The 224,847-nt window shown below is 41.3% G+C and overlaps 5 protein-coding genes and 1 long non-coding RNA gene across 8 annotated transcripts; 4 read left to right on the top strand and 2 right to left on the bottom strand.

Annotated features, from left to right (window-relative positions):
• Positions 1 to 13,994: 13,994 nt before the first annotated feature.
• On the top strand, positions 13,995 to 18,215 carry LOC139999184 (uncharacterized). Its single transcript, XR_011804342.1, has 4 exons — positions 13,995 to 14,264; positions 15,825 to 15,927; positions 17,160 to 17,257; positions 17,816 to 18,215. It is a non-coding gene; the product is annotated as an uncharacterized lncRNA (long non-coding RNA).
• A 14,279-nt stretch (positions 18,216 to 32,494) lies between these two features.
• SPNS3 (SPNS lysolipid transporter 3, sphingosine-1-phosphate (putative)) lies at positions 32,495 to 96,545 on the bottom strand. Of its 2 annotated transcripts, XM_027445987.3 has the most exons (22): positions 95,981 to 96,544; positions 94,202 to 94,324; positions 92,568 to 92,640; positions 87,199 to 87,338; positions 85,417 to 85,658; positions 80,159 to 80,536; positions 76,595 to 76,660; positions 76,031 to 76,167; positions 75,378 to 75,529; positions 74,433 to 74,499; positions 72,955 to 73,145; positions 70,879 to 71,031; positions 66,146 to 66,335; positions 60,840 to 60,905; positions 54,715 to 54,813; positions 45,815 to 52,907; positions 45,354 to 45,540; positions 44,070 to 44,923; positions 42,050 to 43,989; positions 37,287 to 37,346; positions 37,103 to 37,199; positions 32,495 to 36,319 (listed from the first exon to the last, which is right to left on the bottom strand). In XM_027445987.3, the coding sequence occupies exons 6-16, from the start codon at positions 80,364 to 80,366 to the stop codon at positions 52,740 to 52,742; spliced, it is 1,497 nt and encodes a 498-aa protein (XP_027301788.2). In that variant the 5' UTR covers positions 80,367 to 80,536; positions 85,417 to 85,658; positions 87,199 to 87,338; positions 92,568 to 92,640; positions 94,202 to 94,324; positions 95,981 to 96,544; the 3' UTR covers positions 32,495 to 36,319; positions 37,103 to 37,199; positions 37,287 to 37,346; positions 42,050 to 43,989; positions 44,070 to 44,923; positions 45,354 to 45,540; positions 45,815 to 52,739. The 2 variants fall into 2 exon arrangements, with proteins under 2 accessions (XP_027301788.2, XP_071882351.1); XM_072026250.1 differs by lacking the exons at positions 32,495 to 36,319; positions 37,103 to 37,199; positions 37,287 to 37,346; ... (2 more) ...; positions 45,354 to 45,540; positions 45,815 to 52,907 and adding an exon at positions 59,362 to 59,529 and having other exon boundaries at positions 95,981 to 96,545.
• A 94-nt stretch (positions 96,546 to 96,639) lies between these two features.
• On the top strand, positions 96,640 to 121,375 carry UBE2G1 (ubiquitin conjugating enzyme E2 G1). Its single transcript, XM_027445994.3, has 6 exons — positions 96,640 to 96,988; positions 110,478 to 110,580; positions 113,417 to 113,514; positions 114,600 to 114,778; positions 118,469 to 118,592; positions 120,681 to 121,375. Exons 1-5 carry the CDS (start codon positions 96,655 to 96,657, stop codon positions 118,553 to 118,555), a joined length of 801 nt encoding a protein of 266 aa, XP_027301795.1. The 5' UTR covers positions 96,640 to 96,654; the 3' UTR covers positions 118,556 to 118,592; positions 120,681 to 121,375.
• A 3,592-nt stretch (positions 121,376 to 124,967) lies between these two features.
• ANKFY1 (ankyrin repeat and FYVE domain containing 1) lies at positions 124,968 to 158,348 on the top strand. The gene is made up of 25 exons (XM_027445986.3): positions 124,968 to 125,125; positions 130,170 to 130,362; positions 131,932 to 132,050; positions 134,409 to 134,544; positions 135,935 to 136,058; positions 137,400 to 137,549; positions 138,302 to 138,467; positions 140,207 to 140,411; positions 141,163 to 141,231; positions 141,936 to 142,135; positions 142,623 to 142,720; positions 143,103 to 143,325; positions 144,404 to 144,502; positions 145,759 to 145,912; positions 147,157 to 147,325; positions 147,878 to 147,996; positions 148,361 to 148,517; positions 149,766 to 149,966; positions 151,030 to 151,206; positions 151,632 to 151,779; positions 152,038 to 152,128; positions 153,000 to 153,124; positions 153,331 to 153,477; positions 153,957 to 154,047; positions 154,502 to 158,348. Exons 1-25 carry the CDS (start codon positions 125,116 to 125,118, stop codon positions 154,632 to 154,634), a joined length of 3,504 nt encoding a protein of 1,167 aa, XP_027301787.1. The 5' UTR covers positions 124,968 to 125,115; the 3' UTR covers positions 154,635 to 158,348.
• A 1,553-nt stretch (positions 158,349 to 159,901) lies between these two features.
• Positions 159,902 to 164,101, bottom strand: CYB5D2 (cytochrome b5 domain containing 2). The gene is made up of 4 exons (XM_072026251.1): positions 163,847 to 164,101; positions 163,627 to 163,767; positions 163,130 to 163,316; positions 159,902 to 161,569 (listed from the first exon to the last, which is right to left on the bottom strand). The coding sequence occupies exons 1-4, from the start codon at positions 164,070 to 164,072 to the stop codon at positions 161,356 to 161,358; spliced, it is 768 nt and encodes a 255-aa protein (XP_071882352.1). The 5' UTR covers positions 164,073 to 164,101; the 3' UTR covers positions 159,902 to 161,355.
• A 123-nt stretch (positions 164,102 to 164,224) lies between these two features.
• ZZEF1 (zinc finger ZZ-type and EF-hand domain containing 1) lies at positions 164,225 to 224,221 on the top strand. Of its 2 annotated transcripts, none has more exons than XM_027445920.3 (55): positions 164,225 to 164,753; positions 169,088 to 169,232; positions 170,344 to 170,538; positions 171,440 to 171,611; positions 172,248 to 172,447; positions 173,536 to 173,746; positions 175,142 to 175,258; positions 176,261 to 176,439; positions 177,477 to 177,575; positions 178,611 to 178,702; positions 179,729 to 179,877; positions 180,409 to 180,520; positions 181,788 to 182,003; positions 182,934 to 183,034; positions 183,373 to 183,542; positions 184,331 to 184,464; positions 184,751 to 184,821; positions 185,281 to 185,395; positions 186,063 to 186,222; positions 187,141 to 187,262; positions 187,346 to 187,456; positions 188,339 to 188,505; positions 189,160 to 189,241; positions 189,860 to 190,061; positions 191,238 to 191,386; positions 191,675 to 191,915; positions 193,473 to 193,552; positions 194,834 to 194,927; positions 195,493 to 195,988; positions 196,659 to 196,823; positions 197,414 to 197,533; positions 198,355 to 198,516; positions 199,173 to 199,302; positions 199,557 to 199,695; positions 199,902 to 200,067; positions 200,663 to 200,925; positions 201,935 to 202,107; positions 202,680 to 202,833; positions 203,424 to 203,560; positions 204,115 to 204,392; positions 205,487 to 205,661; positions 206,208 to 206,340; positions 208,025 to 208,221; positions 208,757 to 208,876; positions 209,728 to 209,916; positions 210,277 to 210,377; positions 210,912 to 211,047; positions 212,152 to 212,511; positions 214,329 to 214,472; positions 215,348 to 215,516; positions 217,423 to 217,521; positions 218,340 to 218,505; positions 219,849 to 219,999; positions 220,529 to 220,600; positions 221,105 to 224,221. In XM_027445920.3, exons 1-55 carry the CDS (start codon positions 164,370 to 164,372, stop codon positions 221,177 to 221,179), a joined length of 8,940 nt encoding a protein of 2,979 aa, XP_027301721.3. In that variant the 5' UTR covers positions 164,225 to 164,369; the 3' UTR covers positions 221,180 to 224,221. The 2 variants fall into 2 exon arrangements, with proteins under 2 accessions (XP_027301721.3, XP_027301720.3); XM_027445919.3 differs by having other exon boundaries at positions 203,421 to 203,560.
• Positions 224,222 to 224,847: the final 626 nt, after the last annotated feature.

Genomic DNA, 224,847 nt, shown 5'->3' with positions numbered 1-224,847 from the left:
GGAAAATGCAGAAGCCCCACCTCAGCCCACCTTTGGATTAGGTTTTAAGCCCAAACCCACCTCTACCTCAAGTTTTAACCCCACCTTCACCTCAGGTTTTAACCCCAAGCCCACCTCCGCCTCAGTTTTTTTTCCCACCTCCACCTCAGGTTTTAACCACCAGCCCACACAAAAAGCTCCTCGCGTAGTTTCAGCTCCCGGGGCCGTCTACACAAGGGAGCGCTGCCAGGGAAGGGACGACATGAGGCGAGGTGAGGGCGAGCGGCGATGTTCTGCAGCATGCTGCCAACCTCGCCGCTTCCTGCCTGCCCCCCCCGGGATTTTCCTACTGCACAGCAGTGACTTCGGGAACAACTCACGGCTTCAAAGGAAGTAAAATGGCTCCAAATTCCCTGTGCTGAGAGCAGTTTTGCCCCGCTCCCTACAAAGTTCCACCTCGGAGCTAAGGGCCAAGAGACATTTCATTTCAAAAGGAGAATCCTTCAAAGAGATAAAAGCCTTCATAACCTGAGTGGCTCCAGCCTGTCGTACCTGTAGTAAAACTACAAAAGCTAGCTCCAAAGCGAGGAATAAAATGACACCTAGGAGCTCACGTGTGCCTGCCCAGGAGCAGTAGGTTACAATTTCAGGTTTCTTACCTCCAGAACTGTACCATGAGCGAGGCCTTCGCCTCTGGGACACGTACCTAAAACCTGTCACCCACCTCTGAACAAACCAGCGTTACTCAGAGGAGCAGCACGGTGTGGTGTGTGTGCTCAGCACGGCTTTGTCACACCCTCCTCAGCACTGGAACCAGTCTCGGCTGTGACCAGGCACCGATGACAGCAGGACCAGACCGTGTCCTAATCTGGGGAGAAACTGCAGCAGGAAACCTGGCGGTGCTGCAGGTGAGAAGGGCACTTTCTGGGGAGGCAGCATGCCATTCGGTTCTGTTTGGGCAATGTGCCATGAAGGAAAAGAGTGAGCACTGTTTCTGATGACACTCGATACTCCCAGTAACGGTAAGTGACGTTTTTACCTTGAGAATAGGTCTGCATAGATGTTACAGAGCTGGTTTCGGTAACAGAAACAGAGTAGCTTGTGGTAATAGAGATGATAGATATAGTTAGCTTGTCTGAATCTAGGGAAATTTATGTACCCCATAACAGCATTTGCAGTTCAGATTTGACTGACTGCATGGTAAAGTTTATACTGACAAGACTGCTTCTTTACATTCCCACTAATTTCATTATTCAAGTGGCATATAAAGTATATGTGCTTCTGAGGTTCCAGAAGTTCCACAGAGGCCAGCCAAAGCATCCAGGATCCCTCACAGGTCTGCTCAGCACGGTCTGCTCCAAAGTCTGTTCCACACCGCTTGTGCTCCCCGTGGGCATTGCACACAGACCCCAAAGACTAGTCCTGTTTTGCAAACAGGACACTGTGTAGAAGATGTTAGCAAGATTAACAGGTAAGGCAAAATTAAAGAGGTTAGTTTTATGCATGGAAATGCTTCCTCTGAAAGCAATTAGGAAAGGACAGTGTTCTTGATAAGCAGAAGTTTTTTGTTTTGTTTTTCAATTTCTAACCAATATCAAGTACACAAACACAGCTGATAATGAAGTTAAGGTGGCTTGCTGCACATTGAAATAGCTGCCTAAAAAGACTGTGGAGTGGCTTCTCCAAATCTCCCGGATCCAGCAAATCCCCAAGAGGAGAGTGATCAGCCCAAATGCCAACTTGCTGTAGAAGGCTAACATACATTCAAAAGTCCAGGCAGGCTTCTGACGACTGTCGAACATGGAGCAATGCAGAACTGAGCTGAAGGCGCTTCACGTAAGAGCATCCTTTTATTTCTGACGCAGAGAGGAGCTTCAGCTCAGAAACCTCTACAGATACAGCACAAAGAAGGAGGCCTTGATCAGGTAGTTACTTCCACAGCCATGCAAGGCCCTACAGCCAACCATAACACCTTCAACTCCACATGACAATTCACAAACAGAGAAGATGCCAATACATAAATCGTGTGACATGGATGCAAAGGAAAAACAGAGGGAACTGGAAAAAATGTAATGTAATTGGCATTACTGGCATGATGATTCATATGACTGAACTGCTAAAATCACTGGTTACTACCTCTTCAGAGGGGCAGAGTAGATTCCAGCTTAAATACACTGCTGTTTTGTTTTTTTTTTTTGCTGTTACAGGTAGTTGAGAGGGGATTTGATTACAGAGTGCAAGCTCTATCATGGGGAGAAAAATGCCAGTACTAAGAGCTCTAATCAAGTGGAGAAAGGCATAGCAAGAACCAGAACAATGGCTCAGAGCTGGAGTTAGAAAAATCCTAATGAATCATCTGTTTCACATTTGTTAGACTGATTATCCCCTGGAACAAAATGCTAAAGAAGGGGTGTATTCTCCATCCCTTTGTGTTCTTGGATCCAGGTTGATTGCCTTTCTAGAAGGTGCATTATTGAGCTCAAACATGAGCTATTGCACACCACACAGACAACTGGCTGTAATTTAATGGTAGGAGGTCAAGTTAGATGGGTTAAAGTCCCAACTCTGAAGACAGAAATTCTTACACTGCCTACCAAGTACACGTTTTCTACACCCACTTCAGTCTCTAGAGTGATCTGAGTGTAGCCCCAAGGAAAACACGTTACAACAACCTGATCTTCAAATGGTGTTTGCTAAACAGTAGTGTTCTCCTAGCCATGGTCATAGAGATGGATAGCACCTTACCAGAAACTGTGATACTATGTTCTCTAGAAACTGGGAAGCTCCCTCACACTGGAAACGCTACCAGGAAGTGAACAGATAGAAGACAATGACAGAACTCTCTTCAGTCCTACCCATTGTGGGGCTTTGAACAGATTGCAACCCTGCAAGAACAAGAATAACCTGCAATTGCCCACCTACATTCCCATTATGCCCACTGTCTCCTAGCTTCTTTTTTCTTCAGTAATTTCTTAGCTGAATTAACCTGTTGCTAGGAATTGATCTTACACAGCAGCATTTATAAGCCCACCCACCTCAGAAGTGTCTTGTACCATATGTTGTAATGGGTAGAACTGCTGAGAATCAAGCAGGTCTTCCAAATCAGCCAAGGGGGCTACACATTAGCATATAGCTCCACATTTTCCAACAGTCATTCTTTCAAACAGACTCTCTCCATAAGATATCTGAGGAGACCAGACTCCCAATTTGTGTGTTCAGTGCTCAGTGATGTGAGAAACCTGGTCAACATCCTTCTTGCTCTACTCTCTTATATGACATGTCTCACTGAGGAGAGCTTTGGGCACCAGTGCACTGAAACCTGTTTGCACAGGGTGCCACATGCACAGAGCAGCACAGACAGACCACATCCCCGTCAGAAGCATTTCATTATGCAGAGAAGATATGAAAAATGCTCCATGATAAGCAGAAGTTTTACAGAGTTCTCAGAAGGCAAATCAGGCTTCATCTCAATGCCAAAATGTATTGGTCTTTTAATCGGTTCCCTTGATCCAACAGATATGTGATGGAGGCAGAGATAGTGAATCAAAGGAAAAATCATGAACGGGAGCTGCCATCCCAAGGCTCAGTTGCTTTCTAACCCTCTGTAGTGCTTGAAACGATAAATTGGATGCAGAAGCAGCTGTATTGCCATGAAAACATTTAGCTTTTGCAGAATACTAGCAGCCACTCTCTTCCTCTACTGAAATCCTACATAAGTGCCTGAATATTTGTTTGGGAATTTTTTTGGTTACAATATTTTTTAGCGTTCTAGTCTGTCTAGCATAGTATATCTCATGCCAACCACAATGGAAAAAAAATAATAACTCCTTCCCACACCCAACAAGAAAAAACACAACATACAAACACCATACCAAAAATCTCCAGGCCTAGCAGACTGTTCAGAATCACAGCATCCAGAGGAGTTGCAGCAGGCAAACGCACCGTTACCCTTTGCAATTTCGAGTGAATGGCCTTTGATGTTCAGGACTGTTGAGTGTAGTAATCCATCTCCAAAAATACTGACCTTCATTATACTCAGAGGAGGCTCAGTGCTCCAAATAAACAGAGCTTGTGGTCTCACCTCAGGTCCCAGCGGGACTACAATTACTAGCACACCACATTTTTGGCAAGTTTTGTCCCATGTTTGAATGGAAGATGTTGAGCCTGAACTACTGCCTCCCCCCACCAGAGGAGTCAGATTCTGCAGATGATAACATGCGTATTTGCTGTTAGTGTCCCACTTCTCAGAACAGCTAAATACTTGAGGTCTGATTAACTAGCATTTAAGAATCCAGAGTGGAATGGAGAGTTACAGAAATAGCATTCTTGCACCACCCCAGCATTTTAGGAAGGCACTGCCAGGTCCATGTGGGAGCAGAGGAATCCCAAAACAATAGGGACAGACCCAGCAGTTACCAGTTTATAAACAGCTTCCTGGCATCTTACAAAAGAGCTTAAGCCACGAGAAGGGGATCCTTACAAAAACAACATCAACAGAAATGGTTGCACCGTTTGCCTTTGCCCACATAAGGACAGATAAGAAATGAGGTCACACAAAGTGGAGCAGGCTGAAACTCTACAGCTCTAACTGCATGGTTTTCACAGTCAACTTAACTCGTTTCAAGACCAAATTTCCTCGAGGAACTTGGAAAATTCCAGCTCATTGCTAGCAGCTGTAATTAGGGCCAAGCATCCATTGTCCCAAACATTGTCCCCAAAATCACAATTCCAGTCCCATAACCTCATCTGCTTTATGTTAATACTTCATCAGGGTCACTTGAATTTATAGTACTCCATGTGGGCTCAAGCTATTTGCATTTAAAAGCAGCTATAGCCTCAGCACCTGTAGGGTCAATCTGTATATTCAGAAGAGGGATTTATTTTATTTCACATTTAGTAATTTTCATGCCTTTTCAGCATTCACAGTGAAGCCATGTGGTTTATAATGTGATACTGGGGACAGACTCTCTAGGACTGAACAGCAGTTACATCCTTGGACTGAATGATTGCTTACAAGTGTAGCGGACAGGATTTGACAACTCAATCTATAGGATGGAGGGCACCAGCTTTTATTCTTCAGCAGTTCAAGTCTCCAGAGTCCATAGTGGTGATTGGCCTACTTGATCAAAGAAAACTGAACACACATGGGTTGCTTCCCTAGTGAATTGCTCTGCCCAACTTGTTAGAAGATCAAGAACATGCAGAGAGCTCTTTGACCAGTTACAGCAAATTCTGTACCACAAGCATGATAAAAGTCATTCAAAGCTAAACCACTACTCCAAAATTAGAAAGTTTCTACTCAAGGTAATGGTGGCTACGTGTACTAGCAAGATTGTTTGAAGGGGTCACAGTTTGAAGCAAGATCAGGGAATGTAAAAATATTCTAAAGAAGAATGTCCAAATTATTCTGGGATCATCTGGGTCTTGAAAGAGAAAAAAGGAGGTTCTCAATCCACTGTCCAGGTAAAGTAGCATGGAGTAGGGGGGTGGGCAGATTTGAATTTAAGTTTGTTTTTTATTGCACAGAAAGCAAAGGAGAGAACACTTAAGTGAGATAGATGCAGAGTAAAGGGACACATGTTGTGGGTTACAAAACTAACTGCAGCTCTATAAATTATTATCAGCTACTATTTCTTCGTTCAAGCAATCTTGTTTCCTAATCAGAGAAATTTTAAATTAAGCATCATCTTCAACAAGAAAGAGAGCTGATCACGTAATTGTTTGTTATGATTTGTGTGGGAGTGCTCCTACCTGGATTGTCTTTCTTGTATGCAAACAGAATATAGTTCATGAGTAATTTCCACTTCTGTGTATAGTGTCTGGTGTTTTAACAGGGCCTGTTTCACAAAGCTGAAACAATCATGAGTCCAATTAGGAGAGAAATAATAACAATCAAGGAAGCCACTCATTGAGAAAGAGGTTACAAAATGCATACTATAACCACCAAAAAAAAAAAAAAAGACATTTTTTGATAAATTCAAAAGTGTAGATAAAACAAATTGATAACAAAGCAAAAGGACAAAATATTCTGTAAACAATATTTTCATTTTCAAGTCTATTTTAACATAAGAGTAGTGTCGACAGTGTACTACCTCCATCATTAGATAAAGGAGTAGAGCTGTCAACAACAGACTGTGCTGCAGTCTGAAGGTACTAAGGCTTAAGATGCTTTTAAGTCAGAACTTCAGAGATTGTTAAAAGAGCTGGATGAGGGCTCTCTGCTCTGCTGACACATGACATGCTGATAACTGTTAACATGGAGAGCTTCCAGAAGCCTGGAAGTGAGTTCATGTTGTGCTGATATTTTATAAGTATAAATACAGGTCTGCCAACCTGGCAGTAGTTGTGCGTAAAATAACATAAAGACTGGCACGGGACTCGATTAATCGAGAAATATGGGGATCATGTAATTAGTACCAATGCACAAACATTTATTAAAAAGTAAAAAGGTAATAATTACCAAATGAAATTAATTTTTATTCTAATGGGATCAAAATTTTGCTTGCCTGCTGAAAGGTAACAACATCACTATAATGGATTTTGCACAACACTTAATTTGGTATTATATAACATGCTGATTAGGGATCCACAACAATTCAGACTTAACACGAGATGTTAAATGAATTAGACTTGGCTATATAACAAGTCACAAGATATAATTGTAAGGGGAGATATATTACTAAGCGTATTTCTGAAGGAGTCCCTCAGGAAGTTTAGCTCTGTTTGTTTTAATATATTGTTAGTGACAAGAAGAAAAGCAATCAACAACCAGGGCTACAGTCTCTAGTAAAATAAGAGTGGCAGAGCTTACTGCTGGAAAGATCTGGATTGGTTGGTAAACTGGAATAATATATTTTAACAGCTAGGAACACAGAACATAGGTCTTACAGGACAAAATTCTTCAGTCTGGAAATGTGACTGGGCTGACAGCAAAAGCTCAATTGAATGTGAGCTCCCAGTTGAGTGCTGCGGAAAAAAAGGGCTATGAACATCACAGAAACCTGGAGTAGGAAGCGAGTGACATCACCTTTTAATTGTGGTGCCACATCCACTGCTGACACAACAAGTACAGTTTCGTTGACTACCACTCCAGAATGCTGTTGATAAATAGAAGAGTGAGTACTCAGGAAACAGCTGCAAGAAAGATGAAGGGGCTGGGAACGACATTTTAAAATGAAAAATTCAAGAAGCTCAATGGGTTTGGATTTTTAGGCCAAGGGCTTACTTGCACAGATTTTTGAGCACATATACGGGAAAATGAATTCTGTTGCTACAGACTCTATCTGTGTAACAAAACTGTAATAAAAATAAAAATAAATCCTTTCCAGCTAGGATATGAAGCTACAAAGATTTAAAGTACAAACAAAATTTGTGTTTATCGATAATTAGCTGAACCAAATCACCAGCAATTGTTGCAGTTCTACTTTACAAATTTTTTTTTCAGTCAAAATCAGATACTTTTCTAAAACCTGTATAGTTCAAACAGGAAACTGTTGCCAGCTAGCTCTTTTTAGCAGGTAATTCTTCCCAGACAGGTACATCGCATACCTGGTGCTCGGAGATGCCAAAGCTGATCTTCTCCAACTTCATTCTGAAATGTAATCTACAGCCAGACCAACGTGCAATCACATAACCATGCAAGCCAAGACAAAAGAACAAGGCAATCTTATGCCTAGAGGTGAGAGAAGACTGAGCATCATTGGCAAACTTCTTCACTGTAAAGAAGGCTGGGCTGCATACTGGAAAAACTCACCGCAGCAGGAAGAATATCACAAGCTCTTCAACCTGCATCATTTCCTAAAGCGACTCAATCAGCAATATTCACACGGCTGTATCCTATGCCTTATTCTGTGAATTACAGTGATACTGGTGAACGTGTGGAAAGAACATTAAAAATAAAACCTTTGCAAGTGAGGACCACGTCTTGCAGTAGAGGATCTGGTTGAATACTACTGTAACTCACTTTTTCCTGCCATTCATAAGCTGCACAAATTGCCATCAGCAGTTCCTTTAATTGAATTACAGCGTGGCTGTGGAATCAGGAAATGTGCTTTCTACTCAGGGGAAGAGAATGTAGAGGTAGAGATTGGCACATCCTTTCAGGATACATATATTCAATGTTGATTCATGGGCAGGTCTGAAATTCTTTTAGCAAAATGTGTATTGGCCTGGAAAGCTCTCAGGAACAGTTATCCCAAAAAACAGAGGTGAGGGGTATTTAGTAACCACTGATGGAAATAACCAGACTCCACCTTAATACTGCTCCTAAAAATAGTTCAGTTTCCAGCCCATTAGAAAAAAAAATAGAATTATCTGTGATGGCACCTGGTGCTTATGATGGTAGCTAGTTCAGCTGCATCTCTTTTATCCTTTCCATAAAACGTGGGACTGGAAAAGCCTTCCAGACCTTCGTATTCTAAAAACTTTCCCACAGCTCCCATACCCTTTTGCTCTTTGACTCATGCTATCTTTTGGGTTAAATATATTTAGTTTCCTGTTGTTCATTCCTATGATATATTTATAGACAGAATCTTGCCCCTCACAGGGTAGGCTCTTACCTTCACTCATAAAACTGGTTCTTAGGATGACTGGGAAATGGATAACCTTTTTCTGCGCTTGTTTCCGCGCTAAGAGCCCCATGAAGAACTCTAGAGATTTCATTCCTACTTTTTGCCATATATTAATAAACCTTTATCTTTTCCTGATTACTACATCTACAATTACATGCTTCCTGCCTGACAGGCTGGATCCACCCTTTGACTGGCCTTATATCTAGTCTTCTTCCTCATCTGATTTCACCTAAGTGTTCTGTATAGCAGAAATCCTTGCTGACTTACAGGCTCATAATCCCGCACCTTGTATTGCTGAATTGTATCCATTTCAGTTGCATTAGATTTAAAAATTCTCCATAAACGTAAACCAATACAAAATATTGAATAAGATCACATGGATTATTAGAAATTTCATTTCTCAATACTCTCATCTCATTTCAATGCTGCTTGTCTCATCTTTTAAAGATTCAGCCTAAAACGCGCTTATTCTCACATCCTCACTTGCAAATTATTCCCTTGGTAATCCGATATGAATTGTTTTACTGGGATTCATATCTCTTGTTATCTTCCCTATCTTATGAAAGGAATTGCACAGCTAAACTGAGCATTATTCCTGTTTCATAAAACCAAATGGGACTTTGTCCCTTTGCCCCCTTCCCTTCCAATTACTCTTTCAATATTCCCAATTTATGATGATCAAAGACCTGTTAGCCAGATCACTTTTTCCTAACTCTTAAATATAGTTCTCTTCTCTGCTTGTAGGATCCTATTCTCAAAAGGCAGATTTGTTCAAACACTCTGCTGCTATATTGTAGTTCTTTCAGTATGCTGGAGTGAAGAGCCCTGCATTCAGGAGGAATTCCAGTAATATTTGTAAAATAGCTGACAAAAATTCCAGGCCTTCTCCGTATTTAACTAAGTTGGGCTCCCTAATCAGTTTTTCTCCTGAAACAGAAAATCTGATTCACAAACCTACTTTTGTTTATCCTTTCATTTAATTTAAATAGAACCAGCTTATGATCACCCAAGGTAGGATAATGTTTTTCAGCAGCTTTTTTATAATATCCTTACCACTTGCAGAAATCATATTTGAAATTATATCATCTCTTGTTGATTCAGGCACATTTTGATGAGAAAGATCTGTCAGATATAATATCCAGGACAATCTGACCTTACATTTAATAGCATCTTCTCTCTGGTCTATTATCTGGGAGGTGTGTCTTCATATGATAGTCACCAGTAATAGGTCTCTTTTTAATAATCTTGCAAAGATTTTATGCAGATATGACTCTAATGAAAGAGAGAAGCCTTCTAGCACCAACCTGGCAGAGCTTTTTATCTATGCAGTCCCTTTCCAGTTCCTTACAGCCTGTCTTGTCTTTAGCACAGGAGAAAGGGGAGCAGTTGTCCTGCATGGATTTTTCCGGACAATGCAAATGGATTTTGGAGCTGTAGTTTACACACAAATTCCATGTTGCAAGGAAGACTGAGAAAGTTAAAAGCTCATCACAACGTCAACACTTTATGTTAGAAACATTAATAAGTCAGGGCCTGCCATTAGCTCTGTCTGCAGCTTTAGACTATGCCACAGCCAAACAGTAGCTAGAGGATGATGAGAGAGCAGTGAAAGTTTCTCATCACCGTTGATTCTATCTGAAAAACATTTTTCACCGCTACAAAAAAACATGTTCAGTGATGCCCCTGACTCCTTGGCTTTTGCTTATTGAAAAATAACCAAGGCCTTAGAAATACTGGTGTTGAAAAAAAAAAAACAAAAAAAAACAAACAAAAAAAAAAACAGAGAGAGCTTTCTTTGTGACGAAACCACAGCTTGTGAAGGACTTCACAATCCAACAATACCCAAGCCACAGCGCTTTTATCACCACAAAGTAGCTGGCCCTTAATACCACATGAATGTTTTGTGAGCTCTTTTCCAGAGAAACATTTTTAGCATTTGGGTTTTCCTTCATTTTTGTGGACTGAACTCCCTGTGGAATAGGCGATGAAACACAATGCTGTTTTTCACATCTGAGCACCATAGGACTAGCACTGCCCTTCCCCACCTCCAGCCCACGGAGAAGTGTGCCCTAAAAGCAACATAATTATGTAACTGACCTCTTAACAGTAACTTTCCCTCTTAGCACTTGGAAACATCCTCCTCCCACACAAACATGGCAGGGTTAACCAGCAGCGTGTTTGGATCGCGCAGGTAGGAGTCGATTTGCCCTTGTCGCAGTTATCACTGAGAGGGTGAGAAAAACTAGTTCAACAAGATGCAAAACCTGAGCTGACTTCAGGCCGTAAGAATGCCCCGCTCCATCTAAGCAGCTCCCTGGAGAGGTGTGGTTTTGGCACAGCATCAGGCAGAATTATACCCGATAACTAAATGCAGTTCTGACAGCCCCCGTTGCTGGCCCTGAACAAGCCACTTCATTTCCTTTCTTCCTCCATTCAATGGTCACCAAGTAAAACAAAGGTCTCTGACGAGATGAAAAAGTGTTACCACTTCAGAGGAAACCTCCAAAAGTTGGGCGAGCCAAACGGTGCAAGCCTTTGCACAGACAAACCTACAGAAGGCTGTGCGTACAGGTGATATCTGCACAGCTTTCTGATGCTGGCGCTCTCCAGCTCATCCACTAGCATTTCCAAGAAAAACACAATCTCTGTAATGTTCTTTGAAGCGAAGCACAAATACTAAAACATCGTGACAGTCCAAACCGTATTTCAGGTGAGCAGCAAGTTACTGTCTCTGCTGAGCTTTGATTAGCCTGAACAGCCAGAGAGCAAGCCACTAGGAAAGCTGTCGCTGCCACCCAGCATAGCAGGCGTTCCCCAGATGGGTGATAACGGCTGTGCAGCCTTCCCAGTGGTGTTTTACTTCCTTACGCACGAAATCCAAAGCTTCTTTCAGAATCATCACCTAGGTTTGCAGACATGAAAAGAAGCGCCTTTAGAAAGAGCCCATGAGCAACCTGGCTTGTCCTTCTGACCTTCAGTGGTCAGAGACCTCCAGGCAGGTGTTCTGTGGTGATGATGCAGGGATGGGTTTACCAAAATGCTTAAAGGTGGCTGTAGTTCTTTGCTGCTGGCATTTCCTCCTAAGTCATACAGCTGCCTGTGCCACAAGTCAGGCCCCTCTTCCCTACCACAGCTTCCTCCAGCCCAGAAAACACAGGAACAGTGAAGACTGTGCAGAAGAACAGCCCTTTCGGTGCTTGCTGCATCCTCCTTGGCCCTGCACTGCACTCCATCCCCACAACTGGCTGCATGTTGGTGCTGTGAGCAGTAACATCAAGGATCCCAGTGAGCACATTTGCACTGCAAACTCCAGTGCCAAGGAATCCAGCTGAACAGCCAGGTGCAACATGCTTCTGCTGACTGGCTGGAGATTTCAAACTAGCCCCCAGATACATTAGCCTCCAGATAAGCTACCCACAGCTTGCCCCTGCTCATATCCAGAGGCAGAGAGAATTCCCTCTGAAGCAGCCATCCTGCTGCGCTGTGAGCTTTTATAACACACAAAACCTAAGGGGCTTCCAACAGGGAGCATCAGCCCACACTCCTAACATACCCTTGGGCTGCAACACCTTTAGTCAAGGCCTTCACACCAATATCTTTACCTTTTTTTCTTCCCATTTCTTTAGAAAAGAAGTACCTCTGTGAGGGACAGGGGCTGCATCCTTTACCTTTAGCACAGCGCGCTTCTCGAGGCACTACGCTGACACAGCCTACTCCGCAGGATGCTCTTTTTAGTTAAGGTGTTTGAGTACAAGGTGTAATATGCAGGAAACCGCAGAAATCTCTTGCTAAGTTGTGGGTGAAGCAGTAACCTCTCGGGAGGTTCGCGGTACCAGCTGCTGCGAGGTCGCAGGGAAGGATTGCTGTCAGCGTGCGGTGCGAAGCGAGGTGCAACATCCCGCCCAGTGGGTGCTTGTGGTACAGCAAGCCCACGAACACCGATATTTACACGCCTAAAAACTCACTGAGCAATCTGGTAGCACTTCCAGTTTCCTGAAATCGCCGTGTCGAGGCGTCTAACTTGCTGTGCTCCATCCTCAACTGGGAGTTCTTATTGCAAGCCTGAAAATGGAAATAGGGACATCGACCCCACCAGTTCCCTGTTGCCCTGGGATGCCAGCTCTCCGCATCTCCCAGTTTGCACACTACCAGACCACACCAGAACGTGTTCCCATTTCCCAGGGGCAGCAGGACTCCAGCATAACTCACGGAACACTTTGCCACTCTCTGATGGCAGGTGCAATAGAAACGTTATTTACTACTGCATTTTCCTGGCGGCTTTCCTCGATCTTCCTCGGAGCAGATGGAGAATGAGCAGCACTAACCGAGAAGCTGTGGGTGTAATCATTCACACATGCCTAATACTCCTTGAGCAGCAATCACTTCACTCAGCATGGAGAAGCGTGCCTGCCACGGGCAGCCAGAGCCCTTCCCTTACGCAGCAGCCCAGGAGACCCTAATCACCAAGGCTCCCCCAGGCATTTAGGAAGGGGCCTCCTGATGCCACCAGCTGTGAGAGACCAGGGCTGAGAGTCACAGCAAAGGAGCAATGAGGAGGAAAAATGTGAACTATTTTTCTCCACCCCCAGGGGACAGGTGGCAATCCTATTACCGTAGCGGGGTGGGGCAGGGTGGGGGGCAGACGGCTGTGAGTACAGTAATCAAACAACATTGCCAGGACAAGGAAATACTCTGTTTCTTGCAACAACACTGCGAGCAACCAGATGCATTACAAATCCCAAGCCCTTGGTATGTGACTCACCCTCAAATTCCTTCTGATACTTCCTCACCCCTCATTTCACAGCCCCTAGCCAGCAGCACGTGCCCCGTGCATGAGCCAGACACCAGCTTGCTCAGCCTGGGAGGTCAGCAGCAGGCACAGGGCAAACCTTCGTGGGGAATGCTTCCCTAGGTGTAACCCCACTGTGTGCTGCATCGTACCTGGAACGCAGGACGTGTTTCCTGGGCTAGTTCAGATTTCTGACAGAAAGTGACAGAACAAATAGTGGAGAAATACTCAAAAGAACTTAAAAATATTCATAGGCTGAAGCCTGCTGTTTCACCTCAGCCACAGGGATTTCAGCACATTCCCTGGTGTGTGCTGGCATCCCCTGCACACATGCACAGGGCTCCCAGAGCTACCACCCTGCAGTACCCTGCACCCCCTGATTCTGCTGTGGCCATCCCAAGCAGGCAAGCAGATTCCCAACCATCTGCATCGCAGCCTCCTTCTGTGCTCTGAGGACAGCGGTGAGACTCCTATACAAGGATTAACACATCTCAGCCCTGAAAAAGGCCAAGGCAAGAACTGTCCTTACTCTGCTTCCCTCCAGCTTTGCAAGAAGCAGGCACAGGTGAGGAACTGCCCTTTCCCCCACACCCACACCGCCCTGTGTGCTCCATCAGAGGGCAGGCAGCTCCCTCTCCTGGCAGACGGCCACTTGCCACCCTGGGCTCAGCCACAGCTGTGGTGCTGAGGGTCACATCCCCAGCCCCTTAGCTTCTGCTGATGGGAGCTAATATGGCAAGCACAGCCTGACTTCTCTGCCTATAACCCACACGCTGCAGATGAAAAGCAAAAACACATCGAAGAGGGCACCTGGCGAATACCTGTCATCTGTCAGAGAGCCTCCATCCTGTAGCTGGACCTCCTTTGCTAAGCCAGGTTAACCAAGTTTTTCTTGGTGAAGAAAATGCTCGGAGATAAGAGAAGAGGTGAGTGTCCTGCACTTCAGTCAGCCCCAGGGGCTGGTGGGGCCCTGTTCTTCTTCCCCCTCTGGGAGAAGACAATCACTGCCCTACAGTGCTTGATGTGAATGAAGAAAACACAACGTGCAGCAGAAGTCTGGGGGACAGATGGGGGGTCTGTGGCACAGAGCAATCAGGTGTCTTGTAAAGGTCTTGTTGGAAGTCTGCAGCAAAACCAGGGACCAAAGAAAGATGTCAGATACCAGTAACACTCCTGTGTTTTCATTACAAGGTTGTCTAGAAAAATCAATGCTCTCTAAATCAGCCTAAATCATACAGCCACGGAGAAATGCCTCCCTTGCCGAATTTTATCCTCACCTCCATTTTTCAGGGGGTCTCCCTGCCTGTTCCTCCCCTGACCTCTAGTGGTTTAGGCTTTGTCCGAAGCAGAGGAGTGACGAAGCTGAAGCGAAAAGTTACGGTGCTGGTTCTGACCCAGTTTCCCTGTAGTAAAAAGCTCCCTGTAGTAGAAAGAAATGTTTAAATTGAAAGTGAATCCTAACAGCCTCTAAATGACATTCTGAACTTGTACAGTTTGAACTAGACAATCCTGGTTCATTTTTACAAATTTGTAGCCTGCTCCTGCAGAAAGAGAATGTTTTTCAGAGGAAATATTAACCTTGGTTTAGTCCTTCCTAAGCTCAAGTGTGTAGGTTTCTATGGAATCTGCCTGCTCTGCTCTTCTTGCAGACTAAACACGGGAGAGGGGGAGACTCTGGGAGGTGCTTCAATTCTCCAAACCTGGATAACGCAGGGACATCAGGACTTGGGAGAGCGCTCAAGATCTCAGTCTCCTCAGATACATGCACTACATAATAGTAGCCAATCAGAATAATCATGTTTCTGTAATCCAGATGCAGTTGCCTATAAAATATTATTGCATGGGTAATTGGGTAAAGGAATGGCATGCTTTGATTTTGACCTTCCTGGGTAGCAGGTGCCACTGTTTGCTGCTATAGTAAGTGCATAGGATTTGTCTGGATGCTTCAAGAAGAAGTAAGACTAAGGCAGAACATGTCTGATATCCAGCTTCTTCAGTGAATTAATGCACTGCTTGTCAAGATCACTATAAGGTCATTATGCCTCAGCTCTAATTGCTATATGACACAAATGTAGCTATGCCAGCAGAAAGCCCGGAGCTATTAAAGGAACATATGCACCCTTCCCAAAGGAGCATTTGCTCTCATCTAATTGACTTATCGAGGACCAAGCCCTCCTCTTCCACTTCATCTCTCTAGATCTCAAACAGAGCACCCCTCCATTCCACCCTATATATTTGCCACTGCAACCAGAGCCCAGGCAAAGGAATACATGTAAGTCTGGCTCACCCATCCAAATCATCTGGAAATGGTCAAAACACACTTTTAGCTGCATCATGCTCTAACAATGCCTTGGTCTTCAGGCCCTTCAGGGAAGAACTGTCATTACTCGGTAAGGGATCCAACGCACACCTATCCCTATACACTAAATAATTAATACTGAACATGTTTACAAACTGAATCTTTTTCCTGTCTCCATGCATTTCAGTCAGTGCAGATGAGATCTCAGCGGGCTGTGGAGTTCCGAAGCCTCACCCCAGCAGCTGACCTTGACGGTACATGCTGTGAGGAGCAGGGGAAGACCTCGCCCGGTAAGCCTTGGAAGAACACTGGTGATGCTGCCTCCAAAGCTGTGCTATAAGGTCCTTGCCAGCTTTGGCAGCCTCATTTCAGGGTAAAGAACAAAGAGGATACTTATACTCTGCTAATTGGAACATGGCAAGCACTTTATAGATGCTGCTGTAGGCACTGTTAAGTGCTATTTCTCTCCTGGGAATGCTTCCCATATGCCTCCTGTGGTCATTTAGATGGATGAATGTAGACTTTCTATTATTATTTTTGGAGCTACCTCGTATATGCAAGTTTCCATTCACCTGCATACAGCCTCTGAGCTCCATTTTCTCTTCAGGCTAGTCCCAGGATGAGAACTGTTACGCTACTGATAGCTGGCTTTGTTTTGTTAACAGAACTTAAAAACAAAAACAAACACATTTAGACATAATCCAGATTTTTTTGTTTTGTTTTGTTTTCCAAGAAACTAAACTAGAACAAAATTTGAGTGGAACACATTTAAAAACTTACTAAATCTGAGTAAATATCTACATTATGTGATTCTGTGATTATGTATTGTTTTCAAGTGAAAAGTTTTCCTGCCAAAAGAACAAGTTCAGCATTTTCAGGAAAAAAGATATTTTTTGAGTAAGCAACAGAAGCATGGTACTCCTTGAGAATTATGTCAAGACACAGCATACTGCATCATCATCGATTAATCCCAACATGTCACACTAACATGTAAGGGTAGAGCATTTACTGTAGAATCTCCAAGTTATCTCTGAACGTAAGGTCCCATTCTGCTGAGAACAGTTACACTTCATATATTTTATATCAGTGTGTAGCTGGTCATATCAACAGATCAGGCAGAGCAATCAAAAGCATCTAGAATAAGCAGTTTGAGCAGATTTGGGATTTAAACTTGGTCATTATGTAGTCCAGTGCTATATGAAACTAAATTCATGCTTTTGTAGCTTATGAGACCTGTTCATGCAGAAGGTGGTACTGCAGGTATCTCCCCTCTAGCTTAGCAGAGGTGTAAAGCAGTCTTTGGACCTAAGGCAATAAAATGTTAAAATAAGAGATGTAGCATGCTATGTTTGGAGCATCAGAGGGTGCCTTACTGGGCTAGGGAAAGTAACCGGCCTTGTGAGAGTAACTTTTGTTTCCGATGGAAACCTTTGCACAACCAACCCTGCATGCTAAATAATTAACACCGAACACATTTACAAATTGAATTTTTCTGCTGTCTCCATGCATTTCACTGATCCAGGCTGAGGAGCCTCACTGAGCTGTTAAACACTGTAGCCTCCCTCTGCAGCTGACCTGACAGATTGCTCCGTGACAAGCAGAGAATCATCCTGCACCCAAGTAATTACTTCTATTAATTTCCAAAGACTTGTTCCCCCTTTTAGTGACAATTCTTCAAAAGGGACTTTCATTATTAGTTCAAGAATTCAATTAATATATAAACAAAATTAAAACAGCTGGATACCAGTGTGTATCAGGGCTGTGAGCTTTGCTACCAGTGTTTGGGGATAAAACCACAACCAATGCTCTTAACCAAGCTGTCCAGTTTTCTTCCACCAACACAAGTGGAGACTGCTCACTGCTGGCTCTGCTCCCTTAGCTAAAGCAGTCCTTGGAAGAGGCACAGGGACATGGGAAAGATAGCAGCAGAAATTGTCTCTGCATCTTCTAACCAGGAATAGTTCCAGGTGGTCAAAGGCTTATAATATGCTATTGATTTAGGAATGGATTCCTAATAATCTCCTTCTGGGGAAGATGCAAGAAAAAAAAAAAAAAAAAAAAGAGAGAGAGAGAGAATGATGTGCAGAGGAGCCTGGGAAAGATGTTTTATTGCTCAGAAAGAGGCAAAGCAGGTCTTCACCGCTATTTTTAACTCCAAGGACCTGCTCTCCTTCCCAGATACAGGTTTGGAAGTTTCAGCCAAGAAATGGATCCCAGACCACCTTCAGAGCCCTTACACTGGATGTCCAAAACATTAGGGCAACAGCTGGAGACTTTACGTGTACTTGTCTGTAATGCTGAGAATAAAACCATCACAGGAACAATAATTTGTTTGTGAACGGAAGGAGGGTAACAATTTTCCTGTATCTTTCTTTGCAGCCAGTTCTAAGTTCTCTCTATACCAATGTTCCTTAAAGCAAAGTGAAATTGTCTTCCACTATAAAATACATTTTCTGATATCAGAATAAAAGCAGCACAAGTAGAAGCTGATGCCGTTCACTTTGCTTTGAAGTATACTTTAGCTGCATACCTGCAGAACATGCAAGTGTCACACAGGATGTGGTGGGTGAAGAAAACAATCCAAACTGCAGGCCGAGAGGTTGAGTGCATGGACAAATACAAAGCATTCCAGCTCATCTACGTAAATTCTCCTACTACCTTTTAGAAATTGAAAAATCACTTTAAAACTATTAGCTATATAGCAGACTTTTAAAAATTATTAGTTTGCCTTCATCCGTTCCCAGAAGAGACTGCTATTTCAGCCTTTCTTCTGCCTAACCCGTACAGATGTCCGACAGCAACCCCATTCTGCTAAAAGCTCGCAGTGAGCTGGCGTTGCTTCCACACAACCTGGCACAGCCCAGGTTTATGTGAGTGGAAACACAGCCAGATCCTGCTGGGCATTTCCAGCTGATGATCCACCACACACACTTCATGCACCCTTCCTCAAGCCAGGCCCAAAATTTGGCAAATCCACAGCTGTCGGGTATCAAAGACCACAGAAAAGGTCAAGTCACTGCAAGTGTCTCTGGTTCCTAGAGAGCACTGCTGAATGGGAAATGCTCAAGTGGTCCTGGGAAGTTACCAAGGTACAGGGGAGACCTAACGAGCCCCAACAGCACCACGTAATTGGAACGTGAAAATCTGTTCCTAACCTGAAATTTGATAATCAGTTTAACCTTGAGTACAAGATATACAGCACTTGAAAGATTTCAACATCGCTCACAGCAGGTGCCTTTGCGAGGCATTTAGGGTGGATCTCTAGGCACTTACCCAGCCAGCAGACACCCAGCACACACAATTCGACCCGTGAAGGCTGCCCATAAGGTTTCGCTGCAGCAGACTACCAGAGGCACAGGCTGAGCCAGCTTTCAGGTCTCTGCAAAGCCTCCCACTGGCCTCGTTCTTTCAAGAGGTCAGATGGGTTCCTTGAGACTTCAGCGTGGGATTTTTCCAAATGCACCTAATGGGAACACACATTTCATAGAAGAATTCACTCGACTCTATAGAAAATACCGCTTCCCACAGGCCATTGTGTTTTGTTACCACACCTCTTGCTTCTGGCTGTTATTTAACACAGGCTCCATTACCTTAGCTGCTGTCCAGCTCATGTTCTTCAACGCACTTAGCTTCACAAACACCCAGTGCCACAGGGCCCAAGGCAGAACTGCAGCTCCACCGGGTTGCAGAGGGAGTAAGGCACCTCAGGAAATCAGGCTAACTGGGTTTTAGAGACTGGGTACTGCCACACAGCAAGGTTGTGGCAGAGTAGGACTTCTCAGAGGCCTCGGTGAATGACTACCTTTGGAAACCTTCTTCCATAAATCCTCCAAAAATATCTCTGAAGAGCCTATATTGAGGAGTTTTCCAGGAGGAGAGTACTGTCAGCTGGGGTATCATTGTGGGAGTACTGCTGCCTCTCTAGCATGTGCACGTAGTCAGCAAAGACACATAGGAGGAGGCTGAAACCAACAGCGAGAAATAAGGACGTGGAAACAATTTCCTCCTCTGTTCACTCTTGGGGGTTCTCGTTCAGATCTATTTTGACATGATTGCTTTGGGGTTTAATGCTAATAAGGTTGAATTTAATTGCAGTCTTGCTATTCCCTCTGAAATCATAAGGTTTACATGTAAATAATTTGAAGGGAATCATTTTTTTCACTGCACTTTCCCATAAAGGAAACCAACGAGGGAAGAAACAGCCATATATTGGTGTTGATAATATGTCCCTCCAGAGAGGTATTCACTGCATACCAGACGGCACCAGGCCAGATTGCATCCTCGGTAGCATTAATTTACGTGCTGGGTTGCCAAAGACTGGATTGGGAAGCCCTCCAGCTAATGAAGAGATTCCCTGTGGTCACTTCTAAGTGGTACACTGCGATTTTTTTTTTCCGTTCTCTTTCCCTGTTTTGAGGAGGTTGGGGTTATGCTATGCATGCTGCCAATTCCCGTTCATTTATCTTTTTACCATCTGCTTCTGGTAACTTCTGTGGGCCTGACACTAAGGATTTTTATTATCCATATTTAATGTGACTATCTGGGAGGCTCTTCCTCTATTTTCTCCCCTCTTTTTTTTTTTTATTTTTATTTTTTTTTCATAACAGTCCTCAGCAAGCAATACTGGAAAAAAGAGATGAGAAACGATCCTGTTATTCACGAGCTTGAACTTGGACTTAACATCTTTTACTTAATAGAATCTTCATCAACATATCCTGATACACTAGCAAAAAGTTATGAACGCTTTACATAGTCTGTGGAACTGTTCGTATCTTTGTACCAGCTGGAAAAAGAGCTCCCAGTAAGGCAGCAGGCCAGGGCCAGGAAGAGGTGCCCAGGGTGACCCCTTTGGGGAAAGAAAAAAAAAAAAAAAAAGTAAAATATAAGAAAAGCTTCCTCCTATATGTAATATTACTGCCAGGGAGTTAACAGAGCAGAGAGAGCCATCTGAGTGCCTGGTCTTCAGCTGGCAGACCTTGCACCAGGCTGCTCCCAGCTGCTCAGAGTGCAGGAGTGCCCCAAGAGGTGCCTCTTGGGTTCAGAGCTCGTGGGACTGAGAGACCCAAGGATCGCTGCAGAGTTACAGCTTCTGGAGAGGCTGCTAGTCCTGCCACAACTTCATCCTTCAACAAAAAATGTGCAGATAGCTAGTGGAGCTGTTACATTAATAATAAATAAAGGGAAAAAGGCTTGAAAACAGCCTACAGAGCAATTCAACCTGGGCTTTCCTTAACTTCGAATCTACAGGCGTGCTCTCACCCCACTAAAGATAAATGGAAACCATGCCATCACAAAGCCTTGCTCTGAAAACTAAATCTATAAAATGATGCTGGTAGAACAGTAGATTTCTCAAGATATTTTGTTTTAATAAGCTTTGTATATTTAATGACATGGCATAATAAAAGGACTGCTTCCACCTGTTCCTCAGACTAGGTGAAGATCTCTCATAATGCAGAAAAGTTAAAGTTTACTCCCCATTATGGATGTTTTTTAAAATGAATTCTGCTTTCAATGAAAAGCTACTTATCAAACCCAATTGCAAGCTGTCAAGTGGTGTGCATTTAGGTCCAAAAAGCACAGCTAGTATTGCTGGGGCTCATCCATTTGTGGGAAGTCACAGGGAGGGTGTAACTAGCCTTCAGAGTGACGATGATACCTTGTCCTCAGTAGCTACAAGTGCTCCAGACTCCCAAATTCCTCATCTCTGCCCAGCAGTGCGTTTCTCTTCACCTTAAGTACAGACACTGATGCAGTTTTGGTATAAAGAGAATAGCACAACTCTCACAGCAAGCACATTCATCATCTTCCTTAGGAGACTCTAAGCGTGATAAATGGCATTCAGTTAGGTGGGTAGAGAAAGGGCAGGAGTCTGTACTGGGAGCAAGAGAAAGAGATAATTCCTACCTGGGACAGGGAATAAGAGAATGGTACAAGGAGACACATTGAATTTCCATTCTAAAGGCAAAAGGAGTGGGCAGCTGCCTTGCCTTGTGCTGAGGCGCAGGGGCAGTGAGTCAAGGCCAGTGAGAGAAGTTGTCTGGCAGACAGCAGGTCCAGACCCTGCACTGAATTTTGTGTCACCAACAGTTAGGAGCAGATCACTTAATCATAACAGAAGTGAATTAGCAGTGAAATAAAAAGGGAAGATGATTTGCCCTGTCCTCTTTTGCTGTACAAGAAAACACTGGGGCTAGCAAGTGTGATGCTCAAAGGCATAACACAAAGATTTAGAGAATACGGGCTGTGGGAGCTAATTGGGTTTTTGCTAAAATATGAATGCACACTAAATAACATTCCAGGTGAAATAAATAGATGTCTTAATTCATTCCACTCTCAGGAAAGCTCAGCAGCACTTACAGCATCACGAGGGCTTTCTTCTGCACACCACTGGACTTCAATCCTCGGCTGTTTTATGCCTGGCAGCGTTGTGAGAAGGACATTCTGCTGACAGATATCGATCGTGTTAGGGGCTTCCCCAGCGCAGCTGTCCACACTGGTAAGCTCCTGGGATTGCTTCTGAGCTGACTGCAGGGCTTTGGTTTTAAGCAGACCATTACGAGCTGACTGTGTGGGTCTCTAACTTCTAAAATCCCTTGAATTCTCTGGTCTGTGTGATGAGACAAAAAACCTGCATCATAATGGGCTTGGATGAGTCCCGGTTAGGGCTCTTGCCAGGTGAAGGTCAATGCACGTTAAGTAACACCAGGTGCAAATGTCAAAGTGCTGCAACAGCCTTTGCACAAAGCCCTGTTCCACCTCTGTCCCCACACAGGTGGGATTCACCACTCCAAAGTGCTTTGTAAATCAGGTCTGACAAACAGCTGCTGAGAGGCACAAGCTACGGGATTTCACATCAGCCCCCTTTTAAGTCCCTGCTTGCAAGGGGGGCAAAGCAAGGTTAAAGCTCCTCACAGGTCCCTCCCAGGCACAGCTGCCATGTGCCTGACCTTTCAGTAACTTGCCCAACAGAGCTGTCTCCTGCTTTGGCCTCCACAGGGCACATGCTGGGGCTGTCCGGGATTTGGGACCCTTCACAGCAGCAGGGAAGCAGGGTGCTTCAGTCAGACAACACACAAGCACAAATCCATTCTCCCTTGCAGAAAACTTTGCCATTTCCTCAAGGCTGAAGGCATTTTAGGTAAACAGTTAACTTCTTTGGGTTCCTTTAGGATTTTTTTTTTCCAAGGGATGGTTGTTTCAGGGTTCTAGAACACCAATTACTGATTTATTTCTTTTATGATGACTCTGAGAGGATGTAGACAGAGCTGCACCCCAACAGCCCCCTCTCCATCACACTTGTGCATCCTCGGCTCAACTCAGTTTACAGCAAAGTACAAACCATCTCTGACACAGAGCTCTAGTACTACATGCCACACATCATTCAGGGCCAACAGGCTTCTAGGCACAAAGAGTGAAGTTCAAACATCCAAGCACCACCAGCAGCTTTAGCCCTCTGTATTTGGTAGCAGACTGTTCTGCCCCTCAAGCTCTGCCCCAAGAACAATAAATGGCATTTTAGTTAAGCATCTTTTATGACTTCACTCTTACTGCTACAGCCTTATGAAACTGCATCTTGTCTGTTTGTCCAACCTTTCCAACAGAGGAGAAACATTACAGAGTTTCACCCAATGCTTTCTGCCATTCTTCTTAACCACTGTTTTTGAGGGTCTGGTGAAGCCAGGTTATTTGGTGTTGACAGACATGAAAGAGAGCTTCCAGTCATAATCAGAGGAGTTCCCATCTATACCGTGAGATTCAGATACAGCTTTGCTAACTCAGAGCTAGGATTTGGAGATTTCTCTACATTTCTGGAGTTCAAATTCAGTTTGTGAAATCCCCCGAGTATGACAGAAGAACAAAGTTCATTATATTCCTTTCTGTATTAGTGCTTACGATAAGGAAATGCAGCAGGACTTGGTCATTCTGCTTTTCAGTGCTCAAAGGGAATCAATTTGCTGAGTGAGAATAGGAAAGCTTTTTATAGCCTGTTTTCAGGGAAGAACAAAAATGCAAGGAAAAAAAATCAAGTGAGTTAGAGGGATGAATACTTTTACTTTCCTTTTTTTTTTTTTTTTTTAATAAAAAGCTGTAGAAAGACAAAAGCCTAAAAAATATCTGTCCTCCCATCAGTGAAGCATGGGGAAGTGACTTAATGCTTGTGGTCCACACATCCAATCCCTTTGGCTAGGCACCACGTTGCACTCGTGCATCCCACACATTTCCATCCCTATTCAGGCCAAGGGCAGTGTTAGACCTGCACCAGGATGCGATCGACACCCCGCAGGAACAAAACCTTCCCCCAAATCTCCACGTGAGCAGGTACACAGCAGTGCAGGTTGCCCAGCTCCAGAAGACATGAAAAACAAAGCACATTTTGAAGATGCCATACACACAGCTGGCCTGAAAGGGTGAAAGGGTGATTTATTTCTTTGCACTATTGCCCCTAAACATCTGAACTGAGAGCCACAGCCTGTGTTAGATAAACAAAGTGCCTAGCGCTCATCAGTACTGACTCGAGGTGGCTTTTAGTAGAGATTGAGATGAAAGCTCCCAATCAGCTAGAATTTCTGTTGCCCAGTTGAGTCCTTTTCTGAGCACAAGTCTGAGCTATGAGGCTAATTTCTGAAACCACAGAGAGGATTTTATCCAGGGTCTGTTAGCCATCGTAGCAGCAGGAAATACATTACCATGGAATGGCTCAGAGAAAATAGCCTGGATTTACGACACAACTGAACAAATTGGAAAATTAAGTAGCCTCAGGTGTTGCCTGCATAAGCTCCTTAAAGCAGAAAGCAAGATCAAGTAAAAACCAAACAGGAATGTCTCCAGGAAGGTTTCTCATTTTCCTAGAGATTTAATATTTAATATTGTAGATCCTATGCAAGTCTACTGTAATCTTGTGTATATAACTTCTCTTCCAAATACGTATTGACCCACTGCACATGGATAGCAATAAATGCATTTATGCCAATAATATTGCACAAAGGAGAGCAAGCTGCGTTCCTGTATGTGAGCAATTCCTTACCAAAATGTGTCCTGTTGTTTGTGACTTCATGAAATACTACCAACTAAATCTAGAACAGAGAAACACGTGCATGCGAGTGGATCGCAGTCCTGCACTGTCACGATAACACGATGCTCAAAGCTCATAGAGGGCTGAAAACTCAGTGAAGTGAGAGGGATGTGGGGAGAATACTTCCACAAGCTTTACAGTGGTAGTCAAAACTAAAAAACAGCAAGGGAAGGATATCAAATGCAGTTTTCAGTACACAATGCTGTACACATTACATAGTTGAACAAATAGCAAAATACTCTCAAGAGCTTTTTACCCTTCCTGTAGTGCAATCTGCATCCTTGAACAAAGTTCAGATATAACCCCCCTGCATATGTCTGCAGGGGAGAGAGCAGCTGGGAGGCAAACCCTGCATCCTGCACAGGATACCTCTGCTGTAACACCTTTTGCAAGGCAGCACGACAGGGAGCCACTGCTGGTCAGGGAGTCCGTACAGGTAGGGGACGTCTGCACACATTGAGCTTTTTGCACCACACAGAACTCACTTGTAACTCCTAAAGTAGCACAGGCTGTATCCAAATCTGCACTAGCAGAAGAGCTGGCATTGCTTACCTCCAGCTGCAGCACAGGACAGGATAATCCAACCACAGCACCATCCCTGCTCCACCTTGGGGGCAGAGAAACGGGTGCCTATTCTCTCAGGCTGGTCATGCTGACACAAATCTGCAAGTCCCTGCATGTAACATCCCCAATGGCATCTTTAACAATTATTTACAGGGCAAAGGAGGAAAAGGATTCCACATGTTTATCTTTTGTGAAGTGTAATTGTTTTGTCCATTTGGGGGAAAAGTGAAACAACACAGCCACACTTACTCTTCTCACCTTTCACAGACCTCAGTCACAGAACTGCACTACACCAAAGCTCGAAGGATTTTAGAACTAGTCCTAAGGTGTTAGTGCTGCTTACATCTAAACTGCAAGGGGAAAACAAAACAAAACAAAAACACCACACACACACAGAACTCCAAGACAACAGCAAAAATCTCCACAAAAATTGAAGATGACAGCACCAGGACAGGGCTTGATAGCTTCTCCCCCCCCAGTCTCTCAGTTTCCACAGGGAAATTCTATAAATGGGCAAGTTTTCACTGTTCCTATTCCATTTTGATTTGCATACAAACCATTACAAACAAAAACAAGCTATTTACATACATAATCTATGAAATTCCTCCACTGCATCTTCATGACCTTGACTGCTACCTGCCCTGCTTCTTGTAGATGATTTGAATTTTGTTAGCCATGTTTTTCATGCTCCAACTACTTTGCCTTGCCTAATCCTAAAGTATCTTATTTTCATTAAAGCATTTGGAGTCCCTACATGTAATTGACATATGCTTTTGAGACGGATTTACCCAAGGCAAAACTGAAATTTCTGATTTGCACATCAAGTAGCAGCTCATCTGCAGCACCAGGTACAGAAAATTAAATACAGAAGTTTTCTTTTCCAAGGCTCTGTTCCAAAACTTACTGCACTCACTGCTCCATTGGAGTTGTGTGCAAGGGGGCAAGCAAAGCCTGGACAGTTACAGTCTTGAAATAGGATCACTTCTATTAAGAATAAATGAAAGTACATCTGAGATGAGCATCTTTAGCTTGACAGAGAAGCACTGCCTCTGCATATTACTAATAAAACGAGTCATTGAAAGAACATTGTTTTGTAATCTGGGTGTATTTATAAAAAGTACTTACTGCAAATACTGCTAAAATGTGTTGATCCCTTAAAGACAATTACTGACTTTATAATTACAGTTCAGATTGGCAATGTGTTTAGCTTTCTGAGAAACACTCAAGAACAGAAATCAAATGGAAGATTTTAGTTTTACTGTACATCCTTTCTGCTTTGAATTTGAAGAATTTCAGTTCAAAAAAAAAAATGGGGTGCTTCAGCACGAAATCCTGTTATGCCTCTGACATTACAGCCCAGTAGAGAAGTGTCTCCCGATGGGCAGTACAGCTAGAGCGACCACCTCAAAGCTGAATCGCAGCCTGCTTTGGCATGAAATAAATGCTTCTCTACATCATCTAACTCACCTAGTGAAGTCAACATGAAAAAAAAAAAAAGGCACTAAGGAAAAACAGATCTCTACAGGCAAAAATAAATTCCCCATGAGACCACCAGAGCAGTGTCAAGCTAAACCCACCAGCGTTAGCTTGTACATTGGAACAAAATTCATCTGTTTGGCAGGATTGCTGAGCAAGGGCTGCCTCTGCTTCTGAAACGGAAATATTTTGGTGCAAATCCTGGCCTTTCATTTAAATCCTGTCCCTTGCACCTGTTCTTACCCTTCATAAGCTGCTGTACTGAGTGTGCAGGAAGCCTGCCCACGTCTGTCCCTAAGGTGTAACAGTCTCTTGGAAAAATCAGCTTGGGAGGGGTTATGGGATAGACTATTCCCATGCCATCCTGCATGGATCCGTACTGATGTAAATGCCTGGTATACTCGTGTGGCCATGTTCATTTAAAATGAGATAAAATTCTAATGCTTTGCTGGAAATCACAAATTCCTTGTCACAAGGAAAAGAGGCCTCGGTCAGGACTCAGCTGATTGCTTCTTAGGCATGGCTGGCTGTACAGTAATGCTCAGTTAATACCAGTCTGAAACGCTTCTGACGTGTCATTAGATGTAAAGGTGATCTTATTAGGAGGTCTGAAGGATAAAGCTGCAAATAAATACAACAGGAGGGAGTCACCTTCTGCAGTAAAAATAAAAAATCAAATGCCAGTTCTAGACATAACATCAATATCTCACTTTCTCAGTACTGCTCATGATGGCAAAGTGTTCACACCCAACAGAAGAGAAGCAGCTGGAAGGGAATGAGTTGGCTGCTCACAGACTTTATAGGTTAGGCCAGTGGTACAAAAGGAGGTGACTTCGCTGTCTTACCGAAAGCTGGCTGCAGTCAGGCTTCCTGAGCAAGGAATTACCAGTGAGAGTCCTTGCTGGAGTCAGTGGGATGCCTTTGATAACCACGCAGTGAAGGCACATCTGCTGCTACTGCCCTGCAGGCTGCTGCCCACTGCAGTGTCCTCGGTCTTGTAACCTCTGGGGGGTTACAGCAGTAGGAAACGCAGCAGCAGCTCGGCTTGCTTCTGATAACACTTACTGCTTGTGTTCTTTCATCCTTTGGATCCTGAAGTGCTTTGGCACATAAGCATTGCAACTCATCTTACACACAGCCAAGCCACAGATCTTTGTTTTCTGGCCAAAGTCACACACAAGCTGGAGACTTTGTGTCTGGCTTTGTCCCTCAGTTCCCTGTCACACCTCAGATATCCTCCTCTTGCTCAAATGCTAGATACACATGACAAGGAAAGAAAACTACTGAAACGTTTCACCTGGAAGCATGGAGGATACCTGGATGTTAAACATCCTTTTCACAGTATGGAGCAGCACAACACCAAAGAGGGCACCTCCCACAGGAGTGCTGGTAAGCAAATTTGGGTAAATCAGTCCCAAATGTATCCCATCAGGGGGAACAAGGCACCTTTCTGACAGAAGCTCTCAAAAATGTGAGAGCTTTTTCAAATGGTTTGTTCCCATGAGACTTTACCCTGGATATCCCAGGGCAATTCCTGTTAAGAGAGCATTAAAACCTTACAAAAATCACTGAGAAAGCATACCAGGAACTCCTTGGGCCACAGCTTTCAGATGTTTGAAACAACCTAGGACAGAATGAAATCAAACATTTACTATGCCTTGGAAGAACCCACAGAGTCACCTCAAGACACTAACAGCAGTCTGTCATTAAAGCGATTACTTAATTCTTCTACTACCGTCTGGAAAGCAAATCCTTCAGCAATGACAGACCTAAGCTTTGGGGGTTAGCAGTCAAGACTTTAATTCTGCTGTTTCCTCACCCAGACTTTACCTTGTTGCTCCACATATCACACCAAGGTTCATCCCAGATTAAATGTCTGCACTGGAAAAAGCTGCACGAAGTGTCAGGGCTTTTTTCCCCCCCCCTCTCCTTGTCTAAATGAGCTGCTCTTCTGTTTCTTTAAGAGGTTTAGTTTTCACCAATGCTCAGTTCTTACTGATTTGTTAAGTCTAATTAGTCAGTATTCCAATGTGCCATGCATTAATTTGGACACTTTTCAAATCCCACACAGATTTCATATGAAAACGGACTGTTTGAATTTTAAACACAGTCTGTTCCGCCAATTTTGACATATTAAGCAAGCTCGCAAGCCATTAAAGCCGTAAAATGCCCGTTGACCTAACAACCTGTGATGGTAGGGAATGAACAAAGCTATTTATTAACCGATGCTCAGGAGCAGAAGCTACATGCACGGTCTGGTTTTGAATGCTTTGATTTTCTCCAGGATGTGTGAGCTTCAGATGCTGGTCTGTGCACACAACCATTGGCCATCCCAGCAGGGAAGCAGAGCACTAACAACCAGCTGCCCACGGGTCCCCAGCACCAGAAAGCTCTCCAGCCTCCCCAGGCTGCAGCCACAGAATGCAAATCACCCTGCCTGCTTTGCCTTTAAGTGGTAATTAATACATTTTAGCTAATAGGCTTTAAATACATATTTTAGTGTCTGGATAGCTCCTGGAGATTACTCCTTAGCGTTGTTTTCAGAGCAAGAACGTAACTTTTATATTTCTGTGCCAACTTGTGCTGGAGAAAATCCACAGGCTGATCGGAGCTCAGAGTAAGCAGCAAAAGCCCAAGCAATGCCATCCTCTCCCTGCCCACTGCTTCTCTCTCTGATGCCAACTGCAGCGAAGCTGGCCAAGGTTTTGCCTCCCCCAACATCTCTACACAGAGTTCTCGGCTACAATTCTCCTTTTTGAGGTGAAGGGACAGTGACAAACAGCAGCCCTTCAAGGTTCGCCCACTGTCCCTGGCACATCAAACTGTGGACAAATAACCTTGTCTAGACCAGGAACCCACACGGTGGCAGCCAGGCTGCTGTGCTGAGCACAGGCAGAGACGAGTGCATCTCAACACCCGCATTAAAGCCTGCTGTACCTCTGCTGGTGCATTTTTAGCAACTCAGCACAGACACCACCTCTAGACCCAGTCTAGACAAGGCCACCGAGACTCTTTGGAATCTGCTCAGAGTACTCAGCATCCATTTCCCAGAATTGCAAGAGCTTTATTGTAATTCAGCATGCTAACGCCTCCCAAACACAGCAGCCTGTGCAATAAGTCTCAGGGTTCATAAGAGGGTTCGCCCAGCTCCCCTGGTAATACTTCCTCCACTAAACAAGTGCAGAAATTACAGGAGAAAAGCAAATCCAAGCTGATGGCAACAAGCCAGGGGAAGAATGGTTAGAAAATTTATTTGAGGTGTAAAAACGGAAGGCTACCAGGGTGTTGGTAAATAGCAAGCCCTGGATTTCCACCACTGAAGCTTCCATAAGGCAGCAATATTCATAAAGGTGATGGGATCCACAAATTATGCAATAGTAAATGAAAGGGAAACCGTCTCAGCTCTGCTCGTCTCCCCCAAAAAATATCAGAATAAAGCTAAGGGAAACCTCAGAGAAGTAGAATTGTTGTGGATGCCACATTCTTTAGGCCTCACTTGCTTGTTTTCAGAATTGAACATGGGACCAAATAGAGAAGGGGGCTTGACATCTGCAAAGTGTTTCACAACACTGCCCTGCCAAAAAGATCAGTTCCATGACAGTGTGACAACAACCTGTTAACTTCTTTAGGTCCAGTGGACCCAGAGATGAGCAAGAGATTTAATTACTTCAGTGGCACTGCACGTGCACGTGGGTTTGGGAGAGGGTAGAAAGAGTTTTCAGGGTGGGGATGTGCAGAAGTGGATTTGCTTTGTAGTAGACAAGCAAACAAGTTTTTCCAAATGCACAAGAAAAAAAGGTCAGCTTTTGACCATAGAACATATCTCTAACCTAAAATGAAATATTTTACTTTGCCTTTTTTATATATAACACAAAAAGTTAAAATTAAATATTTTTTCCATTTCCAATCTTCCACCTCTGGAGTAGAAAAACTTTGACTTGCACTTATTAGAGCAAAATGCTTTGGCATTTTAAAAATGTGATCCCTTTTCCTTTTATCATTTTTAGCTGAAATCATTTGCAAACTGCTTCACTCTTCCTTCAGTAGATCTAAAAGACAGCGCTGCTGTCAGACATTTAATGCTGAGCACAATGATGCCGTTTCTTTTTGGAACTGTCCCCAGGGATTAAGGCACGTCGTGGTATGGACACACCATTGATAAACGTCTGATAATTTTTAAGCTACCAAGGACCTCTGCATGCAAAAGAGAGTTCAGACTGAAGTCCCCTCTTAGCTCCCAGGATGAGTGAACGGGAACAGGACCAACTCTCAGCAGGGCACCCCTGTGCACTGGGGACAGCAGCTGTAAGAAGCTGCTTCAGCACTTGCTGTGCCAGCCAACACCTCGTTAGTGAGGGTCCAATTTACACCTGCTCTGCTGCTTCTCCTCGTCAGCTCCTGGTCACTGCTGTGCCAAATTACCTGTGGCCAAGGGGCAGCTCATCAGGATAATAATCTCACGGCAGATCTTCAAAAATGCATTTTTTTTTCCCCTCCTTCACTCTCTGCATATTAATTATACATTTAGAAATGCTGATGTTATAAGAAGAAAAACCCTTTCCCTTCAGAGCAGTCACAGCAGAAGCCTTCCTTGGCCCCCCTATGAGGAGAATTGGCTTTGTGTTTTGCTAAATGACTGAGTAACCACACAAAGCAATGCACCAGGCAAGCGATCTGTTGACATAAGCACCACGGTCCACAGGTTTAGGCCCTCCACATCTCAGACACTTGCAGGCTCTCATTCTGCTCTCAGTGCTGCAGAGCATCCACCTCTCCGTGCTTTCCCCATCCCATAGGCAGCTGCTGGGACCTACCAGGTGTTCATGGACAGGTGAATTTGGCAGTCACCCACTGGGATTAATCAGTGCCAAGATAAGGCTAGAGTTTAGATATCTAAGCGCCTTTCTCAGTGTTCACCAAAACCTACTCGGCAAGCAAGAATTGCCAGAGCTTCAGTTCTTAACCAAAAAAAGGTGAAGCCAGAGAAAATCAAAACCAAAGAAATTAAAGGAGCACAAAAGCTGTTCTGCCTCACTGTCAGGTGAGGCCAGATGTGTAAGAAAGGATGCTTCGCTGTATGAATGGAAAACAGGAAGTAATGGGTAGAGCTTTGAAATGAAAGATCAAACTTTTATTGCCCTTGCCATTTATAGGTCAAAACCGTCAAAACTCCCTAAAGCAAAAAGAAAAGAAAGATGCATCCATATTCCTCGAGAATGAAAAACAAGGTTAAAGTAAAAATAGAGATGGTCAGGCCTTTGATACTGAGGAGAGAAAGGCTTTTTTCAGGGATTTAATTTAAAACTGTGCAAGGAGGGCACTTGGAGAGAAGACGGATGGCTGTCGTTAGCATGAATAAGCTCGTCTGACACATTTCAGCTGCAACAGGAAAGGCAGAACCTTGCCAGACTGTTGTGGCTAAAATACTCGCCAGAATAATGGTGAAATTAAGTCACTGAAAAAATGCTCAGTTTTAAAAGTCTACTCACCACACTGCTACTAATGATGTGACTCCAACACCTTTTTTTTTTTTTAAACTGTTTCTAAGGAGGAATTCTTTTTGCCTGATTTACAGAGGAAATAAGGTGCATGCAGTTGCAATCCATGCACCTGTAAGGGTCTGTGCCCGCTGCTGCCAGTGATTACTCAGATCCCTGCCAAAAGGTTAGCAATGTCACCCCAGTGAAGCAGAAGTCTGACGTGGGATAATGAAAGTAGGAACAGTAACTCAAATGTAGAATGCCTTAAGGAATGCAACTCCAAATTGTATTTACCAGCACTGAAATACACATTCCTTCCTCTGCTTTGGGAGACATCTTAATTAGGTCTGAGGCACGCGTGGGTCTGCCAGTTTGGAACATGCAAGTACCTACAGAGCAGCAGCGGGCAATTTGTGGGATGGTTTTCTCTGTGGGGCAGAAAGCGGAATAGAGACAGTAAAGGAACAGGTTCTTTGTTTTCTCCACACGTTTCAATAGCAGCTAAACGCTATAAGCTTGCTCAGTCAGCATTTGGTACCAGTTAGAGGAAGGTTTTCTCTCTGTTGGTGCAGCATCATCTGCACTGCTGCAGAACTGCTTGCTGACATGCCTGAGTTTGCAGAGAGAGAACAGACACCGGTGCTGGCAGCAGGACTGTTTCATCACTAGAATTAAGGCTCGAGGAAGGCAAAAACCCTACTCCATCAACAATAGAAAACAGTTTAAAAGTAGGCACTTCTATTTCTACTGCAATTGGAGTGACAAAAAAACAGCACACATGCGAAGCAGCTTTCCGCTCACCGTATTCTTTTATCCGGTAAATTCGATGAAGGGCATCTGATGTCTCTGATGCATTTTGCTCCTAGATTTGTACTGCTGAGCAGGCAAAAGCATGACGAGTTTTGGGCGCATGCCTGACCAGATAAATAAGACTTCCCCGCACTTTCCCTGACCTCTTCAATTTGGTTCTGCTGACTGCGTGTGCCAGCGCGCTGCCAGGTACTCGAAGGACTTTTCTCTCTCTCAGGGCGGTCGCTCCCATCTCCCAGGCTGAAAGGAGCTTTATTTCACAATCTTAGCACAGGCACCTGTTTGTCTAGCAATCCAGACTGATCTAGCACCGTATCCGTCCATGACAATACCTCAGCCCACGGCCAGCACACACCCCTAAGCCCCTCAGGTGTTGTAGTGATGAAACACCAACCTTCACGTTCTTGGCTATTGAACACTTGCAGCAGATACCATATCACACCCAAATGATGTATTTAACTTGTACCACACCACATCTTTCCCGTGTTAGCAAGGCCAGACGTATGACAGGGGCATAGAGCAGAGGTTTGTTTGCTGGCTGGCAGTGAGATACCAAGAGAGCTGACATCAGTGCCGTGCAGTCCTGGCAGCACAGCTTCTGCTGCAGAGGAGAGGGCAGAGGCAGGCTCTGATAAGCACGTCAGGAGGAACAGGAGGTATTTCTGTTTTTGTTCTTTAAATATCCTTGAAGATTTAAACACTCAGTGCTCTGGAGAAGCAGCGAGCAGGCCTGACTGTGTTTGTTAGTCAGCAGGCAGCCCTCCAAAGCACATTGGTACATCCCGAGCTTTCAGCCTTCTTCCTGCTGGGCTCTCTGCTTCATTTATATTTTATTCTGTTCCCATCAGGAGAGGGGTCTGTCTGACGCCCTCTGAAAACAACCTGCACATGATGAGCACAGGACCTTGGTACGTGCCTCAGGCCAACAGCATGGAACATGAAGTACCAGCTGCTGGTGAGCAAGAAGCATCCAAAGAGAGGAGCTCGGCTAGAGAAGTGTCCTGACGTTCAATATCTCAATCTCATACATCACACACCCCCACGTTCACAAGCACAGACTCACAGGAAGGCAGTTCAGGAGTTTCAGGCTGTTCCAGCACATTGCAAGTCAGAGATCCAGGACACTTGACCCAATACTCAATGATCCTTGCAGATCCCTTCCAGCTCAGGATGTGCTACGAGTCCAGGTTCAGCAAGAGGCTGTATCTCTTAGCCCAGTTCTTCCATGAAACTGAAGCCAATCATCACTGCTAGCAAGAGAAATCAACAGCAACCCTAGATTGATAAAACTTCTCCAGTTTTCCAGAGGTGACAGGGAAAAATAGGTTATTCCCAAAATCCAGAGGGATTACAATTAGACATCCTTTAAAGGTCATTTTCCAGAGAGCTCAATGTTGCATATGCCACACTATTGAGCACACCTGGCACATACTTGGGGTAATGGAGAAGACGTCATAACACTGAGGCCAAATTTTTTTATTTTTAGCTTTTTTTTTAAAAAAAAAAAAGAGTGACTGAGATGTTTGCCAGAAAACAACATTTAAAGCTGATGTCAACCAATGGAATTGCCTGGACATGTCAGTAGGCAGTAACAGGTATTACACACGAGTGCTCTAGATATTACTCAGTTCTCTTTCATTCTTTCATGTGATCTCATTCCCTGGTGAGCAAAATCCTTTAAATAAAGGAGCACTGCAATTAGTCCAATCCTGCAGCAGCACGACTGACTTAGTGTGTAAAGAAGTTGCTGCAGAGCAAACAAGTCAAAGAAAAGGAAGCTCTACCACAATCTTTCAGAGAGATTTTATGATTACAAAGTTAAATCAAGGGTTAATCTAATTCTCATTTGATCTTTTTATCAGTAAAAGCTTATGTATGACATGGAACAGCTTCTCCTTTCAACCAAAATCTGGGACATTTTATTTGTGCTCTTTTAAAAAGGAAAAAAAAAAAAAAATCAATCTAACATTAAAGGAAGACTGCAAAAGTAACTTAATTCACTGCTCTTACCCTTTTACTGGTGGTGTCCCAAGGCATCACCCTGCATTAGGTATCTTTCAGTGCCAGGTACACTTCTGTAAATAAGACTTCACCCTGCTGGGGCTCACTGCAGGGATTATTGCTACAAACACAAAGGGGATGAGCAGCAGCGTGGTGACAGTTTGGAACAGAGTCTAATGGCTTTACATGCCCTACCTGCCAGCAAAAACTCTACTACCCATATTGACTGCCTGGTAGTGGCAAAGATTTTTAGTCCTTTTATTTAAACCCACACAATTGACAAAAAAAAAAAAGTCACTTTTCAACATTTACCTGGAATAAATTTTAGGGGAACTCTGGGTTTACTGCAACTAGCACTAAGTAAAGATTAAAGACAGTAAGGGAGAGATAAATAGGAAAGGAGAGGCCTAGCAAATAGTATAGTGACCTCCTCACTGGCCTGAAATGATTTTTCCATCCAGTAGACTGAGCAATGTGTAGAATATTCACGTAGTGTGTTTGTAAAAGAAACAGAAGTGGATTCCATTTCTGGTTATTTTATCTGGAGAGGACAATACATAAACCAAAAGACTTTATAACCAAAGTCTTTCCTACTAAAGCAGCGTATGAGACCTCTTTGCAAACTCCAGGCAGGTGCAATACCTCTGAATGGGAAGCGTTACCTTTTCTCCAACAGGTGAGAAACCAAGACAAACTCACTAGCTTGTCTTAAAAATCCATCAATCCTGCATTCTAGTACAATTGCCCAGCCAGCAGCACCTCCTTCCCTCCTGTTGTTAAATGATAGCACATACAGAGCAGCCTGGACCAGCTGGGACATGGGGCAGTTGTGGAAAATCTGACTTCAGGTCTTCTTTCAATATGAAGCAGAAAATAGAGCGGTCTCCAGTTACCCATTGTTCATTATTGGAGAAAGAAGAGTCTCACTGTGTAAGCTATCATGTTAAGACATACAGAACTAGATCAGCTGTCATACCTCAGCCTTTTTGTCTTACTTTCTTCAGCCTGTTCTGCCACTTCATCTCAATCTAGGCAGCAGAAAGCAGTACGTATGCTACCCACTTTATTATGCTCCAGGAAGGAAAAGTACATCCAAAGAGCTTGCACAGCTTCTCCACCCTCCTCCTGCAGCTGCACAGCCGACCCAGAGCTTGGTGGAGCTGGGCAGCATCCTGGTGTCACTCTGTTCATTACCTGGCCTTCAGGACCCTGCTGCCACTGATAGGCAAAACTGAACGGGCACACTTCATAGCAGAATAATAGGCTCAGAACAATTCCCTGGTAAATCACACGAACATAAACATCACATGAGAAGAGACCTCACAAACACCACAACCAGCCCTTAATTTAATGTACCAAGGGGTGGAAGCAGAGTGAAAGGGTGGCTATATTGTCTGTAGCAGGCTCTGCCTTCAGTTGTGTCGTCTCATTTAGACGGTGTCACTTACAGCACAAGCTAAACAAGCCGTTACAGAAGGCAGGGCTGTCAGACAAACGAGGATTCCAGGCGATATCCTAATTCTTGAACACAACCTATTGACAATGAGCTACATATGACATGAAAGCTCCCTGGCAGATGGGAAACTGGCAGGCTGTTTTGATAGCTGTAGTCAAAGGAAGATTTCCACGGAAAATTATGACAGCTCTATAACAGCATTGACAAACTAAATACGCAACCTGTAAATATAATTAAAGGGACTAGAAGGATTGGTTATCAAGGGAAAAATAAAAGGATTTGAAAGGTATATGGGGAAAATATTTAGGCTAACACACAGGAGTTGTATGACAACATTAAAATATGAGAATGATGAATATCAGGAAAAAAATACATTTATGGGGAAATCCACAAGGCTGTTTAATGAAACTGCAGATACGCTTAACTAGGGTAATTAAAGCTATAAGCAGACATGGCATTTAAGAAAAAAAGTATAGGAAGCAATCTGGCATTAGCAAAGATTAAGTGCTCCAAGATAATGCTCACACCCAAGTCTTACAAAGGACACGCAGCAGACCAGAGACCCGATATGCACACACACACAGCTGCTCTCTCTTCACACTTACTTGGAGTTCACATTTGTAGGCCTCTTCGTTCAGCACTGAGAGCAGCTCTTCTCATGATATTAGGGCTTGGGTACCCAGAGCCAACATTTAGCTTTGTCTGCAAGGAATACACACCCAACTCTCAGCACGTGCCACCAGGATAAAGAAGCAGGGAGCAGCCTTCCCTTTGGATCAGATAACCTACAGCTCAGGTTTCTTTGGGGCAGAACGAGCAGATCAGCACAGCAGGCACTCGCACAGGGCTCTGCAAAGACAAAGGTGGTGAGAAGGTGGATTTGGATAGCCTGTCTACTTGGAAGGCAGACAAAACACACAAGACTTCACATTTTATCTTCAGAATTTGTCTTCAAGATTATATAGTCACAGGTCAACTCACTCAAAACAGAGTTCACAAAAAAAAAAAAATGAAAACCCTTACCATCATTCTTAAGGTTCCCTTCTATTGTCAGCAGCCTAGCTGTAGCTGAACAGACACATTTCCTGAAGGATGCTTTCTTTTAGTTCCCTCACAGGACTAGTCCTTATTCCATAACTTCTTGTACTTCCTCTCTCTCATACAGGTAGCTACAGACTTGAAGCTATATGACTTTTCATTTCTCTATACATACACAAGTTTCTCTTAATACTTCGGTTTTATCGGCATGTATAAAACCAGTCTTGAGCATCCCAATACATACCCATTGCTGGATACTCTGGTTAGCAATATCCTGAGCAAGATAAAAACCAGAATTACTTCTCAGAACTAACAGCAGTTGCTACATTAAAGCATTTATCATTTCCTCCCACCTACTTTTTTTTTTTTTTTTTAAACATTACTGGAAATGTACAAAGAAAAAAGAGGTAAGATGGCTTGTAGGAGCTCTTATAAGATTTCAAGGACTACCTGTACTTAGGACAAGACTGAAGTAAGCTGGTAGCGGTCTAGTTTAAAATGAGTGAGAACATATGGTTGCTATTAAAGGTGTAGTCAGCATAATTGAAGTCACAGTGTTTTCACCTGTAACATATTGAGGACTTCTAAACTAGGGGAAAAAAAAAAAAAAAGAAAAAAAGATAAAAGATGTCTGGGCACCTGTACCTTTATAAAACATTAGCAAATCAGTATTTGACAAGATTGTTTGTTTTATAGTATTTTAATATAGGAGTGATGCAAGTGCAACAGAAACTGATCAACAAAGGTATACTAAATATAGGCAAAGTACATAGCCCAAGATGTAGTTTATAAGTATGTAAAATACGTAGCTTATTTAAAACACAGTTCTGGTTTCAGCAGATTTCCTGCAAAGAGATTGATGCTGGATACTCATTCCTGCTACTCTTTTATTAAGTCAAAGAGACTGTGATTCTGATATTGTTAGGGTGTGAATGTTAGAAGTTTAACATCCCTCTTCTGGTTTCTACTGTACCTACACAACGTAGCATTATTAATTTTCATGAAAACTTTTGGAGGTGAAATGTAATTAAATGACATATTTAACAACGATCTCTACCAGCATTTCAAAACACTGCTCTAAGGAGTAGCATTGTCATAAATGAACCACTGCCCCGAGCGTGTCTCCTGTAGGAGCTGCCGGGAGACCACAAAATTTGGAGTTCCCACTCCAGCGGTGCTGGGCCAGCAGCTCCCCCAGGACTGTGTCACACAGGTGAGTGGTTCCTGCCCTGGAGAAAGAGAGAGATGGACAGGCAGACAGGCAGGAGCTCACACACTCATCTTAAAATAATGCCATCCTTAGCCTTAAGGGAGCGTGTAGCTGTTTCACCCCCTTACAGGCAGCATTCTGTCTTTTCTTTAAAAGCAGGTGGATATATTTTTCCTTTGCCTCTTATCAGTGCAAGTCCTTTCACCACAGACCAGACCAAGGGTGTTACTTTTTAAACCGGTGTGTTCAGTGAATGCCCTCTGCCGGGGCTGGCACATCTCCCTGGCTGCATGACTGTTTGCTCTTGACAGGCTGGGTCATACTCCATGAAAATCTTCATTCATATTTCATCTTTCTACTTAACTAATTCCCTTTCTACTCCAAGTCACTATACATATATATTTAAAGAAATCAAACACATATATATTCTCCTTTTATCCTTTAATTTGTTTTATCTCACAATACAGAAATGGGCTTGTTGCCACTGAAGCTTTACAAAAACACTTCTAAAGCTGATTTTGACTAGGTTAGGTTTTCTAAAAGCAGGAGCTGTGTCTGGCCACAGACACTTTTCTGTGTTCCCTATGCCCCTCTTGCTGTTACAAGACAGATGGCCCTTCTGAGCACCATATCAGACTCAAGTAAGAGCTTCTCTCAAGCTCCAACAGTTTGGAAGCCACACTCAAGACTCAGTTCTTGCCCCTGCCCCAAATGAATATGAGAGTGACCAGAGTTTCCAAGCTACTCTGCACAGTGTGTCCATCCTGTAGGACTGCAGGCCAAAAGTGTAAGAGTCTCAGCTGAAGATAAAAAGGTTTTTGGAAAACTTAACATTTAAGTAGAACACGTGAAAAATCTACTCCTGCTTGTGGACCACAGGCTTTACAATCTGTACTGCAACTCAGTCCTTCTGAAAGCAAGAAGAGACTTAAGGGAAAAGGTAAATCTGATTTTAGAATGGGAAACGGACCTTTGGAGCCATCTAAAAGGTCACTTAGTGCTGATGAAAGGGCCTCAGCAATTTACAGGAACCTCAAATTGTTTTTCTCAGGTCCAACCACCAGCTTCACCTTTCGTCCTTTTTTCTCTAGTCACTCCCTGTGTATTTACATAGAGTCCCCTAGGGATTGTGCAGCGCTTTCCAGAGGTTAAATCTATATACTTCTGATGCGTCAGATTCATTGATTCATTTAAGGTGGGATCTTGCACCTTGTCCAACCAGACCATGACAATATAACGCAATTCTATGTTAGTCTCAAACTACATCATTGCTGTGCATCAGCATTTCTTGCAGATATTAACAAAAAATCTTGCTTCCACCGACATTTTGACAGCATCTTCAATTGCCAGGGAGACACAGGAGTAATTTTATCAGATCAGACCAGTGAAAAACTAATATTTTGCCTCCATCTGGGACCAGCTTGACTTACTTTAGGAAAAAAAAATAATGCAAGAAACATTGTATAGGGATAAAACTACTCTTAATGTTGTAATAAGACAGTTCCCTAAGAAAGTTCAAAGTAACAGTCATTCTTTTCATGGATCATTTTCTTGTAGCCCACCAAAAAGCTTTGGAAATGATTCTTTCAGCCTGGTTTAAGGGGGACCTTATCAATGCTTGTAAACACCTGAAGGCAGGGTGCAAGGACGCTGGTGCCAGGCACTTTTCAGTGATGCCCTGTGCCAGGACAAGAGGCAAAGGGCACAAAGTGGAGCACAGGAGGTTCCATCTGCACACCAGGAAGCACTCATGTGCTGTGCAGGTGACAGACCACTGGAACAGGCTGCCCAGAGAGGTGGTGGAAGTTCCCTTCTTTGAGATCTGCAAAAGCCACCTGGACAAGAAACAAGTATTTCACAAGCCAGTTGTGCAAGGACAAATATTTTAAACAGCTTTGATTCGTGATCATAATCTTCCTGGGATTTCATGCTCCTGTCATGATTCTTTGTTCTTCTACTATGGCTGAAGTCTGTAAATCACATCAGCTTTGTTGTGATTGAGCAGCAAAGTTTTAAAGAACCCTTTTGTACCAGGCAGCACACAAGTGCAGCCCTTTCACTCTCTTTTGTCTCCTTTTCAGAGCAAGTGGCCACAAACATGCAGGAACCACCTCTCTGGGTAATATTGGCATTTGTATGATACACACAGATTTGACACTTGCTATGTCTTGAGTGAAGGCATTCAAATTTATCGTACTGCTCCAGCTATTCCACTGGCTCGAGTCTAACTATGCTGTTATAACTGTATTTTGTGTACTTAAGTGCCAAGCACCGGATTGCAATGTTTTATGTAGACATAAGATTACAATGCCACCAGTAACAGATACACATTGAACACCCCAATTTTATAAACAGACCTAAACTGTATGCAAACCGGCTGCTGATTCACTTGCCACTAATAACAAAACCAACATTTTATAAAAAAGGAGCATCACTGACATCATACTTCCTAAAAGACAAACACAGCCCAGGGTTACTGCAAGGTGTGAAGTAAAACAACGTTGGGATAGCAATTACAACCCTTTTCACTGTTACATATAAATATCAGGAATGCAAATTACTTTGATCTAAGGAAGACTCAATGCAATATTCCAGGTGCAATTTAACGGAAATTTATTTCTTGAAAAGCTTCATTAGCCTGAGTCGTTTCACATCAAAGTAGCTTCAGGCACTTGGGTTTAGCATATGTTCACTTTATTCCACTCTTACATTTCTTCCTTATCTGTCAGAACCTTCCTGAATGCTTTTTCTACACATCATCATTAGCTTCCATCACCACCTGCTGCATGCTACACCATTAAGAGATGCTGACTCAGAAGGCATTTCATCTGGCACTAGAGATGCCCTCTCACAGGAAGGATGAAAGCAGGATTCTTTTTCTCTACAGAAAATTCATTTTTTCTAAAATTTAACTTTGCATACCGATTTCCCTCTCACACCCTTCACAACATAAGATCAAGTTAACTACAAATGGTAAAACTTCCCCATCCCCTAGTTACGAAGATCACTATGCTCCAGAGACAGAGACCATCAAGTCTTTGTCCTGGAATTCCTGCGTGGAAGCCAGTAACTTTCTACTTACCTAGAGTACATCTTTTAATCAGACATTTGGCAGCCTCTTTGCTCCTTTCTGTGGATCCCTGCTTTCTGCCTCTAATCTTATCATCTCTCCTCCATCTTCAGCTTTCTTTTTGTTACAGTCTTGCCTTTGTGTTGTTTCCTACCTTTAAGTTATGGAACTGAGCATGTTTAAATTCCTGCCAATTAAAACTGCAGAGCATTGAGCCCTTCTAAGAAAACTCACCTGTTTCCTGCTCTTTTAGGCTCCAAGAGCTGAGCATTTCAAAGCTTTACTTCAGTCTCTGTGAAGATCTGATCCTGAAGAAGGCGCCCTGTTGGCCCTTTGCTGACCCGCATCCCCTGCCGTGGTGGCTGACATTTCAAAGCCCTGAAGCCCAGTCTTGTCACCAGTTCTGTTTGGAGCAAAGACAGCAAGTGAAAATTGTGACAGGGTCTCATGAGGTTCTCTGGGCAGGAGACCCATGTGGTGTCGTTCACTCTCCTGTGACACTGAGGTTCTCAAAGTGGCCATTTTGCACATTCAGAATCATAGGAAGAAACTTGTGGATTTTTTTAATGTGAAAAAGAGAAACTGAAGAAGTCCAGAGGAAAGCCAACACTTCAGCACTGTGAAGCAGCCATGGCTGAGGTACTCCACCTTTACTCACTGCAGGGCACTTTTCTAGTTCAAAGAGCAATAGCAAGATAATTGAAATCTCACCTGCCCTGACAACACTACTATTGAATACCATTGGGAACATTTTTAATTAGCATTTTAATTATTAGCATCTACTCTGGAGCTCTCTTAAAATCTTTCTAAACAGATCTGTATACAGAGTACCTTTCTACTACAAGAAAAGGTAAGGCTGGATCATGGCTTCTTTGGGTTTCCATCTCTACCAGTGCATCAGTCAATTTGCTGCAGAGGACGTTCAGGGATGCTCAGTTACTCCGCTGATCTACATTAGGAAGTGTTCTGAATGCAAGGGTAAGACTGCAAGGGATAAACGCAAAGGATGCTGTAAACCCCTCTGTGGTCACTGCAACTATCTGAGCTCTGGACACTCATCAGAGGGAAGCATTAAGCACTGGAAGGGAAAATACTAGCCTGAGAATTAACACAGTCAGGTTCAAACCCCAGCTGTACCATGACTCTTACACTTCTCTCACCTTTGGGATTCTGTTGCTGTTAAACAAAACAGAGATGACATTAATCATTTTAGTGAAGTAACACTGTTTTGATAGATACACACTGAGCGTTAAATTCTTTCCTCCTTCCCATTTCATTTTTTTAACAGACGTGACCTCATAAAGTGGGAGAAAACTGCAGCACTGGTGCCAGAGTCCTTCTGTTAGTCCCTTCAGAAGCCACAAGAACTACTGCCTGAGGGAATGCAACAAAGAAGAGAACAAGTCTGGATAGTCACTAGACTTGCAAACCTAAGAGCAACGCAAAGTAAATCAAGCACAACATAGTTAGAATGATGATTGACAGAAATATGATGATTCTACTGCTGGAAATGAAAGTACTGTGAATAATTAGCCACCTCTGACCCAGGAAAACATTGACTTCATTTGCAGCACAAAACTGATTGCAAATGGTATTGGGGAGGAGAATCAAGCTATTCACTGTGCTTTGCCCTCATCAGAAAAATTCATTTCCTCTCTACCATTGAGCAATGAAATATACCTGATTGGATCTGCTGAGACTTCACGTGGAAGATTTAGAATGGGGTGAAGCTAAAAGTAATGCTATTAAACAGGCTGGGGCTGGAGGGAGAAATGCACATATGTCTCCTTTTATTAAAGAATTAAAATAAATACCTCAAAGGATCAAAATTTATTTGAATATTTCTTTGAAATCCTAATGTTATTTTTGCTGAATAGGATGCTGAATATCTGTGCAAGAATGAGGACTTTTTGTATTCCCTCCTCCTCCTCCTCCTGTTCGTTCCCATTACTACTCCCTCCTGCACTGCCAGCTGCTTTCTGCCTCCTACTGCACCGCTCTCTCTGCACGCCTGCCAGCCCTCTCTCCATCTGACTCATGTCCTTGCTGAGTGCCGGTGCCTGGCCAGCCTTGTCTGCTGATGAGTCTCACCTCCACGTGGATGACAGCTTCATTTGGGGCTCTCAGCACTCCGTGGAAAGTGTAATGTGTTTCTTATAGCCATGGCTCCAAGGCTGAAGAGAGAAAAATCAGATATGTTCTTACAGTAGGGTGAGAGACTCATCTCCTCTTTGCTCTTGTCAAACACCTTTACCTTGTCATCAGAAATCTGAGGCATCTCAGGACAGAGACCTGAAGACTCCACACTAATGTTATCCCCTGCTACAGCCTTTGGCTAGTGGAGGATAGGGCAGAGCAAATCCTGGAAGAAAATACAAAGAAAATACAAATAGCTCAAACGTACTGCTATCTGCCAGTCTCCTCTGCCTTTAGCACATACAACACATCTGACATATATAGGTAGGCACTGGAAATCAGGTTATCACAGCCCCTCTCCTAAATGCTGCCTCAAGACAAATAAGCTTTGATGCTGGTTTTCCAGGGCCATTAGAAATACAGACTAAGGGCAGTGACAAGGAGGAATTTGGTTCCTTTTCTCACACCCCTGCAGCATCATTAGAAGGCAGAATTTTCCCGCATCAGGAATTAAAATCGGCATTTTATAAAAGGCAGCTCAGCTTGGTTTTAAGGTGTTTTTGCAGTGCTCAAGAAGCTAAATGCACTTGTAGTTAAAGAAGTCTGTTCTGGAACTGCTGGGATCCCAAACAGGACAACCAGTTCTCTAGGCAGACCCATGCCGTGGCACCACATCTTCTCTAGGGAGCATCAAGCTCCCTACGAGATCTCTCTCTTATACAAGCTGTTCTTTTCTGGTCAAACATTTACTTCTTATAAAACATCAGCAAGTGCAAATCTTTCCCCTTTCCTCACATACATTCCCCTTTTAAAAATTATGTAAATTCCTTAATGAAGATGGCAAGTCTCCACAGCCCCAGTAAGCATGAGGGTTTTCTTCTCCCCCAGACGCAGGAACTGCCTTCCTTCAAAGTCACTGATGTCCGTGCTGGCCTGTTGCTTCTGTCAGACTCACCCTTTCCAGGAGTGCTGCTGGTAGAGTACAGCAAAGAACATTACTCATCACACTAAATTAGGAGACACAGACCTCCTAAGACAACATGACAGTGTTTAACAATCTAAACTAAATTTACAGGAGAAAGCAGCTGGTACGAAAATAACTGCATCTGCTGCGCTCCCAACGTTCTCCCACTTGCACACGCTTAGCAGAGACGACGATGAATCACATTTAATCACACGCTATTAGAGGAGGATCAGACTGTACAGTGAGACCAGGTTAATAGGTTGGAGATGCACATATCTGATGCCCAATTAAAATAATTCCAAAGATAAAACTCAAACTGAATTTTGCTTTAGGATCCGTGCCTCCCAACTTAACAGATGAGGCAAGCAGTCCTGTCTTCCATGACTTGGATGCAAACAGAAGGCCAAAGGAAAACAGTTCTCTTACTTGAGAGCTTACCAGGCAGATCCCATGGAATTATCCTGGGTTTTCCAGATTAATTGGAGCGAGGACTACAGAGACTCCTGTCTTGCGCCAGCTTTTGTGGAAAAGTCGGATCATGAACATCATTTTCTAGGATACGGTATTGCTTAAACACTATCTGGCTGCCATTAACTAGCCTCTAGGTGAACCACCTCTAGTCATTCTGGTTAAAAAACAAGCAAACAACAACAACAAAATAAACAGATTAATAAGTTTCCTATAAAAAGAACTAGATTGCTTAACCAGTATTTATCATTTATCACCCCTCCTCTTCACCTCCTTGCTCATACCCACACACCCCTCTTACAAGGGTGTCTTGCAACGCCCCTAAAAAGGCAGAGATGGGCAGGCTGCTCCTTTATGCTGTAATCTGCATTTTATTCTAATAGCAGGTGAATCCAGAGTTATCCAAATGGGTTGCAGAAACATCTTCTCACCTGGTTCACATGAGGAAATGTTCCCAGCTGGAAATCAGGTGTCTTTTTTCAGCCGATGCTCTCTTTTACCCGGGAGTTCTGTGTGCTCCCCACTCTGACATGCCAGCTCCAGTGACATCTCCTCTGCAGTGGGTTGTTGATACACACAGGGAACAAGTTCTTTCACTGAAAATACAAACTCTCAGAACAAAAAGCTGTGAAGAACAATTGCAACATCTACCAGATTGAAGATCAAGAAGTACTCTCTGATCTGCATTTAAGTTCTGTTGTCTTTCAGCCAGAGATATCCCCGAAAAGAATGCCTACAACCAAGATTTCAAAAATTAGGAGTCCAATATTAGGCACCTAATCACATAATTAAGTCTTTAAGCAAATGGGCCTGATTTTCTTGGCTTTCAGACTGCCTTCATTAGGAACAGAGGGATGCATGGCTCTTTGAAAAAGAGAGGAATGAAGGAAGAAAAGAATCAGGCCCCTCACTGGGGTACATTATGGTGGGAATTAATAGCTGGCTTGAAGTCAGCACTTTCCAAAATGGTTACCTTCATCCTTTTTACATTAATTTCAAACCTACGGCCCAACATATTAAGTACTGAAAAGAAAATTATACTTGCATACATGAATGCATGAATTTATCTTTCAACTCCACTTAAAAGCATTTTTCGTAACAATACAGAAAATATTAACTGTAGGGAAAAAAAGCAGCACAATATATAAGGAGATAAAGTGAGACCTTAGTACCACAATACGAGTAGAGTCCTGTGCAGCACAGATTTATTCATTGGATAGGATCCTGATTTTGGAGGCACTGTACATTTCTTGAGCCTTGCCCTAGCTCCATTGGCAAGGTTGAGCCCCCTGGGATTCAATCACATTCCAAATCCGTACACATTTACAAAGGACCATCCTGCAGTGTGGTCTGACAGCACTCACATTAATCTCTCAAAATTACAGACATTTCATTACTGCAGAATACGTGGACAATTTACATGCTAATAACAACACTGTTATGCAAACACGAAATTACACAAAGTGAGAGCAATACAATTATGGTCAGCTATACAGCATTAGAATCAGACTCTTTTCATTGTGACCTTTGCGTCCCCCATAAACAAAAGCTTTCTAAGAACCTTTCCAAGGCCTTATTGGATTACAATGAAGATAATTATAGAACCGAGATGAACCCTGTGGCTGCCTTGTAATGGAATAAAGCCAGTTCCAGCTGCTTGAATGCCAGCACAGATTGGCAAGGACCCAAAGATACTGGTCTTTCATTGTGTCTTTTTTTTGCCAGCTGAAGGGAGCAGGTGACTTGCCTCCATCTCCTAGGGGAAGGCATGACCAAGTTGGCCACCCTCACCGACAGCAGTAACTTACGGCATTGCAGGCATGGTAGGAGCACCCAGTACTTGAAGGAGACTGGAAGAATGAATAATGTTTGCAAAACAGCAGAAAGATCTCTGAAGAAAAAAAAATTGCCATAAAGGTTTTAGGGTAACGGATGATTTCTGGGTTTCTTAGTTACTTCAGAACCTATTTCAACAGACATCACATCTGCATTTTAACATGAGGGGAAAGTGCTGTACCTACAGCTAAGAAAAAAAATATCTTTATTCACTAAAGAACACAGGGAGCAGAAGGGAAGGCAAGTGCAGGGGAGAAGAGCAAGACAGAATTCAGCCAGTTTTTCTGCAACAGAACAGTAAGGGGGAAAAGCCGGTTCTTCAGTGATGGAGTACAGGCACACGTCACCTGTGAAGGTGATGAAGCCTTGTTCAGTGCAACGAGTTAGTAAAACAGCCATCAGGGTTGGCACAGTCCTAACAGACCCTATCTAGGCACGGGTAGCTCAGAGTGACAGCAGCAACTCCGAGCTTTTTCTTCAAAGCTGAAAGATGCTTTTGACATCTATGGCTACATCAGTAGCATTATAAAGAATCACAGCTATTCTGCAAAATATTTTGCAAAGGACAATTCCGCTGCATAAGTTATTAGGGCAAAGAGGAATAAAGCACAAGATATTCTCAGAAGTGAGCAGCTCAGACAGTATATATAAATCTGTAGCCTGGAAAGCCATGGTCTGCCATCTGCACACCTTCATCCACAGCACAGAAAAAAATTCTTAGGTGCTGTGAAACCCCTTTAGCACTTGGCTACTTATTTGGGAAGGAAACGGGGAGGAAAAGTTAGATGAAAGGCCTTTGAAAATCAAAACTCTGCTGATAGAAATCTCACACAGTATCACCGGTGGAACGAGCCTGTGGAGCAGCAGTTGCACACCACGGTACTGTTGTATCTTAGACATGCCCTGCCCACTTGATGGCTTAACAGGCATTTCGCAGAAGCTAGAAATAATCACAACTTTGAAGGCGTTTTTTATGCCAAGCAGAATTCTAAAGCTTCTTTAAAAAATATCCACATAAAGAGCGCTAAAGGTGAAGACCAATCACCCGCCCCTTCTTTGGGGAATGGAGGCAGGGCAGGAAGACGAAAAGATCAAAATCATTACCTGAATGTGCTTATAAAATCACACCTTTTGGCGCTGCTCCAAAGTGCCTCTTACCCACTATTTTGATTGGAAAGAAAAAAGATGAAATGTTAGAAGTAGGATGAGAATACAGAAACAGTTACGGAAAATACTCGCTCAGTTCAGAAATTGCCAACCTGTTCACTTGCCGTTTGTTTGCTGCAGGAGCCACAGGTTCCAAGCAGCTTGGACACTGCAGAACGAGCTATCCCAATAACCAGAAGCTTCCAGCAGCAGCTCTTCCCCATCAAGTCAGAGCAGTAAATTAAATACCTTCTTTAAGCCGCTCGTTTTTGCTTACTTCTGCTCACTTGGAACCATAGGAAACGACTGGCATTTCAATTGACACCGAAAGAGAAATTTTGTTCCTCAGCTGGCAGCGTGAAAGGACTCAGTGACTTTCTCTACTACAGGATTTTGATGGCATACAAAAATTTAACGTTTTAAATAGCTACTTTGCACAACAGCCCCCTCCAGCACTAAGAAACTGTTGCCTTAACCCCTTAGAGCAGAATTTGGTGCCACCTGCTAAGAAGCAAATTCAAGGCATGCAGAAACTAAGAAATTCTACTACTTTTAGATATCCTAGCATAGAGATTACATAATTTTTTAAGACACAGGATCAAGCAGAGCCTGCTAGGGCTGTTTCACAGTATCACTGCATCCTTGCAGTGGCGCTGAGTCAGCAGTTCTCAGCAAGGCAGAGAACAGTGCAGTGCCAGGGAGAGGCAGGCTTGGCTCAGAGCATCCAGCCTCTTGGCTTGGATGTTAGGCTTGCTCAAATGCAGAAAAAAAGCCCTAACAAAATTAAAAGTCCTCTCCCTTTCCATTACAGAGAAAAGCGAGAAGCATTTGGAAAGATGGAACTGAACTAGTCAGTGCGATCCTGCTCATTTCTAGGTGCTTTCACAAGGGAGCTGAGAGTAGGAGTTGGAATGAGTTTGTCAAGGACTTCACGTACCATCACGGAACAGCATGTGGCGTCTCTTGCTCATATGTCAACTGTGTGCCTCCGCAGTGTTCCAGCTACATTTTATGAATATATTTTCTAAAGAATTTAATAAATAATAAAATTAATAATCTAATTTAATAAATCATCTGTTTACAGGGCAAATCATGAAGATGCCAATAAAGAAGTACTATCAAGCTGCTTAAACCCTACCATAGCTGAGTAAAAGGAAAAACTATTCTCAAGATCTTGGCCTGTCTGCCTGAATTTCAAGGCATCAGCTGTGGTGTTGGGGACATCTGGTTTGCAGTTGTCAATGATTTTAGCAATTGCAAACTTTAGTTCTAGAGTATGGCAACACAGAGGTAGAATATCATGGTTCCGTGACTGATGTGAGCTCTGTAAATGCAAGTTCAACATCTTTCACAGGATCAGGTTACCTTGAGTTCTTTACCAAAACCAAATTATGAACTAATACCAACATCCCCAAGCAATTTCATAATTAGGCTGTACAGAATATAAATATCTACCTATTGTGTACAAGAGACTTGAAGCACAATTCAAATCTTTATGGCAGTAAGCTTATACGCAGCTTCTGAGAAATTTTAATAAAATACTAAGGAAGGATCTGGCACTAAGTTGTTACTAGCAAATTTCATAGAATTAAACAAAATCAAAATAATTTTATAGCCTCAAATACTGACATGCACTTGTCACTGAACTCTTCCATCACTTTCTGGGCATGAAGTGATGTGACAGTAAATGGTATCTACTGAAGATACCACTCACTGTACAATATATTGCATTTCCACCTCATCTCAGAATTCAACTTTTCCAATTAGCATTTCGCTAGAGCCAAGTGGATATCTTCAAACACCACACGTGGTACAGTAACAGCATACCAGATGAATCTCAGGCTCTTGCAAGTCCAATCTCAAGTGTGCAGTGAGTTGAGAAGGCCTTAGAGAATGTTTGTAGACCTCCTAAATTCATCCTACAATGAGGAATTCTCTTAAGAACAACGGGATTTGTGCCAAGAGAATTCTTCTCCCTCTACCTGGAAGACAACTACTGCAAACTTCACCAGGTTTGCCAAAAATAAGCAAGAAATTTCAATCTAAACACTGCCCCCAGGTAGCTTAAAAATAGACAGAAAATGTTAAGACAAACACTTACGACCTTTGCAAGTTGTGTCCACATCCAATATTAAGAATCCTCTGCTGGACATGGGTTCTCTGGCACCACATAAACTTCCAAAAAGGCAGTGCTATAATGGCTTTGGTAGCCTTTTGCAACCAGAAAGATCTTTAAGTCTTCAAGAACACCAACTTTTATTTTAAAGACAATTACTACAATCTAACTGAGTATCACAGAAAACTTAATTGTTTCTCATAATGGAATAAGCTCTGGCCAATTTTGACTATATGGGTTTAAGTCTGGTTTCAGAACAGACTTCAGAAAAAGAGAGGGGGGAAAGGAAGGAGAGGGAGAAACTCACAGTTGTTGAATTATGCTATTGATAATGGCAGTCAATATTCACTGTCATTACAAGAATTTTGTGTTTTATGATTCTAATTATTTAGGATCATTCATGATCCTTATGATACTGGGAGAATCAGGTAAGATTCACAATACTTCACTTACTGAGGGTTTGACTTTAAGGTGTTGCCAGGAACTACACCACCACAAACAATGCAAGTTGGCCACACTAATTATGTCATATTGGGTGCTTGGAATAATATTATGACAATAGTTACCACATCCAATGTCCTATGCACTTTCAGACCTCAAATGGGTAATTATATTTAAGTGTTTTTATAACCGCCACTGTTCACTCATGAGAGGAGATGCTTACCCATAGCTTGAGGATGCACTGGAGAGCCTCAAAGGATTATAAAGAGACCATTAACATCTTATATTGTGGTTTAACCTGGCAGGCAGATAAGCACCACGCAGCTGTTCACTCAGGCCCTCACAGTGGGATCAGGGAGATAATCAAAAAAAGTAAAAGTATGAGAACTCATGGGCTGAGATAAGGACAGTTGATAAGAGGGACAAACAAACAAACAAAACAATTAGAAAAGAATAAAAACAAAAACAAGTGATACACAACACAATGCTCACGACCAGCTGACTGATGCACCAGCAGTGCCCTTGACTACCTCCCCCAGTTTTATTGTTCAGCATGATGCCATGTGGTATGGAATATTTCTTTGGTCAGCTGGGGCCAGCTGTCCTGGCTCTGTCCCCTCCCAGTTTCTTGTACAACCCCAGACTCCTTGCTGGGCACAATGAGAAGCCGAAAAGTTCTTGAGCAGTTACTCTGCACTGCTCAGTAACAACTAAAACATCAGTGTTATCAACACCATTTTGATCATCCTAAATCCAAACCACAGCACCGTATCAGCTACTGTGAAGAAAATTAACTCTATCCCTGCCAAAAGCATGACATGCATATAGATTGACCACAACCCTCCACTCTTGGACCTGGCATTGACTTTGGTAGTCTCCTTCCCTTGGTCATTTCCGACAAATGAAAACATTGTTTGAACTATCTAGATTTTCCAGATTCTATAGACAAATCTTATCCTGCTGAGAATTCATAGGCCTTCCCTCCTAATCTCCACAAGACATTCTGCCTTAAATGCTAGTCTTGTTTAGGTTGACAGTCATGCTTGTGACAGCTCTATACTCTACCTTCTGGAGCTCCCCAGCTCCACAGAATACTCATGCCCGTTTTGCAGATTGAGGGAGGGCTGCCATATGCCAATTCAGCAGCAATTTTTGACTCACAGTCAAAAGCATCCAAAAAAGTCAGTACGCAGGATTTTCTGCCATATGGAGGAATTGTTATTTGGCCTTTTCTGTAGCTGTATCTCATTAAGCAAAAAGGAAAGGAAAGAAAAAGAGAAGGACATTATTTTATTCTTTTTTGCAAATCTTGCCCTGGAGTTCATCTTCCCTTGAAAGACAGCATTCATTTCTGGTACCTAGGAAACCAAGTCAAAGCAGAAGGAAGCTGTAAGAATCTAGGTGATTGAGGACAGTGTTCCATCCAATTCAACAGAATTTCTGTAAGTCATACACTTTGTATATGACTTCTTTCAGGGGAGAGGGGAGTGGGCTCCAAAGACCAGAGGAGAGAAGGAAACACCTTTCATGAAGATGCATTATCTGCAGTAAAGCTATTTTATTACCTTCATATTTTGAAGGGGTCAGTAACTGCACTTCTGTGACCATTGTGTGTTCTGCAAAGTCTATTTTTTTCAATAAGGAAGATCTGTTTAATCTGAGGCCTTGCTGGGATTTTACATTTCTTTTATTTATAGAAACTATTGTATTATTACCACAACATGTACATTTGTGTTTTAACTTTACAGAGTCAATATCATGGCTGGCATAAAAACAGGAAAGTTATAAGATAAAGGTTTAAAAGATACGTAGAAACCTTAATGCTTCTCTGCTTCCTTACGATCATCTTCAACGTAGAAAGATGTCAGCAGGAAAAAACCTCCTCCAATGACACCAACAAAAACACAGATGATGAAGCTGTACTGCAGGCTCCTGAAACTCCACTGGACTGAGTGATTGTTGTTGGCCTGAATAACACTGGAGATCTAGGGAATGAACAATGCTGTCATTAATGTGGGATAACACCATGCTTCTCTCTTGATTTAAGCAGGCTTTTTACACTGTGGCCCTTGAATAGAATGAAACTGAGCAGGTAGGGATGAAAAGCTTGCTACCTTGGTTTGTTAACCCCAATACACCTATTGCACTGCTGTTCCATTTCCATTTGGTTGGGGAATATTGTTCTTCTATATTATTACTGCCTCCAGTCACAAGAACACAAAATACTGCAACCTGTGTTTATCATGACTGGTAAACATTAACTCATTTTACCATTTTCTAGCCCATCTCCAGAAAGCCAGCACAGGACAAACCTTTGGCAATGACCTTTATCATTTCTTGGTGCTGTTTGATTACTTTATCCATCCTTAATCAGAATCAAACAAATAGAAACTGGCAAAAAAAATTTGGCAAAAATGCTGCCACGAGCAGCAACACACATTAAAAAGGGAAGAGCTGGAAATTGATTTCAGAGACAAGAGTGGAGTCTGGTTTTGAGCCAAAAGGCATTTGAGGAGTCATGGAATGACAATCTGAGGAACTGGGAAGAAGATACCAGACAGCTGCTTTTTGCACTGGCTAGACGATGAGGTTGTTAAAGCTATATGTGACATACCGGAATTTTAGTTTTGCAGACAGAAAGAAAAGCTGATTTCAAGAAACCCATAAGGTTCAATACTTAACCTACGAACTTAAAAACTCTTCTTAGTACAAACAAAAAGATGAATGCTGAATGCAGTCATTGCTATTCTCACATATGTCCTTGATTACAATATGCTTCGTGTTTTAAAATACACAAATATGAGACTCTTCAACCTTTCTGGGTTGAATATGATTATTTATGACAGTTTAAGGAGATAAGAGCAAGATCAACTCTAAATGGGCACCTAGGGACTACAGTAAACATAACAGCCAAAATACAAACCTAACGCATTTAATTTAAAAACATTCAGAAAATAAATCTCTAGAGTGCAAAGGGAAGAAACACAGACCCTGAAAAAGACTATTCAAAGATTCTCCAGACAGTTTATAAGCTAAAGGGTTAGTTGAAATAGGTCAGCAAACAATAGCCAGACCTGAATACAGAAGATACGGTGTTTAATCAACAGCAGATATGGGCAGTGTTGGTATACTGGTTCACAGAAGCCTTCCAGAACACAATGTAGTGCTCATTGCACCCCACGTGGATATACAACAGTTCTATTCCTGGATTCATCATCTCTGTTCTTTGTAAAGGTGCAAGGTTACTTGAGGATAATCTCACCTGGATATACCATGACAAACTTTTTTTGTCTTACGCTTTTCAATTAGCTGCTATTTTAGGCAACTGCATGCAAGGTATTGCAAAAGAAGTATTCTGTGCATAGTTACTAGCAGGATGCAGCAGAACATTCAGCAGGAAGCCTCAGTTCCGCCTGTACCTCAAAGATGGCAAAGAACAGTGGGTAAAAGAGATGACACTGTCTTTGCAAAAATGTATGCCTTCAAAATTTATTAATTTTCAAATTTTAAATCAAAATTAATTTCTACACACTGCAGGAAACGACTCATATCTATATAGAGATAGGAGTATATTCTACATACCTGCAGTGTCACAGGAACAGAAGTTGCATGCAAGTAAAAACGTTTACAAAAATGTCCCCCTGGATTCCAGAATCAAGGTTATTCAAGGCTACCAACTTCAGTAATTTCTAAGCTTTGGACCAGGAAGTGCCTAGATTTCTGTGTGTCTGTCTTTCAGTTTCTAAAGGTTTTACCCTAAAGAAAACTCAGATAAGCAGAGAATTCACTTACAGCCCCAACAAGATATGGGCTGCCTGCATCTCCCAGCAAATGGCTCACCAAAATCTGCAGGGCAATAGCTGTAGACTGCCGCCTCGGTGTCACGACATACTGAAATAAAACACAACCCACAAGAGAATGAGTATTAACAGAACAAATCTCAAAAATGGGCAGCTACCTAGAGAGATGGGTATATTCATTTATTTATATTTCATATTCAAACACTGTTTGGAGACAGAGAGGTTTTTCTGAGCAATACAGTACACTGGATGTTTTATTTAGGAAGAAGATGGTCAAGAAAGCAACGCAAAAGAGGGAATGACAATAAAGCATGAAAAATATTACTCCCCTGCCTCTATTCACAGACTCACAGCACCTTGTACAGACTCACTTGGCCATGCCACTAACAGAAAACTCCAGCCAGTAACCCCTGCAGTCGTACCAATTTACTAGTACCAATTTACTTGTAAGGAGGTTCAGCAGTGACAGCCTCTGAGAAAATCTCTCGTAATACTGTGTCAGCAGGTCTGCTCTAGACTGCTGGGAAACTGGGGTACCAGAACGAGCTGCCAGGGCTATAGAGATGTCAGCTGAGACCTTGCAGAGTGTGTGGAGACTCAGGGAGGGACCAGAAGGTGGCTGATGGTGGTTTGATGACAGATTTGATAGCAGAAGTTTGCTGCTTGTAACTGGCCAGCACCTGAGATATAGCTACTCTAATAACCATACCTCAAAATGATTGTGCTTTCGAGTGCACGCAGTTTAAATAACAAGTGGAAGAAGATGGTACGGGTACAGAACACAGCAAAGCATCACATAGATTATAACCAATTTTAAGATGAAATATAGTAATTTTGGGGTAATTGGAGCTTTATGTCTGCACTACTGAAGAAGATCAACAATGCCTGAAGTACAGCATGATTCTATATAATTTGTTTGTGTCTCTCTCAGTAATGCATTTACATTATTACACACTTAAAGGAGAAGCATTCACAGTCAGAATGAGGCAGAGGCAATTTTAAACCTTGATACATTTGTTTTCCAACCAATTGCTCATATCAGAGACAGAACACTTAATATTCCCCCACTCCTCCACTCCCCTGGTTTGTTTTTTGTTTTGTTTGCGTGTTTGTTTGTGGGAAATTGATTGGAGCATCACTTAGACATCTCAAACACTAATTAATAAGGCGATGTGTTTGGCCAAGAGGCAAACACAAGGTATATAAGTTATTGTGGCTTTATAGCTGCCTTCAAAGAAACACTAACATGCATGACAACAGGTTGGGCACAGAAGAAAAAGATCCTGCTCCCACATTTAACTTGGAGTTATATTATCACTCTTCATGTACAAGGTGATCTCACAATATTAGATAAGGAAATATCAATACCAATAGCAATATCAATGCCACATCTTTAGGGTGAGTACAAGGAACTGCATTAATGGAAATTAAAACTGGAAGGTAAGGAAGGAACATTGTCCAAGAAACCAAGGTTAATTACACTTGTGAGAATAAGAGTATCAAATATATAAGTCTCACTCTCCGAGTGAGAGAGAGAAACAAATTCCAGTAGAAAACTCTAGGTTGGGAAATAGAACTTGCTATGACAGAGCTAGACAGGAGTTTGACTGTTCTTGGTTATCCTGCCAACTGCCCTAGACTCAGTTTTCTTTTCTTTTATTGATAATGATAGGTTGTGTTTAAGCAATGCAAATCAAATATTGTTATGTACTTAACATATTGTGGGCATTGCAGGCACCAGAGAATATAAATGCACTTTCACACTCTCAGTGCCCTGCACCACTTTCTTGCAGCATGCATTAAATCTCTCATTCCTGTACCTATGGAACAAATCCATAACAAGAAAAATGGGCAAGAAGGACAGAAGCTTCCTATAGTTACTGGGCTCCCACAGACTCTGACTGCTATTATTGAGGTTCTTCTGCTCAATGGAAACAGCATGCAAAAGCTCAACGCACTGTAGGCTTCTCTAGGAAAATAAACTGAACACTCCCACAAACCTGGGCTTTGAAGCAGCCTGTCCACAGTAACTGCCCAGCTGCTCACACCACATCAACAATGCAGATGACATCCTCTGCACTGTCATCTCCTAGGACATGCCAGTCCAGATGCCTTGATAGATAAGCAGGGTGCCCCCACAAATATGATTTGCAAGCCCTGTCATGCTGTCTCTGGAGGTTTTAGAGATCCTCCTGCAGACTATGTGACAGAGCTGTCAGCTAAAAAAGCAGATGGAAGAGACAAGCTGGTAAACACTTCTGTACCTCCCAGGGCACTTCCAAACAAAGACAGGGACATGTTGGTAGCCTTCCCAAGCCCAATATTAGCTTCCAGTTCCAGCAGCTTTTATGCTTTTAGCTGCCAAAAGCCTAAAATATAGAGTACCAGTACCTCACAGATGGTAAACAGCTATTTCATTAGGGACACTCCATTACAGCCTCCTACTTAGCCAGAGAACTGTAAGCAAGGCAGCTACAGCACTTCCCTACGTGCACGTTCTGATTGCAGTCAGCCGGTATATACCTTATGTTTACAGCTGAATAAGGGGCACAAAGCTTGCTACATGCAATGCATCTTGATGTATGATCCACAAAGGAAGAAAGTCCTTATCATTCAGTCGGCATCTTCCTTTGTCTTTGTCTCCACAGGCTGCAGGATAAATAAATTCCTAGCTCTGCTCTGCCTAGCGGTGCCATATAGGGAGAACGAAAAGTCATTTTCACGGCAGAATAAGAACATGCATTAGCAAATGCAGCCACAGTATCAGAAAGTCTATCAGCTCACACAGGAAACAATACAAAAAGAGAAATTTCTGTTGTTATCTATGGCATCCTTAAGTCAATGTAGTATCAGTGATACACTGAACCCACGGATTTTCAGCAGAACGGAACAAAACTCAGATAAGATTGCCACTGAATGAGCAGACGTCCACAAATTCATCTAAATTCCATCGTTTTTCTAACAAAACAATTAGTAACATTTAGAATTCAACAGATCTAACCCAAAGCACATTCATAGTAGTACACTGTATGTCTGCTCTCAGGGGAGCACACCACTACAGAGCTCTGCTCTGCCAAACTTTTCACCTTCCTGCTTGTTGCTGGTTGATGCAGTATTGCTTCCACCTAAAACCAAAGCTTTCTAAAATAAATAAAAAAGAAGTGTGTCAGTCACATGGGAGACAAGAACTTCTTCTCAGAACCTCTTCTCAGTTTACATGGATCAAGGATGTGGCAATGACACTCCAAATAGATTTTGTGCAGGCTGGAATATGATGCAGCATTCCCTAAGCAAGCTGAGACCTCAGTGACTGAACTGAATGCAAACACAGCTCCTTGCAGATGTTGCAGGTTGGGTTCAGAAAGGACTCTAAAGAAGGAGCTGACAGTACTGACTTTTTACTTTACTTGTACATTACTGTATCAACTGTATCTAACTGAGCAATGTCATCTTCCTCTTTAGCAGTGACAGAGGAGAGAATAAAAACACAAATGCAGGAGTTCAAATAAAAGTAAATTGAGAGACTTTAAGAAAATCTTTCAATGGAGGCTCAAGTGATGTAAGAAGAATACTAATTGTAATAGTACTTTGATCTCTTGAAAAAAAAATCAGTGATTTAAAAATAATCTGAAATAGAAACTAATAAAAAATCATTTTGAAGCAGTGATAGTTTTGTTGTACCTGTTCACTGCTTCAAGGCTATACCTCTTGTCTCAAAGGATAATTGTTTCTGACCATTCTTTGAGAGTCAAAGAAGAAACAAAACCCTCTTGCAGCAGGCTGAGCTTTTCAGTGGGCAACCAATTCACTAATGCTGACTGCAATTTTTATTTTTTCTTACAATTCCAGACTGCAGAAAACTGGCATGTAGAGAGCAGTACCATGAAAGAGTAACTTAAGACCATAACACAATAGTCAACAACAGTGTTTTGTTGAAGAACCATGAAATATGAGTTGGTTTATTCCTTTATCTCAATCAAAATGTGAAGAAAGATTCTTCAAGCTATGAAGTTTGAAGATAAACAGGCTCGAGGCAAGGTCAAGTCAGCTGAAGCAGAGTTCTGTAGTGCTTCACAGCTTGTCCCTTTTGCCATTAGCAGGCACTCAGTGTTTGGCTATATACTTTAACATCCTTCTTTTACACCAAAGACTGTAATAGAGATACTTTTATCTCTGCGCAGTTTTTTACCACTCATGTTTAGGTAGCTGTTAGGAATATCAAGCAAGTTGTATATTCTGAGTAACTAAGACTATAGTGACAGTAACCTCAGGAGTACATTTTCAATTCCTGTGGCAGCAAGAAACGATGGCAGCCTTGTGGACAACCATTTTCATCATGAGCCATGGGCTGCAAGTTTTCTTTACTGTCATAAATTCTTGTGACATGTTATTGGGCAGCACTATGTGTTGTGCTACACGTTAATGTATTCACTGTGGTTCTTATATGAAAGATTTCTTATGACAGTGGAGTTTGCTTTAGCCATCTGCACGTAGATTTGAACTCCCTTGAAATGAGAAACTATTAAATAAAACAGGAGATGTTCATGTGAATCTTGCTAAGGATCTCTTCAGCTACCGGTTTTCCATGATTAGCCTGAAGGTGGGAAACTCAGAGAGTTCTTTTCTGCTTTGTCTTTACCTTTGTGCCTTCTCTCATCTGTCCTGAGGGCTTTAAACAATTTCTCTACTTTGTCTTCTATTAGTACCAACTGCATCAGCATTTTGCCAGTACCACACCTCTCTCAGCTCTCTCTCTTTCAGGTAGCATCCTGCTTTCAGTGTTGAGGTTCAGGTCATGCTCACTGTTCTGCAACAAAGTCACCCCACAGAAGATGATTCCAAAAATTAGGAAGTCTGTGTTTCATTGCGATACAGTGCTTTATTCTTTGTAGAAGAGGACAGTGCCAATTTAAATATCCTGTCTTATGCCCATGGGAAGCCATGAAAGGATTTTCAGTCATTCCAATAGCTCTGTCTGTGGTACTTAAACCAGCTTTCTGCAGTCAGATTACTAGATACAAACAAGGTAGACTATTTCCTTGCTTGTTTGACTGGTAAACTATATTCAGCTTGTTTGTACTATGACTTTCCCCAAAAAGTCACATAAACTACTTTGTTAGACAGTGATAATCTGTGTAGTTCAGTGATGGTAAAAAATCTTTCTAGCATAATATCTGTCCCATATTTTACACAGACATTGATTAGTGACTGTGGAGTTACAGCATAAAACAATGGTTGACAAATTCTTCCTTTGAATAAAACCTCAAGGATATTAAAAAAGTGTTAATCCTTAAAGCCTTTGCAATAACTAATAGAAAAGGTAGCTGTTTGTTAATACCTGAACTAATTGTGCCACAAGGTGTGTGCTTTTCACATCACTCCTATCTAAAAAAAAGTTGCTGATGACATAATTGAAATGAAATAGGCACTGTTATTCTTTGGGCTTGTGGTGGCATTCCTGGAACCCCCAAGAGCATCATAAGCGTCACTGTTTTGCCAATGCTTTGGCAGTGTAGCATCATTTATTAATTTGACTTGTAAGTGCTGGAGTTCACCTGCACTGAGGGAACTGCAGTGTGGGAACTTGCAAATAGCTCTCAGAATAAAGAATTCTAACAGATTCACTAACTTTAGTTTATAAAATATTGGCTTTCCCTCATTTGGCTCATCTTTACAAAGCTTGGAGCATAAATACAAAATCCCTGAATACAGACAGAAAGTGATTCCTTTTTTGGTGTAGACCACTTTCTGGCAGACATCCAACAACACAGAGCTGTACAAAAAATCCAGGCTCGTGTGGGTACCACAAGCACTAGATAGTTACACAGGCATGAATTACATCCAGAACATCTCCTTTCTGGGCCTACAATGAGCTTGGACTACTGCACTACTACACCCATATTGTTAGAGGTATTTGCACAGCACTACACTACAGCACTAGGTTACAGCCCTAATATTAGCAGGGTATCAATACAGGTATTCTTAGTTAGGTTTCATTCATCTCTTCCTGGAAGGAGAAATTTGGTCCTCCTGGCCACCAGGTTGCACACTTCAGAACAATATTGTTGTGAAAAGCTGAAAACCTGGAAATCAGCAAATAGTTTCACAAGCACTTACCAGCAGTATGTCTGTCACAACAGCCCAGTTTGCAGATAAAAATAGCTCTCCTAATGCAATAAAAATCTGCAAAAAAAGAAGAAAGCAGTGACTATCCACATGACAATGCTACTCTTTAGTGTGAAGATGAAGGCAGGCTTATCAACTATGCTTATCTCTGTGAGTTGTTATACATACCCATCTCTTTATAAATTAAACATCTGCTCTGCCTATAGTCACAAACACTATCATCCTCTTAAATAAGAGGAAAGGAACTAGGGAAGGTATGTGAGTTGCTTTGGTTCATGTATCCTCAGCAGAAGAGCCAAAAGAGGAAACATAATCACCCTCACAAATAAATCGGAATGAACTGCTGAACCCAAGAAGAGGGAGACAAAAGCCTGTGAAGGGAAACCTCCAACACAGGTTTAAAATTTTCTCAAAGATTTCCCTTTCTACAGTTTTCCAAATGAAACCAAGAGAAATCTCTGTGCCACGACAAGTTCTGTTAAAGGCTCCTTCAGAGAGGTCAGTTACAAAATGAAATGGACTCCTAGAGTCAGACAGCCTCAAAGTCTTGGTGTCCTGTGGGAATTCCATAATTCACTACAGATGGAGATGCAGCCATCAGGAAAAAAGGGTAGGGCCCCCATCAGTTCTTACACCTGTGGTCATATAGGAGATTAACCCTTTCAGCCAGCCCTGGACATGGATTTCAGCAGGCTGTACAGACTAATCAATACTTGAAGAAAACATTAAAGCTACACTGTAAAGCTGGAGTAGTTCTATAAGTCAGAATCTGCTTAGTGACACAGGCCACCAAGTCAGATAGCACCTACAAAATAAATTCCATTACAATAACATGTGCTAGCATCTTGACTGGGTGGGCCTTGATCAAGATGCTCTATCTGTCTGATGAAAGAAAGGCACAGTGCAAGCTATCGGATGTTTTCAGAGGGGTAGCTTTCATGCTCCCAAGAGGAATCAGACGTACATCTGAATCACTGCATCTTCCTGTTATACACCTACTTCCTCTGCATTTCTTGCCTGTGCTATTCATGTGTTTTCTCCTCCAAACCAGTCTGGGGAAAAAGTGCTTTGAAGACCAGAGGTACCGAGCACAGACCTTTATCCAGACATCTTTTCCTGCCAAATGCTTTATACAGTTTTTCTAATTTGCAGCTGAATCTATTCCTCCATATATAATTACTTTTCATTAATTTTTTTAACAGGTATCACCAGTTTCACATACTCCTAGACTATGCCTTAGTTCTTGGATTTGTGCATCCAACTATCAAAGTCTTTCCACTGATTTGACTTTGGTGGACCTTGCCCTTGCAAAAGGCAGAATGCAGTCGGTCTCCACTTCCATGAGTGTAGCAATAACAGCCTATTGACTACAGGAATGATTCTACATGCCAGTCTTGGCTGCAGAGCAAGAGACACAGCTTTTTATTAGAGAACTTTGGGACAAACACAAAGTGAAATGTGTTGGTAACACAGTTAGCAATATCACATTGTTCAGCTTATTGCCAAGCTGCCTGGCAATAAGGACCAAAAAGGTCAAACCTTGCAAATCACCACAAAGTACTAGCCAGTGCTAACTTAGAATCACAACCTACAAAGTGGTCAAAGCAGAACTCGTAGGGAAATTAGAGGCAAATCCAGAAGTGCAGTAGTACCCTGCTATACAGTGATAACAGCATGAACTTAGTAAATTCTGTTGGTCGTGCCATAGCTAACAGGAGATAGGGCAGGTTAAAGTGAAACAGCAAGGAAACAAAGAACAAAGATCTATTTAAATCCTGGCTGGCACTTTAGATATAACTAGATGCAAATACAATGGTTAGAGCAGAAGGTTCTGAAGTCTCCCAAATTGTTCCTAGATACCATCAGTGACTAAATACCATATATGACTACCTGCCTTCACACACCATACGAGCGATTGATCTATCTAAAGTTTTGTTTCAGGTTTTCCTGTTTCTTCAAGATTTTTCAAGTTATTTCATCTCTTCAGGTGCCTAAGAACAAGAGCCTAGTATGAGAAACATGCCTAATGTGAGAAAATAATGTAAAATTCATCTTTAGGAAACAAATTATGGTCTCAACCCAGAGTTCAAATGAATGGCAATTAATGAAAAGTTATCCATGATAAGAAAATGTGATACTCCAGAGAGGAATTTTATATAGAGTTTTGTTAATATTTGGGACACAGCTTTGTCAGCTTTTCTTTTCTTTCCTAATGTCTTGTGTGGATTACAGTTGTAGGGCACCAGAAAAAAATTAAGCCAGACAGTCTTGGAAAACAATAAATCATTCTGCAAACTATATTAAAGTATTCTTTCTACAACCAATATCAAATTTGTACTTTCTCATGCAGAATAAATTCAATATGGTTGAATAGCTTGTGTACTCACCCAGCCAACTGCAAAACAACTTCAATCTGTAAATATGAGACAGCTATATGTACTTTTCTCTAAAACAAGAAAAGATGTCCTGGAAGTACAGTACTTGGCAAGGTAGAAGGGCTGATGATGGCAGGAAAGCAATAGTAATGCTCTATTTAAAGTGTATCCTTCAATTCCTACAATGTCTCAATATTCCTTCCACTGTCTCAAGTTCTTATTTGAAACTAATATAGAAAATGTTTCCATTGAATTTGTGCAATTGTGTTTGTGACATGCCCTTTCTAATCTGCTGAGTGTATCCAGAAACACTGCATTTTATTGCTGTCACCTTCTCCAGGATCCCCAACTTTTTAGCAGACTGAATACTTGAAGTTGGTCTTCAAAGGATGCAACCAGAATAATGGCCCAAATTTTAAGGAGATTTTGCTTTGTAGATGACTGTTTACATTCATACCTAAAGCTAAAAGAGAATTAGATTGTAATCAATGTCAAATACACTATTTGCTTTTAAAAAGTTGCACGTCTAGACAGAAAAGAAGGGAGTCAGCATGGCTGGACCATATGTGATCAACCATTTCTGCCATTTCTGTTTTTTTGTGTTTTTGTTTTTGTTTTTTTTTTTTAAAAAAAAAAAAAAAAAAAAAACAGCTTGCAGGTGTATTAGAGCTACAGAATGCCTTCTTCAAAGGCAATTTGCAGGGCAAGACTGCATCCTGAGACAGCATTACCATTAAAGGTAAGTCCATTTAAATCAAAGTTCCCCCAGCACTAAATACAATCCAACTTTCCCAGCTGCAGGGTTCAGTCATGACTTTCCAAAGCACCTGCTGCACTGCAGAGAGCATGTCTTTTGTTTTCTTTTGGAGAGGGGAACAGATTTAGACAGACTCCTCTGACATAACAAAGTCAGATCATTTTTCTGTCTTTTCAAAGATAGCTTTTGAAATCAAGAACTGTGTGTCCAAAAAGAACAGAGAAATCTCATGACATTTCAGTTTATCTACCCCAACAGAGACCCTGGAAATCCTGCCATGTTTACATGCTAACTTGAGAATTCTTGTGCTTTGAAACATTTCTTCCAGCTTTGTCCATGGCTGATGAAACCCACTCATTCCTTTTCATTATCCACTCAAGACAGCGGCAAGCATTATATGAAACCTACTACAATTGCAAGCCAATGCATGGATGTTTTTTGCTTCAGTAGCTTCCATACAGAAGTGAAGTGATGGAGACAGGTCTGCTGACATCAGTGTGCCTGAGTAGACAGTGACTGGAAAGCCAGTTTCCTGCTAGTGTCCTACACAAATGGAAGATTTGTTTCAGTGGGACCTTCAAATTAGATGCACCAGCTGGCACGCCACTCCAATTCTCACACCAGTATGACTAGTGTCAGATCTTGTTTAGAAAGCAAGGAGAGGCACGGCTGCTGCCAGAGAAGGCAACAGTTAAACAGTCACGGTGGTAAAAATATTAGAAAAAACAGGTGCTTAGATTATGTACAATTTATTACCCCTGCGCATTGCTGACATTACATGTGGGAACACCTGAATCAAGCACATCAAACAGAAGATAAAGTGGTAAAGTCTTTGTAAGACCAACTGCTCTGCCCATGGAAAGAAACTTAAAGAATACAGTTGTCCGCATCCCAGTTCAGAACTTCCTCCCAGATAATGGCATGAAAACAGAATGCTGTTTGTGAGGACAGAAGTATTTTAAACAAATTTTATCAGTGCTAATAAAAGGTTTATTTTGGAAAAGGGTAATTTAAAACTGATACATTGATTCACTCATCTAGCATAGACTGGCGAATCAAACACAGTTGTGGTTGTGTGCTGCACTTTTAATGACAAAAGAGAACTGAAGAACACAGTCAGAGCAGGACTATGTGGGAGCCTGAGATGCAGAAAAAGAAAATGACTAATTCTGTTGGCACTGAGATATCTGCTCTTGAACCCAAAAATAATCTTTAACTTCACATTTTGCTTTGTATGCATACACACAGACATGCAAATCCATTTGTTTTTAGCTTTGGTTTAAAGGTGTTTTTCCACAGGAATTCCTGAGGAGTGTCAAAAGGAAAACCTCTTTGAACAAGTGTTATTCTTAGAAGCAAAAAAAGCTGCAAAAATACCCTTTTGCACAGAACTGTTGATTACTGTAATTAACTTTACTTGGATCCTCTTATTTATGTTAATCATGGTAATGGTGGCTATGGATTCACAGAAAAAAAAGCTTGGAGTCTTTCCCTAGCTGTTACCAGATTATAGTTAAAATAAGGTTTACATTCAGTTCTCTCTCACAGGGAGTTTTTGGAACTATTCTTCATTCCTAAGTTTCTGTTTTTCCCTTTACTGAAACCTTACATTATTTATACTTCAGGTTGCATTGCCAAAAGTTTGACATTGAAGATTAGCTGGTGACTTGGGGCACTGCAGGTGATGGCTAAGTTATTGTTAGCAAGAACTGTGTGTATTGCACAGTCCCAAGTACACCAATCCTTAAGTATTCAGGGAGCAAAAAGAAACAAGAATACTAAATTAGTCACATAGCATTAAAAATTAACATAAGATCAAGACTTCCTTTAACTACATAGGCTTACTCCTCTCCTCTTCTCTAGTCCGGGCAGATTGCATAGATCCTGAGTTCCAATTTATAATGTTCTGACTGACTGCTCTCCTTACTAGGACAAGTAACGCACACTGGGGCCCTCCCAAGACAGACTGACACTGCAGGTAATACTAGGGCAACATGCACGTTGCCTAGCTAGTGGGCCACTTTGTCTCATTTGCTGAACCTTTGTAATGGTCTAGATGACTGCAGGAATCCAGCAATAACAATCCTTCTCCTCCTTTCCCCCCTTCCCTGTCTCCCCAGGATCGCAGAAGACGTTTTGCTAGTGATAGACAGATTGGCACTTACAAAAGTGGAAGTGATGCTCCTTTGGGCCATCATCAGTGCTATGAACAAGCACAGAGCAGAAACAAACATGCTTGTGGCACAGATCAGAGGATCACCTCTGTTGTTTATCTTCCTTAATCTTCTTGCAGCTTCTGCCCCAGCAACAACACCCAAGATTCCTGTCCCAATGGTGATGCCTCCAAATATAAGGCTGTTGACAAAGTACAGGAGACAGTTGAGCACAGTAAAATCATAGTCTGCAAAAAGGCTGGTGTTGGGTGTCCCATTGTTAGCCCATTGTTAGCCTTTAGTTATACCTTCAGTTTCAGAGAAATCTTTAGTGGCCAACTTGGATTTTACTTTACTTGACCTAACCTTCCCACTCCTTCCAAATGGATTTAGTCCCAATGCCTCAATTGCAGCTATGCCCCCTGCAACTGAGGCTTGATCTTGCGGAACAGATATTCTCCCATTTACAGAGCAGGTGTTACACAACCAGCCTCAAGGAGGACTCTTCTGAGTACAATCTGCTTTGGACATCCAGTGATTCAGAGGAGACATAGGTCGGTTAGCCTAGGAACAAATTTACTCAGTCATCCCTAAAACACAGATGGAATAACTCTGTATCACAATCTGCTGTCCTGGAAGAGATCCTATCACATGGAATTATATACATCTAAAATACAGCCCGCCGGTTAGCACGGCTGAGGTAACTCACTTCTCTGATTATGGGAAACAGCTACCACTACCCAAAACTGTTCAAAGAATAGTTAACCAATAGGAGGTCCACGTCATATTTTCTGAATAGAAAATTTCAAGTGCCACCCAGCTTTGTGCGTCTGCAAATGCAAACATGTTCTGCAGGAACAGCAAGTTATTAAAAGTATGTGTTCAAATAGCATAGAAGATTCAGATTCCAGAGGGACTTCCATATATGCTCTTCTTTCTGTCCCAAATGAGATCCTAATGACAAAGCAAGTCTCTTGAAACAAGACTAGTGGTGCCACTGATTGTTTAATGCATCATAACTCCCCTGAGGCAAATGGTGACCGAAGCATAGTGTTCTGAGCACAAGTGCTTCTAAATTTTTCAGAACACTATGTGGAAAGTTTTTGTACACTGCCCTAAGCTTTTTCCAAATGCAAAGCAAAGTAACCAGTTAGGATATGATCTGTTCCTTTAATTTACAGTGCATCTGCTTCAATGCCTAGTAAAATTATTATTCTGGAAGTTATTGAAAAACACTTGAAAGACAATGCAGTTATTGGTCATAACCAACACAGGTTCACACGGGGAAAGTCCTGTTTAATTATCTAAATTTTCTTTTAGGGCAATGTTACCCATCTAGTTGACCAAGGGAAGCCAGCAGATGTGATCTTTTTGGATTTTAGCAAGGCTTTTGATACTGTCCCTGATGCTATCTTTCTAGATAAAATGTCCAGCATATACCTTGATGAGTACATGATATGATGGGTGAACAACTGGCTGAATGCTCAGGTTCAAAAGGTTATAGTAAATGGGGTTACATCAGGCTGGCTGCCAGTCACCAGTGGGGTTCCCCAGGGCTCCATTTTAGGGCCAGTTCTCTTCAATGTTTTTATAAATGATCTGGAAGCCAGACTTGACTGAATACTAGGTTTGCAGACGATAATAAATTAGGAGGAGCTGTTGACTTCTTGAGAGTAGAGAAGCCTTGCAGAAAGATCTTGGTAAACTAGAGGGCTGGGCAATCACCAGCCATACGAAATTTAACAGGAGAAAAAGCCACAACCTGTGCCTGGAACAGGGTAATCCTGGAGATGACATAGATACAGACGGGGGGATGAGAGGCTGGAGAACAGCCCCCCTGTGAAGGGATCTGGGGTTTTGGTCGAAGGCAAGTTGAATATGAGTGAGAAAGAGCCAACCATATCCTGGTGTGCAGCAAACACAGCATTGCTAGCCAGCTGAGGAAAGTGATTGTCTCTGCCCTGCACTGGTGGAGCCTCAGCTCGAGTACTGTGTGCAGTTTGGGGCACCACAATAGGAGACAGACATAAAACTATTAAACAGTGTCCAAAGGAGGGCAGCAAAGATGGTGAAGGGTCTAGAGGGCAGCAGAGGTCCCTGGGTTTGTTGAGCACAGCAGGCCCAGGGGAGGCCTCATGGCGTCCTGCAGCTCCCTCACGAGGGGAACGGAGGGGCAAGCGCTGAGCTCTGCTCTCTGGGGACAGCAACAGGACCCGAGGGGATGGCATGGAGCTGGGACAGGGGAGGTCAGGTTGGATATTAGAAAAAGGTTCCTCACTGAGAATACAGTTGGGCACTGGAGCAGGCTCCCCAGGGAAATGGTCAAGGAACTGAGCCTGCCGGAGTTCAAGAAGCATTTGGACAGTGCTCTCAGACATATGGTTTAAATTTTAGGTAGTCCTGTGTGGAGCCAGGAGTTGGATTCAATGATCCTTGTGGATTCCTTCCAACCTGAGATACTCAGGTTGCTGTGATTCTGTGATTCCTCTTTTTCATCTCCTTCTGGCTGATTAGGAAGAATTCAGTAATTCTACAAGAAAAAACAATACTGCTATACTAAGTAACAAATCTTAAGCACAGCTGTACTCTGTAAGTTTTTCATGATTCTGATCCGTCACTCACTATAGCTTATTAGTGACAATGTAGACTGAACAGACAGAATAAGTAATGTACAGATTTGTCCAGGAGAGGCAAGTTCCAAGGTGGCATTACTTTATCTAAGCATTAGTGGAATTGTGTTTAGAAAACTTGTGTGTTATATGCTTCAGTTGAAATAAACCTACACCTGGAAGAAAAAGGAACAGCCAAAACTAAACCAGAGCACAGCTCAATTGACAGGGAAAAGGGAAGCAGCAGAGCCTAATCCCAGGGTAAGGACTCTATGGGATCTTTTAGGGTTTGAGAATGCTCAAACACCTCTCTGATCTGTTTGAAGGTGTCTGCACAAAGACCAGAATAAAAATTTCATAGTGCCTATTTATCTACCCTGAAAGGATTGAGACCTGAGTCAGCTGTGGTGCTATTTGAATTTGTGTTTCCAGGGAGTCCAAGTGACATGGCCTTATCCTTAATAAAAGCCTGCAATTGCTGAGTGGCCAGAGGGGACAGCGTCCTTAAAGTATCCCCGGGCAGGTCTGGGAATGTGCATCTCAGTTCTCCCAGCATTGTCAGCTACAGGGCTGACATAACTGTTTATATTATTTTTCTTTCTATCCCCCTGGAATAACGGTCTAAAATCAGCCTTATGCTGCCTCTGGCACTAGCTTATGCCAAGGTTATTTTTAAAGCATCCTGTAAGATGCAGTACATGAGGTTAAACTATCAGGTGCTCCCTTTTGCTTCCCTGGGGACTATGTCTGCTCTAACAACACTACTGTGGAATAATAATTGAGAAGGAGGATTAGAAAACATAAGATTAACATCATCAGCTTAAAAAATGAAGTATTTAAACGGTATCTGAAGGTTCAGCTTCCCCTCTCTGCCTACCCTGAGCCAAACTCCTAATTCACTCATTTCCTCAGCATTATTCACTATTAAATAATGTGCCAGTGGTGGTATCCATGGAAGCACAACTGCATTTCCCATTGAGGTACCTGTGGATGACTGGACAGCTCCCTTCAGACTGAGCTCAAGTCTGTATTGAAAATGAAGCAGGAAGGGGAAAATGTGTACATTTAAGGCCTTGCTGCAGTGGTTGTCTCCTATCAGGCTAGCCATCTTGTTATGCTACAACTCAGAAACAACTTTTGAGTTGACTTGGTTATTCCCTTGGGAAAAAAAATAAATAAATAACAGTTTTTGGTTACTGTTTTTGCCTTTACTTGTCTATGTGGAAAGAGAAGATTGTAAGCAGGCAGTTCTTGGAAATCCATCATGAAGATAGGGACTGAAACCAGATCTGGATACTTCCAGAAGAAATGTAGGGACACTTGCATGGAGGCCACTGGTAGGGAGTCAGTACATAGGTGAAAAGTACAACAGTGCTCAGTGTTGTTAAGGTCAGCTATGAAGACTCAAGGGCAACACTGAATATCTTTTTCTGTTCTGGACAACACACTGTAAAGAAAAGAATTCTCTTCCAAGCTGGGCAAAAGAGACCTCCACCAAGTTGTACATGTATTATGATTACTTCAGATTCCTCTCCTGTTGCAAATTCACCTTGCCAGCTCAAATTTGACACTTTTTCATGCATCTCTATTGGTCTGGACTGTCTCTGTAAGTTGAGCTCTGCTGGCAGTTCCTCACAAATTATCCTGTTTTGATGCAATACAATACTAGATCAAATTCATCAAGCTTGCTTCATGCTGGGACTCACAATCATCTAGCCAACATGAGAGTAGTTTTAAAAACAGACTATCAGGAAAGTAATAGCAAAGTTACAAAAATATAAAGCTTAAACATGCTTAAATGTGTATTTAAGTTACTTGGGGTACAGAGTCAATTGTCAACTGAAATCTCCTTTCTACAGCTGAGTTTTCTTCCTTGTAAATGTTGCTGTTACTGCTTATTTCCCCTTTACTTAAATAGGTTTGGCAGCATCTTTCCAGTTAACTGCATGATTATAGACAAATAAATAAATAGGAGTGTCTCAGCATACCTGGAAGCAATTTAGTCTAACATTCACACCCATTTGCCTTCACAAAAAGTATTCACAGTCACATCCTACCTTCTGTCTTTGGAAACAAACTGTGATTTAGCACTGTACAGTGTTTCCATGTGTATTTCCACAGTTGCGCACACCTCACCTGTTAGATGAATTGCATGATTTTTCGGCGCATGGTGATACAGTGCCCTGGACAACCTGAGCCCTGTAAAGAAACATCGGTACCCACATTCCCAGCGCTCCAGTAACAAAGGCCATGGCAGTCAAACCCAGCGTGGACCAGACAAAACTGCAACTGAAAGTCAAAAGAAAGAAATGAGAGAATTTGAAAGAATGGGATGTGAGGATGTGCCTATGTGCACTATCCAGGATTTCAAGTGATAACAAAACACTCTACTTAGATATCTTATAATCAAAATGCACTCACTTGAAGATAGGCATTTTGATGACACTTTATCTATGAACTTTGACAGCAAAATACTAGTTAGAGTGAAGAGTATGACCATTGATTTCATGTTAAATCCCAGTCATGGTCTCTTGCAGATTTTATTGTCAACTTCTGCTAAAACAATTGTGACCTTTTGTTAGTAGAACTGCAACAACAGAGAGCGGGCAACAATTTAGTGGCTTAGTAGCTAAATGAAAGGGTTCTATGTGCAAGCCTAAATGCCTTAGGATGGTTTTCAGGTGCTTGTGTAACCAATATAAATGAGAGTAACTTCTGGGTCTTTCAAACTGTTAAGATGCAGTGGTTCAAGCACTGCTTAACTCTACTTGAGTAAATTGACTTTCAGTCTGCACAGAGAACTAGCAGATAAAAGAAGAAACATTTTTAAATTGTCCAAACCATGTCACCTTACTGCCCCATTGTAGTAGAAAATCAACTTTTTACTGGTCCTTTTCTAGCTAATAGTTTATAGAAAGTCTCCTTTGAGGTTAATGAGGAGTCTTGAAGTCTTAAGGCTTCACAGTGCTGCAAATGACCAGCTGACCACTGGACAAGAAGATTTGTTAGGATATGAATCTAATTCTTCATCTTTTAAAGATAAATGGCTCTTGCACTTAATTAAGTGTGGAACCACCTGGCTTTAAAGAGTATGTCCTTATGCTTTGGGAATCAGTACCAAAAGGAAAAGAAAATGAGAATCTATTTTTACAACATTGCTGGAGGTTATAAGGAACATTGTCACAGGAAAAACAACTTTGACATTAGTCTGGCTGCTGAAATGTCAGGAAGGTTCCTCTTTGATTCACCTCAGACTTCTACTGCCTTCAAATTGTGATCCAACAAACAGGATTTCTAATGTACTTGCTGTTCCAGATGCAAATTGGATGCAAATCTAATCACCAATTAGAAAATGCTGGCTCCTCCAGAAGAGGAACACTCCAAAAAAATCTCACAGGGAGGCGAGAGGTGCATGTCTTTAACTAAAAGCATTTAATCGGGACTCCTGGGAAAGCAGCCTGCAGGCACAGGCAGTGTCGAGCAGGTCTGGCGCAGGTGCACAGCGGCACCTGCTGTTCTCAAACCAGATCCATCTTTTACTCCCTGACCCTGGGAGGGTTTTCACTAACTACAGGGTAACCTGGCTGCAATCAGTGTTTTACTTCATCCTGCAGGTCAGATGGTGTTGATTTTAAGTTTTGTGCGGTTTCAAGCAAGAGGTCATCTGCCTGACCCAGGTTAGCTGGTTGAAACACACATACAATTACTTTTTAAACCATATTGGGGTCTTGCAGAATCTGACCTCTTTTATCAGAGGCACAGCAGGCTCTCCAATACCATATAAAGATTGCCTGAGACATGCTGATAACCTTCTTTGGGCATGAAGAATTACAGATAAAGTTACACCTGCAAAACGTGCACTTTTACCTATCTAGCCTACCCTACAAGTTAAAGCAAGAGGGAAGGGGAAACTTAGTAGAAAAGTAGAATTGGATTTAAACAGGAGCACACTGCCATCATAACTTTTCCTTCCTCCCCCTCCTCAAAATGGCAGGACAGTAGAAAAAAAAAAAAAAAGCAAAAAAAAAAGCAAATTTGAATCTCTTACATACTACTTCTGTAAATGAGTGAAAGAAAGCTTTCATTAATGGTGTCAATTATCTTGCATACGGCATGTAGTACAGAGGAGCTGAGCAGAATTCAAAGGCCATATTTCTAATAGTGGAATGGTCATTTTTCAGTGGAAGAAACCTTTGTTGTTAAATCACTTACTTCTTGCCAAGTGATATGACATCTTGCCACCAAGTAGTCTTGGCAGATCTCTGTACACCAGGTTTTTCAGCTGCTACTCGTATTGTGCCTGAGATGCTCAATGCTCTGTGTGCTTCTGTCCTTCTCTGGATCTTGTGAGGGACCAGTTTAATCAGAAGAACCAGTGCTATACCTCCCAGGCAAGGAGTTACCTGTAGACACAAAGGTGGTTAGGTCCAGGATACCTTTTTTCTTACAGAAAAAACTCCACAGCAATTTAGATTCAATGCTAGAATTACATATTGGAGAATTACAGATTGCTCAGAAATTAATGTGACTTTCTGTCTACAAGTCATATGTGTAAAGAAGAAGAGTGGATTTTGGTAGTTTATGGTGACTATGGAGGAAGGACAATAGATTCCCTCTCCCCATCATACAGATACATGATTGCTTGGGATTGTTTAGTCTAGAGAAGGGGAAGCTCAGGACTTTATGCTCTCTACAACTACCTGAAAGGAAGTTGTGGGGAGCTGAGGATCAGCCTTTTCTCACAGACAACTAGTGATAGGACAAGAAGGAATGGCTCTCAAGTTGTGCTAGGGGAGTTTCAGGTTGGAAATTAGGAGAAATTTCTTCTGAGAAGGAGTTGTTAGGCATTGGGATGGGTTGCCCAGGGAGGTGGTGGAGTCACCGTCCCTGGGGGTGTTTAAAGGAAGGTTGGATGTGGTGCTTAGGGACATGATTTAGTGAGTGATGGTGGTAGAAGGGGTGGTTGGACCAGAGGATCCTGGAGGGCTTTTCCAACCTTAATGATTCTGTGATTCTGTGATTTTGGAGGAAAACATAAAGAAAACTATATTGGAGTACTCTGATCACAAAGGATGCAGCCATAAAAGACTGTCATACCGCTAAACATTCTTCCTCACATATCCTGTAACTTTATAGATAAGTTAGGAGGATCTGGAAAAAGTATTTCCAAAGCACTAGGTGCTCAATATGTGGTGACATTGTGACGACATGACCAAAACAGAAGTGTTTGGTTTTTTTTTTCTTGAAACCCTCATACTAGAAGTTATTCCTAACAGCATCTCAGAAAAGAAGTAAAAAAATAACCTGGCTACCTTCCCTTTATTTTCCTGAAGAATTATACTGGTGCTACCAGTACAAAGATCATTTTACCTTCAGTTTCCTCTGTTTGAGGATATCTTGGTGCACTGACAACCATTCCAAGCGTGTACTCAGGTATGAGGAACAACACCTGCCCTGGCTAATGTACAATTTTCCCTATGCCTGGTTTCATTCTGAAGGAGCTAGGCATAAGTATTCCATTTGTCTTGCAGGAAGAGTTCTCTTAAACACCAAGTTCATGACCAGTCAGAGAACAGAAAGCTCCTCCACCACTCAACTCTATGCAACGAACACAAGTAATCCAAACCCCAGCCAAAATTATGATTTTACAATGAACAGCTCAGCCCCATGAGTGAAAGTGAATAACTCACCCGGAATGCCCAGTGCCAGTCACCTGTGACATTTGCCATGCTGGATGCTAGGACATAACCAAGACCACTGTAAGTGACAGAAAGGGATTATCAGTAGGCACTAATGAACTCTTCTGGCTGAAATGACATGTCTCACTGGCTAAGGAGAGCACTGGGGAGTGTTCTGTCATAGTTTTCAAAATAGGTAAGCAGAAGCAACCCACATGGTCTATGCTAGTGTGCTTGCAAGTGGGTATTAAAAAGAGAGTCTAAAGTCAGAGCAGCCTTTAGACAGTGGTAATAATGTCCCAGATTTCACTTGGAATATATGTTCTGTAGGATGACACTGCAAACCTAGATTAGGCAGCCTACAAAGTGCTTTATTATTTGTTCCTTTCTGTGCTAGCCATGTGAAATACACCCTGCAGGAATTTCTTTAGTTTTAATCTGGTTTCAGGCCTCAACCTTGACTGCCTGCTCTAATAAAGAATATGAACCATTTACAAAGCCCTTTTCTGCCTCTCTTTAACACACGCCACTTTAACTAAAAGAGGAGAGGAAAGTGCCAGTTCTTCCTTGGAAGATGTTTAATGAAGGGATCTCAAAAATTTGTCAAGTAAACAAATATCTGAAAGCTTGTTCTCAAATAAACAATCAAATAAATAAAAAACTACTCTCACACACACATTTCTTTCAGAATTGATTTAATGTTTTATACAAAGCTTATCTGTCTTCAGAGTTTAGATTCTCCCTTAAATTTGAGGGAAAAAAAGCATTTTTTCCTTCAATGTAAATACAGAAAAAGACCTAATCAGTGTTATTTAAAGATGCTATTAAGTGACAAGTCCTTTTGCCAATGCAGATATATGTAAAAATCTGTTTAATCAAGGTTGAGGGTATATTGAATTACAGGCCTGGTCACACAGAATTTCAAAAGGCAAGTCAATTACCATCGAGAAAACCAACCTTCCCACTGGAATGCAGATATAGAAGACAGATAACATTGTGGTCCTTTTTCCCTCATCAAATTGGTCTGCAATGATGGTAGGTGCTACTGTGGAATAACTGGCCGTGCCAATCCCAACTAGTCCCCGTGAAAGAAAGAACATCCAGTGATACTGCAGACAAAAGATATATTATAGTCCAAAAAAGTCCAAGAAAGAAATTTTACTGCTAAAGAGGTGTATTTTAGTGGGTCAAATATAGCAGAGCAGATAAGAATTCAGCTGCCTTTTGTCTATAGCCCATCTGTTCACACCTACTTCCCTTAACATCCTACTGCTGTTTCCTTCTTACAGTGACACACCAACAGAATTTGAGGATATGGTCAATAAATTATCCAGGCTTGCTGGAAAATGCATTACACCCTAATGTCATAATCAATAGAATGCGGGAGAGAAATAAGATCCCAGCAATTGCAACAGTAATGTGTAGGTGCTCCATTGCCTCGTCTGGACTTTACCATCCTATAAAGCATTCCAGCACGAAGTCCATATAGTCCAGGCTTGGGGAGCGAGTGCTCTCCGACAGCTTTTCCAAATGTGATCAGAGGAGGACTCTATCAAGTCCTGCAGATATATGCAGATGATTTATTAGTATCCTCTAAAACAGCAACATACCGATTCACTGATGAATGAGGTTCCTAATGTTACAGCAGACCAGAAGAAAATACCAGCTCCAAGGATGATTTTCCTGTTGTACCGGTCACCAAGGTATCCAAAGAAGGGGGCAGCCACCATGTAACACAAGATGAAGGCTAGAAATCCAAGAGGCACAAGTACAATATTGGTCAAATTACTCTTATGGTTCTTCTCAGCCCTCAGACAAACTCAATTTATTTTTTAGTGTAAAGACTGAAGGCGGGCTGACTTTGAAGAAATAGTAGGCAATTAGAAAAGAACATAGATGTATATATATATAAAATAAAACAGGCATGAATTGCTCAAGTTCTGTATTTCTTAACTGAGAAATTCTTTAATACATGCTGTGGGATTCTTGAAGAACTTAAGCCTAGTCTTTCTTGAACCAAAGACTTTCAGTTTCACATTTTAGTCTGCCTGCCCACAAGAGTAATACCATACACAAGTAGGAACTAGAAATGATAAGTTACAGACTGTATTTTAGGAACAGACCATATAGACACTAGGCAAAGCAAGCTATCTGAATTCAAAAGATTTTATTACCTGTTTGCAGTAGACCTGCCTCCTCATCTCTGAGATTAAAGTATTGCTGTATATCCAACAGGATCCCTGCAATAGAGTCAAACACTGATTGACAACAAAGTACACTATTTATTCTTTGTGATTCTACTCATTTGCCAACTCAAAGATTCATTTCAAGAAGAGGGCTTGCAAGAACGGCAGCACATTTAGCTTCCCAGTTTACACGTAAACCATTACCACAAACTTAGATACACAGAGAATTAAAATTTCTTATCACTGTAGATAAAATTCATGATCTTCCACTATCTGTATAGTCTTACAAAAGTCAGTTTACTGACTATTGCAATCACAACCGTTGTATTTCTTGTTGAAACTGCTAACAGTTTCAGAATATACAACATTCAAATTAATGAGTATTGGATTTTTCAGAATGCAGATGGCTACAGTCCTCATTAGCCAATGGTGGCAAAATCAGCCAGGGAAATACTACTGTAATTCAGAGAGAAGTTATTTTGATTGGACTATGGTTCCATGACAGTTTTGCAGAGATCAGCTGAGATGTAAATAACTGTGGATTTACAAATTAACATTTTTTTAGCGGTGATGGTGACAGACAAACTTCACCAAAAGTGATCGTTTCTATTTGTGATAAATAGCAGACAGAAATTCTATCTCAATTTCTAACTATTCAATAGCTGATGAAAAGGCTAGAAGAATTGTAAAAAAGTGTGGAAGCAAGCTACAAAAGTAATAATCGGAGGGAAGATCCATGGATCAGGCACTTCATGGATGCATGAATGCTTCTGAGACAAAAAGCTCATTTTCATCTCTCTGTCATTCCAAGGCTGCAGATCTACCATCACACCCAGCCTGCATTTTTGCATTGTATTTCTGAAACAGAAAGTAAAAACAGTCAAAGATATTATTTTGAATAACCATACTTTGATGACATTGAAAGATCTCAACACAGAAGTGTGTTCTGTTGCAGCTTTACTTTTGCCAATGTTATAGTCTAAATCAAAATGTTATTCAGGGACGGAGCCACCACTTAAAACAACGCATTCTGTGAAATTGTCGGCCCTGCCTCTAGAAGCTGATCTGCAGCAGAATGGAGCTCAGGGTGAGGTTAGCAAGAGGTATCTCCTCTGCTCCTACAGCGGATTTTAAATGTAATGCCATGTCCTGTACTGCTGCAGCCAACTGAAAAGCACTCTTGAGACAGCTAGTGTAAAGCTAAATGCATGCTCTCCCACAGCCCTCGTGGCTGCAGTGTAATCAGTCTCCTCACTATTTACTGATGGGACTTCAAGTCAGTACAGACCAAGGTCCAGCCTAACAGCAGCACCGGGGGGTTTATAGCTGTTTCTCAATGACTATTGAACATATTTAGAGTTTCCTGAGTGGTCTCAGAAGTTAAAGTCTGTGACCTCATTCAGAACAACAAATATCTGCTGAAGGTCTGCCTTAGGCAAGGGAAATTGGCAGAATTAAAACACAGCAATGGACAGTATCTACTCTCCTGGTAGGTGATTATCAACACACAGAAATACTGCATTACAGGAACTTCAGTTGTTAACTACTGGATTACTTGTTACAAACCACAGCTATTAAAAGACCTGGTCTGAACCACAATTTCAGCTCAAACCGATGTTCAAACTGAGCACCATTAAAACATTATCCCCTCCAGACAACTGAACGACTGGCCTGACCAGATACTGGCAAATGCCAAGGCATTGATGTGAGCAGCTTGGAACAGAGCAACAGATTAGAGGGGCAAAACTCTGCGCGATCACTATTTTTAATGACTTGAAGTCTCAGTTCTAGCAGACAACTAAATGGAAGAGCTTATTTACCATGTGAAGATCAATGAAAACTCTGTCAAATCTTGTGAGCAAAACTGCCTGGAAACCACAACCTCTTAACTGCCACCAGATTACTTTTAAACAAGTACTCAAGCCTCTGCTTTTTTACCTTCCTGTTAACTTACATTTAACAAGATATCTTATCTATGGGAGCCAAACTCAAAAGTACTGATGCAAGAATTCGGCACTGCAGCTAAATTCTGGCAGATAAGAGTAGATTGCTCTGATACGGACTGCGATTTGTAAACAGAATTCCCTCATGGACTAGGAGGTCACAGAGTTGATGAAAAAGTGCTTTAGTCATGTATTGTAATTAAAGTAGATGTCTGTTATTTCAAGGGCCTGGATATAACCCCCACCTCTGCTCTTGGATTGTACAAGTCCCCAAAGGGAACTGAGCGTGTCAGCTGGTTGGCCACCTTTACTTCGCAGGCCTTCTTGAAAATTTTAAACTCTGAATGTATGGGAGTCAAAGAATAGTTCAAAGCCAGGAATGAGCCAAATGACTGTTGACACTTCATACTTCCAAGTGCATACTCTCCTTGCATTCCAGTTCTTGCTCAAAGGTATTTTTGTCCTCTCCTGTCCCCAACCCTTCTCCAGGGAAAGTTATTCGACAACAGCATTCATACACAGGATTTTTTTCACTAGCAGTCTTGCAATATCATTCAGCGTGCACCCCTACTTGTTTCCTTCCCTCTTACATGTGCGGTTAATAAATGTTCAGTAGAAAAAAAGTTTTAACTCCTAAACCCACTAGCCTCTCAATTTTTAAAGATACTGACTGAATGTCTTAAATTTCTTAATGGTCTAAATAGTAAAAATAACTAGCTTGTGTACTAACACTAGATATTAATTCCAGATTTAGTAATCCATTCTTGAGGTTTTCACGAGGTTCTAAAACATTTATGATTTCCAGGACACTCAGAAGTAAAATGCAGCAAGCTCGCAAGTGTTTCCTGTACATTTCTGAATAAGATCCCTGGAAGCCTGATAGATGCTTAGAGGTGATTCTAAGCAGAAGAATTCATACAGGCCACAGTTTACAGTTGTTCATGGTTAGATCAAAAACAAATGTTTTGGAAGAAGGATATTATTTATTAGAAAACATCTTCTAAATTTGGTAGGTGATACTTAGAGAAATGGGTTTCCATTCTTTGTACACTGTCACGTTACACTCTTCATTGCAGAAATCACATACATTCCACAAGCTCATAAGGAAGCTAAATCTTCCTTAGACAAACTTGTACAATGATAACATAATTTTTGTACTTTCAATGGAGGGAATGTCATCACTTCAGATACAGGAATACCACATCTAATGTACTTAAGCCAAGGAAGGCTTCGTAAGCTGCTGTACACAATAAAGAGAAGTTTCTTAGTCATAGCTCTGGAATCCAGACACGAAAATAGATTATTTGCTCTGTATACCAAAGTCTGTTTGTAACATAGCTTTAAAACTACGACTCTTAAGCATTTAACAAACATGATTTGTATAAGAGTTCTATTAACAACTAATAACTAATAGATCATTTATTCATCTTTCAAATGTATAGTTGCAAGTTTCATAGAGAGCATGAGCAACAGGCTAAAGCAGTTAAGCAAGAAAGATTAAACTGACATTTAGAAGTATACCATTGCATTACGAAACATTTGTAGCTAAGGAATAAGTAGAATTGTCGAGAATTTTCTTTTTCCTTAGAAAGAGGAAATAGACTCTCACCTGGTACAATAAACCAGTCCATGAAATTTATTAAATTCGCATAGCATAGCACACCAACTGTCAGGTAACCTCTCTTTGCTGGTCTGTTCCTTGACACTGACACAAATGGACCTTGTCTCTCATGTGCTTCAGTAGCTCCATAATTCTGCTCCTCGGGAGGTGGCTGGGACTGCAAGCCTGTGCTTTCATGTGCGCTCGGGTTCTGCATATTTCCCGGTGCAGAAAGGCACCATATATTATAAAGTGCTTCCTTAGTGCAACAAGCTACAAGTCAATTTTGCGTTCAAGCTATGAGGAACTTCAATCACTATAGTCATTTCCGGTGATGAAGCCCAGCCACTAAAAACTGAAATTAAATGTTCCTCTCTGTAGGAAGAACTTAAAAAAAAAAAAAAAGAAAAAAAAAAAAAAAAAAAAAAGAAAGCTTTAGTCCTGTGTTTTTGCTAATCAAAAGTGCTATAGAAGAAGACAACTTAAACAGAAGCAAAATAATCCATTGTGCATCCAAGAAATAAAAGTCTACAATGATCTCAGAGACATTATGTATGAAAAAAATTATTAACAATCTTTGCCAAGGTCTCAGTGAGTTGTTAGAGCTAAAAGCAGCCTTTCTACAGAAGAGAGGGAAAGAATAAAAGGAAGCTAGAGAAGCTGGTTCAGTAGACCAGTTACCTATTGTGGACTTGAGCCCTGTTTTACCACAGACTTCTTGTGCTGCTCTGGACAAATCATTTGCTTTCTCTGCAACTCAGATCTTTACCACCACATCACACACTCACACACATATCTATCTCCATTAAAATAGAAAACAAACAAACAAAAAAATTTGTCCTTGCCACCTAAACAGTTATTTCTCCCTGTTAGCTCCCATCTGCTTTGCAGTGGCCAGATCTGCCCCCAGAACAGAATCCTTTCCATGAAGATCCTGAACTTTTAGGTTAAATCAGCAATTTAAGCAAACAACTCACATTGCAGACTACTTTCTGGTTTTGGGGTAGGGGTGTGGGAATGACACTAAATAACAAAGCAACCTGCACTCCTCTGCTCCCTTGCTGGAACCGTGCATGTTCCACAGTTCTGAACTGAGCAACAGGATTTCTTCCCCTTTCTCCCCAAAAAAGAGGACTGAAAGGGGAAGAAAGGGCACAGGAAGGCATTCTGGTTTCTCTATTCTGCATAGATGCCTTTCTTTCCTGCCTTTCTTCTGTCCACTCAGATTTGAAAAATATTTTTGTTTAACGATGCCAGCATGATTTGTCCTATTATATCAATTTTTTAGAAAAATAGTCACGTGTCTTTTGAGCCATTTTGTGGATTACCAGCTTCAGAGGGTAATTTATTTTTGCATCCTGTTAAGAAAGTTTAAAGTGAAAATCAACAGCAAACTGTAAGAGTTTAAGAGTGAGGCAGCTAATTGGAACAATTACAGATTGGTTTGTGACTCATGGATTAAGACAAGTCTATGTTGCGGTGTTTTGGTTTTTTTTTTTGAAGACCATGTGTTTCACACTTCAGACTAAACTGAAAATGAAATGGCATCTAGCATTCTTGGCCATTTTGTGAAATCTGGACTCCTCTACTTTTGCGTGCTTAACAGTGCAGTATTGCATCCTATCCTCATTTCACGAACCAGAAGGCACGGTCCTGCTCAGTGAAACTTAATTGCAAATAAATCTACATTAATTTTATTTCAAGAGAGGACTTTTTTTTGTTTTGTTTTGTTTTTGGTAACATCTTAACTCTCAACTTTCTAAGGGAGGATTTAGATATAAATTACGGGTATCTCCCCCAGTCCAACAAGGCAACTTGCTGTTCCACTGAAGTCAGCTTGCCTCTGAAAACAATTCCATGTGCCATTTTACCACACCAGTAAGCAGTTGTTGCTGTCTAGTCAGTATTTCCCTGCTACTTTTTCTCTACTACAGACCAGAGAACCTCCAGCAAGTAGATGTTAGTGCTATTACCCACGCATCCCACTGCTTGATGAACGCAGCGAAGTCAAGAACTGACCACGCTTGGAAGCGACAAGGAACCAGCGCCGCTCTGTAGAAATTAAAAACTTTATCTGCAGCCACAACCGCGGGTAAAAAAAAAATAATAAAAAATGAAGAAATGTTCAAATCAGCCCGAAGACCAGCTGGCTTTAAAGGCAGGGCAGGCAAACACCAGATCTGCTTTATCTGAGCCGGGGCTGCTCCGGGCAGTGCCGCGGGGAGGCGCCCGAGGAGCGGCGGCCGCACAGAGCCCAGCGCGCACACGGGCACGGGCACAGAGAGACAGACACACGGACAGACACACGGACACATACAGACACACAGACACACGCACACACACTGCCACACCAGGCCAAATAATTCCGCGGAGCTTTGTGACAATGGGCTTCTGCTGAGCGGGCTGCAGAGCGCTGCTCGCTGTCATTTTGCTTTTTTGTTTTGTTTTTTCTTTTTAGGCACGCTTACAGCTCGTTTCTTCACAGCCAGATATTGTTCTGGCTGACCTGTTGCTTTCTGTAGGTCAGGATATGCCATGTCCTGGCAGTGTTTGCCTGTGGCACTTGCAGGAGTGCCGAGCAGTGCAGGCACAGCTCCTGGCCCCAGCAGACTGCCTCCAGCAGCGCCTCTCCTCTCAGTGCCTTTAGGCACGAGGTCTCGTGGCCGTGTCACCCAAGAGGCCACCAGCAGCCAAATCCTTCTATGGCAGCAGTAAGTCAGCCCCTGTTTATGTGAGGCATTTGGCACTAGCCACGCGCACAGCAGATTTTCTTACCCCGTTCCCGACCTGCCTGTGGTAGCAGATGTGGTGAGGGCTGAACCTGAGAAGCGCGACTGGAACCAGCTGGGGGAAGCAGCAGTGTTGGTGGTGAACTGGTCGGCGGACACTCAGCAGGCCAAGCCCTGGCAGTTTTATGCACTTATGAAGCTGGCTTATTCCAAACTGAGTGTGCAACTGAGTTCTTGTCTATTACTCACCCAAAGAGCCCTCAGCTGTGACTCGCCCCGCGTGTCCTGGCTGTCCAGGCATCCGCTCAGCGCCTGGGCTGCGGTCCTGGTGGGACTCCACTTGGTGCTGCATGCTCCATGTGGAACTGAGGCACCCACCCTGACGTGGCCACAACCCAACCTGTGCTGCCATGCTCATTAGGAAGCAGCAAGGCCGTGGTGTGAGCAGGAGGCAGCTCACGACGAGGTGCCTTGCAGGCTCACAGGCAGTGCTACGTTACCAGCAAGGCTCACGGGAGCAGCCTGCACAGCAGCCGCTGGTGTGCTCCTGTCAGTTTAATTAAATCCAGGTGAGACGCTGCCAACAAACGTGCTGTGCCTGCAATCTAGACAGGGCTGTTCACAGACAACTGGTGCAAGAGCTCCCAGTTTCCCCTGAAAGGATTCTTAAGTATCTACTGCAAAAAGCCTTCAAATGTATTTATTCATCCAAATACCCCTTCAAAATCAAACGTTCTGCATACTGAGGCTGTCACAGCCACGAACAGCTTTGAAGGCTTTGCCAGAGCTTTCTCAGAGAGCTAGGTCAGAAGGGCCATTATTAGTGAAACTAGTTGTCCATAAGATACAAATCCAGGAATATTTCATTATCCTGATTAACTCCAAAGCATTTCTATACATAAAACAAAAGGAAGCTTACTAAACCCCTGACCAGTAAACAGCAACAAATTGTATGAAAGAACTGAATATGGAAATAACATTCATCGTTGACCAGGTCTACCAATACTGATTTTAAGAGGAATGAATCAAGCTGCATGTGCTATGTTCCTTCTCACATGCATCATGCAGACAAAGAACATAAAGAAGCCAAAAGAGAATATATGTTTGTGTGTGTGTGTGTTTATACACATTTGTGGAAATGGTCAGCATTTTGAGGCATAGCCATTATGTATTTTAAACCTATGTGATGGAAACAAATCCAAAAATGTTAAGATTCTACAAATAACTGCAATATGGATTGCCACAAGACTTAGTAAATGTAGTGTCTGACAAGTTCAGAAAATAAAACAATGCAATTCAGCAAGGCAGTGAGCCTAACAAATAGCTGCTTGGACCTGCCTGAAATGTTCCACTCCAAGGAGACATAAAGACAATGATGATAACTATGAAGGAGCTGCAGAAGGAAATAAACTTAGGTAAGAGGCTGTCTTCTTTTTAAGGTTTGTCACTGTGGTTTCCGAACCACAACTGCACAATAAATCACTTCTGGTTTTGAACCCACTCTGCATTGATAATATGTAAAGGCAGACTTGGACTTCACACATTGCTATCTGGGTTGCGTGTCTGTAGGGATGGCAGTTTGATTTACAGTTTTAACCAAAGAGTGACAGATCTGTCATGAGAGCAAGCTACTCAAGTAATGTAATCATGCGCAAAATTCAGCATGATTTTCAGTTTCAGATGTATTGTAGAATCAGTAGTCTACCCTGTTCTCGTAAAAGACCATAGAGCAAATCTCCAGAGATTACTCATCTACTAACGTGTATATTTTGCATTATGGTCCTCCTGACTGATGAATTTACCAAATTGTTATTCCCTTCAGCTATACATCCTGTCCTGACCAGAAAGAAGGAAACCTCAGTGCTCTACTTCTCACTGAAGTTTGAGAAAGTCTGCACCTGCAGTCTATTGAATCTACTCTATCTCAGTGTGTTGTTTGTGGCCACAATTAGATGTGATTAACATTAGGACAGCAACAGGTAATAGGTTAAAATAGTGTTATGAAATACTTAGTATTTTAGAATAAAATTTAGTAGCTGAATAATCAGGGATTAACGATATATGACTGGCCTGCCAACTTTTTTCCAAACCTTTGCAGGCAAAACAAACAATATGAGCCGTTACTTAATTTGTCTGTCTCTCCCTTTTTTATGGAACGAATATGTAACCAGAGACTGAACCATTCAGACTAACAATAATTATGAGTCCAGTATGCTTCACAAGCAGTCCTCTGTTACTAGAAAACTCCAACAAAACCGATTGGACCACCTGCTTCACTATAGACTTAATTGGAAAACATCTGCTTGGAAGATTCTCATTCTGTGAGTTTTAATAAATACCATGTTTTTTTTTAGTAACCTCATCTTTTTACCACCTCAGCCAGCATTTTTGCTTTGAAATACTTTCTCTCATGTTGATTGGGTAATAAGCATAAAACCCAGTGTGGATTCAGTGTAAGCATACTTTAGCCTTGTGATAGGAGCAAATAAAATTTACACATTCTATGCTATAAATTCCACCTTTTTCATTATTACTTACATTTAATCCATATATCCAAACTTCTAGGCATGTAGATCATGCTTTTGTCTGGGGAAGGACACTAGTTCAGAGTCTTCTTCTACACTTTTAAATCAAGAAACAAAATGCAACTTTATGAAAACTTCTTGAGGGATTTATCCAAATAACTCATTTCATAGGGAAGTCTCCTCATTTGTATCCACATAATTCTGCCTCAAAAGGTATAGCAGGAGAGATTACTGTTCCAGCACATGCTCACAGAGCTGTAAAAGAGAAAGACACTCTAATTATTCCCTCCTTCTCAAAATAAAAAATAACATAAAGATAAATTTTTAAAAAATAAATGAAAGGAAAAGGAAAAGGGAAATGGAAAGGGAAAAGGGAAAAGGGAAAAGGGAGAAGGGAAGGGAAAGGGAAAAACCTTTGTGAGTTAGCACATTTTGCATTAACATCAGACAAAGAAGGAAGCTGCACATCACTGGAACAGAGCTTCCTCTTGTAGCTGAGATTTATTCAAACACAGAACAGCTTGTGGAGGTCAAGGGAAGTGAGGCACTATAGTTAACATGCATCAAAGACACTGTCTTGCTAACCAACTTAACTGGTTTTGCCTGTAGTTTTTTTTTTTTTTTTTTTTTTGGCTGAAATTGCTTTTACTGGTATACCTGATAACTGGATTTATTGCATTTGAGGGTTGCAGATGCAATTTTTCTGTCACAATTATAGCAGAAAATGGCTGTGAAATCTGTATGGATTTGGGAAAGAAAAAACAAACAAACAAACAAACAACTATGGGACTAAATGTCTATTTAACCTATGTTTTGACCTTTCTACCATGTGGTGGTTTTACTTGGGTGGGCAGCCGAGCTCCACCACAACTGCCCTCTCACTCCCCCTCTCCTTGAAGAGGAAGGGGGAGAAAATGCAACACAGAGAGCTCGAGGTTTGAGATGAGAATGGTTTAATTAAAGGGAAGGGGAATGGGGAGAAAAAGAAACAAAAGAAACAGTAAGTCCTACAATAAGCACTATGCAGCAATAGACACAACACAGGAGTGATACCAGTGCTGCTCCAGCTACGAGTGCAGAGCACAGCACTGTGTGGGCTGCTGCAGGGAAAGGTGACTCCGTCCCAGACAGACCCAACACATACCACAGTGAAACATTAATCCCCAGAAGAACCATGGGTGATCATTGCAGTCTTCACTTTTATACACCAGAGCCCTCTTAATTAAGAAGACAGCATAACAGATAAGGAGCCATTTATTGTGAGTAATGACACACAGACAAGCATTGACAGAACAAAAAATAGAGGCCTTTCCTCGTGAGGTCTCTCTCTTCCTAGGCTTGCTAGCTTCAGACCAAAATAGAGACCATTCTGCAAGTGAACACAGTATTTTAATCACTGCAGAGAATGTTAAACCTAAGGTTAACTGAAAACTTGCATAAACATAGATTTAAATTAAGAATAATCTAATTTAGTGTTGAGAATGCCTTTATTTCCCAGAAGAGTGTCCTGCACAAAGCAAATTTACTGTCACTTAATGCTTCCAGTAAGGCCAAAGGCAACCTCTATTCACCATTTTGGTAAGGGTAAGTACATGAACTCTATTGCCATGCATTGCCCATCTGCACTGGGAAATTCTGACAAGAGCTGAGAAAACTTCTGTCATTTCCAGGCTCTTACTTACCCCAGGATGCTGTTGCTTATCACAGCTATTGCGCAAATATTTTGAAGGACTTATAAAATGATCTAGAGAGAAAATAGGGATTAAAACGTATTTATAGTATCCCTGATAGTTACCCTCCTTAGGCAGTGCGCAGCTTCCATTCCAACATGAGAGCAGATGCAGAAAGTGGCCAGACTCACTTATTTCCTGTGCATCTTTTGATTTTAATCAGCTACTGGTAATGAAGTCTGTAAAACCTTGGCTGGTCAAACATCTGCTTTTAATGAAACAAAGAAAAAACAAAACCATAAAAATGGGGCAAAATAGCATTACGTGCGGGCAGAAGTCTATGAGTTATATTTGTAACCTGGCAGCGGAGTAGTTGGGAAGAATTCCTTGCTCTGGTCCATACCTCTAAAGCAAATGGTACCACCAATAGTTAACAGGGAGAAAGAAAACAATAAATACTAAAGCTTTGAAACACTTACACAGCCCTACTTAGCTTCTGATTTTTGTTAATAAATGCACAAGACATTTTCAGACTTCAGTACTTGGATCTTCAGGCTGTTTTGCATATACTATTCTTTACAAAATTTGCAAGCACACTAGTAAAACCACAATATGAATCATTGTTATTTATTAAATACTCAGCAATGGTAAACATTTGCAAGCAATCACTAACACAAATCTGTTCCTTGGTATCATTTCCAATAAAAAACATGCATTATTGCTTACATACTCTTGGCAGTATTTAGGGATGGCCATCTTCTCAGTGTTATGAGAAAAAGAATTGTAGCCCAGAGGACCCTTTATTCTTATTTAGAATTTATTTATTCTTATTGTGTCTTTCATTCTTCTGTTTCTCACATACTTAGTGTTTCACTTCGCATGCCTCACTTTTCTTATGTCTACATAAGATTTCATTGTCATTTACTCCATTTTCCCTATGATAAAAGGTCTCTTTTTATTTCTACAGTAAGATGTGACTCTTCTCTGGCATCTTTTGCTATTATAATGCTTTTCTTTATTAATTCATCTCATACAATTGCACTATTCCCAAGCCCATAAAATTCTGAACACCAACATACACTGCAAGATGCTCAGTAATGTATTCAGCCGATACACTGCCTACAGATTGTTGTGATCTTCAGTGGTAAAGGAGCTGTGGAAATAAGTCTAATGTAGAACACAGATAATAGAAAGCCAGGGATGCTTCATAACGAGACATCAGACTAGATCTGAGTTTTATTTAAAATAAGAATTAGAACTTAGTCTTGATTGGAGAAGACTCAGGCCAGGGTTTCTGATTATAATCAGAATATATAATATAATGTGGGAGCTACAAAATATTTGGGGGCAAATAAGGGAAGGACAACCAAAGCTAGGGTGCTAGCCTTGGATTTGAATCACTGCTCTGCCATCTAGTTTCTGATTGTAGACAAGGCATTCAGTATCTGTAGATCTTCCCTCAGTAAGACAATTGCATATTTCTGTTAAAAAAGGATTGGTGAACATTGCCAGGGATTCTCACTTCATGAGAGGGCCTATGTGTATCTAACACAGACCAATCACAAAGGTCTTTCCAGGTACCCATCCTGAGAGAACTCTTACTTCTGTCACTGCATGAAGGTATTTCATCTTCGTGAAATACAGAATGATGTTCAGGTGGTATCAAGTATAAAAGGCACGTAAGTATCCAACAACCTTCCTTCACACCATTTGACCAGTATTTGTAGCACTGTATTCCACTAGAAGTGTAGACAAATTCGTATCTTACACCTTTCAGTCAAATCATTCAATTCATCACCTCCATCCATCTACCCTCTATACTACAAGTAGTTTTACCTGGTCTGAAGATGGTCTCAAAAGGTCTTCCATATAAAATTCAAAGGTGTGGGAACAAAATGGGGGCATTCTTTCTTTTTTGCCTGGAATCATGGTGATATTTGCACACTTTGTGCACTTTCAGTCCAACATTGTAATACAGACTATCAGGCTACTTGTAACAGGATTTTATTTTCGTGGCTCGAGTAGCATCTTCTGTTTCAAACAAGTTCAGGACCAGTGAAGGAACTACCATCTCTTTGTTCTTATGAGTCAGAAGCTTGGCAAACTCCCTGCTCTGTACTCAAAGTAGCACTTCAGACACTTTTCACTAATAGCCAATATTTAGTCTTCAGTTATGTTCCCTTGTTATGTAACACTGTTGTCTTAAGCTAAAAATAATGCATAGCAGAAAGTAATGCTCACATTAGGTTACAACTCTTATCAATAAAAGCACTGATATCAACTTCATCTGGCATATCCGCTTGAAAAAATACTATGAAAATTTATTATAGTAAATCAGCAAGTTAAATAAAGGTAGGAAGAACCTTTGTTTTGAAGTTTAGAACAATTGCGGGAGTGTAACTAACTATCAAAGCTGTGGAAGAACTGCAGTCACTCAATTTTCCAATCAGTAAAAAAAAAATATTTTCAGTACCTCACAATAAAGCTTGTGTTGGTGGACAGTATAAATCAACAGAGTGATTAATCTGTTCAAAAAAGACAAATATAACTCAAGCCACCTGTGTTTTCACTGCCTCCATTACTCCCTCCCCCTTTTTCTCCTCCTCTGAGAAGTTCACAGCCTAGTACTTACGCAAGAACAAACCAGTCATACACAGCAAGAAATTAAGATCAGAAAAATCCAGTGCTGAAGCAAGATTGCAGCAAGAAGTGACCAGAAATCCCTAGGCTGGAGGTACTCCTCCCTTTTGTCCATTCACCTGCTTTCAGCAACAGGCCTAGCTGGTATTTCCTTCCCTGCTTCAAAGCCCAGTTTTACCTGGGCTCCTGTAGAAATTAAATTCGTTGCCAGAGTACCTGTGTACATTATAATTACAGCAGTATAATTTTCCAGTAGACACAAATGTTGTATATGACAATACTACAGCCCATAGATGTCTGTAGTTACACTATCTTAACCCATTTGGCTTCCCATGTGGGACTAATCTTCATGTGTTGTGTAACTGCATTCGCATTAAGGGATTTGCCCCTTGAACTACAGCAGCATAGGCCGTGCTGCTTGTTTCCATGTCCTACCCCTGTGCAGGTTACAATTATATCCATTGCTCAATCAGTCTCTATAGCAATTTGCTATGAAATGCATACCCATCATGCATATGTGCTTTCTTCCCTTTTGTGCACTGTACTATTTTTGTACTAGCAAAGGCACTAGAACACGTCACACGTACAAATATGAGCATATCTCAAAGAACTGCAAGTTGCCGTTCTAGACTATTCCAGGAAAAAAAAAGAACCTTGCCAAGTACTTTATATACCTCCTAAACAACAGCTGTCAGCCACAGTTTGAAGTAAGTGATGAGCACTTTGCAAAATGTGAGCAAAAATAAATAAATAAATAAATAAAAATTTACCAGTTTAAAGGGCAAAACAAATTTTAAAGTGTCGTGCTTTGATTTAAACCAAATATGTCTGTCCTTTATATATATATATATATATATATATATATTTAAAATAAAATGTGAAATCAGGACAGCCAACACTAAAGTGAAATCTAGAATCATTAAGTACAAAATATACATGCAGTCCAGGCTTGCTGCAGAAATTTCAGAGAAAGTCAGAACACCAAACGGGTGGGTGTTGCTAAGTAAATGACTAGAAATAGCTTGTTGAGCGCTGAACCAGCTTTTTATAACAGTGGCTTCATCTGCAGGTGCAGAAAGAAAGTGAATTCTTCACTTCAGTTTATTCAACAAGTTAATTTTGGTGACTAGTTCATTCAGAGTTGAGAACTCGAGAGGGATTTGAAAAAGGAAGACAGCTTGCCATTCCCTTTTCCAAACTATGGGTAGGGTAGAATCAAGCAGTAGGATGATTAGCTCAAACATGCGGAAGGACAAGATCTGCTGGTATTAATATTTTGGAAGTTGGGGGAGCTAAAGACAAATTTTCATCTCTCATTAATTCCTTTGCACATTTTAATTGAATCTTATATCCCATCTAAATGTAACTTAACAGAAATAATCTGTTAAAAAATCGCAGTAACTAATAAATAAAGGATACCAAACAGTACTTAATGACTAAAAGACATAAACAGAAGTGTGAATAGATACACATTGACATAGCTTAAATTAAAGACTACTCCTGTCCTTCCGACTAAAAGTAACATGCTGCAAAGCACAAGGAATCTGCTTTTGTTCCAGTAAAGAGTTAAGAATTATAAATGTAAAATATGATTAAAATAAATTATGTAAATTAAGATTTCCTACTTGCCATTTTAAATCATTAATCAATTATTTAAATATCTAGTTTCAGACTACAGTAGAAAAAAGGAAGCATGAAAACTGTATTTTAACCTCTGGCTCCAAATTTATATACAAATAACCACTCGCAAATACATGCCATTGTTTTTTTCAAGTAAGAATACTGATGTTTATTTCCTTCCAGTAACATCCCAGCATTTCAGGAAAGGCAAATCAATTACTATCTGCCTCATATTTCACATCCTTGTGTTTGTTCCAAGGATTGAAAACTGACACAGCAGTGGATCTCATGACTGCTTTCCATCAGGCATATTAAACTGATTGTCAATTAGGTCAGGCTTTGCAGGTGGCAAAGCAAAAATTTCTCAGACTCAGTTCTGTAGAAATATGAGTTAGAAAACTGCATTTTCCACTTGAGCTTAACACTTCCCATAACTATTTTGGCACTCAAGGCAGTCATTTCATCATTAATTGCTGCTGCTTTCATCTTCTGTTTGACTCTGAAGTTAACTGTTTCTCGCTAATAGTGGAGGAAATGCAGTGTGCTGCCCAAAAAGCATGTCCATGTTATCTAAAATGACCACCTCTCAAGTGGGCATTTTGCCCTAGTTCTAACATTAATGACCAAGGAAATCCTCGATTTCCCAGCTGAGAGGGCTATCTCTTTAAGTAATAATATAAGCCTATACAAATAAAGTTTAGAACAAGGTCATTCTGGTTTACGCAGGTATTAAACAGAGCCACCCTGCCAAGAGTCTGAGTCAACACCACCATAAGGCTCCGTAAGGATTTCCTGCAGTTCCAGAGACGCTTTTACCACGACCATTCCCCTAAAAGTTGATCCAAACCAGGAATCTTATCCAAAAGCCATGTCAAAACGCTTTGTTTAGGTGTCACCCTTCAGTGAACAACTTAGTTTACATCCACAACTTTTCTCCCTGGCTCAAGCAATCATTTTCCACTCTTCATGCCCCTACCAAAACCCTTATCTGTGGTCAGTGACCTAGGTGGAATACTGCTGGGTTTAGGGAATGACAGACAGACACACGGTGAGGTTTGAACATCAAAGCCATTGTGGTTTCATGTATCAGGGAATGGAAGACAGAACTAGCTCCTATTTCTGGCTCCAGTGCAGGCTTGCTCTGGCATCTTGGGCAAGTCATTTTAGCACCACAGACTGCCACCCATGTCCAGTCTAACTACTGGGACAGTTATGGAAGAACGGAGATTCTTACCTCTATAGGAGATCATCGAGGATTAGGGTAAACCCAGCTGGACTCTGATCTCAGTTGGAGAATCTGAACATTGCTATAATACAAGTAAATATAAACATTTTCATCATGCTGTGCACTGAGGTATGTTCTGAAGAGATGCGCTGTAGCAGCTGCAGTGATTCCTACACCAGGTTTCTCTCTGTTTGCCATGCTACTGGTTCACTGGTCCATTTTTTCCAGGAAACCCCCCTTCCTCACATGCACACACACTTCCCACTGAAACATGAGCCCAACAACATTTGAGTAACAGTTAAACTTTTGAACCTGCTCTGTAGGAGTAGCCTTGAACTTACACAAAATACTTCTGGCCAGACTAGAGTGTTCAGCCCCAGGTTTAGTCTCCTACTTTATTTATAGTTCGTACCTAATTGGAAACAAAACGGCTTTTAGTTTTTTGTTACGCTCTTATTCAAGACGGCAGGGAGCTATGAATCAAAGACAAAATAACTGAGTTGCTGTCTCCTTTTCCTCAAATTCTCTCTGATAAGCAATTTCTAGAGAATTTAAATTTATGATACACATCCATGGTAGTGGTGGAATGTTACCTTGGCGTATGAAGAACTAATATGGATTTTACTATTCACATGCAAACTCAGTCGAGGATTGGTCAAAAACAATCTCCTTGTATATCAAGGAGTGCACAGACAAAACAGTTGTAAAGGGGCGGAATGGTACACCACAGCTCAGCAAACGCATACTTTTTCCTGGTAACAATTTGGATCCAGAATATAAACCCTGAAAAATATATAACCTTTACTGTTAAGAAAACAACTTGTTTGCTAGATATCGACAGCATGAAACTCAAACTTACAAACGTTCTAATGGGCACAATATGGTCCCCATTTGCCTAAGAGTATCCTTTTTAAAGCCTAAAACTGATACCTCATGTTGTTACCATTTAAAATGTCTTCTTGCTGATTCCAGCATGTAAAATCCGATGAACATTGCTGAACATGTTACAGGGAGCTATGTCTATCTTACCGTCAGCTTATTGTTTTTGCCAAGAAGCTGAAGTAGAGGAGCAGATGTTGCTAACAGTGTGAATCCAGCCGGAAGACTCTTTACTGAACAGGAACTATCTACTAGTGTAATCTGTGATTTGTGTTGTGTCTGAGGAACTGGGGGAGAAAGTCAAACAAAAGACATTCAAACAAAGTAAGATGCTGAAGGTGAAACCCTGATCCCTTTTAAGGTGACAAAAAACTCCTAGAATTTCCTATTCTAACTACAAAATGAATGATTATGAATATGCCCTTGCCATGGGAAAAGATTGATGCAGAAAAGACCGCAGTGAATGGCTGTAAGATCAGAATAGTCATCATACAAGGAATGGTCACAGGAAAGAGAAATTAATCTAAATTCTTGTTGTCCTTCCATTTAATGCAGAGATGAGAGAGACTGCTGCAGAGAAGCAGCATGTCAGAGATGGGAAAACAAATTTAAGAAAACAATCTCTCCTATCTTGAGACCTTTTTCTAAAATGTACTGCATGTTTCCTCAGCAAACAATAGGGAGAAGGAGTTTGTGCATAAGGAGTACAGAAGTAGGATATGAACAGAAGAGATCACTTCATCTAGCCACTGAATGGCTCTTACCTCTTTACAGATAGCCAGTTGTGATCAAGGACAGGCAACACGAACTGCAAGCCAACAGAGTGCCCATTCTGCCGTGGCATGACAGCTTCATTTTCACGATGGGATTCCATGGAGTCTTTATTGCTGTAAGGAAACACTAAACTAGTTTATGTCATAGGCACACACCTGCCCTGACCAGCAATTGACATGTTCTACATTTTGGAGTTGTGAGGTGATTTGACAGAGCAAGGTTAGGGTACTTTAAGTTGCCAGAGCTTCCTATAAAGAAACACACATTACTTTTATATTCCAAGGTTGAATCTGCTACCAGAATAAAGGAATCCAGGTCATCCATGCCAGCTTAAACCATATCTTTTCTCTCCCAGCCCACAATCTTCTATGTTCCTCACGAGGAATTCATACATAAGCCATAGGTATCTTCCCTTTTTAAGTAAGATGACTTCCAGTGAGTGACCTAACGGTGAAATTCAGGATACTTTTCATTATGATATAATAGAAATAGAGTTGTTTTATATAACCTTTCAGTCTGCAATGCTGTAGTTAGGCCCTCTATTAATAGAACTGTCAGAAATGTGTGCTCATGCCTGAATTGATATCAGGTACAGAAAGTTGACTGAATTTAGTGCTGGCTTAACTGACATTGTGAACAAAGCCTACCTTTTATTCCTGAAAGAGGAATACATCCACAGTCATGTCACTTCCCATCAACATGCCTGGATTCCAATCTGGGTGACTGTCTCTTAGTGTATTAAGTTTATAAAATGAACTTGCACATCATAGCCTTCTATGTTTAAATAGGTAGATTGCTTTGTTTTAAGATTGAATAAGTGTGCCTGACTCAAGCAATACAAAATACAAACACAAAATACATTTGGGAATTAGGGTTAACCGACAAAGCAGAAAGACCTTCACAAAGACTTTCTTTGGCTATGAATACCATTTCTGAGATGAATTTCAGTGACAGTAGCATATGCTGTGGGATGTCTTATTTCATCCTAGTTTAATCATTGAAGAGGACACAGATTTAATCAGAGTTGCCAGAATATCTGGGAATAGTATGCTGATTAATTGTACTAGTACAGTAATGAAACTTGCAGACTATACTAGGACTTCCAAATTGCAGCAGGGAAAATGACTTTAGCATTGCCAACTAAAACCGTCTTTTATAGGCTAGCTATCTGCTTTCATTGCAAAGTCAAGTTTGATGTTCACCAACAAACTAAAGTCCTTGTAGCAGAAAAAAAATAAAGAGGTCTGTTTTTGTAATGGATTTGGGCATTTTGATGAACTGCTAGAGGATAAATTCTTTTAGTAAATCCTTGCAATATAGCAAGGAGTTTCCTAATTTCTATCACTGATAATAATTATTCACACAATTAGCCAGCAACTGCATTTCTTTGACAATTAAAATGCAAAATCAGAGAATCCAACAGGATGCTCACAGCCTATGCAGAGGAGCAGCAAAGCCCAAACTTTTTATTTCAATCTCATGCACCAATTTATCGCAGTGCATTTGTTACAGACAACACATGAATATCGAGACAATTTTTTATTTCTGTCAGCCCTCCTTTGGTCATTTACTTCATTCTTTGGCATAAACTACCCCAGATTTTAGCTTTTCCCCTCAGCAGTTCCTTTCCTCAGACTTGCAGTCACCTCCTGAAGGCTTTTGGTGGAGATCCAAACTCAAGACTACGTTCCCCGAGGAGAAACCAATTCAGGAGACCCCCTTTACCTCACAAGTGCAACAAGGGGTTTTTTTACTTCAGCATTTTATACCTTTTTTTTCCTTCCCGGGCGCACCTCCAGCGCTGGCAGCCTGCCGGGCGCCGCCGTTCTCCTCAGCGCGCTCCCCCTCACACGAGCGTCCCCATCACACCCACAGCCAAATCCTCCTACATTTTGCAGCAATCCTGCACAGACTGCATTGAGCAACTTTTCCAGCAGCAGCCTCCTCATTACAAAGCCGTTCTTTTTAGCCCCCTGCGAAAAAAACCGTGTGTTTCACTGGATCTGGGAAACGGCAGCAGTGTGAGAAGGAAGCAGGGCTTTGGGCAGAGGCAGAATGCTCCGATAGTTTTTATTACACACAGCCCCGAACCTGAGAATAGTCTCGTGCAGTGCGTTAACTGAGGAAAGCGCTGAGGAAACTGAGGAAAGCTCTCGGGGAGCTGCCGCTGCCCTCAGGAGAAGCCCCCTTGCCCTGAGCGAGGCAGCCAAGAAAGCGGCCGGAGAACAGCTCTCAAAGCCCCGCCAGACGCAAGTCCTCCTCAGCAGGCTCCCTTGTTACCTGCAGGCTAGGGCTTTACAGAAGGGGAAGAAAAAAAGAAGGAAAAAAAAAAAAAAAAAAAAAAGAAAAAAGAAAGAGAGTGAGATAGAGAAAAGTGACCTTCTCAAGATGGCGGCCGAAGCCAGGCTCGCCCCGCCTCCCCGCCCGCTTGTCCCTTCTCAAGATGGCGGCGCGGAAGGGCCGGCGGCGGCGCGCAGTGCGCCTGCGCAACGCGGCCCGGAGTGCAGCGAAATTCCTGGCGGGCGGGGGGAGGAGGAGGAGGGCGGCTGGGAGCCACGGCCGCTCGCCCCTGGCAGGGACCCTGCGTGCTGTGGCGGCGGCCGGCGCCGAGCCAGACCCCCGGGGGGCGCCGTGCGGGCGGGCTGAGGGCCACTCGCCGCCTCCTCGGGCGCTCGCAGCACCGGGAGCCGCGCCGTCCCCGGGACTCCCTCCCCGGGCGGAGAGGGGGAGAATGACGGAGCTCCAGTCCGCCCTGTTACTGCGGAGGCAACTGGCAGGTACCGGCCCGGGGGGGGAGACCGGCGGCGGAGGGGGGGAAAAGGGGGGAGGCGAGAGGCGATCGGCCCCGGGAGGTGGAGGGGGGGTGGGGGGGTGAGGAGGAGAGCGGCCGCTGAGGGAAGGGGCCTGTGCTTGGGGGGCGGGAGGGGGCGGGAGGCGGGTGTGAGGGGGGAGAGCCCCCCTGAGCCCCCCTCAAATCCCCCTCCCGCCGCCCCCCTGCCCAGCCGGGAGCTGAGGGAACTAGGCCGAGGGGGGGAGGGGGAGCTGCCTGGCCGGGGGGAGGGGTGCGGAGGGGCCGGCAGGGCGGGGGGTGAGGGGGGTGTGAGGGGGTGTGGGGGGGTGTGAGCCTCCTCCGCTGCCCCCAGCCCCTGGGGGGGGCTGAGGAGGGCGCACACAACGGCCCCGCTCGGCCCCCGGCCCCCCTTTACCCCCCTCAGCCTGGCGGAGGAAGGGGACAAGGGGTGGGGGGGGTGGGGGGGGGGGGAGTGCGGGGGGGTCTCGGTGGGGTTTGCCAGCTGCCGGAGCGCAGCGGGGAGGGGAGGGCTGGTGGTTGTGCTTGATCTATTTATTTATCTTCTTGCACCCCCCTCAGAAACACTACTTGGGGCCTTCGCACCTTCCGCGGGGACCTGAGGTGCCCCCGTCCTCCCTCACCCCCCGTGCCCTGCCGCCCGGGGAGGCGGGACGGGGGCTGGGGGGGGGCACACGGCGCTTCCCCCTTTGTTGGAGGCCCGGGGGGGGCCGCAGCGGGGCTGCCCCCGCTGTGCGTGTGGGGTTGGAGGCGCCGGCGGGGGGAGGAGCCGGCGGCCGGGAAGGGCCGGGAGCGGCCCCAGCCCCCTCCCTTTGTGGCCGGGCCGCGCCGCCGCCGAGGGGGTTCGGCTGGGTTCGGGTGGACTCGGCCGGGTTCGGCTGGGCTCGGCCCGGCTCGGTTGGCCTCGGCCCGGCTCGGCTCGGCCCCGCTGCGCATGCGCGGCACGCACAATGCGGCTCCATGTGCCGCCCGCTGCCAGATTTAAAGAGAAACGCGGCCGGGAGCCCCCCCTCCCCCCCCCCTCCTTCACCTCAGCTCCTGAGGCGCCTCCGGGCGCCCCCTTCACAGCTCCGCCGTGCCCACGCTGCTGGGTGCACCCAAACACGGCTTAAATATGCCCAGAGAGAGGGTTTGGGGGGACACGGGGGGTCAGGGGAGGTTTGGGTGGGCATTTAGGGCAGTGGGGGACCACAGGGTCCTGTCAGCGGGAGGGAGGGGAGGGTTGTGTAAGCGGCTCCCTTCGGTGGTGCTCGGTGCTAATAAGGGTGAGAAAAAACTGAAGTGTAGCCAGGCACTAGCACAGGAGTTCTTTAATCCCTTTAACATGACGTTCTTTTTCATAAAAACAAGCTCACCTTAGCGCGTGCCCGTGTTCAGGAGGGTAGCCACGTACCTCTTGAGTGCCTCAGTGGCTCCCAAGCTGCTGGCAGCGGGTGAGGCGTCCACGTGGTCAGATATGCCAGTAACAGGAGGTGTAAGTTCTGTAAGCACAGGACAATAACAGGAGGTGTACGTGCTGTAAGCACGGGACGATAACAATAGGTATATGATCTGTAAGTATGGGCCAGTTGGATGTGGAAGTGGGCTTGCACGCTCTTGGGTAGACTGCTGTTAACCCCCAAACCGTCCTGCTCGCTGCCTTCTGAAGATTTCGTGTGTAATGGCAAAAGCTGGTAAGCTTTTCCAGTTGCCATCTTACTGATTCAGCTGTGCTGACTCAAGTAGTGTAGCTGTTTGTGTGGCGTGCAACCCTGTGTGGGGTTTTTGTGTTTGAAGTACTGTCAGTGCTGTTGGTATTCTTCTTAATGTACTTTCTTAAAAAAGAAACAAGTGTTAAAAGTGATTGTGGTGAGCGTTGAAGGAGAGCCTTGAATTCTTCTGGAGTCCTGTCTGGAAGAGTTACTGACCTGAGAAGGAAAACTGTTTCTTCCTTATTTGATAACCTGAACTGAGCTGAAACTAGACTCTGACACTGCTTTTTCTGATGGCAGGCTACTTGAAGTCGCAATGCAGAGACTGAGCTTCATGATGTCTGATCTTCCTACCCTACTGCTGACTGTCTTCTTCCAAGTCTCAGCTGCTCCAATGTGTCTCTTTGTTTACACTCACACTGCTTGTTCTACCTCAAAACAAAAATCAGCACTGTGGTATTCTTTCTTCTGGCGGGGCTGGTATTTCAGCCCTTCTGCTACATGCAGCTTTTGCATTATATCGAGTGTGGTGAGTCATTGGGTTGTACTTAGTGGTTGGGTTTTGGAGCACAGCGAACTGGCAGTGGAGGTGAGTTAATGTGATCTAAACTTGTTTAAATTGCTCTAGATCACTCGCTTATCAAGGCAGCTGTAGTCAAACCACAAGAGGTCTGAGGTTGGAGCTGTTAGACTTGGAGCAAGACATCAGGAGGTGGAGGAAGGCTGAAGGGTGGGCATGAAGCCCATGCAGTTGTGGAGCAGTTGAGGAATATGGAACTTCTTTAATGGGTGGTGAGACCCTAGATAGTTATTCTCAATGTTAAGAGGTTTAAAAAAAAAAAAAGTCTCCAAAGGAGAAAGAAAGGTAAAACGGTAGTCCTCAAAACTGTTGTCTGTCCATATGCTTTGTCTTAAAAAATAAATAAATAAATATATATAAAAATGGGGAAATGAGGTGTCTGTGACCTAGCACTTAAATGAGTTGATTTAGTTCTTGAAGCCTCTGTTAAAATGAAGGTCAGCTGGTGAGCCCTTTTTTTTTTTTTTGTCACTGAGACTTAAAGCCAAGGGTTTTATCAGAGCGCATAAAGGAAATGTGGCAATGTAGTCCCAAGATTTTCCAGTAAGTATATAAAAACTGTTTGCTCCTCTAGAGCCTTGTAACTTGAGCAGGGACCTGGTACCCATGTACCATATGGACAACATGCTTGTCCTCATAAGCAGCACATTCTGGATGCTGACAACACTCTAAGAAGGGATATTCAGCAACAGTCACGAAGTAGGAGTAAAGTTAGATGTGGGTTCTTTATACTAAGTAGCTTCAGTGTCTCTGTGAATGTAATAGCCATATTGCCAGGGAATTAGTATCTGCTTCAGTATCTGTGTCCTTGCCCACCATCTAGGCACAAGAACAGTTCAAATCAAGATAGCTGGAACTTTGGGCGCTTTTTAAAAAGTGCTCAAAGGAGCTGCTGAATCGGGATCTTTGACTACCAAAAGCAGGCAGTGTGCTGGCACTAAGAGAGGAGCCCTAGAGGTTTTCCTGTGTGAATGTCTGTAAAGCTAAATGTCTTTTTCTTCTCAAATCAATTTAATTGTAAGCTCTAGCAGCTCCTGGAAATCTCTTAAACTTCAATAAACATGTTCTTGCAGATGTATGTTCAATCCTGATTTTTGGATCACTAGTGCTGTAGAAGAGAAGCCATGGCCTACCCATTTCCTCTTATGGGTAAGGTGCAGGGGGGAATTAAAAGCATGAAGCCCCTCTGAACTTTGGGGCGTGGGGTATGATGGACAGACAGACAGACATGCAGGATCAGGTATGTAGATCAGTATAACACTGGATCAGCAGAGTTTATCCCCCTAAGAGGCGATGGGGTAAAATGTGTTCTCCCTACAGTCCAAACACATCCTGCTCTTTAAAAAGAGATGGAACAAAGAAGAGCAGCTCTGCACTCTCAGGTCTCCAGATCTGTTGAGCCCAAGGGTTTTGTAGACTGAGGCATTTTTCTAAATGTTCTCGTTCCATCTTTGTGCACAATCGTTGCTGACACAGAGTAGGCAGACTTGTCTAGTTCATCTGGCAGGATCGTGTAGGGAGGATGCAGTTAAATCAGCAGTGTACAGTGGAACCAGAAGTGCGAGTAGTCTGACACAAACACGGCTTGCTGAAAAACAGGGGAATAACCTTGCCCTCATTGGCCAAAGTTCTGCTGTATTGTGTATATATTCTCCAACTTAGGATACCAAAAAACATGCTAATAACTTGCTCAAACGTGAGAAACACAGCATTACTTCAGTTTCAAGTGTTTATATCTCATTTCAAAGCAAAAGTGTCTAGTTAAAAATTAACAACTTGGAAAACTATATTAAATACTTAACGTGGCAGTTCAACAGTTTTTTTTACTGTTGTGGAAAAATCTTGTGGTATGACACTGGGCTAGCTGAATTTCTGGCAGTTACACAGGGTTTCCTTCAAAATATTTTAGTAGTAAATTCTGAGGGAATTACAGAATTGAGATTGTTTTATAGATTGAAGTTGAGATGGCGTATATCTTGGCTGGCTGGTAGTACAAGAAGCCTTTGTTTACAGTTGAATACTGGCTACTTTCTGCCTTAGAGTATGTTAGTCCACGAGATAATACCATCTGAGTGGTACTTACTCAAAGTAATAAGTTGATGCTAATCTTTGTATTAGCTTCCTTGGAGAGATCTGTTTCTGTGATAACTATTCATGATAACACAGAATATTACTGAAGTTTTACACCTGCAGGACCTTAGAATCTTAACTCTAGTTTCACTTAAATTCTATAAGACTGCTGTGTTTAAAAAAAAAGTTTCATTTTTAGATGAGAATCAGTCTTCATTGCTGTCATGCTTTTGGGGTGCTTAGATATAGCTTGTGCATACTGATTATGTTAACACTCTCGTAGTTTAGGCCCCCCCTTCGTAGCAGATAATCCTGTTTTCTTGTAAGAAAGTGGCTGAAGCATTAAAGCTACCTCGCTCTCACTGGCTTTATAGATAACATCACTGCTAAAAGACGAGCATTGTTACAGTGACTACAGTCTGAACAGTGTGAGCAGCCTGAATTTCTGTTGCACCACAAGTAACACAATGGATGTGACTTGTGGCAAACTTTGCTAGCCACACATGTTGGTTTTTCGGGTGCTCCTGCTGCATGAATAAGCTGAACGGTGCTTTTTTGACTGCAATCACAACAGCAAAAAATCCAGGGATGCTGGCAGTTTTAGAGAGCGAGGTCTAGTTAAACCTCAAAATGGAGGGGCTTGATGACTCAACCAGCTACTTGAGCAAATGAGATGAGCTACCAGTAACAACCTGCTTCAGCACGTTGCCCCTTGAAGGGCTGTCTGTGGTCACAGCCAGTTGGCTCTGGTTAGGTCAGTTTAGTAATAATCTTTTGGGGAAAGAACCAAGCTGACTGGAAACAGTTCTGTTCCCTTCTCTGCTCCCCCCAGGTGGGGCATTGTAATTTGCACCACACTGTGGACGTATCTGGATCTGACAGTGAAGTGACTTATTTCTGTTCTGTTAGGGGATACTGGAATGGGAGAGTGCTACTGGAGATGCTGTAAAATAAGGAGTGGAAATAATACCTGTTGAGAAAATACTTTAACTAGAATTCCTGACTTATCAATAAGATTTTTATTTGGAGATGTTAAATCGTCCAAATCCTGCAAAAATGTCTTGCCTTGTGTAACTGTTGATAATAATTCCAACTTCAGTGTCAATGAGTTGTCTGCTGTAGAAATATAAACTGTAAAGATTGGTTGCCTTGCCATAGATTACTCTTTTTTTGGTCTAAGAGAAATTGAATTGAGATGGACCAAGTAGAGTAAGTAGTCCTCAAATAAAATATGTTGTGACTATAATGGATTCCGCTTTGATTTTTCTGCATCTCATGCCACTTTTTTATGCAAGACTTGGAACAGCACATGTACATTCAACTAAGATAGGATTACTCGTGCCCTTTCATGATTGGTACACATCTCTTTTCTGAAGTCCTGTTATTATAAGCAGTTTGAGAATGAGTGGACTTCATAGATGAAACTTGCTTGCCTCATATAGGCATTCTGCTAATTTTTTTTCCCCTAGTGTGTTTACTGTAATCTTTGTTCTAATCCAGGTGTTTTTGTTTGCAACCTTTGAGGCGGGGGTTTTATGAAGGTCTTTAAGCATGTGAGGTATTCTGCAGAAGTAAGCTTCTAAGTATTGGTGCAGAGTGGGATGGAAGCATTTAAAAAAAATAAAACGCAGCTGTTTCTTTTCAGCATAAAGATTGGGTTCTGATGAAGCAGAACTTCTGAACTGGAAGGCTGCTGCTGTTCTGAAAGTATGAACTAACCAAATACTGAAACGTGTGTGAAGTCAGATGCCTGGAGAAGGAAGAGCAGGTGCTTTGGGTGAGGAAGGAGGGCATGTAGCTCTTGAAACTCTCACAGTCTCACTTTTGTCCCAGTGTCTGGGAACAGAATCTGGTGACGCTTCACGTTGCAGGTCTGTGCTATCACCATGCTGCACCTGCTTTGTGCTTCAGTTTTCAGGGGTGTGTGGCTATCTGTCACTAGACTGGTCTTGGCAAGATCTGTCGCGTACGGAATCTAGGAGGTCTGCGCTCTAGGCTACCTACCCTGCCAGTGTGAGTGTTCGTACTTAGTTCTCTTCTCCTTCCTGCTCTCGGGTCCAAGGCACATCAGCTGGAACAGAGATCAGATATCCAGACCCTGTAAGAACACTAAGTATAGCAATCTAAACGAAATAGGATTCTGTAAAAATAACTGCTGTTGTGGGGGTGAATGTTAGCAGCGCTTGTTCTGGTTTAGATCGATAGTAAAGGCTCTGATAGAAGCCCTTTGTTAAAGCTTTCCCATGCACTCCTCCCATATGTGATGCGTGTTAAGGGAAACCCATTTTCATGCAGTCATCACACCACCTAGTATGTCAACCCGGCTGGCGTTTTCGTTGCCTTGTTCTTGGTACTGATCTAAAAGATGATGCTGTCGAGAGTCACTTAAAGGCATATGTCTTAAAGAATTCGGAATAGTAACGTAATTCAAATTCAGATGCAAACCTGTTATCCATATGAGTGAGAGAAGAAAACAAACTGGAAGCGTGTTCTTGGTTTGTACACCAGCTTACACATATGATGAAGAAGGTTTCTGAACTCCACATGTCAGCATCTCCCTATGGCAGTGCTGTGCTGCAGCCTTTCTGTTACACTCCATAGAATTGTGTTTTATTCCTGGATATAAACCTGCATCCTAGAGCTCTTCACTCTGCTCAGCAGCGCTGTTCCATAACTGATGCATGTGAGGGTTGTTCAGGAGATACTTAGATGGATTTTTTTGTATCTTTAGGCTGTCAGTAGTTTGTAAACAGCTGTTTAATAAAATTTTCCTACTATCCATGGCAAACTCATCAGCTATACGAACGAGTGAGACGTAGGATGACGGTTGCCTTGCAGAATTCTAGCAGAGTGTGCGGTAGACATCTGAAGCTCTGGAGGCTCCTTTGTTTGCGAGAGAAATAAGCAATTGTGGAACATGATTCATCTGACCTGTTTTTGACATCTGCTTTGGGATGAGATAACTGGAGTCTTGAACTCCTTATCCTGATAAGGTCTCTAGTGAGTGCTGCTGAGGGAGCATCTCAAAAGTGCGTGTACCCACCTTGTACTTCTGTGACTCTTCAGAGTGCACACTAAGGGCAGGACGAGGGTGGCACTCGTGTTATTACTGAGTACAGTGGGTGAATGTGGCCCCATGCTGTGACTGACTCTAGGCAAACTTGCTGAATGTGTTCTGGTGAAAAACCCGCTTCTTTTCAGGATTGACCCTGAGAATCAAGCTTCTTCCACTCCTGTTGACTCCCTGTTCTTCCCATCCTCCCTCCTGCCCCAAGTTCAGACCTTGCTCTTAGAGGCTTGTTCAACCTCGGTATTAACCCGGCTGAGGTAACTGCTGGGTTCTGGTGTGACTGGAATAGAAAAGCCTGCTTCGAGCAGTCTAGTCAGAGGGGCTCTTGAGGAAATGGTTTGTTTTTCAATTTCTACCGAAATGAGTATTCATTGTAATTTGAACACTGGTTATACATTTACTGCTGAGAGTCTTTATTCCAGAAGCATGTTTCAAAGCCTTAAACAGTACTTTGAAATTCAGAGGTTTTGGTCAGCTGTGGCCCTGGCTAGGAAGTTTATTAGGGCTGAAAACAAACAAACAAAAAAAACAACAAACAAACCAGAAACCTCCATCTCTGTCCTCTCTCTTTCCCAGACCCGCTTTCCTGCGCACATCCTTGGAAGGCTGTGCAGGTGTAGCTGATGAGACAGCAAGAGGAGCACAATTTGCAGCTGTGGAGCGTTGTGTTGGGCTGATGCCCTGAGCAGCTTGTGTGTTGATGCTAAAAACGTACCCTCCCGACAAATTCTGTGATCCCAGGGGAGACCTAGGGCTGTGTGATGCTGCCCTCCTCAACAGGGGATAGCACGTGGAGCGCTGCTAATCAGTTGCCAGGCTGAAGTTAAGAGCCAAATCTAGAGTTGCTGCTGAACTGGTTGATAGAGATCTCTCCTTAGGGCAGGTTTGTATTTACTGCTTCGGTCTTGATGCAAAATAAATTAAAATGTCCTTCTGAGAACAAAACTGTTCTGTCCTAACTGCTTGGTTTGTCACTGCCGGAGTGGCAGGCAGGAATGCTGTGCATCATGTGCTATGTTTTGACTGAACTTCTTGGATGAGCTCGTGGAGCAAGACCGAACATGATGAAAGCAGATAATATGGAGAGCTCTGGGAGCAGGTCTGTGTGAGGAGATCGTGTTACTTCAGCAGTATCCAGCACTCATCTTCTAGATTCAAAGCCTTGCAGCTGCGTACGTAGGCAGAAGGAAGAGTCTTGGAAATCCTACCTGACCTCGGTTCATCTAACCATGGAAGTCCCGGCGTGGGGTATGGAGTAGAGGAGCCTGGAAGGAGGGGGTTCAGGCTCACCAGCTGTTTTTAGAAGCTCCTGGACTCACAAAAGACACCCAAGAAAATCCAAGCCTAATCTGTAGCAAATGTAGGTCTCTGGTACAGCCCGTACCTGCCTGAGCAGGGACTGGCTGCGGGTCAGGGCGACGGCTTCTCCAGCAGCCTCAGCTGGGACTTGGGCTGTCCTCATTTTGTTCCTGCTTTGGACTCAGTCCCCTGGCAGCACAAACCTCAACCACTGTGCAGCTCGCTGAAGAGGCTGCTGTTTAAAAATACTGTAGAAGCTTGTACTTCTGCAAGCTTTGTTCGGTGGTGTAACTTAACCTCGGCGGTGTTGGTGTGCAGCGGTTGGCAGCCGGAGCGTCAGGCTGAAACGCTGGGATGCCGCACATAGCTGCTGCCTGCAGCCACGGGGCTCTTTCTGCTTAGTCACTTCTGTTGACGCTGTTGCTTTTGGATTTCTAAAAGTCTCCTGGTTTCAATAAATGCAGTTTTAGCGAGTGTGGAAACATCAGTAGCTTGGTGTAAACTGAACACACGCTGGCAGCACGGCGTAAGGTATGGCATCGGCTCCAGCTTAGGGCGATGGGATCTGGTTCGGAGCTAAACCACTGCAGGAGCACCGGGGAGCTGGCAGGCGGTGTGGGAAGCCAGGCGCTGGGCATTAAAGCCTCTTCTGGACTTAAACAACTCTGTCATGGGCCTGCCGGCGTCTCCCAAAACAGGTATTGATTCAGGACCGGGACTAAAGGAACTGACAGCCTGATTTATGAGCAGCCACGGGATTCTTCTCCCTGTGCGTTGCTGCCTGGCAGCTGCCCAGCCTGGTGTGCGCTGGCTGTCAGCTGCGGCTCGAGCTGCTGAGGACTCTACCTGAGGGTGCTTCCAGAGGGAATGTAAGAAATTTTCCACTGGGAAGAAAAGTTTCTGTTACATTAAACTATTAGAAATGCAGGTAATTTGGGACTAAATACTAAACAGTAGCGTACAGTGCCTAGCAGCAAGTAACCTGCACTGGAATTTGAGCATGGGCGTGATGGAGATGTTAGTGCACATGGATTTGCACAGAAAAGTACAGGATGTCTCCAGTTAAATGAAGGTATTGCAGAGAAATATTGTGTCAAAAAAATAACCTGGAGGGACGCATTTCTCTGTAGGTGTCTGACTTCTCGGCTTTTCCAGGACTTAGAGCCCAGCCCTGCTCTCCAGCGGGGCTCTGCAGAGGACCTGCACCAAGCGCTGCTTCCCTCTGCCTGGCAGGAGGAGGGAAGCGAATCCTTTGCTCATCGTCCACGGGTTTGTCTAGGAAAGCTCCCTCCCGTTCAGTCCACAAGCAGTTAAGTGCTGGGGGTGGTGGGAAGTGACAGACGGAACAGGTGTCTGCTCTGGGAGCAGTGTCAGTGTCACCGCTCCGCCTGGCAGCAGCCTGCCGCAGCCTGGAGCCTCTGCTCCTCGCATCCTTGCGTGAGCTGTGCTGAGGGTACGTGGATTGGGGGAAAGATTTTGCTGCTTTGTGAGCCTCAGCTCACGGGGAGAGAGGTGCTCCTACCTCTTCTGATACGCAGCGGTGGCTTTGTCCAGGAAAAATAATTAAACAAGGCTTCGGTGTTCACAAGCTTTAATGAGTAGCAGCTCGTAACTGTCCACAGTAAAACAACCAGGGACGATGATTTTCACATCCCAGTGCAGAACTTGGCTGAGCTTTCCTTTTTTTGTCTGCTCACTAGCCGTTGGTGGATGTTCTGTTTAGCATAAAATTAGCTTTTCCATGCAGACTGCCTAACTTGCCTGTGGTATTGCCGAGTGCCTCTAGTGGAGAAGGTGCTTGAGCTTATGGCCATTGTTCTCCCTCACGTTAAAGTGTTCGTGCAGTAACTATTTACACCGTGCTTTGCTATTGCTACAGAGAAAAGAGAACAGGAAAATTTCTTGCAAGCAGAGACTGATGCCATCTCCAGTAAAAGAAGTAACAGCATAATTTGCTTTATAGGTGACATCCCCTAAGCAGATTTTCCTAATCACTGCCACCGAGGGTGTTTGTCAATGGCTGTCCCTCTCGTACAGCTTACAGGTTCCTGCGTTACAACAGTTGGTATCCAGCAATCTTACTCCTTCTCACAAGATCTCTTGCAATACAGCGCTGCAAGGTCTTCAGTATGAGTCAGAATGCAAGAGCTGGCTTTCATTGGGAACAAGTATGTGAAAAATGCTTCAAAGGAGCTAAGGATTAAAAAAGCTGTTATCTGGAGGCTGAGACAGATATAAAAAGAAATGGAAGTAGCACAAATCAAGAAAGAAGAGAAGATGTGCCTGCTGGACTTTAAAATAGTGTGGCATGCTGAATACTTCAGCATTCAGAAGCATCCTTAATTTTCCACTTTTAACTTTTTGTTCAGCGTTATCACTGACAAGTGATAACTGGCAACCAGTAAGGAAGCTAAATGGAAACAGCTCAACGTTAGCAGTTTACACAGGAAAGTTGCCATAAACTGATTTCTCTCTCTGGAGATGTAGAAATGAGGGAACTTGTTTTGGAGGCTTACTTTCAAATTTGAAAGTCTTAGGATGCGATACTGAAACCTAACATTTGCACTTTCTGTTGGCTCCTGTAGTTGTGCTGGATGATTTTCCTGCATCACACTACCCATACCCTAGTGGGCAACTTCAGCATCCTGAACAGCGGTGTCAGGACAAATCCTTTCTTTTTGCACAAACAATAGACAACTTCTAATAAAACCCCATGAGCAAAAGCAGATCACGTTCAAATATTAATGTCATAGGTCTTTTAATATCTGGTGCTGAAGGCATGTCTGTAGCAGGGAGGTGGTAAGGGACTGGTGAAGCACAGTATTTTTGGGGAGGGGTGGGCTTGCTCTTTTGCAGCGTCTGCTTCTGGTTCCACATGACATGCTTATTCTTTCTGTCCCTTTAACCTAAAATTGGATGGGATTGGTACTCAAGCTTATGCAGTTGTTTCAACTGAGATCTTGGAGGGTGAGAACAGGCCTGCTTCGCAGAGGTGTAGTTGTGCTATAGGTTTGGGTTTTTGAAACTTGCATCTCAGTTAGGCAGCCTGTGGTATTACCTTTTGTTTTAGGCATTGTTTAATGAAAATATGATGTGGTTCAACACCTCAGTCTGTTCTGTGCTGTAACTCAGAGCGAATGTTTGACTTCATCTGTTGACTGAACCACTGCTGTGTAGGTTCTAAGAAAAGCCCTTCCAACATACTGCCAAGAAATGAAACATTTCTTGGGATTTTAGCACTGACTCATCTGTGTGGATAAACTTGACTCTGAGTTACCAGTGGCTGAGTGAAGTCAATATTCCTGCTATCCACCTCCTCAGGATCTTGATCCTTCATGTGAGCTGAGAGCTCTTAGTGTTTGGACTTAGTTGTCTGTATAGAGCTTGAATTGATTATTGTGTCTTTTTTTTTAATGATTCTTTGAATAGTTTAATTCTTAATTAGAGCAAACATTGACTGCAACCTCATGGACAACTGGGTTTGGATGTAATGGTAGCCTCCTTTCCATAAAGGTACGAAGCTCTCACTTGAGGTTCTTCTTTGTGTACCTGAGGGCTTTACAGGGTGCCCTAAACTCCAGTCTGATACCTAGAAACCAACACAAAATACAGCTGCTGCTATAGATTTGCCATAGAAGGAATGTATTGGGGGGGATACAGTGACCTGTAACTAGTGGGGGCTGTGTGATGCCTGGCAGGATTTAATGCCTGCAGTAGCAGCTGTAAAACAAAACAAACCCTGATGTTATATGGAAGGCAAACCAGTTGAATTAATAATTTCTTCTCCCCCTGCCCTATTCTAAATACCAAAGATCCGTCCATCACGAGTTTGCACTGTTGGAAATGCTGTATCAAGATCTTAAATTTGGACCAGTTGGGATTTAAAGTGGTGTCTGACCTGCAGCAATCAGCTGAGACGTTCTTTTCCCTACCCCAACTTCCCTCTTTAGGAAGTACTCATTTAAGGTGTTTCTTCCCAGATCTTGTGCTTTTACTGGAGCAGGCTGAGCACAGTTGGTAGAGTCTGTATCCAGGCCTGACTTCTGCATAGCTATTTCCAGATAACTTCCAATCTGGCTGTAACTATACGAAGTGGCTTACAAACTTAGAATCCTGTTGTGTTTATCACTAGTGGATAAAACTGTGAAACAAAGAAACTAAAAACATAACAAGCTCACCTTCTAGGCTCACTTCTAATGGTTCAGAATTTAGTAAATTATTATCTCCAAAACGGACTGGGCACATATCTCAAATCTTTTCAGAATCTGAAAAGAATCATTAAAGGGATGTAGGATGTTATTTTTAAGTAAAGAATATGTGACTCTTCTTCTGTTAACATTTTTCTAGACCTAAAAATACACTTGAGTTTAATCTGGCTCCTCAGGGTTCTTGTGAAATAGTGTGGCTCTCTAACCAGTAGCAAACATGTGGATTTCTTCATTTGCATGCACACCTGGTGGCAGCTAGTTTAGGAGAACATGTCTGAAGGTGCTGAGTACAGCTTGGTCATCCTGCTCCTGATGCACTCAGCTGGTGGTGTGCGTCAGGCTGGGTCTCCACTCTGGCAGCACGCAGCTGTACGTGGCAGGGAGTTGAGGATACTCATCCAGATCATAAATCCATCAGTAGACACCAGGTCGCTGAAAGTCGTGGGGTTTTTTTTGGTCACCTATAGAGGCATGAGCAAAACCAGCGAATACATACAATAGGCACCTAAAGTCACTCTTAAATTCTTTTTCCTACACAGAGCTCAACAAAAATCCAGTGGAAGGCTTTTCAGCGGGCTTAATAGATGACAATGATCTTTATCGATGGGAAGTCCTTATTATTGGTCCTCCAGATACACTATAGTAAGTACTGCTACTTATATAGAAACTTAAGTAGAACTCTTATTTGCTAGTTCTAGCTTGGTCTAAGTAGAGATGACCTACATCTTCCTACTAAGTTAGGTAATGCTGTTCAGTTGCTAGTAAAGTATTTGTAAATAGCTGAATTTGCTATGAAGTTCTAAACCTCTTTGCTCCCCTGGGAAGCTGCAGCACTGATCCTGTTGTGCACTTGTATGGAAAAGAGAGGATAGGCTATGCTTAGGGGCAGCTTGGTTTCTATGCATTGAAGTAAGGCAGGTGTAATCTGCTTGCTGTCACTGCTGTGAGGCTCTAGCTTAGCTGATAGCACAACTTTAAACCATTCCAACTTCGTGATGGCCACTGTAGGAAAATACTTGAGAAGGATGCAGTTGGGAAACTGCAGCAGGCCACAGAGCAAGCCTCAAGTCCTCGCAGTTTGAGATGGGTCAACCTGTACAGTGATCACTGTTTACTGAAGGAGAATTTCCTAATGTGACCTAGAGTACTTTAACGCTGATCAGATTTGTGTTGTAGGCAAACTTTGCATGGTAGGCTTCAAAAAGCTTGAATCTTTATCCTTGCTCTGAAGGGCAAGATTCTTTAATGGACACTTGCACAAAAATGTGTGCACTTCACACTGTAACTTCTTTGCTGGACTCCAGTTTGCTGCATTTGTCCAGCTATCTATTTATCTATCTATATATGTATCTGAAGCACTCTGGCACATGTAGTGTGGTAGCTCTTTAGAAAACAAACAACAAAAAACCCAAACCTCTGGCTAATTGAGAGAATAACTTTTTTTTCTCAGAGGTTGCATATGATCATTTATTCTAGCTCCTGGGAAAAGATTTTATGCCCTGAAAAGGTCAGCTTAAAGTGTAGCTCTCGAAGATGAACTCTGTTCTCCTTTATTAAGCTGTTCCAGTGGTAAATTACTGATACAGAAAGCCTTTTAGTGGCATTTACTCGAGGTCAGTTTTAGTTCCAACATCAAATCATTGTATACCTTTGTCTGCAGGCTTCTGAGTAAGTAGTTAAGCACAACAATCAAATTGCTTTGGCTTCTCAAGCTCGCTACATTGTGATTCTCAAGTCTTGCATGAGAGGAATTCTCCAACTTGTGTTGACCTCTTTTTGAACAGTGTTGTAGTGGCTACATTATATTCTCATGGCCACTTTATAAATACTGTCAGTAAAGACGTATTGCTTTTAATTGACCTTTTCCTTGTATGTTTAAAATCGCAGTAGCATTTTTTCCCCACTTTAGTAAGGTGCTGAGCTCATTTTGAGGTTTGTTAGATAGCAAGCTCTCTTCTGCTCCAGTCCTTAGTCACTTTTCCTGAGTTTACAACACAAAAAAAAAAAGTAGACTTTAGATTTAGTGCATGATGCTACTGATAGAGGCTCCTTTATCAGAAATATTGCTAAAAATGGTACTGGTCTCTCTTGATTGACAACTCAATTGGATATACATTACAGACCACATACAACTTTATTTATATGTTGTTGATGAAGGGCAACCAGGTACAGCCTGGTTTACAGCCTGAATTTATTATCTGCTCCTTTAAGAAGGGAAGGAGGAACTCCTTTCATTGTGAAATGTAGAATTTAATTGGTTTGGGGCTGTCAACAAATGTAATTTAACTTCCCTTTATCTTGCCTAGTATGGATGTTAAAATATCTGGTGTTTCTGGAATTCTTACCCTTCCTAGGAAGAGTAATAATTCTTTGTAATTTGCATTCCTGAAACTTGTTAAAAATGAGTGCTGTGGGTTCAGATCCCCTCAGCTGCGCTCTTTTAAGAGCCAAGTCATTTAGATATAGTGTTGCTTCTTGAGACCTGCTAGAATTATGCATGTTCTTTTATTGTTGGTGGTAAAAACTTATTTTCTCAGTAGCCTGTGAGCTCTGGATGCAGGCTTCTACTCCATTATGAATAGAGAAAACCAGATGCACACAACAGCTCTTTCTTACTCTAATTCTCATGGGAGTGGCTGTTGATGAGTAGCTTTGTCATACTGCATATCTCATGCCACCTTCTTTGGAGGTTATGTTCTAGTTTTGTAACCTCTGCCTCTGCAACTTCAAACTTGGTAACAAACGTCAGTTACAAGAAATGATTATATTTGCTGAGTATTCCATCTGTAAGACTTCCTTTGAATACAGGATTCACTTTTCTCAGAAAGGAGTATTTCTGGGTATTGAAACCTAGCTACTTAAACTGTTATTTCAGTTAAATGTGGACCTGACTTTATGCAACTCCCACATAAAAACTGGATGTCTCATTTATTGTTGTTCTCCAGTTTAGTGGGTAAATGTAATGTTGAAGACTTCACTGTTGTGCCTGAGCCCATTTAGATGAGTATTGAAGAGGTATTACTGGTAGACACGAACTATAAAGCTTTCTGTAACTTTTCACTGAGGCTGATACTGGGAGATTAAGACAGAGGCGTTTAAAGGAAGAATATAAACAGATACCTGCGGGGCTGTACTTGAGAGTTATTGGCAATATTTTTTGTTGTTAACAAATGTGCTGGGAGGAAAAAAGTGAGTTGTAATTCCAGGTAGTGAATTCCCTGTCATTTTTTTCCCTATGGAACATCATTCTAGCTCTTAAAAAAAAAAAAAAAAAAGTGTTGGGGAACTGGCAGTATCTTGTGAAAGGATCTTCTCAGTCTAGAAACTCCTTGCATTGCCTATGGGAATGTTGGTACTGTTAATTAACAACATGTTAAGCTGTGTGAGGGGTAAATGTAGAGCTTTTGGTGCATCAGTAAGTTCCAGCCATCAGCTTAAACTTACAAGAAACTCTACTAAGATATTTTTGATTCCCCAGTGAAGGTGGTGTTTTCAAGGCTCATCTTACTTTTCCAAAAGACTATCCACTGAGGCCACCAAAAATGAAGTTCATCACAGAAATCTGGCATCCGAATGGTAAGCAATGTCAAAGTTCCAGCTTTTTGTAATTAAGAATGAAAATATGAGCAAGACAAATGAATATAATTCTGTTTGTGTTAGAAGTATTAAAATATTTACATCTTTCTTATGTGAAGACAGCAATAACTAAACATGGCAGAGTTTTTAATAGTGCTGCTCTGAGAGACTGCTCCTAGAGTATCTTTCAATAGCTTATTGGATTCTAGGTAACTTTTATGATTTTTTTTTTTACATGTATATATTTAAGTGCAAAGCTCTGGTCTGAGGAGAGTGTTAACTTCTATACCTGCCTTCTGTTATACCTTCAAGTGCTTCATTTTTACTGTATTACCAACTTGACAGCTCAGTGTAGAAGGCCCAAGGTTGTCCTCCTTCAGTGAAGCGTGAAAGGAAATAACTGCATCTCTTAGTCCCTCCAAAGATGGCTCTTCCTAAGCTTTCTTTTATTTCTACTCTGCTGGACATAGATGGGAAGGTGAAATAAACTGGAAGAGGGTTTTTACTGGGAAGTAGGAATGTTTTTTAGGTTTTAAGTCACTAGCGGAGATGTAGATGTTGAAAGCTGGGAGGAGACCAGCACAGTGCTCCTGTCATAAGGGAATGTGAGTATGTTGGTGCTGTGTCAGTTTCAGCTCTGGAAATGTCAGGGTACTTGCCAGCGGTTTGTGATTCTAGCAACTTAAGTGATATTCCAATACACAGCAGTAGTATGCAGTTGATGCTTATGCCGTGGAAGAAGTCATCCTCTGATTTGTTAAACTTTAACAGGAAAAAAAAAAAAGACCTGCAGTGGAAGCAGAGTTAAATTAGTTTTGAGAGTTGTTAGCCTGGTGTTAAAAAATAATTTCTTCCCACCCATATATTGCCTCCTCCCCCAAAAGTCTAGGCATAGTAAGACTTCAACCAAGCCTTGTTTCTTAGAGATTGAGCGCTGTAACATATAATTACTTTCCTTTTTATAAACTTTATTTCACCAGCATGTTTTTAGACTAGCTGGAGTGAAGGTTAACGGTTCCATAAGTATCCTGAAGAAATGCCAGCGTGTTGTTCATTACTGAAGTATGCCTTGTTCTATTTTGTAGTTGACAAGAATGGTGATGTCTGCATTTCAATTCTTCATGAGCCTGGAGAAGACAAATATGGCTATGAAAAACCTGAGGAACGCTGGCTTCCTATTCACACAGTGGAAACTATAATGATTAGTGTAATTTCTATGCTGGCAGATCCCAATGGTGATTCTCCTGCTAATGTTGATGCAGCGGTAAGATTATTTTTTTTTCTTAGCCTGCGAATTGTCTTTAGTGTAGAAACAAACTTGAGATAGTGTTTTGCTTCTACTTTGACAAACAGTACAATAATTTTTCAGGTGAACTTTGTACAGTATGGACTAAGGCTACCTTTTTGTTGCGAAAAGCACTCGTTGTGAAATAGAATTTCCAGCTAGCCCTGGTAAATGTCTTAGAGAATGCAAGGGAGAGATGCTGTCAAGCTTCATAGGCAGTGGTTTGATTTCTCCTATGCAGTAATGCAGTTACTTGTAGTTAATAACTTGAGCACAGATGTATTTGAATAAGCCTTGGCTGCTTTGGAAGCTGGCTATAAAATCCTGTGTGGTTATATATGTGTAACAGTTCCAAGTGCTGTTAAGTTTAGCTGTGGAAATAGACATTCTAGAACCTGTTTTTGTTTGTAATACATTACTTGTGTAAACTAGCAATATTTTGTCTTAATGAATCTATTAATGGCTTAAGTAACTCACTTTGAAGGGAAGGAGAAAATTAAGTGGGGGTACCTCAGTATAATTTTGTTGTGATTTTTTTTGTATTCACCTCTTTAAAACAGTGTTACCTGAACATGGAGTAAAGCTGTAGGTTTGTCTGTGCAGGTCTGCTAGAGAAAGTACTTGAAGGCCTCACTGAGCATCCGGCCTTTAAGTTTGGTCTTGTCCCAGACTTGAATGCCTGAGCAAGGGAGAAGGGCACAATTTATAGTCTGAGGCTGGGGTGAATCTGCAGTGAGGATCCTGTCAGAAGTGTTTGATGCAGGAGTTGCGTGCAGCAAGCACAACGTTTCTGGAGCATGGCCTGTGCTGCGTGGGTGTATAAACATGGCTATCGGATCTCTAGAAGAGCTGCTTTTATAGCAGAACAGCAATCAGACTAATAACTGTGGTGGGGAGGGGAAAATGCTCAGTTCTGGGGGAAGTGGGAGAACAGACTTCTGGCCCCATTCACCTGAGAGATGCTAACATACTTACTTTCCTTTGAATTACTCTTGAATTGCAGTACAAAAATGACTAATACATGCAATGTGGTTGCAAAAGAGAAGTTCCAGGCTTAACTGGAAGAGTAAGGAAAGGGAGGTAGCAATTGGAAGACGCAAAGTTTTCTAGAAGCATGTTAACTTCCTCCATCAAGTTAGCTTTTCCTTCCTAAGGTGGGCAGGAGTTTAGTTCCTAGAAGCCTTTCATCTGCTATGCTGTTAGCATTTCCAGAGGTGGTTGAGCTTTGCTGAAAAATCTTGTGAACAGTCTTATGTGAAACAAACTTAATGCAGTAAGGAAAAACAAAGCCACCAGCAACTGTAGTGAAGAATTTCCACATTTAATATTCTTTTGTGTTGGACCTCCCCTTCTCACAACACTCCTGGAAACAAATACCCAGGACACGCGGATGTTTTCTGCTGGCATACCTGAGAGCACTGGAAGGAGCGAGTTATTAATGAAATGCTGAAAGTACCATTAGAATTCCTCAGCTTACAAACTGGTGTGTGTTGAATGTAGGTGACCTAAGGCTGGAGAAAGCTTGTACTTCTAGCTATACTTATCACCAACTGGCATCACAAGTTTTGTTTTTAAGTCTTTCTATACTATAACCCACTCTGTATCAGCTGCCTCAGGAGCAACTTTATATGTGAGAGCTGTCTTTTTTTTTAATTTGTCTCATTTGTTTACTGGCTGGTAAGTTGGTTCCAACCTTAGGGTAAAGATTGAACATGCCTTAAGGAAACAACTTTTTTACCCCAGCCTGAAAGAACAGAACTTTAAACCCATCTCAGACTGACAACAGTACCAAGGAATGACTGATATAACTTTGGATGCTAGTAACTTTTTCTGACTGTAAGATATAAAGTAACTTTTAAATTTAGTGTGCTGCTTCAGCAGCTTAGCATCTCTTGCTGGACTGTAGATTGCATCCCCTCCATGTTCACCAGAAGATCCTCATCAGGGTAGCAAAGACTTGGATGGCTCACGTCCTCTTTTCTGATCTGTTTATCGAGGAGTCTTCTAGTTTACTGCAGCAACAGCATTTGGCAGTTACTAAAAGTTATTTTGCTCTCCTTAACTTCTCATCTTCAGTGAATCTAGAAAATGAGGTGTTCACAGGCAGGTCATGGCAGTAAAGAGCAGGGGAAATAGCTGCTTCCTGGAAAACTGAAAAATGTGGGTTGGAGTACTCTCTTGGGGTGGGGAAAGTGAGGGACAGGAGCCTGAGTACATGCTGTGAGAAGCAGATGGAACTAGTTTGTAACCTGAAATGAGACTTTTGGAGAGTGTTGTCAAACTGGGAACTTAACTTAATACTGAACACTTGCCTCATAGAGCTACAAATAAAGGGTAGGAAAACAAAATACCGAGAGCCTGAAGCTGGGAAAGCACAAATTCAAAGCTTTTCTTGGCCTTAAGAACTCTTGTTTAAGCTGTCCTGTGTCCCCATCCAAGGAACCACATGCTTCAGGATTAATTACTGAAAATGGAGAACAAACTAATTAGTAGCCTTGTTTCTGCTTTCTTTGGAAAGATAAAACACGGTGGCCTTTCCAAGATGTTAACTGGTTAGGTGAGCGTGGAGGTGGTTCACGTTGGGATGTACCAGTTATCCCAGTTTTCTCTTGCATGCGCCTTCACCCCATGCAGGGGGTGGAAAGGTGTTGCCTGCCAGGTTACCTCAGAAGGAAGGAAGTGTGATTTATTTTTTTTCTCCAGCCCCATAAGAATGTTGATTATTTATTTAAAAAAAAAAAAAAAAAAAAAAAACAAACAAACAAAAAAAACACTTCTTCAGAACCCTGTATTTCATAAAATACTTCCTGTCACTTCCTTGCTGAACTGTAAGGCAGCACACAAGATGTCAACCTGGGTGTCACTGTGTGCTAACTCCATGCTTTCAACTGAGTGCTTGGTGAAGCTGACACAAAATAGCTTCGAGTGACTGCACTTCTTCCTGTGAGGTTTTAGTGATGCTATGGTTTGCACATCTCTGCGTTCAGACTTATCTCTTGCCTATCTTCACGTTCATCTTTGTTCTTAATCTGTGTAGTTCTGAAATCAAGTACATGTCCCAGGGACCAGCTCCGTAGGTATGCTGAGTGTTCTGTTAAGGTCTTCCTCGTGGAGATGATGCTGTGCAGCTGCAGCCAGCTAGGAGTTTTTTCTTTCTAAGGATACTGTTGTGCCTCTTCTGAATACTGTGACTTCTGTACTTCTATCCTGGAGTGTACTAGCTAGATGTAGAGAGTTGGACTGTCCTAAAAATTGCAGAACTACCGGCTCTACAGTAGCTGTGTGCCTTTGTTCATCACTGCAGTTCAAGCCAGTTCCTGTAACCTGTAACAATAGCTTGTGGTCTGCAGTTTGCTTCTGCTTGTCAGGCTGAAATAAATGGATTTCAGCCCAGACATTGCAAAATGCTGGTAGCTACTAGGTTAGTCTTGGGGAATGCCTAAAGGCCAAGGGGGGGAGGCTAAATCTTCACTGTCTTGTGAGCAACTTGCATGAAAACCCAGAGCAAGTGTTCAAGCCCTGAATGTTATTTAGTGAATAGCTCAATGATTGTAAGCAAACTTAGGTGTTGACTAGATGGTAAATGTCTGAAAACAAACACCAAGATTCTTCCTAGAGCTTGTATATGGTTATAGCACTGACATCTGAAAGCTGTCTGTTCAATTACAGAAAGAATGGAGAGAAGACAGAAATGGAGAATTTAAAAGAAAAGTTGCCCGCTGTGTAAGAAAAAGCCAAGAAACTGCTTTTGAGTGACACTTATTCAGCAGCTAGTAGCTTCACTTTTTTCAGGGTAAGTATCCTTTTGAAGAAGAGTTAGTTTACCTGAGTTGAGGATTTTCTAAGTGTTGCTGAGTTCAGTTTTTTCTCAGAAAGGAAAAAAATCTTCTCAGCTGCTTGGTCTTAGTGGAGCTCTTTGGCTGTGTGCAGCCAAATGACTTCATAGTTAAAGCACTGCTTAAACTTTCTAGTGCAGTAACAGCCCTTCTGCCTAGATTGGGGAACTTCTGAATAGAATAAATACAAGAGTACTAGAGAAGTTGCATTTCCCTTTAGCAGTATTCATCTTGCTTCCCTAATAGGACTTAGGGATTACTAGTGTTGTACTAGAAAGGAATACTCATTCCTTCATGTTCATTATTGCGAATAATATTTTTTTTTAAGATTAAAAACATCCTGTATTGCTACCTTAAGTTTATATGCATGTATGTGGCACTTCACTTGCAAATATTGGTGGTGTGTCGCTTGTTTTAACTACTCTTTCCTTGCCATTGTTAGGAACTATTCAGATAAGATTGTTTCGGGTATCTATGGGGCTTTTTTTTTTTTTTTTTCCAACAAAGTCTGCTAGTATATCAGAAATAATTAAGTTGAGATATTAGCCATAGATTATATCAAGAAAAGTGATATTCTCTTCAGCAGCCCCAGAATGACTTTTTCACTGGGGAAGCTTTAGGAATAGCTTCAGAAAAAGATTCTGCTTGAAAACTGAACTAGTGTGTCTGAGAACCTGTTTAACTTTTCATGTCAGAGTAGCTGATGTGGTATTTACACTCTTTCACCCTGATCAAATGAATTCCTGATTCCGGATGCTTACTGTAATTTGAACAATCTTTGGTGTTGTTTTTTTTTTTTTTAAACCATAAGTACTCATAGAAAGTGCTGTATTAAAATGTGGCCTTTAAATACATGGCCTTTGGTTACTTTAACCATGGTACGCCAGAAAATTCAACTAGCTAATTTTTCACTCTTGCTTTTTCAAAGCAAAACAGAACTTCATGTTGAAGCTGCCCTTTCTTAATGGTTGGCTTGGCAAGTAAACTATTCTAACCCATTTTGCTGGGAAAGCCCCAAAACATGTAACACTAAAGTGTCCATACAAAGCTGGGGTTGGGGGGGAATACAGTACTGTGTGTTGTGCAGAAGGGTTGTGCTGTCTGGACAACTAGAAAATCTTGTCAGATGTTCCCACTGCTCACAGTTTTTCTTCACCAAAGTTGCATAGGAAATATTTGCTTGCTTTACACTCTTGGTAGTACTGTTTCTGGGAGGAGTCAGGGTGTGTATGTGCTCTGTGACAAAGTAGTACTGCAGCATCCTGTGAAGAAATGCTTTGATTGAACTGAACTCTCTCCAGAAGAGAGAAAGCATGAGAAGTTCATAATTCTGTCAAAAGACTAGGCAAAGGAACTGAATGGCTTATACAACTGCCCTGAACCACAGTGAAATAGTTTGTAATGTAACTGGCAGTTCTTCCTTAGGGAATAACTGAGCAATACTCCAGAATATCCTGAATTAACCTTAACTCTGTTGCCATGTTAAACTTGGCTATAGTGAAACAATGCTTATGACAAATACTAAGAAATTGGTTGTAGTACTTATTTGGAAAGCAAAAGTTTTTTCTAAATCCTGGTGACTCCTAAGTAAGCTGTGGATGATGAATTGGATGAGAAGGGGCTTTGTAGCTGGCTTCAAACACTGCTTGCTGCTTAATGAAGCACTGCTGTGCCACTTCGTACTGTACTTCACTGTCAAAGCAGCATCCATCCTTCACAGTAAGTGGTGCACGGAAGCTTCGATGAAAAACCTACAGGTGTTTAGTTTTGTGTGAATAATCAAACCCTTACACACTATGAACTTAACAAGCAACGCAAGTGACAGGAGCCTGAAGTTCTGATAGTTGGGCTGAGTCGCACAGTATGCTGAACCTAACTCGAGTCTTTCTCAGGTGATGCTTTTGGATGTATGCATCTTCTGTATAGAGGTAGGTAGACTTCTTGAATAAGTAATAAGTATCTTCCTTGAGTTTGAAACACTGAAGTTTTAAAACTAATTAAGGATCGTGAGTGCTTTTATTCTAATAATTGTGATTTCTTCGTAGGTCTCCAATTGAGAAACATGGCACTGTTTTTTTCCTGCACTCTACCCACCTATTGCTGGACTTCTGTTGTTACAAGTTGGCAAACACTGGCTGGAACTGGGCTGCAATAAAACATGCCAGTTATCAATGCTGACAAGAGCCTAACAAGTGCCAACACAAGATGATTACGCATTTTGAAATCTAATGAACTGCTTTAACCTTCAGGAAGAATTGTAAAGATGTGTACATAGCACAACATGATCCGGATAATATATATACTGTTCATGTACATCCACAAATACACATTGTACCAAATAATGCTGTCTGTAGTTAGGAATAGAATCGTGTAAATTCTAAAGATTTTAGCAGGTTTTTCTTTCCCTATTCATTGTTTCCTATCAGTTTAAAAAAATCGAAACTACAAACAACAACTTGTGAAGCATGTCAGACTAAAACCAATTAGGATTAAAGTCTTTTTTCCACTTTAATTTTCCTTTGACCCACTGAGGCTTAATTAAAATCTCTTGCTTATTGAAGTTTAGTATCTCTTTTGTTTTTTGGAAATGTGCTCCCTTTTATTCCCTCATCAGAACTTAAAATTTTCCTAATTAAACCTGAAGGGATTTGCTATCAATTACTTGTGTCTTCTTTTATGATGACCTTTGTAGTCTCAAAGGTGCTCTTTTTTCCTTCAACCCTCTTTTTTTTTTTTTTTTTAATAAGAAACCCAATTGCACATGCTTCTTGAATTGGGTATAGCAATAAACTGGCCATGGAGCACCCTTGAGCAGCCTGCTGGATTTTTCCCTTTCCAGGGACTTCAGTGTTTTCATTTGGAAGTTGAATTGACTAAGTTAGTCCAAGATGGGATGAGCTGCTTTTTTTATGGGTGACTTTTTTTTTTTTTTTGCCTTTTGCATTGCCTGTTTGTGGGGTGGGGTGTGTGAGGGAGACTTGTTTTATCTCAAGGTTGAATTCAAGCATGCGCATCTGTAGGCTTTCAAATGACTAACTTCTGGGTTTGGTATCAAAAATAGTTTTCTCCTTATCCCTTTTCTCTCTTCTGTGGCCCTTCATATTCTTTGCCTTCTACTTCAGAGTTTCCTCACCTAATGTACAAAGAAAATTGCGATGTATATTTTCATGTAATTTGATTTTTGGAATTCTGTCACCTTCTGTAGTGAGTTCTTCCAAAATATAATTTTTTCCAATAATAATGTGTCAAACTGGCTGTCTTCAGTATCTAAATAGGAAGGGGGAGCTGCAGTTGGAGTGCAGATTACCTGAACATCTTCAGCAACCTGACATAAGCAAACTTTTATTTAACTTGACATACTGTTTTTAATCTTGAAATTAAAAACAGACAAACAAAACTTTTCCAGTTGGAACCATCCTTGTCCCTCCAGTGAGCAAATATTAATCTCAGAGTATCTGATACTGGAGTTTCTTAAGCATGCCTGAAACACATTTCTACCAAAGAAACTTTACAGAAGATTTTACAACTACCTGACTGTTCTCTGCTCTGTCACAGGTTTGTTTTATCACAGCTTTTAACAGCAGAGTAACTTACTAATAAATAAAGAGTTCAGTGTTAAGAATTATCTTGTAAGAAGCATTCAATACTAATTTGCTAGCTGTGGCTGGATTTCATTTCAGGTTGCACCATGCATATACTAAAAGGCATAGCTGCAGGTTTCTTGTGGGGAGGGTTGAGGTGGGAAAAAGGAGATGGTTAACAGTGGCAAGATAGGGTATGGGACAAAAAAAGCCATTTAAGTATAATAATTAAGACTTAGAAGTGGAGACACTACTTCCTCCTACAGGTATTTTAGATAAACAGATGTTTAATGTTCATATTTACGTATTTGCTAACAAAGTATTTTGAGAAACCATTATTTATATTTGCTGTCACTTATAGTTGAATATAAGGAATATAGTTGGATAGCTTCCTCATATATAGAGAGAAATGTGCGCAGTATTTCAGATCTATTAGTGCTCAGACACAATTGCTAATTCTAGTCCCCTTTTGAATGCTTGTCTAAAACTGTCTGGGAGGAAGTTTCTTGCCTACCAGCTGGCTACCCTTTCTCAGTTACTAAAGAGTTAGAACTATGCAGGATCCCAGCAGCATGGTGCTATTCTTTCCATGAACAAAGTATTGGAAGATGCTGCTGCTCCTGAATCAAGTAGTAGAGGACTACTTCACTGGCTGCCCTTCTACCTTTCCATAGTATATCTAAAGAGCTGGCAGTAATGCAAGATAATTGTTACATGCTGCTTCCATCGAGATGGGTGTTCCATGCTTCATCTTGCTGAGTAACATGCATAGTTCAGAATTGATTCATCTGTAGACTTCACAAAATAGTTCAAAGCTTTTGTTTTTCTCATTTCTTCTCTAGAAGAGCTACTAGTGTCTTCCTTTTAGGGAAGGCCTGGAAATGTTAGTCTTGCACCAGTTGTATGGAAGAACTGTTTGTTCCATAGCAGGGTTGCTTCTCTTGTAAATTATTTGAATACAAAAGCACTTGTGTTCGGCTTAACCAAGATGGTTTGTGATTCTACACAGCCCAGACATTCCAAAGGAAGGAGTGCTAATGTGAGATACTGTTAAGAGGTGCAAGGTGCAGATGTTGACGATCAGTGACTTAACGAAAGAGCAATATAAGATATTGGGGGCTGAGCGTCTAGTTTGTAGAAAGCTTCTGACAGGCACAGGAGGGACCTATTCAACTTTTCTGTGATTACAGTTGGCTTTTTCTTCCTGGCCCACACATCAAGGGGATCTGGCTATGATGCTGATAGATAGGACCAGAAATTTCTGACTTAGCTCAAGATATGAACACCATTGAAGAGATGCAGCATGTGCAAGTAGTACCAGAATACTTGTTGAGCAATCAAGTAAACAGGCATTTTAAATCATTTTCACTTGTACCAAGATCTTGCATTTAGTTTGATTTATGTAGACAATCAGAGTACTGGATGATTAATTAATCTTTTCTTAGCTCTCTGGAGACTTGGCTGAGGTTTTGTTCTGTTTTTTATTCCCAACACACAGTGGCTTGCTTTCCAGATAATACTGCATCGCTGGGGGAGGGGGTAGGAAAAGCATGGAATTTTAATAAATATCAAAGTATTATGGCCATCCTAGTTCTTTTTTATCTCTCTCCATGCTGTCCCTTATGCATCAGAGAAGACCTCTGTAAAAATCCGGCTGTTAAGCTGTTACTCTAAAATTCTTTCCTGCTGCTGTGATGCCTGGAAGATGCTTACTGAAACTAGAAGATCAATAAACATAGAATGTTAATTCTGGAGTGAGTGTAAGTGCATTTGTTAGAGTCACTTTTATTTGTAGGCTGCTGGGGGATGGACTTTTTATTGCATCTGTACCATCTGGTGCACGGTTGTTGGTATGGTGCCACCACAATGCAAACGGCAGCACTACAGCTCATAGCTTCTGAGTATCTTCAGAAGTACGCACTAGTGATTTCAAACTGAAACAGAAGGTGCTTGGGTTTTAAAGAGAGGTTGTTAAAAGGCTGCTTTCTGCCCTGTCAAATCCTTAACAAAAGACATGACTGTTGATTCTCCAGATGCAAAGTATAGCAGAAGTTTGTCACCTGAGCTCTGTTACAAAGAAATTGAACCAAGACTAAAGCTCATCAGGCAATGACTGCTTCCTCACAGATGATTAATAGCACCCACAAACAGTGATTTACGGTAGCTGTGTCTGTATTTGCCACTGAGCTGTGAAAAATGAGGTGGGGCACGTTTCGTGAGTTGTCCAGAAACCCCACCAGGCCAATTCTACTTGTGCTGCTTTGTCCAACGTGGGCAGAAAGCTAAGACAGGAGGCAGAGGGACTTTCAACCATTGCTTAATGAAGTCAGGAGAAAATGATGCAATTGTAAAATGATACTGTGATAAAATATTTACTTGAAAATGGCTCTTCGGAGCAAACCAAAGCGTTGCTGCTAGGTCAGGCATATGAAAGGTGGTGAATACACATGGAGCCTGGTGGTGTTTCTGTTCTGTTGGGGCAGGGAAGCTCACGAGCACTGGGAGCAGCTGAGGATGAGCTACCTCGCACAGCAGCTTTAAGACAAGGATCTCGCTGCTGCTCTCTGCCCGTCTCGGTGCCAACCCCACTTCACACCCGCCGGGCACAGATCCAGCAGCTGAAGCGAAACTGAAGTGAAAACCACGTGCAGGAGCTGACGTAGCGATGATTTAAGGGGCAGCCAAAGGCACCCATCGGCTCCAAACCAGCCCGACCCTTTTCCCTAACGGCGCCGGGTTAGCGGGCAGCAGCCACCCACTGCTGGGGGGGGGGTCGCCGAGCCCTCAGACACCTCAGCGCCCCGAGGCGGGAGGTGCCCGCGCTGCTCTCGCGAGAACTCCCTTCCGTCCCGCCGGCCGAGCGCGGCGCTCTCGCGAGAGCTGCGGCCGCGGACCCAAGATGGCGGAAGGTGAGGGGGGGAGCCCGGGCGGGGCCGCGGCCGCCGGGTGCAGCGGCAGCGCCGCCGGCTGGGGAGGCTCCGGGGGGGCACCGGGGGCGGCCCCCATGTGGGGCCGGCTGGGCCCTGCCCGCCGAGGCCGGTCTGGGATCGGCTGAGGCGAGCAGACCCCGAGGTGGACGTGAAATGGCGGGGGGGGGGCGCCCCGGCTGCCGGCTCCCCCTCAGGGAGCGCCCCGCGGGCCGGGGGCGGTTCGGGAAGGAGCTCGTGGTGCGGGAGCCCGCAGGGGCCTGCTGTGGGGCGGGGGGCCGGGAGGGGCGGGGAGGGGGTCCCTCAGGGTGAGGCGGGGACCTGCTGGCCCCTGCTGCTGCCAGGCCTCCTGGTGCTGGGCTCGGCTTGGAGCTGTGACCCCTGCAGAACGCCCCAGCTGCTTTGTGCAGCGCACAGGTTGTCAGTGACCCCCTTCCGTGATGAACTGAGGTAATGGGGTTGGAAAAGCGCTGGGATGTCTAAAGTCCTTTTCCTTAACGTGAGGCAGAAGCTTCCTCTTTTCCTTCTTGGAGGAAACTGAATCAGCAAACTGAGCTTAAAGTCCCAACTTACAGGCACGGTAGAAGCTCCCACTTCCAGTCTTAACAGCACTGCCTTCAAGTCCTAAACTCCAGTGATCAGACTGGTAGAACTTCAGAAGTGCTTGTTAAAGGTTAACTACTACACGCTGATCTGGTGTGCATCAGCTGGGAAGATGCTGTGCTCAGGCTTGCTTAATAAATCCTTAGAGCAACATCTTAACTTGTAGTTACCTGACCAGCTTATTGGGCTTGCCTTGAAACCTCAGGGGCCCACCACCTCTGATGTCAAGGACATCAGCAGGTGATAAAAGTTCCTCACCAAGACCCTCAAAGATGTGGTCTGGGATCCTGCTCTGGCAAAAGACCCTGTGGCTGAGGCAGGCCCTGTTTCAGCCATACACACTTCTCAAAGATTCCTCCTTAGCAGTTCCCTGAGCTTTCAGCTGAAGAAAACACACGATCATTTGAGAGAGCCTGTGCAAACAGGAGTAGTGAGCTGGAGTTCTAGCTCTACTCACTCACTTCGTTATGAGACCTGTGTGGAGGGACTTGGCCCTTCAAATAAAGTACTTACCTTCAGCAGTGCTTTTTCATAATTATGAACTGATGATACTGGAGAGTCAAATCAGAAATGAAGGTTTATTAACGAAGGGAGGTTGTCAGATTGTGGTCATCTGCCCAGAAGCAGGCAGAATGCTTTTTCTTGGGGAGGTGTTCCCCCTGTGCATGGAAATGTTTAATTAGATTTATTGCAATTAATAGCTACAAATTTTTCAAAGTTTATAAAAGTGAGTGCAGAGCTTGCTTTTGGAGCTTCTGCAAGAGTTGTGTCCCACTAATGTCAGAGGATACGAGGGGCATGCAGGCAGGGGTGTAAACTGTTGGAGTAATGCTTGAGTCTAGAGCAGCAGGAAGCATGCTGCAGTATTTTTGGAATGGTCATCAGGGTAAAGATTGTAAATGGACAAAACTGAGGGGGAACAAGGAAGCTGTAATTTGGACAGCTGCGGGGAGGAGGTGGGTCAAAGTGGAGCGCTGGCTGATAGACCTGACTTTGGGAAAGAAAATGTGTTTTTCTGTAATATTTCCCAGAGATGCTCACTTCAGAAATAAAGAGCTTATCTGTGCTGCTCTGGAAGGGTGGGATGGACAGCACCATGGCTTCCACCAGGCCCTCCCTCTGGTTTTGGGTACATGCTATCTGCTACCCCGCTGCCTATTGCCTCCTTTCTTATCTCTTTGGATTCAGCTGACAAATCGCTCTCGAGACTTCTGTACCTTCTGCTGTAAGAAAACTCCCCGAGCCTCTCTCAAGTCTGTGATAAGGACCTGAAACTTTTGCCAGTTCATGAGATCCTAGCGCATCTGCCAGGAATGTGTTAACAAACGCTGCTTTTATTTTCTCGTCTAGCCATCTGTTAACTCTACACCTAGAGTATGAGCTCCGAAAAGGAGTCGCTCTGTGTACGCCTCTCTGCCAAACCCAGCCATCCTGGTCGTGTGAGCACTGGGTTTGTGTTTAGCCGGAGACCTCCCTGCAAGTAAGGCTGTCTTTTCAGGGCCTTGATCCAAGGCTGTTTGTTAATGCGCAGTTACTGCACACATAGGAGCCTGCATCTGTGCTTGGGAGACAGCCAGAGAAATGTCCATACTTAACGTGGACTGGCAATAAATGCACTGTATCAAAGTGACTGTCAGCTTGGAGAGGCAGTGGTCATTTTACATTGATTTTTAAGTGCTGACCTCCCCTGAGATTTGAGGACTGTAAATAGCAAGCTTGGAGCTGTGGTGCCATTGCTTTAAGCAGATGATGCTTCTCCCTGAGCGTCAGCGTGCAGCCCTTTCGAAGTGATAATGCAGTGTGAACTCTTCAAATGAACAACATACAGGGAAAACTTGCTGGTTTGCTCTTTTGCACCGAATGCTGGTTAGGTGGATATTGAGGACTGCCTTTAATGTATGTGCACCTGAAAGGTGCTGTAAGATCCAGTGTCTGCAGGTGTGCAGCTGTAGGTAATACACAGCTGTTACGCATGCTCCTGTGTATAGAAGAAACTCTGGGATTATGGCTCCTGCAGCCCTTGCAGCAAGTGAATGTTGATCGATCTGTCTCACTGTGGTTACAGGAAGTATGTACAGGAGTCCCCATCCCTGGGCGTGTTCAAGGAAAGGTTGGATGTGGTGCCTGGGGACATGGTTCAGTGGGTGATAGGAGTGGTAGGGGGATGGTTGGACCAGAGGATCTTGGAGGGCTTTTCCAACCCTAGTGATACTGTATGCCATCGATCTGGAAACAAGACTTCTAGAAGCTTCAGGCCTTTCAGGTGTTTTCACTACCAGTAGTGGTTGTCTAGAGTCGCCCTGGAAGTAGCAGTGAAATGAGCTTGATTTTCTGTGTAAAACTGAAGCTGCTGCTGCTGCTGCTTTAAGTTGCAAGGTAGTTCTGCATCACGTCCCAGTGACTTTAAAGGAACTTGGAGCCAGTGAGGTGGCTTTGGTAAAATGAGAGAGCCTTCTGATTCTTTATTCCCCCATTCACACTTCCCTTGCTTGGCTTGAAGAGGCAGTGCTTATTTAAGGTTATATGTGCTGGGAGGTTCAGCAGGCAACTTCTTGTTCCTCGCACTTGAGATGGCTCCTCGGAATCTCAGTGTATGAACAGCAGTGTTGGTGCACTCATTTTTGCAGCACTTCTCTGGAAGTGTCTCAGGATCACTCTTGGCTCTTACCAGGCATCGCTCTCCTTCCTGTAGCAGCAGGGTTTGCTTTGTGCCATCCTTGGCACCTTCCTTATGAATCACTCAGGAAGGAGCGGTTGCTTCAGAGATGTGTCCCCCTAGTTCTGGGAACGTGGGCACTGCAGCATCTTCAGATGGAAGGAACAGAGCAGAGCTTCAGCTCCCTTTGAGGGCTGCTCTGGTAGCACAGTTTTGGAATCACAGCGTTACCTCGGTAGAGTAAGTATCCCAGAGGAGAAGATATCTATTAACTGGTAAAGGATGGAGCTGAATAAATGGCTGTTGAAGCAAGTACACTGCCAACCTTGCTTAAGCAGTATTAACAGAAGAGTCAAACAGGGTGAATTACCTCCTCTTTATCCATTACAGTCGTTAAGTTAAAAGACTTACAAGGGAGTATTTGCCACAGCAGTCACAGAGGAGAGGCTAAATGAGGCATTCAGCCCGCAGCTGAGCAAGGGGAGGATGCTCTGCCCTGGGGACCTGCTGGAGCCAGGCCAAGGCCAGCTTGGCTGTTGAACTTTTCTCTAGGAGCAGAAAGAAAACACTGGTCGCTGAGCTGGGCTTCTTGTTTGTAATACTGTTTTACATTTAGTAAATATTTGAGGAAAACTTGTTGAACAGTGAACTCCTGGCTAGCAGGGAGGAATCTTGTGAAGACTTTCCCACTGGTTACCTTCCAAATTTCTCCTCCCTGCTCCGTTCTCATGTTAGGACTGGCTTTGGATATGCGTCTTGTTTGGAAGCTTGCCTTCTTGATGTGGATTGTTATGGGTGGGTAATAATCAGCTAACCACAGTGATAGCTACATGTAGCCTGTGCACCTCATCCATGAATGCTCCTCAGTTAGTCTGGTTTTAAGCACCTGTAAAGCCTTTTACATCCAGCAGTGAAGTAGAGGGTTTTCATACGAGTGTCCCAGGTCAAGTTCTACACAGCTGTGCAGCAGAGTGCCTCACCACAGCTCTTCCTTGTGGTATAGGAGCAGGCTCTGCAGTGGGATGGGAACACTTAGTCAGGGACCTGATAGCCAGGTACTGCTGCTGTGCCTGTGAATTGCAGCAGCCACCACAGACCCAACTCTGCGCCACGACGCCTCGTCAGTGCAGAGCCTCCGCTGGGGGAGTGCGTTGATGGAGAGTAACTGGCTTTATATATTTTTTGACTGGCCTTTAGAAACACAGGTTTTGGGGAAACTTTGCTTTCCACTCTGGCTATTTCTTAAGGAGCTTCTTAGCTGACAGTGCGGAGTTCTAGACAGGTAAGTTAAGTGCTCTGGGTTGGATGTTGCACTGCCAGCAGCTGTTCTGATGCTTGCTTGTGCTCGATGACTGCTGTCAAGGCAGGCAGCATCGTAACTGTATTGATTGGTAACTGCTGCTGAGTGAGTCTGTGCTCTACCCCACCACAATTCCGTGGCTTTAGAAAGCTTGTGGTGCACCTGACTGGATAGCATTCAGGAACTCTATTTAGGAGTAGCTTTTATCAGTGTGTTCTGTTTTTCTGTGGTGTTTTGTTTTTTTTTTTTTTTTTGTTTTGTTTTTTTTCAATGTACTTATGGCTAGCAGAGATATAAAAGGTTTAATATTGGGGATGAATTACTCAAGTAGTGTGGAAGAAGTGTTTACTGGAATGCCCCATGACTGAAGTAAATGTGTAATGCACCTGTAGAGTGAAGTTACTCTCAGATGCAATGCACAGATGTGCAATGTTTTAGCCTTGTAGTAACACTGTGTGCCCCTGCAGAGGAGGTGGCCAAGCTGGAGAAGCACCTGATGCTTCTCCGCCAGGAGTATGTGAAGTTGCAGAAGAAACTTGCTGATACAGAAAGGAGATGCAACCTTCTGGCTGCCCAGGCTAACCAAGACAACGCCAGTGACACTTTCATCAGTCGACTTCTTGCCATTGTATCTGAACTCTATCAGCAGGAGCAGTACAGGTAAGAAATGTTCCTGTGGGGAAGGGGGGATTACAGGAAGCTTTGGCTTTATTGACTTTATAATATGTGCTAATCTTGGACAAAAAAAATGCTTTCACCTCTGCCTGGTGTGAGCAGGGTCCCCAGGTAGATGTTGCAAAAGCACTCTTAAGATCAGGCAGTATCTTGAATCCAATTCTCGGATCAAGAGCTCTAAGCTCAAGTTTATCTTTGAGGCTGGCATTTAAGACAAGCTTAAAGAAAGTTGATTGCTTTCATGGTCAGTGGCTGAGCTTCCTTTGAGCAGAAGTTATTTTACACTGTCCTACAGCTAGTTGACACATTAATTATGCCGTGTATCTTTGACACATTAATTATGCCATGTATCTTACAATTGGAAAGCCCTACTTTTTTGAAGGACTATCTCCTGCATGTTCTCTGCTCTTTTTTTATGTGTAAAGAAGCCTGATTTAATTGACTTGTCTGTTTGTATGGCGTAACAAGCCTTGGGCAGTTATGACTTGCCAGTGTAAATAATACTATATTTCTGAGTTTTAATGTAAAATTAGGTTTCATCATTTATCTTCCATATGAACATTAAGGATCAATGTTAATACTCTAGATGCCCCAATGGATTTAGTGCCAAGACCACACCTGACACCAATTTCTTTGCTATTACTGAAACCACCTCTAGTATTGCATAGGAGGCTAGGAATGTAAGGGAAAATAACGTAGTTTTGTTTAAAATGTGTTCCCACCATGTCTCGTGTTTCTCTGAGAAATCTGTATGTCCGGTGAGAAACTTAAAATAGCATGCTGGGTAAAAGATGAGATTTTTTAGATGGTTTATGTCAGAAGAGTTGGATTATTTCTTCTTTATTTCTCTTCAGATTTTAGATTTAAAGTCGTAGAATAGTGGCCAAACAAGAAAAGGAGAAAGGAAGCAAGTCCCAGTGAAAGCTTAAAGTAACGTCTGTGTATTTTGTGCTTCAGTTCATAGTGGTGTTTTGATTTAGAAAATTGTCTGGAAAATACACCTACATAGGAATAACACTTGCAAGATGTGGAACTTTAAAATAAACAGGGCAAGTACTTTTTAAGTACAAAGGATAACCTGGTGTTAAAAGGTTTAGTATTAAATTAAAGTGTTCTTGACAGCTGGTCTCCAAGGAACTGGGCATTCTTGGAGTCTGCGTTGTCCTCAAGACTACTGTCAAACATCATTTGTTCTGTTACTGCTCTTGCACAAAACCTTTGGTGCTTGGCTGACAGTGCTAGAATGGACTCTGCAACCTAAATATTGAACCTCGAGATTGCTGGATTTTCCTGTCTTCTGCAGTAGTTCCCTAGCAGTTTACTGTGAAACTGTTAAAACATTTAAATACTAGAGACTCATTTCATTCATATAAAAATAATAATTGCGTCATTTGGTGAAGTATTCCACTTAAGCAAATGTGTTTTGATATCTCAAACAATCTGAATCTAAATGTGGATGCAAAGACAGATACTAGGAGATGCTGAATCCTTGCATATCTAAGCACGGGGAAAGCCTGCATTATAAATGGCTATGTTTTTTTCTCCTCTTATCAGTGATCTGAAGATAAAGGTCAAAGACAAGCACATCAGGGCTCACAAGTTTGTCTTAGCGGCACGCAGTGATGCTTGGAGTCTAGCCAACCTTGCCTCAACAGAGGAGCTGGATCTGTCAGGTCAGTCATTGCTTAGTAATACGTGATGCTTCACTTGTCTCCAGGATGACTGGTGAAAGGGCCTGTTGAGAAAAGGTCACTCTTGCACCTTTTGGATTACTGCTGTCCGCAAAAAGTGGTGTTTAATCAGTTGATAATGAAGCTTTCTCTGAAACATGGTGGTAAACTTGTGAACGTGATGCTAGTGCTAGTTAAATCAATAACCTACCTTCTTTCTCTTTAATGAACAGGGGTTGAGAATGGTGGCCTGTTTGTCTTTTCTAGAGTCAACTAAACATAATGACAATCAAATCTATATGGAGGAGCTTGACTTCTTCTTTTCTAAGGACAGGGCTTTTTGAGGTAGCGTGCATAATTTTTCTGAAGTGTGTAATGGAAGTACCTTGCTTCTTGTTAACAGTGTGTGTGGAAGAAATAAATACAAATATTGATCTTACAAAAGTGATTTGCTTTGGCATTTTGATACTATTGCAAAATAGGTTAAGGAAAAAGAAATTTTTGAAAGGCTGTCTTCTATAAGATGGTGTTTTGTTCCAGTGTAGCTGTTTCTTGCATATGCTTACACTGGGCAGCATTCCTGCAAATTGAGACTTTCTTCTGTACTTAACAGTATAGGAAAGTCTTGCACAATTAATTTGTGAGCAATAAAAATGGGTATGAAGTTAAGCAGGTTTGCAGGCTTGCATGTTGAATACCAAGCACTGACCTCACTTTCTGTGCTGTATCTTATCATGAGTCCTAAATGCAGACAAACTGGAAGGAAGCAAGTCACAGCAAGCCAGTTCTGTGTGAGAGCGTAGCAACTTTCCTGCAGAAGGATTTAAGGATCTTTCTGCAGCTGCAAGAGAACATATGCCAAGGAGTTTTTTTTTAATTGAGTGCTATGTTAGCATAAGATTTATTACCAAAAAGCCCTTATGCTAATTGTGGCTTTGTTGCAAGTCTTTAAGTGGTAGTCCATAGCACTTGTAGCTTTCCATTCATGGTAATCTGAGAATCTCAAATGTAGTTGTGGTCTTGCATGTTTAGCAATGTAAACGCTTCCTCTTATTGAATGATGCTTAAAACAAGTTGTGTAAAGAATACCACCTACTATTACAGAACTAAGCTTAAAAAAAAAAAAAACAAACACAAAAACATCAGAACAACACTTTGATACATAGCAGAAAGATTAGTTTTATGAAATAGTTCTAGCAAGCAACAAGCTGTTCCCCCAAAAACTATGTCAGGGTTTTCTTTAAAATAATAATAATAAAAAAAAGTCCTTTCTAGAACTTGCAAGTTAAGATTGCCTAAAAACTAATTTCAAAATACAGGCAGCATTTGAATCTGAGTATTTTCAGAGTTCATGTATTCTGCGGAATGAACATAAAGATAAGCACAGGTTCTCGTGTTGGGAGGGAGGACATGTACTCTTTTCTCTGCCAAGGCAGAGCTGATATTACAGTTCAAGTAGGCTTTTCTGATAACTTCGAGTTAGGCCAAAGATACTTGCCTTATTAAAGCCTCCTGTTTCTTAGGAGACAGTCTGTGTGCTATGTCAAGTACTGTCTGGTATTCTGCAAATAATCTGAGACAACTCTGAGTAAAGATGTTTTAGGATGGATTTTTCAGTCTTGAACATCTATCTTTTATCTTTAAAAACTAAACAGCTTAAGAGACTAATGTTACTTTGAAAAGAAAAAAAAAACACCAACCACAATTAGTTTAGAAATTGGTCTGATCTGATGTTATGTCTCTTGTGTCCCGTGGATAGGTTTCTGTAGTTTTTGCTGTGTTAACAACATGCAGGCTTGGTTGGGATCAGTATTACAAACACCTGAAGTCTATCCAGCTTCTTAAACTGACTTTCATCTTAGAAATGGTTCCTAGCAGTTCTAAGTACTTTGTAGTCATTCCTAAGATGTAAGCAAGCTTATTGACATGCCACAGTTTATAACACACATGACTGCAATATGCCAAAAGGGGTTCTTAAAGTGAAAAGGGGATTTGGGCATGTCACATATAGATGTGGATTTAGCTATATGTGAGCGAGCGAAGACTTCAAAGGGGCATCGCTGGCCCTTAAAAGTCATGTTCATTTAGCAACTGGGAGACGGTACGGGGCTCCCTGTATTCTGCACAGTGTTCCAATGGAAGAAAGGTTTTCCTGATTGGTGCCAGCACTGGTGCTAGCTTTGACTTCTGCCCAGTTTTGTCTCTTTATTTTGCCATTTTGATTAAGCTAAAGCAGTGTGGTTTCAATGAGATGATATTTTTCCTGGTAGCTGTGACTTTAACATTCAGAGGAATAACAACTACTTGAATAGGTGATTGTTCTTTGGGTATTTTATTAATCCCTGTTGCTCCGTGTACCAGATGCTGACCCAGAGGTAACCATGGCAATGCTGCGCTGGATCTACACAGATGAACTTGAGCTACGAGAAGATGATATCTTTTTGACAGAGCTCATGAAACTAGCTAATAAATTTCAGCTCCAGCTGCTTAGGGAAAGGTGAGTCTTGGTAAATACAGTGGTTATTCTTGAACTCTTTAACCTTGTTTGAATAGAAATAAGTTGACAGCTGCTAGCAGTTGGCTGCAGCTTTGCTTTTCTCAAAGACTTGAGGTTTTTGGTAATGCAGCAGGACATTCAGCTGATCACAGGAAATGAAGCCTTGTGCTATAGTTATGCTGTAGCAGTTTTTCCTTACAGCTCTTATGTTTACTTCCCAGTTCTTCCAGTCAAACTAATAACCCTAATTTGCCAGGGAAATGAAGCAGAGAGCAATATATTAATAACAAGCTCTGGAGAATTGCAAGAAAGGAAGAGTCAATGACAGTATCTTGTAATATTAAAAGGCCATAGGTGAAAACTAACTTAAATAGCTGTGTGTCTTGATAGCAACTTTTCACAAAGAAGGGTAATGTTACACTAAATGCTTCCCCATTATGGAGAGGATGATCACACCATTTTAATAGGGGATAGCTTATCTTGAATGTCTAATGTTCTTAACCACTTAGTGACAAGTCTGAATCTACAAAATGAAACCTCTTCAAGTTTTGTTCAACTCTGAAGCTTTGAATTTTATCAAAGGTGAAGTATCCTTTGATAATCTCTTGCCTAAGGGGTGTCTGGTTCTGTAGTAATACTTAAGGTCCTTACTTAATCTAATATTTGTGACACAATGTGAAGCAAACTAAATTGTTAATAATAATTTAAAACAAGTATTTGACATCTATGGGGCCAGTACAGAAACTGCCTTCAGACTTTGTACTAACAAAATATTCCTCAGCATGGTAGTCTGGTGGCAAGGAAAAAGCCCAAGTACAGCATGCTGATGATGATTAGCAGATGCCTTCAGGTGCAGACACCCAAAGAAAAGTGTTTCCTTTTTGTATTGAAAACTACCCGGAGTTCACTGCCATGCTTAACTTCAAGCTGAGTTTGTAGTTTTCTTCTAACTTCACACCTCTAAAGATGATGTAGTGGATCTAGTGTTAAACCCTGTCCCTTCTCTTCATGAAACAAACATTTATTTGGCATGCTTGTGATACTGTAGTACTTAGAAGTAGGGAAGATGTCTAAGAGCTGCAGCTTGTTCCCATGGGAGAACTGGCATGCCTCTATTTACTCACAGGCTCCTACAGTAAGTGGTGCTATTATGGGACCTCAGCTTAGACAAACTGCCTTAATAGGAGTCTGCTTTTGCGGGGACTGTCTTATAGGGCTTATGATTAAAGTATATTTATGCTCCATGGCATTGCAGTGAAGTAAGTCCAGGACTACTTCTGTTGGCATCCAGGAGAAGAGTATATAGAAACCTGTAACAGCATGGGAGGGTGATTACTGTAAAGCTGTTTACTGAACTTACTGAACCCTTTTTTTTCCCCTATTTTGACAGATGTGAAAAAGGAGTTATGTCACTAGTTAATGTAAGGAACTGCATTCGTTTCTATCAGACTGCTGAGGAGCTGAATGCTAGCACTCTTCTCAATTATTGTGCAGAGATAATTGCTAGTCACTGGGTAAGTACTGCTAGAAGGAAGCAAAAGGAAAAATGTTTACAGAGAATAGAAACTTAAGCACAAGAACATCACTTACTGTGCTGTCTAACCTCAGAAATTTGTCTTTGTATGCTACCATTCAAGCATTCCAGCTGGGATAGGGATTACATGGATTCCTGATGCCTTTTCAGTGACTAAGGCAACCTGTTGCCCTGACCCTTAGGTTTTTCAAGGGGTCAGAATATTAAGTGTGAGTGAAGGGACTTTTCTTGAGACAGGAATCACTTTCCCTTCCCCTCTTTCATACTTATCTTTATAATATGCTGCTTTTGGCAATGCATTATTTAGTATTTTATACAGTGTTAAATCATAATTATTTTTGAAACAATGTACATTAAATGGCTATTCCCCTAAGTTTTTTTCATTGTTGTCTCTGGAGGTTATGTCACTTGTCCATCTTTGTATAAACGTCTTGATGGGCAGGGGGAAGTAGCTTGTAGCCTGAAGAGTTGTTTTGTTCACTGTCAAAAGCCTCTTACTTTCATAAACATGAGACAAACCAAAGCCATTGCGATAGGCAAGAGGGTTGTATTAACAAATCTGGACTCTAAATTGTTCAGAGGTTCACCCATAGTTTGGTTCCTGTCTATATAGGATTACAAATCCCAGGCCTGCATTTACTTCTAAAAATAATCCTTTTAAGTAAGAGCCAAGCCAGGAGAGAGTTTATCTTCTCTAGCAGGGGGAGTGGCAAGCAATCTTGCAACTGACTTTGAAATTTCATTTGCTCTGATGTTTTGAGGAAACCTTGATTAACTGTGTAATGGATTAGTCTCTAAAATAAGTCTGTTTGCCAACAGCAGACTGGTGTATGAGGATTTAGGTTATTCTATATCTTAAGACAGCATGAGACATCCAGAGGTCAGATGTAGATACTGCTTTGTGCTCAGAGATCAAGTTTCAAACTTACATGGAGTTGTCATTCCTCAATAGCTCCTTTGACAATAGGGCTTAATACTAATCTGTGACTAGAGTCCAGATAGAGAATTACTTTAGGAACTAGATGTTTATCTACTGTAATAGATGGAAAAATGCTTGTTTTCTGTGCCTGTCACAACAGGGAGGAAAAATACCTCACTGTACCAGATCTCAAAACTAAAATGTAAGACTTCCTCTCAGTGTTTCCTCCTAGTCTTAACAGGATATCTTGGATTGTTCCTGCTTTTTGTAATGTTGTGCATGTTATCAAAATGGAGCTTTTAACTGAGCTTGTTTTGTGAATTTCGTAATAGCATTGTGCAATGCCTTGTTTATAAACAAAACAAAAATACTGCTTACCCTTTGTTTTTTTATTGGTTCTAGGATGACTTGCGTAAAGAAGACTTCAGTAGCATGAGTGCTCAGTTATTGTATAAAATGTTCAAGTCAAAGACAGAATATCCTTTGCATAAGGCTATTAAAGTTGAGAGAGAAGATGTAGTCTTCTTATATCTTATTGAGATGGATTCACAGGTATAGTGAGACTAACTTTTACTGTCTTCTGTAACTCCATGTTTTAAATAACTAGTTTCTGACTGGTAGTGTAAGCTATTTCTGTCACCAGTTCTTACTCGTATGTTTATTATTGTAGCTACTTTTATGTCTGTAATAGAGGCTGAGTGATAAAGGCTCTATAAAGACATAATTAAGAAGTGAGTCAACACTTCTGATGTAATCCGTTGCATGCAAGATGTTTTAAATAAAATTAATACTTGATATTTATACCACACAAGTTCAGATGTGCATGGCTTAGTAAACTTTGCTACTTCGTGGTAGTTCAGTAAGCATTATTTCTTTGAACAGGCATCTGTTGTGTTCAGATGAGTATTCTAAACTAGCAAATAAGCTGTCCAGCAGATTTTAGGATTTGAGACATCTTAAAAAGGAATACTTGAAGAATTCTTCCTATTACCATGTTGACTGTGCCTAGATAGGCAGAATCTTTACAACTGCCAGTCTTGCTTCCTGCGAGTTAAACAAGACTTGTAGGTAGAACTCCCGTTTCCTCATTGAACAGTCTTCTGCTTAGATTTGATTTTGGTGACTCTGCTAGCTGTCTGATTATTTCCTGTATAAGGTGTGCTTACCTAAATGCAATACTGGCATTTACAATTAGAGTTGAAGGTCTACTTTTACGGTAGTTAAAATGGGCTGTTAATGATGTTATGTTGGGCTGTTGAGCATACCTGTTTAACTAGTGTCATCTGGTTAAATTTGTGTTGTAGCTTCCTGGAAAGCTTAATGAACTGGATCAAAATGGAGATCTTGCTTTGGATTTAGCCCTCTCCCAAAGACTGGAGAGTATTGCAACTACGCTGGTCAACTACAAGGCTGATGTAGATAGGGCAGACAAGAAAGGCTGGAGTCTGTTACACAAAGCCATCCAAAGAGGTAAGGATATGATGCTCTTTAACTTGCAGTTCCAGTGTGGAATATATATTCCGTAGTCTATTTTTGTCTCACTGTGTAGCTGACACTTTAGTTAGAAACCTGTAGTCACAGATAAATATTGTCCCATTTCTTTTTGCTAAACTTATAAAACGGGTATGTTTCTTAGTCTTTTTTTATGTTTCTTAGTCTTTTTTTTTTTTTTTTTTAAGGATCTAAAAGCTAGCCTGCTGGCTGTTGCATTAAACTTGTACTACATGACATCAAGAAGCAATCCTAGTAGAGTATTTTATTCTGAAGGAAAAAATACGGGGAGATGCAGATAGTATTTTAATGCAGCAACTCACTTAATGTCCCTGACAAATGGTTGAATCAAGCATGGTCAACCTAGCTATAAATAAAGATGAAGCCTTCTAAACATGTTTCAGATGCAGCATCTGCGTCTTACTGATCACTGTTAACAGCAAGGGACTTCTCCCTACTGAACAGCAGTTTGAGGGGAGGAAAAACCCTCTGGAAAAAGATGAGGAGCAGAGGGACGTGCTAGGCAAATCTAAATATCTACAAATTTAAATTTTATTAGCTCAGTGCAGCTTGCAACTTCTTCCTTTAATCTCCTACATATCTGAACAGGGTAGTGCTGGAGTCTGGTCCGGTGAATGAAGCTTCAGCAGCAGGAGTAGGAGGTCTTCTAGGCATAGGTCAGTGTTGTGGTGGCTGCAGCACTGAGAAGTTTGCAGCAGGCTTCTCTTAATACCAGCATTTGTGTTCCACTTCTAATGTCTGCTTTCAGTCTAAGCTAGAGCTCTGAGAATGCTTGCTTTTCAGTAACAAAAGCTTCAGTGAGTCGATCACTGTTAACAGTCGTGTTCTGGAAATGGAGCTTAAGCAAATTGTCTGAACTTGCCACGTGATTCTTATTTCTGATCACTAAAGAGTGAGGGAATATCAGATAAGGAATTGGGGGAGGATTAGATTTTACTTCTTGATGCCAAAGATGACAGCAATCTGCGCTGCTTTTTCAGGCAGTTTTCTTTGTTGTCTGTTCTTGCTGTCAGGACAAAAACTTGTGAATGCATGTTCTCAAACTAGTATTTGGAATAAGAGAAACTAGTAATATGCTGAAGGCATTCTGGATGTCTTGTTTCAAGTTCAAGGTCTTGTGCACCTTGAAGCAGGCCTAAGTTCTGACTTCTGAGAAGATCTAAGGAAAGATTTCTTAGGAATGCCTATCACGATAGGTCCTAGCTGTTGAAGCTGTTACTTCATGGGGGCCTACGTTTTCAAGAGCAATGACTGCATTACTGTTTGTTTATATAGCAGCACTGAACAGATTGCAACTAACTTCTGCATTCTTCTGACTGCCCTGGAATAGGAATAGTACCTTTCATTCAGAACTGTGGGTAGTCTCACAACTTGCCTGGTTGTGCATTAAAGCTGCAGTGACACAGAAACTAACAAACTTAGTATCACCGTACCAAGTGAACTAGTGCGTGGACTTGAGTTGCATGTAACCTTAGGGCAAAACACAAAAGGGAGAGAGAGTTATGAAATATCTTAATCCTGGCTTTGCAGTGGAGTGTTCCTGAAATTATCTATTACTAAGGTGTTTTAAAAGCAGACTGTTCTATTGGAATGATTGTATCATATAGAAGGAAGTCACGTATCCATTTTCTAGGCTTATTTAGAACATAGAGGGTTCACAGTGTATCCATAAATAACTTTATCCTTTTTCACAAAAGGAGATAAATTTGCTGCAAACTTTCTCATTAAAAACGGTGCCCGTGTGAATGCTGCTACGCTGGGAGACCAGGAGACCCCTCTGCACCTTGTGGCGTCATACAGCCCCAAGAAGCATTTGCCAGATGTCATGGCAGAGATGGCACAGATAGCAGAATCCCTCCTACAGGCAGGAGCCAATCCAAATATGCAAGACAGCAAAGGAAGGTAAATACTGGACGGGGTAAAGTCTGCTACCGGTTTAACAGATAACACTGCAGCTGTTAGGTACAGCCCACTTGGAACCTTCTCAGGTCTCAGCAAAGCACAGGTGATGGTGGAAGCAGGGAAGGTGAAGTCATTTACTTCAGTTTGAGACCTGCAAGTAGCACCCAGAGCAGAAGCTGTTGCAGGCTGAGCGGTACACTGTCATGACCAATATTCCCTATAGAAAGCTGGGGGGTGAGTTGACTGCTGGAACAGATGGCAAGCAGTTTTTTGCCTTTATTGGATCACTGCACAGTAAAGTAAGCTAACCAAGATGACAAATGACATTCCTAAAAATCTGCCTCCTCAAAGCTGTCAATACTATCTGAAATAGCCAATATGTGCAGTGTGTTTATCAGAAGTGTAGGGTCTTTAAACTGCTTTAGAGGTTACATTGGACTGGCAAACAAGTACATAAAATGGTGTAGAAACCTCAGAGTATATTAGCTACTCAATTTGGGTAAGTCAAGCTTTTGTACTCTTTCCTTGAAGATTATCTCTTCTATTAGGGGAAAGGGTTGCTAACTACTAAATCCACTGGAACCATACCCACTATAATGGAAGCTTGCTTTTCTGTCAGGATATACTAGGGCTCTTCACCTGAAAGCAGAGGTGAAGGTTAGCCCCATAAATGATAGGGGCACGTTGGCAAGCACAGACAAATCTTAAATGCCTCATTTATTGATGTAACTGTACTTTGCTCCAATTGCAGGACCCCATTACATGTGTCGGTTGTGGTCAGGAATGAACCTGTATTCAGTCAGCTTCTCCAGTGCAAACAGTAAGTTCTGCTTACATGTAAAATACACTGAGCACCTATTTCAGTGAAGGTATGAAAACTGTTTAACAGCTCTTTAGACCTTTTTGCTGTATCATAAGGCTAGCAGTAGCCTAGAGATGCAAAACTGTGAAGGCTCTGCATAACTTGAGATGGCAGAAGCCAAGCAAGTTTAACCTCCTGTGAAGAGGAAGCAAACTGCATCTCAGTGTTTTTCTAAGAGAGCTAGATGAAATGTGGCAATATCTTCATTTGTAGTGGAGCCAAAAAGAGTAATAAGAATATAATCAGACATCTTAAGTCTTGAGTTCGACTTGGATTATGCTTAAAGCTATCACGTGTGACGTTATAGGGACAGGAAGCAAAATACTTCATTTAATTCAGTTCTTCCATCGTTGACTTTACAGTTCTTGTATGTTACTTAAAAGAGGACTTGCCTGTTTGAGACAGTTTGTTACAAGCCAAATCTAGCAAGACCACGCTTCTCTTAAGACTCAAGGGCTTAAATTTTGTAGTCAATCTTGCTTGTTTCAGAGTATTCACAAATCCTACTGTAGCTCCAGTTACTTTGGAAGTTTTTAAGTAAGCAGAAGTTGTCAGTGAGGTATTGAATAAACTAGTACAGCTTTTCAGACACTTGAAACTTAAGCAGCATCTGGGACCACTTTCGAAGGCATAAGTTGAGGAATATTAACTCTTACTTTTAGACTAGACCTGGAGCTGAAGGATCATGAGGGAAGCACAGCTCTGTGGCTTGCGGTTCAGTATATCACTGTATCGTCTGATCAATCTGTAAACCCTTTTGAGGATGCCCCTGTTGTAAATGGAACTTCGTTCGATGAGAACAGTTTTGCAGCAAGGCTGATCCAACGAGGCAGCAATACAGATGCTCCAGACACAGTAACAGGTAAAACAGAGGTTTGTATTCCCATGTAGGTGGAAGGCTTGTGAGTTAACTGCCTAGTGTTGGCTGCACTCTGTGGTCCAAATTACTCCAGCCTGTCCAAATAGCATGGAACTAGGCAAAAATGTTTGTGGAGCTGAATGAAGTTTTGATGGTTATTGCTGTGTAATGAATGGCATGGGTAGGTGGTAGTATCTTTACCCAGAGCAGGAACACTGACAGGTTGTGAGCAGAACTTGACCTGCAGGAAGTGACAGAAAATCTGGACTCCTTGCTAGGTCCTAACGTCCTCTTTACAGTTTCAAAATGTGTAACTACTAAATAGTGTATGTGACAGTCCAGCGTTTCAAAGGCATTACTAACAGGTAGGATTTTCTTTTTTGGCTTCAAGCTTCAATGTTATAAGGTAGTGGGGAATGTGCTAACTAACACTTTCAGTGTCATGGTATGGTTGCAATAGTACTCCAATAGTATTTGTGTTTTTCCTTAGGGAACTGCTTGCTTCAGAGGGCAGCTGGTGCAGGAAATGAGGCAGCTTCTCTCTTCCTAGCAACTCATGGAGCGAAAGTCAACCACCAAAACAAATGGGTAAAAACAGAAACTTCTAGACTGTCTGAAAATTCCCTTATTTCCTTTCAGAAATAAGATGGCAGAGATCTTTGTTGCTAACCCTAGCTTAAAGCACGTTTAAACATCTGCTGAGCCTTCTGCAGGTTTTCAGGTATTTACTAGTGATCAGACAACTGTAGTATAACAGTTCTAGCACTGTTCTAGCAGCACTGCAAGTTTAACTTTCTTCAATGCTTGTTGTAATAAAATCCTTAGTATACGTTAACTCGTGTAGCTGAAGGTCCGAAAAAGCTTCAACTACTAGTGCTTAAGTTTTTTCATACCCATTTGTGGGCATAGTAGTTGAAAAGCTATCTTTCTGGTTTCTCAAGCTGTTAACCTTGTCCCCCGTTTGTTTAAGGGAGAAACACCACTGCATACTGCCTGTAGGCATGGCCTAGCAAACCTGACAGCAGAACTTCTGCAACAAGGAGCCAATCCAAACATCCAGACTGCTGAAGCAGCGCATGGTCAGAAGGATGCGTCTTCTCCAACAGCAGAGAATGTTTATCTGCAAACTCCCCTTCACATGGCTATTGCTCACAATCACCCAGATGTGGTATCAGTCATCCTGGAACAAAAAGGTAAAGTTTTACTAGTTCAAACTATATTGATGCTTTAGTGGATTGGTATGTCAAGATGCCATCTAAACTGTGTTTCGACAAGTTACTAATCAAACATGCTTTCCTGTAAACTTTGTTTAAGTAGAACAATTAACAAGACTGGTTAAACAGTTGTCTTAAAACTCAAATCGCCTGCTTGTTGAGACTAGAAAATTAACTTGCTCTAAATAGTCTCTATTACTGATCTCTCCAAACTTTCCACTGTACATAATGGACTTGAATTTTAGCCCCAGGTTGCATTCTGACTGTACAACTGAGATTCCCTTTCTCTCCTTGTCCAAGTATATGGTTCAGGTAAATGCAGGAATTGAATACAGATAAAGGCATCTTTCTGTGGTGAGACTTCTGCCTCCTTCAATTCTCAGTAAGATGGTTTTGTACAGAGTAGTACTAGAACTGAGACAGAGTTGAGTTGCAAATACTGAAAAACTGGTAGATGACAGTTCTTCACTTAAGGGACCTGGGGTATTTGTTAGATGCAGGAAGTGAAATAGATCTTGCTTCAGCTATTAATTTTATCTCCTACCAGAGATGGCATTTGGAGAGAATAGGTGAACTGGGGAGAATATCCTCCATCCCAGGGAGCTGAGAAGGAGGGATGCTGCCACCATATTGCAGTATAGCTTACAGTGAGGTCTTCATTCTCAGAGCTTTGGGTAAGTGGCTGTTTAGAAACAGATAGCAAGGGAAGCAGGTTAAGCATCTTAGAGTGTTGGATGGTTTTTAGTATAAGTGTTAAGATTAGGTAGAATTGGTCTTCACAAGCAACATTAGCACCTAGGAAATTGAAAGTAACTTGCTCAGGAAGAGATCTTTCAAGATGACTGACTAAAAGAACATTCTGCTTTTAGGGAAATGGTTTAGCAGTGGACTTCCAGTGTTAGGTGGTTGGTTAGACTTGATGACCTTAAAGGTCTTTTCCAACTTAAATGATTCTATGGCACTTCAAAATTTGACACTGCTACTCCTGCAACCTTCAGTCTGCAACTGCAGGTCAAATACAAGAATGCTCTAATGGAATGATTTTTTTTTTTCCTAGCTAATGCTCTTCATGCTACCAATAACTTGCAAATCATTCCTGACTTTAGTCTAAAGGACTCGAGGGACCAGACTGTGCTGGGATTGGCTCTTTGGACAGGTATGTGCCTATCGAACAAGATAAATAAACTTTACTATGATGAAGGAGCTATGATGTGAGTGAGATTTTTGGGACAAGCCAGTGGTTGTTTTGTATTCATGGCCTGGCTTGTGCTGCTAATGAAAAGCTGTCAAGGAGAGCTTTAGATGATTGTTTAGCTTCTAAAATGATGTTCACATCTGGCTTGCCAATAGATTTCCAGCCATACAGCTTCACTTGTTCAGCAGGGGATAGCCTGAAGCCTCTTGCATACAACTGCACTTGAAGTTGTGTAGAATTGTACCACTGCGAACTTTTGGTGGTTTTCATTTGTATCCATTTATGTTGTCTCTTCACAGTTAACTCTGTAAAGGTCAACATTACTGTATTATCCAGCTTCTAGCACTAAGGGAAGGTGAGCTACGTTAAGTAGCTGTGAAGTGGAATGGAACTTGGAATACCGCTTCAGGATTTTCTTCTCTGAAATGTGAAGGGGAATGTTTTGTGGAAAAACAGATGTTTGCAGACAAGTGGTGCTTCTACCATACCAGGTTATGCCCATAAGAGAGTGGTTGTGTGGTTACCACTGGATCAGTGTGGTCCTACTGAGCTGGAGCCAGTAGCTGTGTGGGGAATGCCTGCTCATATCTTGGGCTTAAGAGATGAGGCAGAAAGCTTAATGAAGTGCTTTGCACAGAAGTACTAGATGTCGTCCATGTGTAACAAACATCTTTACTCTCAAGGCTCTTGTTTTTTTTTTCCATTTCCAATGAAAGGAAACAAACATATCTTTATCCTTACCATTGTCCTGATCCACCTGTGAGGTAAGGAAGGACTAAGCTAAATATCTAAATACAATGATATTCATGTGAATGGCTTATGAACATAATACTAAAAGCTAATATGATTGCTGGACAAAAGTCTGAGATGGTATGAAGTATTAGGCTAGGTGTGGTCGTGAAGGACCATATTAAATTTAGGTTGGCAAAACTAATGGGGAATCTGCTGTGTATCATACCATAACTTTTTTCTTAAAGCAAGGCCAAAAGGAGTCAGTAACCAGTATTTGACAGGTCTGTAAATGCATTTTTAAGCTGGGTAGAGTCATGAGTTGGCTTAGCTCATGTGTGTGTATTTTAGTAGGCTCTACGCTAATTCAATACATCACTTTTTTGTAATTATTGAAACCGAAAGCTTGAAGTTTTATTTTTTATGCTTCAGAGGGTGTCTGTTTTATAGAACTGAAGGCAAAATACTAATGAGCTGAAACTCTTCAGGCATGCACACGATAGCAGCTCAGCTGCTTGGATCTGGGGCATCCATCAATGACACGATGTCAGACGGACAGACTCTACTACATATGGCAATACAGAGACAAGATAGTAAGAGTGCACTCTTCCTGCTGGAACATCAGGCAGATATAAATGTCAGGTAAGATCTTAACTGATACAACACTGAACAGGGTATGTATTTAGCAGCAGGTGTGATGACTGCCTTGCTCACGAGAAGGAGCAAAAGGGGAGATGCTGCTGTCTTCTCCATGCTGACTCGCGATAGGACCCAAGAGAACAGCATGAAGCTATGTCAAGGGAGGTTCAGACTGGACACTAGGAAAAGGTCCTTCACCAGTGGGTGGTTGGGCACTGGAACAGGCTGCCCCGGGAAGTGGTCAGGGCACCAAGCCTGCTGGAGGTCAAAAAGTGTTTGGACAATGTTCTCAGACATATGGTTTGGTCTTTGGGTGGTCCTGTGCGGAGCCAGGAGTTGGACTTGATGATTGTTGTGGGTCCCTTCCAAATCAGGATATTCTAAGATTGTATATAGAGGCTTGAAATTGTTATCAAATCATGGTTTGTGCACAGTTCTGGATATGACCCTTTTTATGGCACTAGTTAATGCTGGGGAACCTATGTGAACATGGATCTACATACAGCTCCATCAGTCCAGTTGAAGCTGCAGAGGGAAATTTGGCTCTAGGTAGACTACAATCTTCTGTAACAGACTCAATTCCTAGAGCCATGGTACTGTCTGATCTATACTATCTGCTCATACTGTAGTCTCATCTATTTGCCAGCTTGTTGGAGCCGCATGTGTTCTGCTGTCTAAACTGATTAGATGTAGTCCCAACAACAAAGTTCAGATAGAAATAGTCTCATGAGTATCTCTAGACAACTGATACTAGACTTAACAAAATGTTTATGTGCTTACATGACTGACAGGCAGTCTTTGAAATTTGGCTAGCTATGCCTAATGAGTGTCAAGGGGACAAACTGCCTAATAGGGCTAACTAACTTCAGTTCTTCAACGGTTGGTATCTCTCAACCATTTGAAGTGTTACCACAGTGCAGATAAACATGTTACGTTCTGTGATGTTAGGTAAAGGGAACTCTGTTCAAACAATGGCTGTAATTAAGGAAAGGGAGGTAACTCTGGACCAAGAACCTTAACACGATTCTCAAACTTTAGAAGTCACTCCTTTGCTATTAAAGGGGGAAAAAAAGGTAAACTACATAGCTGCAGTGAAAACCTAACGTGGTAGGTTTGCCTGACTAAACATATTACCACAGCAAAAATAAAAATGTGGAGATATTTACTGGAATAGCCGAGAATTTACTGTAACAGAGATCTAACTCTTTAATGGAGTAGTAACATGCTTTAAACTATACCTATTGCAGAACACAGGATGGAGAAACTGCATTACAGCTAGCTATAAAAAACCAGCTCCCTCTTGTGGTTGATGCTATTTGTACCAGGGGAGCAGATATGTCTGTGCCAGATGAAAAAGGAAATCCTCCTTTGTGGCTTGCCTTAGAAAATAACCTGGAAGATATTGCGTCAACTCTGGTAAGACTGTTAGTTGACTTAATTTAGTCGTGTTCTTTGAGTATCTCACTAGTGGCAAAGGTCTCACCAGCAGAAATGAATTCAAATGCCTGAAAAGAACAGAGTAGTCCTACACTATTTAACTTCTAGAGGTTTTCCTTCACCAGAAGTTCCTTTTTTTCGGGTAATCTTTTATAAACACTGTAGCTTACGTACCCAAATACCTCACAGCCACTATAATAACATAGAATAAGCCATCTGGATTCCTGATGCTGCAAAACAGAAAAAAGGATTTACCAAAAGCATCAGGCTGTAGCATGCCTGGCTTGTGTAACGACCAGCTTCTTGAGTAAAACAGAACATCTACGAACCTGGATTTTATTGCATCTTAAAGTTTCATCAAGGCCTTTAGAGGCTCTCCCTTATTCCTTTTAAAATTAGGTTCTATTCAGATGTAATCCAGGAGGAAACTTAATCAAACTTCCTTATGACTCCTAATAAATGTTATCTCCAGCAGACTCCTACTACTTCATATTGAAAACTTCACTTGCTTCATTGTGCTTTTCCTTCCAGGTTAGACATGGCTGTGATTCCACCTGCTGGGGATCAGGACCGAGTGGATGCTTACAAACTCTTCTTCATAGAGCTATTGATGAAAACAGTGAACAAATAGCGTGCTTTCTTATTCGCAGGTCAGGCACTCCCTACCCTTCCCCTCCCCCTCCCAAATGCAAACTTTCTAATGTGCTTGTACTTATTTTCCTAATGTAATTGAATGCTATTTTGAGTCAGTAACAGGTGTGTGCTTCATTAGACTTTTGGTGAGTGAATGGCACTTATGGAATCCTGACTAATATTGAAGACACCGACACATTCTATTATCTAAATTGTCATGTTCTTGATGATGAGTCAAATTAAAAGTAGGAGTTTGTGTTTATATAGGATGTGTTAGCAGATGCTGAATCAGCCCTTGTGGAAACCTTTCTCTGACCTTTGTTTGTAACTGTTTAAGTCAAGATGAAATTTATTAAATTGACTGTGTTGTGCTTTTCTTAGTGGCTGTGATGTGAACAGTCCCAGAAAGCCAGGCCCTAATGGAGAGGGAGAAGAAGAAGCTCATGATGGACAGACGCCCCTACACCTGGCAGCCTGCTGGGGTCTAGAAGAAGTGATCCAGTGCCTTTTGGAGTTTGGTGCCAATGTCAATGCTCAGGTACGTATTAAAATGGTGCAGTTTCTTTGAAGCTGGTTCTCTAACTTCAAAACAGTGAAAACAAATCTCCCTTACCTGTGTATTTTGCTTCATAGACAAAGAACAGCCTACTGCTATGACTGAGCTAGTGCAAGGACTGGCTGCAGTTCTGCTTTTTTCCTGTCCCTTGTTACCAGGTCTGGTAGTCATCTGTCCACATGTATGGTTCCTTCAGGAAGCCATAGTGAAGGAAAACAGTGATATAAAAAACTTCTTGTAGTGCTAGGTTTTGTTTTTTTTTTGGTGTTGTAATGATCCAAGTTAGACTCTTCTGTTCTTAGTGTGAACGAAGGGTAGGAGTAGGGCTGTATGCTGCAGCAACTGGTCATTAGATCAGCTGTAGTGTAAAACTCCAGAATATTGGACTGTTAGTTTATCTGGGAAGCATTTCCTGCTATCACATAAACCAAGGTGAATCAATTGTGAGCTACGCTTCAGAATTCTTGATCATACAGTAGTCCTTAAATAGAAGCTAGACAAATTGCAACAAAAGAAATAAATGTGTAGCATTTCCAGGTGCTGATGCTGTTGAAAGCGGCATTAAAGAGCAACAGAACAGTCACAAAGCTGCTGTGGCTGTAAACTCTTTCTTGATGCAAATGATTAAAGGCCTTATTTGAATTTGATAGACTGTACTGTTTGCATAACAAACATGCCGAACGCTTAACATTTTTCAGTGGGTGAACTTCCAAGTGTCAAGCTTCTTTCAGAAAACTTAGCACAAGTGCCTGAGAGTCAAGCCAGGGAAATATCTGATGAACGTATGGAAATGATACGACAGATTTGAATACTATTTTTGTACATTGTTCTTTCAGTTAAAAATAAAATCTACAAAATTTTAATAATATAAGGTGTTAACATAAAAATAACTAATATTAGTTTAAAGCATTCTTTTAGAATGCTTGCCTACTGTCATGAATGTATGCTCATCTCTGCCCCCAAAATGTCTGGCTGCATGGGAAATGTTACCCTGAGCTACTTAAAAGGCTATATAACACAGAGGATTGAGGTCAGCCTATTTGGAGGAGCAAATACCAATTTGCCTCACATTGTGGATGTGAGCTCCCATTGCAAGTGCTTTCTGTCCCAGCTGAAGGCTACTGGGTAGGTCACAAGAACTAAGCAAAAAGCTTCCTTTGTTTTTCAGACATGAGAAAGATTTGTTTATTGCTGCATCTTCATGTAATAAACTTCATGGTCTCCTTCTAGGATGCAGAAGGAAGAACTCCAATCCATGTCGCCATTAGCAATCAACATAATGTTATAATTCAGCTTATGATTTCACATCCAGAAATTAAGCTAAATGTGCGTGACAGACAAGGAATGACTCCCTTTGCATGTGCGATGACGTATAAAAATAACAAGGCGGCTGAAGCAATTTTGAAGAGGGAGCCAGGAGCTGCTGAACAGGTAAACTGGGAGCATTTAAAGCATACTGGTCTTCTTGCTGTACAAGTCTACAGCGAAAGGCACTCCACAAGCAAGTTGTGCTGTATTTTGTGGCTTTATATGTCACAATGTTTGCCAAACTTCAATTTTCTATGGCAGGATTTATTAGGAAACTAGATAGGCACATGCTATGTGCGAGTGAGAACGTCGAGGGTTAGTGTTTCATCAAACCGTGTCAGTACTAAACTGAGGTACAGGCAGAGGAATATGAGGAGAAAGTTCTAACTACTCGCATGTCTTGTTTCTGTAATAGCACATCACAATGTATGACCTAGCTCTTATAAAGCTATCCAAAACAAACTGTCCTGTAATAATTGAATAATATGTGTTAACATTGCACTGATGAACTGGAAAACCTCCAGACTTCAGACTTCTAGTGTGACACTTCAGGCAGCTGTTCAGGAATTTCTTCCTACACTGTAAGTTTAATTACTAGTGATTACTAGAGTGCTTAGGGAGCTCTTGTATCCATGTTTCAGATGTATCACATACACAGCCAGTTCTGAATATGCTTTAACATCAGCTCAGGACAAAGATGAACAGCATGCCCTTGGCATTTAGCCAAAAAAAGAGCATATTTTGCATTAGTGTGGCAGAATTGTGTGTTGCTTCCTTCTGTGGTAACTGCCAGATTGACTGAAGTTTGTCTCATTTAATTGAGTTTATCATCAACTGTTGCTCCATACTTAGTACAAAAGCTAATAGCTACAAAATAGCTACAAAAGCTGCTTGTAATACTCTCCAGTGTGTTGTCAAGAAATGACAAGGTTAAACTAGAAATAAAGGGGTTTGAAGCAGACTAGAGTACTAGAGTGAGCCCATGCAGCTGATAATTTCTTAGTTCAGTGTGTTTGCTAGTGACATAAGTAAGTCTCTAATGCCAAGCAGCAAAAGGAACAGGAGTACAGTTTACATCAGGTAGAGGGAGTAAGTATTGTACATCTTGGTAGAAATGTGTTCTGTGCATAACTCTTTGCTGTTCTACAGAAATAACGGGGGTTTTGTTTTGTCCTCTTTGCCACAGGTGGATAACAAAGGCCGAAATTTTCTGCACGTAGCTGTTCAGAACTCTGACATTGAGAGTGTGCTGTTCCTGATAAGTGTACACGCTAATGTAAATTCTCGCGTCCAGGATGCATCCAAACTCACACCTCTCCACCTGGCTGTACAAGCCGGCTCAGAGATCATTGTGCGTAATTTGGTATGTACTGGAGAATCACTGTTCCCTTCTGCTTAGAAATACATATTCTGCATTAATGCAGATTGCTTATAGGCTGGAGAAGTCAGCTAAGGGTGGTGCTACTTCTGAAGCAGAACTGTCTTGCATAAAGTTAGCTTGGCTCAGATTGTAAGCTGAGCTGCGTCAGTGGCTTTTGTATGAATACATTTGATTTACAGCAGTCACTGATGTGGCTCAGTATAAAGCAGGAACCTTACTTTACACTTGCTGCAGATCAGAACGTGTACACAAGATGCGGCAGCTCAGTGTATATATTTTTTGTGTATATTGGGTGGAGGCCTAGAAATATTTCTGTGCAGTGAAGTCTTGTGGGCTTCATTCAGAAAGAAAATGTTGGCTCATAGCCCTGGAAAACATTGAACGTATTCCTTCTTGCATCTTGACAGCTGCTTGCAGGTGCCCAGGTGAATGAACTGACAAAGCATCGTCAGACTGCTCTTCACTTAGCAGCTCAGCAAGATTTGCCCACAATTTGTTCAGTCCTTCTGGAGAATGGAGTAGACTTTGCAGCTGTAGATGAAAATGGAAACAATGGTAAACTTCTAAAGTTTCACAAGTAGATGTACAAAACTTCAGTAGCGCTGCTACTAATGTCTCCTGCTGGTAGAAAGAGCCCATTGAATGGGATCACTTCTTAAAGATTAAAAGGAAAATCCAAGAAATCAAAGCTGGTGGAAGGAGCTTTGGAGAGGGGAGGTGGGGAAGTAGAAAGGGACCACATCATTTTATCAGGGTGTAATTACTGCTGACATGAACTACTCAAATTCTTGAAGCTTCTCTTCTACTTTTCAGCTCTTCATCTGGCAGTGATGCACGGCCGCCTAAACAATATCCGGGTCCTCCTCACAGAGTGCAATGTAGATGCTGAAGCCTTTAATGTTAGGTAACTACTGTAGTCTTAATAGGCTAAAAGAATGATTTAATTAAAATGTGTGCTGGTGTGAGTGGATACTATATAATATAGTGAGCTGATTGAGGGAAGTGATTGTTTTACTCAAGTACTGCATGCAATTTTGGGTACCACAGCATGAGAAGGACATAAAACTACTAGAGAGTGTCTGAAAGGGCAAGAAAGATGGTGACGGATCTAGAGGGCAAGATGTATGAGGAAGAGCTGAGGTCCCTTGGTTTGTTCAACTTACAGAAAAGGAGACTCATGACAGCCTGCAGCTCCCTCACGAGAGGAGCGGAGGGGCAGACGCTGAGCTCTGCTCTCAGGGGACAGCGACAGAACCCGAGGGAACGGTGTGGAGCTGGGACAGGGGTGGGTTGGGTTGGATATTAGAAAAAGCTTCCTCACAGTTTGGGCACTGAAACAGGGCTCCCCAGGGAAGTGGTCATAGCACCAAGCCTGCCAGAGTTCAAGAAGCATTTGGACAATGCCCTCAGACATACAGTTTACATTTTAGGAAGTCCTGTGTGGAGCCAGGAGTTGGACGCTGATCCTTGTGGGTCCCTTCCAACTCAGGATATTACGATTCTATAACCAAAGCCAAATGTTTTGTTTTTTTTTTTTTATTTGTACACCACTTTCACAGTGAAGTGCACAGACAATGCTGTGTGTAAACAGTATAGATATTAACTCCTTCTTGGCATGCATAAAGTAGGCAGCTGTATATGAGGTTCTGAGGTTTATATATGTGAGGTGTAGCATTGTTTAAGTGTGAACCAGTTTGTAAAAGATGATGGCTAGTTGGATGAGCAACTGTAGTTGCAAACAGACTTTGATTGAGATAATAAACTCCTCTCCCCAGAGGCCAATCACCAATGCATATTTTGGGACAATACGGAAAAGATAACGCAGCAGCTATCTGTGACCTCTTCTTGGAGTGCATGCCAGAATACCCTCTAGACAAACCTGATGCTGAAGGAAACACAGGTAGGTGTGACTGAACGGCTATTAAGCTTGAAAGTCACTCAAGTCATATTACTGGTATGTCATTTTAAAGCTGCACTAGTTGGCAGTAGTATGTTAAATACAGAAAGATGCAAACATTGCACTGAAACTCTCCTGTTCTGGACTAAGTAAAATAACACTATCTCCACTCCATTAGCTCTGACATGCCTGGCTTTTATTTTTTTCAGTGCTTCTCTTGGCTTATATGAAGGGAAATGCTAACTTGTGCCGTGCAATAGTGAGAGCTGGGGCTCGTCTTGGAGTTAACAATAATCAGGGAGTAAATATCTTCAACTACCAAGTTGCTACAAAACAGCTTCTTTTTAGATTACTGGGTAAGTACTGCTTGCTATGGTTGGAAGGTGGTTTAGCTTACGATTCTGAGATTCCTAGATAAAGAAAAAGAACTCTGGACAGATGATTTAGATGACACTAATTCCAGACAGGCTGAACTTCTGAGTATTCTAGTGCTTAAATGAGAGGTAGAAATACTCATTTTCTAACGATAAACTGAGAAATTGTCCAGTGCAGCCCTGTCAGACTTCTCCATCCTTCCGGAAAAATGAAGCAGTGTTCACGGGGAATGCTGGCTGGTATAGTAGTGAAATGTAGCTTAAAGCTAGATGCTGCTTTATAACTTGTACTGTATTCATCGCAGTGACTATACATCTTCAACAAACAAGATGGCAGCTACTGCAAGTGAATCAATTATACTGAGTATTACCTAAAGCTGTGGGAAATTTCCCCTTAATCTTACAGTATACTTGGGAGGTGTCAGAGCCCATTTTGTCTTTACGTTTTTACCTCTTAACAGATATGCTGACAAAAGAACCTCCCTGGTGTGATGGCTCCAACTGCTACGAATGCACTGCCAAATTTGGAGTCACAACAAGAAAGCATCACTGGTAATGTGTGACACATCTTACTGTGCTTACAAGGAAACAGATTCCCATTCCAAATGTTGCTAGGCTTGTTCCTTCTGGTGCTTTAGAAAGCCTTCATCTTCATGTAGGTGTATAACCAGTAATCCAGTTGAGATATTCCACCCTAATTTAGTTAACTTGGGTCTAGCTTGTGCTTTGGCTTAAGTCATATCTTAAGCAGTTTGTGCATTTAAAATATTCTTGATTTGCTGGAAATTAGAAGTCATGTCAAAGTTCCTGTAATAGAATAGATGACTTCAATGCCTATTTTCATTAGTGGGGCTGACTTGCTCTGAAAGAGGTGACAAAAACATCATTTCACTCGCTACTCTACCTTTTTAATGATGCTGTCATTGATAAAGGATATCAAGCAATAAAACCCTGGTGTTTACTGCAAGGAGAGCTCACTTCTCTCCTACCCCTCTTCTTTCAACAGCCGACACTGTGGACGCCTGCTCTGCCATAAGTGCTCAACAAAGGAGATTCCTATCATAAAATTTGATCTGAACAAGCCAGTTCGAGTTTGCAACATCTGCTTTGATGTCCTGACTCTGGGAGGAGTTTCCTAGTATGCTGTGGAAGCAAAGGGATTCCTGGTCAGTTCTCCTGACAGCAGCTGTGCTTACAAGCCCTCTGGATAGGGAAGAGGAGGCCTATACATGTCTTCTGCAATAGACTCAACTAATTAAGGACCCTGTTATGATATATTCTGGTATAAATGACTTTGTATGACTGTAAATGTATTGGGCTGTGATAGACTTCACTAGGAATTCGAGTGGATTGTTGAAACCAAGTGACAAGAGAATTTAGACCCTCTTCTAGTTGCAGTGGGGTATGGAAGCTGAAATGTAAGGCTGGTGTTTGAGTTGACATAAAACAGGTCTGTCCTTGATATGGTGCTTTGCACTGAGCAACTCTATTAAGTCCTGTTGCTTTCAGGCTGCTTAGTAGAGATGGCATTAAGTTTCGGGGTAACCAGGTATCTTTCTTTGCTTTGTCTTAAAGATTAACGTTCCCTTTCTCTAGAGAAGACTTCTTGTGAAGCTAGGCTGAGCTGTTACAACCACTGTTCATTTCAAGAAACTTCAGAAATGGGAGTTAGTTCTAAGCATAGCTCAAGAATTGTGGCCTTACAACAGAAAGCTTTACAACATCTGATGCAAAGCAGTCAGAATTGCAGATCCACGTCTTGATACCTCCTCATTAGTGTTAGCATGTTCAAGAGAAGTGCAAGATTGTTTAACCAGTAAATACTCTTGCTCGTACCTGCTAGAGCTGTCAGAGCCTAGTTTGTTGCACTTTCATATCTACCTTGCTAGTCCTTCCAAGTCATAAAACTTGTGTGAATGACCTTAAATGTGCTGAAAGGCCTAAGCTTATGCTAAATGGAGAAACACTAAAACTGGTTGAGTAATCTAACTCACAATACAGCAATAAATGCTGAAGTGCATTATGAATCCCGTGAGGGAGAGTAGCACTTTCCTTTGGTTTAAAGACCCTGGTTAACTGCTGCAGAAGATCCAATAACCCTACCAGTGTAGAATGTGCTGCACCTTTAAGCATTAAATTTGGGTTCAGTCTCAGCAGGGTTGCCAGCAAGTGGGAGCATATTTGGAGGTTTCCTATTAACATAAAGCCTCTGGCCTTGAAGGAAGAATTCTGGATTAAGTTGCAGTGTTTTAATCGAAGCTGGTCATGTTCTCTTAAACATGCTGAATCTGAAACTCCTACACCACATTTTCTAGGTAAACAGGAAATCACTTTGCTGATAAACAGGGTTGTGGTTTGGTGGGCAAAGGCTTGTCAGAAGAAAATGTGTGCTTAAGCAAAAGTACATGGCATGTTAAGGTTTTTTTTTTTCATCCCAAGAGATAAATCTAGTTTAGACTCAACTTGGCATTCCTCATCTCTGTTCCATGAACTGGTACGTTTACTTATGGACTGGCACATGAGGTGTGCAGTATGGAAAAGATGATGACACGTTGCTCTGTTTGGAATACTGACTTGTCAGTCTTAAGAGTAAGATGAGATGATGATAAACCAGACTGCTGCTTTTATAGGAGACTTGCCTGAGGGTTTTTCTCAAACTTGTACAAAAAATGATGGGAAAGGGTATAAACACTGTCATTTGCACAATGAATTTCACATCAACTTCATTTGATCCGCACTTCAATCTTCCAATATGCAGATATTGTAACTGGAATCTCACTCTTGTAACACTAGAAAAGACTAATGGATGATGCAATACAAATTTGCCTCACTGTTTTATGTCTGCTGCTGGCATGTTCCAATAGAACGCCCTGGGTAATGCAACTGGTCTATGTAACACAAATCCTAATATAAATGATGCATCTGTCATTTTGTTGTCAACTGCATTTTAGGCTGAGATGAATGAGATGGTAAATAATGGTGTCTGAAGCATTAAACTGCAAGCTAAAGCTTGTTTTTTTTTTTTTTTTGAGTGGAATAGATTGTGGAAAAGATTGTACTTCTAGTCCATGTCTTTCCGTGTTTCAAAATACCATTGACTGCAAGTCTCTAGCAATGAAAGATAGTGATGGATAGAGTGTGGTAGGCCTCAGAATTCTTGGCTATAGCACATCCCATGATAACACGTTAACTTCCTTCCTGGCTTGGAGCTGCGATGCTGTGAAGTAGTAAGTGACTGAAAGACTGAACATAGTGATAGAGGAGCATTCTTCCAGGGCTGCAGCTGATGGACTTGAACTTAATTGGAAAGCTGCACAATGCGAAATTGCTAAAGCACTTAAATTTGACCTTTTCAGCGACTTCCTTGATGGAAGGTTCAAGGGAACAGTGGCTCTATTCCAACAGATTAAATAGCCTTTTAAATGTTTTTAAAAATGCAGATCTTGTGAAGATTCAGCTTAACTGAGTGTGTCTTGAAGGCTGGCTGGTTGATCTTTTTAAATGTAGAATATGGAATAAGACTGCTTGAAACTTTGACGAGGATCTGGGAAACTGTACTTAATGCTCCATTTGTCCTTTCCAGCCAATATTCTGCTAGCTTTATCTTTCTTACCGAAGTCTGCAAGGAAAGTTACGGTTATTGATAAGCTAATAGACAGCCTGAAGCATTCATCAATTTCAAAGCAACTAAATCCAGCAAATCTGATCATTTTTAAAGTGCCTTTGTGATAGTTTCCTTACAGCCAATTCTCAATAGCTTGCTTTCTGTCATAGTTAAGGGGGAAAAGCCTCACAACTTGAACCAAAACCCCGTTTTAGTTTTCTTCTTCTAGTTCTAACCAGCTAAAGAGACTGACTCTGCCAAACAACCGGTGGGGTCAGTCCTTTATGCAGTCTGCCAAGTATTGGTCCGAAGCTCAGATCTCTGAGATTCTTTTTGGAGTTTTGCTGGCAATGCTCCACTGCAGAGTACAGATGTGAATGGAGGCACTTGGTAATTTAGTAGTGGTCAACACATTTCTAGCTCCATAAGCAAATGCACTTCCTTTTTGTAGCATACTGCAGTTGTGACCAAAAACCCCACCCCTCTTATCCCCGCTGTCTTTAAGCGGTGTCTTATAACTTGAGACTTGAGTCTGCCAAGCATTGAACAAAAGGGTATAAAGAAAACAAACTTTCTGTCCCTGGAAAGTGATGCTGTCAAACCAGGCTTAAGGCACTTCAACAGGGCTAGATGGAAAGTCTGTGGTAGTTCCTAATGTAGCTTTTTGTTCCGAGTCTGGATTCCTTTTGATTGTAGTCATCCAGCACTTTTATACAAGCACAAAATGTGGTCTGGCTTAAATTTTAATTTGTGTATCTATCTGAGGAAGGCGTAATCACTGTTTCACACCACTAAGTGGAGTGAGAATGTTAGTGTTAAAGGTACTAACAGAGCGTGGCGAGTTGCTTGCTAAAAGCTGACAGATGCCTTAATGACTTCCTGTGCTGGAGATCAATGGCTTGTACAACTTCTCACATAGTGCTTATAAATTAACACCTAACAACAAGGGAGGCCATGGCTGGATTTTTTTTCTTGTAGATCAAATGTTAGTAGGCAACTCCTTTTTTTTTCCTTTAACCAGCAGAGTTGAATACTGCAGCAAACTCCGATCAATCAAAGCATGTATAAGTGATTAAAAAGTAACCGAACCTTCTAATACCCTCTGTTGAATAGAAAAGGAAGTCTTAGAACAATGGCATTTTATCTGCAATGTTTGTCTGGAGTCACTGTAAAAATGTATTTTTCCAATATGCATTACTTTGTTGTGTAATGATTCTACTTGTAATAAAATGCATACTTAGATAATGCATCATGAGGTGGAAACCTTGCTAAGAAAGTATTTTCTCTTGTAGAGACAGCTGCCCCACCCCATGCTATGGTTACTGAGGCTGACAACCCACGAGGAAAGCTAGAGATACAATACCTGATCAGGCATAACAACTTATTCTCTGTTCTGAAGCTATTCTAGGTATTTATTTCCATGCTGTTTAGCTGCTACAGTGTCCTTCCGACTGATGAGGTCTGGCGTTCTCCTAGTTTATACCATGTAAGTCATCTTGAATGCCTTATAGAAGACATACCTATAATCCTTAAAACAATCCCAACTTCCTACAGGCCAGAGCTGTTCTGCTGACTGAGCTGCTCAGCCCAGATGCACTTAAATGGACACGCTGAGCCAAGCTGCCTCCTAAGCAGCATTTGTTTGGGCGTTCAGTCAAGAACTGGCAGGCACCTCCTCTTTCTCAGAGCATGCAATTGCTGTCGCTTTGCTCCAGAAAAAGGAAAGTAGCAGTAGCAAGACCAACCAAAACATTCTGAGGTTGTGATGCATTAGTCTTATTAATAAAAAAAAAAAAAAACAAACACACTTAAGTACAGCTAATAGAGGTGTTGTGAGCTTTATTAAGCGTTGTCTCCATTTACTTGACACTGTGTAACTCCCTCCCCCGGGAGAGTTTAGCTCAGCTTTTGAATTAGAATAGTAGAAATAAGATAATCTTGGAGCACTTCAGGTCAGTAAGGGAGTCTCCTTGTTTGCTTTAATAGATGACTTATTCCCGGTAGAAGACAAATTTTTTCCTCTAGTGGTTCCAGCTAAACTGAGGAGTGAGCTTTGAATTATTTTTCAAGTTGGTTGACAAATATGTTGGAAGTTAAAGCAACACTAACACAATTCCTAAAAATCAGTCTTGCCTTACTTATTTTTGTGTAACTGTTAAGATCAGTTCCTTCCCCTCAGCAGTTCAGTGCTATTTACTGAAGAATAAGAGCAGTCTCAGCTACGCATGATGAAACTTGCTAAGAAGCCACAGAGCTGGTACCTTTACTGGGACTCCAGCTTGTGAAAGTGATTTGCACTTAAAATCCTACCGATTTTAATATTTAATACTTTAGCATCTCTTAAATTTATGGAGGTGTTTTCAAAAGACGCTTGTCACTTGCTTCAGTTGTAACCTGAATGAATTCTTGAGGGTGGTTTGAGGTCAGTTGTGTTGCTGACCTTTAAAAGCAAGTTGTTGCTGAGAAGGCACGTGTCCCAAACCAAATACCATGCTGACCTTTATAGTGCTCCCACCGAGCTGAGACAAAGCAGCACTGCTCTGCAGTCCTTCCTGCAGCTTTCACACACTTTTAGTGCCTTCAGGTTTGCTACATGAAGTTGCCCAGTCCACTCCCACAGATGGCTTAAGCCCAAGGCAGCACTTGAGTTGTGGAGGATGACTGAGGACTTGACCAGTGCAATGGCTCTGCTGCCCCAACCTAGACATGCCAGTGACAACCAGTAAGAGCTTGCACATCATCCTGAAAGAGCCACAGAGGACTTATCTTAAAAATAGTGGTAGAAAAGAAACACAACAGAACCAGGTTTAAAAAAACAAACATTTATTACAATTAAGTATGTACATGTTTAGATTGCTGTATGGTTCTCATCCATGACAGCTGTAGCCTCGTTAAACACAACAGGTAAAAAGTATTGTAACATGTTCCTGCTGTCACTGCAATGATTATTCTTGCTTTTAAGAAATGTTGCTCAGCCTCCCATACTCCCAATACTTTACTAACTAATTACTTGAATGTGTGAGATTTTCCTTAGGGGTAGTGGCAGCTCAAAATGGAATTAATTTATAAATGCCTCCCAGCTGTTTATAAATAAGTGTTGAGTTGCCTTGAGGAGAAAGAGCTGAATACAGCAGAGATTTTTGTGGGTTTGTAGGTAACCTGCGTGCCTCTCCTGCAGCTCCACCACCAACCCATTCCACCAGTAAACAGCCACTGCCTCCCCCCAGTCTGTGTTAACAGCACCAAGGTCCCTCATCCTCAGCCCTGCACAAAGTTGTGATGATTTGACTTGCTCTCCTGGGAGTAACTGGTTAATGAATTCTGCCAGCTCTGATAAAATATGGGCAGCCTTTAAGGGAGCTGGGCCTCGTGAGGATATATCACGGTTATAGTCTGATGGACACATAAATTGGAGATTATAAACCAAGATGGAAACAGGAGGCAAATTACAGCAGGAGGGTCATGTTGCTACATAGCTTTTATTATTGCCTAGTTCGAACTACCAATTCCTGAAGTTTAAAAGCAGTGAATGAGAGGGTCAGGGTGGTGAGGTTAATTTAAAGCAGCAATCCTCATAGGTGGCTTCAATATCTTCTTTGCTCCCTATCTAATACAAATACCAAATGAGGAAATGCAGCTCTGACCTTTGCCTCCTATATTCCAAGGGTCTGATAAGCGGAGCTGGTGTGTGACAACCGCACCAGCTCCTGGATGCTCCGTACCTCAGTTGTAGGGGAAAGTGAGGCTTTTCCCTCCTACCTGTAAATTCTTTGGAGCAAAGCAGGTGACTGGGAAATAACATTAACACTACGATGCACTGAGCGCATTTCAAGTGACAGCGGGTGGTTGTGCTTGAACCAGTGCTGCTGCAGCAGTTCCTGTGCTCGCTGCCTTACTGTCCTGAAACACAACATGTTACCTTCCCTGTCATACACACAAGCAGCTGTTTTCTGACTGTACAAGAAACCCATTTTTAAGTATGGTTCAGGCTGTGCATCCTATGGTTTGTCACCAGATGTAAAAAATACTGTAAGCAAAACACTAAGAAAAAATTGCTGATTTTTTTTAGCCTGTAACAGTGTGATTTGGCTAAAGTGTTTCTTCCTTCTTTCAACCCCATCTCCACATGAAGTGACACGTAACACGGAATTGCCATCACTCCCTTTGCACAGATGGAAACGAACAGAGCTGGAAGCGCTCACCCCAAGTACAACATTTTACCAGAGGACTCCACGGCCTTCAGATCCCGTACTCAGTCACACATCCAGGACACACTGCTCCGCCAGGGGGTGGCAGCCATCATATTCCTCCAGGTGAGGGTTATCCAGGTCACCTCTGTCACTGTGCTCCGTTGAGTCTGGCTGTCCCCAAGGGGGCCCGGTAGTTCTCACGCACACACACTGAGTCCCCCTCGAACCAGGGCTGTACAGCTTCCGGGGGACTCCAATCCAGTCTCTCTTCACTCCCCCACTACAAACAGAAAATTAAAATTGATTACAATTCAAACACCCAATTCAAAACCATGAAAATGTTTCCAGTAAATAAAGAATCATCTAGGTTAAAAAAAAAAGATAGACCATCTGGGAGAGGCAAACTAACAATATGTACTCTTGGGGTAGACTTTGCCCCCAACATCTCACTGCCTTCTGATACCCAGTTATTGGCTGCACTTCAGAAACCTGCGGCTTGAACCCGGTTTCATCAGTGCTGCTACACGCACCCTTCTGGGAGCAACTAACTTCTGCTTCCCTTGTTTCTATTACTGGAAAAGGAATATAGCTCTACTTAGCACAGGGCGTCTAATGGAAAAATGCCTTTTTTGGGGCAGCTAATTGCTCACAGATGACCACATGCCTTCTTCTGTGAACACTGATTTTGAGAACTAGGGCAAAAGCAAAGAAAGCCTCAATTATTTCTCCAAGTATTTCATAGTGTCTCTTTGCAGGCTAAATCCTGCCTATTCCCCTAACTCCTGGTTTTAAAAAAAAATGCAGTGAACTCTTACACAAGAGACCACTGCACAACACCCAGTCCAGAGACTGCAAAGAGGTTCATTCATGATAGGAGCAGACTCCCAAGGTACACAGTGCTAATGTGTATTTGTGTACCTGGTGTACTTCAAGTGAAGCCCAAGCACCCTGCAATGCAGTCTGCAACATGATTTCAGCTAAGAACAAAGCAGTCCCTAAACTGAGGGATGTACACAACTAAATATGACAAGTAGGAAATGACTGTTCAAAGTCACTTTAATGTAGCTTTAAGAGAAAACTGTTGTGGCAATAGCCTGTGAGACGGGCTGCAAAACAGTCTGAAAAACATGAGCTGATCCTTGGATTCCTGATAGGTGAGAAAGCCTGCCTGAGTGCTGCCAGCAGTCCCAGTGGGATTTCTGGCTTGCTTCCCTGAGAACAGGTGGATCACGTGCACGTGTGGCAACTTCTGAAACATGATTTTGCTTCCAGTGCAACAGTTTGTCTCAGAAACAAATTTCCTGGAAGTGCCAACTATCAGGAGGAAAATTTATTTTCCTTGTGCCCACTTACCAGGTCAGTGAGCAGAGCTCCTCCCTGCTCCCTCCCGCTTGAAAACACTGACCAGCCAAGCCTGCACATGTGTGCTCCTCCTGCCTGCATGGAGGCTTTCAGCTCCTGCTGAACCAGCAGAGGAAATCTCGGTTCACACAGCAGCAGTGGTTAAACCTGGCACAGCAGAGAACAGCACCGCTGCTCCTCGCAGGTTGGCTCTGCCTCTGCCAGAAACCACAGCCGCAGGAACACAGACAGGGGAAGGGACCAGGGCTGCCAGTCCTTAAAAGGGACCAGTCATGCCAGCCCTCAAAAGATTAGGACCAACCTCTGCTCTTCTGTGGGGAAGCGTCTAGAGCTCACCCAAGACTACAGAGCCTGAAGGAGCCAGGACATCTTCCCATGCCGCTGCTGCTAGGACAAAGCTCGGGGTGTCCAAGCACAGGGGCAGAAGCGCCCTGCTCTGCTCCACAGGCTCCAAGCATGGCAGGAGAGCCGAGTTTACCTCTGCCTGGAGCACCAGAAGCGGCTGCCCCTGGCAGAGCTCCACTCCGAGTTGCAGGGGGGGAACTGCTGCTGCCGCCGGTCGCGTTCTGCCTTCAGCCTCAGGCCTTCTGCCATCGCCGCCTCCGCCTGCCGCAGGGCTTCTGTGGGCGCCCCGTCTTCGTCATAGAACCTGCCCACCAGCTTCCCTTGGAGAGAGGGGGTCGATTAACGCCGTAACGTGGAAACACAGCAAGGCACGGAAAATGGCTACTTTTTATTTGTAATCATTATTTAAAGAAAAAAGGAGAACTACACCAGAGCATCCTCCCAGCGGGCCCAGCAGAGGGGCTTACACCCCTCCATGTATGGACCTCGCAGCGATGCCCCCACACCACCAAACCCCTTCAGGACGAGCTCGGGACCCCCCCCAAGACCCCAGAGGACACCCCCACACACCACAACCCCACACACCACAACCCCACGTCCCCCAGCCCCTGACCGCTCCCCGGTCCCTACCCACGGCGGTGTAGCGGGCGCTGTAGAAATCCACCCAGCCGCGCAGGGCGGCCAGCTCGGCCGGGCTCAGCTCCGAGACATCATCCACCAGACCCGCAGGGCTGAAATCACCGGTGGCGAGCGCCCTGCTCGCGTCCCTCCCTGCGGGCAGCCAGAGCCGGGTCAGCCCCGCGCCCCCCTCACACAGCCCCGCGTCCACCCCGGGGCTGCCCCCACGCACCCGCCAAGCCCTGGTACGCCCCGCCGGGCCCGTAGTGCTTGCGGCCGCTCTGCACATCGAAAACCCGTCCCAGTACGGCGAGGTAGAGGCCGGGCTCGCCCTCAGCGCCGCGGTGCCGCCGCAGCTCGGCCGCGCTCAGCAGGCGGCGGCGGGGCTCGAACCCGCGGCCCAGCAGCCAGGCGGCGCCCAGGCACAGCGCGGCCGCCACCGCCGCGCCCCTCCACATGGCCGCGCTTTGCGACACTTTCCTCGCCGTACGGCGGTGTGGCGCCTCCTCTCCCCCCGCTCCCCGCTGGGTGTGGCGAGGAGGAGCGGCGCGGGCGGGCGGTTTTGCGACAGCTGCGCGGCGCGCTTGGCGGCAGTGTGGCGGGGCCGCCGCCGGCCGGGCGCTGACAGGTGCGGCCGGGCCGGGAAGTTGCTGAGTAAGGCAGCGGGAGCAGCAGGAGCAGGAGGAGGAGGAAAAGAAGCCGCAGCTCGGTGGCAGGAGGGCGAGGAGAAGCGGCGGGGGCAGCCGGGCGGGCTGATGGGGACGGCGGGCAGCCGCAGCAGCGAGGAGGAGGAGGAGGGGGGCGAGGAAGGCATGGAGGGGGCGGCCGCCGCGCCTCAGCCCGGCTCCCCCTTCCCGGCCGCCGCCGCCGCCTCCTCCTCAGCCGCTCCCCCCGGCCCCGCGCCGCCGCTGCCGCCGGCTGAGGTGCTGCTGGAGCAGGGCCGGCTGCGGGAGGCCACGGCCCGGCTGCGGGAGGCGGCGCTGCCCGAGCCGTTGGTGTCGCGGCACCACAGCACGCTGGTGCGCTGGCTGGAGGAGCGCCTGAGCCGCGGCGACGAGGCCGTCAGCCTGGAGCAGTTCTGTGAGGTGCTGGAGAGCGTCTCCCGCCTGGCAGCGGGCTCCCGGGGAGAGAGCGAGGAGGTGAGGGGGATGGGGGGGGGGGTCAGGGGGGTGAGAGGGGCTGCGGGGTGCTCATAGGGGTTAACGGGGCCTCACAGGGGCTGGGGGTGCTGAGAGGACGCTGGGGGTGCTGTTAGAGGCTTTGGGGGCCTTGTAGGGTGTCTGGGGGGATCATAGGGGTTAGGGATGCTGAGAGGGCAGAGGGAGTGCTATTAGGGGCTCAGGGGGCCTCATAGGGCCTCAAGTTGTGCCAGGGGAGGTTCAGGTTGGAAATGAGGAGACATTTCTGTCAGGAAGAGCAGTCAGGCACTGGGACGGGTTGCCCAGGGAGGTGGTGGAGTCACCGTCCCTGGGGGTGTTTAAGGAACAGGTAGGTGTGGTGCTTAGGGACATGGTTTATCCCTGGGGGTGTGTAAGGGAAGGTTGGATGTGGTGCTTGGGGACATGGTTCAGTGGGTGATGGTGGTGGTAGGGCGATGGTTGGACCAGGGGATCTTGGAGGCCTTTTCCCCTTTTCCAACCTTGATAATTTTAGGATTCCTTAGGGGCTGGGGGGTGCTGACAGGGTCTAGGGGGAGTTGAAGGGGCCAGGGGAACCCCACCCAGGGGGTGGCCCCACCCAGGATCCGCAGCAGGCCTGGGGCAAAGGGCTGTGCTCAGTGAGGCAGGAGGCACCACGCTGCCGTCGGGCCGCCTGTCAGCTCACTGAGGTCCCTTCCACTCATTCCCATTCCCAGTGACCGTGCTCAGCAGCTGCTCCTCAGTTGGAGCCCGTTTACATCAGCAGTGCCCCTGAGGATGCCCCTACTGCAGGTGGCACAGCTGGGAGAGCCCAGGGAGTGATTCCTCAGAGGGACCTCATAATGGGAGCAGCTGGTTCAAGTTTGCTAGACATAAAGTTATTGTTGCTTTTCAAAGCCAGCAGTGAAATTGCCAACTGTCCCATCAGCATCCTGTCACTTGCTGGAAAGTAAGAGTGTTGGACAACTTGGGAGCAAGTAGAGTACCAGTTCCCTTGGCAGGCAGAAGGCCTTAAGATAAGGTTTTAGTGGTAGAAGAGAGCAGTTTCCTTTCACCTGTGGGAAGGGGTATGGGGAACTTAACATTTAGAGCATTTAGTTGTGCAGCTTTGCTCTCTAGCTAAGGTTTAAAGCCCAGCTGGACTGCCCTGTTGGGAATTTCATGCTCAGTTAAGGAAGTGGTAGTGTCTGGATTTCTTGCTGCATGCAGTTCCTGAGCCTCACCAGTGACTTCCTTCTGTCTTTGTCGTGCTCCCGAGTAGCAGAGCAGTGTGGTAAACTGAGTATTAAATTGCACGTGCACTCCTTGAAGTCAGTGCTGACATGGAAACAAGGCTGCTGGAAACTGGGAAGGGATTAGTGTTGTGGTACGAGTCGGTACATTTGTACCAGACTGTTTTACGTAGTGTGCTAAAACGCTGCCTCTGAGTTTCCAGTTCCTTTTCAAGAACCGATAAACAACAATTCTTCATTTGTCACAACACTAAAAGCGTGAAATTAGTACATCAGGATTCTTTCTGGTACTACAAGCAGCTGGGCTTTGCAGGCTGCAGAAATACTTTGGGGGTTGTCTGTAGTGCAGATCCTCCTCGGCATGAAGACTCCAGGGTTTTTCCATGCTCTTGGGAGTGGGAAAAGACTTGCTGCAGGATTTCTGATGGCACAGACTTGTGGCCACATCTCGTCTAACCTGTGACGTGGAGATGTTGGGAGCTGTGTGGGAAACCTTGGTGTCATTGCTTCTGCAACTGGCACTAGCCCATGGGCTGGAGCAGTTCACATTTCTGGGATGTGTTTTACGGGGATGAGACATCAGTGTGTGGCACTCTGACGTGTACGTGGACTACGTTTTGATCTCCCGTTAAGCTTTTCTGCTCTCAGCGTGGGGCTTGTGAACACATGTTGAATGCCTCATGGGCAGCATGTACGTCTGTTAAAATACACAGTCTGTTTGCTGGATAAACCCAACTTCAGAATCCTTTTTCATCCAGTAGTGCTTCAGCAGCTGTCATGTAACGTACCTGACTCTTGCTTGAGAGGTGAATGCTTCAGTTCTGCTGAGAGCGAGGCACAGAACACAGAATTTTCCTGTCCCACTTGCAGTGCTCTGTGGTGCTGCCCTGCACGGGGTGCTTTATCCCCGTGCCGCGTTCCTGAGAATGGCTGCCTTGTCGTATCGCCTCTCTCCATGGGCACGGTTGAACTTGGTAGGAAGTGTGCAGACTTAATGCCTTTATTAAGGAGCAAAATTAATCTGAACTGTCATAAAGCTGTTCCTGCCTTTGTACCATGGCCTACACGTGGACGCGGGAGCTCCGGGTGCTGGCTTGTGCGCGGGTGTTTTGTTGGCTGCCCGTGCATTGCGCCCTTGCACAGGGCAGCTTGGCTGAGCGGTGGGAATTGCACATGCTTTCTGTCAAATACAGAGTTTAAGTTATCCTGAACGATCAAAAATAGTTTTAGGCTTTAGGGTGGGTGAGGTTATAGAGCTGCTGAGGTCATAGGAAGAGTTTGCAAAGCAAGCTGCAGACCGGTGCGTTCATGTGCACGTGGCAATCTCTCTGCAGGTGAAATTGCCAGATACTGGCTTAAAGCAGCGCTCAGCAGCTCCAGCCTCGTCTTGTTTGTGGTTTGTTTTCACCCGTAGCATCACAAAACTTGCTCACCTGTTCACTTCATGCTGCAGTCATTACAGTTTCTCTTCTAGTAAGAGGAGCAGAAGTGAGGCAGTGGCAAGAGCGCCTTGGTACGAAACTGCACCTTGATTTGCTTGGGCAGCAGCTATGTTAAACTTAATTCCTCTGTGTTGTAGACCTCAAACAAAGGTCTGGTTTGCTCTCTACCTGATGCCAGCTCCAGCCCTCTCTGCCAGCCAGACGTTTTGGGAAGGGCTGGGTGTTAGCATGGGCCAGGCTGTGACAGGAGCCTACCAACGTGCCGGGCTCTGCTCGGCTCCGCACACCCACACACCGCTGGAGCTGTGGACACTCCGGTACGGTGCTGAGCCCTCTTACCTCCGGAGGACTTTGCTCTCATTAAGGTGCTGTAATTATGTCATGGTTAATTGGCAGGCTTATTTTGATCTAATCGCTTCGGATTATTTCTCTCCAGGATAGCGTTTTAATGGTACATCAGGCCTGATAGCCAGCCAGCGAAACGGAGGTTCAGGCAGAAGCTTCCGCCCAAAGAGCAGCCGTGGCTTCGCCCTGTCTGACACCTGTGAGCTGCCTCCTTCTCAGAGGCCACCCTGACCTGGCTGTGTAGCTGAACATGAAATACCAAGTGCAGGGCTGGGAGACCCATGTCTCTTTTCGGTTTTTATATCTCATTTATAAGCCCATTCTCAGTTTATATGAAAAAAGGTTCTGGAAATTTCGCTTCTCTTCTTTGGGTATCCTCGGATAATATTTTTTTTGAGCATCGAACAGAAGGTCATTTCAAAATTACTTGTGAAAATATAGCTAGTTTATATATATAATGTATACTGATATATATATATATCAGTGTGTCACTGGTTTACGAGTTCTCTGAAGTAGCTAGTTTAAACCATTTACGTTTATGAACTCAGTTCTTTTATAGGCTTAAGCTGGATAAAAACGTCATGTAAGTTTGTTACCACAAAGACGTGAAATAAATAGTTGTGTAAATTACTTTTTATAGGTGCTCAACACACCTTTTATAATATGAATTTATATTCAGGTCAAAGTTTATAAATCTGTCTTCAATAAGAATAGAAATCTTACGGACTTCTAACTTGTTCCAATGTTTTCATAAATACTTTGATAAACTATTTGAAGCTGGTATTCAGTGCAGGAGGACAGCATATGGAAGGAAATGCACTTTAAAAGCCTGGTTCTAGGGATACTTTCTTTTTTTAAATAAAGATTTAAAACCTGAAAGAATTTGAATGGGCGCATTCAAAGTGAGGTAGGTGTAGCACTAATGAGTAATGGATTGTACTGCTTCTAGAAGAAACTTGCCATGTAATGGAGGAGATTTTTAACGTTCTTTTGTGAGCTCCTTCTCAGTCACAGATGCTGGGTGGATGGATAGTGCTGATTCACTGGTATAGAAGACGTGCTGTCTCCACCTAAGTATAACTACAGTTGACTTTTATAGGAAGGCCGTGCAAATGCCTTAAAACTTGCTAAAGACTGCAGATTTTCAACCAGGCTGTTTGCCATTGTCATTAACTCAATACCGTAGAAAACTGATTATTTTGATTTCATTTGATGGTGTTTTAATGTTTACTGTTAAGGCTTATATGCAGTACGTTGAATTTCTGCTTGAAGTAATCATGCTGAAATAAATTTTCCCTTTTTTGTTCCTCTTCAGGCTTTTGCACAATTTGATGCTGAAGGAGATGGCACCGTGGATGTGGAGAATATGCTGGAGGCTCTCAAGAATTCTAGTGGAGCTAATCTTCAAGGGGAGCTGAGCCATGTCATCAGGCAGCTGCAAGCTTGTTCCCTTGTTCCAGGTGAGAACAGAGTGGCACAAAAATGTTTTCCCAAGTCCTGCCTCTATATAAGGAATGCTGCTTCAATAAACTGCTTTAATAGTGTTTCTTGTCCTAATCTTGTCAAACCTCTAGTCCGAGCTGTTCTTGCTTCCCTAGTATCAGACAAGTGAAATTGTAAATTAAAAATGTCCTATAAATACATCCAGCTGACTTACTTTCATAAGTAACCATTATTTTCTTCTCTGTGTGACTGAGGAGCTTCTTGTCCTTGTTTAGTTTTATCTCGCAGACAGAAAAGAGTTTCTTGCAAAATTCTGGGGAGTACTTAACTAATGCGGTAATAGTCTTGTACTTGCTAGCTGGAAGAATAAATCCTCCACTGAGTCTGTGAGGTGATGAGTCATGTACTTTATCATTATATTGTTATGTGGCTTTTGGAATCCTGCTAAAACATATTTCACGTTTGATAGCATATATTCTGGAAAGTGTCAGTTTCCAGAATTTGAATTCTGGGATAAGTATCAGTTACTGTCTTTCCTTCCAAGCTTTTAATGCTAAGTGGCTAAAGGGGATTTGCCTTAGAGGATCAGACAAGAAGTGTTAGAACTGGCTGATAAGGAAGTCAGCGGAGAGTACTTATGGGGTATTATTTGATACATCTAAATATGCTGTGATTCAGAATACCACCGGTAAGAAGCTAAAATTTCTTATGTAGGTGGTAGAAAACATTAGGCACCTCTTTGGGAATAATCCATAGTGCCAAAATCCACTAGTGCCTAGTGTAGCTCAAGGTAAGTGATGTGAATACATCACCTCTTCAGCCAAGCAGCATGTTTCAAGGTAAGGGTTTAGAACTTTTGGGACAGAAAAGTAAGTATAAAACTAAGATTTTTGGTGATTGTTTTGAACCCTTTCAGACATTTCAATTAACTGGCAAGTTATTTGCAGTCCTGCTGTAGAGGTTGCAAACTTGAGCTACTGCATATGGTGGAATATGGTTCCAGTATCAGCTCTCAGGCTTCATTTGAATTTACAGGGTAGTAAGAGGTAAAGGGGAAAAATGATGACCTGGTTGCTGAAAGGTCAAGCCAGATGTTGCAACAAAAGTGGAAATAATATCTCTTTCTAGGTTTCATTGATATATTTTCTGAATCAAAAGAGCGCCTTGGTCTTCATGCGTCGATGATATTGAGATTCTTGCACCGGAATCGAATTTCTAGTACTGCCATCCCATACCCGGTGTTGGAGTACTTCAACAATATCTGTACTATGCGGTCTTCTGTGTTGAAGGATTCTTTAGATCGACTTCTCCTAAAAGAGAGAGGTATGTAACATTTTCTCTTTTTTTCCAGAATGGTAGTGTAACCATAGCTTGAAGAAGAGATTGCAGATACAATAACAAGTTTTATTTACTGTTAAATCTTTAACAGTCATGACTTTCTGTTTTTATGAAGTTGATCTGCACACTTCTTATTTTTTTTATTTACATTTTTGAGGCTCATAAATTGATTTCCTAACTGCCTAGCATTCCGAGTAACACACTTGGGTGTTTCTCATCTTTCTGGTGACCTGTTTCAGAATGGCAATTGCTAATTTGTGTTATTCTTTATCCAGTCAAATATCTCTACTAGTTGCAGGAAACAGTTTCCATATGGAGATGAATGTTTTCTGAAGCTGACTGTTCAGTATTAAAGTAACTGTTCTGGGGTGGCAGTAGTGAAACTTTTGTTATATTTCGGATGAGACTTTCTTGGTGGTTTCCCTAGAGGAAGAGATCCTTTTCTTCCTCTTGAAGCTTGATTTCATGGTATTTTTAGATCTCTGCACTTGTTTTGAAACAGATCAAGTCATCTTGGGGAAACAGTCTGCTTTGTCCTTTCCCTAGAATAGCTGGATTAAGGTTTTCTCCATCATAAGTTACTTTTTTCTCTCATCTTTTTGGATTTTGGCATAAAAATAAAAAGTGCTGATGAGACCAGAAAGAAAATGAGGAGATGGAGACAGAACTAGAAATAAAGTTGGTATTTTCATACTGCAAGTGGTAAATTAGGACTATTGTGATTTCATCTGAAGTAAAAGTTTTCTGTCAGAAACACTTTTCCAGGAGCTCTGTCCTATGCCACCAAGTTAATTCATATGATATTATAATAAAAGTATAATGATTCTTGAAAACAAGGAAAATAAGAATGTTAGGAGTGATTTCTTTTATTATTATTTTTTTTCAGAATACCCCAGTGACTTGAATGGCAATCAGGAGCTGGACAAACTGAAGTCTGTCACAAAGTGCTATACTCACATAGAAACCTCATCCAATTCCGCTGATATTGACAAGATGACAAATGGAGAAACAACGTCCTTCTGGCAGTCAGATGGGAGCGCTCGCTCGCACTGGATACGGTGAGTGTCGCAGCAATGTCCAGCTGAGTTTTGTAGGTCTCACAGCAGGAGAGTAACTGGAAAAAAAATGAGAATTACTGAGTGACAGATGAATCTATTTGAAAACATGTCATGGATTTCTGCATAAAGTTTAAAGGCCTAATGAAGCCTTTAAAGGCCAAGCATCTTCCATGCTGATGCACATGGTTGTTTAGCTAAACTTTCCAACCCATATTACTGTGGTTAGTGCTTAAATGGAAGTGCTTTGACACCAGCTAGACAGTTACTGCTCCTTGAAACAGAAGTGTTTAGTGATTCTTTGGTCTAGGTGGGTTTTTTGTTTCTTTTAGATTTAAAAACAAAACAATTTTGTCCATTATTAACACTACGCTTTTATTCCTGAGGAATTAATTCTCAGTTGAAAAGCTGAACAATAGAAAATTATACGGGCTGTCTATCAGAGGTGATGGTCTTTTGAGCCAACAACAAGTTTTCTAACGCCTATATCACGATACAGGGTTGGTAATGCCTATGAAGCATTAGATAACTCCCAGTGGATTTATTTATGTTTGCAAAAGTGGAAACTGGGTGAGGCTCTGCTTGAAGTGAAGCGCTTGATTTATCTTTTTCAAAAAATGTTTTTTCTTTGCTTTGCAGTTTAAAAATGAAACCAGATGTTGTTTTGAGACATCTGTCCATTGCAGTGGCAGCTAATGACCAGAGCTACATGCCACAGCAAGTTACAGTGGCAGTGGGAAGGAATGCCAGCAGTCTCCAGGAGGTCCGAGATGTTCACATTCCAAGCAATATCACTGGCTACGTAACACTGTTGGAAAACGCTAACATTAGTCAGATGTGTGAGTCAATAAAGATACCATTGGTGTATTGTTTCGTTGCTTTTTTGAAGGTGAAAGTTTGGGTAGGTTACAGAACGATGTGTTGAAATGTCGATCATTAGAGCAGGATCTCTTGGCCTTACCCTTCAGTCAGAGAAATTGTTTTAGCTGTAGTTTAATTTCTTGCCTGTAAGAGAGTCTTCTGAGCCTTTGTCGCGTTGTCTGTAACTCAGGTTAAGGGTTAAAGAGCTAAAATGATTAAAACACGTTTTCAGCCTCTCAGTTTGAAGCCATCAGGCAATGTTAAAATATCTTTGCTTGCAGAGTGAAAGCTGTTAGATAATAGTATCGAGCAAAAAATTGTATCTGGGAGGCTATTTTTTGTACCAAAAGTCTGAAGAGTTGGTTAGGCGGTTCTTGTAAAGCAGTTTATATGCTAAGGACTTCTAAGTAGTGTTATTTTTAAGTCTGTTAGATCTGTGATTGCTATATTGTAATCACTCAGAGGAGAGCTGCTCCTTCCTAAGACCTTTCTGAAGCTTCAGAATCTTTGTCCCTTCAGCTCAAGTAGATACTTTTCCCAAAGACAGAGTTTCAGGGCCACAGAAGCAGGCAACAAGGATGTTGTTCCTCAGAAGTAACTAAGAGAATGTTATTTTTGCAAAACGGTCAAAAACTTATGTGAATGTTTTAATGTAATTTAATGGTTTGTATTTAGGCTTTACTCTTTCCTTACCTTCCCCATCCTTCCTGATCCTGACACTTCCTATGTATATAGGTAAAAAAAGTATGATTAGTAGTGGTGAAATAATCTGTAATAATTTTCCACTTTGAGATTTTTTTTTTTTTACTACTTTTTTCCTAATTTGTAGCAGTATAATATATAATGGATCACATAAGCAATTTCAGAGGCTGAATTTTCCAAATCACAGTGTGCATGGTTAAGAAGCATACAAGTGCTAGTTGCCCATATGTGGGAGTACTCTTGTATGTCTGCTGCTATTTTTCTCTGAGGTTTTGCAGTATTTGTGGTTTTAAATATCTGGATTCTTCTACATCTAATCCAACAGAAGCAATGGAAAAAAAAAATCTGCTTTCTGTTTTGACAGATGTACAGATAAACATCAAGCGTTGCCTTAGTGATGGATGCGACACTAGAATCCATGGACTCAGGGCGATTGGTTATCAAAGAGTTAAGAAGGTGGGCGTCTCAGTCTGCGATGCTTCGGCTATCTGGTACTGGTCTCTGCTGACCTCTCTGGTAACAGCTTCCATGGAAACAAATCCAGCATTTGTTCACACTATCTTACAAAATACTCAGTAAGTACCAAACTTCATAGTTGGATTTTTTTTTCACTACTTCCAGCTTTTGTAAACTAATCTACCTTGTGTAACTGGTTTCCACTCCCTTCATTAAGGTATTTAAATGTCTTTTTAGCTACCAGATTGTTTAAATTTTTATATTTCACCTTCACATACCAGAACAATTCTCATATCTGTTGTAACTAATCTAGTTGTTAAGCCATGACTGAATGGCTTTGACTCGTAATGTTTTCAAGAAGCCTAGAATTAGATTTCTCTTTGTTAATTTCATTGATTATAACTATTGCACAACTTCCACTTACGAATGGAGCTCAATTTAGCCCATTTTTCAGCATTTTTTGCCTGCGTAAGGCCTTGTCATTCATTACATGGGAATACGGTGGTGTGTATGCAATATCTCTGCAGATGCTTGCTTGTGGTGATTGGCTGTTTTCTCTGTAACATTTCCTTGTTTGACTGCCAAACAGTTCTGCCTGATGACTTGAAGGATTGGAATCCTAATAACATCGCTACACACCCACGTTGACTTTTATAGAGCTTAGTTAGTGTGATACCTCTGCGTTTAAGAGCACCGCTGTCATTAGCTAATGAATACTGCAGGCTGAAGTCCATTAATGCTATCTTTAATTTCTGTCATCTATTCAAAGTCTTTAGAGTGTAGGTGACTTTATATGTGTTCATGTCTGCTCGAGGAATGTTCATAGCTACTTTACTGAAGTTCATAGTTCCTACATAGTTTGGATTTACTGAAACTGAGGGCCTTCAGTTTTGCTACAGTGTAGGTATTTGTTAGCTCAGAATTTATGTTATGTTTCTAATAAGGCCTAAAAACAGTTTTAAAAGAGAAATCTTGGCAAAAATATAAGCATTCAGGAATTAGAAATTCAGTGTTTGGAGTTATAAAGTCCCAGACCAAACTTTGTTGTTGGATAGAATGTCTTTGATGTAACCAACTAGAATTCCTGTTTCCTATTTTCAGGTGTTATTAAATTACCTTAGGAAATCAAACAAAAAATCATGTTGAAATTGGTCTGAATGAATTTAAAATCAATTTTCCCCCTTGTTAATGGGTTCTTGCTCAATTCTGGAACTATTTAAAAAAAGGTAGTGTTTAGACATGAAGTTATTTCTAATTCTGTCATAGATTTAATTCAAAACACCTTGATTTATTTCTCATTAAATGTGAGATTGAGACTACCTAACAATCACTGAAATTTCCCTACCTACAACACAATATTGTTTTTAACTTTTGAGAAGATTATCTGTGTAAATAGACTCTTTCTTCATTCAGAAGCTATTTGTAGAGACCCACTTGTAAAAAGTGTAAAGATTTAAATGCCTAATTGTAGAAGTCTATTTTCTTTGAAGTTACATTCCATCCTTTTTTTCTAGGAAAGCACTGCAACACATGCCACCTCTGTCCCTAACGCCAGGCTCTACAGATTTTTCAAGCTTCTTATCTCCAAATGTTTTGCAAGAAGTAGACAGCTTCCTTATAAGAATAACAAGGTAAGATTGTGTTAATGTATTTTGATACAGTGGAAAAGGGTTTAGAAGAATTTGTATAGCAAATGTATCTTGTTTGTTACTTGCCTGCTCTTTATTTTATTATCTTGAAAACTTTAAAGGCATTAAGAAACAGGTACCTTAGATTTTCTGTGTGAGCATTGGTTGTCTTCTTTTAAAAGCAGTGTCTGCTCCACTGTATTTGGCTTGAAATGTTGTGTGCTAATATAATTTAATATTAAGATGGTGTACAGTGGCTTAAATGGGGCTAGAGGAGCTTTGATCAAGGAAAAGAAATTTCAACTCCCAGTAATTTCAAAGGTCAAAGACTAGTTTTGATTGCGTGGTGCTGTATTGTGATGGAGCACTGAAGGCAATGGATAGCAGGCCAAGCTGGGGCTACTGTAATACAAAAAAGAAAACTGAGCTGGGATAACTGTTGTTTTTTGTTTGTTGTTTTTTGTTTGTTTGGTTGGTTGTTTTTTTAAGAAAAAAAATCCTCAAGTCATCAGAGCCTGGCTGCTAATACTAAAGGGAATAAAGATTGTGCCAATGTTACTGTGTTACTGCTGTTTGAAAAAACCACTCTTTCACAGAGACTGTTGCAAAGCACAGTCCAAGAACCTAGTGTCCATCCATGCAGGCAGTTTAGGCTGTGTTTGCTAGTCATGATGTTGTCTGGGAAATGTTGGAGCATCCAGATGGCCAAATTCAGGTCATAGGTTCCCTGCTGGGAACTGGGTTTGCACAGAACAGGATGCTTTATTCCTCTGCAGAACTCTCTCTAAAATACCCAATATTTATTATAGCAACTGTAACAAGCCACGCAGCTACTAGGTTTGATAATTTGGTGGTTTAATGACTTCACCAATTAGGTTACCACAGAAGAAACAGATATCCCATATTAAAATTGTACTTGATGCACTTGTCCTGAGTTTTCTTTTCATATTGTTTTTTTTTTTTGTTTTTTTGTTCCCCTTCCCCTCTTTTCTTTCCTCTTCCCAGTTGCTGTACTACTCCAGAGGTTGAACTTACACTCTTGGCCTTTGCCTTAGCCAGGGGGAGTGTTGCTAAAGTGATAAGTTCGCTTTGTACCATCACCGATCATCTGGACACTCCATACAAGGCTTCATCACTTATTGCTTCTATGGCAACAGTTAGACAGAACCTGCTGTATAAATACGGTAACTGAATAATTGTTTTTTTTACTGTGTGTATGTAAGACAATAGACAGCTTTCACAGTTGGTTTACTTGTTGTTTTGCTGGGGTTTAAAGTGACAAAAGACTTACAAGGTAATGACTGTTACCGAGAAGATAGAGCTTGTGCAACTGAACTGCCCTAGGAGTTTGTGATTAGATAAGCTTTCTGTGATCCACGAATTGAACCGGGTGGCATGATCTTGAGGAAGAAGACATGAACTTTGTGGGCAGTGGGCCCCTTATCAAGACGGTGGCAGTGTTTCAATAGTGTTAAAACATCAGATGCCATTTTCCTTTTATTCTTCCAGTAACACGCTTAATTTTTTGTATGTTTAGCCTCAGTAAATGGTCTCTCTTGCAGACACATACACAAATTTACAATATTTTAAATATAATGCTGTTAACATCTATTTACAGTTCTTTTGTTTTTACTTTTATAAATTAATCTGAGTATTTGTTGTACCTGTAGAGCCACAAATGCTCTGGCATCAGGCAGCAGGATTTTGCTGTATAGACTGTGCTTGTTTGATAAGTCTGTATTTTCAGGTATCAGTTCCTGAGATTATCATTAGTATCTCATGAAGGATTTTCCCCTTTGTTTGCCTTTTAGTACCTTTTGTCAGGATTTTTTGGCTTGTGCCTAAGAGTACATTAATTATTTTATAATTATAGTATCAGTATTTGCTTTCAAAATTTTTGAAAATCATTTTGTTTTTCCTGTAGTAGCTGCTGCTTTTTGCAAGGCAAGAGTGGTGTATCATGTGTAGTATCATGTAGAATTCCAAACACTTGAAGGACCAATAGTTGTCATGCTTCTCCTTCTGTACATATCTAAAGCTCTAACTATAGTAATCTAACATGACTTCTTATACATAAGTTTTTTTCTACTTTTTCTGTCTGACAGTGGTAAAAAGCTCATAGTATTGCAATATTTTCAGTTGCTCTTTGTATGAAGAACTTAAATCAGGCAAATAAGCTATATATTTTATGAATTTGAGAAACCTTGCTTTTCTTGTTTAGGAAAACCATTACGACTAACTTTGCAAGCATGTGATGTAAAGGGAAAAGAAGACAAATCAGGGCCTGAAAACCTCCTTGTAGAGCCATGGACTGGGGATGGTAAGAGCCTGGACTTAAAATCCAGAACACTCAACCATACACAAAGGCTGTTAACAAGGCTGCGGAGCTATTGCATATATATATTTGGCAATACTCAATAGTTTTATGATATGGAAACAAACAAACAAAAAACGATGTGAAAATTCTGTTTTACAACAAGGTGAATCTCTCAGGAACCAGTTTATTGTCAAAACAACAAAAGGATATGACCTAGGGGAGAATTATTGATACTTCGCGTGAAAGTAAGCAATAAACTGTCACATACAAAATTACACTATAGCACATTTTGTGGCTTGAAGTCATGAATCATTCACTGATGGTTTCCCAAATATTGATGGAGAACTATGGTGGAAATCACTGAGATTTTCACTGACTGTGCATACCTATTAATTCTTCGCTAAGGCCTATCTTTGTTAACAGAATGTTTTTATGTACTGGACACAACCTAAAGAAAGAGAGTTGTGTTTCTTGACCTTATGTGAACTGAAATGTCACATAATCTTTCTGAAAGAAAAACCCTGTATATCAGCTTGTGCAGTGCTACTTATAAATGAAAGCTATTGTGACAGAAAATCAGGCACATTCTAAATACTTATTTTACCCCCTTGTATACTTGTGCATATTATTTATTTTTTTAGTTATTTTGTGGATTGTTTCTGGTGTTTTGTAGATCAGTTTGAAGAACAGTGATTTGTATCAGTGAGCAGAACCACAAGCTAAAGTAATATTTGGGTGTTACTAATAACCTTTAATGGGTAACACTCAGAAAGTAGCTGCAAATGCTGCAGTCCCAAGAGATACACTGCTTGAGAGACCTATGTATGCTCTGTGGAAGTGTATACTAACATGATACATTTTTTTTTACTTGTCTTTCACTGTGTTATTTGGAAACATGTCCTAATGAGCTACAGCATTTCACTAGAAACACATCTTGTTCTTGTTTCCCCCCTATGAGTCCACTATCTTGGTGTTCTCTTTCAAATGTTTTGCTCTAGCAGTCCCTCCAGCCTCATTCTGTTTCCACTGCTGCTTTAGGTTTTCTTACTGAAACCGGGAAGACCAGAGCAAGTATCATTCTTTCTACTGGCACTGAATCTTCATTTCAAGTGACACAAATTAGAATAAAGGTATGTAGTTTCTCTATGTTTTTCAAGGAGAAGGCTCTCTATTTTCTCTTTTCCTTTTGGTAGAGTTGAATTTGATTTTTTTTTTCTTTTGTATCAACTAAATTTTAAATTCATCATGAAACAGTGGTATTTTGGGGTTTTACTTTTGTGTAAATCACAGGGATCTGAAGAAAACGGAGACCTAAACTTGCTTCAGAGTGCCACAAGCATGCAGTCAAGACATTTATTTTCTTGCTTTTGTCTATGTCTTGTACTATACTCAAGTTATTAAGGTGTAGAGTATTAATTTATTTGTAAGATCATATACATAGTATTTAAAGTAATTTTTCAACTCTGAATTGCAGAGTTTCAAGATATAGTATGTGAGTTCTGACTAAATGAAGGGTTTCTCAAATTCTTTTCAAAGACATCAGAGTAATTTGAACACTCAGTGCAATTTTATCTGGTTTGAAAACAAGATCTTGTGATTAAATCTTGTGGCCAGGAGAAATCTTCAGTGAGATTTCTGCAGCTGAATTTATTTATTTAAGGCAAAGAAATAATTGAATTCCTGGAATAAGAACGCATATTTTAATGTCCAAGGGAATCAAATAAGAATGGAATTCTGGCAAGTAAATTCAAACTGGAGCCATAGAGGCAACTAAACTTTTGCAAAGCAGTGCAGGGATACTGAGATACAATTCTTTTTTTTTTTTTTTTTTTTTTTTCCAATTTTAAGTATACAAAAATTAGAATGAGAATTAATATTTGGCAGTGTAGTTATTGTTAGGTTATTAGCAGAGTGATAATTGTAGCAAACATTAATCATGCACATGATCCAACGGATTACAAAAGCTTCCATAACACTTCTCCAAACTGTTTCATTTCCTTCTTTAGGTTAAAAAGTGTTATTCCAGTTTTCAGTTATTCCAGTTATATCAGTTTTGTTAGTACTTAGTTGCTTACTGTAACTTTTTTTTTTCTGTGAAAACACCACCTTATTTTATTGTCATTTTTATGTATGTTTCTCTATATTTGTTCTTTTAGGTTCGAAGAGGTGCTATTGGAGCCCAGTGTGGGCTGGTGTTTGCTTACAATAGTGCTTCAGAAAAGTTCCATGCAGAGGAACACTTCAAAAGATTTGAAAGATATGACAAATGGAAGCTACAGGAATTCAAACAATTTTTAAAAAACAGGTAAAGGGGCACTTTTCCTAATGAAGGGAATATAAATGCTATATGAGGTCATTTTGCAATGGCATTTGAGCTACTGAGAATTGCTCCAAATGACTTAAAAATGATGCATGTGTCATTTAATGGTTACCTGTTTGATTTTAATGAGCCTTTGATGTGTTTGAGGAAATATATACGTAAGTGTTGATTTCAACCTCTTGATTTAAAAACCTATTTAGAAAAAGATGTAACAAAACAAACGCTCTGCTTACAGTGCAGATCTCTGATAATTTATAGAAAGATGTATTTTAATTAGTTTTATTAAGTTACTTTATCAGAATTGTTGCTTAGGAGTGAGGGGAGGTTAGGGACCACGACTATGTGGAAGACTTTGTTCATTGTAATACACAAACTGGAGCACATATAAGGTATGCAAAAGTTTCTCTTCCCTCTCTGTCATCTTTACAACCATAACGTGTTAAAAATATTTTGGCAGCATATTCAGCTTTGCAGCAGTTTCTTTTCTTTACAAAGTTTATGTTCTTCTATACGTAGAAGCAGCTGTTCAAGTGATGATTTGGGAGATGATGATCCTGTTGGCTGGTTTGAAGTGGAAGAAGAGTGGGATGAAGTGGATGTCAAAATGCAACAATGCATAGTTTCCCAGGTAAGAAATGATGAAAATCCATTAGCCCAGTCACAGTGAGCAGAGGCTTATCGCTGTGCTCTGTTGTTATGCCAATTGAAATAAACAGAACTTTTTTGTGCAAGCAGAACTCTTCTGGGTAGGAGTCAATTGGCTTCTAGCTGAAAGGATGATTTGACTTTTGTTCTGTGTTACATTCTTTTTCTCTGCATGTACACATATACAGTTGTAGTTAAATGGTACTTCAGGTTTAGAGTTAACGCAAAATTATGTGATTATGCACAGATCAGTGGTTTTAGGAGTGAATATTTCTAAGGATGATGTGGTTGTTGCTTTATTCTAGTATCTTTATTTTATATTCTGTTTTTATATTTTAAATATATATTACTTTTATATTTATATAGATAGATACACATTTAGTTAGTTAGATATCTAGTTGAAATATATAGTATCTTAACTGCATAGTTACAGATTTTATTCTTTATTTATTCTTTATTCTTCTATTCTTCAACCCTTCTTTTAAGGGACAAATAATTAATAAGCAGTTCAGTGAGTTAGATCGAATACCTTGAGGAATGTGGGACTTCCCTGTTTTGAGAGTGGCAGAAAATGGGTTTCGATTTATAATGTTTAAGTAGGAAGCTTTGATTTTCAGTTGCATTTATCTTGTTTCTGGCATAAACTGTTGAATAGTTCCCCTGAAGTTTTTTGGACTCTGAAAATTAGCAGAAGTGGTTGTGGGACTTCTGAAACCATCATTGCTTGTTAAAGCATTCAGCTGTTGTCTGTGTAACCATTAACCCCTTAGACTTTTGAGTGAGTGGAGTTAGTAAATACCTTTGGATGACAACACTTGCTCTTCCTTTCAGCTTTATGTTTTGTATCTTAATGTGGACAAAGTGAATAAAACTGTTTTAGATATTACACGCTGATGCTCTGCTTGCTTTTAAATGCAGATAATACGTTTTTCTACCTGCAAAAATGCTGTTAACTATAGAGCCAAAAAACAGAGTATACAGAATGAATGGAACTGATAATTAATTAACTAACTTTGCAGATACCTGCAGAGGTCACAGAACCAGTACTGGGACTTTCCAAGAGTCCAAGTTTAGCCTGAATCTTGAGCTCATTATTTTGAACTTCTGGGGGTGGTAGGCAGGGAACACGGCATGCTTGTCTCTCTCCCAAACCTGCAGTCTCCTCACACATGTGCTCTCATGTCTTGTAAAAGCCAAGTTTAGAGTAACTTTTAAAACCCACTCTTGTGCTGTGTTTTATGTTCCTTTAGTACTTAATGATAAAGTTCCTCTGCACAAGACAAGACACAGCAGAAAGGCTTGGAGTTCAGGGCCTCAGTGTTCTTGGGTATCTTCGGCCTATGCGAGAGGAGCCCAACAGGAGCATGAACTGCTTGCAGTGCAGGAAAACTGGTGATGATACAGTGTGTGGCACAACTCTTCTCCTGAAGACACTTCATTTCATCCAGCAGCTTGCACAAGACCTGGTATTTTCACTTCTGTTCTGTTTAAGCCTATATTTTCCATGCTAAAAGTAATAAAGCTATGCTGATAGTAACTGTGAGTGGACGAAGCAAAGTCTTACAAGTGAATAGTAATAATTATTAGAACCATGCTGTGGAAAAAAAAATGCTCTCTGAAAAAAGGCATTCTGTTATGGTTGCTGAAGTTGATTGGCAATATGCTCATCTTGGGTTCTGGAGAGAGTTAAGAACTGTTTTTCAGCATCAATGCTGAAATAGCAGTGCTAGGTGAAGTAGATGCAAGAGAAGGACACTGCACAGTCTATTAGTGTAACTATTTCTGAAGCAAGTATGGGAAAGGTATAGAGTCACAGAATGGCTTGGGTTGGAAAGGACCTTAAAGATCATCTAGTTCAAACCCTCATATGTAGAGAAGCCTTCTTTCAAATAACATCAGTGTCCAAGGTGAGATCTATGTAGTTAAGAGGTATATCAGTGCTGGTATGCACTGATTTATGTCAGCATTGATGTACCCTACTTCAAGGATACATGGCAAAATCATGTTTTTGTTCATATCGTGTATGATTCAGTGACTTTTCAACTCAGATTCTGAGTCTGAGCAGTCTCATTTTGTCTATTACTTAATTTTAGTCAAATTAAAAGAGGTAGGGGTTGTAAAGACTCTTAATGGGGTGGCGCAGGATAGGGATGTTGTACTAGACATCTGGAAAGAGGAGACAGAGTCCCTGTTAGTAGCTCTGTAAAGGGGAAGATTTCAGCCAAAGTCACCAGAATATTTTTGATGGTGAGAGAACTTATACTGGAACTCATATGAGATGCAAATTTATAGCAAGGTAGGCTGCTTTAAATCCAGTGCTTAGATAACTATTTTTTGTGAATTTGTTCTGTTCAGAGTTAACTTTCCTATCCTGCATTTTCTTTGTCTTTTTTAAGGTTCATCAGAAGGAGAGTGGATTAAAATACAAGTCATTTTTAGATTTCACAGGCCTTGATCTGCAGCTGTTCTGGAATTTTTACAATAAACTTCAACAAAAGTAAGTTGCACCTTTACTGTGTGGGGAAGCACTAATCTGTGTGTGCATGTGTAAGTAAAGTATGCTTAGTTGTGTTGCAGCAGGTTGTTTTTTTTCCTAAAGTGCATCACTTACATAAATAACATTTTCCTCCTTCTGCCATATGGGTTTTTAACTATGATGTTGTAGAGAAGCTTGAGATGTAGATTTAGCTGTTAGCAACACTTTTTTTTTTGGCTATGCTGTCAGCATTTTTTTTAATCTATCTGAGATAGTAAATCTCATAGCATTATTTATTTGCTATATAGGAGCTTCTCCTTTCTACTTTTTGCTTCTGTTTGTTTTCTGTGTTCTTACAGCCCAAGGGAAGAATGCATCTTTGCTCAAACGTTGCTGTTGCAGCTGCTCCAGAGCTGCTTCTCTGTACTTACTGGAGACAATAAAATTGCTAAACCTCAAGAAACTTCTCAGAACAAAACACCTGGTCACACAGAAGCTGCAGAAGAGCTTTACAGACATCTCTGTGAAGGTAATGTATATTGAATGTATTAACCGTTTTGTCTGTTCTGTTTTGCAAGTGTGTTACAGTAGGTAGAATTTGGGAAAGTATATTTATTTCTAAAGATTAAGCCAGTTACTCTATTCCTTTGTTTCTTCTTCAGGTCAGTGTGTACTAATTAGTCTATCACAATGAAACTTCTCTTGGCCTGTAAACGGTGTTATAGGCTTTATGACAACTTATGGCTTGGAAGCAGCTGCAATAGGAAACTTCCTTTGAACCTGTCACCTGCTCAGACCAGCAGGGAATGTGATCCTTTAACTGAATGAAGTTAAATCAGTTCACATATTTCATGTATATAAAAATACAGGCTCTTAGGAGGAGCCTGTAATGTGTACACAAACATGAAAGAATCTGGAGCCAGTGAAGAGAATGGCAATTACGCATTAGATTTGGCTGGAAACAGGATTTTACCCTCTTTATTGAAGTATAATTTTTTTGTTAATTAGCTGACAGTCTCCTGAAAAGTAAGCTGGAGATAAACCAGTTTATACAGAATCTGTCACATTTTGAAAGCTTTATTAGCTTTGATAGTTGTCAAGCCGTAATGTTCCTTGAATTAATTTATTCAGTGAATAAATATATCCTTAGAGAAATCTTTCTTGCTAAAAGTCAAAACGTTTTCCCCCATTTTTGGTGTATAATATGGGACTGCAAAGACTTGAAGTTGTAACAATTACACATTTAATTCAATTGTGCCTCTAACGTATTATGTATTGATTTGAACTTACCATTTTGTTTTCTTTTTGTATGAGCAGTGGTGGATATGGGGGACAGTAACCTCATGCCAGTGAAAATGCTAAAACAGGAAGTTAAGAACACCTTACTCAGTGGAGCAGCAATCTTTTTCCCAGACAGACAGACCAGGCGAAACCAGCTCTTCACCATGATGGTAAACCATTAAGTGAGAAATTGATTGTTTAGTACCTGCTTTCTTTATGCAGAAAACATCAAATCTGAGTTCTTGTTGTCAAATAATGTATGCTTTGTCTGATTCAAGTAACATGTTCTTTGTTTCTTTTTACCACCCCATCCCCCTGTAGCTTATCTAAAGAAAGAAAAGCTATACTTGCCTTTTTGATACCAAAAATGAATAGCAAAGCTCAGAAATTATAATTCTTTCTCATAGACAAGGGAAACAGAACATATCATAAAAATAAATGTTTTTCATTTTCTAGAAAAACATCACAGAGCAAGAACATAAGCAATCTGTACATCTTGCCTTCAGATCCTTGTGTACCCACTTCAGGTAAGGAAGGGGGTTTGAAATTGAAAATATTTATCTGATACCCCTCATCTGTTAATAAATTTATTTTTAATCCTTTTTATAAATGTAATTCAATTGGAAGACAGTTCTTCAAAATAGTCAACTGATTTGCTTTAGACAATACTGCCAGTTAGGATATTTATTAACGGAATAGCAATATAAAATATTCAAGGATTACCATTGGTGCTGAAATCACAGTATGCTGCTCAAAGGCTTTTGCTAGGCTATCTTTCAAGTTTTTAAGTGACAATTTGCATTGTTTGTCCCTCTTGATGGTTGGTATTGCTTTAATCAGTTTGGATTCATCAGAACCCAGTCACTTTTAATAGTAATGATACAATAGAATCTCTACAGGTTTATCCTTGTCACAAGGATAGTTACATTTATATTTTGGAACTATGCTACGTGATTTTGGTTAGTAAGAAGGTCTTTGTTTCATAGTGATCAAGATCCAGGTGGACTCTTACTGCTACCAGAGAAGGGAGTTTCCGCAGATTTTGATATAAGTGAAGTACTATCAGTCATGGAAACCCTTCTGCTAGTGGCAGCAAGAGAGGTAAGTGTCTTTGCATTATTCCTCTTCCTGCTTCTTTGCTGTGATTTTTGTCTGCAAACACAAACTGCATGCCTTAGATGTGTGCTTAAAGAAACTGGTTTTCCAAATTGTCCCTCTGGATTAAGCTATTAATATCTGCTAAGGGCCGTAGGGCTAGGTCTTCCAAATGACTGAAATATTTTCCTTCAAGTATTAAAATTTTGTAATAGAAGGGTAAGTAATGTGTGGGATAAGGCGTTTTGTTTCTGTTTTGTGGGGCTTTTATGTTTGTTTGTTTTTTTTCCTGTAGCATTTAAGAAAATCTATGGCACCCTATCAACACTAGGAAACAGAAGTAGTCATTCCATATTGAGAGGTTAGATTTGGTCGTGCCTCTAAGGGAGGTGTAAATGGAGGAGGGTCATTTACATATGCAGAAAAATGTGCTGAGAACATCGAGTGATTCACATGTATCAGTTCCTACTTAAAATTGTGATTTATCAAAACAAAATACATTACTTGCCTCATGAAGTTGTATGGTTTCATGATGTGATATGCAGTTTGTCAGTTGCATTTCATCTTTTATGTGGGAAGAGTGGGCTGATTATGTCCGTCACAGTTTACCTAGTTCTACAATGTGTCATTCTGCAGCCGAAGAAAATATTCATTTGTTATATTTATTTTTCAGTGTGAAATGATGATGCTGGATGTTGCACAGCAAGAGAGTGGTACAGTCCTGTCTTCCTTATTCTGGTCTGTTCAAGGTAGCCTCCTTTCATGGTGCTACCTGCAACTTAAGGGAAGTGATAATTCAGCCAAGGATCTTGCTGTAGAAATACTTAAAAACTGTAAGTGCTGGGACTAAATACAGAATTAAATGTGGTACAATATGTGACTTTACGATCTGATTTAATTAATAGCAGTATAGTAAAGGTTCACCAGCAGTTGCCTGGCATATCAAGCAACTTAGAATTTTATCTGTACTGATAATTTTAAGTTGGAAGAATATTCAGAAAACATATCAGTAAATTTGGGGGTTTTACAATTGAAAGAAAAAATGCAATTACAGAATATCATTTGAACATTTTGGCTTTTTTATATGTCCCTTATTTTGATAGGTTTCTGTTGTGGTAGTATGTTTTAACCTAGATGTTTGTGATAGCAAGAAAAAAGGAACTTACTTATAACGGATGTTCTGCAACAGCATCTGCAACAGCATCTCACAGCATCTTTTAAAATTATGTTTATTTTTCTTAATGCAGCAGTACGGTACTGAATAATTAGTTTGGCCAAGTATTTAATAGAGAAGTGATACTTGGAATTTTATGTAAAGTCACTTCTTATTTATGTTATTTTTGTATAAATAAGTTCATTGTTTCTCTGTATTGCCTTTAAAAATTCTGTAAGGCTATAGTTAATATTTATTAGTGTTATTTTTCTTAGTTTTGAAGAGGGGCTGGTTACACAAAGATTCTATCATCATTTTTGGAGTGATTGACTTAAGTTCTGGTCATTCTTCTTTTTCTTAAGTTAGTGGATGAGTGTGAGTTGTTTCCATGATAGAAATATCACAGAAAAGGTCTCTGAACTTTCTCCCAAGTGTCAGTTTTTTGGAGCAGTGGATGCCTTCCCTGTTGTCTTTCCTGTTCTGCACGTCACCGTGCACTTTAAATAGCGTTCAGTGAAGCAGGTTGTGGTAGCAAATTTCTACAGGTTTTTCCACCATCCTTAAGGTGACTATTAAGTTGTTTTTTGTTTCTCTTTAGATGTAGGCCAGTTCCTGTCAAATACGAGAAGGATTCTGCAGTCACTTTTATCCCAATATAGTGGCAAAACAATAGTAGAAAAAATAAGTAACTCTGTCTTCGCAATGGCAACTCGTCAGCTGGTAAGCGACCACTGGCATTTTGTACTACACCCAGGTTACATGGCTACGTGTGTGTTTTAACAAGAACTGTGTTTTTCCCCTAGGTCATCTTCTTGTTGGATTTTTGCACTTTAGACATTCCGTATTGTACTCTGCTAAAAGGATTCAGCACTCTGGTAGAACCACTGAAAAACCTTTGTAGTGAGCCTCATAAGGTAACTAAAGATACAGGCAGACAGTTCTGAATTCTGTTTTTCATGTTCTGGTTGTTCTTTGTGAGCATCTACTCCCTCCAAATTTTATTAATGCTTTTGAGTATTTTGCTTGACTGGAACTCTGGTCAATTCTTCTGGGCATTCTAAAAGTGATTTTTAATACTTATTAATAATATGTGTGCATAAATGCTATTTAATTGTACCATAAAATTTTGCAGTGCATTGCAAAATGCAATAGAGCACTTGTAAGTACAGTGAAACAAAAGGAAAATTGCAAGAAAGGCATAGGAAACTCAGATGAGTTTCTCAAAAAACTATTACTGAGCATTTTGAAAGGAGCTGGAAAGCTTTCACAAGTAATGGGATGTGCAGTGATACATTGAGTAAAGAACTGGAAATATCTCTCTTTGGATATGGAAGTTGAGCAAAGTGACCAGAAGATGCAACTGGAATGAGAACAGAAGGTGGATAGGAGGAGGGAGTCTGAGAATGAAAGAGGAAGTAAAATTAAAAATAGCTTCATTGCTTGTAGTGACGCTTGTATGAGTGAGTTTGTATGTCTGTAGTGTAGATGTTTAAATCCACATTAGTCATCCAGAAGCTTTTGTTGTCATTGGAGACTTACAGGAACTTCTGGGAGACTGTCTCCTGCACTGGTAGTCTAGATAAATCTTTCATTAGAAGTGCTTCTCTACGTTGCTTATCAGGGATGTTGTTGTGACTGATCTAGGTGTAAATCAGTGCTGTAACTTTTTAAATACCACCTTGTATGTACATCTGGCAGCTTAAATGTATAGACACAAAAATCTAGTGTGGTGGTTTTTTGTTTGTTTGTTTTAATGCTTTACATTTGTACCTCAAGAGTGTGTTTTCATTATACAGATGGAAATGGAAAGTTGGCAGCAAGAACAGCCTGTGGTATTGCGAACATGGACAATGGAATCTCCTCATAACTATGAAAATAATTGCCATGAGGTCTCAGTCTTCCTATGTCATGGGGCAACTTACTTTGAGGTGGAATTTGATGAAAAGTGTGAAACTGAAAGGAGGTAACTTGATCTTGTGCTGTGTTAGATATCAATATCTATTTGCAGGATTCCAGTATCTATGTGCAGAGGGGCAAGTCATGTTCCACTGTGCAAGGAATACTTCTTTCACCCCAAGCGTGCCCTCTCAGTTTCTTCAATGTCCTGCTTACCATACAAGGTGTTATTTTGAATGACTTAGTCTTGTGCTGAAAGGCACCTCTCCTGGCAAATGTGCAGACATGCTGCTTGTATGAATTTTGCATCCTTTGATCTGTTTTGCAATGTTGCAGTGACTACTCCAATTTATGAAATTTGTCATTGTGGTGTTTATTTTGCCTTCTTTAGACAAAACTCTTCGTTTGTTTTGTTTGTTTGTTTGTTTGTTTCATAACATAGTAGGTTACTGTTTCCTTAAGGCATACGACAAATGTTAAAATTAGTACCCGTTACCAGTTCTGAAGAATTGGGAAAGTTCTACAGGAAAGCAAGTCTGTGTTTGCCAGGACTATTGCATTGAGGCATGAAATAAATTCCTTAGCAATGCAGTTGTAGTTCTGAGACATGTGGTGGGATACTTGGACTCTGAGATGCAGCACTTGTGAAAATGCAGAAGGAAATATTTTCCCCCAGAATTTAAGAAGTAAATTTGGAAGTAATGAATTGCAATTTTCACAGGTATGATTACCTGGAGTTTACTGATGCCAGGGGTGCAAAAACTCGTTACGATACAAAGGTTGGCACTGAGAAGTGGCCTAAGGTGAGCACCTTTAAAATTCTGAACCCAGTGACATATCTAATCTTTGGAAATTCTTACGATTCTTGTGGAAAACCTATTGTTTAAAAATACGTCTGCTTTCCTGCATGTGTGTGCTTAGACTCCCTCCAAGATGGGGGCAGGAGGTGGGGAAGAAGTTCTGCAATGATGCAAATAACAGGAGCAAATGAGTAAAGAATCCCTTTCTGTTCCTGTTATAGAAGGAACAGTCAGTCAAAATTAAAAGTAATAATCACGTTTAGCTGTTTACATGGGCAAAATTTATTCTTTGATACTCTGCCCTCACGATTTTTAACATCGTGAGATGAGCTACGTGCTTTCCATGGCTACTCCCTTTCTTTGACAAAACCTACTGCTTCTGTATTGTTTTATGGGTCCAGCTTCAAGAGCTCAATCAACTATAAAATTTCGTATTAAGCTATTGATTAGAAATAATACTGGCTTATTGCTGTGGGTTTCTCATTTGCATGGTGGGGAAATCAGATCCGTTATGGAGAAAAGATAATATTGAAAAACCACGATTGCTGAAGGGAATTCATTACCCTGAAACGTCTTCCTGTCATGTACATTTGGCAAAATGACTGTTTTGTTGCTCTGTAGAAAGTGACCTTTAAGGCTGGCCCACGGCTGCAGTTTCTCTTTCACTCTGACAGCAGTAATAATGAGTGGGGCTACAAGTTTTCCGTCACTGCTTATGGCCTACCAGATGTTGCCGTTTCTTGGGGCCTGGATTTACAGCTTCTTGTATCCCGGTTGATGGGGCGCTTGGCTTCCCGAAGCATGGCACTGAAATCTCTACGAGGTGAGTGCACTTGATAGCTCCAGAGGTTGTGGTGTCATATAAGGATAAGGTACCTTGTGTTTTGAATCCCTTGTGAGGATGAAATTCCTTTTTATTTATCTCTTGACTGACGATGCAAGACTGCTTAACAAAGTTTGGTTGTTGGGCTAAGCCTGGTTTTGCGGTCTCTGTGCAGCAAGCTTGATTGCTGTTATGCTTGAGTACTGGGAATGTTTCAGGGTTCACTGTGATCTTTGTAATGTTCAGAAGCCAGTATTAGGAAGAGACAGACGCCTGGAAGTCATTATATTAAGCTGCATTATATTTATAAATTAATATCAGGGTTCGCTCAATCTCCTTCTGTTCTTTTTTTCTTTTAAAATTGTTCCCTAGTGCTGTGATTCACCCCTTAGTGGTGGAGTTAATATGGAGCCAGAAAGCTGAAAAAAATACAGAACAGAGAACAGAAATTGCAGTGATTTAAAATACTTCATGTGAGCATTTGGTATTGATTTAAATTTGAATTCAAAAGTAAACTTTGGCTAACTCCAAAAGTTGAGCACACTTAGGATTTGGGTAACTGAAAATAACAAGATGTAAGATGGGTGTCGTAAGAAAAAATAGACATAGATTATTCTTTAATTTCACAACTAGAACACTTCTAGGTAGCTTCCTGAATCTGTATTCAATCACCACTTCAGAGTGGTTAAAGAGTTAGAGTTCTTGCTGCAATCGAGTGGTCAGTATTTACCTTGGAAAATCAGTCATGTTCTTACCTGTGAATTTAGGGAACCAACTGAACTGTTCTTGTCATGGAATATGTTACTCCTTTGTTAATATGCTTACACCTAGCAAATTATTGTATGTATTTAGTAGGAGAAGTATAAAAACTTCAAAGCTACTTGGAATTTTTCAGTGAGTTTCTATGGTTATAAGTAAAGCAAAAGTGGTTGTGAAAGTCCTTCCATAATGCAAGATACTGTCACTGTGATGCAAGATATTGATGCTGTCATAAAGTACACGTTTTCTGTATCACACTAGAGAAATGGGAGTTAGAAAATGTTCTTCAATTACTTGTTCAGTCTATTTGCTTTATTTTTTTCCCCAATGGGTGTTCAATATATCTTATTTTCATCATTCTGTAAAAATGAATGAAAAAATTTAGTAACTGAAGTGTCTGTTCTGAATTTCTTGCAGAACTAGGTAGTGAAGCAGATTTGCCTCCTTTGAAAGTAACATCAGTTCTTAATTCTCCTTTGTGGAAACCTGTCTTCAGGCATCAAATGTGTCCTGAGGCTATACCAGGAGCCAGTCAAACCAGTAGACTGCACCAAAATAAAAAAGAGGTACTTTGGCCATTGCTTTTATTTCATTGGCTTGAAATCCCTGTGTATGACATAGTTTCATTCAGCCTTAATTAGCTGATGCATCATTAAGTATATGCTGTTGTGCTACAATTGTTATCATTTGCACTGCATAAATATCAAGGAGGAGGGAAACTGTTGTTCTGTGCCCTTTTATTAGTTTCCACTTAAACTGCTGTAGATTTACTGCAAGTTGACCTAATTGTAGAAACAAGCTGCAGCAATTTTTCAGACAATATTAAAGTAAATGTGTTCTAACATTCTTTCCAGGCTAGGAACTCTCACCAAGATGACTGCCGTAACTTTCTTATCGACTTTGCAAAATCAGATCCTGCCCAGGATTTCAGTGGGCAAAAATCTGAACTTTTCAAAGGACTTATACAGGCATGTAAAAAACAGACCCCAAAGACAGATATAGTTGCTGGCTCTACTGTTGATCAAGCTGTGAACTCAACGTTTGCTGCTTTGGTGTATCTCACTCCAGATTTATATGAGAAGCTTCAAAAATATGGTAACTCTAACATTAGACTATCTTAATAATGAAGACTTAAAGTTTGTAAGAGGCTGTCTTATAGTTCAGTTTATAAACTTTGAAAAAACAGTTTAGCGTGACGACTTTTAAAAAGATGTTTTATCCTGTACAAAGAAGTCATCATTTAGGCAGACTAGGTAAGCCTTATCTTTAGAGTGTTTGTTTTATTAATATATGCTTTTATCTTCAGAGCTCTGTCCAAATATTAATAACCATCATAAACTACTGACTAAGTCTTCTTATAAAAGTGAGCCAAAGTGGGCAGTGATTTCCCCTGTGGTTTTAATTCAGAGGCATGTGGTTCCCAGTGATGAGCAGTTCTTACATAATTTCATAGTCTCATAGTATCTTTCCTAAAAAGCCAGCATCAATTTGTACATGTTTTTAAACTTTGGGGCCTGAGGAGGTGTGAATTATCTCCCAACATGTTTGGTGCCCTCAAAAGCTTTTTTTTTGGTTGTTTGGTTGATTTTTGTTTTTTATAAAAGAAAATGATTTGCCTTTAACTTGTATAATGTCCTTTGTTATTACAATTTGTATATTTTTAGTAGGTAAAGTAAACAAATCCTTAGTTTACATCATATTTTCGTGAAGCTTATTGATATGTTTGAAATATTGGGTAATAAGGTGTTACTTGGTTTTGAAGGGTTTTATTTTAGGAGAAGCTAATCACCTTCATTTTCTGTCACAATCTTGAAATTAAACATCTTTCTGAGCTTTAAAGTTACGGGTAAAAATGATTGACATAAAGACTGACTTGATGACTAAAGTGGTTATTGCCTGACAGTTGATATTTTCTGAGTAAGATTGAACACTGGTAACTCAGGAATATATCAAGGAGTGGATAAGATATCTGTCCTACTATTATGGTAGTAGCTTCATCTGTCTTAGTCTTGCTGGGGCAGATTAATTTAAGGACCCATATTGACCTGTGCGATGTTAAATATGAACAGTTGATACTGTAAAGAAGGGGGGGGGGGAGAGAGAGAAAAAAAAAAGGCAACATTTGAGTAATTGGAGAGGGAAGACCCTGAGCAGGAACATCTTTTTCCACATAGTCATTGTCAGGCCACTCTTGATGGGAACTGTTTTGTCATGTATTTAATTTCTGTAAATTGATTTTGAAAGTCTATTCTAGAAACCGATAGCATAAAAGAAAAGGAAAAAAAAGATAACTAAATATATCTGTAGAGCTTTAAGTTAATACTAAGCAGTTTTGATTGTTCTGATATCAGTTTGCATTAGTAATATTTGCATGTATAGGGAGAAGTTTTTATTTTCCGTGACTGCAGGCATCAATTTTGGAGGAGATGAGAGAGATTCATAATTTAACTTTGCAAATAGCTCTGTCGTGGTGCAGTTAATGTATTCAAGGCTCAGGAAAGTTGGCGGTTCTTATTCCCTATTTTTCTTACAGGCATAATTCCAAGTATTGACTAAGAGACAAAGGCTCTAGCATAATTTTTTAGTTAAGTAGTCAAGTTGTGTAAAAATGGAGCTGTAAATAAACAGGACTCTTCTTTCTCTCATTTCCAGTCAACAGTGGAGGCAAGGTGCCTTTGAGCGATGAGTTTGCACAAGTATATTCCCTGGCTGATTCAATTAGAATATGGATGGTAAGATCGCTCAGGAGGCTATCTCTTGATGTCGTTTACCTTAATATATTACAATGCACTGTTAAGGAGTCGTGTGGAGCCATGTTTTCCATCAGTGATTCTAGGTCAAATATTTTCACTTAGGAAAAGTATGTATTCACTTCTAAACTTTGAACTAAACATTGAAATGCTTTCTTACACTCCCCTCCTTTCTGCAGCCCCAGATGTTTGATCATGAGCATTTAGGACTGAACTGGACTCAAAATCAGTTATATCTGTGTTATTTTTCAGTGGGAATGTGTGTTGTTAATTAGGAATATTATTGCATAGCAGTTGGGAGTTCTTCTGAGGTATAGCTTAGAGATCTGTCTTAAACATCATTCCCTCAGTTCTGCAGCACTAACAGGAAAGGGAATAATTGCTTCTTTGACAAGCAAGTAACTGGCTGTAGTTCAGGATGTGTTCTTTGCACATAATTTTCCTTTAAAACATAAGGCTCATGTCAAGAGCTGGTGTCATCAGCTCACAACCTGGTGAGAGGTGTCTGCGTCACCACCTGCAGCTGCAGAGAGCCAAACTTCACTTAAATTTCAGAAGTCTGCAGGAAATTCTAAATGTTAACAACTTTGTGGCCTTTGAGAACAGCTAATTCAGTCTATGGCCCACTTTGCTGCTGCTGCTCTTGTGAGCCCATCAGCCATAGGCTGGCTGATTTAACTGTTTGAGTCACTTGGGACCTCTTCCTTCCTCTTTCTTGCCTGCAAGAATTCCCTGCAGCATGAATATAGGCTGGTGATACGATGAGTGCAGATGCACGTTAAGATGAGTAATAGCACCGTACCTGTTACATGACAGGTGATGATTGCATTCTATTTGCAGTCCACTTACATAGTAGGTGAGGCTCCAGTGACAATGACATCTGACAGTGTTCTCTAGTTAGATGACTTGATGCTTTTGGAGGATCTTATCTCATGACTAGCTGTACATTTTTTCCTGAGCGGTAGGGGTAGTAGGGAAGCCTTTTTCTTATAGGGCAGAGGATGCACATCCAGGCACATGACAGGGAAGGTTCACAGCCAACAAGCAGTGAGCATCTTGGTACAAGGCTATGTTACCTGCTCTGCCAGCTTAGGTACTGCTCTTTTACACTGTTATTTTTTTTTTCTGTGCTAGGGAATAATAAATACTGTCATCTGCTCCCAAAAGTTAAATTCCTTTATTACAATGCAATCTTCTTACTGCCTTGCTGTATAGATATAAAGGGAGAGTCATATTTTAACTATTTTAACGTCCTGTCTACAGTTGGAAATGAAACAGAAATCCCTGATGGCTAGGGGAAATGATACTGAGGAGAAGCAGAACACAGAAGCAAGTGAGGTGAACCCAGAAACTCTTGGTAAGTGGTGCTTTTCCATTTGTGTAAGCATTCCATGTGGTTTAGTAGAGCATTACCTTGTAAATCTCAGTCACTATTTTTCCTGTGAAAGGTGAGTTAGTGACATGGTTTACTTCTTAATTCCTTAAGAGAGAAACTAGTGTATGTTATATGAACTATCTGAGATTGTGTTTTGCTGTTCTTTGCAGAGAATAATATGTGAGAAAATTCTTCAGGGTGTGCCCCATCGCTTGGGTCCCCTAGTTCTGAACTTATATTCGTCTATTTTTGGAGATACTCATTACCACAAATAATTGCTGTTAGAGTAGCAGCTGATTGTTATTAGAATAAAATGGGTTCTCATTGACCACTATATGCTTTGTGTGGTTCAATGTGATTATTCAAGGCATTTGAAATCTAGAATTGCATATCTGATAAAATCACGATCAATGTAATAAGAAAAACAGTATTTTCAGTCTCTTTTGGCTGAGAAGGAACAAGATAAACGGCTTTTGTCCTAAGCAAAAGATAGGAAGTTTGGTGCTCTGCTGTCATGAGTTTAACTCTTTTAATTTTTATCCTGCAGCAAAACTTTGTATGCAGAAGAGCCTTTTGTTACTGAATTTTTTGCCTGTGAGAGCAAAGACGAAAAGTTCTTCAGACAGTTCGGAAGTCCAAGATATTGTCAGTGATAAATGCCAAAGAATAGGTTCTGTTGTGGAAACAGACTTCCAGGCAGCACCCTCGTTGTCTTCCAGTAGAGTAACTCATCCTGTTTCAATAGAGAGGGGGCAAATAACACAATCTGATACAAAGACTAAACAAGTTCTAGCCCCTCTCCAAACAGAAGAAGCATCTGCATTTCATAGCAAGCCTGCTGAAAATGCAACTTCACAGCAAGAAGATGTATCATCACCTCCTTCCACTCCTACACGAAAATCTCAGTTCAGCCGTGGAAGACTAAGGCTGCTGTCTTTTAGATCAATTGAAGAGCCAAGACCAGTGCCTACTGTGAAGGAGAAATATCCCATATTGAAAAACATATTAGACTTTATTAAGGATCAATCACTTTCCCATGAAAGGTAAGCAAATTGAAAATGCTGCCAATTATAAGATACTGAAACTTGTCTTCAGACCTCTTCAGATGGAATAAAACGTGTTTTAGTTGCAAGATGGCATCGAAAAACAATTTGTACTTTCAGTTTTCAGATTTATGTTTCAAACCTCAGTTGTTTCCATCCATGTAAAACCTTGTAGAGAATATTATTTCTGTTGGTTCCTTTTTATCATGTAGATCTTCAGAATGTGAAAAACAGTATCTGGTTGTTTCTTGTCTTCCTTCCTGAAATCTATGTTCAGCGGCATTTTGCTTCCTATCTACAAACAGGGAAGACATGGTATATCAGTTCTAGAAATCATTGATAACAAATTCTAGGCTAGTTGTACCTTTCCTTAAATTACCTGGTATTCTGAGAATGTAAATGGAGAACAAAACCTCCAGCGTCTATTACAGTCTCTAAAACTTAGATTGGTGCAGGAGATGCTGGATTCTATCTGAAGCTTTCTTGTTCATTCCAACTGTTGTTAAAGTGAATACTTTTGTAATAAATCACTGCTGTAATTTAAGGTTGCTGAAATACAATTGAAAATTTAGATACTAATCTCTTCAATTATGATTTTTTGGGGCATTACTTTAAGTAAGGTATTTTGAAGTCCTCATTCATTCTTTGTTTGTTTTGTTTTTGCTCATAGCGTTTTAAAGGTTCTTGCTTTGAGAAAATCCCAAGGGCAGAGTATCATGGAAGTGCTCAAGACAATCCACCAGTGCCTAGACTCACTTGGGCGGCCACACTGTTTTCATCCATCCTGTGTACTTTTTCTCTTAGAACTTCTAGCCTGTCAGAAAGATTTTACAAAGTAAGTAATTATTAGAAAATAATTTGTCTAATACTATTTATTTGAGCCTTGTGTTCTCCCAGTCATGAAAGCTCAAAATGGTAAAATGTTGTTGCTTATTATTCATATGGATAATTAAAATGTGACATGAAGATTAGCTTTTAGGCTACTGTGCATATTTTGCATGCTTAACTAAGAAAAGTAATTATTATTTTCAAGTGGGACTCAGTTGGACCTATTCAAGCCATTAGGTATCATGCAGCTGAATCACAGCGTGGATGCCTACATGCACACACCTTTACAATTCAACCTGCAAGCTCAGAAAGATTGTAGGGTCTGGTTATTGCTTTAGTGTAAATTTTTGTCTAATTGTTGATTGGCTTCTTTCTCATCCAGTAAAGCTGGAGTAATTTAACCTATTTTTCTGGTTCCTAGTACAGGGTTCTTTTACTTTCCTTTGAAAGTGACAGACTACATTTTAAACAAGTTAACATCTTTTCCACTTGCAGCAAGTGATGAAAATATTGCCCACTGGTAGAAGTTGCACAAAGCATTTTATATAAGATGTGACAGTGAATTTTAGACTACTAAACTGACTCTTTAATTTCTAGCTACTTTGGAAACTTGGAAGGCTGTGGTGCTGAGCTACACAAAGAGATTCGAGAGTCCTACTATCAGCTTGTTTTGTTCCTGGTAAACTCTGTGAAGGGATTTAGTACCATTAATGACAGGTATAAGCACTTTGATTGCCTAAGTAATGTGAGATTTTTTTTTTCTCTTTTCTTCCTCACCCCTTCCCTTCTCATTTGTTATTGTTTAATGTTCAATGAAGTTTGATTATACTTTGCATTACCTACACAACTAAATAAGGAATCTTGATCTTGTGGTCCAGAATGCTAAATTACATTTTTATTAAAACTATGAAAGAGCAATACGTTTATCAGTGTTAAAACTTCTTAGTATGGCATTTTGTAGATACGATTCTGCCATATGTTTCTGAAGCTTAGTAATGACATACTAGAAATAGCAAATTTATTGCAAAACACTTTGGCAAGAGTATTGCAATGAGAAACAGTTCTGCAGCCATGCTCTACCTTTAAAACTTATGTTTTAGTAATATTCTGATTAGAATTGTTGGGATTTATAGCTAGGTGTCCTAGAGGAATGAGGATTTTATAAATATTGCACCAATTTCTCTACTCATAACTTCCAAATCCTTTGACCAGTTTCAACTGGAAATGGCAAACATTTTCAAAGAGAACAAGTCCCTACGGGTATTGAGGAAATGTACTGCAGATAAGACAGATCCTCTTGCTAATGCTTAGGCTATAGCGTAATATCAACTCAGTCCATAGGAGTTTATTCAATCTTTATTTCAAAATGTCTTGGCTGTGCTTCTTGTTAAATTGTATAAGTTTGTGCATTAGTAAACTTGAGGTTCTGCCACATAGTCATTTTAATGTGTAGTAAACCTTGGAACTCAGTGGATAGTAATTGAACCCCTTTTAATCCTCATAACATGCTATTTTTTGTTTTGTTTTTTGGTTTTTAGATCATTACTTCCTGCCTTGTCATGTGTGCAGACAACTCTCCTTCATCTTTTGGATATGAGTTGGGAACCAAGTGATCTTTCCTTCTTTGTTGAGATTCAGTTACCCCAGCTTCTGATGACAACATCACAAGAAAACATAAGTATTCATGATAGTGTGATTTGGTGAGTCAGGAACAATGCAACCTTCACATGGTACTAACTATTGATGCCATTTTTACCAAGAAAGAGTCATGAACTGTGTTGGAGCAAGAAGTAAAAGGTTTAACTATTAACAAATACGGCAAAACCTGGCCAGTATTCAAGTGCTTAATACTGAAAAAAAAATCAAATACTTACTGGTGCTAAAAACATCTTGTCTTTAATATGATTACTGCTGGAACACTTCACTTGTTTGGCCGTGTACAAGGACATATATAATGCTGTTTCTCCTCTTGATAAATATAAAATGTTTTTAGCAGCTGCATGTTATATTTTTATAGTGCTTGTATATCCTACATCTGAGCAAATGTAAAGGCCAAGAAGCTTTTAAAACTTCTCACCTGCTTTGCCAGCATTACCAAAAGCAGTTTTGTAAACGTGGATTTTTCTGATTTTGGCATTATGCTCTGCATATATATGTAAGAACTTGTCACAGAGGCAAGGTGGTGGTGTCTATGTGGTCAGTTATTAACCAAGTGAACAAGTTCTTACAGTTTTGTTTTTATTAGTATATTATAGCACTTCTTTTTTTTTTTAAAGGTATCCCTAGTTATATCTAGTTATATTAGAAGGGAGCCTAATTGCATTCAAACTTAATTTTGAGCTTGCTTTTCTTTTAGTCAGTGGAGTGAAGAAGATGAAATTGCAGACTACAAGCAAAACTGTGAGTGGATGGATGAATGTCAGGATGTAATGTTTGAGACCTGGTATGAAAAGATAGCTCAAGCTGACCCAGAGAAGCAGAGAAAGGTGACCTCATGATTTGCTTATTTATCTGCAGAAGGGGTAAATAGGAGACTTTTAAAAGCATAAAGGAGAGAAAGGCATCTGGCTTAACTAATTTTTCATGAGTTGGATCCCTGGCTCCCTGTAGGCCTTCAAAAGTCTAAAATGATTAAAAGATCCCCATCCTTTTTCAGCAGGGGGAGCGTTCTGCTTTCTGTCTAGAAAGCGCTCTCTCAGAAAATAATGCTCAAGTAAATTATGTCCATGTATTCCTCTAGATGCATATGTTTGTCGCCCGTTATTGTGACCTGTTAAATGTGGACATATCCTGTGATGGCTGTGATGAAATCGCACCATGGCATCGCTACCGCTGTCTGCAGTGCAATGACATGGATTTATGCAAAACTTGTTTTCTTGGTAAGAATCTTTTAAAAGACTCCCTCAATACCCTATAGTTGAAGGCAAAATAGTATCTTCTAAATTACATATAAAGTCAAAGATTCTTCTCGGATATTTTAGAAATGTTAGGCTTTTCTTTTCCTAATCTGAATGTAAAGTTGAAATTAAGAAAGATCCTTTATCAACAAAGGTTTTCAGCGGAATTGTAAAATCTTTCTTTACAGGTGGAGTTAAACCTGAGGGACATGAGGATGACCATGAAATGGTTAACATGGAATATGCCTGTGATCACTGCCAAGGGGTCATCATAGGTCGGCGAATGAACTGCAATGTGTGCGATGACTTTGACCTTTGCTATGGATGTTACTCTGCAAAGAAATACTCTGACAGGTATTAAATGTGACTTTTTTTTTTTCCCTTCCACTTTACTTGCCAGAAAAGTGATAATTAGCAACTAAATACAGTCAGTCATTCTCATATCACATCCTACAAGGTTGTGTCTGACATCAGAACATCTAATAGCTGTCCTTAGGGGAAAGTTAGCAAATGTAGGACCAGTTCAGCGAAAAATTCTGTAATTTGCAAATGTGCCCCAAGTTCTGAAGTAACTTAATTGTGACTGTTTTCTAGCCATGGCTGTGTAAGGTGCAGAGGGAGGATTGTACACCCTGAATGATAGGATGGAAGGAGTGCATACAGTGCTGTGGTTAGACGAGATAGATTTCAACGTTTGACCGAAGATGTTCACAAATTTTATTTCTAGAGCAGGAGTTCGCAGCACAGTACGAGCTCTGTTAAATGAGCATTACTGATGTCAGTGAGGGGCTGACAGTGTACAGCTCTTGAAGGTCTACAGTTTGAAACTGTGGAATGAGTTGGGTTTTTCATAGTTTCACGTAAAGGTATCTTATGTTACTAACTACATTGGTTGTCAGGAATGTGGCTGCATTTCAGAATTATATACCTTCTTACCTTCTTCTTTCAGTCACTTGCCCACTCACAGCATCACAGTGTATCCAATGGTGACTATTCGAATCAGTGATCGACAGAGGCTCATCCAACCATATGTCCACAACTATTCCTGGCTGTTGTTTGCAGCTTTGACTCTCTACAGTGCAGATCTGGCAAATGGGGAGGAAGTAGAAGGAGAAAAACTAGATTCACAGGTCCTCAGTCATGCCAGAGTTCTACAACATCAGTGCATACAGCTCATTGGAGATTGTTTGATGAAAGCACAGCACGGAAAAGGTGAGTCAGCTCCTCCTTCAGTGAAACAATGGCTTCTAGCAAGTGTCAGAAAAGTCTGTGATTACTCACTTTGAAGTTTCCAAAGGAAAGGGGAAGCTACTGTGTACTTCACTGAAAATAATTGTTTATGTAGAACAAGTATCATTCGGGGTCATTGGAGACATGGAAAATAGGGTGCTTGAGAAAATTAATGTGCTGCTTACATAAATGCTGAAGACAGCTTGGCAACTCTTTGGTAATTTTTCTTTTTCTTTTTTTTTTTTTCTTCCTTCCCATCATGAATGTTGTAAATGGATCAATAGAGCTTCATGTTCTGTTACTAATGTGTTACTGACAATTGAAGGGCTCAAAGGAAAGCAAATAGCTTGGTGCAAAATGGTTCTTGTTCCTTATCTATTGGCAAGAATTTTTTTAACTTTATTTGTGATAAGTTGCTGGGGATGATACCGCTTTGCCTGGAAATGAGGATTTCTGTGAACTGAGACCTACTTAGAGAAAATAGGGTGATAAAATAGAGACCTATGATGAATGTATCAAAATGTGATACTCAAATTTATTGGCATTTTTTGAACAGCACTAGTACTGCTGAAATACCACCACCAGCAAAGACTTATGCATACTCATTATTTCATCTGTTTTTAATATGCGGTTTAATTTTATTGTATAAATATTTAAGTGGTCAGAAGATTAAAATGAAGATAAGTCAACCCTCATAATTCACACTGCTGGGAGGTATCCCTGATACTTTTTAAAATTAATTAGGACTTCTGCCCTGTTGGCAGACAAAAAATGTCACTACCTGTTCATCACAGAAGCACTTAATTGAACTACACAATTAAGTGAACATGGTGGGGAACACCTTTCTGATGGAGTTGTACTCAACAATATTAACAAAAAAAAAATAGTGTGAGGGGAAGTTTGCAGTTCTCTCTCAATATGTTTCAGTTCTGCTTTTTGGCTATCTTGCCACTCAAAAGCTAAACAGCTTTTGTAACTTTTTTGCTTTCAGGTCTGAAAAATTTAGCTCTCCTCTGCATGTTACCAGAAGGTGAATCCTTCTCAGAGAATGACACTGTTTCAGTCAGTCCTCCCACAGATGGTGCTCCAAAAAGCTGTGTTGGTGATAAAGAAGTGAAGGGAAAAGATGAGAAACCAAGTGTAGGCTCTTATATGCACTGCAACGTAAGTACCCATTATACGCAGACCCCTGATACCAATTAGCTGTGTCATCTTCAGAAACTTAAATGTCCTATTGCGAAAATGTAGCCAAAATGATGGATAACAATGATTTTAATTGTAGGTAAAAGTTGGGAGGCAAGGGGAGGGTGATTGGTTTGTTTTTAATTAAATCCAACTGGTCAGAGACTAAGGCATCACTTTATGTTCTCGTAGGCAACTTTGATTCTCAAAAATTTTGGAGGGAAGGGGCAAAGGACATAATTTCTGAACAGGTAGTGGTTCCCCCAGTTGTTAGCACTGCTTAGGTATGAAAAAAGATCTTCTATGGTTTTGTATGGTGTGTAAAGCTATGACAGGATAACTTTATGCATACATACAAACAAAATAGAAAAATATATGTTCACTGTATGGGAGCTTGAGACATGTGTATGTGAAGAAATTGCTAACCAGTGAAAGGTTTTGGTATTCTAGGAAAGATGTTTGTTGAGAGCAGATTTCTTGTTTTCTCTTTTCATGGCTGTTTCTGCAAGTATTAAATTTTGTTTTAATCTTTCAGTATCTTTGTTTTATTTTAGGGGAAAAGAGACACTCACAATGAAATCCAGTCTCCTGCAGAAGATAAAGTACAAAAACAAGGAAGTGAAAGCAATCATAGCGCTGTCTTAGCAAAGAAAGCTGTTCTGAGACAAGAATCAGACTTGTCTGTGGATGATAATGCTTCTCCAACAGGTAAGAGATTATTTCTCATTTTCCCTATCACAGGAATATCTGTCCGTATGCAAAGAAAACAGCTGTATTTCTTTATTTCTAACCCATTTTTGTGTATTTGCAAGTGTCTTTAATGCAAGTGAGCTGTTTGCTTTGTAAAAACCTGCCAAGCATAGCTCTTTGAACAACTGCTACCTTGCAATCTGTTTAAAGGATTCTAGAAATCAGAGTAGAATTACAGCGATGTATATTCATGCTGGGAGACGATACTTCCTGCTGATCTAACACAATACTTGTGTAGTCTTACATACTCAGAACCAGAAGATAGGTGCCTTATTCTATTAAAGACTAGTCTTGTTAGAATTAGGATAAGAAAGCAGATCTGTACATAGTGCTGTCCTGTATACACATTTAAATAAACGGTGTAAGAAAATATCTTTACCTGATATGCTATTAACTTTTATAAAGATTTATCTTTTTTTTCTTAATAAAAAATCGGACAAAAATCATCCTTGCAGTTTTTTAACCATAAAAAAAAAAATATCGCTGTCTTCTTTTATTTTAATGTCATTTTGTCGGATTTTCTTCTTTTGCTTTAATTTAAAAAGCAGATGACTGCACTTCAGAGGATTCAGCCCAGAAGCAAGCAGAGAAGGTTTTAATACCTAGCCAGGAACAAGTTTTTGCTGAATGCTCTCAGAAGAGGATTTTAGGATTGCTGGCTGCTATGTTACCACCTTTCAAATCAGTCAGTTCTTTTTACTTTCTATCCTTGTAGTTTGCTAGGTATTACAAATAACATGAATAAAATTAATAGCAAATAAATTGTTGTGGGAAATGGGCTTTATTTGCTTACGTGTAGCAAAATGCAAATGTCAGAATGTCTTAAACAGTTTTGCATTACTAAGGAATGTAAGCCTTGTTCCTGTGTGGGGAGAGAGGGAAGGGAACTAGAATTTAGAAGCTTACCGTAAGTGTTCAACACCTGCAAACTTTAAAGCATCACCTTAGATTTACACGTCAGGTGTTACTACTAAACACAGTTTATACTGTGCCTTCATTCAGTTTGATAGAACATTTCTCATATGGAAGGTCCTGATGTAAGAAAGCTGTGTACAGATGTTTGATTTGCAGTTTTATGACAATGTGTATTTGTATTGAAACCTAGTTTCTCATGTCCTTTTGTCCCATTGGAAGGAGCATTAGAACAGAAGGTTTTGTAAGTGCTATGACTTTGACTAAAAATCTTGTTTTCTTTCCCTGCCTTACTGAGTTGTTTTGTTTTGTTTTGTTTTTCCATAGGGCTCTACAATGTCTCTGATTAACCTGGAACAGATACTTCCACTGATGTTTCAGGTTGTCATCTCAAATGCTGGCCACCTAAATGAAACTTACCATTTAACACTGGGACTTCTGGGCCAGTTAATCCTGAGACTTATGCCTGCAGAAGTGGATGCTGCAGTGGCTAAAGTCCTTTCAGCCAAACATAATTTGTTTGCTGCGGGAGATGGGTCTACAATGCCAGAAGGCTGGAAGACAACTCATCTTCTCTTCAGTCTCGGAGCTGTGTGTTTAGACAGGTGCTTTTAAATTTAAACCTATTAGTTGCTCTCTGATGACTAGCACTAATTTTCTTTCATGCTTGCCTCATGCATACAGTTGTTTTTTTTTAACAGAAAGTCAGTTAAACCTACATCTTGATCATGGGAAGGGCATAGCATCTGCAGCCCTTGTTGCAGTCAGAATATTTTAATTTCCTTCCAAAAGAAGGCTGTCTGTTGAAGAATGGCTTAACTTCATGTGCTTATGTACATAGCATGTTATGGTGAAAGCAAGGTTTTGGAAGTTCTAGGGGAAACAAGATAGTCCTCCTTTTTTATTTTTTATTTTTTATTTTTTTTATTTTTTAGATGTTAATTCTCTCATTTTAAATTAGATACTCCTTCTGTGACTTGGGAAAGAGGAGTGTCATGTGGTAGCTGTCACAAGTGCTGAGTTCTGGATCTGGCCTTTTTATGTAAGAGTATTAGAGACAGAGATTTTGTATAGTAAAATAGCACTGGAAACAGGAGGGGCAGGGAATATGTTCCATTTTGAAGATCTTGAGAAAGCTCTTAAGCATTCTAAGATTAATATTCTGCCTGTTAAATATGACAGTATTCATTCTTGTTGTAGCTGTGTTTTATGGGGAAGGTTCATAAATGAATATAAAAGCATGTAAAAGGCAAAATATCCAGAGGATCATTTGAGAGAAAGGAGTTTCTCAGACTCATTTTAGAGCAAGGAGGCCAATCTCTCTAGAGATTGTAGCCCACAGAGAGAAAGTAGGTAGTCATATGTGTGGGAAATAGACCACTTGCTGTTGTGCAAAGAAAAAAATCTCGAGCTCTAAACTAAAATTAGGACTTCAAGGTGACAGCATTTATTCAAACTTTGACTTGGGACTGTAAACCTTTTAACAAAAATAGAATAGTATTTATGCTGTAATGATGAAAAACAAAAGAGAATGTGTCAGCTGACATGAAAGCCTCAAATATTTGGATAAGCACGCTGGTATTAACGATATGAAAGCTGCAGCTCTGACAGATCAACAGTGGTGTGGTGTCTTGAGGAAAAATAGTTTCAGGTAAGTGTGTAGTCAGCCCTCCTAATACAGACTGCTCTTGCTTTCCAGTCGTGTAGGTCTGGACTGGGCAAGCTCCATGGCAGATATTCTCCGATCTTTGAACTCTTCTGCGCAGTGGCATAATGTGATCGCTGCTTTCACTGACCATTGCATTAAGCAGCTGCCCTTCCAGCTAAAGCACACCAATATCTTCACTTTATTGGTGCTGGTTGGGTTTCCTGAGGTAAGTGGCCTATCGATAGTAAAGGAAACAAAATTGGTTAGAGTGTTTAGGTTTGTTTCTAACACTACAGATCTTATCAATTGGAGACATCCATTATAAACCATTAAAACACGGTGCATGTCAGAGCTCACATCTTTCCACTTGCGCACAATTGATGTTTGTCTAACGAAGAATAACGTAGCTGGTTTTGCTTCGTGTTTCCTTGAGTTCTGCTTTAAACTACATTGAGAAAACCAGCTTAGTACATTTGAATATCAAAAAGGGCTTTTTGTACAAGTGAAATGAATAATCTCATTCTTGATAGTTGTAACTCTGATATATTGCCTGTGCAGGATTAAGTTATTTGTCGTAGCCATTTCTTTGTAGAAATTAACTGCTGTTTTCCAAAGATCATGATTCTATGATTCTATGATCAGCAAATATCTGGCAGCAAGCAGATTGTTCAGCTAAAAAATACAACACCAAGTATAAGCCAACATAAAAGTTGGCAGTATATTTTTAAATAAGTATTCCAAATCATAACTGAATCTTTTGTTACAATTTCAGGTGCTGTGCATGGGGACTCGTTCTGTGTACATGGATAATGCTAACGAGCCTCATAACGTGATCATCCTGAAACATTTCACTGAGAAAAACAGGGCAGTTGTTGTAGACATCAAAACCCGAAAGAGGAAAACAGGTTCTGTGACATTCTTATCTTATTAAAGGATTACAGAGTATTTCCTTGCACTTTCTTGAATACCCAAAAGCATGTTTGAAATACAACACTTCATGCAGGTCTGCAGAGTTTGACTTCTATTATTGAGTCACCTGGTTTTCTGCTCATAGTTTACGCTAAATTGTGACACTTCTGCAGTAAAGATTATGGAAATTTCTCTTCTTTTTAAAACTCTGATATTAGTTTTTATTCAGGAGAGGCTTTAGGAAACTGTCAACCATTTTATTAGTTGAGTAATTTCAGAAATAGGCCTTTGATTAAGCAACTATTTCTGTTTTGAGGTTTGCTTGTTACTTTTATCACTCGTAAACATGTGCTTAATGTTTTAAAACAATTGCAAATCTTAAAAATGAACGTGCTCCCTTTGTGTAGTTAAGTGCTGCTATATGAAGGCAAGCTACTCAGAACCTGAATATGTATGGGATAGTCCATTTTGTTGCTCCCAAAATACTGAGTTTTTATGAAGTGCCTGTTTCCACTGTCAGCAAGGTGTGCTACCTACTAGCAAATGAAGACTAAAAGCAAACAAAAGCATGCTCATTACTTATTGTTTCCATGTGAAGCAAAGCCACCTTGGCTGTTCTTTTCTGGTGCTGTAAGAATGCCATGAAGATAGGCCCAACTTAATCACATCTTCTATAAAGTGTCAGGAGCTCTGCTTTCCTCCAGTCTGGAAGAATTTTTCAAAACAGTTTGATAACCCTAAAATTTGAGACAAAATAAGTCAAGAGTTAGGCGACATGAAATAATGTGTACTCCAGGGAAAGTGTCTGGGTGTTCTAGTATAGACCATTCTAGGATGCATCAATGGGCTCTTTTGGCTATTACAGTGTCTAGAGGCTTTTTTAAAATAAAAGAATAATGACAACCACCAAACAGACAAACTCTAGATGCGGCTTCCTGGGTCATTGTACCAGAAAGAATTTTCTTTCTATGCTTCACCTTGTTAAATGGTTCTGTCGAGCTAAATGTTTAATGTACAGCAAATCAGTTGGATTCATAGGAGCAAGAGTTTTCAACTTTGGCATTCATGACCTAATATTGTGAAGTTAATAAAGCAAAGGTTGTCCAAATTTAACTATTGAAGTTGTTTAAAAGACACTTGGAAAACCCAACAAACTAAGCTGCGTTTTGATACTAAGGAAAGATTTGAATGTAAAAGATTGATTTTTTTTATTATTTTTTTTAATATATAGGTTTTTTTTAATTGATACCTTGAGCAGTAATTATCAGCACATTTTATTTCATCATATCAATTGCAGGTCAGAATTTTCCCCATAGTAATTGTAAAATAGGACACCAGCTGATTTGTATACTGAGCTGTGTGTGTTCGGGTACGTGCAGGCAATCAACTGTTGCAAGAAGGTATCTATTCTATTTAGATAAAAATATTTTCTTAACTGTTCGATTAATTTGAAATAATTTCTGAACAAGGCCATAATTTTGCCACAGCAAAGCAGAGAGGTGGTTCTTGTTAATAATGTTAATATGTTAATATTTCAGTCTTGTTAATACGACTCCTTATTAGTATGCACTTCACATGTGGGTTGTGTTTGCGTCTCAGCTTACTAATATGGACTGGTAAGAGATGACTTCATAACATTTTAAGATGAACCTAATGAATTCTGTCTTTCCTTTCTTGTAGTGAAAGACTACCAGTTGATTCAGAAATGTGGACAAGAAGGCAGCGATTCCCAGACCCAGCTGAGACAATATCTCCAGCACTTTGTTCTTATATCCACGCACCTTTTGCAAACCAGCATGGACAGCAGTTATGCTGAGGCAGTGGAAGCAACATGGGTCTTGTCACTTGCTTTAAAGGGGCTTTACAGAACACTTAAGGTATCTTTTGCCTGACACGTAGAATTAGCTCAGTGTCAGAAGTTTGTATTCTGCCTTTCTCAACAGCAACTTGCATGTTGATTAAGCCCATTGGGAAACTAACATAAGCTCCTGTATCTTCTGTCTCCATTTATTCCCTGTCTGTAGGGGTTGAAACTACATCTAAAGATTACACATCATTTGAGTGTCTAAAGTTGGGTTGTTTTTCCTCTGTGGGGGCTGATCATTCATGAAAATTGATGAAGAAATTGCAGGGATAATGCTTCACGGACTGAAACTCACTTGCCCCTTTTCTTATTCCTGATTTATATGAAGAGAGAAGTCTGTAGTGTTTCGGACAGTCAGAGCAAAACAGACATACAGTTAGTACTGTGTGTCATGGTTTATACTATTAAAGTATCTGAAGTGGGGTTCTGTGGTTTTTTTTACTTGTTTTTTGTTTTTAAGGAAATAAATGAAAATTACTTGTACTATAGATAGGCTGTGTGTTAAGGCCTGGCAAGCATTGTGATAAGTTGTCTGTCTGTATGTGCAGATCCATGGTTTTAAGGAAGTCCAAGCTGCTTTTCTTCAGTCTGGTTTACTCAAGCTTCTTGTGAAGAAATGTAGCAAAGGAACTGGCTTCAGCAAGACCTGGCTTCTCAGAGACTTGGAGGTGAGAAAATAAGCTTTTGACTTCTTGCAAAATGTAGCTTCACAGGGTGACGTGAAATTTTAATGGCATTGCACTTTCCTTTTATGAAGAAAGTGCTAAGAATATTTTTGAAAAAATGTTCATTTCCTGTATCCCTGGGTCTGCCTTTCTCTGTCATAACTGTATAGATAATAGTCTAACTTTAATTAATATCAACTCCATCTTTAATAATCTGATCATGTTTGAAAGAATTTTGGAAGATGAGGCATTAATCACCTACTCAGTTTCATTTATAAATTTTATTTAGACTATTCTTGAAGATTCCATTCTTCAATTAAAAAAAATAATTAATCTAAAAGAAAAATATTAGTTGTGTTACTCACTGGCATGTGCAAGATATTACTGCTGTGCAATATAGGGACGTCAATACGTATGTGGGCGCATTGTTTCTGAATATTTAATTGCAGAAAGATAAAAGTGGTTCAGTCATTAGTTGTGCTTTATCATAGGCATGAAGAGTGTGTATGGGCAGCTCTGGCTTATTAGTGATAGTTACCTCTCTTCTGTCTTTGTCTAAGAATCCTGAAACCTTTGATGTTCTGAAATGGTTAAATATTTTCTCATTTTTTTTATGCTTTTGGCTAATTACTGAAGTTGTCTTTAGTAACCTGGAAGGTGTAACTTATTTGTGAAGTGGGAAATGGTTTAAATTCATGTTCCTTTTCTGTTGTGGTTTGATTTAGGTGTTGTTTCTTTTTAGAATAGTATGTGCTAAACTCTGTCCAAGTCTTACAATGTTCTTAAAATGCTGATTGCTGATACACTAATGATATCTACAGCTGTCACACCATATGCTACCTTTTTCTGTATAGATTTTGTCAATAATGCTGTATTCCTCAAAGAAAGAGATCAGTTCCCTGGCTGAACGTGAGGATACTGAACTGGAAGAAAGGGAACAAGATCAAGATGTGGAGCAATCCGTTGTTGGTTCTGCTGATTTAGAGCAGAACAAACTCGATCCTCTGGAGGGTTTGGATGAAGCCACCAAAATATGTTTCTTGGTACTTACTTTTTCCTCCTTGGAAGTCACTATAGATTTGCTAATTGCATAATATATTTGGTAGTTTGTATGGCTGATTTTCTTCTAGATTTATATTCTGTAGGTCTGTGATTTCAAGAAATAAAAAGGAAGGAAACAGAAAATAAAACTTCGTACTGAGAACACAATAATGAATGCTGTAAAATCATTATAACAGTTTTTGCTAAACTACTTTTCATTTCTACTAATTCAGATATTATTAAATTCATTAATTTTTAATGCATATGATAAATAGAAAATAATACCTCGGTCTCCCTTAAAGAAGCACATCTTTCATCTTTGCCTGAAATGTCTTTTTTTTTTTTTTTTTAATCTCTTTCAGATGACACATGATGCACTTAATGCACCTCTACATATTCTTCGAGCCATGTATGAGTTGCAAATGAAAAGAACAGATTCTTTTTTCCTAGAAGTTCAAAAGAGGTGTGTGAAAGACTGGGTCCAATCAAAAACAAGGTTACTGTAAGATAGAGGTTGTAACTTAAAATGTGCAAGGTGCTGAATAGAAATCGTTTCAAGGATATGACTTGGTTTTCATGTGTGAAAAGTAAAGAATTGAACTCCTGTTGAGTTTTAGTTGTAATTATGGAAACAAGTCACCATCTTCTGAAATATGCTGCATGTTCTTTTCAGTACAATAACTCCCATATGTAGGTCTACTATATCTCTAAGTTATCCTGAGAAAGAATGAACAGACCTTCATGTGACTTCTAGTAATCAAAGCATGCCTTGGAGCGATTGTGTTTTCATAGAGATGAGCGATTTTATGTCATGTAAAACCCTCTACTTGTTCAAGCAGGGAAGCTACTTAACATAATGTGACAAAATAGGTTGAGTTTAGAGAATCTTTTTAAAACAGGCAGTGGAAAGACTTTAATTTGTATTTAATGGTGTTAATTTTATTTGCATTAATTTCAAACACATTTATATGTTTTTTTCTTTTGTCTTTTTTTTAAGGTTTGATGGAGATGTAATTACAACAGATGAGAAGATCCGAACACTGGCTCAGAAATGGCAACCCAGCAAGCGTTTGAGGTTGGAGGAGCAGAGTTCAAAAGCAGTAGATACAGATATGATCATCTTACCATGTTTGGTGTGTATGTCTCCACTAAAAGACACAGTTTATAAATAATTAGTTTCGGCATTTAGTAACTTCAGTTTTGTTTAGAAACTTCAGAGTGCTTTTTTTAACAACTGGAATAATCTGTTGTTAATGTTTTATGTCAAAATGAATGAGCAGATGCAACAAGAAGCAAGCATTTACTCCTTTTAAATTCTTCTGTAAGGAAGCAAGAGAACTTGATTCTCAGGTCAGGAGAACAAATTATGATTGCATGCTGTGATTTCCTTTCCTTATACAGGAGAGATTGTATCTAATTGCTGTAAGCTTGTGCAGTTACTGTTTTACCATTGCAATGCTATCTCACAGTAACTGCAGCAGAACAAGGAAGTAATGTTGTTTTGCAGAGTAGACACTACACTTGCAACGGTGAGGTTTTATATTCAATAGTGTGGTTATGCAGTTTTTTGCTTTATTTGGGTGCTGGTTCCTGGCCATGTCATATCACCAGCACAATTTTATATCAGTTGCATAGTGAACTGGTTTGAGGACTTCCTGAAGTAGTTTCAAGTAATTAGAAGAAAAAATTTTAGATGTTACAACAGTTCATACAGGAGTTGTCAAATATCCACCCCTGGAAACGCTCCCAGCTTGACTGGACAAAGCCTTGAGGAACTTAATATAATTTTGAATATGGCTCAGCTTCAGGTCTTTTTTGGACCAAATGGTCTCCAAAGATTCCTCTCAACTTGCATCATTCTGTGATTTTATTCTAGGGTCACAAATAGGGTGGGACTACGTTGCTTTACCTCTGTAGTTCAGCTTAAATTAGCATTTCAGGTTAGAATTATAACTGCTGTTCCTGATCATATGTACAATCATGAAAGTATCAGTGTATGGTGAAGTCTCTTGATATAAACAGTTTGTTGGTTTTTTGTTTTTTTTTTTGAGAAATTTCATCCGTCTAAGTACATGAGAAATTGTACTTTGTGTTCTTTGATCATATAATTTTCTGTATGTAAAATACAGTAATTTGTAAATTCAGCTTGCAGTCTGATGGATGAGTCAGATATCCAAACATAATCAAGGAAGGATATTGTTGAGAGTGTATATTCAAACTTTTTCTTTCTTTTTCAGTCAAAGCCTGTGCTCTGTGATAAAGCAACAGAAGAAACCAATCCAGTTGCCCAGAAACTGATAACTAACACGGAAAGTGATCTTCAGCTTAGTTATGCCAAGCAGCGTCGCACTAAGAGTTCCATACTCTTGCATAAGGAGCTGGACTCCAGAAGCAAAAAGTCTGTGAGGGACTACTTGTATCGTGTAAATGAGGCAACTGCTGTTCTTTATGCCAGGCACGTGCTGGCATCGCTGTTAGCTGAATGGCCGGATGATGTGGCAATAAATGAGGAAATCCTAGATCTTAGTGGCCCAGCCCATATGACATACATACTGGACATGCTTATGCAGCTAGAGGAAAAGCAGTTATGGGAAAAAGTAAGTGGATTTCACTTGTGCATGTGAGCAAGCCCTATGCCTACATTCCACAAGCCTCTGACTAACAAAAATACGTGCAGTTCTTTTTTTCAGCTAAATTGAAACTCCAAAATTTAAATTAGTTCTGAAAAAGCAGTCAGAATCTGTCAGTGTCTTAATGTACTGATTTTTTTTTAAACAGAAAATGAAAAAAACTAGCTCCTTGGAGACGACTCTTTCAGTTACATGGCGATAAATCTTGTTGAGAAATTGGCAAACTAGGCAGTCCATTTTGAAAGCTGATTTTTGTTGGATCTCAGTGTGTGTATTGTAATACCTGCTACGCCGTTGATGGGCTGAGTGTTACTGTGGTGGAAGTGATCTCAGAATTATAATAGAATGTTGTAATGAAAATGTCAGTTGAATGCTTCACAGCAGTCGAAGCAAATCAAGTGCTAGAAATCTTCAAAAAAGGGATTAAAAATAAAACCGAAGGCATCAGTATGTCACTGAACCAATACTATGCTCTCATCTGGACTGCAGCACACAACCTGACTCCCTCATTTTAAGGAAAAGATGCAGTGCAACTAGAAAAGGTCTGCAGAAGAGTGGCAGGGATTATTATAGCCATGGAATAACTTCCATGTGAGAAACCAACTAGTTTTCTTGACCCTGGATCTTTGTCCTGTGGGTACTGAGGGAGGAGAAATAATAAAAAGTCTGTTCCTCCTTCTCTATAGTCTTAAAATCATGAGCAACATAGAAAAAGTAAACATCAAGTCTTATTCACTGGCCCTCCCGGTAAGAAAACAAAGGAGTGTCAGATTAAGGTAGTCAGTGGAAAGTCCAAAACAAACCAAAAGAGCTGGTGTTTGACACAGTATGTCATTAAAGTTGTTACCACAGGGTGTTTATATAGGATCAGAAAATGACAGGATGAACTGATGTAATAAAAATCTGTTAAGGCATATAAAATACAAAGGCATAGCCTTTGACTTAGGCCATTCTACAAGTTTGTGGAGGCAAAGAATGTATTCATGGAACCATGCTGTGTACTTCCTGTGTTTTTTATATTCGTTTTTCTCAAAAAATCTATTACTGGCTGATTTGGAGGAGAAACTTTTGGCCTGAGCTAATATGGCTAGTTTTATTGGAGGAGATAACAGGTGAGGCAATGCAATGGGTTGCTAGAACGACCTGTAAAGGACCTTGAGTAATAGGACTCCTGATAAAGAACTTTTGTGCACTTTTGAAAAATAAGAAACAGTGGAGAGTTAAGGTTGTTCTGAATTATTACTTAATGTGTCCTGATAGACTGAATGGCATCTATGTGTATTTTTGATGATACAACTCTTGCATCTAGCTCTTTCAGACACTGAAACCATTTGACTAATACTTAATCCTTCCTTTTTATATGTGTACTTGTACATTTTGAAGACTAAAATATAGGATGCATTCTGTTCAAATTGAAACCTGTAGATATGGAAGGTAAAAGTGTCTGTTTAGCATGTTAACAAAGTTTTTAAATGATCTTCCTTTTTTACAGCTTCAGTTCACTGTGAATTAACCTTTATTCTAGCATTTATGGAAAGAGACGTAGGTAGTAGCTGTCATGTTTTTATCACTTAAAGGCCAAAAGGTCTGAAACAGAGGACAAAGTAAAATCTTCTGCACCTCTAGGTGCTTGTAGACATGTGAATTTGTCTCATTTCTTGCTGGTACCTGGATTCTCTACTCTGAAATGTTAAACAACTAGAAATGTATCAGTTTGCAAGTTTGCAAGTTTGCAAATGTTGCTTAGATAGCAAATTGCATTTACACAATGTGCTGCTTCTCAGATTCTGCAGAAAGTGCTGCATGGATGCAGTGGGAGCATGCTGGGAACGATGGCGCTGACAGCTTGCCAGTTCATGGAGGAACCTGGGATGGCAGTCCAGATGCGTGAGTCTAAACATCCTTACAACAACAATACAAATTTTGAGGTAAGTTATAACTATTGCAGTGCAGTGGGCTAACATGACTTGAAGACTGAAAAATATCAAGGTGTTTGAAGCAGAAATGTGGCAGTGTTCCACGTGTATAACCATGGGACTTCTGTGCTTGAAGTACCTGTGAAATAACCTGTTGTTTTTGAAGTCAGTGCCAGATAGCTGAAGACTTGCCCTGCAAAGAAATATGTTCACTAAGGCACTTTAATAGCCACTTTAATATACTAATTTGATCATATGAAAGGCCCGTAACTTAAATGGTTTTAATATGCATGTGTTTGAAGCAGTTCATATACTTAAATGGTATCAAGGCCTTAATGAGCAAATATTTCTACTTTTCATCCAAACGTTTGTTCCTATTGGCCTGTTACTTTGTTGTGCTGTTAGGTGAAAGCTAGGAGTGGAATCTTTCTTTTTTTCCTTTTTTGATTCTCTTTTCTGATTGTTCTTTTCTTGATATTGTTTGAAAGCATTTTTCTGAGCATGCTCATGCAAATAGAGTTTGGTAAGTAATTACAGCTTCTGGGCAGCATTGGGATTTTTACTTCCCTGCAGCTAAGACTCTTCTCTTCTTTATTTTTAAAGGCATGCAAGCCTTTAGGATCTGGCAATACAATCAATATCAGAAACGAATACCACCGCTAGCATTGCTAGTAATTAATTTTTACACTCTTAATATCTAGTGCAAGCAACAGGACATGCTTTACATTTGTTAGATTAGTTCCCTATTAAACTAACAAAGGCTTGTTTTTCTTGCTGTGGAGGTACTGTAATATTTTCTATACCACTCCTGTTTGTAAGGTGAAAGTTAAATAGCTTCTTGGTAATACAGCATTACAGTATACAAAGATAACGTGTTTATTTCTCAGGATAAAGTTCAAATTCCCGGTGCTATCTACCTCTCAATCAAATTTGACTCTCAGTGTAATACAGAAGAAGGCTGTGATGAGCTGCTCATGTCCAGCAGCAGTGACTTCCAGCAGGATCGGCACAGCTTCAGTGGGTCTCCGCAGAAATGGAACGATTTTGAGCTTCCAGGTGAACATGCAGTGTTTTAAAGCACAAAAGTGTTGGGGATTGCTGGTACCTGGCACTCTTGAGAGAAACTACTGAAAATGCAGATGTTACTGAGAGGTGTGAGGGGAAAAACCTCCTTTTCTTGGCCCTGTGTGTTTGCTCTCACAGGCTTCTCCTGCATTTATTTTTTTGAAGTGGGCTTATCTGTTGTTTTGCTACTTGACACATTCCATACTGTTTTATTTCTGACCTTTTCTTCCCCACCTCAGTCAAAGCAAGCACTTAGCTACTGGAAACAAATTTTGATCTTGATACTGTTCCAACACAGTCCTTGTTCTGCATGATATTCACTTACATTGTTTCTGCCTTGTCTTACTTTCCACAGGAAGCACATTTTTTTTTAAACAGATAGGCTTATCTCTCGTCTCCGTCCTACACTAGTGCTCAGAGCAAATAAAGAGAGAGTGCCAATGCCTTGTCTGCAGTTGTTGCCACTGAGCATAGCTGAAAAAGTCAGTCCCTTCACTGGCAACTTTGGTCTGTATTCTGTAAGCACGTTTTTGATAACACAGTACCAAATGCCAGTGATCTGAGGGGCTGCATGGAGAAAGCAGTACAGATCTCATGCTTCTGATGTTAAGCTGCTTTAAACTACCGAGTTAAATGCTCTGTGGCATTGCTGGAAACTTGACATTGCATATTGTCAGTAGCTGTAAATAGATCTAGGAACTTTCTCAGCAAAGGAGTTTGGGTTACAGGGTGCAAGTTGGAAATCAACGTCTGTTCTGCAGAAATATTTTGGATTTTTTATGAACTTTTTTTCCTTCCTCTTCTTCCTCCCAAGTAGTTGCAGAGGTTTGCCAGGAAACTGAACTTTGAGGCCCATTGTTTTGGAGCAGCCTTGGCTGTGAAACTTGAGTCTCACCCTGTGAAACTTCAGTTCCAGCTACAGCTCTCTGGACTGAGGCTCGTGATTTCACTCAGCAGGGTCTAGCTGAATCCAGGCACTTGAAGGCAGCTTCTGGGCTTTACATTTGATGACAGGGCTTTCTCCAGGCAGTCACTGCTGTGTAGGAGTAGGAGAGAACAGTGACTCCATTTCATAGTGAAAAGGGGAAAATGAATAGATTTGTTTATTTTTTTATTATTATTATTTTTAAAAACTTTTGTTTTGGTTTTCTTTATCCTAACAAATGCTTTTGAAGTCTTTCCTCCACTTGAAACTTAGAAAATTCCACACCCAGTGAAAACTAGCCTGTCTGCCCAGAGTGACTTTTCAATGGAAAAGAAGGAAATTGTAAGTTTTAGCCAGATCTGACGTTACAGAGCACAACAGATAAAGATCTGTTTTGTTTAGCACTACAGCTAACTACCAGTAGTCGTCTTTGTGAAGCTGTAGATAACTACAATGACAAAAACTTCTTGAATGTCCCACTGCACAATTGTAAACTGGTCAAGCATTTTGGTAGTTCTTCCAGCTTCAGGTGGCTAACTATTTTGTTCTGTAATGTAGAAGTCTGCAATTTTGTTTTCTGACACATAAGAGTAACGCAACTTTACTTTCACAATTTTTTCCCTTTTGCTTAGTGGACTGTGAACTTGGCTGCCCATTCAGAGGTTGTTTCTTCGTAAATCATAACTGATCCATTACACAAGTGGGAAAAGTGAAGTTTGGTTGTGTTCTTTAACTCCCTCATCTTTTATGTAGTTGACAAAAATGTAGGAGATATTGCAAGTGTTTTTATACAGTGAAAATCATTCTGTATTTTGCTTCAGTCTCCTGTTCTGCACATTTCATAATTAGAGGGAAAAAAAATGACCTGTCTTGAATGACAATATCTAGGATTAGTTTATTTTAATGACAAAGTGCATTTCTGATAGCAAAACTCAGTAGTAATGTGTATTTTCTCCCTTCCCCCATTCACAGGAGACACGCTGTATTACCGATTTACTTCTGACATGAGTAACACTGAGTGGGGTTATAAGTTTACAGTGACCGCAGGTCATCTTGGAAGGTTTCAGACAGGTGAGTGTTGTTCAGGCTGTAACTGAAAGGACTTCTTGGAGTTATTTTGCAGGAGCTTTGGCAGACTAGGGTTTATCTGTTTTTTGTTGTTGTTGGCCTTTTTTTTTAAAATCTGATTCCTTCAGAATTTTGGAAATATGTAATTTGTCTTGTTCAAGCTGCAACTTGGCTAATGGCTCTTATATGCTGTGACTGTATGCTAGAAATACCAAATCTTTATAGAGGCTTGGAGATAACAATTATAATAACATTACTTGCATTCAAAGCCTCATTATAGGACAGTAATTACACACAGGATTTAGTAAGCACTCCCAGGTGCCATAATTGGAAACAGATATCATTTTAATTGTCTTTTTAAAAGGTAGTTGTCCATTAGAATAGGCTGTTTCTGGGTCTAATTTGTAGATATAGCATGGAAGGCTTTGTTAGTTTATTTTAGAGTTTAGATGTTTTTAATAGAATTGAGGATGGTGGGTGATTTGTAATCAGCAAAACTCCACTGAGCATCACATAATATTGAGGACCTGTGTTTGGTTTTCCTTACTTGGGGGCAAAACTTCAATTTCAGATAGGATTCTTGCTAACTTTTTACTTAATTTTAGTCCCAGAAAAGACTGGCTATGTCAGACTGTAGTCTGGAGTTATCTCAGATTTTTGTTCTTTATTTTTATTCTTGCTTGCCAGAGCAATGCTCAATATATGGAGAAAACTGTTTACGAGCAAAATGAGTCCCTACAGGGTGTATGAGCAAAATGGGTCCACACAAAGCAATAGCTGTTTGATTTTTATTTTTTTATTTTTATTTTATTTTTTACCAGGGTTTGAAATTCTAAAGCAGATGCTGTCTGAGGAAAGGGTTGTTCCCCACCTCCCGCTGGCCAAAATCTGGGAATGGCAGGTTGGGGTAGCGTGCCGCCAGACTGGTCACCAGCGTTTGAAGGCCATTCACTTGCTCTTGAAGATTGTGCAATGCAGCGCCCAGAGGTAAGGGCCCTGTTCTGCCTTGTACACTGGAAGGCAGGGTTGTATGCTGTTTGTTTTTGTTGTTGTTTTTTGCCATTTTTAATTTTTTTTTAATAAACCGAAACAGGAAAAAAACAAAACAAAACAGTTTGCACTTGATTTTCTAGAAATTGATTCTCTTTTAGTTGTCCTTCAGAATTAAGGTGAGGATGAAATCATAAATTGGTGAAATGATGATCTGATTCACTAATCATGTAAATAACTTTTTAACGATTATTATAGTTGTACCATTGCAAAACCCGTAATTGAGTTTCAGAAAGGATAGGTGTGATAGTGCTCAAGTATGCATGGCCTGGGTATTTCTGAAAATAGATGTTGTAAAAGATACTGAGTTTTTAAAGTCTTGAAAAAGTGTATTGTTGCATTAACTCATTAGCACATCACGGCTGACACCTCAGTTATGCCCTCTTTGTTTAGAGCAAACAAAACCAATAAAATGACAGCATTCTACTAAGCTTACTTTGATAAAAAGAAGTCAAAGTGTACTTGCGTACAGTAATAAAAATGGACAATTACATAGAACCATTGCTTACCTCTTTGTGTACACCAATCTGCATCAAAGTCTGAAAAACTGATTTTGCTTTTATTTGTAATTACAAATTTATGATATTTTCAAGTTCTTTTAGCTTCTTTTTTTTTCTAATTAGAAAACTAAAAAAGTTTGTCCTGCTTTGTCCTGTGGACAACAAATTTAACTGGTAAAAGATCAAGTCTCCATTGTGCTTATATTTTATACTTTCCTTGTATTAATCTGATGACAGATTATGATAGATTCTTTCCCCTCTACGTAACTGTATTTATCATTCTGTCTGTATAATTAGTGACATGTGAATTGGCTTGCTTTAACTCGGGAGTAGGAAGGAGGCAGGACTGGAGCTGTTTATAAAGAATTATCTCTCTGCCCTAAACCAGGATGTCAGCTGCCCAGCGCTGCAGGTTGATATTGTACAATTCCAAGCAGCTGAGCCAGAGCATTAAGCAAAATGATGTATGTAGTTATTTTAAAGTCCTCATTTCAGGAGGCTACTCGATTTTAGAAGAGCCATTTAGATGTGTCCATGAATATAAGGTTTTCTTCACTTCACTGATTCAGAATGAAATTCATTGTGCTGAAACACCTGACTGAATTTGGATTTAAAATGGTTCTTGTGTTTCTCCCTTGCTTTATACATCTAACTGTCAGAAATGCATGTTTTTGTTCCCTTAAATTGGAGGGGGGAAGGGGACGGTTGATTTGTTTTCTCCTACGAATAGGCTTAAGATCATGGTTACTCACTATTTCATTTAAATGACCTTTTTTTCAGAGACTGTGACCTCACCTTGTTGAAGCCACTTTGGCAGCTTTTCACCCATATGGAAAACAACTTGTGTCATGATGTGACCAAGCCTGGTATTCTCCTTCCTCTTCATCGTGCACTTGCAGAACTCTTTTTTGTTACAGAAAACAGAGTTACTGTAAGCAGTTCCTTTATTTATCTCTCTTCTCTCCCCAGTGCTGGGAATGTTATGTAGTTCAGTGTCAAACTAAATGCATTTTTCCTTTATCTTGGCCAAGTTCATCAGAACTTTTGTATGCTTTAGAAATATGAGCAGCTTTCTCTTGTGGAGTCTGGTAGCAAATTCTAATTAAGGGGAATGTAGTTGCCTTATCCGTCATGGTCTGTAAGTAATAGTCATGACTCTTCCTTGTGCAACTGAGGTGTAGGCCATAAAGCCACTCTTAAATCAGCATTCCTCTCAGAATAAATCATTAATTTAAAGGCATTTGAATGTGGTTCCCTTTCAGCTGATTTTGGGCCTTACATACGAACAGTCTGTAACTGATTTCTGTAATCACAAACTCTGTTCTAGTCCAAGAGTCTTGTGTGTAGTTCAGATGCATTTGGTTCTTAGGGACTGCTAGTGATCAGCATTTTAATGTTCGTTAGTAGGATGATATTTTTGGTAGAAGTGTTGGTGCTCATTGAATGCTTTGTGGCTGCAGGAGCTTGGATCTCTACAGGAGTATTTGCTTGCCTTAAATACTGAAGATCATCTTCATCGCTGCACAGCACAGGTAATTACAAGATTGCACAATCCTAGAGATGTGTTTTTTGTAATATTTTTATGGCAGATGGAAATAATGAACAATTTCTGATTGCCCATTGGCATTTATTATACCATGACAGGCCTCTGAAGTTTGTCTGTGATGAACTGTGCACAAATGCTTTTCTCCTTTAATAGTCAGATGATGTGTCACAAACTGACTGTTGGGAAAGAACACTAACTCATTCTAATGCAAGTAGTTCAATTGGGTTTATCTAATTTAATTGTATTGACCCCTCAACTGCCAAAACATGGCAAGGGGGGTAGGGTGGGGGTGATCTTTCAGCCACTGAAAATGCAGTTGCCTCACTGAAACTGTGTGAATGTGTGCCAATAAATGCAGTACCAGGAGGTAACCAGGTAGAGACAGGATGGTTAATTAATTATTTCTTTTAAATTAATAGAAGAATTTCTTCACAGTTTTGAACTGGGAGAATGTGTGACGTGACTTAGCTTTTTTTCTTCTCTCTTCTAGGCCCTGAAAAACATTGCTGCTATCAGCCTTGCCATTAACTACCCAAACAAATCAACAAGTTTCTGGAATGTTTAATACTGGCTCAGGCCGGAGTGCATGGGATAGAGTAGTTTGTCCATAGGAACCTTGGAACAAACATCTTAACTCCGTTCAGGAAAAGTTCCTTCAGCTTCAGTGTATGAGCACTCTGCAGCCTTCCTTCCTTCCACCTTGATGTAGAATTTGTAAAAGTAAAAGCGCACTTCAATGAAAAAGCACATCTTGAAGTAACTCACGCGTCGCCTACAGTTATGTATGCACATATTGTAGCATGTTAGAGTAAACAGAACAATTCCTTTTTTTTAAATTCAAAGAAAGTAAATGAAAGAAGGTAGCTGAAGTATGAGAATGGAAGGCCCCCCATTGGTATCATCTGCTCCCAAGGAAACGATTGATGAAACCTGAAAGCTTTGATAAGATTGAACTTAGAACGATGCAGTCAGCAGCACCTGTGTATCATTGGAGTGAAACAGGCAAACCAGAATCTGGTGGGCTGATGCAGAAATGGTCCACACTTGAATCCTGTCGTGTTTACTTTTGCCTTGAAGGCTACTACCCAGGGAAAAGAACTTTAATTATTGGTAAACTACAGGTTGTAGAACAAATGCCGGGTGATTGCATAGCAGTTAAAGAATTCCAGCTTCAGAGCATCCTTGTGCAAGAGGTTAATGTTTCTCCTGTTCTTTGATTCAATCAGCTGGATCATCTGTTCTTACCTTCATTTATCTCCGATGGTATTATTCTAAATAGTACATTATTCTAGGGCAGAGAGCAAAGGCAGGCCTCCATTCACTAAGCAGTGGTGATATGAAGAACTGAGGAACTTGCACGTTTCTCAAAGATCATAGAAGAAATTATTCATGAGGGTTTTTTTCTGTTAATTATTTGGGTACTAGTGGCTTAAGGAGGTCCTTCTCAGCAATGGTGGGAACCTGGACTCCCAGCACTCAGGGTGGGGGTTAATTATCAATCCGGTCTTGTCTTACACAGCAATAACTGCATTACTCTTAATGAAGGTGGAATGAATTGCAGACCTTCTATGTTGAAATAAATTGGCTTTCTTCCTGCTCCACTACACTGGTTATTCCCTTTCCAAAGAGTTACAAAGAACATAGAAGGATTTAGGGATGAATTTTGTATACCATTATGCAGTACATCTAGCTGGTCTTGTCAACCATCAATTCAGAGAACTTCCAGTGAGAATTATTTTCTTCTTCCCTTCCCCACTTCAACAATAAATTACAAAAAAAGGCAACCAAAAACTTCAGTAGTGGAGTCTAGGTGACTGATTCAAGTTGGGTGAAGGCAGTGGCTCTGTGAGAAGGGAATATGCTTCTTGACCTTGCTTGGTGAAAAGGTAAGTGGTACCTAAATATCACTGTGCCATGAGCACCGCAGCACCACTTCCATGGATGACCTCTGAATTGATGGTCTTAGCAGCTGGGTCTGGACATACTTTAAGGGCGGTCCAGTCTCCCCCTGAGATGGAATTGTGCATTCTGCATCCCCTTTTCTTCAGCCTCTAGGGCTGTAGTTAAAGATGTCTTGACTTCTTTCTGTTCAGCCAGGGGAGTGTAAAGTGAGTGCTGCTTCAGGGGATGAGGTTCAATCAGGATGTCATTATTCTGCCTGAAAGACTTAAAGCTGAAGACCAAACTGTGCTGAAGCTGTTACCTTCAGGAATGGAGTGGCCCTCTTGGCAAGGGAGAATGCCAGAATTCAGGAAAAACATGCCATTTATCAAAGACCGAAAGGATGCAGAGATACTGCTCTGAAGCCCCTCTCTGAGTATACTGCAACTGAAAGTCGAAGCCCTTCTTCCTTCCAGAAGGAGCTTGTGATGGGAAGGGAATTATCGGAGTTGTGGCGCATGTTGAACGCATGGAGCATTTTGTTCCCACATCTGAGCAATGTATTGGAGTTTGCAGTCTCACTGCAAGGGTGTCTGAGAGACCCATCCGTGAGAAACCAACGAGTTCACACTTCCTGGGAGCGTGAACAGATTCTGAGTTGCTACACCAAAATGAGATGTTATTACTAAGCCTGCGTTAGGGAGTCGCATCAATGGGACAGGTGAGCTTTTGAAATTGCTCTTCTTGAGCAGTAGGACTTCCTATTCACTGCCTCCGTGGGAATCGAGGGCCAAGCAGTCAAGGATATGCAACGGGCTGATTTGCTAGGGCATGTAGCATGCTGCTGAGATCTTCCTATGTTTTAGTCAAAAGAAGGCTTTTTTCTTTTTTCACATCAGGGATGAAGACTGTAAATAAACCATTCATAGAACCTGTGACGGCTCTACCATACTCACGATTTTCAGTTGGACTGTCTTTTTGCTTTCTGTACGAAGACACACGAGGCTGCAAGGATGACACAGGAGTGGCCAGTGTTCCTTACCAGGCGCACCACCTACTTACTCTACCAGCAGTAACTGGCCTTGAGTCAGTCATCTTGCCCTGAAGGGACTGTCTAGAAACGTTGTCCACTAAATATTATTTCTACCCACTAGATGGAACTGAAGGACTGTGACCTGAGTTGACACTGAATCTGTTGCTGCCTTACGACTCAATCATTCATTATGGATTTTTAAGAGACAAGGAACACTTTTCTTTTTTTTCCTGGTAGTTATAAAGAAGAAGAGAATACCAATAATGAATATTCATGATCAATCACATCTTGAAAATCCCCCCAGCACTTCCAAGTTGGATGCAGGTGATGATGCTATTGAGTAGTATAAAACTGGCTGGAAAACAGGTATGCTGAAAAAAAAATGTGCCTAATATTAAAAATAAAATAAAATAGTTGTCCTGCCTGAATCACCTATGATGTGTTTAAGACAAACCACATTGTTCGTAATGATACCTTTGACTTGCTTTCATTAAACACTTTAAAAAGTTTTATAATTTCTTTTATTACGGGTTTACTACTTTGCAATTTTTATCAGTTGTTAAAATATATCAAACCTTTAGATTTATTCCAGTTCAGTTCAACATGTAAAAAGAAAGCTACAGATGTGGGTAAAATATGCAAATGAAGAGAAATATATTGTAAAAATTATATAAAAACAACAAAGTAACAACACAGCGTCTGTTTTTTGTTTGCCTTCCTGCTCTCCTCTCCTCACTGAGTGTTAAAGGTTTGGATTTGCAGTGAGATCCAAGGTTTTTCTTAGGAATCTTCATTTTTGGTGCCCGTAAGTAAACCTGCTTATCCTCACCCAGTGGGAATACGTCTGCCATTGCATCAAACTATGCAGGACACGTACAACTGGAGTCTTCTTTTAAATTCCAGCCCTGCTGTTTACATTCCAGTGGCCTTATCCTAAAAACAAAGTTTTGCCATGGATACCCCTGGGGTTCAGTGCCGGTGGTTGTTTGCCTTCAGGCCTGAAATGCAAATCTGGGGCCCCAGGTGTTGCCTCCTGCTAAGCTGAGATTTGTCTCAGGACCTCTGTTCTAATTAGCAGGATTTGTCAAGGGCTGGTGCCCACCTCGTCGCCTGGGCTTAGCTTCACAGCACCCGTGGCTTAGTTTTAGCTCGAGGGAAGTTGGTCAGGGAAGGGTAAGCGAGGAAGCCAACACCGTTCTTGTATTTACCCAACGCCCTGAGTTGTTTCCACTGGTTCCACATGCTCAGAGAATGGTCTCGATGGGTGATTTCACTAAATACAAATAAACAGCAGGGGCTGTGGGAGAGTGGGGACTGAG

Source organism: Anas platyrhynchos, chromosome 20 (genome assembly GCF_047663525.1).
Source record: "Anas platyrhynchos isolate ZD024472 breed Pekin duck chromosome 20, IASCAAS_PekinDuck_T2T, whole genome shotgun sequence".
NCBI lineage: Eukaryota > Metazoa > Chordata > Aves > Anseriformes > Anatidae > Anas > Anas platyrhynchos.
The sequence above is the reverse complement of the archived record's forward strand: the minus strand, read 5'-3'. Positions and strand labels throughout refer to the sequence as shown.

Bases quoted from the DNA above. Each gene is read 5' to 3' on its own strand.
- ZZEF1 (XM_027445919.3), top strand. From the start codon at position 164,370: ATGGGGACGGCGGGCAGCCGCAGCAGCGAGGAGGAGGAGGAGGGGGGC. The intron at 175,259-176,260 runs GTAAGATTGTGT...TCCTCTTCCCAG, and splicing joins TTCCTTATAAGAATAACAAG to TTGCTGTACTACTCCAGAGG. The intron at 202,834-203,420 runs GTAAGAGATTAT...TAATTTAAAAAG, and splicing joins TGATAATGCTTCTCCAACAG to CAGATGACTGCACTTCAGAG.
- ANKFY1 (XM_027445986.3), top strand. The intron at 130,363-131,931 runs GTAAGAAATGTT...TCCTCTTATCAG, and splicing joins TATCAGCAGGAGCAGTACAG to TGATCTGAAGATAAAGGTCA. The intron at 134,545-135,934 runs GTGAGTCTTGGT...CTATTTTGACAG, and splicing joins CTCCAGCTGCTTAGGGAAAG to ATGTGAAAAAGGAGTTATGT.
- SPNS3 (XM_027445987.3), bottom strand. From the start codon at position 80,366: ATGCAGAACCCGAGCGCACATGAAAGCACAGGCTTGCAGTCCCAGCCA. The intron at 75,530-76,030 runs GTATGTTGCTGT...TTTTGTCTGCAG, and splicing joins CCTCATTCATCAGTGAATCG to TATCACTGGATGTTCTTTCT. The intron at 60,906-66,145 runs GTAAGTGCCAAT...CTTTTTTTGCAG, and splicing joins GGAGCATCACTTCCACTTTT to ATTTTTATTGCATTAGGAGA.
- UBE2G1 (XM_027445994.3), top strand. From the start codon at position 96,655: ATGGCGGCGCGGAAGGGCCGGCGGCGGCGCGCAGTGCGCCTGCGCAAC. The intron at 96,989-110,477 runs GTACCGGCCCGG...TTTCCTACACAG, and splicing joins ACTGCGGAGGCAACTGGCAG to AGCTCAACAAAAATCCAGTG. The intron at 114,779-118,468 runs GTAAGATTATTT...GTTCAATTACAG, and splicing joins CTGCTAATGTTGATGCAGCG to AAAGAATGGAGAGAAGACAG.
- CYB5D2 (XM_072026251.1), bottom strand. From the start codon at position 164,072: ATGTGGAGGGGCGCGGCGGTGGCGGCCGCGCTGTGCCTGGGCGCCGCC. The intron at 163,768-163,846 runs GTGCGTGGGGGC...GGCTGCCCGCAG, and splicing joins GGCGTACCAGGGCTTGGCGG to GGAGGGACGCGAGCAGGGCG. The intron at 161,570-163,129 runs GTAAACTCGGCT...TTCTGTTTGTAG, and splicing joins TTCTGGTGCTCCAGGCAGAG to TGGGGGAGTGAAGAGAGACT.